The sequence below is a fragment of the Salmo trutta genome, chromosome 23 (genome assembly GCF_901001165.1).
Source record: "Salmo trutta chromosome 23, fSalTru1.1, whole genome shotgun sequence".
In the NCBI taxonomy this organism is placed as follows: Eukaryota; Metazoa; Chordata; class Actinopteri; order Salmoniformes; family Salmonidae; genus Salmo; species Salmo trutta.
Window position 1 is genome coordinate 18054357 of NC_042979.1, and position 245387 is coordinate 18299743.

General features: G+C 42.5%; 7 protein-coding genes and 1 pseudogene across 10 annotated transcripts; 1 reads left to right on the forward strand and 7 right to left on the reverse strand.

Moving 5' to 3' along the window:
* Positions 1-3444: 3444 nt before the first annotated feature.
* Positions 3445-6398, reverse strand: LOC115159518 (kunitz-type U19-barytoxin-Tl1a). The gene is made up of 6 exons (XM_029709313.1): positions 6223-6398; positions 4966-5175; positions 4449-4613; positions 4005-4073; positions 3756-3834; positions 3445-3620 (listed from the first exon to the last, which is right to left on the reverse strand). The coding sequence occupies exons 1-6, from the start codon at positions 6284-6286 to the stop codon at positions 3563-3565; spliced, it is 645 nt and encodes a 214-aa protein (XP_029565173.1). The 5' UTR covers positions 6287-6398; the 3' UTR covers positions 3445-3562.
* Positions 6399-10314: 3916 nt separating this feature from the next.
* LOC115160220 (protein FAM221B-like) lies at positions 10315-24282 on the reverse strand. The gene is made up of 5 exons (XM_029710610.1): positions 24201-24282; positions 23993-24103; positions 23668-23871; positions 12066-12185; positions 10315-10629 (listed from the first exon to the last, which is right to left on the reverse strand). Exons 2-5 carry the CDS (start codon positions 24036-24038, stop codon positions 10457-10459), a joined length of 543 nt encoding a protein of 180 aa, XP_029566470.1. The 5' UTR covers positions 24039-24103; positions 24201-24282; the 3' UTR covers positions 10315-10456.
* A 2812-nt stretch (positions 24283-27094) lies between these two features.
* Positions 27095-154924, reverse strand: LOC115159519 (colorectal mutant cancer protein). 3 transcript variants are annotated; one of them, XM_029709315.1, is made up of 20 exons: positions 154530-154924; positions 152575-152819; positions 151959-152194; positions 88013-88126; positions 82036-82178; positions 79136-79278; positions 75524-75687; positions 71163-71369; positions 57797-57943; positions 57160-57249; positions 55893-56041; positions 49508-49648; positions 46085-46185; positions 41705-41888; positions 36816-37050; positions 35952-36164; positions 33300-33391; positions 30919-31041; positions 30238-30435; positions 27095-30178 (listed from the first exon to the last, which is right to left on the reverse strand). In XM_029709315.1, the coding sequence occupies exons 1-19, from the start codon at positions 154649-154651 to the stop codon at positions 30255-30257; spliced, it is 3030 nt and encodes a 1009-aa protein (XP_029565175.1). In that variant the 5' UTR covers positions 154652-154924; the 3' UTR covers positions 27095-30178; positions 30238-30254. The 3 variants fall into 3 exon arrangements, with proteins under 3 accessions (XP_029565175.1, XP_029565174.1, XP_029565177.1); XM_029709314.1 differs by having other exon boundaries at positions 27095-30435; XM_029709317.1 differs by lacking the exons at positions 151959-152194; positions 152575-152819; positions 154530-154924 and adding an exon at positions 136580-137308 and having other exon boundaries at positions 27095-30435.
* Positions 154925-162238: 7314 nt separating this feature from the next.
* On the forward strand, positions 162239-173990 carry LOC115160272 (3'-5' RNA helicase YTHDC2-like; annotated as a pseudogene).
* A 2084-nt stretch (positions 173991-176074) lies between these two features.
* Positions 176075-177754, reverse strand: LOC115159520 (vasotocin-neurophysin VT 1). Its single transcript, XM_029709318.1, has 3 exons — positions 177498-177754; positions 176796-177000; positions 176075-176516 (listed from the first exon to the last, which is right to left on the reverse strand). The coding sequence occupies exons 1-3, from the start codon at positions 177615-177617 to the stop codon at positions 176374-176376; spliced, it is 468 nt and encodes a 155-aa protein (XP_029565178.1). The 5' UTR covers positions 177618-177754; the 3' UTR covers positions 176075-176373.
* A 22452-nt stretch (positions 177755-200206) lies between these two features.
* Positions 200207-211934, reverse strand: LOC115160273 (leucine zipper putative tumor suppressor 3-like). The gene is made up of 7 exons (XM_029710639.1): positions 211863-211934; positions 206257-207093; positions 205046-205651; positions 202545-202673; positions 202000-202191; positions 201495-201725; positions 200207-201070 (listed from the first exon to the last, which is right to left on the reverse strand). Exons 2-7 carry the CDS (start codon positions 207004-207006, stop codon positions 200207-200209), a joined length of 2772 nt encoding a protein of 923 aa, XP_029566499.1. The 5' UTR covers positions 207007-207093; positions 211863-211934.
* Positions 211935-213180: 1246 nt separating this feature from the next.
* On the reverse strand, positions 213181-218890 carry LOC115159522 (uncharacterized). 2 transcript variants are annotated; one of them, XM_029709321.1, is made up of 4 exons: positions 218683-218890; positions 216252-216431; positions 215804-215965; positions 213181-215282 (listed from the first exon to the last, which is right to left on the reverse strand). In XM_029709321.1, the coding sequence occupies exons 2-4, from the start codon at positions 216427-216429 to the stop codon at positions 214822-214824; spliced, it is 801 nt and encodes a 266-aa protein (XP_029565181.1). In that variant the 5' UTR covers positions 216430-216431; positions 218683-218890; the 3' UTR covers positions 213181-214821. The 2 variants fall into 2 exon arrangements, with proteins under 2 accessions (XP_029565181.1, XP_029565180.1); XM_029709320.1 differs by lacking the exon at positions 218683-218890 and having other exon boundaries at positions 216252-217106.
* Positions 218891-219384: 494 nt separating this feature from the next.
* On the reverse strand, positions 219385-230514 carry ddrgk1 (DDRGK domain containing 1). The gene is made up of 9 exons (XM_029709319.1): positions 230300-230514; positions 229648-229803; positions 229419-229555; positions 228485-228586; positions 228233-228355; positions 226974-227012; positions 220194-220250; positions 219953-220001; positions 219385-219836 (listed from the first exon to the last, which is right to left on the reverse strand). The coding sequence occupies exons 1-9, from the start codon at positions 230385-230387 to the stop codon at positions 219676-219678; spliced, it is 912 nt and encodes a 303-aa protein (XP_029565179.1). The 5' UTR covers positions 230388-230514; the 3' UTR covers positions 219385-219675.
* Between the last annotated feature and the right edge of the window lie 14873 nt (positions 230515-245387).

Below are 245387 nucleotides of genomic sequence, written 5' to 3' on the forward strand. Positions count from 1 at the left end.
ATATAAAATCTCTATTCTCTCATATGACTAAAATGTCTGTCACCTCCATTTTGTAAATACTAATTACCATCTTGTGCACGTTACTGAGGGCAAAGCAGTGAAATTATCGGCTGAGGCAGAATAAACCATGTACAGTTGAAGTCGGAAGTTTACATGCACCTTAGCCAAATACATTTAAACTCAGTTTTTCACAATTCCTGACATTTAATCCTAGTAAAAATTCCCTGTCTTAGGTCAGTTAGGATCACCACTTTTTTTAAGAATGAGAAATGTCAGAATAATAGGAGAGAGAACGATGTATTTCAGCTTTTATTTCTTTCATCACATTCCCAGTGGGTCAGAAATTTACATAAACTCAAGTGTTTGGTAGCATTGCCTTTAAATTCTTTAACTTGGGTCAAACATTTCGGGTACCCTTCCACAAGCTTCCCACAATAAATTGGGTGAATTTTGGCCCATTCCTCCTGACAGAGCTGTTGTAACAGAGTCAGGTTTGTAGGCCTCCTTGCTCACACACACTTTTTCAGGTCTGCCCACAAATGTTCTATAGGATTAAGGTCAGGGCTTTGTGATGGCCACTCCAATACCTTAACTTTGTTGTCCTTAAGCCGTTTTGCCACAACTTTGGAAGTATGCTTGGGGTCATTGTCCATTTGGAAGTGACATTTGCGACCAAGCTTTAACTTCCTGACTGATGTCTTGAGATGTTGCTTCAATATATCCACATAATTTTCCTTCCTGATGTTGCCATCTATTTTGTGAAGTGCACCAGTCCCTCCTGCAGCAAAGCACCCCCACAACATGATGCTGCCACCCCGTGCTTCACGGTTGGGATGGTGTTCTTTGGCTTGCAAGCATCCCCCTTTTTCCTCCTAACATAACGATAGTCATTATAGCCAAACAGTTCTATTTTTGTTTCATCCGACCAGAGGACATTTCTCCAAAAAGTACGATCTTTGTCCCCATGTGCAGTTGCAAACTGCAGTCTGGCTTTTTTATGGCGGTTTTGGAGCAGTGGCTTCTTCCTTGCTGAGCAGTCTTTCAGGTTATGTCGATATAGGACTCGTTTTACTGTGGATATAGATACTTTTGTACCGGTTTCCTCCAGCATCTTCATAAGGTCCTTTGCGGTTGTTCTGTGATTGATTTGCATTTTCGCAGCAAAGTACTTTCATCTCTAGGAGACAGAACGCGTCTCCTTCCTGAGCGGAATGACGGCTGGGTGGTCCCATGGTGTTTATACTTGCGTACTATTGTTTGTACAGATGAACGTGGTACCTTCAGGTGTTTGGAAATTGCTCCCAAGGATGAACCAGACTTGTGGAGGTCTACACTTTTTTCTGAGGTCTTGGCTGATTTCTTTTGATTTTCCCATGATGTCTTAACTGTATTGTTGGTTGAGGGCTTGTAAGTAAGCATTTCACTGTTAACCCCACCTGCTGTATTTGATGCATGTGACACATACAATTTGATTTGATGTGATTTTAATTTACCATGGCTTTTAACCCCCTTCCACTTCAGATATACACAAAAGCTGATATAAAAAAACAGGCATGGTAATTTAGTGGGATTTTAGTCTATCTATTTGGTAAAAGACCAAGTTCATATTATGGCAAGAATAGCTCAAATAAGCAAAGAGAAATGACCGTCCATCATTACTTTAAGACATGAAGGTCAGTCAATCCGGAACATTTCAAGAACTTTGAAGGTTTCTTCAATTATTATTATTTTTTTTTTCTTCTTTTTTTACTTCAGTTTATTTTAGTAAATACTTTCTGAACACTTATTTTTCTTAAAACTGCATTGTTGGTTGAGGGCTTGTAAGTAAGCGTTTCACTGTAAGGTCTACACTTGCTGTATTTGACGCATGTGACAAATACAATTTGATTTGATTTGAGGTGGCTTTTAATTGACCATAGTTTTTAACCCCCTTCCGCTTTAGATATACACAAAAGCTGATATAAAAAAGCAGGCATGGTAAATTAGTGGGATTTTGGTCTGTGTATGAAAGGGTTATCAGTGTTTTTTTTTATTTAACCTTTATTTAACTAGGCAAGTCAGTTAAGACCAAATAAGCAAAGTGAAACGACAGTCCATCATTACTTTAAGACATGAAGGTCAGTCAATCCGGAACATTTCAAGAACTTTGAAGGTTTCTTCAAGTGCAGTCGCAAAAATCATCAAGGAAGACCCAGAGCTACCTTTGCTGCAGAGTTTAAGTTAATTAGAGTTACCAGCCTCAGAAATTGCAGCACAAATAAATGCTTCACAGAGTTCAAGTAACAGACATCTCAACATCAACTGTTCAGAGGAGACTGTGTGAATCAGGCCTTCATGGTCAAATTGCTGCAAAGAAACCACTACTAAAGGACACCAATAAGAAGAAGAGACTTGCTTGGGCCAAGAAACATGAGCAATGGACATTAGACCAGTGGAAATCTGTCCTTTGGTCTGATGAGTCCAAATTTTAGATTTTTGGTTCCAACCGCCATGTCTTTGTGAGACGCAGAGTAGGTGAACGGATGATCTCTGCACGTTCCCACCGTGAAGCATGGAGGAGGAGGTGTGATGGTGTGGGGGTGCTTGGCTGGTGACACTGTCAGTGATTTATTTAGAATTCAGGGGACACTTAACCAGCATGGATACCACAGCATTCTGCAGCGATACGCCATCCCATCTAGTTTGCTCTTACTGGGACTGTCATTTGTTTTTCAACAGGACAATGACCCAACACACCTCCAGGCTGTGTAAGGGCTATTTGACCAAGAAGGAGAGTGGTTGGAGTGCTGCATCAGATGACCTGGCCTCCACAATCACCCAACCTCAACCCAATTGAGATGGTTTGGGATGAGTTGGACCACAGAGCGAAGGAAAAGCAGCCAACAAGTGCTCAACATATGTGGGAACTCCTTCCAGACTGTTGGAAAAGCATTCCAGGTGAAGCTGGTTGAGAGAATGCCAAGAGTGTGCAAAGCTGTCATCAAGGCAAAGGGTGGCTACTTTGAAGAATCTCAAATGTAAAATATAATTTGATTTCTTTAACACTTTTTTGGTTACTACATGAATCCATATGTTATTTCATAGTTTTGATGTCTTCACTATTCTGCAATGTAGAAAATAGTGAAAATAAAGAAAAACCCTTGAATAAGTAGGTGTTCTGAAACCTTTGACCGATAGTATATACATATACAGTATATAAGTCTGAGACCAGTTTGAGAGTTGATCAACGCTTTTGATCAGATCAGAGTTGATCAGATGAGTCCTGTTACAACATTCAACCTGCAGTTTTGTATTATTTACAGGTTGGTTAATGCTCATTACCTACTGTACTAACTATGTCAACAGCAAGGGGGATCATGTCTAGCCATTGTTTAACATTTATCCAATGTCAAAAACATTCCACAGTAAAAAAAAAAATATATATATATATATAGATAAAGCATAGCATACATTTTCCTTTTTTATTCAACCTAAATAGAGTACAAAATGTATTTCCTAACAAATGTAAATGAAATCCAAAACAAAAAAGGAATTTGAAAATTGTGTCGAGGGTAATACATCTCTAGGACATCTCAATAGGTAGTTCCTGCTCTCTCCCATCTTTGCTTGATTTCCCTTTCCTGTGAATTTGAAAAAGAATGTTAAAAATGTCAGAATGTAACACACTTATTGATATTACCATGACATTTAAATATTGTTCTCATCCCTTTCCTTAAAAAAGGTTACTGTATTGACTTTGTAAGAGTACCCACTACCTTTGGACAACAAAGAGAACAATAGCAGAGATCACTGCCACGGTGAACACAATTCCTCCTAAAATACCCACGATCAGTCCTGAGACAAGGGAAAACACAACAAACAGTTAAAATGAAGTCTTTCATAATGACAATATAGGTCCATTACCAAGATAATCATCAAGATACTACCTAATTTGTTAGGTTCAACATGATCTCAAACTCTAGATAATCAACCCTACAAAAACGGCACAAAAGGTATCGATGTACCTGCATTAGCGGAACTCTCATCTGGGTTAGCTCCTGTCTCTACAGCAGCACCAAGCCTGCCTCCTTTGGCTGCAGAAGAAGAACATCTCACATGAACAGGACGAACAAGCATCAGTAATATACTGTAGTTGTAATGAAGTGAAGGAGGAAGGACCTCTAGTGGACTAAAGAAAAACTGTCAAGACAGCTTATGTCAGCTGAGTGCCTGTTTTGCAGTGTTAGGAGGAATTGCACCTCAATGTCTAAAATGCCCTTCAGTGTCTACAGACTATTTTCATACACATTTCATACAGAAACATGCATTTAAACATGACAGTAGAGAGAAAGAGAAATATGTAGGTTCTTTATATTGAAAATGAGGTGTTATTATCATACTATCATTACCTCAGACGTAGAGGGAGAGATAATAAATAGTGGTATCACAAAAATAGATAGTGAACTGACCCATGCATGTCTGTTGACAGTGCTCTCTGGTCTCGAAACGGTTGCCATTGCCTTGACAGCCCCCGTAGTGGAAGATACGGCAGGTTCCCTCTTTTGCGTTGTAGTAGTACATCAACAACATGGCAAAGCAACTGCCATGGTCCAATCGAAGGTCACACACTGCACCTGAGAGAGCAGAGAGAAAATATGAGGGATAATTATGGGTTTGATGAACTTCAATGAATAGCTCAACAATTCTTCCTTAAATGGATGGATCATTTTGAGAGAGTAGTGTAGCATAATAATCTGATTATAGAATTGCTGTGTATGCTATGTCTATTTGCTTATTATATGGTTTGGACAATATCTTGTCCATTATGAGTGCATCAATCACTAACCATTATTATAAAATCCAATACACCAATGCAACACCGTACAGTTTGTATCTGTCATATAGACTTCCTGTTTGTTAGTCCTCTTTGAATCTACACCTAACAAAATGGCCGCCATACAGCAGCCACTCTCTGTAGCAGCCTACCTGCAGCTGGGTAGAGCTCGTCAAACTTGGCAGAGCAGGCCTCCATGCACTCCCTGTCTGTGTTGAAGCGGTTCCCATTCCCTTCCAGTCCTTTGTAGAAGAAAGGAAAGCAGATGTCTGCCCCCTCATTGTAGTAATACTGCAGTTTAGTGTTGTCTTCCTTTCCCTCCACTGGCTTTCCCTCGTCCATCTTCCTACTGCAAAACGGTTCTGAGAGAAGAAGATCAGCGTTGGGGAGTAGTGAACTACATTTAGTTCAACTAGTAATTTAATTACATTTTGCAGTAGCTTGGTGGTAGTTTAACTAAATTCAAGTTGCCATTTTCAGTAGTTAATTACTTTTTTTGCAATGTAGTGGTGTAGCGAATTTCATGAACTGCACAACTTTTTTAGCAAAAATAAAATATGGGTGAAGTATGCCATGCCTAATTCTCACTTTTTGTTTTTAATAGGCTAAATTACACATTCTGTTAACATCTGACTTCAGAGTGATCGGTTCTTGCAATTTGTAGTCTATGACATTTCAGATTTAGATATAATATTTCACAAAGTGGTTTGGATGTAGAACTACTTTTTTTTTTAAACTCACTTTAGTTAAATACGCTATGTTTTTCTTAATGGTAGCTTTAGTATAGCTTGAAGTAATTGTTAACATTATAAACTATATTTTCAGAATAAATTCCCCAACACTGAAGAAGTAACTGACTAGTGACAGCCCATGTTCTCTTGACAATTTTGACTGAGTTCTTTAACAGTAAAAACACTGTGTGAATTTATGATTTGCAAGTGCATTCTCAATCTAGTTTGAACCGTCTCTGTTGTGTGATTTCTTCTTTATTTCCGACACACACCTATGCTTGAAAGGTTAATGGTTTTAATTCCTAGCATCTTAGCATAATCTTCACACTCAATGTTCCCCTCAAAGAATGTCAATATGCATTTCAATAATATTGAGAAAGGACCCCATTCACATTGTAAACTCAGCTTTACATGTAAGATGGGATGGGATACTTGATCTCATCAGTCACTCATTTCCGAGAAGAAAAAAAAAGACATTATTTCCACTACTAGATTTAGTAACCGTGTTGGCCTTACTTGATTTTGCTTTGATATAACTGGCATAAAGGAATTATGATAAAGTAGGAGTGCAGGTACTTCTTACAATAGCACACATGCTGTAGTTAAAGCAAGGTGATAAAGCAAAGAAGGGTTCATTGAGAGAATGCAGAAATGTAAAGAAACATAGAATATACTCACCAATGGACAAAGCTGTAGGAAGCATAACTCCTAGTAAAAAAACATTCAACAGTGGATTTGTCATAATTTTGTCATAGATTCCCCCCAACAGAAAGATGTTTATTTCTTTTCAAATCCTGTTCTATAAGCTTCTGTCCACAGGTATGTAACATTATTTGTACCCCTTATCAATCCTTAGGTTTTTATGACCTAGGAGTGTCTCTCTCTCTCATTCGGTCACAAACCCCATGGTTTCAGTCATAAAATAGGTAAATGACTGGCAGTATCTTGCCAAACTTTTTCAGTGTTCATGTATTTATTGTAGTTGAGTAATCAAGCATTTCACACACGTAAATGAATAAATAATGCAAACATATCCCCAACTACAAGACCTTATGGTAACCTTTCTTTTATCTTCAAAGAAACGTTTGTTACATTGAGCGGAGCTACCCAGAGCTGAGCTACTGCACCTTGGGTCAAAGAGGAGTAGAAGAAGGATAAAAGTATAAAAGTACTAATCCTAACCCTAGAATGGAATACATTTTACTTACATCAGTAACCCTAGCCATAACCCTAAACCTAGCTTCATGTCCACATCGTGGTGCAACCCTAAACCTTAGCCACAACCCTAACCCTAGCCTAAACCAGGGCCGGCCCTAGCCTTTTGAGGGCCCTAGTTGAGATTTGGCAAAACATTTTAGTGGCCCACCTCTTGACGGCAAAAATAAATAAATAAATAATAATTTCCTGTAATTCTACACATTTTGCCATGGGGCGGAGAGAACATTTCTACATTTTTGTTCTAATTTCATGACGTTTTGCCATGCAGTTTTACAGATTATTTCTTGAAATTTGACACATTTTGACATGAGATGGAGAGACATTTTTGCAGTTTTAAAGCTAATTTCCTGAAATTCTACACATTTTGCCATGACCTATGCCATGTTAATATGATATCTGAGTGACTAACAAAATCAATGGGGGCCCCTTCGAGGTCAGGGCCCGGGCAGTAATTTGACCATGATTTCTATAAGTTTAGATAGCTGGGTAGACCACTTTACCAATCTAAAAACATAACAAGAGGAAAACTACTAATATACAACCTAATTTTGAAATAGCACCTTGTGCATTCTATTCTAACACTCAACAGTAAGTTGAGATCCTGACTGAGTTCTTACATTATTATTTATTTTTGGGTGGTTGGGGCCCCCTGGCGGCCGGGGGCCCTAGGCGACCGTCTATGTCGCTTATGTCCAGGACAGCCCCTGGCCTCAACCATAACCCTAACCCTACCTTCATGTCCAAATCCTGATTCAACCCTAACCCTCAACCCTAAACCTAGCTTCATATCCACATCCCGGTACAAACCTTATTCTAGCCTCATCCACAACCCTAACCCTAATATTGGCATAACCCTAGCCTTTTGTTCAACCTTGGATCAACCCTTACCTTAACTCCCCTATATCAGGCTCCTCCAGATTCTCAATTTAACCCATGGTCCTGACTCATTGGATAAGAATACCTTTTGCTATTACATAAGAATGGATTTGAAGTAGATTTATTTATAGCCACGGCCAAATTAATATTATTAATCATACATTTGGGATGTGGCACCAACTCAACAAAAACCCATCTGTGAGTAAACAATATACTTTTCTATTTTTCATTCTCTCGATACAAAAACATAATATATGACATAATATCTGACATATCTACTTCGTATTTCATAGGGTCTTCCAAAATTAATTTCCTCCTATGTTACATCAGCATCATATGAACAGCCAAGTCTGATATGCAGAAGCAAAGAGGAAATTGCACAGACACACCAATCAGAAAGCTAAACCTTGTTTCCTCCATCCAAATGGTTTATTGGGCCTATAAATAGGCTATTATGTTTACTTATTGTATAATTTTAGGAAGTGCATAAGATTTCTGAACAATGCTATACTTAGTCTCAATAGTCTAAAGGAGATTCCTCTGTTTGTCTGCTTCCCCTCGTCTGCACTGATATGAAAGATCCTGAAAGGTAATAAATGTTACATTTCTGAAACCCCCCATACTGCTATCTCTAACCCTTTGTTTTCAGATTACTGCAGATGAAGCACAGAATACTAGGAAAGGAAGCCACTAGACTATTGTGATTAAGCCTCCATACAGGTAGTCAAAGCTGAGTTCAAATACATGTGTTTTTTAGTTGTTTTTTTTCCTGTGTATTTGAGTATTTGAGTTTCAAATAACACAGCCCAAAACAAGGACTTTTATTTAAGCAAAAGGTTATTTGTAAAAAAAAACAAATAGTCTTCTAAATTGTAATTGAAAGTATTTTCAAATACCTATTTGAAATAATATTTTCAAACACCTAGGTTAAATGTATGGGAGTGTATTTGAGTTAGTGCATTTGAGTATTTTCAAATACTTTTCAAGTGTATTTCCACATACATTCCAATATCCAACTACTTGTTTTTTTCAAATAAGGTTATCTGAATACGTACTTCATGTATGTGAAAGTAATTGAAATATTTACAATTTTATTTGAACCCAGGTTTGCAGGTAGTAATAAGCCTTAAGCCTATTGGACTAAATTATTTTGGTTGAAGTCCACTAGGAGTAATAAAGTATTGAGTTTTGAGTCTCACTCTCACCTATAAAACATGACAGGTATCAGTTTACAGTCAGGGCAGGTAATATAACATGCCTGAGAGCTACATCAGAGAGGCTGGCCTAGTTATTATGACAGAGTCAACAGAGCCGTTTCGTTGACCAGCAATGAGAATGACGGTACTGGGATATTACATGCATTTCATTTCCTCTTAAACATACTGTATGTATTCAATATTGTATGGTAAATTGGAATGGACATTAAGTATACAATACAAGTGTGTCTTTTAGAAAAAAAAACATAGTTACACCCTGATCTGTTTCACCTGTCTTTGCTTGTCTCCACCCCCCTCCAGGTGTCGCCCATATTCCCATTATCCCCTGTGTATTTATAGTCCTCCCGGTTCCGGCCTTTTCTACCTGCCCTGACCCTGAGCCCGCCTGCCATACCGTTCTGCCTGCCCTGACCTCGAGCCTGTCTGCCGTCCTGTTCCCATCTGACTGGTTTGGTTTACGAACTTCTGCCTGTCCTCGACCTGCCTCTTGCCTGCCCCTTGTCTATTATTAAATATCAGAGACTCTAACCATCTGCCTCCTGTGTCTGCATTTGGGTCTCATCCTGTGTCGTGATACTATGGAGGAGCAATGGGTACATTTTGAAGATGCACATCATCCCCAGAATCTTTGTACGTGTCTATTTTAAAAGGATAAAGCTAAGGACATTAACAACTTCATAGTTGAGAACACTATAACAATATGGAAGAAAATTAAATGTATTCTACAAGAACCAATATCACTCCCTAAAAACAACTTTATGGAACAATCCTTGAATAGTTTTTCAGAATTCACCAATAAATTGGTCCAGATGGAAAACTAAAGGTATAGAAACTGTAAATGACTTGGTAACAGTAAATACGTTTATTTCCATGACCAAATTAAAAAGTAATTTTGGACTGACCAAAAGTTACATGTCACAAAATCTTTATTTGACATCTTTTAGACATCAGAGCAACCTTGAGGGAACCATATTTGAGTCAGAAAAGGATGTTCATATAATAGGTAAGATATACAAAACCTTGCAGAGAGCCTATCCAACAGACAATCTCTTAGAAAAAAATAGAAACTATTGGTACTTAAAAAGAACTGCTATTGGTACAAGATGGAGGGAAAGTTGGAACATAACTAACAAAATTCAAGTTAATGAAAATTGATGCTTAATCCAGTATAAACTAAAGTATAGAATTTATTATACAAGAGACAAAATTCTGAAAATTAACAATGGGTCAACTAATAATGACTCAATAATCCATGCTTTCTGGGAATACTATAAAGTCCGGAAGTTATGGGTGGAGCTAGAAAGGTGGCTGTCAGAAGAATTACAATGTAAACATACTTTTAATCTGTCTGTTTTAATGATTTATTATTGAAATATTGAAATAGCATGGGCGACCGAGAAAAACGAATTGGCACAATTTAAGGCCAACTGGCAAACAATAATGGAGGCACTAGGGATGGAGGTGTGAGTATGCGGGTCTGGGCAGATGAGATGTAGTCATTGTTTGTGTGTGTCTGTAAGTTGTTGTTCGTTTGTATCTGGCTTGTGTAATTATTTGTAAATAAATAACAAAATGAATAATAAGCAGTAATGTGGATCAGTTTAAAGTTGATTCGAGTCAAGATAATTCAAAGATAATGACCCCCCCCCCCTTGAATGATGATGATTAAACACCTTTTTTGTGCTGTCTGACAAGGCATAGGTGTCCTTCAATCTGCCTGTTAAAACAGCATTTCTCAGGGTGGGGACCTCTGCAAAAGGCATGTATGCGTCTCCTGTTGAAACCAAGCAGAGGGAAATGTCAGTTTGTTGCTTTAAACATTTTGACTGAAAAAAAAGACAACTTGGAAGATCACCAATATCTAATTCTATAGGACCAAGAGGAATCAGTTGCAACCCACCAGTGGGCCACAACCATTAGAATTCCTGCAGGGGAGAGTGAGGTAAGTTGAGCCAATGTCAAGTTGAGCAAATGTAAGTGTTTTCTTCCCTAGCGTAATGCAAGGCATTATCACTAGGATACGAGGTAACAGGGGCTGGCCTATGTTAAAATATTACTAAAAGACAAAAAAAGCTATTGTGATTGTGTTGAATTGTATTTGGGAAATAAAACCTTTAAAAAAGGTAGTGGTAATATTTAATTCAGTACAGACATATGTAGGTGGCTTAACTTACCCTGTCCCATGGCTCAACTTAGAGTAAAGAGACCACTTTTCTTTGGACAAGCTATGTTTTCAAAACTGTTTACATGAATTCTGATTATTTCCAGGGATAGACAACATCCTGAAATATACACTATATATACAATTAGTGGATTCGGCTATTTCAGCCACACCCGTTGCTGAAAAGTGTATAAAATCGAGCACACAGCCATGCAATCTCCATAGACAAAAATTGGCTGTAGAATGGCCTTACTGAAGACCTCAGTGACTTTCAACGTGGCACCGTCATAGGATGCCACCTTTCCAACAAGTCAGTTCATCAAATTTCTGCCCTGCCAGAGCTGCCCCGGTCTGTAAGTGCTGTTATTGTGAAGTGGAAATGTCTATGTGCAACAATGGCTCAGCCGCGAAGTGGTAGACCACACAAGCTCACAGAACGGGACTGCCGAGTGCTGAAGCGTGTAAAGATAGTCTGTCCTCAGTTGCAACACTCACTACGGAGTTCCAAACTGCCTCTGGAAGCAACGTCAGCACAAAAACCGTTCGTTGGGAGCTTCATGAAATGGGTTTCCTTGGTCGAGCAGCCGTCAATCAGGGTTTGGCGAATGCCAGGAGAACGCTACCTACCCGAATGCATAGTGCCAACTGTAAAGTTTGGTGGAGGAGCTGTTTATTTTTATGGTTCAGGCTACAGCATACAATGACATTCTAGACGATTCTGTGCTTCCAAATTTGTGGCAACAAGTCGGGGAAGGCCCTTTCCTGTTTCAGCATGACAATGCCCCCTGTGCACAAAGCGAGGTCCATACAGAAATGGTTTGTCGAGATCGGTGTGGAAGAACTTGACTGGCCTGCACAGAGCCCTGACCTTAACCCCATCAAACTCTTTGTTAGAAAGAATAATATATTTCCCTTGACGGAGGGATGCTGAATGTAATAAATGGCTCCACTTACCCCACTCTCCCCTACAGATATTCCTATTCAAGCAACGTTTTGTCGTGGCTGGGTGGACCATTTGGTATAATGTTCCAGGACTTCTCCTAGCTCACCGTATGGCAGGCCCTGCTTTCTCCTGGACTGCTCAGTGTCGAAGAACGTCTCATGCTTCTCCCAGTGTTTGTCACATGAAGCACACAGGAAACTGGACTGGAAGATAACACAGCAACATCCTGGGGGCCATAAGACACCATTGCACACTGGAGTAAACATGGCGCTGGAGAAGAAGGCAGACCTTTACATGCCCCCAGCCGATTGTGTTTTTTGGTTTGTTTATTTGCAAGTTATTTTTTTACTTATTTTGTACATAATGTTGCCGCTACCGTCTCTTATGACCGAAAATAACTTATTGAAGTCAGGACTGCAATTACTCACCACAGACTAACAGAATCAATTTTTTCATTTCATGACTCTGACGAGCCCGTTGTAAAGCCTTTTTGAAATCGGACAGTGTGGTTAGATTAACGAGAGTCTTGTCTTTAAAATGGTGTAAAATGGGGAACAAAATGGCGCCGTAGAGAGAACACGGTGTTTCAGCGAGCTCACGCGGTATTCGTAAATGTATATTCTTACATTAATCTCCTAGCTTGAAAAAGTGGTAGAATTGGCTAAATAAGTTACCCTACAATGAGTCTTGGCGACTATTTCTCAAAAATCTCCGACAACATGCCCAACAGAGCTACTAAGAAGTCGACCAAAACCGCCATCCCTGTAGAGGTGCAGGAGGAGCTAGCTAACGTTAGCAAATCTAACAACATTGCGGATCCAGGCACAATGGACCTGGTGATTCAAAGGATGACAGATAACATTACTAAAGTGATCGATGTTAAGATAAGAACGGTCCTGGACGCAATAGCAGGCCATTCAGCTGAACTACAGAGGGTTGTCAAACGTGTTGATGAGGCGGAAGGAAGAATTGCTACTGTGGAAACTTCAACTACATCCATGGACACTAAGATAAAAGCACTTGAGAAGCAGGTGCGCGAAATGGCGGAGCACATTGACGACTTGGATAATCGAGGACGCAGATGCAATATCCGTGTTGTGGGACTCCCGGAAAATTCTGAAGGGACACGTTCAGTAAAAATTTTTGAGGAATGGATCCCTGGCTACCTACAAATGGACACTAAGGCTGGTCGTGTGAAGCTAGACAGAGCACATCGCTCTCAAGCACCGATACCCGGTCCCAATCAGCGCCCACGACCAGTGGTTATAAAGTTCCACAACTTTACCGACAAGCAGCGCGTCATGGATGCGGCTAGAAACATCGGTTCTGACGGTAGTCAACGTAAAGGTCCAAAGGTCTCATTCTTCAATGATTATTCCACAGCGGTTGTACGAAGGCGCAAAGCGTTTGATGAGGTGAAGGCTCGACTCAAGAGAATGAAGATCGACTACGCACTGCTGTACCCGGCCACATTGAAGATTATGGTCAACGGATCGCCTAAAAAACTCTACACATCTGAAGAGGCTGCTGCGTTTGTTGACTCTCTCGGGTAAATAACCTTAAGCTGCACCTCCGCAGCATAGGATAACGTCTTATTTCATTTTGAATCTGATCATGAAACAGTGATGTAAGTTCTCATGTGCTCCTGTTCAGTAATATTCGTATCGGTATTATTTTTCTTGCTAAAGTAACTGCCGCCGTAGCTCAGACTGAGATATGTGTGAACCTATATTGGTGCCCAGGCTTGGTTTTAGGTGGAAGAGCCTCAATCTTCTTCTATTGATTTTAATTTCCACATATATAAAGGATGAGGCTATTGAGTGGCAATGCGGACTTAAGAGTCTACATTGGAAAGTTGAAATCCCCTGCATGTTAGCTAGTGGGAAAACCTCCTTTTGGATTTTTACATGTTTATTTTTTGGGTTTTGTATAGTTCAAGTTCAGGGTTCATATCGTTTGTTTACGCTCAGTGAGATAGAGGAGAGTTCAACACATGGAAAAAGGTACCACCCCATTTTTACAGTAGGATTCAGTCTGGATATTGAATGGTCAAAGCGCAATGGCAGGTAACAGACTACGTGTATGTACATGGAACATTAGAGGGAGCCATAACCCCATTAAAAGGAAGAAGATACTATCCTTTTCGAAAAAAGAAAATATTGATATTGCCCTGTTACAAGAAACCCATTTGAATGATAAGGAGCATCTGAAATTACAACAAGGGGGGTTTGGTCAAGTGTTTTTTTCATCATTTACATCCAGAAGTAGAGGTGTAGCAATTCTTGTGAAAAAGAACCTACCACTTAAGGTCTTGAAGTGTGTGAAAGATAAATTGGGTCGCTTTGTTATAATTAATGGTACTTTACAAGGGCAGAGCATTTCCATAATGAATATTTACTTCCCCCCTGCCCACCCCCCTGACTTCCTCACTAAGGTATTTCTAGACTTTTCAGAATTAAACTCAGACACTGCAGTGGTCGGAGGGGATTTTAATTGTTTGTTGAACCCCCTTATTGATAAGCTTCCCAGTGGTATAGCCTCACTCTCTCCTCAAGCTAAGTCACTTACAGCCATTTGTGATGATCTGGGGTATGCTGATGTTTGGAGAGCTTTTCATCCCTCCAACAGAGAGTTCACTTTTTTCTCTGCACCTCATGGATGTCAGACTAGAATAGATTACTTTTTTATGCCCAGGACGTCGCTGCAGTCTGTTTTATCCGCTAGGATAGGAAGCATAGTCACATCTGATCATGCGGAGGTGATCCTGGACATAAAACTCAACGGGGCATTCAATCAGTCAAGACATTGGAGGTTGAATACAACCATTTTTAAAGACCATACATTCACATCATATTTTATTACAGAGTTTAAAGCATTTTTCTCTATTAACTCTCAATCAACAGATAACCCCTCACTCCTTTGGGAAACCTGTAAGGCGTACGCCAGGGGTCTGATTATGTCATACGCAGCCACTAAGAGGCGGAAAAAGCGTGAAAAGCAAAAAACACTAGAGGGTGAATTGGGAACTAAAGAGAAGGACTACATTAAAACTCCCACTCCTGCCCTATTAAAGGAAATAGCAGTCATTAGATCAACGCTGGACTCCCTCCTAACACAGGACGCTGAAAAGAAAATGAGATTTGTCAAGCAAAAGCTATATGAACATGGCGATAAGCCAGGAAAGTACTTGGCGTACCTAGCTAAAAAGAGAGCTGACTCACAGTCAATTGCGGCTATTACTGATTCTGATGGCAATCATTTATATGAAAATAAATTGATAAATGACTAATTTAAGACATTTTATGCAAATCTTTACGCCTCAGAACTGCCAAATGACGCACCCAAGTTAATGGAGAACTTCTTTTCTAAGATTGAGCTCCCTACTATCTCCGAAGAACAGAAGTCTCTCCTTAATGCCCCTATTACTGAGGAAGAGATAATGTCCGCAATTAAGAATCTGCAAAATGGTAAGGCCCCAGGACCGGACGGGTTTTGTAGTGAGTTCTATAAAGAGTTCCATGGCCTGATCCTTGAGCCATTGCGTGATATGTTTAACCACTCATTTTCAAATGACCAGCTCCCCCAAACGCTGCGAGAAGCCAACATATCACTTATTCTCAAAAAGGGAAAATGTCCGGAGTCTTGTTCCTCGTACAGACCAATTTCCCTTCTGAATGTGGATAGAAAATTGCTTTCTAAAATTCTAGCCACAAGATTAGAGGACTCACTGCCACTAATTGTGAAAGGAGACCAAACTGGCTTCATTAAGGGACGTAGGTCATGTAACAATGTCAGACGGCTCCTTAATGTAATTGAAGTCTACCAACAAAGTGCTATGGATGGTCTTGTGCTCTCCCTAGATGCTGAGAAAGCATTTAATCGTGTGGAGTGGTCTTACCTATTCTTTGCTCTAAATAAATTCGGTCTGGGGGACAACTTTATAAAATGGGTGAAAGTTTTATATGATGATCCTCAGGCTGCTGTCCTTACTAATGGACTACGGTCAAATAGCTTCTCTATACACAGAGGTACCAGACAGGGCTGTCCTCTGTCCCCCCTCCTATTTGCACTTGTTATGGAACCACTGGCCGAGGCCATCAGGGTAACGCCTGCTATACAGGGGCTGCTCATTGGTGATGTTCACCATAAAATAAGCTTGTATGCTGATGATGTCCTGATATTTATTTCTAATCCCGAGACTTCAATCACATCTCTGATTAACACTATTGAGTTATTCAGCGAATTCTCAGGCTACAATATTAACCTAACTAAATCAGAGGCTATGCCACTTGGTAACCTTCACTCTGTACCTAACACTTCTCCCCCCTTCCCTTTTAAATGGTCTCCCTCAGGTTTTACGTATCTGGGTATATTTGTAACTCCTAAATTCCAACAAATGTACAAAGCCAATTTTGTTCCCTTGTTTGACACAATAAGACAGGATCTGGAGCGCTGGAACTCTCTTCCGATTTCATGGTTGGGTAGAATATCCCTCTTGAAAATGAACATTTTACCTAGGCTACTTTACCCAATCCAAATGATCCCAGTATTACTCTCCAATAAGGTAATAAAGGATGTAAATGGATGGCTAAGTTCCTTTATATGGAGTAAACGCAAGCCAAGACTTAAGATGGCAATATTACAGCTGCCAAATTCTATGGGTGGCTTGGATCTACCCAATATCAGGCTCTATCAGTGGTGTGCCCACCTATGTTATATCTCAGACTGGATCACAAACGATGACTCCTCTATTTGGTTAGACATTGAGACTTCTCTTTCAAAATACCCTTTACAGGACCTTTTGTTTTTCTCAAGTTTCAAGTCTGTAAAAGATCGCTGTAACAACCCCATTACACTTAACACACTCAAAGTATGGAGGTCAGTTCAACGTTTCCTGGGAATGTCCAAACTAACCTCTGCTCTTACCCCAATTCTTAACAACCCAGATTTTGTCCCAGGATTGCTGGATGCTGGCTTTAACGTTTGGCTTAATAAGGGCATACGCAGACTAAATGACTTATTTGCGGATAAGATTTTATTGTCATTTGAGCAGATGGTCGAGAAATATCAACTCCCAAAGCAGGACTTTTTCCGTTTCCTACAAGTAAGACACTATATTCTGAAGAGCACCACCTTAATTGGTAACCCTGATATGTCCGTCATTGAAAGAATGCTTTTTTCCCCACAAAGGAAAATGTCTGTAAGTCTGTTTTATGATGCTTTAAGGTCCTTTTCTGCTGTCGACACACAGAGGGTGAAACAAGTGTGGGAGAAAGAACTGTCTGTTACCATTGACGAAGAGATGTGGGAGGACATTTGGAAATATGCAAAAACAATATCTATATGTAATCGTACTAGAGCAATTCAATTAAGAATAATACACAGATTGCATATATCCCCAAATCGCAGACATGCATTTAGCCCCGCTTCCTCCTCTCCTCAGTGTCTCAAATGTAAAACTGATACAGGCACCCTAACACATTGTTTATGGTCATGTCCCAAAATACAAAGATATTGGTCTGGTGTTCTGCAAGAGATTGAAAAGATCCTAGGGGTCGATCTAGAATTGGACCCAGTTTCTCTACTGTTAGGTCTCCCTAGTAGGCATGTAACTTCGGTGGGTAAGAGGAGGCTTTACAACATCCTCACCTTCGCAGCGAGGAAAAACATACTTTTACAGTCGATTAGTGATAAGGTTCCCTCTATTAAAGATTGGCATAAGATACTATTTGAATGGGTGCCGCTGGAATATCTGACATGTACATTGCACTCTAAGACAGATCAGTTCTACAAAGTATGGGAACCTTACCTAAATTACCTAGAACCTGAAGTATCAGCTATTATGCTGCAAGGATTCTCTTAGAATGGTGATCTATGTATTCCAGAATTACACTGTACGGTCCGTGTGGGGAACTCAACTTCTTGGTTTAAACTGAGCATTTTATTTTATTTATTTATTATGTCTTTGTTATTTTTTTCTGTTTATGTTTGTTTAAAATGTATGTATTGAGGGATGCAATGAGGGGGATGGGGTGAGAGAAGCGGGGAGAGGGAAACGGTGGGTGTGTGTGTACGTGCGTGCATACATACGGATATGTGTAAGCGAGTGCTGTTTTTTTTTGCCTTGTCTTTGTATCTCTTAATATGGGTGAAAATTGTGAAACTCAAATAAAAATACTGTTACAAAAAAAAATGGTGTAAAATAGTCATATGGTTGAGAAATTGAAGTAATAGCATTTCTAAGGTATTTGAATAACGCGCCACGGGATTCAACTGGCTGTTGAGTAGGTGGGACGCAAGCGTCCCACCTAGCCCAGAGAGGTTAATCTAACCACACTGTCCGATTTCAAAAAGGCTTTACAACGAAAGCAAAACATTAGATTATGTCAGCAGAGTACCCAGCCAGAAATAATCAGACACCCATTTTTCAAGCTAGCATATAATGTCACATAAACCCAAACCACAGCTAAATGCAGCACTAACCTTTGATGATCTTCATCAGATGACACTCCTAGGACATTATGTTATACAATACATGCATGTTTTGTTCAATCAAGTTCATATTTATATCAAAAACCAGCTTTTTACATTAGCATGTGACGTTCAGAACTAGCATACCCACCGCAAACTTCCGGTGAATTTACTAAATTACTCACGATAAACGTTCACAGAAAACATAACAATTATTTTAAGAATTATAGATACAGAACTCCTTTATGGAATCGCTATGTCCGATTTTAAAATAGCTTTTTGGCAAAAGCACATTTTGCAATATTCTGAGTAGATAGCTCGCCATCACGGGCTAGCTATTTTGACACCCACCAAGTTTGGCCCTCACCAAACTCAGATTTACTATAAGAAAAATTGGATTACCTTTGCTGTTCTTCGTCAGAATACACTCCCAGGACTTCTACTTCAATAACAAATGTTGGTTTGGTTCAAAATAATCCATAGTTATGTTCAAATATCCTCTGTTTTGTTCGTGCGTTCAAGACACTATACGAAGGGTGACGCGCCGACGCGTATCGTGACAAATGTCTAAATATTCCATTACCGTACTTCGAAGCATGTCAAACGCTGTTTAAAATCAATTTTTATGCGATTTTTCTCGTAAAAAAGTGATAATATTCCGACCGGGAAACCCTGTCTTCGTTCAAAGACTAAAAATCTAAAATGGACTCTTCACGTCCACGCGCGCCCCCGTCTCATTGTTCTCAGATCGACTACTTACCAAATGCGCTACTGTTTTTCAGCAATGGGCTGCAAAGTCATCATTCAATGTTCTGCCGCCTTCTGAGAGCCTATGGGAGCCGTAGGAAGTGTCACGTCACAGCAGAGATCCTCAGTTTTCAATAAAGAGAGTGTAGAAGGCCAAGAAATGGTCAGAGAGGGCACTTCCTGTTTGGAATCTTCTCAGGTTTTTGCCTGCCATATGAGTTCTGTTATACTCACAGACACCATTCAAACAGTTTTAGAAACTTTAGGGTGTTTATTATATTATATGCATATTCTAGTTTCTGTGCAGTAGTAATAACCCGATTAAATCGGGTACGTTTTTTATCCGGCCGTGCAAATACTGCCCCCTACCCTAGAGAGGTTAAACTACCAACGGGACATTAAAAACTATAACATCAAGTGCTTCATGGAGTCGTGGCTGAACGACGACAATATCAACATACAGCTGGCTGGTTATACAATGTACCGGCAGGATAGAATAGCTGGGGTCTGTAAAACAAAGGGCGGCAGACTATGTATTTTCGAAAACAACAGCTAGTGCACGATATCAAAGGAAGTCTCAAGCTATTGCTCGCCTGAGGTAAAGTATCTCATGATAAGCTGTAGACCACACTACCTACCGAGAGAGTTTTCATCTGTATTCTTTGCAGCTGTTTTACCTACCACCACAGTCAGAGGCTGGCACTAAGACAGCTATGAATGAGCTGTATTCCATCATAAGCAAACAAGAAAATGCTCCACCAGAGGCGGCGCTCCTAGTGGCCGGGGACTTTAATGCAGGGACACTTAAATCCGTTTAATCACATTTCTATAAGCATGTTAAATGTGCAACCATAGGAAAAAGAACTCTGGACCACCTTTACTCCACACACAGAGACGCATACAAATCTTTCCCTCGCCTTCCATTTGGCAAATCTGACCATAATTCTATCCTCCTGATTCCTGCTTACAAGTAAAAATTAAAGCAGGAAGCACCAGAGACTAGATCAATAAAAAAGTGTTCAGATGAAGCAGATACTAAGCTACAGCACTGTTTTGATAGCACAGACTGGAATATGTTCAGAGATTCCTCCGATGGCATTACATCAGTCACTGGCTTCATCAATAAGTCCATCGATGACGTCGTCCCCACAGTGACCGTATGTACATACCCCAACCAGAAGCCATGGATTACAGGCAGCATCCAGACTGAGCTAAAGGCTAGAGCTGCCGCTTTCAAGGAGCGGGACTCTAACCCGGAAGCTTATAAGAAATCCCGCTATGCCCTCTGATGAACCATCAAACAGGCAAAGCATCAATACAGGACTAAGATCAAATCATACTACACCGGCTCTGATGCTCGTGGGATGTGGCAGGGCTTGCAAACTATTACAGACTACAAAGGGAAGCACAGCTGAGAGCTGCCCAGTGACACGAGCCTACCAGATGAGCTAAACTACTTCTATGCTTGCTTCGAGACAAATAACACTGAAACATACATGAGAGCACCAGCTGTTCCCGGAAGACTGTGTGATCACGCTCTCCACACTCCACGCTCCAAACAGGTCAACATTCACAAGGCTGCAGAGCCAGACGGATTACCAGGACGTGTACTGCGAGCATGCGCTGACCAACTGACAAATGTCTTCTCTGACATTTTCAACATCTCTCTGACCCAGTCTGTAAAACCAACATGTTTCAAGCAGACCACCATAGTGCCTGTGCCCAAGAACACAAAGGTAACCTGCCTAAATGACTATCGACCCGTAGCACTCCCATCTGTAGCCATGAAGTGCTTTGAAAGGCCGGTCATGGCTCACATCAATACCATCATCCCAGAAACCCTAGACCCACTCCAATTTGCATACCGCCCCAACAGATCCACAGATGATGCAATCTCTATTGCACGCCACACCGCCCTTTCCCACCTGGACAAAAGGAACACCTACAGTTGAAGTCGGAAGTTTACACACACCTTAGCCAAATACAATTAAACACAGTTTTTCACAATTCCTGACATTTAGTCCCAGTAAAGATTCCCTGTCTTACGGGAGTTAGGATCACCACTTTATTTTAAGAATGTGAAATGTCAGAATAATAGTACAGAGAATGATTTATTTCAGCTTTAATTTCTATCATCACATTCCCAGTGGGTCAGAAGTTTACATACACTCAATTAGTATTTGGTAACATTGCCTTTAAATTGTTTAACTTGGGTCAAAGGTTTCGGGTACCCTTCCACAAGCTTTCCATAATAAGTTGGGTGAATTTTGGCCCATTACTCCTGACAGAACTGGTGTAATTGAGTCAGGTTTGAAGGCCTCCTTGCTCGCACACACTTTTTCAGTTCTGCCCACACGTTTTCTATAGGATTGAGGTCAGGGCTTTGTGATAGCCACTCCAATACCTTGACTTTGTTGTCCTTAAGCCATTTTGCCAAAACTTTGGAAGTATGCTTGGGGTCATTGTCCATTTGGAAGACCCATTTGCGACCAAGCTTTAACTTCCTGACTGATGTCTTGAGATGTTGCTTCAATGTATCCACATAATTTTCCTTCCTGATGATGCCATCTATTTTGTGAAGTGCACCAGTCCCTCCTGCAGCAAAGCACCCCCACAACATGATGCTGCCACCCCCATGCTTCACGGTTGGGATGGTGTTCTTCAGCTTGCAAGCGTCCCCCATTTTCCTCCAAACATAATGATGGTCATTATGGCCAAACAATTCTATATTTGTTTCATCAGACCAGAGGACATTTCTCCAAAAAGTACGATCTTTGTCCCCATGTGCAGTTGCAAACCGTAGTTTGGCTTTTTTATGGCGGTTTTGGAGCAGTGGCTTCTGACTTGCTGAGCGGCCTTTCAGGGTATGTCGATATAGGACTCGTTTTACTGTGGACAATTGTTGGAAAAATTACTTGTGTCATGCAGAAAGTAGATGTCCTAACCGACTTACCAAAACTATAGTTTGTTAACAAGAAATTTTTGGAGTGGGTGAAAAACAAGTTTTAATGACTCCAACCTAAGTGTATGTAATCTTCTGACTTTAACTGTATGTGAGAATGCTATTCATTGACTACAGGTCAGCGTTCAACACCATAGTGCCCTCAAAGCTCATCAATAAGCTAAGGACCCTGGGAGTAAACACCTCCCTCTGCAACTGGATCCTGGACTTCCTGACGGGCTGCCCCCAGGTGGTAATGGTAGGTAGCAACACATCCGCCACACTGATCCTCAACACAGGGGCCCCTCAGGGGTGCGTGCTCAGTCCCCTCCTGTACTCCCTGTTCAATCATGACTGCACGGCCAGGCACGACTCCATCATAACATTTGCTGATGACACAACATTGGTAGGCCTGATCACTGACAACGATGAGACCGCCTATAGGGAGGAGGTCAGAGACCTGGCCGTGTGGTGCCAGGACAACAACCTCTCCCTCAACGTGATCAAGACTAAGGAGATTATTGTGGACTACAGGAAAAAGAGGACCGAGCACGCCCCCATTCTCATCGACGGGGCTGCAGTGGAGCAGGTTGAGAACTTCAAGTTCCTTGGTGTCCACATCGCCAACAAACTAACATGGTCCAAGCACACCAAGACAGTCATGAAGAGGGCACGACAAAACCTATTCCTCCTCTGGAGACTGAAAAGATTTGGCATGGGTCCTCAGATCCTCAAAATGTTCAACAGCTGCACCATCGAGAGCATCCTGACTGGTTGCATCACTGCCTTGGTATGGCAACTGCTCGGCCTCTGATCGCAACTACAGACGATAGTGCCTATGGCCCAGTACATCACTGGGGCCAAGCTCCCAGCCATCCATGACCTCTATACCAAGCAGTGTCAGAGGAAAGCTCTAAAAATTGTCAAAGACTCCAACCACCCTAGTCATAGACTCTTCTCTCTGCTCCCACACGGCATGTGGTACCGGAGCGCCAAGTCTGGGTCCAAGAGGCTTCTAAACAGCTGCTACTCCCAAGCCATAAGACTCCTGAACATCTAGTCAGATGGCTACCCAGACTATTTGCATTGTCCCCCCACCCCCCCCTCTTTACACCACTGCTACTCTCTGTTGTCATCTATGCATAGTCGCTTTAATAACTCTACCTACATGTACAGGTGCCCCCGCACATTGACTCTGTATCTGTTCCCCCCTGTACATAGTCTCGCTATTGTTAATTTATTGCTGCTCTTTAATTACTTGTTACTTTTATCTCTTATTCTTATCCGTATTTTTTTTAAACTGTATTGTTGGTTAGGGGCTCGCAAATAAGCATTTCACTGTTGTATTCGGCGATGTGACTAATAAAATGTGATTTGATTTATCCCATGTGAGGGTGCCATGAAACAAAGTGAAACCCTATCAAACTGTACTACTGGGTCCTGGCCCACCATTTGGGAAATGTATGAACACATACAGTCCTGTCATTTATGTTTGCAATTATTACATCATTAAGCGGCTGACATGTCCATTTATTGTTCACTACCGTACCTCCCACCCTGCAGGAGTGTCCTGCCCTGGGAGAGTGTTGCTGGTGGGGGTGTTTGCAGCGACAGAGGGCCCTCCAGACCTGGGAGTCAAACCCAGGTCTCCCTCTAACCCATGGCTCCCCCACCTCTTCAGGACGGGACGGCATGAAGGCAAAGGCCCCGCAGCTACAGGACGTGACCAAGCAGGGCACACGCACACTGGAGCCTGACGCACACACACAGACACACCATTATGTAATCACAAACTAGTTTAAGTACACTCGTGTAGACCAGGCACATACACCATACAATTTTTTAAAATACATTTTTAGACAGATGGTCTGTACCTGTGTATTTCCCATGCTCATACAGGTGATGTCCACAGAAGCACATGGAGGAGTCACCCACTCTAAAACAATCCCAGGTCAAGTCTGGACATCTCCAGCCCACATACACACCTGAATACAACACCACCACAGAGCAGAGACATCACACATACTGTAGGAGTCTTTCTGTTAGTTGTAAATAGGGAATGTGAGCAGAGGATGGTGGTACCTGTCTGTATAGCTTTCAGTGCTGCCTCTCTCTCAGGGCCAATGAGGTCCTTGACCTTTTGTCCAGGCCGCTGTGTGTGACTGTGTATCCACTTGGGAACTGCCACTGTTCCATTGGTATCTGTAGATACTGAGGTACAGTCGGAAAGGGAGTAAAGGTAAACAAGGCAAAGACACCACAAGAAAGTTTGGTTGTATCAAGTTTCTCTCTGTGTGCGTCAATGTGTGTGTGTCCCAGCTAGCACATTTGGTTCCTTGGAAGTTGTGGGAATGTATGTTTTTGGTTTCCCATTGGTTCTGGGAACGAAGCCATACGTTTCCTGACCGGTAAAATTGAAAGCTTTTTAAACATTCTGAGAACGGAAGTGAAAATGTTGCCTTTCTTGGAACCTTAATTTTTAGGTTGCAGGGAGGTTCTGAGAATGTTTTACTATGGTTCCCTGAAACTTTTCCTGGGAGGCTTTATTAACGTTCTGAGAACGGAAATTATAGGTTATTTTAAGGTAATGTCACAATAAGACTTAATAACACTGGGTTTACTGTTTTGAACTCCAAGCACAGATAGGACACAATACATTTAATTTGCTTAGGCATTAATCATGCAAACATATTTATTTTCTATTGTGGCACGGCATCAGAGAGATTCGAACCTATGATCTTCTGTTCTCTATCCATGGATTTAGAACCAAAATGGCGTTAGCATGACATGTTTTTTAAGTCATACAAAGCTGTTCATTTTAGTCTATTCCAACAGACCCCATTTCAAAGGAAACAAGCACTCATTAAGATCAGGTGTGGCCAACACACCTGAACACACTTAACAAGATAGAGAATAGAGCGTTTTGTTGATGCTGAGAACGGAATGTATATGTTTTTAAATAACATTCTTAGAACGTTCTCTGAACGTTACTAAAGTATTCTTGTGGTTTTTACTGCAAGGTTTTGTAACGTTTTCTGAACAATGAGAACATGACTTTAAATAGAACCATGAGGAAACGTTACGCTGACTACTAAAATTCCCACAGAATAACATTGTGCTGAGAATAAATGTGTTGAGAAAGCCAAGCAACTATCCTGCGCCATAACCAGAAAATTGTGAGAAGGTTGTATGCAAAATAAAAATATGACTACCACACTTTTACCAAGCTCTAAGAAACATATGGTTCTGAGAACATGATGTTCTAGCTGGGGTGTGTGTGTATGCATGTGTGCTGCCTACCTGCAGGGCTGAGGTGGACTGGCCTTGCCACTACACTGTGACGGAGTTTCTCCTTCCTCTTCCCTGAGCTGGTCACCAGAGCTCTGTTCTGCAAACCTTGGTCCTCAGAAGCCATTCATAAGCACTAACACACCGACTAATTGTGACAAACAAGAGGTAATACAACACACACAACAGGTAGCCAAAATTGACACAAACAGGGAATCTAACAAACATAGGCCCACTCACAAGAGCTGACAGACATGAACAGTGAATCAAACATTTACAATCTCCTTCAGACAATTCTTTTGTTTAACTGTCTATTCTCACTTACCTTTCATAGGTGCAGTAGACAGTAGACTTTAGTTATGTTACCTAAGTTGTTGATGACGTTACTATGGAGACAGATACTCAAGACTTGCAAGTAGCAGTGTAGCACTACAAACTAGATGGTCATTTCCCATGAAGAAACATTTTGTGACTTGCTTCAGCTCTTTAAAAGTATTTTTGTGGTAGTTGAAGAAGTTTAAAACTTTTTTCTTAAGTGAAGCAGTGGAATATAATCAAAGTGAAATATATTAAAATATCTGGTCTGATTACTTTAATAGAATACTATATCAACCTTATGAATTTTGAATGTGGGCCTGTCATGCCAAATAATGTCTCCCGGCCAAATAGTGTCCCCCTCTACCTCTCCTTTGAGAGTAATTCTGAGGTAATAATTTATGTGGTGAAATAGATCTACAACTGCCCGCATCCTCCTACGAGGTAAAATAGAGCCAAGCAACCAGCATAACAACAGACGCTTTGGTTAATTATGTAATCCGGTCAGAATGTTGAAAGTTTTAGCAACAGTCCTAGCAACAGAAGCTAGAACTCATCGAATCCTATTGTGACGTAGAAGGACACACTATTTGTGGGAACGGACACTATTTGGCATGAAAGGCCCCCTTACGAAAACAAATTGCAGTCAGAGTGTAACAGTCCAGTATAACTGCAGTATGGTGCAAACACTGCATCTAAAATAAACTATTTTTACTAGTCATTTTGCAGTGTAACTGCAGTTAGAGTGCAGTATAATTAACTGTGCTCCCCATTTTTCAAAGTTCCAGTTATATTCAACAGCGGGAAGTTAGCTTAATGAAACTAGTTGATGTGGTTCTAAAACAGCTTTACCTCTTGATTGGTAGAAGATAATTCGGTTCTGATTTCAATAGCAGAGAAGTAGACAAAGATTTTATACGTTTTTGCCTAAGTTGTTGGGAAAGTAGTCAAAATAGCTGATTTGTGTCAAAAGTTACATTGTTTACTGTGAATAGAATGTTGGAAGTCTGGGAGTTTGTAACAATGGGACCTTTAGAATGCTGAAGAAATCCCATAAGTGGATGGAGGACAAAAAGATGGACAAAAAGCTTAATAGTTAAAAAAGTATAAAAGATATCAAAATGTTCCTGACCGGTCTACACGTTTTTACGTTTAAATGGCATTTCTAGCTTAAACGGTGTAAGAGAAGTAGCGTTCCAAAGAATAATTGTAAGTGAGAAATAAGTTGTACATTACTAAAAATAGAGTAGTCTCGTAATACAGACAGACATGTTTTTTTTTTTAATTTTACTTTAAACCTGGTCTTCTGAATGTACCAATGCTGGTTTGTATGACAGGCGTTATTGTAGCATAAGAAAAACAGAAGAACTCAATTGGCATTTTACTTTAAAATTGGTTTATTACTTTATAATATAAACAAATACTATCTGTATTAAAACCAACAAAACAATGATTGCCAAGATTTGATTACAAAACATATCTGTGCAAATAAGGTCATTAGTTTGCCAACCCTCCTTTGCTACCCCTCTAACCCCTCATCTCATTCACAGAACAGAAGATGAGACCACCCACTCAACTGGACTATCCCCCAGATTCACCTGAGTGTGGTCTGGTCGAGATGCACAACAGAAACAGAATACAGGTATTTGCGTGATAATATTATAATCAGTTTATTAAGAGGAAATGACATCACTACTACACTAGTCTACACGCCAGTGCTTGCTTTCATATGCTGTGGGTCTTACCAAATAGCAGGACTGGGGTCAATACATTGAAACTCAGGGAATGAAAAGGACATTTGGTTATTGAATCGAAGCAAAAATATTGTCAAATACAATTTCCATAAATAAATTAGATGGAATTCATATGCAATTGACCCCCTCACCCCTGCCTAATTAAAATGTCTGTATACCAGGCTATTGAGGGTTATCTAGAAACATGGGTGTCATCTAGGTGCCAGTCTGTCCCTGCTTAAGTATACTTATAGTAGCTAGATACAGTAGTACGTATGTTGAACGATACAGCAGTCAGGTAGAGTGAGAGAACGCAGCATCTCAGATTGCTATAGAATAGTATGTGGTTCCCTCGTCCAGAGAAAGTGGAGCAGCCATTGGTTAACAGGTCTTGCAGGTTTAAGTCTTGCAGAAAAACAAAGAGTCCTCAACAAGGCAATGTGGTGATATTATCCAGAGGGAAGTGAAAAGTGCTGCGGCTGGAGAGAATGTTTGTGTGTGCACAACAACTCTGTGTGTATGAAGGGGATGACAAGCCATAATCTTGTATCTCTGTCTCAAACATTCTCACACACACATAAAACCCGATTGTTATCTCCCCTCCATGCACACACACACACCTACTAGAGTATTTTGCGATTGATTCACTGTTGTACAGTTCAAGGCCCGTGCTGAAACACTGCCATTCATATTGGAAGGACATTTTGCACACTGTGAGGTATTGACTTAGGGCCCTATCCCAATCTGGGAAGCAGGCTTGCCAGTTACGTCAAAGACAACATTTCTACCTGTGTGACAATTCAAATGACAGTGCAAGAAGAATTATGTTTTTGACATATTCAGACGTCAAACCCAGTGAAAGGTTTGAGTGAATAGAGCCCTTGTGTTCAGTGAGTCTTCACTATGGCAGAGTGTACATTGTAGACTGAAAACTGTGAAGTTGTTAAGTAGAGCTGAGAGAATGGAATTCCTTAAAAAGGGAATCGCTCAAAATAGTGCCAACTGGCAACAAAAAGGAATAACTTTAAATGACAACATCGATCTAAAATATTTCCAAAATAATTTGCAGTCAAACCTTGAGATAACAAAAAGGCTACTAAAGACTACCATAAACATATGAAATAAAGTGGGAGACATAATAGCAAATAATTTGCCAGTAAGGATAGTAGTGCTTTCAAAAAAAGTACATTATGATAACGTGTTGTTCTCCAGAGATGATTGATAGCGTAGCGTTCATTTGTAGCGTCAACTCTGATAGGTCCTGGCAGTTCTACCAGTCCATCAGCTGGCCAATGAGCTTGCAGCTATCACTGCAGTGTCCTCCCACACGTATATGTGCCCAATAGGACTGCAGGGTATCTCTGGGTTGGTAGGAAAGGGTTACATTCTCAACACACATCAGTCTTGCCTCTCCCTCGTCACCTCCTCTAACCGTTGCTCATAATAATGCTCACACAGAGGTCCTGTTGGTGTGGAGCTTTGAGTTCTCCTAGTGAGTTCTCGTGAGATCTCATAGTGACGCCTCGTTAGTATGTGGCTGTAAGATCTCATAGTGATGTCTCTCATTGCCATGTATTCTTGTGAGTTCTCATAGTGACGTCTGGTGAGTTCTCATAGTGACGTCTGGTGAGTTCTCAGAGACGTCTGGTGAGTTCTCATAGAGACGTCTGGTGAGTTCTCATAGAGACGTCTGGTGAGTTCTCATAGAGACGTCTGGTGAGTTCTCATAGAGACGTCTGGTGAGTTCTCATAGAGACGTCTGGTGAGTTCTCATAGAGACGTCTGGTGAGTTCTCATAGAGACGTCTGGTGAGTTCTCATAGAGACGTCTGGTGAGTTCTCATAGAGACGTCTGGTGAGTTCTCAGAGACGTCTGGTGAGTTCTCAGAGACGTCTGGTGAGTTCTCAGAGACGTCTGGTGAGTTCTCAGAGACGTCTGGTGAGTTCTCAGAGACGTCTGGTGAGTTCTCAGAGACGTCTGGTGAGTTCTCAGAGACGTCTGGTGAGTTCTCAGAGACGTCTGGTGAGTTCTCATAGAGACGTCTGGTGAGTTCTCATAGAGACGTCTGGTGAGTTCTCATAGAGACGTCTGGTGAGTTCTCATAGAGACGTCTGGTGAGTTCTCATAGAGACGTCTGGTGAGTTCTCATAGAGACGTCTGGTGAGTTCTCATAGAGACGTCTGGTGAGTTCTCATAGAGACGTCTGGTGAGTTCTCATAGAGACGTCTGGTGAGTTCTCATAGAGACGTCTGGTGAGTTCTCATAGAGACGTCTGGTGAGTTCTCATAGAGACGTCTGGTGAGTTCTCATAGAGACGTCTGGTGAGTTCTCATAGAGACGTCTGGTGAGTTCTCATAGAAACGTCTGGTGAGTTCTCATAGAAACGTCTGGTGAGTTCTCAGAGACGTCTGGTGAGTTTTCATAGTGACGTCCGGTGTGTTATCATAGAAACGTCTGGTGAGTTCTCATAGAGACGTCTGGTGAGTTCTCATAGAGACGTCTGGTGAGTTTTCATAGTGACGTCCGGTGAGTTCTCATAGAGACGTCTGGTGAGTTCTCATAGGGACGTCCGGTGAGTTCTCATAGGGACGTCCGGTGAGTTCTCATAGAGACGTCCGGTGAGTTCTCATAGTGATGTCCGGTGAGTTCTCATAGTGATGTCCGGTGAGTTCTCATAGGGACGTCCGATGAGTTCTCATAGGGACGTCTCATCAGTTCTCATAGGGACGTCTCATCAGTTCGTCTCATCAGTTCTCATAGGGACGTCTCATCGGTTCTCATAGGGACGTCTCATCAGTTCTCATAGGGACGTCTCATTGGTGTGTGGCCGTGAGTTCTCCTCCTCCAGCAGGGTGATGCGTTGTTTGAGCATGCGGACGTGGGTCTCGTGGCGCTCCACCATGGCCATCATTTGAGCCTCCAGCTTTTTCAGCTTGCCCTGGTGCTTCTTCTTGGCCTTCTCGTATGCTGCCACCAGGTTACTAGAGAGTTAGAGAGAAAGAGAGAGAGAGAGAGAGTCAAATGGCTAGACAGGACAATGCAGACAGACAGATGGATTGGCTTCAGTTGGTTCTGATTTTGGTGAGTTCAGTCACAGAGACAGGTGCTGAGGGGTTGCAGTGAAAGTGAAATAGTGAGATGTAGTAATTAACTTGAATGTGTTTAGGAGGAAAATTGTGTTTATGCAATCCATAAAGAATAGTGCTGTTCTATATCAATTCACCCCCTTTTCCCACTAGATGGCAACGCTGTATTACAAAACAATTACAGTAAAAAAAAGAAAAAGGGTCTGAATCCAAATAGCTGAACTGTATTCATTTTTTCCAGACCTTTTCATTCTTTATCTATTGGTAGTCATAAACAAGCCCCCCCACACGCACAGAATTAAGTCTGAATACCAATAAACATTTCCACTTTTAGTCACTAAACATATTTCCTCCCCTCCTTTGTGTTGTCATGGTTACCTGTTGGCCCGTTTGAGGTCGTTGACGAACTCGGCACTCTGCTGGTGGCGGACCTCGCTGCTCTTGGTTAGTCTCTCCAGCGCTGTCACCAGCTCCTGGACACGCCCCTTCAGCCTCTTCTCTCTGAGACACACACACACGGGATTCAGGAAGTCAGGAAGACACACACACCAGACCTAGGCAGAAAATAGTTGTATTTTTGTAATTTACTTGAAAATAGCAACTTTTCAAATACTCAAGGTAGTCGAATATACAGCAGTTTATGTAGGGTTTCAACTAAAAGGCAACTATTTTCTTTGATATTCAAATACAGGTCTCAGAAAAACAAATCATATTTGGAATTATTTTGAATACCTGTCAGAAAACAGGTTTGTAAATATATACAATTATTTGAAAAGAAACAAATAATTTATTTGTTGGCTGCAAAATATTTGATGAAGAACCAAAAACTACAACAGTTAGTTGAATTAGTCTAAATATATGATCAAAAGCACATGGTTTGGAGGGCTCTTAGATGTTCATCTTTATATAACCTAGAATTAAATACATGAGGGACATGGAATCACCTCATCATTCGAGTAGACCACTTTTGCAGCTTCAAAATTACTAACAAATATATGTTCATAATAATACAGTAACACTTGACATCCAGTTCCTATACTGGTGTAGTAACTGTATTATTACAATAGTGATTATTACAATAGCAACATTGTTGTCACATATGACTTTGGAAATTGCTTTATAATTGCATAATACTGGAGTTTTTACACGAGTGGAATAAGGAAGTCCCTATTCCTCCTGTGTATAGTAGTTACAAAAACTTGCAGCTTGTTGCTATGCAATTAAAATGCAATTACCAAGGTATAATGCAACAACATGCTAATAAAATGTTGTTCCTAATGTAATTACCGTTTTATTACACAGGCACAAGAACAGTTTCATGTTAAGTGTTACTGAGAATGCTAACAGTAACAAAATATGGCTATTAAGTGTCTAAAGGAAACTAAATATCCCCAAACTGCCTTCTTGAATCAACTACAGCCAAGGTAGGTGGAAAATCATGCTAGCTTGTATTCTGAGTAAACTATCCCACTGTTCCTAGGCCGTCATTGTAAATAAGAATTTGTTCTTAACTGACTTGCCTAGTTTAAATAAAACAGAATAATAATAATTGAAAAAAAAAGAAAAATGGTATAGTGTGTGTTTGAAACAAGAACACTTACCCTCAGATGGACAAAGAGGTTGGAATTTGTTTTTGCTCAGTGTTCAACTTGCTGTTTGCAATGTTTGCAAATGTATTTGAATTACTCAGTATTTTCAGGTATCATATAATGTATTACAGCATTCTACCTTTTCAGTGGCATGTTGAAAGAGTCATACAGTAGTTGAGCAATACAAGTTATTTATACTTATCTGTACAAAACATCATTGCTTTGACTTGATTATGTACACTTGGTGCAATGGACATTCAGGAGAATGGACAGTTACAAAATGTACAGATAGAAATGTATTGTGTAGATCAAATATGACTGTCAGATAGATTGGAATAGTATGCGATTATGTGTGCTCTATTCATTCTATTTCCATATTCAACATGCCGTTCCAGATACAGCCCTGCCATTAGTTGAAGGCAGCCAATTCAATAATTTCAGAAAAGTCGTCACTTCCTTTAAAGCTGCAATATGTAACGTTTTGGTTAACCCGACCAAATGCACATAAAAATGTGTTATAGATATGTCACTCATTGAAAGCAAGTATAAGAAGAGGTAGATCAGTTCTATGTGCGCTATTTCTATGCTTCCTGCTCTTACTTTCGGATTTCAAACTGCAGAAAATACTATAGTTTTGGTTATGGAAAATATATTTCACAGCGGTTTAGATGGTACAATGATTCTCTACACTATATTTGCTTGTTTTGTCAAAAACTGAAATTAGGCAAACTATTAGTTTTAGCAACCAGGAAATGGCAGAGCGATCTGTATTCATTTTTGAAGTATTTGCTTTCTCAGATCTGTATTCAGATAGTTGTAGTCACCTCCAAAGTAACTATTTGTTCCTCTGAAAACAAAAATCTTTACACAAAGTATAGCTAGAATTATAGTTATCCCAGGTCTGACACACACACGTTTGTTTTACTATCCTTGTGGGGACCAAATAATTGATTCCAAATCCTATTTTCCCTAACCCTTAACCTAACCCCTAAAATAGCCTTTTTCCTTGTGGGGACCGGCGAAATGTCCCCGAATCTTCCTTGTTTTACTATTCTTATGAGGACTTCTGGTCCCCACAAGGATAGTAAAAACCACACACACACACACACACACACACACACACACACACACACACACACACACACACACACAGTGTGTTGGGTTTCTTACCGTCTCAATGCGTTGGTGAGCTCTGCTGCCAGGTCGCTGTCATTAAGTGTCCTCAGATCTGACAAGCTGATGGCTGGAGAGTCTCCACAATCCTGGAAAATAACACTTCCATGAGGAGGAGCTGGTCTACAACCACGCAGTGCTACTAATGACCATTCTCATACAAGGCCTGGTGACGTGATGGGCTGAGGTGATTAGGCTGCCTACAGATACAAGACTTACAGTGATCAAGTTAACATTGGCCTCAATCACTCTAATTCAATACCATAACACACAACAGAACAAGTAAAAGAGCTCAAGACACCATTACATAATCAGTCATATAACTAAATCGCATTAATAAACCAAGCCCATGTCACCAATCCCAAAACACTGATTACTCCGCAGGACATTCCGTCTCAGACCTGCCAGAGAAGGATGAGTTGCCTCTAAAGACGGTGATCTAAGGTCAGCTCTGCATGTCTCAACATACTGGTTGATGTTACGATTTGGAGAGGGTAATCTGATCCTAGATCTGTGGTTAGGTGCAACGTTTACCTCAAGCTGTTACTTGAGGTTCATGAGGTTCATACACCCGGTTCATGAGGTGGCAGCACTACCACTTCAACCCATTATCCCGGTGTATTTGCCCTACACCTGGACTACAGAACAATACAGCCTGATTCACAACGGACAAGCATGTCAGAGCATTCATTTAGCATGCTACATGACTTATCGAGTTACAGGTATGCTGTCATACTTTCAGGGCCTGCTATGCTGCTAGCCTGATTTTATTACAGGGCTGTTGATAGATATTGGAACATGGCTTCCATTAAAGGTAGTGGAGAAATGGATATGGGAAGAGACCAGGGAGGAGGGGAAGATACTGGGAGATGCTGGTTAGTGTTTTGTTGGTGTGTGTGTGTTGGGTAATAGCCTTTGTGCTGTGTGAACTATGCTTGATTGGGCTTGCAGTGTTTGTGTGTGCATGATGAATGGCTCTGACAGAGTGGAATGATGGTGTGTGTGTGTGTGTGTGTGTGTGTGTGTGTGTGTGTGTGTGTGTGTGTGTGTGTGTGTGTGTGTGTGTGTGTGTGTGTGTGTGTGTGTGTGTGTGAGTACATGTATACTCTCCCACAGCAGGAGGTGTGTGTGCCTATTAGTCTTCCCAGTGTGCGAGATCCAATCAAGCAGTTCCATTTCTAGACCCCAACAATGAGAACTGGTCTGTAGATATAAAAGGTGGCTGGTTTGAAAAGGACAGAGAAGGGTGAAAGGCAATAATAGCCGCTGCTCTGGCTTTCACTCTGAAAAGCACCTTCATTTACAGATGGTCCTGTGATTGGCATCTTCAATGTCGGTTGCTCCTAGCAACCGAGGATTAAGCTTTATTGAACCAAAGGAGCTACGGTGATAGCAGGGCGTGGGTGTATATGTTATGTGTGTGTGAATACAGATGGAGAGGTGTGTGTCTCTACATGCCTAGAGAGGTGAAGTGCATGTGTTCACGTATGGAAGGACACTGTTATCATATCCAGTGGATTATAAGGTTAATGTAGTGCCACCAGCATTGGAAGCTCAAGGCTGTGATCAGAGAAAAGCACACCTGTGTTCTCCCTTTCTTAATCCTGGCAACACACAGACAGCTGATCTCTATCTATCTGGATTAAAGAAATGGGTAGAGAAGACCAGGGCAGGGATGGTGTGAGGGGCTTAGCACTCTGATATGGAATTGACCTCCCAGACCTTTTGGAGTTCAGGTAAAAGTCTGATAGTTGAGACTCTGTAAGTCCTCCTTTGTCTACTTTCTCACCCACTCCTCCCATTTTCTTATCCTCCTTTTGTCAGCTCCTGTTACGCAGTACAGTAGTACTCAGTCTTTATCTTAGTTTGCCTTCCTTCCTTCGCTTCTCTCTCCTCTCCCCCTTCTACTTTTCCTCCCTTTCAATAGGCCTTTCTTAAACTCTCCTCCCTTTCTCCTCTCTCCCTCTGCAGGTCTTTTCTTTTTATTTCTGTCACTCTGTGTAGACAGTATGACTCTCCCAGGCACACAGTGTCCCCGTCTCTAGGGCCCCAGCTCAGAGTGAATGACGGACAGCTCCCCAGAAGAAAACCCCAACAGAATAAGAAAGAATCCAATTATTTTAGGAGTAGAGTAGAAACCGCTTTCTCACAGAGGAGATTCTCACTAACGGGGGTACTAGTGCGCCAACCGTTCTGAGTGACAGCCCCTCACAGCTTCAGGACTGTTGTCTATGGGGGCTCAAGCACCAGTCATCCCAGGAGCCAAATACATACAGACTGAGAAAGTGTGTGTGTGAGTGTGAGTGAGTGAGAGTGAGACAGAGAGACTACTGCGCAGAGAGCCTCTTCAATATTTCATGTGACTGACTGGGTCAGAGTGAGTGCTGCTGTGTACAGGAAAGACACTGTCTATAAGGTCGGTCAACAAATCTCAATCTCAATCCAAGCCTAAACCCTGCTCTGTGGCTCTGTGGCAGACCTGTTTGGGGCTGGGTTTTTCAATGAGGTGGACGAGGTCTACTTCGAGGTTGAGAATTGAGTGAGTAAATATGGGGGCACCCTCACCCTGGCACTTGTCCCTGTTAGCGCTGGGGGGGGGTTGTTTGAGGTGAATTCTTGTGTGTGTGTGAGTGTGTGTTGTCCCTTCACCTTGGCGGCTTGGCTCTTGTCTTTACTACCACTCCCAGTGGAGCCGAGGGATCTCCTGCGTTGCTCCTGCTGCTCCTCCACCTCAGCCTTGAGGTGCTCGATGTGCACCAGGTAGGCCTGCTCCTGGGCCTCCCGCGTGCTCAGCCGCAGCTCCACCGCCTTCTTCTCCTTCTCCAGCAGGTAGAGCTGGGCCTTCAGCTCCGCCATCTCCTCCTGAGGGGGAGGAGGGAGAGAAAGAAAGGCTTAACACACACAAGGAAAGAAAGGCTTAAACAAGTTAATATACACAAGCCACAAATTATTCTGATCAAGTGATGTTAACCACATGGAAGGAAGGAAAGGGGAAAGAGAGGGAAAAAGGGAGGGAGGAAAGAAGTATATAAAGGATGGAAGGAAGGAAGGAAAGAAGGGAGGGATTAACTACAGTCAGGGTTAAGTGAAGAGAGTTCATGGTGCACAGTACAGCCAATAACAGAATGAAGGCCATGGAATTATCAATGTCACCACAACACTAAATAATGTGCAAGTCAATGTCAAACAGGGACAGTTCTGATGCAAGTCATCTTGTTAGAGAACGTTCAGCCATCCATGGTGAGGTGAGAGTGTTTCAATCTTTAGTATTTCAGAGGGGAAGTGTAATTCTATTCCTGCCCTCTTATGTGGAGCCATCACCACAAGATCCTATCAACCAGACGGATCGCCAAGGTCAGGGGAGGACATAAAGACTAGGTTTTCAATTCATTAAAAGAGCAGGACTGTGGGGACAAAGTGTCAGATTCTAACTAACTCCCTAAACTGAAGCGTACGTTTTGTGTGCGTATATGCTCCCTCCCTCCTCTCTCCCTCTCTCTCTCCCTCCCTCACCTTCATGGCCATGAGCTCCTGCATCAGCACAGCGTTCTCCAGGTCCAGCCTGTGTGTGTCTCCCCGGGGCTTGATCTCCAAGCTTAGGGGGTCGACGTGAACGCTCTCCAGCTCCAGCATGGTCAGTTTGACCGCCGCACGGTCATTCTTCAGCTGCTGCACGTAGTCCTTCAGCCGCTGCTCGTCCTCCCTGGAGAAGTCAGTGTCGCATGAGCTGGCCGTGGAACTGGTGGTGCTACACACACACACACACACACACACACACACACACACACACACACACACACACACAGGTAGAGATGAGAGATAGTATCATAAAATGATGCACTGTTGGGTGAAAGCTGTAGCATCTAGAACTAGCCTTCATTTCCCCCTGAACAGTTAAGATCAGGATTAGAGAGGCTAAACTGTTCCTAGGTCTGTGCCTTATGGGCAGATTCTAGCCAAAGCAAGTCGGACACATGGAGAAATTAAGTCACCAAACACTGTGTAGAAATCCAGCTAAAGACTGATACCAAACTATAGTTACCTGGTTAGACACATGATTGCATAACAACTCTTTATAGTTGTCAATCAGCCTCAAATCTGTTCGTCTACGCAGATACAGTGCATTTGGAAAGTATTCAGACCCCTTGACTTTTTCCACATTTTGTTACGTTTCAGCCTTATTCTAAAATTGATTAAATCGCTTTTTCCCCTCATCAATCTACACCCATAATGACAAAGCAAAAATAGGTTTTTAGACATTTTTGAAAATGTATGAAATATCACATTAACATAAGTATTCAGACCCTTTACTCAGTACTTTGTTGAAGCACCTTTGGCAGCGATTACAGCCTCGAGTCTTCTTGGGTATGACGCTACAAGCTTGGCACATCTGTATTGGGAGAGTTTCTCCCACTCTTCTCTGCAGATCCTCTCAGGCTCTGTCAGGTTGGATGGGGAGTGTTGCTACACAGCTATTTTCAGGTCTCTCCAGGGATGTTCGAGCGGGTTCAAGTCCGGGCTATGGCTGGGCCACTCAAGGACATTCAGAGACTTGTCCCGAAGCCACTCTTGCATTGTCTTGGCTGTGTGCTTAGGGTCATTCTCCTGTTGGAAGGTGAACCTTCGCCCCCAGTCTGAGGTCCTGAGCGCTCGTGAGCAGGTTTTCATCAAGGATCTCTCTGTACTTTGCTCTGTTAATCTTTCCCTCGATCCTGACTAGTCTCCCAGTCCCTGCTGCTGATTGTTCCATCATTGGAATTCAGGCCAAAGAGTCTTGTTTCTCATGGTCTGAGTCCTTTAGGTGCCTTTTGGCAAACTTTAAGCGGGCTGTCATGTGCCTTTTACTGAGGAGTGGCTTCCGCCTGGCCACTCTACCACCTGATTGGTGGACTGCTGCAGAGATGGTTGTCCTTCTGGAAGGTTCTCCCATCTCCACAGAGGAACTCTGAAGTTTTGTCAGAGTGACCATTGGGTTCTTGGTTACCTCCCTGACCAAGGCCCTTCTCCCCTGATTGCTCAGTCTATGTAGAGTCTTGGTGGTTCCAAACTTCTTCCATTTAAGAATGATGGAGGCCACTGTGTTCTTAGGGACCCTCAATGCTGCAGACATTTTTTGGTACTCTTCCCCAGATCTGTGCCTCGACACAATCCTGTCTCTGAGCTCTACGGACAATTCCTTCGACCTTATGGCTTGGTTTTTACTCTGACATGCACTGCCAACTGTCGGACCGTATATAGACAGGTGTGTGCCTTTCCAAGTCAAGTCCAATCAATTGAATTTACCACAGGTGGACTCCAAGTTGTAGAAACATCAAGGATTATCAATGGAGTCTCATAGCAAAGGGGCTGAATACTTATGTACAGTTGAAGTCGGATGTTTACATACACCTTAGCCAAAAGCTTTTAAACTCAGTTTTTCACAATTCCTGACATTTAATCCTAGTAAAAAATCCCTGTCTTAGGTCAGTTAGGATCACCACTTTATTTTAAGAATGTGAAATGTCAGAATAATAGTAAAGAGAATTATTTATTTCAGCTTTTATTTCTTTCATCACATTCCCAGTGGGTTAGAAGATTACATACACTCAATTACACGGAACCCAAACCGGCTGCGCGCATGTGCCATCGTACATACATTTATTTTGTCCCCCTACACCAAACGCAATCACAACACGCAGGTTAAAATATCAAAACAAACTCTGAACCAATGACATTAATTTGGGGACAGGTCGAAAAGCATTAAACATGTATGGCAATTTAGATAGTTAGCTTGCACTTGCTAGCTAATTTGTCCTGGGATATAAACATTGAGTTGTTATTTTACCTGAAATGCACAAGGTCTTCTACTCCGACAATTAATCCACACATAAAACGGCCAACCGAATCGTTTCTAGTCATCTCTCCTCCTTCCAGGCCTTTTCATCTTTGAACTTATATGGTGATTGGCATCTACACTTTTACCACAACAACCGGCAAAACATTTCGTCTTTCAATCACCCACATGGGTATAACCAATGAGGAGATGGCACGTGGGTACCTGCTTCTATAAACCAACGAGGAAATGCAGGACTTTCAGCGCGATCTGTGTCAGAAATAGAAAAGAAAGTGGCACGCGCGAGCAGTGTGGGTGCAATAATTGAATAACATGGATTTCTAAATTTATTTTGCGACGCTCGCGCACACGACGTGTCCAGTCTGGTCAGCATGTTAGTATTTGGTAGCATTGCCTTCAAATTGTTTAACTTGGGTCAAACGTTTCGGGTAGCCTTCCACAAGCTTCCTCCAATAAGTTGGGTGAATTTTGGCCCATTCCTCCTGACAGAGCTGGTGTAACTGAGTCAGGTTGTAGGCCTCCTTGCTCACACACGCTTTTTCAGTTCTGCCCACAAATTTTCTATAGGATGGGGTCAGGGCTTTGTGATAGCCAGTCCAATACCTTGACTTTGTTGTCCTTAAGCCACTTTGCCACAACTTTGGAAGTATGCTTGGGGTCATTGTCCATTTGGAAGACCCATTTGCGACCAAGCTTTAACTTCCTGACTGATGTCTTGAGATGTTGCTTCAATATATCCACATCATTTTTCATCCCCATGATGCCATCTACTTTGTGAAGTGCACCAGTCCCTCCTGCAGCAAAGCACCCCCACAACATGATGCTGCCACCCCCGTGCTTCACGGTTGGGATGGTGTTCTTTGGCTTGCAAGCCTCCCCCTTTTTCCTCCAAACATAAAACAATGGTCATTATGGCCAAGCAGTTCTATTTTTGTTCCATCAGACCAGAGGACATTTCTCCAAAAAGTACGATCTTTGTCCACATGTGCAGTTGCAAACCGTAGTCTGGCTTTTTTGGCGGTTTTGGAGCAGTGGCTTCTTCCTTGCTGAGCGGCCTTTGAGGTTATGTCGATAAAGGACTCGTTTTACTGTGGATATAGATACTTTTGTACCTGTTTCCTCCAGCATCTTCACAAGGTCCTTTGCTGTTGTTCTGGGATTGATCTGCACTTTTCGAACTAAAATACGTTCACCTCTAGGAGGCAGAACGCATCTCCTTCCTGAGTGGAATGATGGCTGCGTGGTCCCATGGTGTTTATACTTGCGTACTATTGTTTGTACAGATGAACGTGGTACCTTCAGGTGTTTGGAAATTGCTCCCAAGGATGAACCAGACTTGTGGAGATCTACAATTCTTTTTCCTGAGGTCTTGTCTGATTTCTTTTGATTTTCCCATGATGTCAAGCGAAGAGGCACTGAGTTTGAAGGTAGGCCTTGAAATACATTCACAGGTACACCTCCAATTGACTCAAATGATGTCTATTAGCCTATCAGAAGCTTCTAAAGCCATGACATTTTCTGGAATTTTCCACGCTGTTTAAAGGCACAGTCAACTTAGTGTATGTAAACTTCTGACCCACTGGAATTGTGATACAGTGAATTCTAAGTTAAATAACATGTCTGTAAACAATTGTTGGAAAAATTACTTGTGTCATGCACAAAGTAGATGTCCTAACCGACTTGCCAAAACTATAGTTTGTTAACAAGAAATTTGTGGAGTGGTTGAAAAACAAGTTTTAATGACTCCAGTCTAAGTGTATGTAAACTTCCGACTTCAACTGTAAATAAGGAATCTGTTTTTTATTTTGAATACATTTGCAAAAAAATTTAAAAAAACTTTTCTTTCTTTGTCTTTATGGGGTATTGTGTGTAGATTGACGAGCACATGTTTTTATTTCATCCATTTTAGAATAAGGCTGTAATGTAACAAAATGTGGAAAAAGTTGCAGGGTCTGAAAACTTGCCGAATGAACTGTACGTCTGTGTGTGCGTACATGTGAGAGGGACGGAGGGAGAGAAAGATTTCATTATGAATTTGTGTCTATGATTAAAAAGCCAGCGTGTGATTCCCTGCTGTGCGTGTGTTCGTTCGTGTGATCAGTGATGTGGATCCAGCATAGGGATTGTCCGTTAGTGTACTGGTCCGGCAGCACAGCACTGTGGACTCTCATCTCCTACATTCATTGTCAATTGCCTGCTGTGCTCCTGACTAACATGTGAGCCACATATGAATGTCATGTCTTCTCTCTCCTGGAGCAGTGGCTGTAGATTAAGGCTTTGTTTAGGGAGCAGCTTCCTTGCCTGAACTGTCATGGGCACGTGAGCAGAGGGTTGGCCTCAATTATGTTTCAATATAGAATATTTAGGGGATGGATTTCCATATAAGTAATGAACTAGAAAGATTGTCATAGAAAATAAACAGGAATGCATTGGTGAGTTAAACACGTGTTACACACGATAATTACCAATGTGCAGACATTCTCAAACAAGTACACACACCACACACACACACACACACGGCTGCTAGAAGACACTCTACAAACACACACATGCACACTCGCACACAAACCTAGTGTGACTATTGGAGGACAGGCTCTCCCATGGTTGAACGCTGCAGCCAGTCACAGCGAATGCAGCTCCACAGCTACCGTCCAGCCTGCCCAGCAGATCCTTGGCTGCGTTCTCTGCTGTCTTCCTGCCGTCGTGGGCCCTCTTCAGGATCTGAGTGATGCTCTCCTCTCCCGACTGCTCACCTACACGCACACAGACACAGTAAGGAGAGAACCGTCAAATAACTTGCATTTGCTGCAGTCATTTTAGGGCTCTCACAAGGCCAATGAGATATGCCATATGAACAGAATGATCGAATAGAGCATTCAAACTGACAATGTAAATATGGCTACAAAAGGCTATAAATACTGCATGTAAAGTTGGTCAGCATTAGATGAATACGTTTACTTAAATTTTATTTAACTAGACAAGTCAGTTAAGAACAAATTCTTATTTACAATGACGGCCTACCCTGGCCAAAACCTCCCCTAATGACACTGGGCCAATTGTGCGCCGCTCTATGGGACTCCAGATCACGGCCAGTTGTGATACAGCCCGGGATCGAACCAGGGTCTGTAATGACACCTCTAGCACTGAGATGCAGTGCCTTATACCCCTGCGCCACATCCATTTGAATTCATTATTTTTTTTACAACATCCCTTTTCATTTAAACACTTTCCATACACTTCTGCCTATCTTAGAAGTGGACAGAAATTACATTTTTTGACCCGAATACCAAAAAATTCAGGAGATGTGTTCAAAGTTGACCCATTTTGCATACCCCATACCATGAAACATCCATGCCTTTATCATTTGAAAAGATAAACGATTGACTTTGATATCATTTAAAAGTTGTCAAACTACATTATTTTATTATTTCATAAAAAAATTATGTTTTAATAAAAATTGCAATTTTTTAACATTTAACGTCAATTATCCGAAAAATATATATATATATTGTCACATACACCGGATAAGTCCAGTGAAATGTGTTGTTTTACAGGGCACAGACAGATTTTCAGTCGGCTCCGGTATTCGAACCAGCAACCTTTCGGTTACTGGCCACCCCTCATAGCCTGGTTCCGCTCTAGGTTTCTTCCTAGGTTTTGGCCTTTCTAGGGAGTTTTCCTAGCCACCGTGCTTCTACACCTGCATTGCTTGCTGTTTGGGGTTTTAGGCTGGGTTTCTGTACAGCACTTTGAGATATCAGCTGATGTAAGAAGGGCTATATAAATACATTTGATTTGATTGACCCAATTGGCCCAGTGCTCTAACCGCTAGGATGGGCCTACTGCAATTTAGCTGGTACATCACTGACATTTTCAATGAATTGAAATTGTAACTTCTAATTACTACAACAAAGATGACCACCTGTTCACCCACCGTCAAATGTCAACTTAAATGGTTGTCTATTTTATTATCTATATTTCCATGATTTCAATAGGTTTCATATGGAGGATTGAAAGTATAATTTAAAATGACAGACATTCCCATTAAAGTCAGCATTCTCTGATGTGTGGACCTGCAGCCATCTTTGTGGTACCATTTGAAAGCTGACATATCAATTTTATTCCCATTTTAGTACATTTATCAGGCAAAACATGACACCCACTCTGTATTCAAGAGCATGTGTCTCAACCAATGGCGGTCACATCACAAAAACATTAGATGACGTAAATTAGGATCTAAGCTACAACATACAGTACCAGTCAAAGGTTTGGACACACCTACTCATTCCAGGGTTTTTTTTTGTTTTTTTTACTATTTTCTACATTGTAGAATAATAGTGAAGACATCAAAACTATGAAATAACACAAATGGAATCACGTAGTAACCAAAAAAGTTTTAAACATTCAAAATATATTTGATTTTTGAGATTCTTCAAAGTAGCCACCCTTTGCCTTGATGACAGCTTTACACACTCTTGACATTCTCTCAACCAGCTTCGTGAGGTAGTCACCTGGAATGCATTTCAATGAACAGATGTGCCTTGTTAAAAGTTCATTTGTGGAATTTCTTTCCTTCTTCAGCCAATCAGTTGTGTTGTGACAAGGTAGGAGTGGTATACAAAAGATAGCCCTCTTTGGTAAAAGACCAAGTCCATATTATGGTATGAACAGCTCAAATAAGTAATTGTGGAACATTTCAAGAACTTTGAAAGTTTCTTCAAGCGCAGTTGCAAAAACCATGAAGCGCTACGATGAAACTGGCTCTAATAAGGACCACCACAGGAAAGGAAGACCCAGAGTTACCTCTGCTGCAGAGGATAAGTGCAGAGTTACCAGCCTCAGAAATTACAGCCCAAATAAATGCTTCACAGAGTTCAAGTAACAGACACATCTCAACATCAACTGTTTAGAGGAGACTACATGAATCAGGCCTTCATGGTTGAATGGCTGCAAAGAAACCACTACTAAAGGACACCGATAAGAAGAAGAGACTTGCTTGGGCCAAGAAACATGAGCAATGGACATTAGACCAGTGGAAATCTGTCCTTTGAGATTTTTGGTTCCAACCGCCATGTCTTTGTGAGACGCAGAGTAGGTGAACGGATAATCTCCGCATGTGTGGTTCCCACTGTGAAGCATGGAGGAGGTGGTGTGATCGTGTAGGGGTGCTTTGCTGGTGACACTGTCAGTGATTTATTTAGTATTCAAGGCACACTTAACCAGCATGGCTACCACAGCATTCTGCAGCGATACGCCATCCCATCTGGTTTGCGCTTAGTGGGACTGTCATTTGTTTTTCCACAGGACAATAACCCAACACACCTCCAGGCTGTGTAAGGGCTATTTGACCAAGAAGGAGAGTGATGGAGTGCTGCATCAGATGACCTGGCCCCCACAATCACCCGACCTCAACCAATTGAGATGGTTTGGGATGAGTCGGACCGCAGAGCGAAGGAAAAGCAGCCAACAAGTGCTCAGCATATGTGGGAACTCCTTCAAGACTGTTGGAAAAGCATTCCAGGTGAAGCTTTTTGAGAGAATGCCAAGAGTGTGCAAAGCTGTCATCAAGACAAAGGGTCTCAAAAATCTCAAATCTCAAATATTTTTGGGTTACTACATGATTCCATATGTGTTAAACCCTGGAATGAGTAGGTGTGTCCAAACTTTTGACTGATACTGTATGTAAATATGAAAATCAACAGTTTAATAATTGGCATTAAAGGTTAATTAACCCCTTACACTAGTGGAAATTGGCCTCTATGGATAGGGCCAAATTGAAATGTTTTTAACAGAAGAACTATAAAAGCATATGAGTTTTTAAATATGGAAATGTGAAGGGCTCATTTGGACTCATGGGTGTGTGGTTTGCTTGTATGACATCAAAGCGGTATTTAATATAATCCTTAATAATCCTATAGTCTCATCTTTCAGAACACATCGACTCCTCTCAATTTACAGTATTTTCCTAACTCAGACAACAAAAATGGTGCAAAAGTAGCCTAATTAGCAGGAGGGATGGGGGCTTCTTGTCGCACACAGTGCTCAAGTTTATAACAGATGTCAGTCAAAACCGATCCCGCGCTGTGAAGAGGAGAACCTGAGCACTGTGTTCCAAATTAGGAGAGGCGCCTATCAATGACAAAATGTGACATTTGCAACCCGCATACGGGATGAAAGGGCGGTGAGTGGAAAGAGCTAAAAAAGGAAACTATTTATTTATTTTTTCTCCATATTTTTTTTGTTTTGTTTGACAGCCCTGTTTGTAAGCTTTTAAATGATATAAAATGCAACCGTTTATCTTTTCCAGTGCTGAAGACATGGATGTCTCATGTTGTGGTGGGGTATGCAAAATGGGTCCACTTTGAGCACCTTAATCTCTTGAATAGTTTGGCATTCAGTTCCAAAAAGTAACTTACTGAGCACTTCTACAATGGGAAAAATATGTATGGAAGGTTTCATTCAAATAAAAAGGGGTGCTGTCAAAAAGTGATTGAATTCAAATGGATTTACCCTAAGGGGATGTTCTTCTGAGAGAGTATTTTTGTGTTGAAGGGGAAAAGGTTAGGTTGGGAGTGGGGGAAGTGTGTGAGACAAGGGAGTCATGATGCATGGCATGCCTCACTGAAGACATGACACCTGTCAACAGCCGAAGGAGAGAGGGAGGAGAGTTGGGGAAGGAGGGAAACAAATGAGTAGGAGATAGGCGTTTATGATGGGAGGATGAGAGAAGGGAAGAGGAGTGATGGAGGAGAGGTTTGTGAAGGAATGACATAGGTGAGTGGAGCAGTTTGTGAAAGAGTAATAGATTAGAAGCGTGTGTTTCTGGGAGGTGGCCTCTTTGCTTTGATTGGTTGGAGGAGTTCAACTGTGGGTCTCTTAATGCAGGGAGGAACAAACCAGCACTGATCAAAGAACAAACAAGCCTGTGTGGGCACGAAGTGTGACTCACCTACAGTCCCCACTCCGGCAGCTCTGAACTGGCCAAATACCAGACTCTGTTCACTCTCCGCCAGGGCTAACAGCAGCTCATAGGCCTCTATACACTGTTCACTGAGGAAAGAACACAGGTATATCAGTTAACACACACACACACACACACACACACACACACACACACACACACACACAATGTAGCTCATAGGCCTCTATACACTGACTGACAGAGAACACAACCTATTTGCACTACTAAATGAGAACGCACATAAGCTCTCTCTCCCTCTTTCTCGCGCTCTCTCACGCACACGAGGAACGTGGAGGCCTCTCGCGTCCACTTATCCTTCCTCTGTGTTGCACTTTCATCGTGTTCAAAAGGAACGCGGTCGAGAGGTGCTGATGTCTATTTAACTACAGTCATCATAGCGCGTGCGTGTTTGCCTGGGGCCCGGGGATGGAAGAAAAACCGCCAGGCACTATCGTTTAATCAGGTCATGATTACACATCAGGAAAAAAGCCACCTTTTCTCCAAACAAATACAGAGAGAGCTAGGGTAATTAAGTATTAAGCCTAAAAACTCGTCGTTCATCCACAGAGGAAGTCTGAAGCCTGCATTCAATTTAAACATTTAACATCTCTAAGTTATTTTCTCCTCATAGCTAGTCTCTATTTGTTGTGTGTGTGTGTGTGTGTGTGTGTGTGTGTGTGTGTGTGTGTGTGTGTGTGTGTGCACACGCGTATGTTTTGATGGATGATGCTAGAGGGGCAGACCTGATTTAAAAACACATGTTTCTCATTTACACACACAAACACACATCCACACACATACAACCTCGACTCCAGTCCCCTGCTAGTTCAGCTGTACCAAAACAAATCCTGTGGATACTTTTACACACTTTAATAGCTCACGCCAACACTACGAGTTAGTCACTCTCAAGAACGCAAATACACACACAGCAAGTTTCTGCCTGCAAAAACACCATAAAGTAGCCAGCATTATCAACATCTTTTTGATGTTTCAATCTTATGATTATAGTTTTAGTCACACGCACACACACAGCCAAACACACACTCACTTGCTGTGCTCCAAGCCCCCTCTTGATTCTTTATAACATTACACTGCTTTCCAGACTGCTGATTAATACCACCGTTTACTAGCTTGGCGCCACACTGCTTTTTAAATACATAGTGTCCAACTCAGACACACAGAGAGAGAGAGAGACAGAGAGAGCGAGAGAGAGAGACAGAAAGAGAGAGAGAGACAGAAACAGAGAGAGAGAGAGCTCCTTGGAGATTCTTCCACCAAATATTAAATGCACACATACACACACCCCTAGGGAAAAGTTCACCAGTAAACTACCAGAATTGCAGTATCTTTCAAGGATTTTATGTAATTTATCACAAGACATCTAGTGGCCCTTTTGGGTACTTCAGATTATCACAATGGATGTGATAATCTCTGGCTCTCTGTGTGGTCTTATCACATGTAAAATATACCGAACAAAAATATAAAAGCAACATGCAACAATTTAAAAGATTTTACTGAGTTACAGTTCACATAAGGAAATCAGTCAATTGAAATACATCAATTAGGCCCTAATCTATGGATTTCACATGACCGGGAATACAATGCAATTGTATTCATTGTCCGTAACTTATGCCTGCCCATACCATAACCCCACGCCACCATGGGGCACACTGTTCACAACGTTGACATCAGCAAACCGCTCGCCCACACGACACCATACACGTGGTCTGCGGTTGTGAGGCCGGTTGGAAGTAATGCCAAATTCTCTAAAATGACATTGAAGGCGGTTTATGATAGAAAAATTAACATTCAATTCTCTGGTAACAACTTTGGTGGACATTCCTGCTGTGTGCATGCCAATTGCACGCTCCCTCAAAACTTGAGACATTCGTGGCATTGTGTTGTGTGACAAAACTGCACATTTTAGAGTGGCCTTTTATTGCCCCCAGCACAAGGTGCACCTGTGTAATGATCATACTGTTTAATCAGCTTCTTGATATGCCACACCTGTCAGGCGGATGGATTACCTTGACAAATGTGTGCACAACATTTTGGAACATATGGAACATTTCTGGGATCTTTTATTTCAGCTCATGAAACATGGGACCAACACTTTACATGTTGCGTTTATATTTTTGTTCAGTATATATGAATACATTTTTGAATACAAAATTCAAGTATAAATTACCTAAATTCCGATAGATTGCCATAGATTTTCTGTTAATTACCAAAATTACTGAAGATTCCGGTAGCTTTACAATCCTACACACCACACTCCCCCATCCAACGAAAGACTATCTCTCCCCAAATGGCCCAATGGGGTGGCCTCGCTGACATCCCACTTGGCGGGCTGAAATTCAATCAAAGCACTGACATCTGGGCTTCTATTGAACAACAAACCAGACACAGATGGTCAAACCTTCTCTCCCTCCAGGTACAAACACACTACAGTCCCCCACATCACATAAAATCAATGGCTTTATGAATAAATCATACAGGGAAAAACACACAGTATGAATCTTAGTGTGTGTTTGTGTTTTTAATGGAACTGGTGTTATATTAATAATGCATTTGAGGGCTATTCAAGTGTTGTGTACTCTGGTGTAATGGGCAAGACTAATAATTCTTTTTTATGGCTATAACGTTTCTATTTATGTATCGGTCATCTATCTTTGTATCTGTTTATTCATCTGCTCATAGCTTTGCTTTGAGGTAATCCGTCTCCCTGAGACATGCTATGCAGAATGCTATGAGAAACACACGTAACGTTACCATGCACCACAATATTACATTCAGCCAAAATCAACAGCTGAAAATACAACTTATTTCCATTTCAGTTTGCTTAACTTTTGCCATACAAGAAAAGGATTAACAGCCTTTCTGCAACTCATAACATCACCACAGGATTATCATGGTTGGATGATTAGCATGATGCTAATTAGAAATACCACTTAGATCAGATCTGTTTTTCCATTTCGTATCTCGTTAGCGTTAGCTTTGCTGAATGGGCACCTTCAGGGCACCTTATCAGAGAGGGGCCAAGGCCCGTACACAAACACACTTGATTGGCCAAGGGGATGCGAATGCTAATAAGATGCAAATGGCCGCTACCGTATGGAACCTACAAAAAAGGCCCTGACCTCGAAGAGTACAGCTTAATTAAAATTACTGGAGGAGGCTTCTAACGAGGAACATTAGTGTGGTTCTGATGTTTACAGCTTGATAAGGTGTCTGTCAGCTATGCAAGGCTCAGACTAGGCTTGGTCTTAAGAGTGGAGCAGGGAATTTGCATTCAGGCTTTCACCCTGTTGGCATGTTTCTTTCTGGCTGATGCGTGAATCCAACCAGGACTGCGCAAATGTGTTATGTATGTTGCATGCTCCATTAGGTTAGGCATTGCTGAGTGTGTACCTGTACTGCAGCGCCAGTCGCAGGGCGGTGGCATTAGATTCGTATTTGCCCACCAGCATGCTCATCCTCTCTGCGTTGCCCTTACACTCCTCCAACGTGATGGTCAGCAGGTCATTCTGAGACTTCAGATGCTCGATGCGGCTGGAACACACACACACACACACACACACACACACACACACACACACACACACAAAATCATCATTGGGGTACATTTATAGTATAAAGTGCCCGTCATATCTCAAAGCACCTCACATTGCGACTCACCCATCCACCAGCGATATAAAGCACCCACCTGGGTGAGTCACGGCATCCATTTTGTGCTGGTCGCTCATCACACATCATCTATTGCAGTTTAAGTGAGTGTTAAGGGAAAAAGGGACAGGGAAACTATAGCCACCCCCCCTCTACATAACTCAAATGGCCTTGGTTTTATGGGTAGATTATGTGAGAGTAGCTAATGACGCGTAACTATCCATCTAATCAAGGACGTCGATAAAGCACTCTGGGCTTAATTAAGAGAAAATAGTGTGTCAGCAGCCTGGTCGTTAGTGGTAAACGTATGGGATATCCCATAAAACACATGTGCCAAATAACAACCTTAAAGGGATAGTACACACCAAAATGTAAAGTTTCAAAGTTTTGTCACAGGTTATCAGGTGCTGATCTTTCCTATTAATTTTGGATTGACTCATTACACCAATTCTGGTTGGATTTTAAGGTGAACTATCCCTTTAAGCTGTGGCGACCCGTCATTTTTGTTCGTTTGTTGTTGTTGCCTGTTTAGCATGTTATTTGGGCATTAATTCGTGTCACATATCAGTTTGCAAACAATGTAAAAACACATTTATTGAGTGAATAAAGCCACATACAAACATGGTCTCTTTCTTGCTTAAGGCAGCTCCAAAAATCAGGTGTTTTAGCCTAGCACAGTGCTTTCTGTGGTGGAGGAGCAGCAATCGGAAAATACAGAGCGTAGGCGTTGGTAATCTTCTCTAGTTGCGCTGTGATTGACTCAGTGTTCTGTCACTCATGGGGACACTACATCACCGCAGAATATACAGGGAGATCTAGGCAGGTCAAGCCCCCTTAGGTGCTGCCATAGATTTACATTAGAAGTGCCCATCCAAGAAGGCTCAATGTCAATGGGCACAGATAAAAAGACGTCAAATCACGTTATATATACACACCGTATATTTGATCATGTCAACATCACACTTTCAAAATCTTAGCTAGCAAGCTAGAAAAGCAGTCATCATCATGAATCACATTGACAATCTACTGGCAAATTATTTTTATATGAAGAGAGATTATAGATAAAACGTATCAGTGCTCATCGGCCATAAACATTACACAACAAGTTGGAAATCGCAAATTCAACAATGAGTAGTTTTGGAAGGAATCAGTGGCTAACTATTTTGCTTCCCCTGCCTGCTATTCAGTGGAGAGAGTGTGTGGTCCAAGTCTGGGTTTAAAACATCTGTCTGAAAAGGTCTCTTTTCCAATCTTAAAATGATAAACATTCCCACGCAACACCATGTGACAGAAAAGGTTGAATACATTGACCATGCAGTCAATCCAGCATGACGTTCTAAAGAACTGGAAACTCGGAACTGGGAAATCTCAGACTTCAGTGAGGTCAAGACAACTCGGAAAAAAACGAGCTCGACTGGGAATTCCAAGTCGAGAACTCGGGCCTCTTTCTAGAGCTCCGACCTGACGTCACGATTCACTGGCGTCATGATTCGACCTTGTTTTTTTCCCGAGCTCCCAGTTGTCTTGAAAGCATGATAAATCCAGAGAATGACAGACTTTGATGACAATATTTTCCCACAAGAAGGCCCGCCGCACCACCTTCCTGTTCAAGTGAGCACAGCACAACAATGTGAGTCCAAAGATTTCTTAAAAGCTGCTGCATAAAAGATGTAATATGCCAGGGAGTTATGTATACTGTAACTAAGAAAGTAATAATAAGTGTAAGTTGTGTAGTAAGCTGTTAGTAGCCCATGTGCCTCACCCTAATAATGTGATCACTTACCCCCTCAGAACTTAGCCTACTGTTATGACTTGGTGGTGCACATGTAGCCTATAGGCTGTTTAAGAGAAATGTCATCATTGAATATTGTAAGAGCTTTATTTGTCTGCTTATATGCCCCCATTATTTATCCTACAGTTCTGACTTGATGTACAGGGAGAATACTGTAAGAACGGCCCCATGTTCTGAATTCTGTTGCTGTGTATTTCAAAAGTGCCGAACAAATATTTATATTGACTATGTCCATCTTAGCTTGTTCATTAATGTCTTCATTGAAATTATGGATTGCCTCTTATCTGCTCATCGTTCCCTTATGACATAGTTTGTACATCTCAATTTTTATAGGCCCATTGTTATAGGTATCTTATTCATCATTTAAGGCAATTTTGGAATAATTTCATTGTTTTGCTTACTTTGTGTATTATAATTAGCTCATGTGCATTTCCTGATGAGGAGGAGCTACTATATAATGTTGTTGGGTCTGTAACCATGTTTGCCATTGACAGTCTCTTCCCATTCAAATATTTGTTTACAACAAAAAGTTCAGTAATAGACCCATGTAATTCCAGTTGATATTGCAAAGTTTGTTTTGTCTGTGGGTCAGTATATTGTATATAAAAGTGGATCCTCATGATTTGTATTTTCCTTCCTTTTTAGACCACATAGGCCTAATAAAATACTTAAAATGGTAGGCCAACCGAGTCCCCCCCTCTCTCATTTACATTTATGTCATTTAGCAGACGCTCTTATCCAGAGCGACTTAAAGAAGAGTAAAGTAAAGGCCTCAACATCTTGCTAAATATATCTGAACTATCTGAATTTCTGTAGGTGTCCATTTTGAAGGTGCTGAACCAACAGGGCTACTTCAAGACTGTTGGAAAAGCATTCCAGGTGAAGCTGATTGAGAGAATGCCAAGAATGTGCAAAGCTGTCATCAAGGCAAAGGGTGGCTACTTTGAAGATTCTCAATTATAAAATATATTTTGATTTGTTTAACGCTTTTTTGGTTACTACATAATTCCATATGTGTTATTTCATAGTTTTGATGTCTTCACTATTATTCTACAATGTATACTTTTTTTTAAATAAAAGAAAAACCCTTGAATGAGTAGGTGTGTCCAAACTGGTACTGTAAATGTAATAATGTTTGTGCATAGTTCAAACGTCAAAATTCATTTTGGCATTCGTTATTATTGAAGGAGAATGCGGTTCTTATCAACTTACACAAATCCACAAGGAGTCAGTAGTAACCACATTTGTTTAAGCAAGTCAACCATATCAGCTATGGTTATTAAAAAGGCAGTAAATGAGGTTGAATGAATTGTGTCTCTACACCACAGCGCAACACCATGGAGGATGTCAATACTACAGTTGACATTATAAACATGTCCCTTTATTTTAATCCTAAACCAATCCAAAGCAAATGTGTGTATTTTATTTTATTATTCTTTCCATCTGTCCAAATGTTTTCTATACAAAATAACTCCAAATCTAATGCTTGCGTTATACTGAAGTATGGCTACTGTCATGGCATTTTTGCATCAATGATGCGATAAAGTATTAATTAAAAGTGGAACTGACAGTGTTTTAACTACTTTGCAGATATGAAACAGACAATCATAATATCAGTCAAAAATATGAAATTCCCAGTTTATGCTACAAAACCAACTTTATAAGAGCTTTTAAAAATAGGTTCAATTTGACCAAAAATTCCATGATGTAGAGTAAGGCATTGTTGGCAGAATAGATAGTTCAATGCATGATTAATATAATTCACCAATAAATGTCTTGGTAGTCCAACAAATATTGCTATCAAGTTGTAAATCTTAGCTTTGTTTGTTTAATTCCTCCAGCTATTTGGGAAGCACTGTTTCAGTTTCAATGACTCAATATTTTGGACAAAAACGGACAAATGTAACCAGGGCTGGGAATGTCAATAGAATCAAAGCATGGGCGATGATCACATTGATGACCCCCCCATATCGTTTATCTGTGGCTACAGCTAGAGATGCAGGTGTCATTTGGTTAGCTAGCAAGTAAAAAAACGCAAAACAAATTGCTGTGAATTCGAAAGAAGAGGCCTCCAAACAATGTAGCTATTCATTAACATGCAAAAGTAGGCTTTGGAGTTGTAAGACTGTTCCCCTTAACCCTCTGAGCAGAGGAGAGCAATGTTTTAGCTACATTTCGCCTCCAAAAAGAAAAAGACACCGAATTGCAAAAACAAGGGGTGCAACTTTTTTGCTATTGTCAGCTGATTCTGAATATGTAATTTATATCATTCTTGCACGTTCCGTTGATGAGATATTAAAACTTCTTATGGCACAAATCCCGTTAACGGGATCGATTTGACAACATCCGGTGAAACTGCAGAGTGCGAAATTCAAAATAAATGATTAATTATTTTTACTTTCATACATTCGCAAGTGCAATACACCAAATTAAAGCCTGACTTCTTGTTAATCTAGCCACCATGTTAGATTTCAAAAAGGCTTTATGGCGAAAGCAAACCATGCTATTATCTGAGGGCAGCACCCCATCAAACAAACACATGACAATCATAATTCAACCCGCCAGGCGCGACACAAAACTCAGAAATAACGATATAATTCATGCCTTACCTTTGAAGATCTTCTTCTGTTGGCACTCCAATATGTCCCATAAACATCATAAATGGTCCTTTTGTTAGATAAATTCTGTCGTTATATCTCCAAAATGTCCATTTATTTGGCGCGTTTTATTCAGAAAAACACCGGTTCCAACTCGCGCATCATGACTACAAAATATCTAATAAGTTACCTGTAATCTTGATCCAAACATTTCAAACAACTTTCCTAATACAACTTCATGTATTTTTTTACGTAAATAATCGATAACATTTAAGACGGGATAAACTGTGTTCAATACAGGACGAAAACAAAGTGGAGTGAGTTTTCATGTCTTGCGCCCCAACCACAACAGTACACTAGACTCAATCCTTGTTCTGAACATAAATACTTCTTCATTACTCAAAAGAAAAACATCAACCAATTTCTAAAGACTGTTGACATCCAGTGGAAACGATAGGAACATCAAGCAAGTGCCTTAGAAATCTAGATCCACACAGAAAACTCATTGAAAACACTGTCACCTCAACAACAACAAAAATTCCTGGATGGTTTGTCCTCGGGGTTTCGCCTGCCAAATAAGCTCTGTTATACTCACAGACATAATTTTAACAGTTTTAAAAACTTTAGAGTGTTTTCTATCCAAATCTACATATTATATGCATATCCTAGCTTCTGGGCCTGAGTAGCAGGCAGTTTACTTTGGGCACACTTTTCATCCGGGCGTGAAAATACCGCCCCCTAGCTCGAAGAGGTTTTAATGAGCAAAGTCTGAATCTTTAATATACAGCTAACTACACCGCACTTTGGCAGGCAAGCTGCAGAAGGGCGAGCAGGCTACTATTCCCCATCGTTTAGCAGTGCAATTTTGACAGCCAATTACAAGCTAAAAAAGTTTGAGAGGGTTCACCTACTGTTCCCTCGGTAGATTTTAGCTCATCTCACTCTGGCTAACATTAGTTATTGATCTTGTTATTGTTGATGTGCATAGGCAACTGAAGGAAACAGCCTACCTTTTCATGGCTGTTTGATCAATAAGACTGTTGTTCCCAAATGTAAGATGACTCCCGCGGTATTTATATATTTGCAGAAATCTGTGACTTTTGGCAAATGCTTTCTAATGATCTAAAATTGTGTTGTTGCTACTGCCTGTAAACACACAGACCAGCTCAAAGTGAATGATGGCAAGCCCGTGTAAGTAGCTGAAATTGACGCTAGAATCTTTTACCAATAAAAGTAGCTGGAGGGGTCTGAAAACTTGCTAAATATTGTAGGCAACACTGCCCATGTGTCAAATGGCTTATTAGCATATAGACCTACTGTAGCTCGAATTGGCTATGGCGCACCGGTCTGTGTAGACTCCGGTCCTGGACAAGACAAATGTTTTTATTAGGTTTTATTTACTGCAGTGTCTTAATTGTCCAAACGCATTGCCGCTTTCCCACTCTATATTGTTATATACATTTCTCAAATGCCTTTCTATTCGTCATTACCAAACATTCTATGAATTTATGAAACCGTGAAAATGACCATATCGAAGTGCTCGCTTGTCAGAAAATGAAGAAAAAAAAAAAGTCATATTCTTCCTGGGGGTGTATATGAACAGATTTGAATAAGATTTCAGTTTGTTAAAATGCTGTCAGTTCCACTTTAACAGTATTAATTAGGCATGGATGGACCGACTAGTGGATAAAAAAATGATAAGGACATAATAAGGACAATGACAGCATGGTTTGAGTATCACCTGTTGAGTCTCTCTGTCTCCACTTCAAACTCCCTGATCTTGTTCTCAGAGATGGCGGATCCGTGGGAGTAGAGGGTCTGGAAGATCTCCTGGATGTTGGAGCAGTCCTGGAGGGAGTGGGCCAGGTGTTCCGCCACGTTACTGGACACCTGGGAGTAGGAGGAACAGGGTTGTATGGTATTTTATCAGGATCCCCATTATCTTCCTGGGATCCACACAAAACAAGAAACATGACATAATACAGAACATTAATAGACAAGAACAGCTCAAGGACAGACAGGGGGTAAGACAGACATTTACATAGATCTAAGGTCGCCTCCCAGTCTCAAATGGTAACTTATACCATATGAAGTGCACTACTTTTGTGTAAAGAGTAAATGGGGGGTACAAACAAGGCGAGAAGGGCAGTAGACAGAGCTTCAACCAATGTGAGTGAAGGAGCAGCCAAAAATCACAATGTAAAAACGACACCATAGGAATTCAGTGGGTCAGACTGACTGAGGGCATTTCTTTGTGATCCTCTACTCTCTTAATCCACAGTGTATACAGATAGTGTTTATACTCTTTACTTATACAGGTTAGTCTCCTTGAGATCAAATCTCCTTTTCAAGAGACTGTATACAGAGAGAGACAGGTTTTCTATTGAACTTTACATAATCCGTCGCAGCCTAGTCCCAGAGGAATGCTAACAGTCTGCCTCTTTCTCTTTCTTCCCTCTTCCTCTCTTTTTAGTCTATTTTGGAGCAGATGGGTTCCGGCTAAAGATTGAGAGGAGAATTTTAGTGGCCGGAGCTTTCAGGGAAAAGACAAGCCCTGGAATCATTAGGATTGATTTCCCATCACTCACACACGAACATGAGCGAGGGAGAAAGAAAAGGAGAGAGAGGGAGGCGCAAGAGAAAAAAAGGGCACCAGAAGAGGAAAGTGATAACTGTTAGAGGGGACGTTGGCAGGTCACCTTTAGTGTCAACAAGGCTGTGTGGGTGCCAGGGGAAGGGAACAGTGGGGAATGAGTGACACCAGGTCTGTCACACTCCACTGGAGATACCCATCTCTGACACATCTGCTGATGCTGCTGTTACCATCGGCCAGCTGCTACAGGGAAATGTGCCCCTACCTAATGTCGCTCTCTCATACTCTTCCTGTCCACCCCTACCTCTCTTCCACTCTCTCTTTCTTACTTCCCTCTCTTCCTTTCTTTAAAGCCATTTGCATCTTCCCCCTCTCAAAGCCTTCAGTATTGAATAGCCGTCCAGTATCTCCTTACCCCGATGCTGCTGATCTCTGATCCCAGAACAGGCCTCTCGGTAGAGGAAGACTCTGACCTGGTTTTAGACAGCTTCACCCGCTCTGCCACCTAGCAACAAGACAACACACTCAATACATTACTGGGAATTACTGATAAAAAGTGCTTGGCCCCTAAAATAAATAAATGTAGGGGTTGTACTGGATCTCTATGGAATCAAACTCTAATGTATTGAATTCCTTCTGAGGGTCAATGTCAAGGACACACACACAGGAAAGTGGAAGAGCAAAATGGTTGATCAGACTGACTCTTTGATTACGATTGTCCCTCTCTGGCTGGACTAGCTCAAGGCTAGTACACAGATTAGTGTGTGTGCGTGCATGTGTGTGTTTGTGTCATTCAAGAAATAGTACACAGTACAATAAGAGAGAAAAGAGAGATGGAGAACATTCCAGAGGAGAGTTCAGAATATCCCCACAGAGTGTGTGTCCCTCATACGAATGTACAACATCCCATTGTTCCAATTTCATTACTCCATCATTCCAGTACTTTGGCAAGCATAATATACATGTGTTTTGTACCTTACTATGCATGACATAGCGTGTGTGTGTGTGTGTGTGTGTGTGTGTGTGTGTGTGTGTGGGGGGGGGCATTCTACCTTGGCCACAGGTATATCGTTACTGCTGCTGCTGGTGCTTAGTTCCCCAGTGCTGGGGTTGATGGGACGGGAGGCAGGGGTGAGACGCCCAGGGCTGGACGGGCCTGCAGGCTGGGAGCTCTGGAGACGTGTCTGCAGCTCTCGCACCTGGGGAAAAAACACCATAGAGAAACCGTATATCACTATTTTATTGTGAATGTGTTCTATTTAATTCTATGGGACACACAGACACACAGGCTGAGGTCCATGGGCGCAGACCTGCTGAGAACACACACACCTGCTTATAAACTCATCATACAGATGACTTACAAAAGGACTCAGTTTGTTGCTACTTAACCCACTTCTTGCTCCAGTTTGAGACAATGTGAGGATCCATCTGATCTCTTCAGTGCAGTGGGCAAAGGCAGGAATTTTGGGACAGTGATGATGCAGAGGAAACAGGGTACTTGAGTCGCTCCACTGCTGACAGGCTTCTTCTCTCGCTCTATATTAAGCATCAGAGAACTCATGGAAAGACTTGCCAGGTCTTGCAATGAATTTGTATGCCAGCTTGGATTTGTCAGCATTATGCTTGCAGCTAGTGTACAAAATACATATGCTGTTTAATTGTTGTTCTCTCTTCACAACACTACAGCCGTTTAGGCCCTAGGTGTGTGTGCGTGCCTACGTACACGCATGTATGTTGGGTGTGTGTATGTGTGTGTGTTGGAGGGAGAGAGCTTCCTCTGCCAGAAAGAGTGTGGAAAGGAACATTAGTTTGAACGCTGGCCCACGAAAATATAAACAATGAAAATACAACGGCCCTTTGTGCTTTACACAGCACCCATTGTACAGACAGAGAGGAAATATATGGAAGTATAAATCATTGATGTCGCAAACATACCACACACAGTCAGCTACTGGCATGTGCTGTTAGCAGAACTGGATATAACTGCATACACAGACATGTCAAGATGCCTAAATCATGTTAGCTACCTGCATGTTTTCAATAATATGGCCAATCCTTTACATTGTATACATACATGTGGCAAAATAGAAAAAAGGTACAGTATATCTACATCATTGTAACTATCTGTACAAACATCAGTACATGTATATAAAAAATATATAACATCAGTACATGTATATAAAAAATATATAACATCCGTACATGTATATAAAATATATATATAACATCAGTACATGTTGTCTGCAGTATACCGTGCATTCGGAAAGTATTCAGACCCCTCGACTTTTTCCACATTTTGTAGCGTTACAGCTTTATTCTAAAATTGATTAAATCATTTTTTTCCCGTCTACACACAATACCCCATAATGACAGTGCAAAAACAAGTTATTATAGATTTTTCCAAAATGTATTAAAAATACAAAACTGAAATATCATATTTACACAAGTATTCAGACCCTTTCAGTACTTTGTTGAAGCACCTTTGGCAGCGATTACAGCCTTGAGACTTCTTGGGTATGACGCTACAAGCTTGGTACACCTGTATTTGGAGAGTTTTCTGTAGATCTACTCAAGCTCTGTCAGGTTCGATGGGGAGCGTTGCTGCACAGCTATTTTCAGGTCTCTCCAGAGATGTTCGAGCAGGTTTAAGCCCGGGCTCTGGCTGGGCCACTCAAGGACATTCAGAGACTTGTCCCGAAGCCACTCCTGCATTGTCTTGGCTGTGTGCTTAGGGTCGTTGTTCTGTTGGAAGGTGAACCTTCGCCCCAGTCTGAGGTCCTGAGCTCTCTGGAGCAGTTTTTCATCAAGGTTCTCTCTGTACTTTGCTTCGTCCATCTTCCCCTCGATCCTGAAGTCTCCCAGTCCCGGCCGCTGAAAAACATCCACACAGCATGATGCTGCCACCACCTTGCTTTACCATAGGTATGGTGCCAGGTTTCCACCAGACGTGACGCTTGGCATTCAGGCCAAAGAGTCTTGTTTCTCATGGTCTGAGAGTCCTTTAGGTGCCTTTTGGCAAACTCCATTTGGGCTGTCATGTGCCTTTTTTTGACGAGTGGCTTCCATCTGGCCACTCTAACAAAGACCTGATTGGTGGAGTGCTGCAGAGATGGTTGTCCTTCTCGAAGGTTCTCCCATCACCACAGAGTAACTCTGGAGCTCTGTCAGAGTGACCATTGGGTTCTTGGTCACCTCCCTGACCAAGGCCCTTCTCCCCCGATTGCTCAGTTTGGCTGGGCGGCCAGCTCTAGGAAGAGTCTTGGTGGTTCCAAACTTCTTGGGGACCTTCAATGCTTCGACACAATCCTGTCTTGGAGCTCTACGGACAATTCCTTCGATCTCATGGCTTGGTTTTTGCTCGGACATGCACTGCCAACTGTGGGACCTAATATAGACAGGTGTGTGCCTTTCCAAATCATGTCCAATCAATTGAATTACCACAAATGGACTTCAATCAAGTTGTAGAAACATAAAGGATGATCAATGGAAACAGGATGCACCTGAGCTCAATTTCAAGTGTCATAGCAAAGGGTCTGAATACGTATGTAAATAAAGTATGTATTTTTTTAAACCTTAAATTTAACTAGGCAAGTCAGTTAAGAACAAATTCTTATTTACAATGACCAACGACGCTGGGCCAATTGTGCGCCGCCCTATGGTACTCCCAATCACAGCCGGATGTGATACAGCCTGTTTAGTATTTTTTATACATTTGTAAACATGTCTAAAACCTGTTTTTGCTTTGTCATTATGGGGTATTGTGTGTCGATTGGAAAATGATTGATTTACATAATTTTAGCTTAAGGCTGTAACGTAACAAAATGTGGGAAAAGTCAAGGGGTCTGAATACTTTCTGAATGCACTGTATGCTACCCGGCCATACGCAGGTGTGGTTTGGTGTGTAAATCAGGCTTCCTCTAGAGCCAGACATAATGGTCTGGAAAACAGATGAGGCGATAAGCCTGCCTCTGACTCCGTCAGTGATTTTCCCCACCTCTATTTCACAGGGACGTCAGGAAAGAGGAGACAGGATGAATTTCAGAGACAGAGAGAGAAGACAGAAAGGGAGGGACAGGCAGAGACAGAATAGAAGAGAGAGTGACCGAAGAAGACTGATAGTGTAGCAGAGAGATACTGGGAGAGAAGGTGGGGTGGGTAGATGGGGAGGGAGAGAGTGACAGAGAGAGAGAGAGTGAAGGAACATAGGGTGGGAGAGAGAGAGCGTGCAGAAGAGAGAGCGAGAGCGTACTTGGCCATGACTTTGAACACTGCGGTTTTTCCTGCTCTCCTCTCCTGCCAAACTCCCTTGGAGCCGTGGGTCTAAAAAAGCCAACATGGCTGCCATGTGCTGCCAAAGGACACAAAGAGGACTGTGACTGTACCATCATGAACCAGTCCCCTGGCCAGCTGCCTCCCTCATGATCCCCAAGAAAAGAAATGGCAAAGAAAATGATAGGTTCTGTTCAGTTCTGGCCAGTAATTATGTAATCGAGGACTTCCGTGTAATTTGCTGGTTTCAAAAGGAACTACGACTGTGACACTCTGCCTGAGGGAGTGAACAGGTTTGACTCACATGCACATCTGTCCAGGACAGGTCTTGAATTCAACAGATCTTTAAAAAGACTGATGTTCCACTGTATTTTACCACCGGCAGTGGTTGATTCCTACATATCTGTGAGTCGTATTATGAGTGGAGAGAATTGTAAAAGCTTAGAATGCTTACAATGACCTGACAATATAGAGGTCTGTATCTGACCTCAAAAATCACGCTATTAATAACACAACAATAGTTTATTTTGTATCGTAAACAAACTGCTGACGCAGAGGAATTATGTGGACGAGACACATACAGTAGCGTTACTAGAAAAGTAAAATATGCTTACTACCAAAGTAAATACCTCTCCTTCAATGGAGGGTAAAACCCTAAGGAAGGGAAGTTAAGATAGTCTCCGGACCTTGACACTCAAATTAGGTTGAATCCATCTTTTAAATGCTGAGCCGGAGGACACGGGCCCCCAAGGATGCGCCGGTGTGTGCATAGGAAATCCTTTCAAGGAGCCTTGCATAGAAACAGCAATGCAATGCATTTGTCCAATTAGTCGGCAAAATGGACAGATTTCATTAGAGGAAAGAGGAGGAGAGAGAGGAATGAGCGCGCTGAGCTGGAGTGATTCTTCTGCTGCGTCTGAGTCTCCTTTCTCAAGGCAAACAGAATCCGTGAGGTTGGTTAGCAGGACTGGTCCGCCTGACTGTTTTCGCTTGATGCATCTCACGGTCTAATTGGGTCTTTCTATAAATAAATGGGGCCATTGGGAGAAAATGATTTGAAACAAAAATAAGGATTTTCATGCAGTTCCATATGTGTACTTAAAAGAAAGTGACCCATAACTTCACCTATACAACATCATAGGCCTAGGATTACACATCATTTAAGCAGGGTTCATACAGACATTGGCAAATCAAATTCAAGGACTTTCAGGGACCTTTTCCAAGCACTTAATTATAATTTTCAAAGACCTCAATGTCATACAATTGTATAATTTATATAATTGTACATATAGTGCCTAATATAGAACCCCCCCATCACCCTAAAAGCATGCAACAATTGTCAAAAAAGTAGCCCATTACCACTAAGAATAGTGCATTTTTTAGGCCTTACCAATGCATTGATATTGAAATTATTATTGCAGTCTAAAATATGTGAAATAATGTGGACATTGCCTGACTAAATAGATTGGATGCATGGAGATTTTTCTGTAGCCTATGTGGCAATCGCAGGCGCACGTAATAAAGCCATGACTTGCTCTAGCATTAATCTCACCATTTCAATCTCACCATCGCTGTTTTTTTAATGAGGAAGTGACCAAAAACCAGGTTCCTTTTTTAATGGAAGGATTTGTATGGAAAGCCAAGTTGAAGCCAACATTAGATGTTGTCGTCCTCATAATAACCTCACCTGGTTTTACTGCAACAGAGTAGCGCAACACCCTTCATATGAAGTAGCAGTAAACAAACAAAAGCGGCCACATCAAAACTGAAAACAACCGATACATTTAAGGGTGTAGGAGAATTTATAAAATTGGCTACAATAATTACAATAACGTTTTAAGCACCAAAATTGAGGAAATGTCAGATTTTCAAGCAAGCCTATTCCAGTACTTGAATTTCTGAGCTCTAAATTCAAGTAGGCTACTTCAAGCCCCTTGTAATTGTTTAAAATTGCAGGTCTAACATGGAAAACTAAAAGTATTTGTTGTTATATTTCATTACCAGATCATATTGTGAATAAGCTAGTGATGGGCATTCCGGCTCAGCTCACCAAAAAGAGACGGCTCTTTTGGCTCCCAAACGGCTCTTTAAAAAAATATGTTTTGTAAACAGTTTGCGATAGTTTGACTACGATTGGTGTTAAAACAATTCTAATTAAATTATTAAATGAAATCATACTCATACTCTCTTTAAAAATGCATTGGTTTGCTATGAAAAAGAATGCTATTAAACATTTGCATTTAAAGTATAACTTTTTGATGTATATAAACAAAGTGCATATAAATGTAACAATTCAAAACTAATACAATCTGAACAGCATTATAGAATACTGCACCATATCAAAGACAAATAAATAAATGTGCAAAACTGCAGCATCCCACTTAAAACATTAAACTGGTCCCTCTTTTCTCTCTCTTCTTCATTGCCACGTTATAACTAGCAGCACATAGCAATGCTGACCATATTTTGCTTTTATGAGAGATTAGCATTCAGAAATGCAAGCTGCCTCACTTGAGGCGCTGATGTGGTTTCTTCACTCAGTAATTGTTTGTCCCGTTTTTGAGAAGTCCCTCTCAGAGGGAACGGATGTGGCCACTATACAGTCTCCCGGTCATGACTTTAGTAAGTCGTGGGTAGACAGAGGCCTTGTTCTTCCACCAGCTCAGAGGATCTGCTCCTCCAAATAGGATCGGACCTCCATTACGGCATCTGCTGAGGGATTCTTTCGTGCTGCATCCCCAGTTGCTCTCTCGTCAGACATTTGTGGCACTACTGCTGGTGTTTCTGCTCCATCTGATCCCTCTTCTTCCTATTGCCCTGGTGCCTGAGCCAGCTGACTGCTGGGGCTGTCCCTCCCTGCTGCTGAGGTTATTCTTTGAAGAGCCTCATCAATCGCTCTGGCATCACTGAAGGCTAACTTCTTAAAGTTAAGTGCAGCGGTTTCTGATAGCACGTGATTATATTCCATTCTGTGGAACTTTCTGTCCATTGATGAACATAGGGTGTCCATCAACTCGGTCACGTCCTGTGGTTACATTTGCTTCTCTCTGGCAGCTGGCTGTGATTCGCTGCAGACCCTTACACAGGAGTATCATTTTTGAGGCTGTCACATAGCTGAAAAGAGAGAACAGTAACTTATTAGTTCAGGTTCATGTTTTGTCTACTGATTCTCATCTACTGCTCATACTTATATATAATACTGGATTACGTAATGATGTAGTAATAACTTCTTACTGTACCTCTTCACTGATCTCCACAGTGACCTGCTCAAAGGGTTCCAGGACTCTGCACACCTCCTCCACCACCTCCCATTCCTCTTGGGTCAGAGCATCAACAGGTGCATTGACAATGGCCAGGGTAGAGATGATGGCATCCTTTGACTCAAGAAACCGCTTCAACATATAAAATGTTGAATTCCACCTTGTAGTGCAGTCTTGTTTAGGCCTCAGCTCAGGCATCCCCATCTGGCGTTGTGTAGACTTTAGTTTTTCAGCATCTACTGTGATCCTGTGGAAGTATTCCACAGCTGCTTTCCCTTTGTCACAGTGGGCTTCATCACCTTCAGAGCATCTCTTACAACCAAGTTGATTGTGTGGGCATGACATGGATGATGGGTCCATTTGAACATGTTCATGGCTTTGGTTATGTTAGCTGCATTGTCGCTAACACAACAGACCACTTTTCCATCTACTTGTCCTTCTCTGGCCACTCAACAGTTCCTCTGCCAAGTTCTCTGAGGTGTGTCTGTCGCTGAACTCAAAGCAGTCCAGAAGACAGCTAGACATCGTAAAATCTTCAATGAAGTGACATGTAACCGACATGTAAGAAGTGGTTACCCTTGATGTCCAGCAGTCAGTGGTAAGGCAAACTGCAGTGCTTTTTGGACTTTTTCCTGCACTGAAGCCTGTGTGCTATCGTACAGTTGTGGAATAAGTGATTTTGAAAGGGTTTTCCTGCTTGGAATTGTGTACATTGGATTTAGACTATTGCTATAATTTCTAAAATGTGGCCTTGTTTTGCTACAGACATAGACTTTGGCATAAACTGGTCCATAGAAGACTGCGTTGCTGTGGGTCGCAGAGTAGGCCTACTTGACTGAGTGGATACATCTCCACGTGTGGAGGTGCTGGCTCCACCACTATCACTAGCAGGCCCGTGCTCTAACATTGTGTACATTATTAAAATGCATCCAAATGTTACTGTGCTTCCGACTCATTTTCCAGCTTTTGTTTTCACAGCTGTCCTTCCTCTCTCTCCTCGGCTGCTAAGTGTGTGACTGTGAGTGAGTTGGCTCGGCCCTCCCTCACGCACCTTTGGTTCATTGGTTGACACTGCGTGTCTGATTGACAGGAACAACAGGTGAGGCTGTTAGTCTGAGCAGACAGTCAGAACGAATGTGTGCGCTTGAGCATTTAGGCCTATATTATTTTATTTATTTTTTCGTCATTTGAATTAGTTAATTCTATTCATTTAAATCTTTTGATTATTCATATCTTAATTATTTTTTTATTTTTTTTATAAATAGATTTGGCTCTTCTGATATGCGGGCTCTTAGAGCCGACTCGTTCGTGAACGACCCATCACTAGAATAAGACCACTAGGCTGTCATTTGTTGTTATTATATTCAGAATAATGAATAGGAATAGGGTGTTGCGCGATAGTCTATCCTACACAAAACCATTTGAAGACATGAACTCATTACCTTGAAGCGTTCTCTGTTAAATCTAACGAGCCTGCTGTAAATCAAGCAGACAACAGATGTTCAACATCATTTTTCGCTAGGGATATTATATTGAACAAAAATATGAACACAACATGCAACAATTTCAAAGATTTTAGTGAATTACAGTTTATATAAGGAATTCAGTCAATTTAAATTAATTAATTAGGTCCTAATCTATGGATTTCACATGACTGGACAGGGGTGGGCCTGGTAAGGCATAAGCCCACCCACTTGCCAGCCAGGCCCACCCACTGGGGAGCCAGGCCCAGCCGACCAGAATGAGTTTTTCTTCACAAAAGGGCTTTATTAAAAGACAGAAATACTCAACACAGCATTGTGTTGTGTGACAAAACTGCACATTTTAAAGTGGCCTTTTATTTCCCCCAGCATAAGGTACACCTGTGTAATGATAATGCTGTTTAATCAGCTTCTTGATATGCCACACCTGTCAGGTGGATGGATTATCTTAGCAAAGGAGAAATCCTCACTAACAGGGATAAACAAATTTGTGCACAACAAATACGCTTTGCGCGTATGGAAATCTGGGATTTTTTATTTCAGCTCATGAAACATGGGACTAACACTTTACATGTTGCATTTATATTTTTCTTCAGTGTAGATCCAGGCACAACTGTATTCACCGGTGTGAGACACCAAAAGATTCTGGACATTCCTCGCAATCAACTTTTTTCCAGCACTTGGGCTGTTGTTGCATCGCATGCGCTATCACAACAGCTGTTCGTCACTTGACTGTCATTCGGAAAATTCCTTCCGGGATCAGAAGATGTGTGAAAATATCACGGCGTAACCAATCAGCTGGACACCAAATGCACATCCAATAAGTATTATGGATAATTATATAAAGAACCACATTAATGACCGTATCGATTTAGGTAAAGTATGTGACTCTTTCGGTTAGAAGCATTCAATTTTGCAATGCATACATTATTTTGTATTTGTGTGCCCATGAAAACATGTAAAACATGCTAAGGAGACACGAAATGTTACGTAGTTACACTACATTTCTGAACTCTCTATACAAAAACACTGTCTGACAGCTAGATATGGGATTCTTACAGGGTTCAAGCAATGTCTTATTTAACAGAGTAATGCTTAATATAGGATACAAATGACAATTTACACTGCCATACATTTTACATTTACATTTCAGTAATTTAGCAGACGCTATTATCCAGAGCGACTTACAGTTGGTGCATTCATTTTAAGATAGCTAGGTGGGACAACCACATATCACAGGAATAGAAAAAAATCTCAATAACGTAGCAATCAGTAGAGTCAGAGCTAGAAAGAGGGGTTGGGGGAAGAGGATTATTTAAGATACTGTTTGAAGAGGTAGTGTTTCAGATGCTTTCGGAAGACAGGCAGGGACTCTGCTGTCCTTCAGAGTGAAGCTGGTTCCACCATTGGGGTGCCAGGACAGAGAAGAGCTTGGACTGGGCTAGGCGGGAGCTGCCCACCCGTAGGGGTGGAAGGGCCGAGAGACTTGAAGTGGCAGAACGGAGTGCTTGGGTTGGGGTGTAGGGTTTGAAAATAGGCTGAAGGTAGGGAGGGGCAGTTGCTCTAGCTGTTCCATAAGCACCATGGTCTTGTAGCGGATGCAAGCTTCGACTGGAAACCAGTGGAGTGTGTGGAGGAGCAGGGTGACATGAGAGAACTTGCAGGGGTTTGATGGCACAAGCAGGGAGCCCAGACAAAAGCGAGTTGCAGTAGTCCAGATGGGAGAGGACAAGTGCCTGGATTAGGACCTGTGCTGCTTCCTGTGTGGGATAGGGTCGTACTCTACGGATGTTGTAGAACACAAACCTGCAGGAGCGGGTCACTGCTTTGATGTTTGCAGAGAACGACAGGGTCACACCAAGGTTCTTTGCACTCTGAGAGGGTGACAATGCGGAGTTGTCAACCGTAATGGAGAGGTCTTTGAGTGGGCAGGCCTTCCCCGGGACGAAGAGCAGCTCCGTCTTGTCGAGGTTGAGCTTGAGTTGGTGGGCCAACATTTAAGTTGAGATATCTGCCAGGCACGCAGAGCGGCGTGTCGCCACCTGGGTGTCAGCAGGGGGGGGAGGAGAAAAGTAGTTGAGTGTCATCCGCATAGCAATGATAGGAGAGATCATGTGAGGATATGACAGAGCCGAGTGACTTGGTGCATAGAGAGAAGAGGGACTAGAACCTAGCCCTGGGGGACACCAGTAGTGTGAGCATGTCGTGCAGACACAGATCCTCTCCACGTCACCTGGTAGGAGCGGCCTGCCAGCTAGGATGCAATCCAAGAATGTGCAGAGCCTGAGACGCCCAGCTCTGAGAAGGTGGAGAGGAGGATCTGATGGTTCAGTGTCGAAGGCAGTGGATAGATCTAAGAGGATGAGAACTGAAGAGAGAGTCAGCTTTGGCAGTGCTGAGAGCCTCTGACACAGAGAAGAGCACTCTCGGTTGTGTGACCCGTCTTGAAGTCTGACTGGTTAGGGCCAAGAAGATCGTTCTGAGAGAGATAATGAGAAAATGTATCAGAGACAGCACTCTCAAGTGTTTGGTAAAGAAAAGAAAGGATGGATGGATACAGGTCTATAGTTTTTGAAATCAGATGAGTTGAGTGTCGGGAGAAACTCGGGCCATTTTGAAGTCAGAGGAGATGCAGCCAGTGGTCAAGGAAGAGTTGATGAGGGAAGTGAGGAATTGGAGAAGGTCTCCAGAGATGGTCTGGAGAAGGGGAAGGGGTCAAGCTGCTAGGTTGTCGGGCAGCCAGACCTCAATAGTTGCCGGATGGTATCTGGAGAGAGAGGGGAGAAAGAGGTCAAAGCGTAGGGTAGTTCTGTGTGAATGAGACCAGTGGACTCAATAGGCTGAGTGAATGAGTAGCTGATGTCGTCAACCTTTTTTTTAAAAGTGTTTGACAAAGTCATCTGCAGAGAGGGAGGAGGGAGGAGGGAGGGGTGGAGCATTAAGGTGGCGGGAGAAGGTGGAAAATAGTTTCCTACACTTAGAGGCAGAAGCTTGACATTTTGGGTGATAGAAAGTGGCTTTAGTAGCAGATACAGAGGAAGAGAAGGTAAAGAGGAGGGAGTGAAAGGATGATAGGTCCTCCGGAAGTTAAGTTTTCCTAAATTTTCGCTCAGCTGCCCACAGCCGTGCTCTGTAAGCTCACAATGAGTCACTCAGCCACGGAGAAGGAGGGGAGGGCTGAGACGGCCGGGAGGAAAGTGCGAGTCATAGGATGTGGAAAGGGAGGAGTAGGGTCGACAAGGCAGAATCAGGAGACAGGATGGAGAAGGATTGGGAGAGAGAGAGCGAAGATTGCGATGGCGCATGACCATCAGGGTAGGGGCTGAGTGGCTAGGGTAGGAGGAAAGGGAGACAGAAAAGAAAACAAAGTAGTGATCAGAGACCTGGAGGAGGGTTGCAGTGAGATTAGTAGGAGAACATTCTCTAGTAAAGATGATGTCAAGCATATTGCCTACCTTGTGAGTTGTTGGGGATTGGGTAAGGGTGAAGTCAAATGAGACAAGGAGGGGAAAGAGAGAGTTGGAAAGAAACGAGTTGAAGGCAGACGTTGGGAGGTTGAAGTTTCCAAGTACGAAGAGCGGTGAGCCATCATCAGGAAATTAGCTTATCAAGATGTCAAGCACACTGAGGAACTCTCCAAGGGCACCTGGTGGGCAATACATGACAATAATGTTAAGCTTGAGTGGACAAGTGACAGCATGAAATTCAAATGAGGAGATGGGGTGATCCATATCTCCGTCAGGGCCAAAAAGGCAAGGGACTGAAGGGCAGCATAGGCTGAGATGAACTCGGCGTTCTTCACCCAAGATCGGCAGTTCCAAACGCTGCCAGAGATCAGAAATTCCACGAGTTGTGCGCGCCGGGTACACTAAACTAGAAGGGTTGCAGCCAAGGGGTGGGGGAGAGTCTGTGAAGCCTACAGGGAGAGGTGCAAACAGGTATAGAAAACACACACACAGTTGATAAAGCTACAAAATGAGACCATCTATAAATAACTAGGTAAGATACTCATTGGAGAGAGTGGTGTGGAGCCTTCCTCTCTTTCCTTCCTCGAACAACTCGGTAGAACAGTCTTTGTTTCGGCAACGGTCTTAGTTTTGCGACAAAACCGCCACTTACAGCCGCAGCTGAGAAACCAGGGGAGACTGAAGAACTAACACTAATTGCTTAGCAGAGATGGAAAGCAAACCTTCCTGTACTAATTGCTGATTGCCTAGAAGAGGTGAAACCACTCCCCCTCCAATAGAGCCACTGATGACCAAAACAAGTCACAAATTGCCCTGCATCTTGACAGTACTAGAACACAAGAGATAAAGACAAAATAATTATACTTATCACTCCGTCAAGACACCAACCATGATAAAGGGCTAAACATAGATTTTAAATCAACTCGTGAATTGTACTGAATATAGCTATGATCCCCCTTATATCTTAAAGTAATGACATGAAAAACATGTGCTGAATATTTTCAATGACTTATCAACAGCTGTAACAAGTTGTCCAGTGTAGGAAATCCTCACTGGTGCCCTAGTTTATAAAAATACCCAATTGCATTACAGCCCTAACCAGCTTCAGCAAGCTTTAGGAGGACACCAGATTTGATTATGTGTCTAAAAGTGCTCTACGTATTAATTTGGAGGCCCGTCCTAACCGGGGAACCATTGTTTGGTTCAGACAGCAGATCTCAGTTTGCAGCTGGAGAATTCAAAGGGTTCATTCTTGTAGAAGTGTGGATAAATACATGTGTCTGACCACTCCTGCCCAGTAATGTCTTCTTCTCCCTCAGACGTCCCTGAATAAACATGTTGTAATTAGAAATGGTATGCGCGTGTCTGTCAGTGCAGTGGTCTAGTGACAAGGCATCAGAGATCATGTCTATATTTCAATCCCCGGCCGCTCTCCGCAGATCACTCAATCCAACAATGGAAATGGTGGACCATAATTACATTTTAGAGCCTCTTTGCAGAGATTTCTTTGATTCAGGTCTTGGTTCTCTGCCTAGAACAGGTTCACACTAGGACACATTTACTGGAGATTTGGCAACAGGCTCAAGTTCACACCACTATGTTGGGAGCCAATAAAAACATGAAACATAGAAAGAAAACTGAGAAACATGCATTGCTAAGTTGATCCCCTTCTTTTTTCCTTCCACCTCACTAGATACTAGGTACTATGCATCACTATGTATTTTCTGTTATGGGCTAGAGGTAATCAAAACGTTATTAAACCTGCCTTAGTAATAAGCAACATTATATCCCAGTTTATCAGCCACCAACACGGTCACATAGAAAGGATGTTAGGTACACAACTCTATTGTGAGTCGCTCCAGACAAAATGACCAAATGAAAATAAAAAATATATAAAAATAAAATAATAATACATATATAAACGGGACCCAGCTGACTGACCCGTCGTCTCAGGCGGTCGCGTTCCTCCCGGATGGCGTTCACGGTGGCCTTGGTGCGGTTCAGGTCCTCCTCCTTGGAGCACAGCATGGCTGTCAAGCTCTCGTTCTCTTCCCTCAGGCCTGCCAGCTCCTTCTCCCAGCGCACCCGCTCCTCCGACAGGCTGGGGTAGAAGTCCCGGCCCAGGGCCCCTTCGATCTCCTCCACCGTCTGGGAAAAAGAGGAAAGGACAGAGGGGGATGTTGTTTCATGGAACGCCTTTTTACAGTGCAGTATGTATAGTGTTGAGATTGCGATTACATGGTCACAATTCTAGTAACTTAATGTGAATGACTCTGGTTTCTCTGGGACTCAATTAAAATGGCATCAAAAAGAAGAACCTTTTGGTATCTTGAAGTAGCCACAAGAAAGAGAAGAAAATTCTATGAGAAAATTGAATGAGAAAAATGTAAACAAAGAACAGAGACAAAACAAAAGTGAGACAGACAAAACAAAAGTGAGACAGACAAAACAAGAATATCAAACACGTCAGGCACATACATTTTCACACAGGATATTGCCTGACAGTTCACCAATTTCATGTTCATCATTTGTGGGTAGTGTAGCCCTACACCATGTGTCTCAATTTACACGAGTAGAACAAGCATCCTAGACTATGATGTATGTACATGTGTCTTTTTTCTATTTTTATCCAGTGGAACAAACCCCTGATCTCCCAAAGTGCCCATATTTCAGAGTGTATAACTGTATGTGTGTGCGCATGTGTGTGCGTGTGAGATATGGCAGAGGGATGGAGTCTATGGCCATGTCTGCCTCTACAGATCCTCATCTCTGGTGAGTGATTCATAGGTGTGTAGTGGGCTTAGAGACAGGCCTAAGTCCTGCCTTCATCTGTCCTCCACCATGGAGCGTCAATCTCTCTTATCCCTCCATCCAGCTAGCCCTCTCATCCCTCCATCTCCCTCTCAGCTGACACACAGCCAGAGAGACAGAGACACAGAGAGACAGAGACACAGAGAGACAGAGACACAGAGAGACAGAGACACACAGACAGAGAGACAGAGAGACACAGACAGACAGAGAGACACAGACACACAGACAGAGAGACAGAGAGACACAGACAGACAGAGAGACACAGACAGACAGAGAGACACAGACAGACAGACAGACAGAGACACAGAGAGACAGAGACACAGAGAGACAGACAGACAGACAGAGACACAGAGAGACACAGAGAGACAGAGACACAGAGAGACAGACAGAGACACAGACAGACAGACAGACAGACAGACAGACAGACAGACAGACAGACAGACAGACAGACAGACAGACAGACAGACAGACAGACAGACAGACAGACAGACAGACAGACAGACAGGAGGGAATATGAGGATGAGGAAGGGAATGAGAATGAAATCCCAAGTCTCATGGACTGTTGTAGATCCCAGACCAGCCCAGCACTCAATCTCCCAAGTCTACCCCAGCATGGTTAAGATAAGCCACAGTGATACTGAGATGGTACTGTATAGAATAGTCTCTATTTCTGTGGCCTAGTATTGGCTTGAACTAATACATTGTTTACAGCAGTACACATTTTCGAGGTTGATATATTTCTAACGAAGAACATCTGAAATCTGTAACATATTCGAAAAAAAGGACTGAAATACCCCCAATTAGCCGAGTGTGGTCCAATATGTCCTGAATTCACTCTGATAAATCATTTTAAACACTCAAACACTTTACATATGTATTTCACACTCTCTTGTTAAACTTCAGACTTCATGGTAGCGGATTCTGGTGGGTTTAAGAAGGCATGGTGTCTATGGGCTCTATATCATATAAAGTACATCGCCTTTCCCTCTGTATGAGGTCTGGTTCGGCTTTATCAACCGCATCAAAACTCTTTTAGAAGCCCAACTACCACTATGGAACATGGAGTAACTTAACCTTGTCTGTGCCAAATGAACACCCAATATCTATTAATAGGCTTAGTACATGGTAATGTATTGGGCCCACATTCACAACGGGATACCATGGCCCAATCCAAAACCCATCCCTAGACCCTTGGCTGACACTCCTCGCAAATCTGAAAGGACTGGATAGGTCGGTGTAGGACAAATGGTATCCGATCCACCTCTCATACTCATTGGACAATAATTGTTTCTATCAAATTACATACATTCCGTTATTTTAGATATGTTTTTGTGAGGGAGACACCATTAGGACAACTCAGTCTAGAGACGACTCCAGGGATCGGTTTGGGATTAAGCCTCAACTGGAAATGCGAAGGCGTCCATTTTTCTTCCCACAAAATGTAATTGGATTAGGATTAAGTGAGGTCAGATTCATAATGGAAAAAGCCAGCTCGATATCTTCTCTTTCAAGCCCAAGGAGAAAGCTCTTGTCCTCATCCTAATCGATTAGCACTGGTTGTGTCCACTGTGACCAGCCAACAAAAGGGAGAGAAATTAAATACAAGAACAGTGTTCAATGACTTCTTTCACATCACGTTTTAGGATTTAGGATTCAGTTTTGGAATCACAAACTGAATTTGATAGCCAAGTTCAATTTGTTTGTTAGAAAATGTAGATACACTACATAGCCAAATGTATGTGGACACCTGCTCATGGAACATCTCATTCCAAAATCATGGGCATTAATATGGAGTTGGTCTCCCCTTTGCTGCTATAACAGCCTCCACTCTTCTTGGAAGGCTTTCCACTAGATGTTGGAACATTGCTGCAGGGACTTGCTTCCATTCAGCCACAAGAACATTAGTGAGGTCGGGCACGGATGTTGCGTAATTAGGCCTGGCTCACAGTCGACGTTCCAATTCATCCCAAAGGTGTTCCACGGGGTTGAGGTCAGGGCTCTGTGCAGGCCAGTCAAGTTCTTCCACACCGGTCTCAAAAAAAAATTCTGTATGGACTTCGCTTTGTGCACGGGGGCATTGTCATGCTGAAACAGGAAAAAGACCTTCCCCAAACTGTTGCCACAAAGTTGGAAGCTCAGAATCGTCTAGAATGTCATTGTATGCTATAGCGAATAGTTATTGTGCTGACGCATTGCAACCGAGGACAGATGATTTTTATGCGATACGCGCTTCAGCACTCAACAGTCCCATTCTGTGAGCTTGTGTGGCCTACCACTTCGCAGCTGAGCCGTTGTTGCTCCTATACATTTCCACTTCACAATAACAGCACAGTTGACTGGGGCAGTTTTAGCAGGGTAGAAATTTGACGAACTGACTTGTTGGAAATGTAGCATCCTACTGTATGACGGTGCCATGTTGAAAGTCGCTGAGCTCTTCTGTATGGGTCATTCTACTGCCAATGTTTGTCTATGGAGATTGCAGGGCTGTGCGCTCAGTTTTATACAGCTGTCAGCAACAGGTGTAGCTGAAATAGCCAAATCTGCTAATTTGAAGGGGTGTCCACATATTTTTGTTTGTTTAGCTATCTATCCTCTATTGTTGCTCTGACACAATGGTTTGTGATGGAGGTCGATTCAGGCTGATAAAAATAAAGCCAAGGAAATCCATTCTCCCACATTACAGTGGGCTGTGACTGTCATTAAAGGAACTCCAGTGATGGTGATTGTCTGTTAAGCCTTTAGTAGTCTTAACGCCAAGGACATATTTCCATCGAGCCGTCAGCTCATATTCAGTGAAATCACTAGGTGTATGAGGGAAGGAGCTCCCTTCAGTCTATCGCTTGCTCTCTCTACATCCTTCACTCTGCCTCTCTCACCCCCCCCATCTCTCCCTCATCTTTCAATGTGTGTGTGTGTGTTGTATAATCATTTTGCGAGGAAACCAATAGCTAGCAGACTGAATTCCTCTCAGGACTGCTGGCACTCACATCGCTGCGAAGACGACAACTAGGCAGACAGGGTTCCATTACCAGAGCTGAGGCATCACCGTGGGGACCACCATCATGCCCCCATCAGTCAGACATTAGGCTGACTCACACAGGCCCCGGGCCCCCAGGCTGAGACAGGCGGTTGGTTACTGCTGGGTCCAACCCAGGGTCACCCCAGGACCCCTACTGACTGATTACTGGAAGTGGCTCAGGTTTTCCAGCAGGACAGTTCAACATCATATGACAGTGTGTGTTATTATAACTCATCTCACTCTCTTTTATTTACAGTGTCTGTGAATGCATTTGATAGGAGAGGTTTGCACACCAGTATTGGGTTCACCTATATTCATCTATCCTGCATGTTGTTTTTTTCTCACTCTGTCCACTCTTTATCATCCTTTACTGTTAATTAACTCCCAATTAATTGTGTTTATCATGAGGAAGGAAATGGATTTTCTAGAACGGGTCTCAGTCTTCGCCGCAAGTAATTTCCTGGTGTCTCACCTTGATGGCGAGGTCACAGTGTTCGCTGGCGGTGGTCAGCTGCTCTATCTGGCGGTCCACCTCGGCCACAGATAGGCTGCATGTGCTCTTCTTTCTCCCACACAGAACGCTCTCCAGCCCCGTCAGAACCCGCTGCAGCTCCGAGTTCAGGTCACTGCAGTTGTCTACATGGAGAAAACACAGGGCCGGGGTCAGATTTAACTGGTCTAGGAACAGATCAATGTTTAAAAGCCTAATGTAATGTCAGGAAAACAGAGTTGAGGTCACTGCAGTAGTCTACAGCGAGGAAGCCCAGGGCCGGGGTCAAATAAACTGATCTGGTATCAGATGAATGAATGCCAGGGTGCCTGATACAGGGAGAAATAATAGGGCTAGAGCCAGATACACAGACCTAGGAGAAAATAGTTCAAATCTCAATGTGCAAAGAACAACACAACTACTGTAGTCTGCATGAGCAAGTTGACCTTGTTAGCATAGCAGCAGAGTGATGTATTGTGTACTAGTCGACAGGTAGCCTAGTGGTTAGAGCATTGGACTACTAACCGAAAGGTTGCAAGATCGAATCCCCGAGCTGACAAGGTAAAAATCTGTCGTTCTGCCCCTAAACAAGGCAGACACACACTGTTCCTAGGCTTTCATTGAAAATAAGAATTTGTTCTTAACTGACTTGCCTAGTTAAATAAAGGTAAAATAAAATAAATAAACAAAACTAGTGACATGTGTTAAATGCTAATGGTTTAACTGAATGCCTGAGGCTGACTGGAGGAATGCTGCAGGCTAGTAACACACTGATTAAACCACAAAACACACACCTTCTGTTCAGAGACAATAACACACATCTTCTGTTCAGAGACAATAACACACATCTTCTGTTTAGAGACAATAACACACATCTTCTGTTCAGAGACAATAACACACATCTTCTGTTTAGAGACAATAACACACATCTTCTGTTCAGAGCCCAACACACACCACATAACTATCTGAGAGAAAGACAGTGATGAAGATACAAGCAGAACCATTCTTTTTTTATGATATATTATGACAATATTGTCATTCCGTACATTTACCCACAGCGACCTACAGTTAACACCTGCGGGAATGAAACCCACAACCCTGGGGTTGCAAGACAAGCAACTAGCTCCAACCAAAGCTTCATCATCACTTTCAGAGCTTCCGTTCCCTATTCACTATTCACTCTGTCAACTTCTTATCTCCAGAGGTAATCAAATGAGCTCATCGGAAACTCATTTCAATTAGCATATTAATACAATCCCTGCAAAGCAGCAAAGACATGCATGTCGATGGTTAGCATCTGCTTCCATATTGCATCCAAAATAATAATGAAGATGATGATTATTATTGTCCAGGACCAAACAGAGCCTGGGTACATTGTGTGGGAAATTAAAATGTGGAGAGTGGCAGATGTATTTCCCCAAGTGCCCCCCTTAAGTGCAGATTCTGCCAACAATGCAAATGCAATTAGCACAGTGCGAAGGAACGTGAAGATGAACAAAACTTGAATTTGTTTCCTTAACAATTTCCTGACTGGTGAAATCCTGTTCGTGTGGGGATAAGATTGCCCCGGCTACAGCCAGGGACAAAGGACTGCGAAGATTGAAAAATGGTTTTCTTCTAGCGCTCTGCTAAACGTTGAGGATGATGAATACGAGAAACCGATTAAGCTCTTTACCATTGACAAGTGATTGCTGGGTGCTCTCAGCACCACTGATAGAGCAGAGTATTAATAGCATCTTGAAGGAACTGCCGTGCAGTGCAGTGTTGTTTGGGCAAAATGGTTCTGTTACAGACCCAACAGTGTGTTTGTGCACTCCCCCACAATGGAAAATTGATTTAGCAGAGTGCTGAATCAATTTTCCATTGTGGGAGAGTGCACAAACACACACTCACTCTGTCAGAGACACACACACACGTACACACACACACGTACACACACACACATAACTGCTCCTGTAGAAGCCTATAAATGTGTATTGTGTGCCATCAACCCTATAGCCACTGGTTTGTAACAGGCCATCCATCAGAGGACATACACAGATAGGGAACAGTCTCTCTATGGGAGAGATGATTCAAATGAGCCACCGATCAAAGCAGTTATTAGTGACAAAGAGTAGAGTGACAGTAGATACACTACATGACCAAGAGTATGTGGACACCTGCTCGTCGAACATCTCATTCCAAAATCATCTGCATTAATATGGAGTTGGTCTCCCCTTTACTGCTATAACAACCTCCACTCTTCTGGGAAGGCTTTCCACTAGATGTTGGAACATTGCTGCGGGGGCTTCCATTCAGCCACAAGAGCATTAGTGAGGTCGGGCACTGATGTTTGGCGATTAGCCCTGCCTCTCAGTCGGCGGTCCAACTCATCCCTAAGGTGTTCGATGGGGTTGAGGTCAGGGCTCTGTGCAGGCCAGTCAAGTTCTTCCACACCGATTTCTGTATGGACCTCTCTTTGTGAATGGGGGCATTGTCATGCTGAAACAGGAAAGGGCCTTCCCCAAACTGTTGCACAAAGTTGGAAGCACAGAATCATCTAGAATGTCATTGTATGCTGTAGCGTTAAGATTTCCCTTCCCTGGAACTAAGGGGCCTAGACCGTACCATGAAAAACAGCCCCAACCTTACAGCCCCAACCTTACAGTTGGCACTATGCATTGGGGCAGGTAGCGTTCTCCTGGCATCCGCCAAACCCTGAATCGTCCGTCGGACTGCCAGATGGTGAAGCGTGATTCATTACTCCAGAGAACTCGTTTCCACTGCTCCAGAGTCCAATGGCGGCGAGCTTTACACCACTCCAGCCGACGCTTGGCATTGCGCATGGTGATTTTAGGCTTGTGTGCGGCTGCTCGGCCATGGAAACCCATTTCATGAAGCTCCTGACGAACAGTTCTTGTGCTGACGTTGCTTCCAGAGACAGTTTGGAACTTGGTAGTGAGTGTTGCAACCGAGGACAGATGATTTTTAGCACTTGGCGGCTTCAGCACTTGGCTGTCCCGTTCTGTGAGTTTGTGTGGCCTACCACTTCGCGGCTGAGCCGTTGTTGCTCCTAGTTGTTTCCACTTCACTATAACAGCACTTACAGGTCACCGGGGTAGCTGTAGCAGGGGAGAAATTTGATGAACTAACTTGTTGGAAAGGTGGCATCCTATGACGGTGCCACATGGAAAGACACTGAGCTCTTCAGTAAGGCCATTATACTGCTAATGTTTGTCTACGGTGATTGCATGGCTGTGTGCTCAATTTTATACACCTGTCAGCAATGGGTGTGGCTGAAATAGCCGAATCCACTAATTTGAAGGGGTGTCCACATACTTTTGTATATATAGTGTGCATTCATTCTACTGGTAGCGTAGAACCAACTCCTGATCAATGAAATTGCTTGGGACTGTTGTGAATGTGTCCACTAAAACAGAGTATGAAGATATTTGGAGCAAGTCAAAAGAATGCAATCGGGTCTGGGTGAACTTCACTGCTCTTAAACAGAGTTTGCACTTAAGTAACGTGCCGTTATCAGGAGTGGATTGTACATGGGTTTAGCTTAACTTGATATACAGTCAAGCAGGACAGGCACATTGGGTTCTTCCTTACCCATGTCGGCAATCACCAGGGTGGAGTGGTTTTCAGGCAGTGAGACGGACGCCCCGTCTTGGTCCAGGCTGTGTCCGTCCTCGTTGACCTCCTGCTGGCTGTGGCTGAGCTCCGAACGCAGCTCCGAAAACTCATCCTCCTCCCTGGGGGACAGAGGGTCACAAAGTTATGTCTGAGTTAGGTCCAACAGATATGACAGTAGCCTTGTTGCCAGATATGTTTGTGCTTGAATAACGCTGTCATGGCAAATGACATCGGCTAAAGCATAAACAGATCTGGCAACAAGACGGGTAGGACTTTCTGTATTTCACTTTCAATAAATTAAAAACATGCTTTCACTTTGTCATTATGGGGTATTGTGTGTAGATGGGTTTAAAAAAAATATATATATATCCATTTTTAATTCAGGCTGAAACACAACAAAATGTGGAATAAGTCAGGGGTGTGAATACTGTGTGTGTGTGTGTGTGTGTGTGTGTGTGTGTGTGTGTGTGTATATGTACAGTACGTGCTTCAGATGAGAACCTGTCTGAACTTCTCGGCATTAGTATTTAAATATATGCACAAGCATATAGGACTATGTGAATATTCCGTATGTATGTGATATTGAAATAATAAACTCTATTGGTGAAAGTAGTACTGCACAGACAACCTCACTGCTGCTACCACCAAACATTGATACGTCAAGTCCTGGCAGTAGATCTGAATTATATGGTCATTTGAATGCATTTCATTGATTTGATACAATCTTTATTGTACGTTATTGTACGTCTGTGAAATAGATAGCCAGGCCGTAAATTCACATCGCAGAGTTCTCACAAGGTCGGCAAATAGAAAGTACTGACTCACAGACTTATGTGCTGTTCTGACAACATGTCGCAGGATACACTGAATTGGCATGGCACAGTTTATGCAAACACATACACACACACATGACAAGAGCATGAAAGAAAACAGACTTTATAATGAACCTAATCAAAAACCAGTACACATTTTGGAGATGGAGGAATTTTGGGGGGTTGCCATGCTTGAGTTGATTGTAATGAATTGTTTGATTAATGTTCCTGCTTAGCACTCAAAACCATGCCTGTTATGTCAGAGGAGTTTGTTCCGGTGTACATCGGTGTGCTGAGCACCTGTGGAGAGGGCTGGAGAGGGCACTTGAGCTGGGAAAAAAACCCATTTAGGAGGACTCTGACGCAAATGCTGCCATTTTGATTTCACTACAGTAAGTAAACAACGGAGGAAGAGAGTTATACAAAAGGGTACTAAAAAGGGATTCCAATCAAAGGGAGGCACAATTAGGGTACCTAAGGGAATTGAGGGTGGAGGTGGTGTGTGTGTGTGTGTGTGTGTGTGTGTGTGTGTGTGTGTGTGTGTGTGTGTGTGTGTGTGTGTGTGTGTGTGTGTGTGTGTGTGTGTGTGTGTGTGTGTGTTGCATTAGGGCTGGGTGATATATGAAATTAATTTGATTAATTTGAATGTATGTTTTTGCGCAATATTCCAAATGCCTGTTATTTTGAGCGTTAATGTCCGCTTGTTCTCATGTTGTATTTTTGGTCTCGTCTCCTTTGCTCCTCTGTGCTGTATGCACCTTCCCATTTACACCAGTGATCCGTGTATAGTGACGAGATGCACGTCTCCTACCGGCAGGCAACAAGCTTAGGTCCAAAATAAACTCATTGGCCTTATTTTGGACAGATTTTAACCAGAGTGAAACCTCTCACTTCACCTCTTCCTCTATGGTTTACATACACACACACACACGCACACGCACACGCACACGCAGCCCGTCCCCCCTCACATTAACAAAGTTGAGAGATCATATTTTCCTTTCTGCAGTTTCAACTCGCTATTTGCGTTTGAGGTTTGGTCCACATGGACACCGAAACACATTGAGACATTATTTTACTGTAATAGAGAAGTTACCTTTCTAACGATACCATTTTTATGTCTCAACTACTCATGTAATTGCAAGCATAGCAGACACTACTAAAACAAGAGTATCAATTAACATTTATTCTGGAAAATGAATGCTCAGTTTGTCGTGCGCTGCATTGGGGTACCGCATATCGCAAGCAGCATTTTAGCTAAAGACTGTTATACTTGCTGTCTAGTCTGTGTTTTATAAATGTGCAATAAGCATAAAACACAATTATATAAGGAATTGGCAACTCGTTCTCATTCTGAGAAATAAGGCAGGCCACTTGATTTTAACATCCAAACAAAGTGGACAGGCTAGCATTCTGGTCAAACAGTTGGAGATGGACAGAAGAGTGTGTTCATAACAATTCAACTGTTCTACCTTGTTAGCTAACACACAGATCCAAGTTGGCTAAACTTGAAATATAAAGATTAGCTGGTTACTCACTAGCACCTGGGCTTGAGAGATTGTTGATGAGACCAGTTTTCATTTTCTATAGCCTAATGCCTCCTACAGGAAGTGAGTCATTACTTGTGAATGTGCATTATGCTTGGTTCTAGTTACATTTCTAACAAAAAGGGCATTTTCATAGACAGACGTGAAAACCAGATCAGTGATTATTGCAACAAAAAAAACAAGTTAAACTATTCTGATAACATTGAATGATTAGTGGGTCTTATGGTTGTGGAAGGCTTATATTTAGCCTAGGTATAATTTCACGAGCCCTGAATTCACAAGATTATTGCTGACTCTTTGAAATGCAGTGTATTTTACCTTTAAATGTACAACGATGCTTATTTAGAGAAAACATATATATATTTTTTAATTGAGATATCGTGAACTGCCCGTAAGTTTGAAAAAAAATAGAGATATGATTTTTAGGCCATATCGCCCAACCCTAGTCTGCATACCTGCCTATGTGCGCATGTATGTGTGTGCTTGTGTGTGTGAGTGTGCATTTGTGTGTACCACCCACCTGATGGTGGAGCCCTGTAGCAGGTCTATCTTCTTGTTGAGCTCAGCGATGATGCTGTGCAGCTCTGTGATCCTCTCCTCGTATCGTAGGGTGGTCCGCTCCTGAACGTCCTCATGCTCCCGCATCAGATAGGACTGCTCACACTGACAAAACACACGCATACACATTAACCCAAGACCGTGTTATCCCACTGAGCTAATGCCTTGATATCTGAGAGGCGCAACCTATTCTGTTATTTGGGAATTTTGAAAGGAACGCAATCTGGAAACATCCAACATTTCTTAACTGACATCACAATTTAGAGATTGAATCATGTTATTGTAAAAAGCCACCATCCAAAACCCATAACAATGACGCCCATTCAATGCTGAAGTGTGGAGAATGGCATTTAAACAAAAGGTATCTTTCTACACAGTCGCATGTGATTTGGAATGGGAATAAATCCAGAGGAAATTCTCTGCTGGGTTGCCAGATTGTTGTCTCTGGCGTACAAATGCACACGCACACTGATCCGTTGTGTACAAGGTCAGGCCTAAGGGCTTTTCTGGGGATTGTCTACATTGAGCTCAGAGGCTGGGAGAGAGGGAAAGGTATCCGCTTTCCACTCAGCTATATTACAAGTGAAGGGGGAGAAGAGGTGTGTGTGTGTGTGTGTGTGTGTGTGTGTGTGTGTGTGTGTGTGTGTGTGTGTGTGTGTGAGTGAGAGAGAGAGAGAGATCTGGCTTGAGTGTGTGTGTCATACTATGCTTCCAGGAATGACCTTAGAATGACCTTTCCTGGCCTGCGTCGGAGGTTGAACGTGAAAATGAAACAAAGACAGACAAAGAGGGGTCTGCCTAGTGCTTTATACAATTGGACATTAATCAAGCACTAAAACCACTACAAGACAAAGGAGACGATTGTGGACTACAGGGCTGCAGTGGAGCAGGTTGAGAGCTTCAAGTTCCTTGGTGTCCACATCACCAACAAACTAACATGGTCCAAGCACACCAATACAGATGAGAAGAGGGCACGACAAAACCTATTCCCCCTCAGGAGACTGAAAAGACTGAAAAGGAAGGCCCTAAAAATTGTCCAAGACTCCAGCCACCCTAGTCATTAGACTGTTTTCCCTGCTACTGCAGGGAAGCGGTACCGGAGCACCAAGTCTAGGTCCAAGAGGCTTCTAAATAACTTCTACCCCCAAGCCATAACACTCCTGAACAGCTAATCAAATGGCTACCCAGACTTTTTGCATTGCCCCCCACCTTCTACGCTGCTGCTACTCTGTTATTATCTATGCATAGTCACTTTAATAACTCTACCTACATGTACATATTACATCAACTATCCGGTGCCCCCGCACACTGACTCTGTACCGGTACCCCTTGTATATAGCCCCACTATTGTTATTTACTGCTGCTCTTTAATTATTTGTTACTTTTATTTGTTACTTTTTTTTTATAGGTACTTTCTTAAAACTTGTTGGTATTGTTGGTATTTGTTGGTATTGTTGGTTAAGGGCTTGTAAGTAAGAGTTTCACAGTAAGGTCTACACCTATTGTATTCAACGCATGTGACAAATACAATTTTACTTGATTTGAAGCGGTCCCATACAACTACTATGGACTTATTCACAAAGGTTTAACGTCATGAAAATAATTCCTATGTTTTTGCATACAGAAATTACACTGCCAAAAGAATGTAAAAAATGTCATAGAATTACATGATGAAAAGACATAAACCTCTGTCATGAGGAACATGAGGCCGTGTGGAATCGTTCCGCGACCTTCTAAACTAGAGCCCCCATTGAATAAGTCTCAGCCCCAGGATTCTGAGTGGGAGTCATAGGTCAATAGATCAAAAGGTTGGGTAGTCAGTTCTTCACCCTAAACAAAACCATCTGTGTATGAAAGGTCAGGGGTTCAGGTGACGAGATATGAGCCTCAGGCTGACACAGCCATCAGAGTCCCCACGCAGAGACAGAGCCCCAATGTGTGTGTGTGTGTGTGTGTGTGTGTGTGTGTGTGTGTGTGTTATCCTATGTGTTGAGTCAGGAGTCTACCAGTCAACTGGCCAGTGGTGACAATTAGAAGAGCTGAGTGGCTTTAGCTCCCCTGCCCCAGTTAGAGCTGCAGTGACAAAGAGCAGCTTCCAGTCAGCCATTGTCAGGTCACACAGTGTGTTTGTTTGTAAATAGCACAATGGGAGAAAGCGGGAGCAGGTGATTCCAGCTGTCTATTGACAAGGGTCGTATAGTGCCAACAGTGTTTTTTGGTGCTTCAACAGAGTGATCTGGGACGTGCAACTATAGTTTCCCTTCACAGAAAACATTTGTGCACATTCGGCAGAAAATAGCTTCATTTTCAGCAGATGACAACAGAAGTGCAACGCTATTTGTCTGGCAGCCAAAAAAAATAAATGAGCTCACAATGAAAAACAATACATGGCCATATTTCTAATGATTATCATAGAAAGACTGTAGCCAGCTACATTTCCTAATGTTTTGCTGGAAGTTAATCTTGAGACGGGGCATCATAGTGTTAGCTTTCTGCAGAGTTTGAGAAATCTATACAGCTGCCACTGCTATCTTGATTTCCTTGCGTGTTTTCTCCTCTTCGTTCTCGGCCGGTCTTCTCCTCCCCCTTCCTCTCTGAGCAGGGCAAGCAGGCCCGTTGCCCCACCGACTCCAGACCGACATAACACGTACACATGCTGCTCCAGAGCCAGTACTGTTCTTGCTTCAAACAAGCATGCGTCAAAACTCTGTTCGTTTGCACAATGTCTCTCATTCACATTCGCTTAAATGTCCAAACTCACCAAAAATGACATTCGGTAGCTCCTACCTATATATGTATAACTTTATGAGCTAGACTGCCGGTCTTTGCAATTAGTTTATTTATGTTTGCGCTCATTAGCATATTTAGCTAGCAGCTTCCATGGAAATTCGCCATTACTTGTTCTAATTTTGTTAGCATTCAGGTAATAGACACCCAGACCCTTTTTGGCGACCCCTTATGTACTAAACCGGGATGCGAGAAGGACAGTAATGACGATAAGAAAATGTTGATACCGCCCAACCCTAATCACAATGGAATCTAACAACAACGGCAAGTGCAAGTATATTCCTTGCCATTTCTTTATCTTAAAACGAATGGTCTATCCCTCTTCATCTAACTCCAGTGGAACTGATGGGAAACTAAAATAAAAAAAAATGTTTCTAGCATTAATATTTGACACAAATAATAGTACCAGATATTGTTTACAGCCGCCGCCCCTAGGTAAATACCCATAGCTGATTCAGCTGCCACCAGAGGTATTCCACAGCTCTTTGAACCAGTGTCTGTTTGAAGGTCCAGGGGGAGAGGGAGAAAGGGGCCAGGGTGTTTATAGAACAGGTACTCACACAATCTGTCTCTCTATTTCTCTCCCTCTATCACACTCGCTCCATTACACAAACGCATAAACACCCAATAATTCTCTCCATAAACAAGCATTCTCCCCCTTTCTCGTTCTCGCACACACCAAGCAAGCCCAAAACGCCATCCTCTGAGAGAGACCGTGCCAAACACTGGGACCGGGAAAACTACAAAGCAGATCGAAGCAGAGCAGTTGGCATGATTACTGACGTTCCTGGTTCCAGTGACATATGGGGTGTGTTGCTTCATGCCAAATTATCCCAAAATCTATTTCCTCTTCATTTAAAAAAGTAAAGCTTACAGTCTCTCAGCACTGTATGAGAGCAGGTATCCAGAGAGCCAGAGCTGGAGTTAAATCCTCCTTCTCCTCTAATACACACCCAAGGTCACAGAGAATACCAGTCACTGGGACGATAACATTACACTGAAGACAATGCAATGTTATGGGAAGGTGATAACCGACAGCTGAAAAGAAAGCAGGTCATTTCGAGCATGCTAGAATGATAGTAACGACAAAAAAATGATCAGCCTTCTGCACCTCTTCTCTATGTACTCTGATTGGAGCATATGGACTGGGTGTTTTGGGGGAAGAGGAGGGGATTTCCAGACGCATTGTAATAGATGAGCCATTCAATTCAAATGCCTGTGTGCAATGTCAGCTATTCCAGGATATTCTTCAAAAAACTAAATAAATCTCACTCATGTGAAGCCAGTTCAATTCCATCACAGGTTTTTACTGTAGTTCTTTAATACCCATCATTGGGGGACCGAGTGGCGCAGCGGTCTAAGGCACTGCATCGCTAGAGGCGTCACGACAGACCCGGGTTTGATCCCAGGCAGTATCACAACCGGCCGTGATCGGGAGTCCCATTAGGTGGCGCGCAATTGGCCCAGCGTCGTCCGAGTTAGGGGAGGGTTTGGCTGGGGTAGGCCTTCATTGTAAATAAGAATTTGTTCTTAACGGACTTGCCTAGTTAAATAAAGGTTAAACAAAAAAAATGATTTAGCAGTTTAGGTTATTATGCAAAGATAACCCTACAAAAGAATGTTTCCATACCAGAGGTCTAATCCTCAGGTGCAGAAAAGAGGAACTATTTACAGTGGTTTTTATGGGTCATGAGAGATCCACTGCAGCTGGCTTGTAGACAGAATTATTATTAAGATTTGTAATTCATAAATGGAGTGGTACTTTGAATGGGTAGCTTAGCTAAGTGAGTGTCCAATACAATGATGAACATGAGTCTATGTGAATATACATTCAGTGGCCAGTTTATTAGGCACACCCATCTAGTACCGGGTCAGACCCTCCTTTGCCTCCAGAACAACATGAATTCTTTGGGGCATGTAAACGTTGCTCAATTGGTATCAAGGGACCTAACGTGTGCCAGGAATACATTCCTCACACCATTACACCACCTCCACCAGCCTGTACCCTTGACACCAGGCAGGATGGGGCCATGGACTCATACTGCTTACGGCCAAATCCTGACTCTACCATCACCATGACGCAACAGGAACCAGGATTCGTCGGCAACTTGATCTTATAATTTCACTTCGAAATTTGACGTAATTGGATGAACGTTGATTTTTGACCCATTAATTCCACATGGTTACAGGGTTAATTCCACATGGTTACAGGGTTAAAACAGAAACAACTCAAGAAGTTAAGTTTAGGTATTAATTCTGAGTGGTTAAGGTTAGGGCTATGGTTTAGGCAAAGCATAAAACGAAATAAAATAAAATCTGTTGTTTCCATTTCGCATCTTCAAGTACTCTCCTTGCTTGATAGACAATTGTGAACTGGCCTAAGCGTTGTGAGTTTGAGCCCAGTGCTGTGCCATAATTGTTGTATTTTTGGGGTGAGCACCGAGGACAGCATATATCCACGTCCTCAGGACCTTGTCAAAATTCTGAAATCGACATGTGTTTTTTAGTGACCAGTCTGTTCGTCAGGACCAGGCTATGTTTTTCCACTCCTCAGTTGTCCAGTGTTGGTGATCGTGCCCACTGGAGCCACTTCTTCTTGTTTTTAGCTGATAGGAGTGGAACCCAGTGTGGTCGTCTGCTGCAATAGCCCATCCATGACAAGGACAGAGGAGTTGTGTGTTCCAAGATGCTGTTCTGCACGCCACTGTTGTACTGCGCTGTTATTTGCCTGTTTGTGTCCCGCCTGTCAGCTTGCCACGATTCTTGCCATTCACTTCGACCTCTCATCAACGAGCGTTTTTCGCCCACAGGACGGCCGCAGACTGGATGTTTTTTGTATGTCGCACCATTCCCTGTAAACCCTAGACATTGTTGTGTGTGAAAAGCCCAAGAGGACGGCCCTTTCTGAGGTACTGGAACCGTCATGCCTGGCACCGATGACCATACCACGCTCAGAGTCGCTTAGGTCACCTGTTTTTCCCATTCTAACGTTCAATCGAACAGTAACCGAATGCCTTGATGACTGTCTACCTGCTTTATATAGCAAGCCAAGGTCACATGACTCACTGTCTGTAGTAGCGATCCATTTTTGTGAACGAGGTGGTGTACCTAATAAACTGAGAATATGTCTATGGCCCAGTAGAGTAGAGTACCTGTGCTTTGGCCAGTCTCTTCTCCAGCATCTCTCGCTCTCTCTCCGTCTGCACCAGCCGCTTGTTCAGCTCCACCACGTCCCCCTTCAATGAGGCCAGGGCTGCCAGGTGGAGCTAAAGAGAGAGGGGAGAGGAGAGTGTTACAACCATAACACACACACCAAGTTAAAACAGATTCAGTGAGTACAGAGCCCACGCACTTCTTTGTCCTCACACAGACACTCTAGGGAAGGGTTTAAGCCCAAAGCAGAACAGAGAGAGTGCTAACACTAGCATGTGGATCACGCAGACTGTTCACTTGGGTGGGCCGAGGTGTCTAATACACACACACACACACACACACACACACACACACACACACACACACACACACACACACCTGTTCAACTGTCTGAGGGATCACACATTTCATATACACACTCCTCTAGTCAGGCAACTTAAGTCATGCTTTAAGCCGTATGCTTTCCTAATAGCAAAGGCAATTTATGACCATGTTTTTTAAATGGTACAGGTTAAGTTACGTACAGAGGACAGGACTACCTTGGCTTAAACTTTTTTTTTTTTTTAAACAGCACAGTCATGCTTTCTCATATCAAGGGAAAAGTCTCTCAAACTAAATATAAGCCCAGGGGCATTCAAAAACTCTGCTCTTACCTCGTACCTCAGCATATAGCAACAGAAGAACAGAAAACTCTAGGAACGAGGGATAAGAAAAAGTTGGCAACCTTCCCCGCGACCAGCTTTCTGTTTCACCATGCAGTGGGGGGACTTAACTCTCAGAGGAACTAAAGCTGTCGTGACTAAGCAGAGACCAAGTCCAGACACATCACATGGGACTGCATGTCACTAAGCTGCAAGGAGAGTCCTTTTGTAACGAGACAGGGGAGCTGACTTAGTTTTCAAGGGAAGAAAGACCAACTTCCAAATATATCCAATCCTGGTCTGTGATTCTTAAATTAGCCTATACTGCTAACCTAACTCAAACCAGCCCCTGAAGATTTATTTTCACTGCTTGAGTTTGCAGTATAGCCTAGTGGTTCCAAAACTTTTTGGAGACCAAACTAAAACAAATTCTCTTGTGGACCTCTAGATAAAGCAATGTTATAAGCCTAACCAGTGACCACAGCACAATCAGCACAAGCCAAAACTCAGTAAGAATTGTCCGCGACCCACCAAGTGTGTGTCTACCTACTATTTAGCAACCAGGCTACACAAAGAACATGCCGTCCATACAGGCTTACAATAATTTAATGGTGAATATTTTGGACTCAGTACTTTTGACAATAACTCCTGAATAGTACATTCTTGGTGAAAAAAGTCAGTTGCACAGTACACCAAAAGGAAAGTGTTATTCATTTACACAACTTCAAGGTGAATCTTTTCCCCCCTTTACCTACATTTTCTCTATACAAAGAACTCCATACACACGGACTCTTAACACCATAACTATGGATAGAACATTGCTGCGTCGGCAGCAATTTTAATGAACTATCCAGCGATAGTGTGTTTCCTCTGCCGTCTCTGATGAGCCCGGAGCGGAAGAAACGCTTTGAATGAATCCTCTCAGGAAGTGAAAAAAACCGGAAACATCACAGAGATGGACCGCAAGGTTCACCTGCTGTTCCAAATGGACCACTTAACACTCAAGCAGAGAGAGAGATGGAGGGAGCATTTCAAATAAGGGACATTTATTAAAGGCCTTATTTCATAGATAGAGGGAAGATCCAGTGGGGAAGATCCAGTGGGGAAGATCCAGTGGGGAAGATCCAGTGGGATCCAGTGGGGAAGATCCAGTGGGGAAGATCCAGTGGGGAAGATCCAGTGGGGAAGATCCAGGTGAAGTGGATAGTAAAACATCCTCTCCTGATACTGAACAGTGAGACTATTTGCACCTGCAAGCACATTGCTATGTGACTGTTCACAAAAAAATGTATAATCTAAATCAATTCGGTATTAGATACACAGCATTGGCCATTATATATATTTATATAAAACACTGTAGTTTGTATGAAAAGGCTTGCATGATAAGTAAATGAGTGAGACAATGACATAAATCAATGTATTGTTTAAACAGTCATCTTCATCATTCACTCAACTGGAGGGGCCAACCACCAGAACTAACCCTTGGTCCACATCCAATCAGAAGAGCATCCAAAACCACTGAACCCTGGGGGGAAAAAATCTATAAGAGTCGGGAGAGATCAGCGGTGAAAAGAGGAAATGACGCAGAAGACAGACAGAAAAGCAGGCAGGCAGGGGTATAAAGTAGAGGTAATTAGTGACCCCATACAAGCACGAGGAGAGAAAAGGACGGGGTAGCCTTGACCTTCTTACTCTATTTCAGTGGTCATCAAATGGTTGAGGCATTCCTAGTCGATCGAAACATTGATATAAAAAACAACAACGATAAAGCCTTGCATTCCTTATTTCTTCTGTCTCGCGCTGTTGGCAATAGGTGCACTTATTTCAGCTGCCCTGTGCCCCGGGTTGGCGAAGTGTTCCCATTTTGAACCATTTCATGTGTCTCAAGGTAAAAACTACACCTACTCTGCATGCCCGGAGAGCAAATCAAGTGCACCTATAGGCCTACCGCTAGCCAATCGGATTGCTCAGATCACCATGTCTGTCTGCAGTTTGCTGGAGTGTGCAGAAAAGTTGATACTTTGATTTCAAAAAGTCTAAAACCATGACTAGAGAGAGAGACTTTCAACGAATACAGCCAAGAGGTTCTGTTATGATTGAGTTCATGTTTTTATTCAGCACTTTTTATTCAACACTTTTATAAAGCATGATATTCTCTCTTCCACTTGCGCTGCAACCAGCACTGCAGCGTCAATGAATGAGTAGCAAATTGTAGCGATAGGATTGTGTTGTTATTATTAGCGGATGTGTTTTTTAATATTGAGGAATATTTCACTTTCTCTGGTCATAGGACTAACAACATGAATGCATGAGGCAGAAATAATGTGGTGTGTTGCCATCAGCTCAAAGACAGTGTCCCCTTTTTGCTCAGTATCTGCAGGGGGTGAGAGCTGAGGGACGGTCTGACGGTGAGAGGCAGAACCTTTGACGCTCTCCTTCCGCAAAGAATGACCATCAGATGCAAGCAGAATCAGTCCAGTAAAATAAAGAAAGCACAATATTTCAATGTATGCTCTCGGCTCAGAAAAGTTTGGGGACCACTACTCTATTTCAATGACAGTTCTTCAATTGGAGATATTGAATACAGTAGTTAGTGCTGAGGGATTAACCGAAAAGTCTGTAATTTTCCGTTTTGAAACAACTATTTGACCAACATCGGTTCAATTATTTGAATTCCATTTAGTTCAGTTATTTTTTTCTCTCACGGTTGCTCAGTTTCTCTAGAGATAAATCAGAACAAGCACGAACTGTGTGATGTAGTAGGGAGTTGTAGTTTCCAACAGGCCAATATTCTACATAGTTTAGGGCATAAATTATGGTAATTAACTACAATAACAATAATCCATTGCGCTCCTACTTGTCCAGGTTGTGTGAAACAGACAAGGAGACAAGGAGACAGAGAGTAGAACGGGTGATCTTTTCTTCCGAAAGTATCTCTACCCCAAAAAATGCATTCAAGCAGTCATAAAAGTATGCCATTTACTTTGAAGATTTACTAAAATAAAAATGTTGTCAGACCACATAGGCATCAGCAATAGAGAGATGAGATGACTTGGAATCAAATAATAATGTAATTAAATGAAACAAATGTAATCTATACACAGCAACTGAAATATGTAATTAAAGTAATGTGAATAAATGATGATTAATAAGTGATAAGCAGTAATGGGCAGTCACTACCATCAAGGGAATTGTATTGTTTTTTTCTGTTTTTCAAATCAAACTTTATTTGTCACTTCTGCCGAATACAACAAGTGTAGACCTTACCGTGAAATGCTTACTTACAAGCCCTTAACCAACAGTGCAGTTCAAGAAGAGTTGTTACAGTATTCAACCCACATAATGCATAGCGCATTTAGTGTCCTACATTTTTTATCGAAACCGAAATCTGTGATGTTTTTAATAATCGAACTAACCTCATAAAGCACTAATTGCTCAGCACTAACAGTAATTATTTGGTGCCAAAAGACAAGTCTTGTTGCCTACATCATTTGCCTGAGTAGGTATGATCAAAGCTGGTTCCGTGGCCACAAATCATGAGTAGTAGTAATCATACAGGCCAATGTTTTGCTCTCTCTGCACTATTAATTCTAAGAGGCCTGGAGTTAATTACATAATTCCTCCTAAATAAATGTTTTGAATTTTCCTCTGACCTGTCCCATTTCCCTGGTCCAGACAAGAGCCAATCGGCGCCAATAGCAATGATGGACTGAGGATATTTAGCTCTCAATGATTGGCTGACCTGGCCTTCAGTGTGTGTGTGTGTCATTTAATATCATTTTTCTGGCAGACAAGTGACCCTTGCAGTCGGAGGCGACAAGCTGGCACTGATGTGTTCACTGAGTTCTGCCTGGGAAGGTTCTTAGCCCTCTCTCCTATCTCTCTCTCTCTCCCTCCCTCCCACACACACACACACACACACACACACACACACACACACACACACAGCTAGGGCCCATTTCAGGCTCCGGGGGGAGTTAGGCCTATCTCATGGGTAAAATGATATTAATTAGAGCTCCATGATGCACTTCCATTATCTATTTGAGAGAGTAGGGGGCAGGGAGCGAGGGGTTGGGGAGGAGAGGGCCGTTCTACAGATTCCACTCCCGGGAATTCAGGGTTCTTCTTTTCCGGCGGAGGGCAGTCCTCTAACACCTCCATCACTGCCATGTCAACCTTACATTTAACAGGTTTTAAGGATTGTGTGTAACTAAATGTAATCGAAAATGTAATCTACGTAATCCCCAAAAGTAATTATTTATCATGAGAGGGCCATAAACAACAACTAGAAAGGCTGCGTACTCCAAAAAAGGCTAAAATCTCACCTTTCTGGTAAAACATTATAAATCACCTTTGAGGACAAATCATAAATATGATAAAAGTATGAAATATTTGATATGATGTATTTCCTATTCAACAGAATTGGATGAATAAGGCTTGAAATGACTTATATGCTTTCTAAATATAGTATAATCAAATTATAAAACAACTAAATATAGGATTTTGCCTTCCTTATAATATATTTGTATGTTTAGTGTTAGACAAAATGTACATGTCTAAACAAAAAAAGATTCCACTTCGGCCAGATGATGACATCACCCATCAAGTTAGCCAGGTGTGTCTGGGGGTGATTACGGTAATCTATTGTATTTTATGAACATGTGTACATGTCTAGACAACAGTGACCCCTCCACTTCGCTAGATGTGGCTGGGGGGGGGGGGGGGGGGGGGGGGGGGTTATAGCATTTCCTTCACATGACCCATCAATTTACACAAGTGTGTCTGGGTAAGCCTCATCTAATAATGCTAAAATATTTCTAAAATATTTGTATCATCTGGACAGAACCATGCAGGTCTCCAAAACAGCGGACTTTACGTCTAAAAGGTTTTAAATAAAGCATGAATCAAAGCCTTGCCCTTTCAGTTTAATATAACTTCCCAGCAAGATCGATGGTAGAATATTATTATTTATTTTTTTATGAGCATGGCCTTATTTCTATTACAGCATATTGGATGACTGTCAATCATATTCCATTCACCCCAACAACAAAAAATCTCTCTCTTATGAGCCTCCTAGGTTTTGTATTTTGTATTGACGTCAATGTACCCAGTGGAGGACTCCGTCTACACCATGGTGTTTTAATCAGTTATTTGGCCATGTGAATGTAGTTAGATTGATCCCCTTCCTCCTCTGAGGAGCCTCCACTGGTAGAGATACATTATCATTACAACATTATCATTACAACGGACATAACTACGGTCAGATCTAGCCTAAACCAGCAAAAAATGAAATAATGTAGGACTATATGTTCCCCATATGGTGAAACGTTCACAAATACAAGAGTGCCACATACCAAAATGATATCTGGTCAGGTGTAATATATGTTAGGGCAATTTAATTGGTTATCTGAAGGCTACGATACTGAGTGACCTTATAAAGGTTGTCCCCAATCTGTGTCTGAGCTATTAACTCAGTCCCCACTGAGTTGCCACTGTCCCCATTGTAAAAAAGCATAAGACCTACAGTACAGTGGGTTTTGTACTAGGGACTATGCTTGACTGAAACCTCTGTGTTTGTACTGTAGAAATGTGTCCTAATCCACCAAATGAAGAGGGCAACATTGCCATTAGCCATCACTAAGGCAGAATTAAGCCAGTACAACTACAACCTTTACAAAGTACAGGAGGCAAACAATTCAACAGCAGTGCAGTAGCTATGCAGCCTATTTATCTCATACAGTGCCTTCAGAAAGTATTCACACCCATTGACTTTCTCCACATTTTGTTGTGTTACAGCTTGAATTTAAAATGGATTCAATTGAGATTGTGTGTCACTGGCCTACACACAATAACCCATAATGTCAAAGCGGAATTATGTTTTTAGAATTATTTTCAAATTGATTAAAAATGAAAAGCTGAAATGTCTTGAGTCAATGAGTATTCAACCTCTTTGTTATGGCAAGCCTAAATAAGTTAAGGAGTAAAAATGTTCTTAACAAGTCACATAAGTTGCATGGACTCAACTCTGTGTGCAATAATAGTGTTTAACTTTTTGAGGAATGGGGGGCAGTATTGAGTAGCTTGGATGAAAAACATGCCCAAAGTAAAATGCCTGCTACTCAGGCACAAAAGCTAGAATATGCATATAATTAGTAGATTTGGATATAAAACACTCTGAAGTTTCTAAAACTGTTTGAATTATGTCTGTGAGTAGAACAGAACTCATATGGCAGGCAGAAACCTGAGGAAAAATCCAACCAGGAAGTGGGAAATCTGAGGTTTGTAGTTTTTCAAGTGATTGCCTATCTAATACACAGTGTCTGTGGGGTCATTTTGCACTTCCTAAGGCTTCCACTAGATGTCAACAGTCTTTAGAACCTTGTTTCAGGCTTCTACTGTGAATGGGAAGAGAATAAGAGCTGATTCAGTCGTGTGTCTGGAAAATTGGCATGAGCTCAAACATGCGCGTGGCCGTGAGAACGAGCTGCCTTTCCTTTCAATTCTAAAGACAATGGAATTGTCCGGTTGGAATATTATTGCAGATTTATGATAAAAACATCCTAAAGATTGATTCTATACATCGTTTGACATGTTTCTACGAACTGTAAATGGAACTATTTTGACTTTGTCTGGACTAAACTCACGCGCTTAGTGAATTTGGAGTGCTGGACTAAACCCGCGAACAAAATGGAGGTATTTGGACATAAATATGAACTTTATCGAACAAAACAAACATTTATAGTGGAACTGGGATTCCTGGGAGTGCATTCTGATGAAGATCAAAGGTAAGTGAATATTTATAATGTTATTTGTGACTTCTGTTGACTCCAAAATGGCGGGTATCTGTATGGCTTGTTTTGATATCTGAGCGCTGTACTCAGATTATTGCAAAGTTTGCTTTCGCCGTAAAGCTTTTTTGAAATCTAACACAGCGTTTGCATTAAGGAGAAGTTTATCTATAATTCTGTGCATAACACTTGTATCTTTTATCAAAGTTTATGATGAGTATTTCTGTAAATTGATGTGCTCATTCACCGGGGGTTTTGGAGGCAAAACATTTCTGAACATTACAGGCCAATGTAAAATGGGGTTTTTGGATATAAATATGAACTTTATCGAGCAAAACATACATGTATTGTGTAACATGAAGTCCTATGAGTGCCATCTGATGAAGATCATCAAAGGTTAGTGATTAATTTTAGCTGTATTTCTGTTTTTTGTGACGCCTCTCCATGCTTGGAAAATGGCTGTGTGGTTTTCTTGTCTAGGTGCTGTCCTAACATAATCTAATGCTATGATTTCGCCGTAAAGCCTTTTTGAAATCGGACAATGTGGTTGGATTAACGAGAAGATTATTTTTTAAATGGTGTATAATACTTGTATGTGTGAGAAATTTGAATTATGAGATTTTTGTTGTTTTGAATTTGGCGCTCTGCTATTTCACTGGCTGTTGGCGAGGTGGGACACTACCGTCCCATATGTCCTAGAGAGGTTTTAACATGATTCTTGATTGACTACCTCATCTCTGTAACCCACACATACAATTAAGGTCCTTCAGTTGAGTAGTGAATTTCAAACACAGATGCAACCACAAAGACCAGGGAGGCTAAGAAGGGCACCTATTGGTAGATGAAGTTATTAATTACACTTTGGATGGTGTATCAATGCATCCAGTCACTACAAAGATACTAACTCAGTTGCAGGAGAGGAAGGAAACCGCTCAGGGATTTCAACATGAGGCTAATGGTAATTTTAAAACTCTTACTGAGTTTAATGGCTGTGATAGGAGACAACTGAGGATGGATCAACAACATTGTATTTACTCCACAATACTAACTGAAATGACAGAGTGAAAAGAATGAAGCCTGTACAGAATTAAAAATATTCAAAAACATGAATCCTGTTTGCAATAAGGCACTAACGTAAAACTGCAAAAAATTGTGGCAAAGTAATTAACTTCATGTCCTGAGTACCCACTGCTAGCTTTCTTCTGAAGCTAAGCAGGGTTGGTCCTTGTCAGTCCCTAGATGGGAGACCAGATGCTGCTGGAAGTGGTGTTGGAGGGCCAGTAGGAGACACTCTTTCCTCTGGTCAAAAACAAAAACAAATATCCCAACACCCCAGGGCAGTGATTGGGGACATTGCCCTGTGTAGGGTGCTGTCTTTCGGGTGGGACGTTAAACAGGTGTCCTGACTCTCTGTGGTCACTAAAGATTCCATGGCACTTATCCTAATAAAAATAAAGAATAACCCTGGAATGAGTAGGTGTGTCCAAACTTTTGACTGGCACTGTACATTGACTCGGGGTTAAATATGAGTGTTTTATTTTTCATTAATATTTTACAAATGTTAGAATTTTACTTCCAATTTGACAGAGTATTTTGTGTAGATCGCCGACAAAAAATGACAATTAAATCATTGTGTAACAAAATGTGGAAAGAGTCAAGGGGTGTGAATACTTTCTGAAGGCACTCACTGTAGCTGCCCTACCTGAAGCCCGAAGAAAGAAAATTACTTAACCAACAGAACAATTAATTGCCCTCTCAGGGTCCGCAAACAGATGCTCCTAAAGAGGCTGTAAGCAATTTCACCTCGCCACCCGGCACCAAAAATAGTTTGGTGCTCCACATGCTGAGGGAAAATGTGATTCATATATCTAACTTGTGTTATTGCCAGAAGACAGAGACAAATGATCACATGGTAACTGTTCAATGTTGAAGCTAATTAAATACATTAAAGGAAACATAGTGTCACCTTGTGTTATAAATTATATTTCGCCAAATGCTGCAGCACTCCTCCAAGTTATTTTCAGGGCAAGTGGAAAAACGTGGCCTTGCCGTCTGCTGGCTAAATGCTAACGCTGAAGCTTTTCTGTATTGAGATTAACTTCTCTTTTGATTGAATTTAGATAATATCTATGTATATAGAGTCAGTTTTCCCCTTGACAATCATAACTTTAACAGTTAGAACAGAGGTCTCAATTAAAGAGGCATTTGTGGCCCCCACTTGTGCTCCCAATTGAAATGGGATAGAACAATTCATGCAACAGTACCAACTGCATTCTACACAATGAGGCAAGAAATTGTTTCATGTAGAATGATTTTGTAGCATATACCTATAAACATGCAGGTACACAAGTTTCAAGTTTTATTAGTCGAGTGCTATGTACGGGATACACAAGTAATGGGATTTTTTTTTTTTTTATACAGTTACATGTCTGGATATTTTTGACAATATATAGTATTGTTTTGACAATATCGCAATATTATTTTTGCGGTAGTTGGCAGTACCTGCACCAAAAATCCAGTATTTTTTCCTTTATAGCTTGTTCTCCATCTTTTTTTCTTTTTTTTTTTTTTTTTTTTTAAATAGGGAGACAATTTGTTTTCAGTACTTTTGTTTTAAAATGTTCTCTCTTGTCTCTCTGCAGCAGACATATGATGAGCAATATATTTGGAACATCAAATCACAATAAAATCACAGTACTGAATTGCAATACATATGAAATTGTGAGAATCACAATATATATGGTATTGGCACCTGAGTATATTGATAATATCGCATCGTGAGGTCCCTGGAAATTCCCAGCCCTAGTATACACTGTCCAACAAAATGTTTACTTGCAGGTTTCTACTCAACAATGCAACAACAATATTAAATAATAAAAGATAAGAATATGAAGAAAATGGCTAAGTAGGATCTAATAAACATTTTAGCATGGGTATAAAACAAGAAGGCACAATTTATAGTCCAATATTTGTGTTGGGGAAGGGGGGATTGGGGGGAAAGTGTTTAAATTGTGCAGTATATATATATATATATATATATATATATATATATATATATATATATATATATATATATATATATATATATATATATATATATATATATATATATATACATATACACAGTGAATTATAAGTGAAATAATCTTTCTGTAAACAATTGTTGGAAAAGTGATGCGTCATGCGCAAAGTAGATGTCCTAACCGACTTGCCAAAACTATAGTTTGTTAACAAGAAATTTGTGGAGTGGTTGAAAAACGAGTTTAAATGGCTCCAATCTAAGTGTATATAAACTTCCGACTTCAACTGTGTGTGTGCATATATATATATATATATGCACACTTTTCCAACAATTGTTTACAGAAAGATTATTTCACTTATAATTCACTGGATCGCAATTCCAGTGAGTCAGAAGTTTACATACAATAAGTTGACTGTGCCTTTAAACAGCTTGGAAAATTCCAGAAAATGATGTCATTGCTTTAGAAGCTTCTGATAGGCTAATTGACATAATTTGAGTCAATAGGAGGTGTAACTGTAGATGTATTTCAAGGCCTACCTTCAAAGTCAGTGGCTCTTTGTTTGACATCATGGGAAAATCAAAAGAAATCAGCCAAGACCTCAGAAAAAGTCTGGTTCATCTTTGGGAGCAATTTCCAAACTCTTGAAGGTACCACGTTCACCTGTACAAACAATAGTACGCAAGTATAAACACCATGGGACCACACAGCCGTCATACCGCTAAGGAAGGAGACTAGAGATGAACGTACTTTGGTGCGAAAGGTGCAAATCAATCCCAGAACAACAGCAAAGGACCGTGCGAAGATGCTGGAGGAAACAGGTACAAAAGTATATATATCCACAGTAAAACGAATCTCATATTACGACATAATCTCAAAGCCCGCTCTGCAAGGAAGAAGCCACTGCTCCAAAACCGCCATAAAAAAGCCAAACTACGGTTTGCAACTGCACATAGGGATCGTACTTTTTGGAGAAATATCCTCTGGTCTGATGAAACAAAAATAGAACTGTTTGGCCATAATGACCATTGTCATGTTTGGAGGAAAAAGGGAGAGGCTTGCAAGCCGAAGAACACCATCCCAACCGTGAAGCACGGCGGTGGCAGCATCATGTTGTGGGGTGCTTCACTGCAGGAAGGACTGGTGCACTTCACAAAATAGATGGCATCATGAGGCAGGAAAATTATGTGGATATATTGAAGCAACATCTCAAGACATCAGTCAGGAAGTTAAAACTTGGTCGCAAATGGGTCTTCCAAATGGACGATGACCCCAAACATACTTCCAAAGTTGTGGCAAAATGGCTTAAGGACAACAAAGTCAAGGTATTGGAGTGGCCATCACAAAGCCCTGACCTCAATCCTATAGAAATTATGTGGGCAGAACTGAAAAAGTGTGTGCGAGCAAGGAGGCCTACAAACCTGACTCAGTTACACCAGCTCTGTCAGGAGGAATGGGCCAAAATTCACCCAACATTGTGGGAAGCTTGTGGAAGGCTACACGAAACGTTTGACCCAAGTTAAACAATTTAAAGGATGTGCTACCAAATACTAATTGAGTGTATGTAAACTTCTGACCCACTGGGAATGTGATAAAGAAATAAAAGCTGAAATAAATCATTCCCTCTACTATTATTCTGACATTTCACATTCTTAAAAAATTGTGGGGATCCTAACTGACCTAAGACAGGGAAGTTTTACTAGGATTAAATGTATTTGGCTAAGGTGTATGTAAACGTCTGACTTCAACTGTATATATATATATATATACATATATATATATATATATATATACATACACAGTGGGGGGGGAAAGTATTTGATCCCCTGCTGATTTTGTACGTTTGCCCACTTACAGAGAAATGATCAGTCTATAATTTTAATGGTAGGTTTATTTGAACAGTGAGAGACAGAATAACAACAAAAAAATCCAGAAAAACACATGTCAAAATTGTTATAAAATGATTTGCATTTTAATGAGGGAAATAAGTATTTGACCCCTCTGCAAAACATGACTTAGTACTTGGTGGCAAAACCCTTGTTGGCAATCACAGAGGTCAGACGTTTCTTGTAGTTGGCCACCAGGTTTGCACACATCTCAGGAGGGATTTTGTCCCACTCCACTTTGCAGATCTTCTCCAAGTCATTAAGGTTTCGAGGCTGATGTTTGGCAACTCGAACCTTCAGCTCCCTCCACAGATTTTCTATGGGATTAAGGTCTGGAGACTGGCTAGGCCACTCCAGGACCTTAATGTGCTTCTTCTTGAGCAACTCCTTTGTTGCCTTGGCTGTGTGTTTTGGGTCATTGTCTCTGAACGGATTCAACGACTCCGGTCGGAATATTATCACTTTTAAAAAAAAATTTAAACAGCGGTTGACATGCTTCGAAGTACGGTAATGAAATATTTAGAAATCTTTTGTCACGAAATGCGCCATGCGCATGACCGTTATTTACCATTAGTGTCTAGAACGCACAAACAAAACGTCGCTGTTGGAACATAACTATGGATTATTTTGGACCAAACCTACATTTTTTATTGAAGTAGAAGTCCTGGGAGTGCATTCTGACGAAGAACATCAAAGGTAATCAAACTTTTCTAATAGTAAATCTGATTTTGGTGAAGGCTAAACTTGCTGGGTGTCTAAATAGCTAGCCCTGTGATGCCGGGCTATCTACTGAGAATATTGTAAAATGTGCTTTCACCGAAAAGCTATTTTAAAATCGGACATATCGAGTGCATAGAGGAGTTCTGTATCTATAATTCTTAAAATAATTGTTATGTTTTTTTGTGAACGTTTATCGTGAGTAATTTAGTAAATTCACCGGAGGTTTGCGGGGGGTATGCTAGTTCTGAACGTCACATGTTAATGTAAAAAAGCTGTTTTTTTATATAAATATGAACTTGATTGAACAAAACATGCATGCATTGTATAACATAATGTCCTAGGGTTGTCATCTGATGAAGATCATCAAAGGTTAGTGCTGCATTTAGCTGTGGTTTTGTTTTTTGTGACATTATATGCTAGCTTGAAAAATGGGTGTCTGATTATTTCTGGCTGGGTACTCTGCTGACATAATCTAATGTTTTGCTTTCGCTGTAAAGCCTTTTTGAAATCGGACAGTGTGGTTAGATTAACGAGAGTCTTGTCTTTAAAATGCTGTAAAATAGTCATATGTTTGAAAAATTGAAGTTTTCGGATTTTAGAGGAATTTGTATTTCGCGCCACGCCCATCATTGGATATTGGAGCAGGTGTTCCGCTAGCGGAACATCTAGATTTAAGTTAAAGCATGCCCGGTGTCTTCATTGACATTTTCAACCTCTCCCTGATCGAGTCAATAATACCTACATGTTTCAAGCAGCCCACCATAGTCCCTGTGCCCAAGGAAGCAAAGGTAACCTGCCAAAATGATTACTGCCCCATAGCACTCACGTCGGTAGCCATGAAGTGCTTTGAAAGGCTGGTCATGGCTCACATCAACAGCATCTTCCTGGATGCCCTAGACCCACTCCAATTCGCATACCGCCCCAACAGATCACGCAATCTCAATAGCACTCCACACTGCCCTTTCCCACCGGGACAAAAGGAACACCTATGTGAGAATGTTGTTCCTTGACTACAGCTCAGCATTCAACACCATAGTGCCCACGTAGCTCATCACTAAGCTAAGGACCCTGGGGCTAAACACCTCCCTCTGCAACTGGACCCTGGACTTCCTGACGGGCTGGCCCCAGGTGGTAAGAGTAGGCAACGACACGTCTGCCATGCTGATCCTCAACACTTGGGCCCCTCAGGGGTGTGTATTTAGTCCCCTTCTGTACTCCCTGTTCACCCACGACTGCGTGGCCAAACACGACTCCAACATCATCATTAAGTTTGCTGACGACACAACAGTGGTAGGTCCGATCACCGACAACAAAGAGACAGCCTATAGGGAGGAGGTCAGAGAACTGGCAGTGTGGTGCCAGGACAATAACCTCTCCTTCAATGTGAGCAAGACAAAGGAGCTGATCGTGGACTACAGGAAAAAGGCGGGCCAAACAGGCCCCCATTAACATCAATGGGACTGTAGTGGAGCGGGTCGAGAGTTTCAAGTTCCTTGGTGTCCACATCACCAACGAACTATCATGGTCCAAACACACCAAGACAGTCGTGAAGAGGGCACAACAAAACCGTTTCCCCCTCAGGAGACTGAAAAGATTTGGCATCGGTTCCCAGATCCTCAAAGGTTCTACAGCTGCACCATCGAGAGCATCCTGACCGGTTGCATCACTGCCTGGTATGGCAACTGCTCGGCATGTGACCGTAAGGCGCTACAGACGGTAGTGCGTACGGCCCAGTACATCACTGGGTCGAAGCTTCCTGCCATCCAGGACCTATATAATAGGCGGTGTCAGAGGAAAGCCCATAAAATTGTCAGAGACTCAAGTCACCCAAGTGATAGACTGTTTTCTCTGCTACCGCACGGCAAGCGGTACCGGGGGGGCAAGTCTAGGATCAAAAGGCTCCGTAACAGCTTCTACCCCCAAGCCATAAGACTGCTGAGCAATTAATCAAATGGCCACCGGACTATTTACATTGACCCCTCCCAATTTGTTTTGTACACTGCTGCTACTTCTTGCTTAATATCTATGCACAGTCACTTCACCCCTACCTACATGTACAAATTACCTCAACTAACCTGTACACTGACTCGGTACCAGTACCCCATGTTACTTTAGTTAATTTGGTCAATATTTTCTTAACTCTTCTTGAACTGCACTGTTGGTTAAGGGCTTGCAAGTGAGCATTTCACAGTAAGGTCTACACTTTTTGTATTCGGTGCATGTGACTAATAAAGTTTGATTTGATACCGTCTGCCCAATGGTAAGGGAGAGAACAGCTCGTTGCTAGAGTGTGTAGGGTCCTTCATGATGCTGCGGGCCTTCCTCAGGCACTGTTTCAAGTAGATGTCCTGGATGGATGGGAGCACGGCCCCAGTAATGTACTGAGCTGTCTTCACCACCCACTGGAGGGCCTTGTGGTCGTAGACAGAGCAATTCCCATATCAGGCCATGATGCAACCAGTCAGGATGCTCTCGATGGCGCAACGGTAGTATTTGGAGAAGACCCGGGGTGGCATGCCGTTTTTCTTCAGCCATCTTAGGAAGTAGGCAAGATTGGTGGGTGTTGTTGGTCCATGTCAAGTCCTCAGTGATGTGGACGCAGAGGAACTTAAAACTGCTGACTACTGCAGTCCTGTTGATGTGGATTGTGGCATGTTCCCTCCTCTGCTTTCTGAAGTCAACAATCAACTCCTTTGTTTTGCCGATGTTGAGGGAGAGGTTGTCCTGGCACCACAATGCCAGTTCACTTACATCCGCCCTTGTGGGTACATCATCAACACATTATCTATTGAAGCCTGTGACTGACAATGTATATTCCTCAAAATGTATGGATGAGTCCTGGGTGGATTTGGACATATTCCAATCACTATTACTCTCAAAACAGTCCTGCAGCATCGAGTCTGCCGTCTCTGTCCAGCGCTTTACTATTCTGTGTTGGTGGCTCCCTCTTGAGTTGCTGCTTGTAGACTGATTGCCTGAAGTGGGGGCCGGGGGTGGCTTTGTACGCATCACGGATGCTAGTATATACACTGAGTGTACAAAACATTAAGAACACCTTCCAAATATTGAGTTGAACCCCGCTCTTTTGAGTTCAGAACAGCCTCAATTCCTTGGGGCATGGACTCTACAAGGTGTGGAAAGCGTTCCACCAGGATGCTGGCCCATGTTGACAACAATGCTTCACACAGTTGTCAGGTTGGCTGGATGTCCTTTGGGTGGTGGACCATTCTTGATACACACATGGGGGAACTGTTGAGCGTGAAAAACCCATCAGCGGTGCAGTTCTTAACACAAACCGGTGCACCTGGTTCAAAGGCACTTAAATATTTTGTCTTGCCCATTCACCCTCTGAATGGCACACATACACAATCCATGTCTCAATTGTCTCAAGGCTTTCAAATTATTCTTAAATCTGTCTCCTCCCATTCATCTACACTGATTGAAGTGAATTTAACAAGTGACATCAATAAGGGATCATAGCTTTCCCTGGATTCACCTGCTCAGTCTGGCATGGAGAGAGCAGGAGTTCATAATGTTCTGTACACTCAGTGTACATGGTCCAGAACGTTTTTATTTTTTTTATTGTGCGGCAGGATACATGTTGGGGATATTTTGAAGAAGAAAAAATGTCAACGTGCTTGGTTAAAATCACCCGTAGCAATAAAGACTGCTTTGGTGATAGGTGGGATGGGTTGAGAGTGGCTGAGGGTTTGGATTAAAGGGCTTATGTTTGGTAATGTATTATTGTAATGTGACTTCTAAATAAAAGTACCATGTATGTATATGTAGCAAAAAAGCTGTAGAAAAGCTGTAAAAAATATATTTGTCCTCCGAAGGGGTGGAGGGGTTACATTTTTTTAAATAATAAATAAATAAATAAAGACTGCTTCTGGGTGAGAGGATTTTTGCTAATTAATGATCTTGTACAGTTCGCTGAGTGTCGCCTTGATGTTTGCTTGTGGCGGTATGTGATAATAACCCATGTGAATTCCCTCAGCATATAGTGGGGTCGGCATATTAAGCATCAGAAACTCCAGTTTGGGTGAACAGGAGCTTGAGATATTTTGTTGTTGAGGAAACATACCCCTTCCTCCTACTATTACCAGAACCGGCGTTCAATCTACATGGAAAATGGAAAAGCAGTCTGCTATTCAACCAGAGTCGAGTGTATCGTTCGTAAGCCATGTCTCTGAATAAACAAAGACACAGCATTCCCTGATGTCCCTCTGCGATTGAAGCCTTGCTCTGAGTTCAAAGTTTATTTTCCAGCAATTGGACATTAGCCATCAGGATACTAGGGAGGAGGCCATGTAGCCTGTCTTTTCAGCCTAGCTTGGAGACCTACTTTCCTTCCTCTTCATCATCGCTGGCATTGCCTTCAGTCATCTTAGTCAGCAGCAACAGGTAAGCCCGCTGTGTGTGTGGAACAAAGGAGGGAATGTAGTATTCCAGATCTGGGAGGCTGAGAGAAGTATGTAGCTTCCTATTCATGATCCAGAAGTTTTTGTCGGTCATAGGAAATTATTGCATGAACATTCTGAGCAAACAAAGTAATAATTAACGCAAAAATAGCCACAAAAAAGCACAGTCGAGCAGGAACCGGCAAGACACACACCCACCTCAGCACTGCCATCTTATTCAGTAGTACTGTGTTGTACCTAGTGATTCATTGTTTTGTTGTTATTGTTTTCCCCCAGCATATGGCGCTCCTGACAACTGCCTTTACAGGCATGAGGCCTTAGTCCAATTTACTTAACTTCTATTGCAGGGTGTGTGTATCAGGTTAACATACAAAACTGACCTTGGATCAGTCCTAAAGGATCAGACGGCTTTGCTGAGGTATTTCTCATTATGAAAGGGCAAACAGGTTAGCACGTTAGCACCAGGAAAGGTTTTAAAGGCTCTCCCAGTGGTATGTGTCTGTGTGACATGCTGACAGCCTACATTCACACACAATGCATTTCCTTTGATGACATGCCTCTGTGCCACGTGAAGTGGCCCTCCCCCTCTCCGCATTCCAGCCATACGTCACTGGTCATTTCTCCGTGATTATAATTACCTTAAAAGCATTGGAATTTCTGTAGAGACCCACACACGCCACACATCCAACCCTCAATACCTCCACCTCTCCGCAACACCCCCAACCCTCCCCATCTAGGCCCATAGGTATCCCTTTGGATAAGAACATACTCCACAATTGAGACCACGGCAGTTTGATTACCTACCCCCCTCCCAAAAAATATCGAAATTGTTGCTTACTACGACAGCTAGGCTAGATTTGTCAGTGACAGCATAAACACCAGTAATGGCCATAGTGTAGTGCTGGGCAGTGTACCGTATTTTACTATATACCGGTATTGATGCACGGACCGGTTTGGGTTTTTACTTTACCTTCTAGAACGGTATTGGAATGTTTGGTTTGTTAAATGTGATACGCTGTTGTAACGTTCATTTTTATAGTTTACTCCACTCTCTCTCCATGCCACTTTCCACACAGACCTAGCACCGCCAGCTTATTTGTAGTTGCTTGACCACGAGACACTTACGATGAGTCTGCAGGGTCAGTGCAACAATGTTGATGACGACGATGTTGTTTCTGCTTTTCTTCTTAATATAAATCCACAAACGTTAAAAAAAATGTTTTACATCTGCAAACAGCTAGCTTTTATTTTCTTAGAAAGTTATGGATAAATCGCCTTAGCCGCTAAAGCTAGCCGCTAATGCTAATCACTAATTAGCTGGCTATCTATACTGAACATAAAAATAAAACGCAACATGTAAAGTGTTGGTCCCATGTTTCATGAACTGAAATAAAAGATCCAAGAAATTCTCGTACAAAAACTAATTTCTTTCAAATTTGGTGCACAGATTTGTTTACATCCCTGTTAGCGAACATTTCTCCTTTGCCAAGATAATCCCTCCACCTGACAGGTGTAGCATATCAAGAAGCTGATTAAACAGCATGACCATTACACAGCTGCATCTTGTGCTGGGGACAGTAAAAGGCCACTCTAAAATGTGCAGTTTTGTCACAACACACAATGCCACAGATGTCTCAAGTTTTTAGGGAGCATGCAATTGGCATGCTGACTGTAGGAATGTCCACCAGAGCTGTTGCCAGAGAATTTAATGTTAATTTCTTTACCATAAACTGCCTCCAACGTTGTTTTAGAGAATTTGGCAGTACCGGCCTCACAACCACAAACCACATGTAACCACGCCAGCCCAAGACCTCCAGATCCGGCTTCTTCACCTGTGGGATCATCTGAGACCAGCCACCTGGACAACTGATGAAACTGAGGAGTATTTCTGTTTGTAATAAAGTCCTTTAGTGGGGAAAAACTCATTCTGATTGGTTGGGCCTGGCTCTCTAATGGGTGGGCATGGCTCTCAAGTGGATGAGCTTATGCCCTCCCATGGCTGCGCCCTTACCTAGTCATGTGAAATGCATGACTAGGCCTAAATCAGCACGTTGTTTGTGCAACAATATCTTCTAAATCAAAGAGGAATAGTCGAAGCATGAACGTTAGCTATATGAAGTAGCAAAGAGAAAACATTTAATGTAGCCAAAGATTATAAGGTCTCCTAGTAAACACTGATCAATACTTTGGTTCCTACCCTGTCAGAATAAGTCCTCCCTGGAATTTTCAGTCATTGTCATGTCAAACAATATTGTATTCAAAGTGCCAACTATTATATTCTAACTATAGGATTAGAATACTAATTATATTTCCATGATTCCAACTAGAGGTCGACCGATTAATCGGAATGGCTGATTAATTAGGGCCGATTTCAAGTTTTCATAACAATCGGTAATCTGTATTTTTTTACACCTTTATTTAATATTAATATACAGTTAAGAACACATTCTTATTTTCAATGACGGCCTAGGAACGGTGGGTTAACTGCCTTGTTCAGGGGCAAAACAACAGATTTTTACCTTGTCAGCTCGGGGATTCGTTTTTGCAACCTTCCAGTTACTAGTCCAACGCTCTAACCACCTGCCTTACATTCCACTCCACGAGGAGCCTGCGTGGCAGGCTGATTACCTGTTACAGGACGGCAGCAAGAAGCCAAGGTAAGTTGCTAGCTAGCATTAAACTTATCTTATAAAAAACAATCAATCTTAACATAATCACAAGTTAACTACACATGGTTGATGATATTACTAGTTTATCTAGCGTGTCCTGCGTTGCATATAATCGATGCGGTGCCTGTTCATTTCTCATCGAATCACAGCTTACTTCTCCAAACGGGTGATTGCACCAATGTGTACCTAACCATAAACATCAATGCCTTTCTTTAAAATCAATACACAAGTATATATTTTTAAACCTGCATATTTAGTTAATATTGCCTGCTAACATGAATTCTTATAATTAGGGAAATTGTGTCACTTCTCTTGCGTTCCGTGCAAGCAGTCAGGGTATATGCAGCAGTTTGGGCCGCCTGGCTCGTTGCGAACTGTGTGAAGTACATTTATTCCTAACAAAGACTGTAATTAATTTGCCAGAATTGTACATAATTATGACATAACATTGAAGGTTTTACAATGTAACAGCAATATTTAGACTTAGGGATGCCATCCGTTAGATAAAATACGGAACGGTTCCGTATTTCACTGAAAGAATAAACGTTTTGTTTTCTAAAGGATAGTTTCCGGATTCAACCATATTAATGACCAAAGGCTCGTATTTCTGTGTGTTATTATGTTATAATTAAGTCTATGATTTGATATAGCAGTCTGACTGAGCGATGGTAGGCAGCAGCAGGCTCGTAAGCATTCATTCAAACAGCACTTTCGTGCGTTTGCCAGCAGCTCTTCACTGTGCTTCAAGCATTGAGCTGTTTATGACTTCAAGCCTATCAACTCCCGAGATTAGGCTGGTGTAACCGATGTGAAATGGCTAGCTAGTTAGCGGGGTGCGCGTTAATAGCGTTTCAATCGGTGACGTCACTTGCTCTGAGACGTGGAGTAGTTGTTCCTCTTGCTCTGCACGGGCCGCGGCTTTTGTGGAGCCATGGGTAACGATGCTTCGAGGGTGGCTGTTGTCGATGTGTTCCTGGTTCGAGCCCAGGTAGGGGCAAGGAGAGGGACGGAAGCTATACTGTTACACTGGCAATACTAAAGTGCCTATAAGAACATCCAATAGTCAAAGGTATATGAAATACAAATGGTATAGAGAGAAATAGTCCTATAATTCCTATAATAACTACAACCTAAAACTTCTTGCCTGGGAATATTGAAGACTCATGTTAAAAGGAACCACCAGCTTTCATATGTTCTCATGTTCTGAGCAAGGAACTTAAACGTTAGCTTTTTTACATGGCACATATTGCACTTTTACTTTCTTCTCCAACACTTTGTTTTTGCATTATTTAAACCAAATTGAACGTTTCATTATTTATTTGAGGCTAAATTGATTTTATTGATGTATTATATTAAGTTAAAATAAGTGTTCATTCAGTATTGTTGTAATTGTCATTATTACAAATAAAAAAAAAAATATATATAAAACAATCTGCCAATTAATCGGTACCGGCTTTTTTGGTCCTCCAATAATCGGTATCGGCGTTGAAAAATCATAATCGTCCGACCTCTAATTCCAACAGTTCACCCAAGTGTATTGATCTAAATTGCAAGTAAAATTGGAATTGTAACATTTGGCAGCAAAGGCCTCAAATCTTTGCCCATGTCGTGCAGCCCTATGTGGCAGTGTGGAAATTTCAAGTGAATTTCAAGATTTCAAGCGAGTGCAGGAAATGCAAAAATGTATGAAAATGTTTAACTGAACAGTATAAAACAATCATAATGGAAAAAGACCCAATGAAATCAATCTGAATTTATGTGCCGGGTCATGCACTACTCCTGAAGCAAATGTAGAACTTTATTATTCAAAAACATAAAATTCCATAAAATACCATCATAAATTTGAAAAATACTGTGATGATATTTTGGCCATATCGCCCAGCCTTACCGTAGTGTGAGTCCCTAAATGAGATTTTAGAGTGTAGACTGGAGCGAGGGAGAGTTAGCTCCATGCTGACACAAGGTCTCGGACAGAGCACCGCCAAGCACTTTTGCTTCCAAAGCCTTACCTCAGCACAGCAGTATACATAACCACCTACAGAACAACTGAGGACAGGGGTCTAGGCTGCTACACACTGACAGACCCACCAGCCCATGAAAATGCTAATGGTTAACACAGCTACTCAAGTGGAACCAAAGTGGTGCCGGAGGAATACACACCAGTTAATAAGATGGGTACACACTCACCATGACCTTGCGGTGGAACCGTAACGAGAAAGCTGAGGGAGCACTAGTAGCCAATATAAGTGGATATTATAATACACAATAATGCCAATATTTTTGGTATTTCTGAAAATGGTTAGCAGGCCGATTGATCTATACTCTCTAGAAGTCAAAAGCCTTGTTGACAGCGGATTCATGAATCATAGCATTATTGTTTTACAGAAATACCTAACGCAGATATAGGCTTTTAGAAGTATTGTCCTTTCATGAAGGATGACCTCTAACAAGGGGACAAGGAGGATAAGGAAGGAATCAGTGACATCCTACAGGATACATCTGGAGCAGCACAAATAACAGGCTAAGTCCTAGGGACAAAGACATAGAGATAATTCAATAATCCACTTCATTACCATTCACACAAAGCCCTTCTCGTTTAGTTTAACAGTGCCGTAAAATAGAACGATCACTGTGACGGTTATAAGACGCCTGAGCGCAATGAAAAAGCTATTGTTAGACAAAGTACAGCAATAATACAACTGATGGTCTGAATAAATGAAATTAAAAAGTCAAGAAAACAAAAGTGTCTCCCTACACTCAACCTAAAGCACCACCACTTGACTGAGACAAGGCAAACTGAACATGCTTCTTGGATCTGACAAAATGTTTAAAAAAAAAATCAATAATAATAATTATATATATATGTATATATACTGAAAGAATAAACCGGGTCATGCACTACTCCTGAAGCAAATGCAGAACTTTATTATTCAAAAACATAAAATACCATAAAATACCATCATAAATTTGAAAAATACTGTGATGATATTTTGGCCATATCGCCCAGCCTTACCGTAGTGTGAGTCCCTAAATGAGATTTTAGAGTGTAGACTGGAGCGAGGGAGCAGATATATATGTACTGAAAGAAGCAGATATATATGTACTGAAAGAATAAATAGCAGATATGTACTGAAAGAATATATATATATATATATCAAACTCCAGCATCTGTGCCACCCTCCCTGCAAACCTCTACAGGCTCCTCAGCCGTGATTACCCCCAACGGTTGGCTGCTAGGCATGAACAAACTCCCCTTTCATCAACACACGCACACAAACACACACGCACACAAACACACACGCACACAAACACACACGCAGCCTGTTGTGGAGAAGCTTCGTGCTTCCTTCCTCTCATTCCCTGTCCATCTTTCCCCCTCTCCTCGACTCTCTTCCCAATTCCTCTCCTCTGTTTCTCTTCCCCAAATAGGGCCTCCGTTACCTTCCTCTCATTGGTATCCCTTCTCGGTCTCTTCTTCTCTGAAGAGATTACCAGTCTTCCCTCCTTTCCACTCTTTACTCCTCTGTCTCCTTACTTCCTCAGTCTCGACTCATCCTCTTGTCACAGTCTCTCTTCCACTCCCCCCCTTTGCTCCTCTAATATCCTTACCTGTGCTCCCCCTCTCCTCCTCTCCCCCTGACCAAGGTGCTCTGTGTGCGTTTCTCCTCCAGGCTGTGGTTTGTTAACATCTCCTGCTCAGAGGTAGCACACGGTCCACCCAGCATTCCATTATGTTTCCTTGTGGTGGTTGGAGTTCTGTCCGCTGTGGAGGCTTGACTGTGTGAGTTCCCTCTTTTTCAATTTGTTGTTAGCATCGCCCTTTCCTTCCTGTCCGAGTGGGGGGGGTGTTGATCGCAGGGTTGGGGCTGCCTGCTATTGGACTGAGCCCTGGTCAGAAAAAGAATGGTCCCTGGACACTCTACAATAATTTTATTTTTTTATTTTATTTATTTCACCTTCGTTTAACCAGGTAGGCTAGTTGAGAACAAGTTGTCCTTTACAACTGCGACCTGGCCAAGATACAGCAAAGCAGTGCAACACAAACAACAACACAGAGTTACACATGGAATAAACAAACATACAGTCAATAATACAATAGAAAAAGTCTATATACAGTGTGTGCAAATGAGGTAGGATAAGGGAGGTAAGGCAATAAATAGGCCATAGTGGCGAAATAATTACAGAAGATGAGTGTGCAAGTAGAGATACTTGGGTGCAAAGGTGCAAAATAAATAACAGTATGGGGATGAGGTAGGTAGATAGATGGGCTGTTTACAGATGGGCTATGTACAGGTAAAGTGATCTGTGAGCTGCTCTGACAGCTGGTGCTTAAAGCTAGTGAGGGAGATATGAGTCTGACCCACCCCCCAACTAGCACAGTGTGGAGACAGGAATACGTAATGAGAGCGTGTGTGTTTGTTTGTGTGTGCATGTGTGCATGTTTGGATAAAGGGGTAGAGCGAAAGATTAGTGAAGTGGAAAGGACAGGCTGCGTCCAGGGTGAAAGGTCAGGAGTGAGTGGCCATGACCTGGACCTCCTGCTGGACATGGCAGACACAGAGTCTGGACATAGACCTCTCCTGAGACCACATATTCCAGGACCTAGCAGTGTAGCTTCCACCTTGAAAACAAGTACTTCACTTCATCAAAGTATGTAAAGTGCTGAATCCCTTATTTCTCTCACAAGAAAACAATAAATACCTCAAGGTTATACTATGTTTTCCTTTTCCCCACTACTTTTACGACCGCAAAGGAATTATTACCTTGTTTGCTCCGATCCCTTCGTCAAGAAAACACATGTTACCTAGCAAAACCTACCTCAGTACAAAGTACTACACCGCTCATTCCTCTCAGAAAACAACAAAATAGCAGAAGGGGACACAACATCCCTTTTCCCTTTCTCTAAATTACAGTTATTAACATTTCCTTGACGTCCACTCCAGAAAACATACAAATGTACTGCTAGACTAGGCTATAAGTAGCCTCCTTGCCTGAACACTGTTAGATATAATTCCTTGGAGGCAACTGGAAATAAATCAAAGGCAAATCAGCTGTCAGATCTCTAGGGGAAAACACATAGGTACTGTAAGTGTTCTGTGCTTATAGTCACACCTAAATATCTATATGTTTTCAACATTGATACAATAAAAAAAAATTATTCACTAATGTACAGACAAGACACTTGTCTGGAAATGCTGAAGACACAATCACGCTAATAAAAAAAACCAAGACATATGTTTCAAACAAATTACTCTGTTTCAAAATGACATCCTTCAAACCATAGACAATTGGTGGACACAGCAACCCGATAAGTAGGCTTAGCCTATGTGGTGACCACAACAAAGCCCAGTTAGGGCTAGCATCTCCGTCTGTCCTTTCCTTCACTTCTCACACCAAAGGCATTCGGACAGGAAGTAAACACTTGGAGGGAGAACACAGCCCAGCCCATTATTTTCCTCAGGACTTCCTGTGGGAAGTGGAGTCCCGCCAGTCTACATGAAGCTGTGGGCAGGCCAAAGGTTAAAAAAAAAATGAGGCGTTTCCACACGCAGGAGGCTCGGCACTGGAGAATGGAACTTGTGATCACCTCACCCCGGATGAAAGAGACATCGAACAGAGCTCAACTAGACGCAGTGATATATACCCAACGTCTAAATAAAAACACTATTTTGCCACGGATGCAAACAAAGACAAAACGATTCCAAGATATTCGGGTGGAAATAACAACGATCTCTTTGGGGTAAATTGACTTGAGTGGAATGACTTATTGTACAATAACAAATCTAGTTTGGCGAGAATTTAACTACTAGCACCACAGGATGTGCCACTAAGCAACATCTCTCAGCTTGAAATGCAACCAAAGAGTTGGTTGCTGTTGGAATTAAAAGACAAAGAGGTTGTTAAAATACATAATTACACAACCTTCAGACCTGATTTTATTATCTGTCTGTTCATACAAAATGTAGTCTTCTCTACGAGGTTAGACTTTATGATTTGTAAATAAGACTAATAAAGATAAAAGCACATTCCAGAACAATAGCAGTGTTTAAACTAGGATTTACACTGCTCAAAAAAATAAAGGGAACACTAAATAACACATCCTAGATCTGAATGAATGAAATAATCTTATTAAATACTTTTTTCTTTACATAGTTGAATTTGCTGACAACAAAATCACACAAAAATAATCAATGGAAATCCAATTTATCAACCCATGGAGGTCTGGATTTGGAGTCACACTCAAAATTAAAGTGGAAAACCACACTACAGGCTAATCCAACTTTGATGTAATGTCCTTAAAACAAGTCAAAATGAAGCTCAGTAGTGTGTGTGGCCTCCACGCGCCTGTATGACCTCCCTACAACGCCTGGACATGCTCCTGATGAGGTGGCGGATGGTTTCCTGAGGGATCTCCTCCCAGACCTGGGCTAAAGCATCCGCCAACTCCTGGACAGTCTGTGGTGCAACGTGGCGTTGGTGGATGGAGCGAGACATGATGTCCCAGATGTGCTCAATTGGATTCAGGTCTGGGGAACGGGCGGGCCAGTCCATAGCATCAATGCCTTCCTCTTGCAGGAACTGCTGACACACTCCTGCCACATGAGGTCTAGCATTGTCTTGCATTAGGAGGAACCCAGGGCCAACCGCACCAACATATGGTCTCACAAGGGGTCTGAGGATCTCATCTCGGTACCTAATGGCAGTCAGGCTACCTCTGGCGAGCACATGGAGGGCTGTGTGGCCCAAATGCCACCCCACATGGAGGGCTGTGTGGCCCAAATGCCACCCCACACCATGACTGACCCACCGCCAAACCGGTCATGCTGGAGGATGTTGCAGGCAGCAGAACGTTCTCCACGGCGTCTCCAGACTCTGTCACGCCTGTCACATGTGCTCAGTGTGAACCTGCTTTCATCTGTGAAGAGCACAGGGCGCCAGTGGCGAATTTGCCAATCTTGGTGTTCTCTGGCAAATGCCAAACGTCCTGCACGGTGTTGGGCTGTAAGCACAACTCCCACCTGTGGACGTCGGGCCCTCATACCACCCTCATGGAGTCCGTTTCTGACCGTTTGAGCAGACACATGCACATTTGTGGCCTGCTGGAGGTCATTTTGCAGGACTCTGGCAGTGCTCCTCCTGCTCCTCCTTGCACAAAGGCGGAGGTAGCGGTCCTGCTACTGGGTTGTTGCCCTCCTACGGCCTCCTCCACGTCTCCTGATGTACTGGCCTGTCTCCTGGTAGCGCCTCCATGCTCTGGACACTACGCTGACAGACACAGTAAACCTTCTTGCCACAGCTCGCATTGATGTGCCATCCTGGATGAGCTGCACTACCTGAGCCACTTGTGTGGGTTGTAGACTCCGTCTCATGATACCACTAGAGTGAAAGCACCGCCAGCATTCAAAAGTGACCAAAACATCAGCCTGGAAGCATAGGAACTGAGAAGTGGTCTGTGGTCTCCACCTGCAGAACCACTCCTTTATTGGGGGTGTCTTGCTAATTGCCTATAATTTCCACCTGTTGTCTATTCCATTTGCACAACAGCATGTGACATTTATTGTCAATCAGTGTTGCTTCCTAAGTGGACAGTTTGATTTCACAGAAGTGTGATTGACTTGGAGTTACATTGTGTTGTTTAAGTGTTCCCTTTATTTTTTTGAGCAGTGTATTTCAGTAGGTGGCAGAGGGGGATTTTTTTGTTGAATGACTGAGAAGGTCACTTCTGAGGACAAAAAAAAAGACTTTCTATTCCAAAATGCATGAAAATGTAATTATTCCTTTGACACTCATCTGAAAATCAAGGACAGTTTCATTTGATCCCAATAACATCACCAGCCAATTCTAAATTAACCCCAAAAATAATTTAGCTAGTGTAACGTTACTGTATTTTATATAAAACAATGATTACAGACATCTATTAATAGGGTTGCGTCATAGATGGGTTAGCTGACAACGTAACGAAAATGATGTGCGCGCTTCTATGGGGCAGAAGTCAGTGTGTTGTTGTGATTCTGGATGGCCAGATTGCTAGCAAGAATGACAAGAAACTGCCATGTGGGGAATCATAAGTGGCTCGTTTCAGCTAATTTCATCTTGTTCTTGATATGTCTTGTTTTGACTGATTTCATGTCAATGCTAATATGGCTAAAATTTGCTAGCTAGCTAACCGACAACTGTAACGATGTATCAGTGAGACAACAAGTGCTCATTGTGCAAATGTATATGTTTTCAATAAACATTGAAGACGAAATACAGCTTACATGTTGTCAACAATCTAAGCCAACCTGGTCTGTTTTGCCCAATAGTTGCGAACGCATCGGTTTTGTTGCTAAACAACCAACCAGTCATTAGAGATAGTGTTAGAGGACGCAACCCTGTATCTGTTCCATTATGATGTCAGTGAGAGCATGAGCAGCGCCATTGAGACCATCTCCATTTTGAAGTAGTCCATTTTTTCTTCTACTACTTTTATGAGTTGGTAAACAAACTGAAAGGGTGCATACTGCCACCTGGAGTGTGTTCTTTGAACAGATATAAAGCCAAGGTTGGTGATTTACTTCCAACCTGCAGTTATGGAATGTTTACTCAAGAGAATAATTTATTGACTGATCCCTCCTGATGACCTGGATAGAATTATTTGATCCTTCCTTAACCCATAGGAAGTCCCACCCAGTTGACTACTTCAAAATGGTGAAAGTCCTCAATTGGCGCTGCCCATACTAAAACTGGCTTTTGGGCACTAGAGTTCTCCATCTCTCTCAATGGGTTGGCTACACTTCCAGGATTACATGCTAGCTAGCTATACCTTGGAAGTTTCTCTGACGATCTGATGACAATCTGAGGAAGATATGTAACTTGTTGTAACTTGTCACTCTGATCTTAAAAGCGCGTCTCAGCAGAAATGCAAAACAAATGTTTTACATTTTTACATTTTACATTTTAGTCATTTAGCAGACGCCCTTATCCAGAGCGACTTACAGTAGTGAATGCATACATTTCATACATTATTTTTCTGTGCTGGCCCCCCGTGGGAATCGAACCCACAACCCTGGTGTTGCAAACACCATGCTCTACCAACTGAGCTACAGGGAGGTCAGTTAATTTGTTATTTTTTGTGCCGGCAACAATCTAGAATTTTATTCAGCAGCGGTGGCAATAGCGCTGTGTCCGACCGCAATTGTAGCGGCCCTCTTGGCTGCAGTGACAATTTTCAGTTTTAAAAGCTAATTTCCGCCAATACACATTTTGTCAAGGCTTATTCCATATTCTTATGCTTTCTGAGACACACAAACATTATAACAAAATCAATTGGGGCACCATGACATTTTATTTTAGATTGTCCCCGACTGTCTAGTTTTTATTAATATATGGGAAACACATTTGCAAATTTCAGTGTCTGCCCAAACATAGGCTTACGACCTTGAAAGGGGTTCTCAGGATCTGCATGAGCAATCAACTCAACTTCTGCATGCTTGCTCATTCACAGCTCATTCGCTCTCCAAAAAACCAAACCGCTAAAGGTATTGTTACAGAACCAGATCTGAAGGCTCACACACACATTTTAAATACTTTATTTGAATCCATCAATCAAATTTACAAAAAAAGTATCCAAACAGTTCAAAGGTCCCTGTATGCATGGCACTCAAGGGCACAGAAAGCACTTCCTTCTCCAAACAGCTAGGCTGTCCATGACAACTGAAACAGAGCAGTACCCTAGCCAATTGCTTTGCCCTAGTTTTTGTCAGGCCCGCAATCTGGAGGACACGCACTGCAAGCCTGTGAACATGGCCGAGACTGCCAAATATCAGTCGTCAAATGAGCAACCCACTTCCAAAATAAGCACCTTCCCCTGGCCTAGCAACAACAATACCTGGTGTATTTGGCACACAGGAAAACACATCATCAACATCAAACCAGCTTCCCATTACACAACAATGTTTATGCATGCGTGCTGTTGGCAAGGCCCCTGGTCTCACCTCGCTGGCTATCAGGTCAACAAGGCGGTCATGTCTAGCAATGTACAAATCCTTGTATGAACAGCAGCCATTTACAACATGGGCAATGGAGTCCATTGCATTTGACTCATCTAGAATACAAAATGGATCATGGTTTGCAGGGTACCAGAGTGCTAGACTATATGTTGTTGGTAGAACTTGCAGCCTCGCCTTAACAGTAAAGGTAAGAATGTCCTCGCCAACGGCAGTATTCTGGTACATGGAATGGGAGACAGAGTGGTCAGCAAAGTCCAGAGCAGCGAGTCTCCCCTGCAGCCAGTCAAGTGTTGCAGTAGCTGCATCCGTCTGATACCAAGGGGTGTTGTCCTGGATGTAGGATGAGATGTTCCATCATGGGTGACAGAAGCCTCCACAATAACACACACACACACACCTGTACCAAGAAAAACCATCATTATAGCGTTCGTTTTTTTACTCTCCTGTTAATGTTCTCACTGAGTAGCTTTAGAGATTTTATCATTTCATTTCTAGAAATAGCCCAGTTTGTTTTGACTGGTGGAAAGAAAGAGAGGAGAGAAAGAGAGAGAAAGAGGGAGGAACGGAGAGAACAGGCTCAAACTTTGGTTTTGCAGTTTAATGGACTGTGAAAGGTGAATTATCTCCCTCTCCTCACTCTCAAGCCTCATTTCCAAATGTTAAATGCTCCAGGTCCATACCGCGGTCACCGTAACAACCATTTGAACAACACAAAAAAGAAATAACTCTACGAATGCCCGGACGTCCCATTTTCAGTCAGCTGTTTGTAATCTATTTATAAATGTTTTGACGGTTATTTTATTTTCATGACGTCTTCATCCATAACTGCCGATTACAGGGTTATAAGTAATTGTGCAGCCCTAATTGGCAGTGGATCTACCCTCTCTCTCAGTGAGAAATGGAGTGAGAAAGTCAGCTTGTGAGTGAGTATAGGAGATTCACACTTTTGTATGTGTGTGTTTCTGATTTACAAAAGTGCATGTATGTGTGATTGTGATTGTATGTGTGATTGTGATTGTCTCTGAATGTGTGCCTATGTGAAAGTGTGTGAATTTGTAAATCTATAAGTGTCGGTGTGCGTGCGCACGTGCATAGCACACGTGTGTGTGCGTGCGTGCACATGAACATGCATGTTTTCATTAGCATGTGTGATTCTCAGTGTTCCTCTCTCTGGGGCCCTGGTACTTCACTCTAATTACCTGCTAAAGACCTAGAGAAGGGAGTTAATGAGGGCTCTCCCAGTAAATGAATGATTTCAATTAGGCACAATGAGGTAAGGGCCCCAGTCAGTCCTGCTGCTCCAGGGTACTGCAACTTCAGACTGACACGGGTCATTAGTCAGGTGAAACCTTGGTTAACTTCCCTACTATCAGCTTTGTACATATACGTTCAAACCTTATTCAAATACATCACAGAAATACAGTAACAGTCCTTCAGAATCATTTAAAGTGGAATTGTTTGAGAGAGATGGAATTTAAATGAATTGGCTGAAATGTGTTAATGTAGCTTGTCAGAGCTAACCTAGTTATTAGTGGCAAGGAGTTGGTTAATGTGCAGATTTCTATGGCACTCTTGAACCCTAAAGTTAAACTGATGACAAAGACAGAACAACAAGGACTAACCGTGAATCAAATCTTTACCAAACATAGTTAAAATAACTCTATGAACATTAATATACTGTATGACAAACATAAACATATACTTAACAACCATAAAAATGCCTATGGCTAGTGTTCAGATGAAGCCTTACTTTGATAAGTAAGCGGTTCGCTCTGGTAAATATTAAGTTGAGAATATAAAATTATTGTCTCTTGACTCTCCTTTAAATGGCATTGTCTCTCTCTGGATTGACCATATTTTAGGAGCCGCTGCACTGGAAAAGCTTACAACAGGTTTTCCAGGACTAGCTAATAAACACGCTGGGCTTCAATAGAACATCTCCATCTTTCATCATATCATATGCTGATATTGGTCTTTAATGGCTGCTGCCGCTAGTTCGCCGGCTGCTGCCGCTAGTTCGCCGGCTGCTGCCGCTACTTCGCCGGCTGCTGCCGCTACTTCGCCGGCTGCTGCCGCTAGCGCGTCGGCTGCTGCCGCTAGCGCGCCGGCTGCTGCCGCTAGCTCGCCGGCTGCTGCCGCTAGTTCGCCGGCTGCTGTCGCTAGTTCGCCGGCTGCTGTCGCTAGTTCGTTGGCTGCTATCGCTAGTTGATTGTCTAAATGGCACACTACATGTTGAGGGCTCTTGCAGTTCAAGACCATGCCTTTCGGGCTTTGCAACGCACCAGCAGCCTTTGAACGTGTTACGTGAATTAAGTTATCAATGTTCTTAAACCGAACTTCAATTAAACTACTCAGTCTGCCCCCCAGAGTGTGTAAGATTCTGGTTGAATGAAGCAGACGGATAGCCAGCCCACAAGGGTCAAAACGTTTATTTATGAGAGCTCTGAAATCCTTACAATGTACAAAGCCTTTTATATTAACACACACACACACACACACACACACACACACACACACACACACACACACACACACACACACACACACACACACACACACACACCAGTAGAGAACTCCACCCAGCTTTAGGCGGCTGTATTTTTCCACAGTACCCAGACCACCTGTCTCCTTATCTTTTGCCAGCCTAGCTGTTCCCAGGCCGTTGTTTCTCTCCCTAACTTAAGGAGACCTCTTCTCCTGTTCCTTTCCCACGGTCGTCTTATCAACTCTGCCCTGCTCATTTTGAAGTGGTTACAGTGTCTTACTCACACACAGTATTGGAATATAGTTTTTAACCCATTATTATAGCCTTTATAATTTTGAATACATTTCAACGGGTTATATGGTTTCTGAGTGAAATCATTTAGTCAAACCTTTAATCATATAATTTCCATTACAGAACACCTATAATGGAGAAGATGCACTGCACACCACCACAGAACTAGACCAGAGTCAGTGCTGGGTCTATGTCTGTACTAAGAAGGATGCCTTTGCCATCTGGGGTGGCTCTAGCCCTCCTTATCATAAGACTATGCCTATGGTGAGAGGGAATGGAGGTTGAGAGCTATGAAGGAAAACCACTTAAGCAAGTAATTAGCAACAAGCACATGGCCATATCTGACTGAGCAGCACGGGAACATTATGCATGCAGCTCGAGCACTATCACCACGACGACACGCCTCTGGTGCGCTGGCACTGGCTTTTTTCAGGTCAGTCACGTGAACCCTAAGGAAACAGTGATCTGTACCCACTGTATATGTTCCGTATAAAGCAGTGGCGGAGTCCATGCGCTCTCTTTCTCTCCCTCTCCATGTACATGAATGGATATGATGTATAGCACAAATAACCCCTGAATATTTCCGTGTGATGTATGACGTATCCCCACATACAGCCCTTTGGTGTTTGTACAGAGCACTCAGCCAGTTAGGGAAATATTAGCATGAAACCACCTCTTATCAAGGCTACCAGGGAGAAACAGAGCTCATGAAACTACTGTTAAGAAAAACAGCCTGTTATAAAGTTACTGATACCTTGGTCAAATATATAGGCCTAAGCAGGAGGGTAGCTCTCCAGGAACAGGGTTGGAGGGAAAACCTACAGAAAGGAACAGGGTTGGAGGGAAAACCTACAGGAAGGAACAGGGTTGGAGGGAAAACCTACAGGAAGGAACAGGGTTGGAGGGAAAACCTACAGGAAAGAACAGGGTTGGAGGGAAAACCTACAGGAAGGAACAGGGTTGGAGGGAAAACCTACAGGAAGGAACAGGGTTGGAGGGAAAACCTACAGGAAGGAACAGGGTTGGAGGGAAAACCTACAGGAAAGAACAGGGTTGGAGGGAAAACCTACAGGAAGGAACAGGGTTGGAGGGAAAACCTACAGGAAGGAACAGGGTTGGAGGGAAAACCTACAGGAAGGAACAGGGTTGGAGGGAAAACCTACAGGAAGGAACAGGGTTGGAGGGAAAACCTACAGGAAGGAACAGGGTTAGAGGGAAAACCTACAGGAAGGAACAGGGTTGGAGGGAAAACCTACAGGAAGGAACAGGGTTGGAGGGAAAACCTACAGGACAGCAGCTCTCCAGAAACAAGGTTGGAGAGCCTGAACACTAAAGTGTTTCACTATGCAGACTATTCCACAAGGGAACATAAAACCACAGCACCTACTATCAATGATTTATTTTATTGTTTTTATTGTACCTTTATTTAACCTTTATTTAACTAGGCAAGTCAGTTAAGAACAAATTCTTATTTACAATGACGGCCTACCCCAGCCAAACGCTCCCCTAATCTGGACAACGCTGGGCCAATTGTGCGCCGCCCTATGCACCACTCGGGATCCTAACATTATGTAGGTCTAGTTCATAAATGTTTTTAAACTCTAACTTTAAATCAGAATGTAGATGAAAATGTGTTGTTTAGCAAGTAGCTTATCACTGCGAGTCACTTGAACAATAAACGTCAGAGAAGGTGACTGTTGAATTATAGCACTCAATGTTGTCTCAATCAATATGCTCCCTCTCTTCCCAGAATGAATTCAGAAATGTAACAACTTCATAAATATGTGACAGGACATTTGAGTATACAGAGGGGACCCATAATTAAATATGAGGTTAAATAAAATAAAAAAGTGCCAGGGTTATTCATTCATACACTGGGTCATTGTTCTGGTTTACTCTACCTACCAGGAGAAGCTCGTAAATTCTCCCTGCAGCCCCCCGCTTCTCTCGTGTTTCCAGTTGACGGAGTTAGAAGACCACTTCAGAGGGGCCGTAAATCAAGGTTGCGTACCAACCGATGGAGGCACAGAAACTACGTTCGTGCAGCCTCCGGGCCCGGTGTGATGTCGTCTCTTCCAAATCCTCCCCGCATCGACCGAGTGCCTCGACCGTAGTTTATGATTCTCTACGCTCCACAGTAGTACACCAGTGGAGCAAACGATGACTCAATACTACATTTACAATACTACGGCTGTTAAGTCACTGATAGATCCAGTCTGCTTTCCTTCGCCACAAATTAAAGGTAAAGTGCTTCTAAAACATCTGCCCAGACAATATATGTTTTTTTCTAGTTGATGTGAGGGTAGTGAAAAAATAAAACGACATGGGAGACGGGCTGTCTTTGATGGTTTAAGTACAGTTCATCTGATAAGGAAGCGTGTGCTTTCCCTGTTTAGGTTCAGAGTATGCGCTCATACATGCAGGAATGTGATTTTCTGAAGATCCTAGTTTGGAAAAGCCAGCGTTGTGTTTGAATTGGCTGGTGGTTCTGCGGAATCGCCTAAGCCCCTGAACATTGCTTTACCAGAGCTGCAGGGTTAGTGACTGAACATTGCTTTACCAGAGCTGCAGGGTTAGTGACTGAACATTGCTTTACCAGAGCTGCAGGGTTAGTGACTGAACATTGCTTTACCAGAGCTGCAGGGTTAGTGACTGAACATTGCTTTACTAGAGCTGCAGGGTTAGTGACTGAACATTGCTTTACCAGAGCTGCAGGATTAGTGACTGAACATTGCTTTACTAGAGCTGCAGGGTTAGTGACTGAACATTGCTTTACTAAAGCTGCAGGGTTAGTGACTGAACATTGCTTTACTAGAGCTGCAGGGTTAGTGACTGAACATTGCTTTACCAGAGCTGCAGGGTTAGTGACTGAACATTGCTTTACCAGAGCTGCAGGGTTAGTGACTGAACATTGCTTTACTAGAGCTGCAGGGTTAGTCAGGGAAAGAAGTAAGTGTCAACACGTTCATGCATAATGTTCTCTCTAGCCCCTGCTCTGTCCCTAAAGAGCTTGAACACACATTGTTGTTAGGAAAATGGAACTCTGTCTACTCACTCTCTCTCCACTCTTTCTCCTCCGCTCACCCTATCTCGCCATTGAAATTGGCTGCAGGCAGGGCATGACAAAGTATCCATAGGATTGAAACATACCTACAGTGCCTATAGAAAGTCTACACCTCCTTTGAATTTCTTCTAATTTTATTGTGTTACAAAGTGGGATTAAAATGGATTTGTCATTTGTTGTCAACGATCTACACAAAATACTATTGTCAAAGTGACATTATTGAAAGATTCATGAAAAATAAACAAACTAATATGCCTTGATTAGATAAGTCAATACATGTTAGAAACACTTTTGGCAGCAATTACAGCTGTGAGTCTTCATGGGTAAGTCACATGATAGGTTTGCACACCTGTATTGTGAAATAATTTAGCCATTATTCTTTTCAAAATTCTTCAAACTCTGTCAAGGTGTTAGGGATCATGGCTAGACAGCAATAGATTTTCAAGCAGATTTAAGTAAAAACTGTAACTTGGCCACTCAAGAACATTCAATGTTGTCTTGGTAAGCAACTCCAGTGTAGATTTGGCTTTGTTTTTGTAGGTTATTTTCCTGCTGAAACGTGAATTCCTCTCCCAGTGTCTGGTGTAAAGCAGACTGAAGCAGGTTTACCTCTAGGATTTTGCTTGTGCTTAGCTGCATCCTATTTATTTTAAATCCTGAAAATCTCCCCAGTCTTTGCCAATGTCAAGCATAACCATACCATGATGCAGCCACCACCATGCTTGAAAATAAGGCAATTACTCAGTGATGTGTTGTGTTTAACCCAAACATAAGGCTTTGAATTTAAGATACATTTTTGCTGTGCTATTTTTTGCAGTATTACTTTAGTGCCTTCAGAAAGTATTCACATCCCTTTACTTTTTCACCATTTTGTTGTTTTACAGACTGAATTTAAAAAGGATTACATTTAGATTTTGTGTCACTGCCTACACAATTAATTAAAAATGTAAAGTTGAAATGTCTTGAGTCATTATTCAACCCCTTTGTTATGGCAAGCCAAAATAAAGTTCAGGAGTAAAAATGTGCTTAACAATGTGCTTAACAAGTCATATAAGATGTTGCATGGACTCACTCTTGTGTGCAATAGTATTTAACATGAATTTTAACTTTAATGACTACCTCATCTCTGTACCCCACACATACAGATAATTGTAAGGTCCCTCAGTCAAGAAGTGAATTTCAAACACAGAATCAAAACACAAAGATCAGGGAGGTATTCCAATGCCTCACAAAGAAGGGCACCTATTGGTAGATGGGTAAAAAAAAGCGGACATTGCATATCCCTTTGAGCGTGGTGAAGTTATTCATTACACTTTGGATGGTGTATCAATCCACCCAGTCACTACAAAGATACAGGCATCCTTCCTAACTCAGCTGCCGGAGAGGAAGGAAACCACACAGGGATTTCATCATGAGGACAATGGTGACTTTAAAACAGAGAGTTAATGGCTGTGATAGGAGAAAACTGAGGATGGATCAACATTGTAGTTACTCCACAATACTAACCTTTATGACAGAGTAAACAGACGGAAGCCTGTACAGAATAAAAATATTCTAACACATCCTGTTTGCAATTAGGCATTAAAGTAAAACTGAAAATGTGGCAAAGTGATTAACTTTATGTCCTGAATACAAAGGGTTATGTTTGGGGCAAATCCAACATAACATCACTGAGTATCGCTCTTCATATTTTGAAGTATGGTGATGGCTACATCAACATTATGGGTATGCTTGTCATCGGAAAGGACTAGGGAGTTTTTTAGGATGAAAAAAAAACAGAAAACACTAAGCACAGGCAAAATCCTAGAGAAGAACCTGGTTCAGTCTGCTTTCCAACAGACACTGGGAGACAAATTCATCTTTCAGCAGGATATCATAAAACAACAACCTAAACCACAAGACCAAATATACACTGGAGTTCCTTACCAAGATGACACTGAATGTTCCTGAGTGGCCTAGTTACAATTCTGACTTAAATCGGCTTGAAAATATATGGTAAGACTTGAACATGACAGTCTACCATTAACCAACAACCAACTTGACAGAGCTTGAAGAATTTTTGCAAATGTTGTAAAATCCAGGTGTGAAAAGCTCTTAGAGACTTACCCAGAAAGACTCACAGCTGTAATCGCTGCCAAAGGCGATCCTAACATGTATTGACTCAGGGGTGTGAATACTTACACTACCGTTTAAAGGTTTGTGGTCACTTAGAAATGTCCTTGTTTTTGAAAGAAAAGCAAATTTTTCAACCATTAAAATAACATCAAATTGATCAGAAATACAGTGTAGACACTGTTAATGTTGTAAATGACTATTGTTGTTTTTTTATGGAATATCTACATAGGCGTACAGAGGTCCATTATCAGCAACCATCACTCCTGTGTTCCAATGGCACGTTGTGTTAGCTAATCAAAGTTTCATTTTAAAAGACTAATTGATCATTAGAAAACCCTTTTGCAATTATGTTAGCACAGCTGAAACTGTTGTTCTGATTAAATAAGCAATAAAACTGGCCTTCTTTAGACTGGTTGAGTATCTGGAGCGTCAGCATTTGTGGGTTCGATTACAGGCTCAAAATGGCCAGAAACAAAGTCCTTTATTCTGAAACTCGTCAGTCTATTCTTGTTCTGAGAAATGAAGGCTATTCCATGTGAGAAATTGCCAAGAAACTGAAGATCTCGTACAACGCTGTGTACTACTCCCTTCACAGAACAGAGCAAACTGTCTCTAACCAGAATAGAAAGAGGAGTGGGAGGCCCCAGTGCACAACTGAGCAAGAGGACAAGTACATTAGAGTGTCTAGTTTGAGAAACAGATACCTCACAAGTCCTGAACTGGCAGCTTCATTAAATAGTACCCGCAAAACACCAGTCTCAACGTCAATAGTGAAGAGGCGACTCCGGGATGCTGGCCTTCTAGGCAGAGTTGCAAAGAAAATGCCACATCTCAGACTGGACAATAAAAAGAAAAGATTAACTCTGTAGTTCTGTTCAGGTCTACACGACAAGTCACCAGATACCGGACAACTACGAAGAAGGACAACAGGAGAAGATTTGTTGGAACCATTTCGGACAATCAGCGCATTACAAGCGTGCCGTGAAAGGGCCCAAACCCCTTTCCGTGGTGGTCCCGTTCACCGAGAGACCCCTGGCGAACCCAGGCATTTCACGTAAATACATTCATGATTTCTTTCTCAAAACGGGCGGCGGTTCATGTGCAAAGTATATGGTTACTGCAGGTGAGAGTAGTTTATGAATGTGGCAATGTTAAGTGTCTTTTTCCCTCTCTCCATCTTCTTTAACAAGCATCCATGTTGTTGTCATTCCCGCTAGGGACCTGTTTTCAGCGTCTCCAGTCAATAACTGGTGCAGTGTGTATGTTAATCCTGTGTTCCCATTTAATTAGCTAATAAATAAAGAATTTAACTTATTTGTGTAGTACTGAATCATAAGTAAGGCTTGGGTTTATGCAGATGCAAGGAGGTTACGACTGTTAAGAATGACAATATGATACAAGGTTATGATTAATAAGTTGACTGTTTATAGATGTGATCGGTAACAGCCTTTTAGAGTTTCAGTCAGGAGATGGTAACTCTTTAAAGAACCGCTCTCGTGGTGCCCCAGATCCTAATGAGTTAATTGTTACATGATTAATTTAAATCAGGTAACAATTAAACAGTTAGTTAATTAGATAAATAACAGGGTTAATGTAAAGGTCAAGTCACGACACAACAAAATATGGAATAAGTCAAGGGGTATGAATACTTTCTGAAGGCACTGTTTGCATGATTTGGAATATTTGTATTCTTCTTTTCACTCTGTCATTTAGGTCATTATTGTGGATATATTACAATGTTGTGCTCCACCCTCGGTTTTCTCCCATCACAGCCATCGAACTCTGTTTTAAAATCACCCTGCAGCTCTGTTCAGAAGGATGACTGCATCTTTGATGTGTCTGGGTGGTTTAATACATCATCCACAGCACAATTAGAACTTGACCGTGCAGAAAGATATATTCAATGTCTGTCATCTATTAATCAATGCCCTTTCTGAGGCTTTCAAAAAGCTCCCTGGTCTTTGTAGTTGAATCTGTGCTTGAAAGTCAATACTTGACTGAGGGACCTTGTTGTATGGGGGACAGAGGAAGGGGTAGTCATTCAGAAATCATGTCAACCCCTATTATTTCACATAGAGTGAGTCCATATAACTTATTATGTGGTTTGTTAAGCGACATTTGATTTCTGAACTAATTTAGGCTTGCCTAAACAAAGGGGATGAATACTTATGCACCGACTATATTTGAGTTATTTAATCTTTATTCATTTGTAAACATCTGTATAATTACTTTTCACATTATGGTGTATTTTGTGTAGATCAAGGAAAAAAATTATATTTCAATCCCACTTTGTAAAGTAACAAAATGTGAAAAAAGTTCAAGGGGGTGTAGACTTTCTATAGGCACTGTATATAGTCCCTATACAGGAGCCTGGATACCTGCCATATGCTCCCTACATCTGTTTCCTCCAGGCAGCCCTCCCTGGACAGCCAAGATGGAATACCTCAACCTCTCTTAAAGGTCACTGTAGTCTATACAGCGCCACTCTACGTTTAATTGGCGGATGCTGCCCACTCCCTAGACGTTTACTTGGCGGATGCTGCCCACTCCCTAGACGTTTACTTGGCGGATGCTGCCCACTCCCTAGACGTTTACTTGGCGGATGCTGCCCACTCCCTAGACGTTTACTTGGCGGATGCTGCCCACTCCCTAGACGTTTACTTGGCGGATGCTGCCCACTCCCTAGACGTTTACTTGGCGGATGCTGCCCACTCCCTAGACGTTTACTTGGCGGATGCTGCCCACTCTCTAGACGTTTATTTGGCGGATGCTGCCCAATCCCTAGACGTTTACTTGGCGGATACTGCCCACTCCCTAGACGTTTACTTGGCGGATGCTGCCCACTCCCTAGACGTTTACTTGGCGGATGCTGCCCACTCCCTAGACGTTTACTTGGCGGATGCTGCCCACTCTCTAGACGTTTACTTGGCGGATGCTGCCCAATCCCTAGACGTTTACTTGGCGGATGCTGCCCACTCCCTAGACGTTTATTTGGCGGATGCTGCCCACTCCCTAGACGTTTACTTGGCGGATGCTGCCCACTCCCTAGACGTTTATTTGGCGGATGCTGCCCACTCCCTAGACGTTTATTTGGCGGATGCTGCCCACTCCCTAGACGTTTACTTGGCGGATGCTGCCCACTCCCTAGACGTTTATTTGGCGGATGCTGCCCACTCCCTAGACGTTTATTTGGCGGATGCTGCCCACTCCCTAGACGTTTATTTGGCGGATGCTGCCCACTCCCTAGATTTTTATTTGGCGGATGCTGCCCACTCCCTAGACGTTTATTTGGCGGATGCTGCCCACTCCCTAGACGTTTATTTGGCGGATGCTGCCCACTCCCTAGACGTTTATTTGGCGGATGCTGCCCACTCCCTAGACGTTTATTTGGGAAGTTGTAGTCTGGCCAGAGAATTAAACGCTCTCAGTCAGACACAATGTAATAACTTTGACCGTGACTGTTGGGCTAGAATAGTCAGGCTAGAATAGACAATAAAACACAGTTGCAAAGCCCTCTGAGCAAAATGTGACCAAAAAAGCTGATTGGTTCTGAAAACCGAAACCATGCAAAATTCATGCAGCTTTTCAAACAATTCTTTATTCATAATCCATTGTACAACTGATTAATAACCAATCATTTCAACGACCAAAATCTGATCAAATCTACACTATCCACTACGAATCTAACTCAAAGTGATACTGGACACCTCTATTAAGATGACAGGACAGAGCCGTGTTGAGGAGACAGCTTGCCACAACCCCCTCAGTTAGACCACAAACCCCTTATCCCAAATGTAACTCATGTGGACAGGGCCGGATCCAGGCATAAGCGGTCGCTTAGGGCCCCCAGACGCTTATTATTATTTCAAAAAATGTAATGTTGGAACTCAGTCGGGGTCTCAACTAACTGTTGAGAGTTAAAATACTATAATACACAAGGTGCAATTTCTAAATGTGGTTGTGCATCAGCAGTTTCTCTCTTGTTATATCAGTCACTGACATCATTCAATTAGCCATGTCAGCTAACATTTTTTAGATTGGTAAGTAAGTCTAGCCAGCTATCTAAACTTGTAGTAATCATGGCCGTCAATCTCACTAGATATCATTAACATGGCATAAGAATTGGCAAAATGTTAAGAATTGCCCAAAATTAGCTTTAAACCGCAAAATAAATCTCTGCACCCCATGGCAAAATGGGTAGAATTGCAGTAAAACTGCAGATTTTATTTATTTCACCTTTATTTAACCAGGTAAGCCAGTTGAGAACAAGTTCTCATTTACAACTGCGACCTGGCCAAGATAAAGCAAAGCAGTGTGACACATGGAATAAACAAACGTACGTTCAATAACACAATAGAAAAGTCTATATACAGTGTGTGCAAATTAAGTAAGATTAGGGAGGTAAGACAATAAATAGGCAGTAGTGGCGAAATAACAATTACAAATTCGCAAATAAACACTGTATTGATAGATGTGCAGAAGATGAATGTGCAAGTAGAGATACTGGGTGCAAAGGAGAGAAAAAATAAATATATAAATAAAATAAATAACAACATGGGGATGAGGTAGTTGGATGGACTATTTACAGATGGGCTATGTACAGGTGCAATGATCTGTAAGCTGCTCTGATAGCTGATGTTTAAAGTTAGTGAGGGAGATATGAGTCTCCAGCTTCAGTGATTTTTGCAATTCGTTCCAGTCATTGGCAGCAGAGAACTGGAAGGATAGGCGGCCAAAGTAGGAATTGGCTTTGGGGGTGACCAGTGAAATATACCTGCCGGACTGCGTGCTACGGGTGGGTGCTGCTATGGTGACCAGTGAGCTGAGATAAGGCGGGGATTTACCTAGCAAGGACTTATAGATGACCTGGAGCCAGTGCGTTTGGCGACGAATATGAAGCGAGGGCCAGCCAACGAGAGCATACAGGTCACAGTGGTGGGTAGTATATGGGGCTTTAGTGACGAAACGGATGGCACTGTCATAGACTGCATACAATTTGCTGAGTAGAGTGTTGTAAGCTATTTTGTAAATGACATCGCCGAAGTCGAGGATCGGTAGGAAAGTCAGTTTTACGAGGGTATGTTTGGCAGCATGAGTGAAGGATGCTTCATTGCTGTAACGTCTGTCTTCGGGTAGAGAGGACCAAGGAGCAGCGGGTTGCGTGCTCATCATTATATTTATTTTAAATAAAGACTGTGAACACGAAAAAACAATAAATAACGAAACGACGACAGGAAACAGTTTAGCAGGCTATACACATAACAGCAGTGCTAAAGACAACTACCCACAAAATACCAAACCAAACACACACCTATATATAGGACTCTCAATCAGAGGCAACTAGAAACACCTGCCTCCAATTGAGAGTCCAACACCCAATCCTAAACATAGAAAAACTAAACTAGACAGAACGTAGAAATACATACAAAACACAAACCCTCTGCCACGTCCTGACCAAAACTAATACAATTACTCCCTCTGCTGGTCAGGACGTGACAGTTGCGAAATAGGAAGCCAATTCTAGATTTAATTTTGGATTGGAGATGCTTAATATGAGTCTGGAAGGAGAGTTTAGTCTAACCAGACACCTAGGTATTTGTAGTTGTCCACATATTCTAAGTTAGAACCGTCCAGAGTAGTGATGCTGGACGGGCGGGCAGGTGCGGGCAGCAATCGGTTGAAGAGCATGCATTTAGTTTTACTAGCATTTAAGAGCAGTTGGAGGCCACGGAAGGAGAGTTGTATGGCATTGACGCTCGTCTGGAGGTTCGTTAACACAGTGTCCAAAGAAGGGCCAGAAGTATACAGAATGGTGGCGTCTGCGTAGAGGTGGATCAGAGAATCACCAGCCGCAAGTGTGACATCATTGATATATACAGAGAAAAGAGTCGGCCAGAGAATTGAACCCTGTGGCACCCCCATAGAGACTGCCAGAGGTCCGGACAACAGGCCCTCCGATTTGACACACTGAACTCTGAGTAGTTGGTGAACCAGGCGAGGCAGTCATTTGAGAAACCAAGGCTGTTGAGTCTGCCGATAAGAATGCAGTGATTAACAGAGTCGAAAGCCTTGGCCAGGTTGATGAATATGGCTGCACAGTATTGTCTTTTGTCGATGGAGATTATGATATCGTTTAGGACCTTGAGCGTGGCTGAGGTGCACCCATGACCAGCTCAGAAACCAGATTGCATAGCGGAGAAGGTACGGTGGGATTCGAAATGGTCGGTGATCTGTTTGTTAACTTGGCTTTCGAAGACCTTAGAAAGGCAGGGTAGAATAGATATAGGTCTGTAACAGTTTGGGTCTAGAGTGTCTCCCCCTTTGAAGAGGGGGATGACCGCGGCAGCTTTCCAATCTTTGGGGATCTCAGACAATACAAAAGAGAGGTTGAACAAGCTAGTAATAGGGGTTGCAACAATTGCGGCAGATAATTTTAGAAAGAGAGGGTCCAGATTGTCTAGCCCAGCTGATTTGTAGGGGTCCAGATTTTGCAGCTCTTTCAGAACATCAACTATCAGGATTTGGGTGAAGGAGAAATGGGGGGGGGGCTTGGGCAAGTTGCTGTGGGGGGTGCAGAGCTGTTGACCGGGGTAGGGGTAGCCAGGTGTAAAGCAAGGCCAGCTGTATAAAAATGCTTACATGCTTAAATGCTTACAAAATGGATTACCTTTTCTCTCTGCCCCATGGCAAAATGAGTAGAATGTCAGGATTTTAAAATAAAATTGCTAACCTTCTCTCTGCCCCATGGCAAAACATGTAGAATTGCAGAAAGCTTGCTTTAAAACTGCAATATTTTCTCTACTCCCCATGGCAAAATGTGAACGGCCGGCTCGATTTGGTGCTATATAGCAAAATTTGAAATGCTGTTTTCTTTTTTACATTGGATTAAAGTAAAGAGCAAGAGCAAAAAAAAAAGGTATATCATGTACTGCAGTTGAGAAACAATGGGAAAGTAGTAGCAAAAATACACTTTAACTAGTCCTTGGCCTATTTCCTAATCTGGCTTTGGTGCAGGTCATGTTGTGTTTCAGATTACCGGTAAACACACAGTATATCAAATAGAATCTGTTTATTTGTCACATGCACAGGATAAAGAAGGTGTAAACAGTACAGCGAAATGGTTACTTGCATATTTTCATAGAAGCAATATCAAAGTGTCCAGAAAATATTGTCTAAATATTTTATAATTAGATTATTCTTACCCAGAAACACTTGTCTAAATTGATGGGCCATTCTACATGTTTTGCCATGGGGCAGAGAGAAGGTTAGCAATTTTATTTAAAAATCCTGACATTCTACTGATTTTGCCATGGGGCAGAGAGAAAAGGTAATCCATTTTGTAAAAGAAAGAAATGCTATAACCCCCCCAGCCACATCTAGCTAAGTGGAGGGGTCACTATTGTCTAGACATGTACACATGTTCATAAAATACAATAGATGGTCATAATCACCCCCAGACACACCTGGCTAACTTGATGGGTCATGTTCTGGCGAAGTGGAGTCTTTTGTTTAGACATGTAGCTTGCTAGCTAGCTAGCTAGCTAGCTAAACAATTAACCTAATGGTGCTTTCAAAACAATTGGGAACTTGGAAAAATACAAGGTCAAATCATGACATCAGTGATCGGAAAGTCAGAGCTCTAGAAAAAGGCACGAGTTCCCGTGTTCAAATTCCAAGTTGGATGACCGTTCAAAAATATTTTTCCCAGTCGGAGCTCGTTTTTATCCAGAGTTCCCAGTTGTCTTAAATGCGCTGAAGTCGGAGGTTTCCGAGTTCCCAGTTGTTTTGAATGCAGCAATAATCCAAACCCATACTACTAGCAACACAATCTGATTGTCATAGCTAGCCACCAGGCATTAATCTGCAGGTAGCTAAAGCTAACCAACTAGGTTCAATGTTAGCTAGCTAGCTGGTTCAATTAACATGTTTTTACCTAAATCTGGGAGTTCCTCATCGTGTAATTCATTTTCAGAGTCAGAGTCAGCATTGCACAATCGTTCTCCAGAAAGTGGAGTAGTAGCAACACTTTTGCAATTCTTCATGATATCTTTCAAAAAAGCAGCGGTTGAAAGGATTATCTACACATACTGAGCAGCTCATGTTATAGAAGCATGCTACATGGCAGACCAATCTGAACTCATTTCTCGGCATGTCCAGCCCCTCATTATCTCAGCCAATCATGGCTAGCGGGAAGGTTCCTGTCTTTTTCCATGGCTAAACCAACTAGGCTCGTAATTAGAGGTCGACCGATTATGATTTTTCAACGCCGGTACTGATTATTGGACGACCAAAAATGAATGCTTACGAGCCTGCTGCTGCCTACCACCGCTCAGTCAGACTGCTCTATCAAATTTCAAATCATAGACTTAATTATAACATAATAACACACAGAAATACGAGCCTTAGGTCATTAATATGGTCAAATCTGGAAACTATAATTTAAAAAACAAAACATTAATTCTATCAGTGAAATACGGAACCGTTCCATATTTTATCTAACGGGTAGCATCCCTAAGTCTAAATATTTGTTACATTGCACAACCTTCAATATTATGTCATAATTACGTACAATTCTGGCAAATTAATTTCGGTCTTTGTTAGGAAGTTTGCAACGAGCCAGGCAGCCCAAACTGCTGCATATACCCTGACTCCTTGCACGGAATGCAAGAGAAGTGACACAATTTCTCCAGTTAAAAGAAATTCATGTTAGCAGGCAATATTAACTAAATACGCAGGTTTAAAAATATATACTTGTGTATTTATTTTACGAAAGGCATTGATGTTTATGGTTAGGTACACATTGGTGCAACGACAGTGCTTTTTTCGTAAATGCGCTTGTTAAATCATCACCCGTTTGGCGAAGTATGCTGTGATTCGATGAGAAATTAATAGGTACCGCATCAATTATATGCAACGCAGGACAAGCTAGATAAACTAGTAATATCATCAACCATGTGTAGTTAACTAGTGATTATGTTAAGATTGATTGTTTTTTATAAGATACGTTTAATGCTAGCTAGCAACTTACCTTGGCTTCTTGCTGCACTTGCGTAACAGGTAGTCAGCCTGTCACTCAGGCTCCTCGTGGACTGCAATGTAATCGGCCACTATCGGTGTCCAAAAATGCCGTTTACCGATTGTTATGAAAACTTGAAATCAGCACTAATTAATCGGCCATTCCGATGAATCGGTCGACCTCTACTCGTAATTTAACAATTTAATTCTTATTTACAGATGGCATACAAGTTTGTTATTAAGGCACATGAAAGGTCACATTTCCGAAGGCATTTCTGCCAGAAAACACATTTTGATAAAAAAAAATTATGTTTGCGTTCAAATGCCTCTCCTGTGAAGTAGTGGGGTGCGACATACGCCTAGTTTCCTGAAACGAGTCACAAATATGTAGAATTGAAGGAAATGTAGTTTAAAACAAAAAATGTAATCTCCGCTGTCAAGAGGGGGCCCACTAAAATGCTTTGCCAGTGAGGTAGGGGTGCCTTCCAATCAAACCTTGCTTAGGGCCCCAAAAGGCTAGGGCCGGCCCTGCATGTAGAGACATGGAGACTTAGGGGCCCTGGGCCACTTGAGCCACTCAACAATGCACCTCAACACAGAGCCTCACTTCCTGTGTCTTCAGAAACAGATGGCCATTGTGACTCTCTGGGAGATTTAACCGTTCTCATCTGTGGATGATGTGAGGGTAGAAGGGAAAGGGGCCATGAAGACCTTGAAACTGAAAGAAACACTTCTGTAGAAGAGCTTACACTAACAGTCAGAGCTTGCTTACTATCCCTCTCAAAAGCCCTTGGAAAACAAACAGCTTGTTTTACAGAGTCAGAAGGACAGAAACAGAGAAAAAGAGGGAGAGAGTGCTGATTTGGTAGCTATCTGGTCTTTTATTTTCACTGTGGGAGCGTAACATACCCGAGGCACTTCGCCTACATTTTCCTACCCCTTCTCCCTCTCCTCCTTCCTTTTGAGAGGTATTTCGCCTGAACCTAACTCTCTCCCACTTCGATTTAATATGCTGCAAGCAGGGGGAACTGCGGGGGAGAGAAAAAGGGGTAGAGGACTAGCCCAGATGAGTCTGAGCCATGAGCTGGAGGGGCACAAGTGTTTACAGAGGGACGAAAGACAGACAGCTCTGACTGAAACCTTCCAGAAATGACAGCCAACTCGCTTGGGTTATAAGAAAGGAGTCCTACTTCTTGGCCAAACCCTGAAATAACCAAGAAATGGGTGACAAGAGGATTTCACAGAAAACCTAACGACACGAGTCACCACTTCCAAACCAAACCTTTAAGACAAAGTAAGAGAAAACACAGATCCAACCCTTTTCAAATTAACAGCTACCTCTTACACAGTTGACTTGAAAGACCTAAGAGGCAAGCCTCCAAGCAAGACATTAGACAGTTTTGATGTGGCCAGTAGACAGTTTTGATGTGGCCACTTGTACAGAAATGTGCAGTCTTACCTCGCCCCCTTCGATCCCCAATTTTCCGACTGTTCCGGAAGAGTTCATGATTTCCCCAAACTCTCAAAAGATATTAAGATTCCAGAGCTCTCTCTCCCGACAGAAATGCGACGAAAGAAAAACGCAGTCCCTTAGTCCCTTGTCTTCAGCTGCATGTAGTCTCCAGTGCCGCTGGCTGTTGTGGCCAACCACCTTCATTCAGAAAGATCCCATACTGTGATCAGAGTGAACACACACACGCTCAAACCAAAGGTGGAGGTAAATACACATACACAAACCCGCTCACGTTCAGAAGTGCACAGTCATACACACCGGCACATGTTCCATGATCCGTTATCAGTTAAGTCATTAGCGCTCCTGCTGCCCCTCAGGAGAACCGTTCCCGAGTGTATCCAAGGAAAACTGATGGAGTCTCTCTTGGCTGGCTCGCCTTTTCCCTGCCGCTCCCCCCTGTCATCTCCACGCGCTGCCGCCACCTGGGGCCAGGCTCAGTGCGTCTGTGTAGCGGGCAGCATTCCCCAGTGTGTTACCGTCTCTGCTGCTCGACTGCCTGTCGGATTCCAGTCTACCAGCAGTTGTTCCTCCTTATCCCCCTCTCCCCTTGTTCTCTCCACCTCCTCTCTTCGATATGGATTCAAGTTTTAGCAGCACCCCCCTCTCATTCCTTCAGTCGGTCTGTGCCACTCCCAGACCTCTCTCTCGCTCTCTCTCTGAAACTCAGACAAGCACTCACACCAAAGAGTGCCGCGGCACTAATGGTATGTTCAACAGAGTGCATGCTCTGTCCCTCCCTCCCTCCCTCCCTCCCTGAGCTCTAGAAATGGCAGCGTTCCAGAACTTTCCCTCATCTCCACTCTTGGAGGCTGTTAAAGCAATTAAAGTGCACTTCTGGCATTGTGGCTCCTCTCGTAGACTTAATTATAGTGTGTAGGGTGCACTAATAGACCAGTTCATTAGCAGCCCGTTCAGGCCTCATTAAATATGAACAGATTGGAGCACTTTATTAATATATTGATGACTGGTGTTTAGCGCAACCAGTAATGAATATTTGACTGCATGGATCAACGCAATATTTGTTAGCCAATAAGACTAGCTAATTCAGATAGGTTAGATTAGGTTGGTAATGGGAAAGGCAGTCACATAAGGATTTGAAAAAAAACGGGTAGTACTACCATCTCTTGCTCGGCACTTTGAATGGAACATAGAATAAACCGCTCCCCCTATTGATATTGGTTAGATTTTTGATATGACAAGTTGAGATGTGACCGGAAGCCACATTAGGGGAACGACCAAGGGGTCAAGGAGACTACATAGTAGAGTAGCACACACACACACACACACACACACACACACACACACACACAAAGATGTGGATGGACACAACAACACAAGCTGCTATTTCAGACATGCTCACACATACACACACACAAAACACGCGCACACACACACACACACACACACACACACACACAAACTCAGCAAAAAAAGAAACGTCCCCTTTTCAGGATGCTGTCGTTCAAAGATAATTCGTAAAAATACAAATAACTTCACAGATCTTCATTGTAAAGGGTTTAAACACTGTTTCCCATGCTTGTTCAATGAACCATAAACAATTAATGAACATGCACCTGTGGAACAGTCGTTAAGACACTAACAGCTTACAGACGGTAGGCAATTAAGGTCACAGTTATGAAAACTTAGGACAATAAAGAGGCCTTTCTACTGACTCTGAAAAACACCAAAAGAAAGATGTGCCTTATGTGCCTTAGAATGTGCCTTAGAATGTGTCTTAGGCATGCTGCAAGGTGGCATGAGGATTGCAGATGTGGCCAGGGCAATAAATTGCAATGTCCGTACTGTGAGACGCCTAAGACAGCGCTACAGGGAGACAGGACGGACAGCTGATCGTCCTCACAGTGGCAGACCACGTGTAACAACACCTGCACAGGATGGGTACATCCGAACATCACACGTGCAGGACAGGTACAGGACGGCAAAAACAACTGCCCGAGTTACACCAGGAACACACAATCCCTCCATTAGTGCTCAGACTGTCCGCAATAGGCTGAGAGAGGCTGGAAGGCAGGTCCTCACCAGACATCACCGGCAACAACGTCGCCAATGGGCACAAACCCACCGTCGCTGGACCAGACAGGACGGGCAAAAAGTGCTCTTCACTACCGAGTCGCGGTTTTGTCTCACCAGGGGTGATGGTTGGATTCGCGTTTATCGTTGAAGGAATGAGCGTTACACTGAGGCCTGTACTCTGGAGCGGGATCGATTTGGAGGTGGAGGGTCCGTCATGGTCTGGGGCGGTGTGTCACATCATCATCGGACTGAGCTTGTTGTCATTGCAGGCAATCTCAATGCTGTGCGTTACAGGGAGGACATCCTCCTCCCTCATGTGGTACCCTTCCTGCAGGCTCATCCTGACATGACCCTCCAGCATGACAATGCCACCAGCCATACTGCTCGTTCTGTGCGTGATTTCCTGCAATACAGGAATGTCAGTGTTTTGCCATGGCCAGCGAAGAGCCCGGATCGAAGAGCTCAATCCCATTGAGCACGTCTGCGATCTGTTGGATCGGAGGGGGAGGGCTAGGGCCATTTCCCCCAGAAATGGCCGAAAACTTGCAGGTGCCTTGGTGGAAGAGTGGGGTAACATCTCACAGAAAGAACTGGCAAATCTGGTGCAGTCCATGAGGAGGAGATGCACTGCAGTACTTAATGCAGCTGGTGGCCACACCAGATACTGACTGTTATTTTGATTTTGACCCCCCCCCTTTCTTCAGGTACACATTATTCAATTTCTGTTAGTCACATGTCTGTGGAACTTGTTCAGTTTATGTCTCAGTTGTTGAATCTTGTTATGTTCATACAAATATTTACACATGTTAAGTTTTCTGAAAATGAACACAATTGACAGTGAGAGGACGTTTGTTTTTTTGCTGAGTTTAGAAGGGGTGTTATAGTGCTTGGGTGATCCTGACCTTTAAGCTCAGCTACAAATCATGCTGCTCTCCAAGCTGGACACTGCTCATCAGAATGCAAACACACAAAGAGCAGAATAAAGAGGGGAAACGCACAGTCGGGCACCTGCTGGCATATGCCCCTAATTAGAAGACGTCTGCCTTACTTGCCATGCAAATTGGAACATGTAAACTCACAATGCCCTGACCACTGAATTCACATTCAATAGTAAGGCTTCAAGGCAAGTGAGTCGTAATACTTCAACCTACCACCCTATAGCCCAAGGCTCACTCTAGCTTCATCCAAAATTAATATTTTATTGTAAATGTAATTAATTCCCACTCTAATGTCTTCTCTCATCCATTTCACTAGGGGGTAAAAAAAGAACTATATTAAAAGAACTGTGCTGAAACAAGTTCAACTACCATTCCCAGTTGATATTCTAAGAGAACAATATTACAATAAATGTAAAAGAATTCTAACAGCAGGACAGTTGAGAAGATGAGAGCCGTAGCAGGAGACAAAAAGTTTAACCTTTTCTGACTCTGCACTCGGAGTAGTATATCAGAGGTGCTGCTGGGCTACGTTAAGACAGAACTGCTCTGGCCTTGCAAAAACACCTGCATGTATCATTTATGTAGCTGGACTTACGGTACATTGGGAGCTGGTTCACTTTCTAATTGAGTGACTCAAAGAAATGGAATGGAGTAGGTAGTCTAGTCTGTCTCCCTCTCTCCCTGACCAGTGAAAATGAAATGAGAACAATGAGATGGAGAATAGACCCCTTCTTTACTCAAGAGTTTTATTTTTTCTAAGAGGTTTTCTAGGCAGATAGAAAAGTAATTAGATAGCAAGATAAAAAATTATTTGTCCACATAATGACACTTGGCTGTTACTAGTAGTGGAAGAAAGCTCAAATAACCATCACTACACAACAGGGAAGTAAAACCTCCCAGATCAATGTAAAGTAATATGGCACGGCATATAGGTACACATATCATACTGCTATAGATTGAAATACAGATGAATATAAAATAACATAGGACTCAATAGAAAGTGATTCTCAAAACAGAGTAAAATGAGAATCATCCCTGAAGATCGATGGCATGTTTCCCATCAAATCCACACAGCAGTCTAAAACGTCCAACATCCTCACCCACATAGATATCCAAGTCCCAACAGTTACCCTTTGCAGTGGTCTCTGGTCTCTAGCTACATCCACTCCAACCTGGCAAATCAGCTCTAGGCTATAGGGCCGGCACGGCCTAAAGCGACTTTCCCCACAGAAATAGCACCCATCTCTTTCATCCTCCTGCCAGGCTTTACTTACCTCATCACCAACAGACAGTCCTCTCAACAGCCCTCCAACTTCAACATGTTAGTCCAAAAGAGCTATAGAAAAAGACAAGCTAGGCTAACACATTACGGCTAACATTTACATTTAAGTCATTTAGCAGACGCTCTTATCCAGAGCGACTTACAAATTGGACACCTAGTTAGCGACCAACACAGAGCTTGGAGGACACAGTGACTGTGCATTGCAGTGGTGCTGGCTGGGAGGATGAATCAGGAGACTCGATTATGCTTTTCTGGGCACTTTTCCAAGGGGAAGAGAAAAGAGGAGTGGCACAGGGAAAGGGACAGTGTCAGTGCAACAGTGAAACCCAACTTGACTGTGTGTGAAATCAAATCTGCTGCGGGGCAGATAGCGATAGAGCTATCCTAGCTAGCACACAGAGGGGCTATGGATTGAGGGCATATATAGCAGCTAGCCTAGCACACAGGGGGGCTATAGGTTGAGGGCAGATAGCGATAGAGTTAGCCTAGCACACAGGGGGGCTATGGGTTTAGCGCTAGCCAGCGTTACAGACGCTAATCCAAACAGTGGCAGCTAGTCCCCAAAGAGGGAGGACTGGCTCACGGCCAGCCCGGTGGTGTCATTGTTTCTCTACCTGCTGAGTGAAAGGCCTTTAATCACACTGTCTGATCTATAGAAAAACAACTCCCACCAAAGCAGGAAATAGGCATAATACTGTTATAAGACTGACATAACACCTGTCACAACTGGTTATGACATCCTCAACTGGTCACAACGATTAATTGTGCGATTTTGACCACCAGTTAGGCACAAATTGGGCGGGGCTAAGTCTGTGTGGAATGCGGCACGGAGAGAGAGAGGACTCAAGTAGCGAAATAAACTATAAAAATGTACGTTACACACGGCTATCACATTTAACAAACCAAACATTCAAATACCGTTATAGAAAGTAAAGTACAAACCCAAAATGGTCCGTGCATAAATACCGGTATATCATAAATACGGTTTACCACCCAGCCCTAAGGTCCATTGTCGTGCCATTCATTCGCAGCCATTCCCGCATGATAATGCGCGGCGCCATGTCGCATGGCCCACATACTCACCAGACATGTCATCAATTGAGCATGCTTGGGATGCTCTGGATCGACTTGTACGACAACGTGTTCCAGTTCCCACCAATATCCAGCAACTTCGCAGAGCCATTGAAGAGGAGTGAGACAACATTCCACAATCAACAGCCTGATCAACTTTATGCGAAGGAGATGTGTCTCGCTGCATGAGGCAAATGGTGGTCACACCAGACACTGACTAGTTTTCCATTTAGCAGCCTGTGTGTGTCTAGATTCATACTGGTTAAGCTATGTAGAAACCTAGGCTATGCTCTTTCGGTTAGGTTCTTTGGGAGCACAGTAATACAATGGGGGAGCATTTAACTAGCTCACAACTCGCAACTTACAAGACACAGGTCATGAACCAAGGCTGGTGTGGTAAAGGGATAGCCTGCTGTGTGGAAGTGTTGTGTGTACCTCCAGAGGCAAGGAGAAGAAACAGAAGGCTCCGGATGCACATTCCTTTTCTGGATCACTCCCTTGGTGACTGCGTGTGCATCGTCCTCCTCTTCCTTCTCTATCTACCACTCTTCCTCCCATTCCTCTCTATGTCTTCCTTCCCCTCTTCCATGAACATGTGGAGCGACCCCTCGGCTGCGTCTACATCCTCTCAGCAGGACTGCTTCCTCCTTTCCTCTCTTCTCTCATCCTCTTCCTCCAAACATCACTCACTTGTCTTCCTCTGGTGAAACACTGTTCCCTCATAAGCTACTGCAATATCGAAGAGAACGACATGGGTTGGCTCGTTTTGTCAAAATACATTTCCTCCTCCCTAAATCCATCAGATACTGCATGCATCTGTTAACCTTTTTACAGTCATGGGAATTGGCCTATTTCAACTGGGCTAAATTGAAATGTTTCTTACAGAGGAGATATGAAAAGCATATGCATAACCATGGTAGCAATTGAAAGGGAACAGTTTGGAGATTATGGGGAAATGATGAGACCAAAGGTGAGGACACAACAGACCTGACACAAGACTGAATCCAAACAATACACTGTTGATGTGATGTTCATTTTACATTTACTGTACTTTCACAGCATTTGTTTATAACGAAACCTGAAAATACTCTGGATACAACTAGTAACATGATAAGAGCATTCCTGGAGAATATGGGGTAGGTGCATCATAAGAGAACAAAATGACAAGGGTTTGAGTGAGAGGACTAACTGGGGACTCCAAGTGGTCACACACCTCTCCAAAGTGTGTACAGTTCCTGAGTCATTTCAATGCACTTTTATGACTCAAAGAAGAGTCTTCAACTCTTGTAGTTGTTTTGTTCGCATTCCAAAAACAGTCCATTATAAATCGCAATCTGGGTCAGATCATAATTTTAGTACACATAGAAAGGAGTTATGAGTGCATACAAGAGCGTGTGCCATGGCAAATGTTCTTCACAATAAACAAACAGTCTCATTGTGTTCAGGACAACCCAGGGTATGACCACATGTCATCTTGTAACTGAACATCAAACATAGTGATCATAAACGTTGACACTGTATATGACAGTAGTTTTATGATATGGAAATGTGAAGTCCACATTTGGACTCACAGGTATTTGGCTTGCTTGTATGACATCAAATCGGTATTTATTATAATCCTCAACGTCTCATCTTTCTAAATACGTAGAGTCCTCTTAACTTACAGCTTTTCTCTCACTCAGACAACAAAACATTTGCAAAATTTGCCCAACTAGCAGGAGAGATGGGGGCAACTTCTAGTCGCGCACGGTGCTCAAGTTCTGAATGTCTCTTTGTCAAAACCTGCGACGCGCTGAGCCAGAGCTCTGACGTCATGTATAGCATGTTACTGTACAACCATTGTGTTTATCAGTGCCCAAATATGCCATTTTCAACCCGTATACAGGTACGAGTGCTAAGGGCTAATTAACAGATATTGATTTGGCTTTTTGTTGTCTTGAAAATAGGCTATCTATTGGGACTACTTTGCTCTATTTTGGGGCTTGGCTGAGAAGCTGGTGTCATTTCATAGGGGGATTTCATACTGAGACACCAGATGGAGAACAGTAGTGAGAAAGATACAGCCAGCTCTGCACTTCTGCTACGGACAAAACCTCACCATCCACACCAGTGGATATATTACACATGCTGAAAGACAAACTGCTATATAGGTCAATATAGGCTACTGTATGTGGCATGGAATCAAGATCATACAAAAGTCTCTACAAAACACTAGTGTAAAGAGACATCTCTGACTATGGATAGCCTAGATCAGCCCGTATGGTTGCAACTTGTGGCATTAGCTTACAATACATCATGTTGTAAAGTAGTAGAGCATAATTACAGCACAGCATTACAGAGCAAACATCTCTTTCCAAAACTATTTCAGTGTTTGTAGAGTTAATATTGAATTGTGTGTTAATGCATTGACCACACTATGAGATTGAAACCCCAAACCAACTCTGGTAACAACCGTTAAAAAGATAAATATTTTATCTCACTTTCCAAGGTCAATAATCAAGTGTCACGTCATCAACCATTTGACTTGAGGAATCTTGATTTCCGAGGCTAATCTCTGGTTGCATAAAGATAAAGTGAACTACTTGAGCATTCAGAAAACTACCATCGACTAAGGTAAATGTGGCTGAATGCAGTGGGTCATTGGATGAGAGCTCTTAGGATAATGAGCCCGATAATGAGATGGCAATAAACTGTGTGTCGGTGTGAGTGTCAAGCATGAATCATGGGTGTGATCAGAGGGTAATCCAGCAGTGCTGATGAGATCACACTGAACCACACACACACACACACACCAATGTGAGCATGTAGGCATGAATCATGCCTGCACTCACAGAGAACATGTACAGCGCCTTCAGAAAGTATTGACACCCCTTGACTTCTTCCACATTTTCTTGTGCTACAGCCTGAATTTTAAATGGATTCAATAATTATTTTGGTCACTGGCCTACACACAATACTCCATAATGTCAAAGTGGAACTATGTTTTCATAAATGTTTACAAATGAATACAAAAATGAAAAGCTGAAATGTCATGAGTCAATAAGTATTCAACCCCCTTGTTATGGCAAGCCTAAATAAGTTCAAGAGTAATAATTTGCTTAACAAGTCACAGAGTTGCATGGACTCACTCTGTTTGCAATAATAGTGTTTACCATGATTTTTTTATGACTACCTCATCTCTGTACCCCACACATACAATTATATGTAAGGTCCCTCAGTCAAGCAGTGAACTTCAAACGCAAAGACCAGGAAGGTTTTCCAATGCCTAGCAAAAGGGTGTCTATTGGTAGATGGGTAAAAATTTAAAAGCAGACATTGAACATCCGTTTGAGCATGGTGAAGTTATTAGTTACACTTTGGATGGTGTATCAACACACCCAGTCACTACAAAGATACAGGCGTCCTTCCTAACTCAGCTGCCAGAGAGGAAAGAAACCGCTCAGGGATTTCACCATGAGGCCAATGTGGACTGTAAAACAGTTAGAGTTTAATGGCTGTGATAGGAAAAACTGAAGATGGATCAACAACATTGTATACTGGGCAAAAATGTAAACGCAACATGTAATAATTTCAACACTTTTACTGAGTTACAGTTCTTATAATATGGCCTTCCCTGTGGCTCAGTTGGTAGAGCATGGTGTTTGCAACGCCAGCATGGTGTGTGCAACGCCAGGGTTGTGGGTTCGATTCCCACGGGGGGGCCAGTACAAAAAAATTAAATTAAAATTTAAAAAAATGTATGAAATGTATGCATTCACTACTGTAAGTCGATCTGGATAAGTGTCTGCTAAATGACTAAAATGTAAATGTAAATATAAGGAAATCAGTCTTGAAATAAATGTATTAGGCCCTAGTCTATGTATTTCACATGACTTGGCAGGGGCGCAGCCATGGGTGGGCTTGGGAGGGCTTAGGCCCACCCACTTGGGAGCCAGGCCCACCCACTGGGGAGCCAGGCACAGCCTATCGGAATGAGTTTTTCCACACAAAAGTACTTTATTACAAACAGAAACACTCCTCAGCACCCAGCATAGTGGCCTTTTATTGTCCCCAGCACAAGGTGTATCTATGTAATGATCATGCTGTTAAATCAGCTTCTTGATATGCTACACCTGTCAGGTGGATGGATTATCTTGGGAAAAGAGAAATGCTCACTAACATGGATGTAAACAAATGTGTGCGCAAATTTTTAGATAAATAAGCTTTTTGTGCATATGGAACATTCTGTGATCTTTTAATTCAACTCATGAAACATGGGACCAACACTTTACATGTTGCGTTTATATTTTTGCTCAGTATAGTTACTCCACAATACTAAGCTAATTGACAGCGTGAAAAAAAGGTAACCTGTACAGAATAAAAAATATTCCAAAACATGCATCCTGGGTGCAACAAGGCACTAAAGTAATACTGCAAAAAATGTGGCAAAGCAATTAACTTTTTGTCCTGAATACAAAGTGTTACTGTATGTTTAGGGCAAATCCAATAATTTAAAAAAACATTACTGAGTACCACTCTCCATATTTTCAAGCATAGTGGTGGCTGAATCATGTTATGAGTATGCTTGTAATCGTTAAGGACTGGGGAGTTTTTCAAGATAAAAAAAAAATGGAATGGAGCTACAGGCAAAATTCTGGAGGAAAACCTGGTTCAGTCCGTTTTCCACCAGACACTGGGAGATTAATTCACCTTTCAGCAGGACAATAACCTAAAACACAAGGGCAAATCTCCACTGGAGTTGCTTACCGAGAAGACAGTGAATGTTCCTGACTGGCTGAGTTACAGTTTTGACTTAAATCTACTTGAAAATCTATGTCAAGACCTTAAAATGGTTGTCTAGCAATGAACAACAACCAATTTGACAGAGCTTGAATATTATTTTTTTAATAAATGGACAAATGTTACACAATCCAGGTGTGCAAAGCTGTTAAGCCTTGTTCACACTGCAGGCTTTAATGCTCACTCAGTTTTGTTTTTCAAATCCGTTTTGGAATACTGACTGTCCAAACAGCAAGTTACAAGTGACCAAATCGGATGTGTGTACAGACAGCACTGCAAAAATTTGCTGACATGGCTACGGTAGTTGTCATAGTAACAATGGGTGTGTGCCAGGCCTGGAATTTCATGTTGGCCTTCAAGAGGTGCCCAATCTGCCAGGGCACCAAGGCCATCTGCTTGGGCACCAAAGCCATTAACCAAAATAGCCAATGAAATTGATTTGAAAACCAAAAAAACAGTAGCTATTCTGTTAAGAAATAAAAGTGTATGTAAATGTACATAAATAATTAGGCTAGTGTAGGTGATAGCCTGTGCGTATTTGTTACAGCCTGTCATGTCTCCAGAACGATGCTGACATGAGGGAGGCGCTTGAAAATGTAGCCAAACTCTAATTAGACTTTTAATTACATTCACATATATGTTGGAAATATGTTGGAAAAGCATTCCAGGTGAAGCTGGTTGAGAGAATGCCAAGAGTGTGCAAAGCTGTCATCAAGTCAAGGGTGGCTACTTTGAAGAATCTCAAATCTAAAATATATTTTGATTTGTTGAACACTTCTTTGGTTACTACATGATTCCATGTGTTGTTTTATAGTTTGTCTTCACTATTAATGTAGAAAATAGTAAAGAGTGACTGGTACTCCATATATACACATACATACATTTAGGCTATCGTCGTCTGGGTTAGGGGAGGGTTTGGCCGGCAGGGATTTTCTTGTCCCATCGCGCACTAGCGACTCTTGTGGCGAGCTTGGCTGGGTTGTGTTTCGGAGGATGCACGGCTCTCGACTTCCGCCTCTCCCGAGTCCATACGGGAGTTGCAGCGATGGGACAACATTTTACATTTTAGTCATTTAGCAGACGCTCTTATCCAGAGCGACTTACAGTATAGTCAATGCATACATTTCATTTCATGCATTTTTTGTTGTTGTACTGGCCCCCCGTGGGAATCGAACCCACAACCCTGGCGTTGCACACACCATGCTGGCGTTGCAAACACCATGCTCTACCAACTGAGCCACATTGACAGGACAAGACTGTAACAACCAATTGGATACCACGAAATTAGGGAGAAAAAGGGGTAAAAAAATAAAAAAGGTAACCAAATCAGAGACGAATGAGAAAAGTGTGAGTTTTAGTCCAATACTGTCGGAAAGTCCCTTTGACAGTGATATACCGTCCTCATTGTTTTATCCGTTGGTGGCCGCTGCATATGTCCCATGTCTCCATTGACAGTGTTAATCTGCCTTCACAGCCCTGGCCAGATACTGGCTGCAGCCAACGGGGTAACATCATTCCCATATAGTGATTCAATTCCCCCTAACTGGCCAATAAAATACCAGATAATGACCAGGGGTGTGAATAAACTCAAAATGCCACAGAAAGCAATCTGCAAACCCAGGGATTAAGTTTCTTCTCAGGGGGATAATGATATGCAGCTTATTTTCCCCCAAACACAATGTTGTTTACTGAGTGTGGAGGGATATGGAGTTGGGTAATGAGTGTTGGGTGAGGAGGCATGGGATTCTATTCAACCAGGGATGGCAATGTATTCTCTGCTATACACAGCGCTGGCTGACGCACAAACACACACGCTCTCCCTCTCTCTCTCTCACGCACACCACGCACACGTACCCAATAATGTTTCTATTAACACAGGAGAAAATGTAGCATTCACTCTCCATTCAGCAGCTGATGTACAATGAACAAAAATATATAAACACAACATGTAAAGTGTTGGTCCCATGTTTGATGAGCTGAAATAAAAGATACCAGAAATGTTCCATATGCACAAAAAGCTTATTTCTCTCCAATGTTGTGCACAATTTTTTTTACATCCTGTTATTGAGCATTTCTCCTTTGCCAAGATAATCCATCCACCTGACAGGTGTGCAATATCAAAAAGCTGATTAAACAGCAGATCATTACACAGGTGCACCTTGTGCTCGGGACAATAAAAGGCCACTCTAAAATGTGCAGTTTTGTCACACAACACAATGCCACAGATGTCTCAAGTTTTGAGGGAGCATGCAATTGGCATGCTGACTTCAGGAATGTCCACCAGAGATGTTGCCAGAGAATTGAACGCTAACTTCTCTACCATTAGCCACCTTCAACGTCGTTTTAGAGAATTTGGCAGTATATCCAACCGGTCTCACAACTGATGTTGGAGTTGTGTGGGCGAGCGATTTGCTGATGTCAACATTGTGAACAGAGTGCCCTATAGTGGAGGTGGGGTTATGGTGTGAGCAGGCATAAGCTATGGACAACGAACACAATGGCATTTTATCGATGACGATTTGAATGCACAGAGATACCGTGACGAGATCCTGAGGCCCATTGTCATGCCATTCATCCACCGCCATCACCTCATGTTTCAGCATGATAATGCACGGCGCCATGTCGCAAGGACATGTACACAATTCCTGGAAGCTGAAAATGTCCCAATTCTTCCTTGGCCTGCATACTCAGACATGTCACCTATTGAGCATGTTTGGGATGCTGTGGATTGATGTGTACGACAGCGTGTTCCAGTTCCCGACAATATCCAGAAACTTCACACAGCCATTGAAGAGGAGTGGGACAACATTCCACAGGCCACAATCAACTATATGCAAAGAAGATGTGTCACACTGCATGAGGCAGATGGTGGTCACACCAGATACTGACTGCTTTTCTGGTCCACGCCCCTACTTTTTTTTGTAGGTATCTGTGACCAACAGATGCATATTTGTATAGATTAGGGCCTAATGAATGTATTTCAATTGAACTGTAACTCAGTCAAATCTTTGATATTGTTGTATGTTGTGTTGATATTTTTGTTCAGTATATAATCTCTTAATATTTGCAAATGCCCTTCAAGGTCCATACAAGGCCTCCACATACTAACATGGTCTACATGAGTGTAATGAAGGAAAATAAAACTTACATGCTGACCAAACCACTCGCGCGCAAAATAAATTTACACATACATGTTACTCAATCATTAAATCCAAACTGCTCACGAGCGTCTACGTGGCCAGGTGCTAAAATAAAACGTGGTTCTTGACACGCTGCAAGTCCCACCTCTCCCATCTCCTCATTGGTTTTTAGGAGCATATACCCACGTGGGTGATTGAAAGATGAACGGAGGTCCACACTCCAGTCCAGTTGGTGGTGGTAATGCACCTTAAAGTTGGTTGCCCCAAATGAATATAGTTGGTTCAGAGTTCGTTTTGATATTTCAAGCTGCGTGTCCTGATCGCATCTGGTGTGGATGGACAAAATCAACATGCGCACGACGGTGCATGCACGCGCCCAGTCTAGTCAGCATGTTAGTCAGTCCCCCTCCAAAAATGTAGGCTCTCTTGCACTGGACTCTACCCACACACATACTACACCGACACTCCAACACACACATACACAAAACATATACACACACACCACACACACACGCTGCTGCTGCTACTCTGCGTGTTATCGATCCTGGTTGCCTATTTACTTTTACCTCTACCTACATGTACATACTACGTCAATCACCTCAACTATCTAGTACCCCTGCAAATTGATTCGGTACCGGTACTCCTTGTATATAGCCTTGTTATTTTATTGTGTTACTATTTCCTTTATGTTATTTAGCAAATGTTGTTACTTTTGAACTGTGCATTGTTGGTTAGAGCCTGTAAGTAAGCATTTCACAGTAAAGTCTACACCTGTTATAGTCCCTCTATTCTGAACACATCCCAAAACATGACAGGGACCATGTCCATTAAGACCCTTTTCTACCTAGAGAACCAACGCATTGATAGTTTCACGGCCTTCCTGAGTCAGGAACCAGATATTCCATTAGGACTGTGGTCGAAGCCTGGTGGCCACATTAAACACAGCGCCAGCAGGTCAAACCCGTAAAGTGGGGCTCCTAATTGAGTGTGGGGGGGGGGGGATAAAAACAGTTGCTACACCAACGCACCATATCCCACATAATGGTTAGGGCTGGAAAGTGACTAGTCACTACACTTTCTCCATCAGACACGAACATCACTTCCTGTCACTCACAACCAACTGCGTTTAACCTCCCATTCTCTCTGGTGCCTGTGCTAACCTACAGAGGGACGGTGTCAAGATGTGAATGTCAGTAATAAACTTCTAAATTATTTCTATGGGTCCATAAAGGCGCTCAGCCCTGAAACCTGATATAGGAAGGAGATATGACAGCCCAATGTGATGAATAATAAATATGGATGCATTAATAAAGGGGTGTGATTACTGCTCAGGGGAGGTGACGGAGATTATACAGATAGCCTGATGATGATACCCCTGGCTAAGTGACAGAGAGAGCCAAGGTCAACACTTAGGGAGAGTTGGAACCCCTACCCGGACTGAGCATAAAAAGCCCTGTGATACCTCTCTGTGGTTCAAGCGCCAGAAGGGGTCAGTAGGTTGGACAGTTATCTTGCTGAAGAGTAAAGACACAGGGACGGTGTCGCAGTTAGGAGGATGTCAAGCCATTCAGGCCCAGTGACTGCTCTAAGCAGGGAAGGTAAATGCAAGAAGATTGAGTCATGAGCAGCACTGCCCTCTGCAGCATAACCATGCTTACTACACCTATCAATCATTCATTTCCCCCTATCTTCATGGTGAAAGTCTTTTCCCAGGAAGATTATATTGATTTTCAATGGTTCAACTTTTACACAGCACCACAACACTTCTTAGGTTTCTGCGTGTTACCAACTAGACATTGTATGAGTGTTGGAGATGCCAGCTGACAACACGGTTGTCTTATCTTCAGACTCCACCATTCATTGCACTCATTCCTTCATCGTTGGCAGTAAACATCCAGTAACTCAGAGGCTAAGTAGTCAGCTGAGAGTCTCGCAGTCACAGACTGGCTTTTGACTAGAAACAACTATTTTGGCCATTAGGTGGCTCACAAGATAATTCAAAAGGCAACAAATCAGGAATCCATCAAATGTTACCACCAGCACTATGCAGTACGCATCAACACCAACAGCAGTCTACTCACTGTGTTGGCCAGCTCCAGGTAGTTTCCGCCCAGGGGAGCACAGCGGGTGCTGGTCTGGGCCAGGAGTTTATGAAGAGCAGCCTGCTGTTCTAGGACAGTCCCAGGCTGTTCCAGGACCTTCTGGAGGATGGCTGGCTGCTGCTGGTTCTGTGTCTGCTGAGGCTGGATGTCTGAACTCTGAAGGTCCCGGGCCCCACAGTAGTACTCCCAGCTCTCTCTGGCTCCTGACAAGGCCCCTAGGGGACACATTATAACTCGATAACTAACAGGTAGTAACTTAGAAATAACAGGTAATAACTCATAAGCAGTGTGAAGGTTTGATACTCCCAAACAGATCTGAGGGTTTAAACCATAGCCTCAGTCATGCAGGTTATGTTTTGGTTGTTTCATGTTAGCAGTTTGGTGTCAGTCGTTTATGGTTAATAATGACTGTGTAATAATGGTTAGTGGTTGTTTGCAGTTAGTTGTTGAATGTTGGGTGTTAGATTTAGTTGTTTGGTGTTGCCTGTTCTTAGCTGGTTTTATGCTTGTAGGCAGCTGTGATTAATTGGCGTCTCTTGTTTAACAATGTAACTCAAAATCCTGGCTAATCTTGATTGCCTATCCCCAAACTCACCCCTGCTAATCTCGCTACTGGTTGGCCAGGAGGCGATGTGTTCCCTGAGCTTCCTAGTGTCAGAGTCCTGGGAGCACTGGGAGATCTCGCCCTCTTCCTTACGGATCTCATTGACCAGCTGCATGCGGCAGCGGGTGAAGTCCTCAAATGAGATCTTGCCTCGCTCGTCTGCTCCCAGCTGGCCCATGATCTCTGCCACAGACCCCTCCATGTTTAGCTGTCTGCACACCATCAGCAGGTCATTCCTAACAGGAGACAGGGAGAGGAGGGAAAGGGAGATGGAAAAAGTGCAGGAGAGAGGGAAGGAGATACAGGCAGGAGGAAAAGTATGGTGATAAGCAAAGAAACAGGGAGAAATAAGGAGGGACGTGGTGAAGGAGATGCAGAGAGAAAATGATAGAGAGAGAGAGAGAGAGAGAGAGAGAGAGAGAGAGAGGAGGGGAGAAGGACAGGGAGAGGAAGATAACAATTGAAGAGTGGTATACAAGTTGCAGCACCAAGTTGAATTGCTGATACATTAGCCAGGGCACCAGCCTGAGAAATTGTCTTCACTTCTCAAAAGAGTGAAAATAAATATTAGGACAGGTTTGGAGGGGGCAAATAGGTTTCCTAGATGAAGTGGAAAGGCATACAATTAGAGCAAAAGATATTCCCCTATACAGGGAAATTGATCATTATGCCCCTCCAGCTGTAGTTATTCAGCACAATGGATATCGTATTCGTCAGTTTCATGTCTAACAGCTGGAATGCATTGAGAATATAGCCAAAGCATACATTTTCACAGAACTGGTTCCATTTATCATCTTTGATGCCTTACAGGGGCAACCAATCCATTTAGCAGTGTGTTCTATGCCACAAACATACATAAAAACATGCATCTCAAGTGACTAAGCAAACCATGGGCTTCTCTGTAAGAAAAGGGTTGACTGAAAAAGATGTGTTTGAGTTGAATCAAAAGTAACCAATGCTCTTAAGCTCTCCTCTCCTGCATGTTTTCATTTTGCTCACCGCTCTCTCTGCTTGTGTATAGCCTGAAGCATGCCTACTTTACTGCCAAGATAGAACATTCAACACTTCAGAGTTCATGAGCATTTTATAATTACAGACCACCCCTATGATTTTAACTCATACCGCTGTGTAAACTGTAACTTAATAACACCAGAACTCACACGATTACGTTAGGACAGGAATAGGCCTAGATTCCCTATTCCGAGGTATGGACAAATGTTTCAGTTCTCTGTGCTCAGGAGTCTTGTCCGTGATCTTGCCTGGCTCATGCCACTTTTCTGCAGCCTGCACATGAAATGTAAAATGTCTTCGGATGCTGCATCAAATCCAGTTGCTGTGATCTAAGTTGGAGGGTTGGTGTTTATTTACACTATGCAGTAGCCCTCGGCAATGAGCACGTGTGAAAGCAGTTCTGACTCAGTGCATAAGCTTTTAGAACATACTCAAAGTCCATACATTTCTTTGCAACAAGCTATAAACTGAATGGTTATGATTATGATATTGGTCACATAATAGGAAGTATGTTATTGACCAACAGTTTGTTCTAGTCTGGAGTTAGTAACGTTATATGAGTATGATTGTCTGGAGTCTAGCTTTTAGTTAGCTAGCTACAGTCTTGGTTTCAACTAAATACACTGTTGCAACATAGCCATTGTCAAATTACATTTTGAGTTGCTTTCAAAAACTCAAGCCAATACTTCCATGGCATGCAGATGTTTTCGGTAGTTTGCCCTTGCCAGTTTTCGAGACTGGGCATGGTCCGAAGTGTACGAATCAAAATCTGAGAACTTGTTCGCTACGGAAGTCACTGGCAATTTGTTCACATTACAAAACTAACTAAACAAGTGATCTTCCAGATCGTATATACATGTCGGGAAAAATCTGTTAATTTGCATTTGGTAGCCTACAATTCTAACCCCACCGTGTCGTTGATCAAATAGACTTACCTGTTGATGTATCCATCACCGTCACCGTCGCAAGTCTGAAACAACCGCCTCATCCTCTCCTCTTCGCCGGTGCTAGATGTGTCACTACTGCCGCTACTCACACTCACCTCCACCGCCGCCATGATCTTCCCTGAATACTCTAACTAGCGTGCTAGGCTACTACCCCTCCAAGTATTCATTCTCAACGATGTAACTGCCTCATCATCACACTTCCCGTGAGTGTCGACTACTACCCGACATCGGACTGAATAGAATCAAATATAAACTTTGGTTTAGGTCACATCTGCAAAAAGGAAGGTGCAGCACGTGCCGTAAAAGTTAACCCCGAAATGTAGTCGCGAACAGGGAGGCGTTAAAAAGCTTTGGGTAAACTGCTGTGGAGTGAGTGTGGACCTAAACTCAGTGGGACATATGTGAAGCTAGCCACAATAAGGATTAGCCACAATAGCGGAATTTGCGGTTTGCTTTCAAAATAAAACTCCCTAATTGAAAGATGAAAATTGATGCAAATAGTGGAATTATGAGATATTTGAATTAGATAATAATAAACGATTTTGGAATGTTGTTATATAAATTAAACAAAAGACAATAACGAGTTAATTTGACAAACAAATCTGTAGAAATCGCACTATGGATGGATTAAACTTCAGAATTGCATTGGGGGCATACTTATATTTCACTCTTGTTGCGGAACACTGAAATCCATGTGAAATGAGCCACATTAAGCCTACAAGTCAACCTACTATGTGTATTGGACATTCATTTTCTCTGTAAATCAAATTTTATTGGTCACATACACATGGTTAGCAGATGTTAATGCGATTGTAGCGAAATGCTTGTGCTTCTAGTTCCAACAATGCAGTAATATCTAACAAGTAATCTAACAAATTCACAACAGCTACCTTATGCACACAAATGTAAGGGATGTACATATAAATATATGGATGAGCGATGGCCGTGCGGCATAGGCAAGATGCAGTAGATGGTATAGAACAGTATATACATATGAGATGAGTAATGTAGGATATATAAACATTATTAAAGTGGCGTTATTTAAAGTGACTAGTGATACCTTTATTAAGTCCATTTATTAAAGTGGCCAGAGATTTGAGTCTGTATGTTGACAGCAGCCTCTCTGTGCTAGTGATGGCTGTTTAACAGTCTGATGGCCTTGAGATAGAAGCTGTTTTTCAGTCTCTCGGTCCCAGCTTTGATGCACCTGTATTGACCTCGCCTTCTGGATGATAGTGGGGTGAACAGGCAGTGGCTTGGGTGGTTGTTGTCCTTGATGATCTTTTTGGCCTTCCTGTGACATCGGGTGCTGTAGGTGTCCTGGAGGGCAGGTAGTTTGCCCCCGGTGATGCGTTGTGCAGACCTCACTACCCTCTGGAGGGCCTTGCGGTTTAGGGCGGTGCAGTTGCCATACCAGGCGGTGATACAGCCCAACAGGATGCTCTCGATTGTGCATCTGTAAAAGTTTGTGAGTGTTTTAGGTGACAACCCAAATCTGTACAGCCTTACCTATGGATTGTGGATCAATAAAATGGAGCATCAATCTACTCAGTGACACCTAAAACACTCACAAACTTTTACAGGTGCACAATCGAGAGCATCCTGTTGGGCTGTATCACAGCCTGGTATGGCAACTGCACCGCCCTAAACCGCAAGGCTCTCCAGAGGGTAGTCCGATCTACACAACGACAACAATAATATTTGTGTAAACTCTTTATAGTTGTGTTCTGTGGGTGTCACTGAGTAGACTGATAGCCAATTTCATTGATCCACAATCCATAGGCAAGGTTGCACAGTGAAATATAAGTATGCCCCAATACACTTCTGAATTTGAATATATTAACAGTGTAATTACAACAGATTTTGACTTTTTTGTCAAATTAAGTCATTATTGTCTTTTGTTGAATTTATATAACAACATTCTAACCTTGTTGAGCATTATATAGTCCAAATATGGCATGATTACAGTATTTGTATCCATTTGCCTCACTTTCAATGGAAACTTTTATTTTGAAGGCAAACCACAAATTCCACTAATGTGGTGAATCCTTATTGTAGCTAGCTTTACATAGATCTCAGTGAGTGAGTGCATAAAAAGGCCGAGTGGGCTGGACTTTTGACAGTCTAGCACTGAGAAAGTCACTTTATATTAAGACATGGGATATTGTCCTGGGCAGCATGAAAACTGTGTGAGTATGCACAAGGACTGCACATTTGTATTTGATATTTAAATATAGAAAATAGATTCTATGGGTTTAAACCAACATTGATAGCTGAGATATTATTTTAAACAGAGGCTCCTCAATAAAGTTCATTTCATGTTGTTGCAAAGTAACAAAGCACTTCATTGATGAAACATGCATTTCTTTGATGAAACATGAATACCTGAAGTACTAAGTAATAATGTATGTTGGCTGTGAGCTATTTATAGCAAGGGTTCTCAAAGTGGGGACCTGTACTGCAGGGGCCACGGCCAGATCTCAAAATATTTTTTTCATAATAAAAAAAGAAATACATACATCATTTTTTTAAATTAATATTTCTAACAACAACAGATTAAACAAATGTTGGCCAAGGGATCCCCAGAATAAGTTTAAAGTGTGTAAAACAATAAAATGTAATATTATTAATCTACAATGTATGTTCTTAACCCTGAGTAACATGTGCCTGGGAGGCTCACAGGAATATCGGTATCCACAGTACTCCACCAATTATACATTTTGCAACTCAATACTTCTTGTATTCCCCAAAAATTGTCTCTCTGCCTCATGGAAAATTGTGTAGAATTGCAGGATATAAGCGTCAAAGCTGCAACAACAAAAATTCTCTATGCCCCATGACAAAATGTGTAGAATTAGATTTAAGTAATTTAGCAGACGCTCTTATCCAGAGTGACTTACAGCAGCAATTAGGATTAAGTGCCATGCTGAAAGGCACATCGACAGATTTTTCACCTAGTTGGCTAAGGGGATTCGTTCCAGTGACTTTTCGTTTACTGGCCCAACGCTCTTAACTGCTAGGCTACCTGCCGTGGTTAAAATGAAGTTGAAAACTGAGAATTGGGCCTTTAAAGTGTTCCTTCCCAGGGCCGAGACGTGGTTTGACCAGCCAAGCACTGCTGAAGTCATTGTATGCTATTTGTTGTCACTCGAGTTGTGTTCTGATTATGAGGGGGTCCCTGATGAATTTGCTATCACAAAAGGGGTCCAGATGTAGTTGGTGGATGGGAGGATGGATTTTTCCCCCTTTTGTGCTCTACTCTGCCTTTCACTGACCACTCAGCTCCTGGTTTTACTGCTGTAAGTCAACTGACAAGGTAGTGAGCCTGGGTGTCTGTGTGACTTTGCATTTAGCCCACTGAGCTGACTCCTAGGCGCCTTCTGGTCGAGGCATCACATCTCAGACAAGGTCCCACCACCGTAGTTCACCAAACAACCTCTGCTTTCATCCTTCCACCTCCTACATTTGTGCTGTGACTCAGATCAGACAGATTATGTCTACATCAACAATTGCTAATATTTAAGCAAGGTTAAAGGGCAATTCCAGCAATTTTCAACCTTATATTCATTATCTCCACCACCAAACCAGTGTCTAAATATGTGAAAATAGCATGTTTCTATGATCTGTGGTTAAAAAGATGTGAAGAAAGGTCCTAAAAAATGCTTCTGTGACATCACAGGGTAGGATTAAAAAAGTTAAAGAAATTGTGATTTTCAAAACCTGCAATGAGTTTCTAGCTCCCCACGTCACTGCGAATCTCATAGTGTTTGAAAATCACTGTTATTCAAATGTTGAAACTTTTGATGATATCATCGAGTTTAACTTTTTAACTTAATATTTTTGTAGAAATGTGCTGTTTTCACATAACACTGGTATTATGCTGGAGATAATAAAAATGAGGTTGAAAAGTGGTGGAAGTGGCCTTTAAAGTGGAATGAATGTGGTGGAGAGCAGCTATTGCTTCACACAATTGATTCTCAACACATTTTTCTAAAACAAAGTAGACGCAACTTCAGGAATGTTTTTCCACATACTTAGGGTTTTGACATCAATTTAGAGTAAAAGCTTCTTTACAGATTTCTTATGGTTTCAATTAATACAAAAACAACACCTGATGACAGTGTACACTCAAGTATTCTGCTGTTAGAAAAGGTATAATCAACAGTATGCCTACAGCATATGTCCAGGAGGGGGAGACCTTATCTAAGTTTTAAAAGGATAGAATAGGGTAAGGCAGAAGAGCAGGGAATGAAGGAAGGGGTGGTTTTATACCTTTTACCCTATTTCACACTAGAGTCCCCTGGGAAACATTGACCAAACTTGGGGTCCTATCGTGTCACAGATGGGTAACATTTGTTACGCCACCTATTCAGTACTATCTAAACCTTTCAGATCAACAACACATAACAGCTTATTGTCATTGTTGCTAGCTATCTGACTGTTCATAATCATAACAAACATGGCTTCTGGCCACATCAATGCGCCCGCATAATTTTTTTGGTAATGTTGTCAGCCAACCCGTCTATAGTCTTTAGGTCAATCGCAGATACTCCCATATACACTAAGTGTACAACACATTACAAAAACCTCCCTAATATTGAGTTGCACCCCCTTTTTCGCTCAGTACAGCCTCAATTCGTTGGGGCATGGACTCTACAAGGTGTCAAAAGTGTTCCACAGGGAAGCTGGCCCATGTTGACTCCAATGCTTCCCACAGTTATGTCAAGTTGATTGGATGTCCTTTGGGTGGTGGACCATTATTGATACACATGGGAAACTGTTGTGTGGAAAACCCAGCATCATTGCAGTTCTTGACACACTCAAACCTGGCACCTACTATCATACCCCGTTCAAAGGCACTACAATATTTTGTCTTGCCCATTCACCCTTTGAATGGCACACATACACAATCCATGTCTCAAATGTCATAAAGGCTTAAAAATCCTTTAACCTGTCTCCTCCCCTTCATCTACACTGATTGAAGTGGATTTAACAAGTGACATCAGTAAGGGATAATAGCTTTCACCTGGATTCACCTTGTCAGTCTATGTTATGGAAAGAGCATGTTTTATACAGTGTACAAGCGGAACTTGAGTAGAAAAGTTTGTGTATCCCTCCCCGACATTGTAGCGTAAGTTCTAACTCCCTAAAAGCCTCTCTCAGGTTTAATAAAGTGTGCTGTGCTTCAAGCCTAACAGCCTATTTCATTCATTTTCAGAAAAGGATCAAGCCGCACCCTCACTATTAGAAAGGATGGCTCAGAGACGGCCCAGTCCATCATGACTTTCAACCTTTCCCACAATTCCAAGCACGTGGTGCGCAGCTTGCTGCAGAGGTTCCCCATCACCAACAAGGAGTGCACAGACCTACTGCCTCACACTGAGAGAGGCCTGTCTGTGGCCTCTGAGGCTGGTGAGTGGCAGTTACATCTCAGGGTTAATAATGCATTGATATCAATGGGAGACCTTGCCAAACTTTAGGTTTTTAATGTCAATGTACTAATGAATTAATAAACTATCAAGGTGTGAACAATATGTATTGACAATACAAATTATAAACATTCCTGTGCCCCTCTTTTTTTTCTCCACCAGAGAGCAGCCGTGACAAGAACAGGACCAGCGGGCGGCTCAACAATGGCATCCCCCAGGTGCCCAAGATGAGGGGCCCGTCTGAGCTAGACTTCTTCCGCCGCTCGCTGCCTGTGTACGAGCGCCAGGAGGAGATCGTCCAGGTCATCAAAGACAACCGTGTGGTCCTAGTGGTGGGGGAGACCGGCTCGGGGAAAACTACACAGGTGAGGAGGAGAAACGTTTTACGTCACTGTCCAAATATGGGATCTTGCTATTCTTATGCTCTACAAAGGTTTTGCATTGGTATGATAAAGGTATTACATTTGTAAGTTCCTGATCAGCTAGAAAGTAATTGGGAAGTGTTTTGCCATTCCAGATCCCACAGTTCCTCCTGGACGACTGCAGCCGAAATGGGATCCCCTGTCGTATCTTCTGCACGTAGCCCCGGCGTCTGGCTGCCATCGCGGTGGCGGAGCGGGCTGCAGCAGAGAGAGGGGAGAGCATCGGTCAGACCATCGGCTACCAGATCCGCCTGGAGAGCAGGTAGGAGGAGAGCGAGGGAGGAAGGGAGGCACTAACTCTGTCTACGTTCACTGGGCCACTGTGCGGAAATTAATTACTCATTGACTACAGCTCAGCGTTCAACACCATAGTGCCCACAAATCTCATCACTAAGCTAAGGACCCTGGGACTAAACACCTCCCTCTGCAACTGGATCCTGGACTTCCTGATAGGCCGCCCCCAGGTGGTAAGGATAGGCAACAACACATCTGCCACACTGATCCTCAACACTGGGGCCCCTCAGGGGTGCGTGCATAGTCCCCTCCTGTACTCCCTGTTCACCCACGACTGCGTGGCCAAGCAGGACTCCAACACCACCATTAAGTTTGCTGACGACACAACGGTGGTAGGCCTGATCACCGACAACAATGGGACCGTCTATAGTGAGGAGGTCAGAGACCTGACAGTGTGATGCCAGGACAAAAACCTCTCCCTCAATGTGAGCACGACCAAGGAGATGATTGTGGACTACAGGAAAAGGAGGGCCGGACAGGCCCCTATTAACATCAACGGGGCTGTAGTGGAACGGGTCGAGAGTTTCAAAACAGTCATGAAGAGGGCACGACAACACCTTTTCCCCCTCAGGAGACTGAAAAGATTTGGTACGGCCCAATACATCACTGGGGCCAAGCTTCCTGCCATCCGTGACCTATATACTAGGTGGTGTCAGAGGAAGGCCAAAAAAATGGTCAAAGACTCCAGTCACCCATGACATAGACTGTTCTCTCTGCTACCGCACGGCAGGTGGTACCCCCCCCCCTTTGTTTTTACACTGCTGTTACTCGCTGTTTATTATCTATGCATAGTCACTTTACCCCTATGCACAAATTACCTCGACTAACCTGTACCCCCGCACATTGACTCGGTACCGGTACCCCCTCTATATAGCCTCGTTATTGTTATGTAATCTTATTGTGTTCATTTTTGTTAGATTTTTTACTTTTGTTTATTTAGCAAATATTTTCTTAACTCCATTTCTTGAGCTGCATTGTTGGTTGAGGGCTTGTAAGTAAGCATTTCATGGTAAGGTTTACACCTGTTGTATTTGGCTCATGTGACAAATACAATTTGATTTGATTTGTTTGCCCCCTCAGAGTTTCTCCTAAGACGCTGTTGACCTTCTGCACCAGCGGAGTCCTGCTGAGAACACTGATGGCTGGAGACTCCACAATGTCCACTGTTACTCATGTCATTGTGGTGAGTAAAAGTTACTGTGACCCTTTTGTTATAGTTCACAGCTTTTACTGTATGAATGCACATCAATATGAGTTAATCCTGTACTTCATGCCTCTTGTCCAATCAGGACGAGGTTCACGAGCGGGACGGCCTCAGTGACTTCCTGCTGATCAAGATCAGGGACATGCTCCAGACGATGCCCAATCTGAAGCTCATCCTGTCCAGCGCTGCCCTGGACGTGGAGCTGTTCCTCCGCTACTTCAGCTCCTGTCCCGTCATCCACAGTAAGTCAACCCCGTCTGTTTGGATAGGCCACATACAGAGAGGAGAGTACAGAAATCACTACAGAATCACCTAATATATTCATCTGAAATTGGGACCGGGATTCATCAGTGAAACCGTTACCTGCAAAAGCCAGGTAATTGCAGGGAAAGACCTCTGTATGGAAGGGGCTAGTGCTTGTCTTGACTGGTCCTGCAAGCACTGATTTGTTAAATTAATAAATGGGAAAGTAAGAATACTTTTTTGACCTAGTCAAAGGAAGACCATTTGAGGTGAAGCAACTCTTCCTTGAAGACATCTTGAGGACAACGGGTTATGCAAACAAAGACATGATGAAATACAAAAAAGGAGATTCAGAGGGGTAACTACCAACCTTCTCTCAATCCTGGTTTGCTTGATTTCTATTTTGATTTCTGAACACTGTTTTGGACTCATGTATAATGTCTCCCAGACTGAACAAGTGGATGTGTGTGTCGTCCCTGGCAGAGGAGAAGCAGCAGACGTCCCTGACAGAGTGGTGTAAGGTCCAGGAGGGCGGCTCCCGCCAGGAGCCCTAGAGGGAGAAGACCTCAGCCTCCTGTGTCCTCCAGGAGAACGACCTGCTGGATGATGGAGGGGACAGTGTCTTCAACCAGCTGGTGAGAACAACAGTTAGTTTGGGTTGGATATGGGGGCCATGCTCATTTCTCAATATCCTAGTTTTCTATGTTATTTTCTCACAGTTGCTTCAGTTATTTTCAGTATGTACTCTGAATGGGCTGAAGAGATGCCACTAATTATTTTCTGATTATTCACTGATTGCTCCTCATGATTGTGTTCACCAACGTCACAGGGGATATTATTTCCTGGTTCTTACTAAGTGGCACTGGGTTTGCTATCAGTTTGATACAGGATGTGTTGTTTCAGAATGAGAAAGATGTGGCGTCATTGGACCCGTGGCTGCTGAGGGAGATGGATGCCTGCATCTCAGACATCTTCCTCAACCAGGACACTGACGCCTTCATCCAGCTCTTCAATCTCATCCTGAGTGAGAACGTCAGCGGTAAGATAGGTTTTGTATGTGTCCTTAACTATGTGCCCCAGTTTACTCTTGTATCTCTATTTTATTTGTGTATGAAATGATGACACCAACATAATCAAAAATGTAATACATTTAAAAAAAATCATCCCAAGAGTTGAGAGTAATATTCCCAGTAGTTCCAAGCCTGATATGTCTTCCTCCTTCTGCTTCTCAGTGGACTACATGCACAGTGAGACCAGCGCCACTCCCCTCATGGTGGCAGCAGGTCGAGGCTTCCTCAGTCAGATTGAGCAGCTGCTTCGTATGGGAGCCAGCGTCAGAATCAAGGCCTCCAATGGCTGGTAAGGGTTCTTTAAATAACTGTATACATGCATCCTCTTTTTATTTACTCTATACACCATGAATGAGTCTGAAATATTGATCAGTATTTGGTTTGTTTCAGGACAGCTCTGGACTGGGCCAAGCCCTTCCAGCAGGCAGAGGTGGTGGACCTACTAGAATCCTACCTGTATGAGCACCATTTATCACTGTATCATTGTTATGAATGGCTATATGAAAACCCGGGATTTGTTTGAGGATGATAACAGAAATACTCCCTTCCTTGGTAGCTCATCCCTGGAGGTGGGGAAGCTGGACGAGTGGTCCCTGGTGCAGGCTGCCACCACAGAGATGAGCCCGGAGGACCAGGAGCTGCTCTGGGAATACCACCACAGCTTTGATGACGAGAGGGTGGACCTGGACCTCATCATGCACCTGCTGCAAAACATCTGCACCAGCTCCGAGGAAGGTGAGAGATTGTCTTGTCTAGTGACTACTTGATAGTCTTCTGTAGGTGACTACAGATAGTCTTGTGTGGTGACTACTTGACGAGTGTTATCGAACGACTACTTGATAGTCTTATCTAGTGACTACTGAATGGTCTTGTATTTTTAAAACTTTAATTGTTTGACGCAAAGTCGAGAGCTTGGTGTTCTATCTGCAAAAAGATAATTCTGAGCTAATTGGCTTTAAAGTTCCAAACCCTCATTGTTTTGAATGGTGTCAGCAATTGTTAACTTCTATTCTATTGAACTTAACAACATGAATTTGGGTATTTAGAGTACTATATAGGTAGAGAACATTGAACAGAACAAGGCAATGACAGAAATGCAGATAGATCCTTTTTTAAATGTTTTTTAAATGCTCTTTATTTAACCAGGCAAGTCCTTATATCCCAAGCTCTTGACATGGCAGTGTACATTTTTTCCTTGATTCTATTGAACATGTAGTTTGATTTGATTTCAAATCTTTTCATGTCAGGTGCGGTCTTGATCTTCCTCCCCGGATACAATGAGATAGTGGGTCTGAGGGACCGTATACTGTACGACGATAAAATATTTGCAGACCACTCCCAAAGGTACCATCAGTATAATGAGTGGCGAGAGCAACGTGTCCCACTCAACATAGTTTAATTGGGCCATCAGTATTTCAACATAGCTCTTGTCTATTTGTGTCTGATTTTGATCAGTCTATACACAATTATTGTTCTAATTTGATGCTCACTTCCATGATGTTACTTCATGTTCCTGCTTATGCAACCCAAATGTAAATTTACACATTTGCAAGTCAGATTAGGAAGCATCATTATATTGACAAAAATGGCCAAATATACCTTTTATAGAAGAAATATAGATTATTTGGAAGAGACAACGGAGAGATTTTCTATTTTTGTCCTGTTTGAACCATATCTAGGACCCCAGATCTGTGTGTTTCATTATAGATACCAGGTCTTCACACTCCACTCCAACATGCAGACCTCCGATCAGAAGAAGTGCTGAAGAACACCCCTGCTGGGGTCCGGAAAATAGTGAGTATATTTTTACATCGGCTGTGCTGACTATCACACAAAGACCAGTTTCACCAAGCCTACTTCTGGGGCCCAAAGTGTTCCTTGAAACAAAATACCATCTTCTTGTTCAGACATCAAGTCTTTTCCTCTCTTCCTCAGATTCTCTCCACCAACATCGCAGAGGCGAGTATCACCGTCAACGATGTGGTGTTTGTTTGTCATCGACGCAGGAGAAGTCAAAGAGGTTAGGATTACTTTGAAAACAAGAGTCTACTGCACCCCTCCCCCGACGGAATAACAAATCTTGATATGTGATTGTTTCCCCATCACAGAAGTCCTTTGATGCCCTGAACCACGTGACCATGCTGAAGATGGTGTGGATCTCCAAGGCCAGTTCTCTGCAGAGGAAGGGCAGGTAAAGCACAGACTCAGATATTCCCCAGAGAAATCAATCATGTACAATTTACATCAGAGCCATACTACAGAGGCACTCCATGCACTATAGACATATCGTGATGGTAAGGGTGTATCATCTCTTATGAAGCCTCATAGCGTCTTAAGTCCTCTTATGAATGTGCCCTATGTCGTGTTGCGTGACAGAGCTGGGCGTTGCCGACCAGGGATAAAAGTCATACCACCCTTTCAGAACCGTGTTTCTTACTACATTAAACAAATTAAGGCTTAGAACTTCATCTACATTTTGTATCCCAGGTTCCCAGAACATTCCCTATCAAAAGAATTTCATGTGTTTATTAAAACTCAGAAAACAAAACACTCCCCAGTATCAAACAGAAATGTGATTCTCTCTCCCATTACTGTTAGTGTCAAATAGGGTTTCTGTTCTTGTTGTACTGCCAAATCAATTGTAGCCAATTCAAAAACTTCATAATCGCTGTTTATAACTAAATTCTGAAAATCGTCCTTCCCCTCACTAGTTAGTGTCTGCTCCCCCGCTCTCCATAGTTAGTCATGCCTCCTCCTCTGAGTCTGGCTGGGGGCGCCTGACCTTCTCTTTGTATTTGTCTCGACCCCCTCTTTGGCCTCTCTTACTTCCCTCAGATCTGCTAGCCCCCACCCTACGAGGTTCTGTTTGGTGGCACGATTTATCTCGGGACGCATTCCACTGAGGAAAGCAATTTTTAATTCCTGATAATACGGGGCATCAAATCCATCCACTACCGGGGATTCTATTAACCCACTATTAGCGTTGGACACGTCCTTTAATCTCTCTAGGTATTGGTTTATAGTCTTATGAAATGTCCAAGGGTTTAAAAAAAAATATCATGTATATCGCCACAATTCTGTCGCAATTATTAATTTCCGCTCCTTATAATTCATTAGATTTAAGTAACTGCCTTTTCCTTGATTCCGTCATTCAAATACAACTCCCATTCTCTATAAATCCTTTAAGCAGGGCATTTAGACCACAAACAACGTACTTTTATCGAATTCGCCTCGCTATTATTTTGAAAGAATCTGTCTTCCTATTTAAACTAAACAAGCTATCAAAACATTCGGTTTCTATCTTAAACAAACACTAACAACCGCATCGTTCCAGTCAAAACATAACAATAAGTACATTTAATTTTAGTCCCATGGTGCATGGGCTGGAATCCGAACACGGGTCTCCCACATGGCAGGCAAGAATTCTACCACTGAATCACAATGCTATTGTTCATGTTTACAATTTCGGTAGTTCTTTCCTGCTCGGTTACAATGTTCACAGGGTGTTACAATCTCTGGCGAAATGTCCTGTTCTATCGCAATTAAAACCCATCTTCTCTCCGTCTTTGTCAGCGCGTCTCCCTGTTTTTCCCCTTCTGTCTACAGTGTCTCTATCCACTTTTCTCAATAAGTTTGCTAAATCCTGTTCTCCTCTCTGTCTGCTCCTGGCTACCCAAATCATTGTTAGCAACGCCCTTATCCCTGGCCCCCTCCGATCTCTTCCTAGCTTCTGCCAGTCAAACCCGAGCAGTGTCAAGGCCCTCTGTGCGCTGCTTCTCTGTCTTATCCCCACTGACCTTATGTATTTGTTTTACCATTCATTCCAATCTTTCAATATTTAAACATCCATCAAAATCGTATTTCTTCCTCCACTTCGGGCCAAAATAAATGTTCCTCTTATCTTTTCCCAGCATAAACCGTTCATCCCCCGTCAATGCCGGGATCTCCTTAGAGGATTTACTACCCATGTTGTTAAAGTACACTTGTATTTATTCAGCTTCTTCTCCCAATCTAGAGTTTTAGAAATATTATTCGTAAGAACCTTAAACTATCTTTTATTCTATGTGCTTTAATTTATACAACCCCGAACCAAATACGATCAGTGTCTACTCGTTGTTAATCTTTATGTGTATGTTATTTTTCTTTGGGGAATAATTATTCGCATGCTATATTCCAAATTACTCCTATCTCATCGCTCAAAAAGAACAAACGGCTTTTGTCTTGCGACTGTTGATTCTAGCAATATGTTTTCGTTATTAACCTTCTTTTCAATTATAGAGTTGTTCTGCTAGAATGATTTATACGTATCTATCCTAACCCGGTCTTTATCTCGCTCATAGGCAAACACTGCCACCCGTTTTATATTTAGGTTTTACTGTCTGTCTTTTTCTCGCGATTTATTGACAGAATTCTCCTCACACGCAATCCCTCATCCCAGCATAGTTACTCTATCTCTCTCAAAACTTTATCTACAGCGGGGACTGTCGATCAGACATTAGGTCGCATACGTATGCAACTATAAACTACTTTCCAGGGGTCGTAAAGCCCTAGTTAACAGCCTATTTATCTGTTGCTTCATGTAACTGTTGACACCAATACCTGTATCTCACTCCACCATATTAGGTCTCACTTCACCCACAGATATCAGACCCAAAGCCGTATTTAGGTACCGACTATCCCCCTATGGAGTCTTGACCCTTTCACGTTATCAGGTCTCACCATAAGACATAGTTTAGTTTTATGCAGTGGCCACAGTTGCCCAGGGTCGATTTCGGACCCTGCATCGTTTTCGAATTCGTCGTTTTGGATTTACAACTAATTTCTGCCTTCCATTCGCGCAGAATACTTGATTCCCTTTAAAACCGATTTTTCTCCACGCGAACTTCTGAAGCCAGATCACCAGCTATAACATTCCCGACTTTCAGCGTCTAACACCCAGAGTACATCAAAATCCTCTACTTGCTCTCGTCTTTCACTCTTATCAATCGCTTTTGTCTTTCACTCACAACAATCGCTTTTGCCTTTCATTCACAACAATCGCTTTTGCCTTACACTCTCAACAATCGCTTTTGTCTTTCACTCACAACAATCGCTTTTGCCTTACACTCTCAACAATCGCTTTTGTCTTTCACTCACAACAATCGCTTTTGTCTTTCACTCACAACAATCGTTTTCTCATCAAATGCCAACACCCAATTGTGTCCCTTATTCCATCATGCAATGCAGCCATACAGGTGTATTTCCCATTTCAACATACAATGCCGACATACAGGTGTATTTCATACAATGCAGACACCCAGGTGTATCACTCATTTCACTATGCAATGCAGACCTATAGGTATATCACTCACCCCTTATTTAATGTAATCATACAGGTGCTATTCCCCAAAAGTATGAATAAAGTCTACTAACCTTATCATTTGCAGCTGAGGTTTTCAATGTTCGTTGAATCTCGTCACCAACTCTGTCGCGTACCAGTTTGCCACCGGCCTGTAAAGAACCCACAGTAAAGGGCCAGGTCTTTGATTTACGGATATTTCATCCGCCCGTGCACGGTTTCGGTGTCTCCTTGGAACGACAGCGGCAGTTTTTGAGATCTGGCTCGAAGGACCAATTGTTAAAGGAATTTTATATCTTTGATGATAATAATCAATAATCAATTCGCCTTGACTAATGCCCAAGGTTTGTAAGACAATGGGTTAAAATAATTAGGCAAGGACTCAGCTTTCTGCAAAAGGTATCTGTAGCTTTATTCATGAGAACGTTCTGAGGTCAGGATAACAAAACAGTCATTATATTGTTCTTGCTTTCTTACGCACATGCATTTATACACAAACTGTTGGTGACCTGCATCCCCCATAGACTTCTCACACTGTTTATCACTATCCAGAGCTCAGCCTGTTCTTTTCCCTCAAGGTTAGGACTCCTTGAAGCTTTTTTACTCCCTTGACCATCTGTCTCTCTATCTCTCCATACTAATTGCATACACACATTTCTTTCCCTCTCCAGTGGTTCCTGGACTTTCCGGAACTAATCAGACTAATCGATCCCTACATTGATCATTACATTGATTATTCATTAACCATGCTGTATGACTAATAATTCATCATGGTTTATTGATTCATTTACCTTTATTAGATAATTCTCTTATCATCCACCCAGACCTCCCTCCCCTCCTCCAGGTCTTCCAGACTGTCCCCTGCCTCCAGACTGTCCCCTGCCTGGGCCTTCCTGCAGCCTAAAGTCTCCCATGGCAGCAGGGACAAGTGCTCCAAGCTCCCCACAGATGACCACTCCTCCACCACCAATTCTCCTGAAACTGCTTCACTCTGCCTCCGCAGCCCCTGTGCCAGCCCCTCCCCAACCTCATCGGGAAAGGTACACTAATGACCTATATCTTTATTTAGGGATGCAAACTAGTCACCTTTCAGCGAAATTTGACGTTTTGAACCTGCAGTGTAGCCCAAAGATATTGCTTTTGTGTTGAACTTGACAGTTACCACTTGTGTGTGAGTGAAGGGGGATACATTTTTTTTTTTTACTCTTTACTCATTGAACGTTATTTTTGCACACGTAGCCTTGTGCACTTGATCGATGTCTACTATAGTGGCCACTATAATAGAGCAAAAATAGAATTCCTGTTTGTTTCATTCTATTTCTACTTTCAGATGTTTTTTTCCCAAGTGCATTATTTATGTGTGGTCACAAACATTCTATTATAAAGGCTATCATTGCTAACTGCAATATTTGTGTATTGTTTTTTCTCAAGACTTGAGTGTGATTTGCAGTAAAGTCTAGGCAACAAATAACATTGGATTGCTTTCTTTAGGTTCCCATTAACCACTTTTTTTTATTTTACACGCAGAGACTGATCATGTAGATCATGTTGTTTAATTAGTTAAAACCTGCATTTCCCCCTAGCAGGGATTTGTTTTCATGTTTCGGTGCAAATAAAAAGTGTCACCTTTTTGGGCCCTCAGCAGTTTGCATCCCTGTTTATTAGTACAGCTTGGCCGTGTGTAAATCTATCATAGTTTAACTCAATCTCTCCCTCAGTGCTCCAAGTCTCCATCCCCGCGGCCAGGAGGTGTGACGGTGCGTTACTTCATCATGAAGAGTAGCAACCTGAGGAACATTGACTCCCAGCAGAGAGGAATCTGGTCTACCACGCCCAGCAACGAGCTCAAACTCAACAGAGCCTTCCTGGAGAGCAGCCTGGTTTTCCTGGTCTTCTCTGTCCAGGGCTCCGGACATTTCCAGGTGTGTGTGTGTGTGGTGTGTGGAATGGAGAATAGCAGACTGTAACATGTCATTTTGGTGCCTCTCAGGGCTATGCGCGGATGATGTCGGTCATCGAACAGGAGCGCTGTCAGGACTGGGGGGGGGGGGGGGTCTTTAGTGTGGAGTGGACCCGGAAGGAGAGCCTGCCCTTCCAATATGCCCAGCAGCTGCTCAACCCCTGGAACGACAACAAGAAAGTGCAGATCAGCAGAGACGGACAGGTGGGTTACCTAACATCAATACAGTCAGAATATCTCCACAGACTAGGACCAATATAGCCAACCGAACAAGGAGAGATGTTATGCTGCAAATATGGTGAAAATGTCTTCACAGACTACAGTTATTATGGTCAAAACTCCCCCACAGTCTACTGTTAAGATGTGAGGTCAAGATGATCCCACTATCTGAGGACAATAGAGCTTGCCAGCTTGTAGTCCTAAAAAATGAAATGATTTAGCATTTTCTTCCTCTGGTTCGTTGGCCATTCCTATGAAGTCCTGTGTGGCTCAGTTGTTAGAGCATGGCGCTTGCAAAGCCAGAGTTGTGGGTTCGATTCCCAGTATGAAAAAATGAAAATGTGTGCACTCACTATTGTAAGTCGCTCAGGATAAGAGCGTCTGCTAAATTTAAAAAAAAATTCAAATATTTATGGGACGCGTGCTGAAAATAAGGTCTGAATTTAACAAAGGCTTAGGGGATCTTATACATTTTGTTCTATGAGATAATATTAGTCCGTTAACATGAACTTTATGAATTATTAAGCCTTTATGTGACACATGCGTCGAAAGGATTGGACCAAGGCACAGCGTGTTGAGTGCTCATCTTCTTTTATTATGAGAGAACACTTAAAAATAAACAAACGACAAACAACAGTTCCGTAAGGACAACGACTATACGAAAAACAACCACCCACAAAACCCAAAGGAAAACAGGCTGCCTAAGTATGGCTTCCAATCAGAGACAACGAAAGACACCTGCCTCTGATTGGAAACCATACTCGACCAAACCTGGAAAACGAAACATAGAAAATGAAAACTAGAACACATTCCCCTGGAAACTAACAAACCCCAAAACACACAAAACAACCCCCCTGCCACGCCCTGACCATTCTACTAAGGCAAATGACCCTTTTCACTGGTCAGGACGTGACAGTGCCCCCCCCCCCCCCCCCCCCCCCCCATCCCGAAGGTGCAGACCCCGACTGCGCCTCAAACAAACAAAAAAAAACACAAAAACAACCACGAACCTAAAGGGAGGGAAGGGAGGGTGGCCACCGTCTACGACGGTTCCTGTGCTACACCCACCCTTCGCCAATCCTCCAGCTACGGAGGTGGCTCCGGGCGTAGTCCCCGTTCTGCGCTGCCGACCCCCGCTGGAGGCTCTGGACTGAGCAGGCACGGGGCACACTGGGCCGTGGAGGCGCACCGGAGGTCTGGAGCTCAGGGCTGGCACACCCCGTTCTGGCTGAATGGTCACTGTAGCCCGGCATGGGCGGAGCGCTGGCACAGGGCGAACTGGGCTGTGCTGGAGAGTGAGGGCTGCTGTGCGTAGAGCAGGCGCAGGGTAAGCTGGGCCGAGGAGACGCACTGGAGACCAGATACATTGTGCCGGCGCACTTCTCCCTGGCTGCCGGCCAACTCTCGCACGGCAACGCTGAGGAGCCCGTACTGACCGCACCGGACTGTGCATACGTATGGGCGATACAGTGCGCATTTTCACATAGCTTGGTGCTTTCCTCGTCACCCGCTCCCCACGGTAAGCACGGGGAGTTGGCTCAGGACTCCACCCTGACTCTGCCCAACTCCCCGTGTGCCCCCTGACTCTTGCCTCTTGGCTTATACAGCGCCTCATAGTAACGCCGCTCTGCCTTCGCTGCCTCCAGTTCCTCCTTCGGTCGGCGATACTCCCCAGCCTGCCTCCAGGGTCCTTTCCCGTCTAATATCTCCTCCCACGTCCACGACTCCAAGTACTTCTCCTGTTGCTCCCTTCCACGCTGCTTGGTCCTTCGGCGGTGGGTGGTTCTGTCACAAGCGTTGAAAGGATAAGACCAAGGCGCAGCGTGTTGAGTGCTCATTCTTTACTTTTAATGAGTAACACTATCACAAGAAAAAAACTAACGACAGCCAACAATGCAAATGACCCTTTTCACTGGTCAGGACGTGACATTATGTTATTGTTTTGATTACTCAAATGCTTCAAAATTCACAGATAGTGATGTTAGCTGATGGAGATTATCTCATAGAACAAAACGTATAGGATCTCCTAAGCCTGTGTTTATCACAGACCTTATTTTCAGCGTTTATCCAAAAACCCTACAAAAAAAACATTAATTTCCCCATAGGCTTTGGCCAATGAGCCATGGCTGAGTTCTCCCCCGTTAGTGCCTACAAAAATGCGTCATTATTATTTTACTCTATATTGTCAAGATGACCCCACCGACAAACAGCATTCAATATACAAAGACTAATTAAACAAACATACCAAAATGGCTTACATTTAAGATTTCAAGTGAGATGACTTGTTTATTTATTGGGGACTATGCAGAACACATACTGTATATTGCTAGTTTGCTACATACACTATATGACCAAAAATATGTGGACACCCATTTCATGAAACTAGTGCCGAATAGTTATTGTGCTGACGTTACCTCCAGAAGCAGTTTGGAACTCGGTAGAAAATGTTGCAACCGAGGACAGACGATTTTTACGTGCTATGCGCTTCAACACTTGGAGGTCCCGTTCTGTGAGCTTGTGTGGCCTACCACTTCACGGCTGAGCCACAATAACAGCACTTACAGTTGACCGGGGCAGCTCTAGCAGGGCAGAAATGTTACGAACTGACATGTTGGAAAGGTGCTACATTGAAAGTCACTGAGCTCTTCAGTAAGGCCATTCTACTGACAATGTTTGTCTATGGAGATTGCATGGCTGTGTGCTCGATTTTATACACCTGTCAACTATTGGTTTGGCTGTAGTAGCCGAATCCACTAATTTGAAGGGGTGTACACATACTTTTGTGTATATATAGTGTAGCTCATTTCCATCTTTGGTCTGTATATTTCTATGACTGGAATGGGACTATTTTTTCCCATCTCACTGCCCCTCCTCACTTTATCTCTCGCTGGTTCATGTAGGAGTTGGAGCCTCAGGCTGGGGGCCAGCTGCTGCTGCTGTGGGAGAGACTCTCAGGGAAACCACAGCAGCTACCACAGCAACACAAAGTACAACAGGACCCATCTTTATCATCAGATAACCGCAGGTTACACACATGACTCCAGAAATATAATTTGCAGTGTTTAAGGGAATCAGACAAAATAACTCCTCACTCTTGGACAGACCATTTCTTAATTTAAAATGCACCAAACTATTGTTTAATTTTACGCAGTCTTGACCTGTTCTTTTGCTATACCCATTTGATAATTTTTTTATTAAATACCATTACCAGTTGGCAATGTGGTCATTAAATGTATTTTCTCCCTCTTTAAAGAAACCATTGAATGAGTAGGTGTTCTAAAACTTTTGACTGGTAGTGTATATACATTTGCTACAATTTCTAAAAACATGATTTCACTTTCTCATTATGGTGTATTGTGTGTAGATTTGATGGGGAAATGTGTTCATTTAATCCATTTTAGAATAAGGCTGTAACGTAACAAAATGTGGAAAAGGGGAAGGGGTCTGAATACTTTCTGAATGTACTGTATGAGTTTCATGTACCATAGCAGCCCGTGGCACACAATGTGTTGAATGTTGTGTTAACGTTTGAAATGCGTGTCACTGCACAATGTTGCCCAGACTGGAGTGGATCTGCAACCGAAACCTTAACAACCATAATACACTGAGTGCACAAAACATTAAGAACACTTTCCTAATATTGAGTTGCACCCCATTTTTCCCTCAGAACAGCCTTAATTAGTCGGGGCATGGACTCTACAAGGTGTCGAAAGCCTTCCACAGGGATGCTGGCCCATGTTGACTCCAATGCTTCCCACAGTTGTGTCAAGTTGGCTGGGTGTCCTTTGGGTGGTGGACCATTCTTGATATAGATCAGAAACTGTTGAGCGTGACAAACCCAGCAGCATTGCGGTTCTTGACACACTTAAACCGGTGTGCCTGGCACCTACTACCATACTGTTGGGTCGCGTCAATTAGAATCTGGTATCAGAACAAAATAGTCAGCACAGAGTAACTTCTGATTTCTTTGTACTTTAATTAATGCAAACACTTGAATGGTAAATATGATGTTCATATATACGGGCTCACTGAAACACCACGCAGGGCAGACAGAGAACTGCTCGACCCATCCTTTGTTCTCCCTTATATACTCTGACAGAGATAGTTCCCGCTCACTGCTGGCCTGTCAGAGGGAGGATGAGCATGGTTTAAACTTACTCATCCTATCGCTGGCGTGCAGGCTGGTCCCAGCCTCGTGACGCACTTCCTGTACACTCTGAGCCCGTTATTGTATTTCAGTATCAAGTGGTTTCTTATGTGACTCTAGTTTGAGAAACAGCCTTCTGCATGCCTCAACAGTTATACCCCCTATTTAGCCACACAAGCATGTAGCTTAACAAAACATTTACATTTACATTTAAGTCATTTAGCAGACGCTCTTATCCAGAGCGACTTACAAATTGGTGCATTCACCAAAACAATAGAACATATTGATACATGTGCTGATGTAAAAAGATAATTATTCCTCACAATACCCCGTTCAAAGGCATCTTTTGTCTTGCCCATTCACCCTCTGAATGTCACAAATACACAATGTCTCAATTGTCTCAAGGCTTAAAAATCATTTTTTAACATCTCTTGCCCTTCATCTACACTGATTTGAAGTGGATTTAACAAGTGACATCATAAAGGGATCATAGCTTTCCCCTGGATTCATCTGGTCAGTTTGTCATGGTATCATGGAAAGATCAGATGTTCCTAATGTTTTTTATACTCTCTGTATAACCTTGAACTGCTGTAGCTAAGTTGTGCCTGGTGAGACCTTACTAGAGTTCTTGTCTTTCTCTTTTAGTCTCTGTCAACGACCCAAATGTTTCTGTCTTCATTTCAACTGATCTGTGATCATTTGTAATTTATTTAGTATAGATATTTGAATAAACTAAATACTTTTATCCAGATTTTGTATATGAAATGTTCAACTGGGTATTTTTTGGGGTGTGTCTGTTCATGTTATCCCTGGTAATGCAGGGGGTTAAATATTACACAATTGACTGACAAGTCTGTGTTCATCTGACACATTTTTATGGTTGTATTATCAAAGTAAGGTATAGATCTAAAGACTTTATCAATAGCCTGTCAGCTTTTTTATACATCCCCATTACAGTATTACCTGAAAAAGAGAGTTCAGATTATATGGTGCCAAATCTTTCCTACCTAATGTGTATTCCAGACTGTTGAATTTAAAAAGTTGTCCATAGGAGTGCCAATCTATTCATGAATTCACTGGAATTTAGACTGAATTATAGGCACCAACCCTGACGAGAACCCTTTTGATTTTGTGGTGAACAATCCCTATAAAGGTGTTGTTTGCTTATTACTGTACCTCTCAGTAAGTCATAGGAAAAACACATTTCAATAGTGCAAGAAAATATTTATTTGCTACATATTTACATTCCTTCCACCCCTATTGGATTGTACAATGCATATTTGAGTTGAAGCCTTAGAAATGAAAACTTACTGAAGGCTACTGTACGCACAGTAAATATTAATGTACTAGAGCTGATTGTTTTTCTTATGTAGCAAGCCCACTCTTCCTCTCCTGTGTCCTGTTGTATGTGTATGATGTGTAAGTTTTTTGCAGTAGTAGTGCATGTGAAACTGATCTAGGCTCTATTCTGGGTGTGTGTTCAGGTGAGGGATGGCCAGTGGTTTGTTACTGAGGTCTCTCCCTTCTGGTGGCATGCAGCATCCACTGCAGCAGATCTCCTGCCAAACCTTCCATCAAGGAACTGTTCTGCTCGCTGGGTGGCTGACGTTTACTGTCCTCTAGGCAGTCTGAGTTCAGTAGACAACTCTCTGTAGAAATAAGATGGAACAATCATATAGTAGACCAAACATCAATATGGATTTTTTTTGCATTTACTATGAACTGAAATGTCACCTCAGTGGAAGATGCAAAAGTTAAATATAGGCAAAAAAATATATTTTGGGTTCAAGTATTTGCACAATAAGTCACCTCTTACTAGTAAAATCATTAATATAACATCGGTTTCAAGCTCACCTCTCCATTTATTGTCTTTATCAAGTCCAGCAGACAGACAGGCTAGGGCTAACAAAGAAAGAGGACTGTCTTACCAGCATCACAGCACACCCCAGGTGCAGCACAGTGTCCCTCCTCAGACCCACACACTCTTCCTCTGGCCTGGCAGGGGGACTGCAGGTAGTTCTCCTCCGCACAACTAGCTGCCTCTGGGGAGCCCACGTAGCAGCCCATCCCTTCCCCACAGCAGATACTGGGGCCAAAGCAGAGGCCACGGTTTCCGGGGCCACATGACATGCACTGAAAATGAAAGGATCCTTTGTAAATAGCCGTGTGTAGAAGCGTTATTACACACGACTAAAGCGCAGGTAAGTTACAACACCGCTGATTGGCCTACTGTGTTTCAGTGGCTTAAATTAATAGTTACTTTTATTTAAGATTCAATACTGCAGGCATTATCAATGAGTCACATAAAGGACGATGTCGCAAAAACAATATCCGTAGGCTACATTTTGTCTCTGGCAGAGCTCATTTGTAGGCTATTCACATTAAGCTGATTTGATGCTTATCTGTATGAACTGTTTAATTTTCATTAACCACGGAACAGAATGAATAGGCTATTTAATTTCAAACCAATGGATTCTTTGCACCAATAGGCCTAAAGTTTATTAAAACACCAAAGCACTCACTTCCGTCCCGTACAACCTAATTAAAACCAATCAACTGTTAAAATTATTGCGAACAAAACTGAGTAACTTTCCTTAGAAAACAATATTTTCAATCGAAAAATAACTTACCGGTCTTTGCAGATCAGGAAAAGAGCGCTTCCCGCCTCGCGGACAGTTCTGGATGTAGCACGCAGAGGAGAGAGCGAGGAGCCCCAGGACGCACAGAAGTGGACTAGTACAATCTGGCATCTTGTTCAGTCTAAAGTGCTTCGTCCAATTTGTACTGTAGGCTACAACTGAACTCCTTCAAACGGCTCGTTTTTTTTAACCACTAAGAACGTTCCGTTATTTATTGGGATCGTCCAAGTTGGTACAACGCTGATAATGCTTAAGCTTTGCGCCTACGTCATCACATCATTTGCCTCTCCCCACAGTGACCATCGCCAATGTCCGATCTGATCGCCGATGATTCAACTGTCAAAATTAGACTAATCCCTCTTCCATTTGATTAAAGAAAGACTAATTAGAATGGACCAATAACACTGGTAATTTAGTGGATTGGATTTCTGCATAAATTGATTAAAAAATTGGATCTGATCTTCATCTAGGTCACAACAATAGACAAACACAATCTGCTTAAACTAATAACACACAAACAATTATATATTTTCATGTCATTATTGAACACACCATGTAAATATTCACAGTGCAGGGTGGGAAAAGTATGTGAACCCTTGGATTTAAGAACTGATTGACCCTCTTTTGGCAGCAATAACCTCAACCAAACGTTTTCTGTATTTGCAGATCAGACCTGCACAACGGTCAGGAGGAATTTTGGATCATTCCTCTTTACAAAACTGTTTCAGTTCAGCAATATTCTTGGGATGTCTGGTGTGAACTGCTCTCTTGAGATCATGCCACAGCATCTCAAATCGGGTTGAGGTCAGGACTCTGACTGGGCCACTCCAGAAGGCGTATTTTCTTCTGTTGAAGCCATTCTGTTGTTGATTTACTACTGTGTTTTGGGTCTTTGTCCTGTTGCATCACCCAACCTCTGTTGAGCTTCAATTGGCGGATAGATAGCCTAACATTCTCCTGCAAAATGTTTTGATAAACTTTGGAATTCATTTTCATTTCATTTCGATGATATCAAGCTGTCCAGGCCCTGAGCCAGCAAAGCAGCCCCAAACCATGATGCTCCTTCCACCATACTTTACAGTTGGGAAGAAGGTTTTGATGTTGGTGTGCTGTGCTGTGCCTTTTTTCTCCACGGAGTTTTGTGTGTTCCTTCCAAACAACTCAACTGTAGTTTCATCTGTCCACAGAATATTTTGCCAGTAGCACTATGGAACATAGCTGACACTCTAGGATTACTCTTAACCTCACTGAGCATTCTGTGCTGTGCTTTTGCAGTCATCTTTGCAGTACGGCCACTCCTAGGGAGAGCAGCAACAGTGCTGAACTTTCTCCATTTATAGACAATTTGTCTTACTGTGGACTGATGAACATCAAGGCTTTTAGAGATACTTTTGTAACCCTTTCCAGCTTTATGCAAGCCAACAATTCTTAATCTTAGGTCTACTGAGATGTCTTTTGTTCGAGGCATGGTTCACATCAGGCAATGCTTCTTGTGAATAGCAAACTCAAATTTTGTGAGTGTTTTTTATAGGGCAAGGCAGCTCTAACCAACATCTCCAATCTCACCTCATTGATTGGACTCCAGATTAGCTGACTCCTGACTCCAATTAGCTTTTGGAGAAGTCATTAGCCTAGGGGTACACATACTTTTTCCAACCTATACTGTGAATGTTTAAATTATCTATTCAATATAGACAAGAAAAATACAATACAGTTTAAGCACACTATGTTTGTCTATTGTTGTGACTTAGATGAAGATCAGATCAAATTTGATGACCAATTTATGCAGAAATCCAGGTAATTCCAAAGGGTTCGCATACTTTTTCTTGCCACTGTACTTCAAGGAGTTGTCTGGCAAACGCTCTTGACAAGCCTATCCACTGTCAGGTTTTTGCCTAGGCCTATATGAAATGATGTGACACCATAGACATTCCAACAATATGCATTCCAAAGAAATATAACCATTTCATTACATATAATGCCAATGACTTCAATAATGGTCTCTAAAAACACATCCTAAACCTGTATTTCCATAACATAGGCCGAAAGATTATTTGTTAGTGTTCTCAACTCATTTTAGGTCATGCAAGTGGTCTCCCCTTAATTAACCGTTTGCATCCCAATCAGACAAGAGACTGAGAAGAGGGATGGCAATGTTAAAAGAGAAAGAAGGAACAGAAATAGTGAGTAATAGAGAAATGTTTCACTAAATGTGAAACAAAATGTGTGACATTGATCCAGAGTGATGTGCTTGTGACAGGTTATTAGACAGACAGGCAGACACAGAGAGAGAGAAAGAGACAGCAAAGAGAGAGCAAGCATTGTAAGACCAAGAGTGATGAGCTGCATCAGAAATCTTCCATTTTGTTTATGGCACATCAAGCAGGACCTCTGAACATGAGCTAAAGAAGCTGTCAGTCCTTTACAGCGATGCCACGGCTAATTGCTCTGAATATTTATGACTGTTACACTAAACCAGCTGTTCGTATGCAAGGCAGAAAACAAAGTGGAGCAACAGTGAGAAGTCATGGGGAGCCTTCAAATGAATGGAGCAAAAAGAACAATATCTACCCTCCACCCCCATGGCTGTATGGAAATGATGTGATGTCACAACCACAGCCAGTGCAACTAGTTGGGAGAGGAAACAGGATTCCCAATGATATTGTTACATTAGTCTACAATGGTGCAACTTGGCACACACATTTCTTAGACTGACCAATTATTCCATACATAGTCTACTGTAGAGCTATGGCAGTGGTGGGGGAACTGGGAAAGAGACCAAAATTCTGAATGGAACAATCGTTCACAGAGCTATGGCAGTGGTGGGGGAACTGGGAAAGAGACAAAAATTCTGAATGGAACAATCATTCAGGGTTCCATCCAATTGGCAACAGATTTCCATGCAAATCTTCTAAAGTCTGCATAAAGAAAAAATGCACATTTTCTCACCAGTGGTGTTTCCACCAAACAGACTTGCTGCGTGATAACATTGTGGACACAAAATGTTATTTTTTGCCTAAAATGTTTCATGTACCGAATACAAATCTAAAGTTCAATGTGTTTCGCATAGTTCATTTTACCTCTCACAAAAAGATCCCACCATGTCGAACAAACAAATTATCTGTAGGCGTTTATAAAATTGTACCGAAACTTCCTGTTTCCATCACAGCTGTAGTGACTTTTTTTTATACTGTATGACTTTACTCACATAAAAACTGTGCATAGAAACATGGTTTATGATAATAAATACCTTGAAATAAACCTTGAAACCAATATCAGTTGGACATGACATGGACAGATGGAGCAGGGAGAAAATAAGCTACAGCTTGTGTGTGGTTTTGAACACGACCATATTTATGCAGTGACATTTGACACGTTTTTATTTAGGAATAAATCAAGCCATTGGAAATTCAAATGGGCCTTTCTAAATGAGTGTTAATTCTCAGTGTCCTAACAGGTGGCTTGTTGGGTATCATACTGGCGTTGGAATAGTAAATTCTCAATAAGGGTCTCGTCAGAATTAGTCAGAGGAAAAGTGACAAACAAATCCAATGCAGAGATGTGCCAGGGGACATCGTGTGCATGTGTATAGCTCCGTTTATACCTGTGGTTAACATGCGTCCTGATATGGTCTGTTTACACTTATAAGATCACAATGCGTCTTTTAAACATCTACACCTGTCTAAAAATGTGGGCACAATCATAATGTGGATGAGATAAAATCAAAATCTAATCTAATTTTATGGTATCGTACTCATATGTTGTAGATGCAGCAAAATGCTTATATTTCTTGCTACAATAGTGCAGTAATACCGAACAATGCACACAAATCCCCCAAAATAAAAATCAAGACATTTCAGAACGAGCCCTGAATACTGATTGGCTGACAGCTATGGTATATCAGACCATATACCACCGGTACGACAAAATATGTCTTTTTACTGATTAAATTACATTGGTAACCAGTTTAGCTCTAGGGGTTAGGGGTTAAGATTAGGGTTAAGGTTAGGATTTAGGTTAAAGGGTTAAGGTTAGAGTTAGCTAAAAAGGTTAGGGTAAGGGTTAGCTAAAAGGGTTAAGGTTAGGGGAATGGTTAGCTAACATGCTAAGTAGGTGCAAAGTAGCAAAAAAGTAGTAAGTAGTTGCTAATTACCTAAAATGCTAAAGTTGTCCGTGATGAGATTCAAACACGCAGCCTTTGGGTTACTAGACTTTTGAGTTATAATACCCTCCTTTCGTTTTTACCTTAGGAAACTAACCTAAACTCAGCAAAAAAAGGAAAGTCCCTTTTTCAGGACCCTGTCTTTCAAAGATAATTCGTAAAAATACAAATAACTTCACAGATCTTCATTGTAAAGGGTTTAAACACTGTTTCCCATGCTTGTTCAATGAACCATAAACAATGAATGAACATGGACCTGTGGAACGGTCGTTAAGACACTAACAGCTTACAGATGGTAGGCAATTAACGTCACACTAAAGAGGCCTTTCTACTGACTCTGAAAAACACCAAAAGAAAGATGCCCAGGGTCCCTGCTCATCTGCGTGAACGTGCCTTAGGCATGCTGCAAGGAGGCATGAGGACTGCAGATGTGGCCAGGGAAATAAATTGCAATGTCCGTACTGTGAGACACCTAAGACAGCGCTACAGGGAGACAAGATGGACAGCTGATCATCCTTGCAGTGGCAGACCACATGTAACAACACCTGTACAGGATCGGTACATCAGAACATCACACCTGCGGGACAGGTACAGGATGGCAACAACTGCCCGAGTTACACCAGGAACGCACAATCCCTCCATCAGTGCTCAGACTGCCCGCAATAGGCTGAGAGAAGCTGGACTGAGGGCTTGTAGGTCTGTTGTAAGGCAGGTCCTCACCAGACATCACCGGCAACAACGTCGCCTATGGGCACAAACCCACTGTCGCTAGACCAGACAGGACTGGCAAAAAGTGCTCTTCACTGATGAGTCGCGGTTTTGTCTCACCAGGGGTGATGGTCGGATTCGCGTTTATCGTCGAAGGAATGAGCGTTATACCGAGGCCTGTACTCTGGAGAGGGATCGATGTGGAGGGTCCGTCATGGTTTGGGGCGGTGTGTCACAGCATCATCGGACTGAGCTTGTTGTCATTGCAGGCAATCTCAACACTGTGCGTTACAGGGAAGACATCCTCCTCCCTCATGTGGTACCCTTCCTGCAGGCTCATCCTGACATGACCCTCCAGCATGACAATTCCACCAGCCATACTGCTCATTCTGTGCGTGATTTCCTGCAAGACATGAATGTCAGTGTTCTGTCATGGCCAGCGAAGAGCCATTCCATTGAGCACGTCTGGGATCTGTTGGATCGGAGAGTGAGGGCTAGGGCCATTACCCCCAGAAATGTCTGGGAACATGCAAGTGCCTTGGTGGAAGAGTGGAGTAACATCTCACAGCAAGAACTATTATCTAACCATATCAAACGTAACATACTTGTATCATACTAATTTGAGTGTCCTGGATTTACATTTACTATGTTACGTCTAGTCTATGCAACCAGTCTGGATCAGGACAATGGACGCATGTTAGAACCAGGCATAAACAGGGCTACTGAGCGTGCTTTTGTTAATGTGCCTGTGTGTATGTATGAGAGAGAAAGAGAGTGGGAGATACTTATTGTACAGCACTTATGCGCGTCTGACAGAAACCTTGGTGACATCACAAGCTTTGATGCTAATTCATGCTACAGCCTATCATGCTGACACTGTTACATTTCCCCCTTGTTTAAACTGAAATAGAATTTTTGAAATGCCCTCATTCTTTCAAAAGTTCTTCAAGAAAGTATGTATGTATGAGTAAAATGTATTGATATACCTTATAAAATAACAATAACATAAAGTTGTATTTTCTTCAAAACATTAAATCAAGCTATTTTTCCTGCCCTTTATTATGGTTTTCACAATCTGTTGTCTATCATGAGGCCCTGTGATTGAAAGGATTCACTCCATATGAAAAAGAGATTTAGTTACACAATATTTGTTTATGAACTTTGCAAACAGACACTTCTATAACTCCCTCCACATCCTTTAGTGACTGACTGTTTGTCATAATGGCACACTTCATTTTTATTTGACAGTCCACTTAGCAGGACCAGTGACATCTGGCGCACATCCTCTACTTTGAGAAGTATTTAGTATTTTATTAGGATCCCCATTAGCTGTTGCCAAGGCAGCACCTACTCTTCCTGTGGCCCAAACAGAAATAAAACATGACATCATACAAAACATTTCCCCATTATTACATTACAATTTTACAATACATTACTAAGAATAATGCGGGGGTGGGTGTAGAGTGTGTGTGTTAGAGTGAGTGTATGTGTGTGTTTCTTCACAGTCCGCATTGTGCCGTGAGGTGACGTTTTATCTGTTTATTAAATCAGATTTCATTGCTAGCTTGAGTTACCTGAGGTGGGAGAGAGTTCCATGAATGGCTCTATATAGTACTGTGCATTTCTTAGCCTATGTTCTGGACAGAGACATCTGCAGCATGTCTTGTGGGGTATGCACACTGGCGTAGCACACCCCGCAAGGCTACGCCACTGGGTATGTATGGGTGTCTGAGCTGTGTGTTAACTGATTGAAAATTAGCCTTGTGGTAACATTGCTACATTTTACATTGGCTACAGAACCATGCTAGCTCCGTTCTTCATAGTTTGTCACAACGCGGACTGTGAAGAACGGGACCGCCAAATGCTGAAGCGCATAGTGCATAAAAATTGTCTGTCTTCGGTTGCAACACTCACTACCGAGTTCCAAAGTGCCTATGGAAGCAACGTCAGCACAATAACTGTTTGTCGGGAGCTTCATGGGTTCACCATGCGCAATGCCAAGCGTCAGCTGGAGTGGTGTAAAGCTCGCCGCCAATGGACTCTGGAGCAGTGGAAACGCGTTCTCTGGAGTGATGATACCACACTTCACCATCTGCCTGTCCGACGGACAAATCTGGGTTTGGCGGATGCCAGGAGAACGCTTCCTGCCCCAATGCATAGTGCCAACTGTAAAGTTTGGTGGAGGAGGAATAATGGTTTGAGCTGTTTTTCCATGGTTTGGGCTAGGCCCCTTAGTTCCAGTGAAGGGAAATCTTAATGCTACAGCATACAATAACATTCTAGACGATTCTTTGCTTCCAACTTTGTGGCAACAGTTTGGGGAAGGCCCTTTCCTGTTTCAGTATGACAATGCCCCCGTGCACAAAGCGAGGTCCATACAGAAATGGTTTATCGAGATAGGTGTGGAAGATCTTGACTGGCCTGCACAGAGCCCTGACTTCAACCCCATTGAACACCTTTGGGATGAATTGGAACGCAGACTGCGAGCCAGACCTTATTGCCAAACATCAGTATCCGACCTCCCTAATGCTCTTGTGGCTGAATGGAAGCAAGTCCCCGCAGCAATGTTCCAACATCTAGTGGAAAACCTTCCCAGAAGAGTGGAGGCTGTTATAGCAGCAAAGAGGGGACCAACTCCATATTAATACCCATGATTTTGGAATGAGATGTTCGACAAGCAGGTGTCCACATACTTTTGGTCATGTAGTGTATGTGTTGTGATAATTGCGATGTTTGCTCTATAACCTGTTAGCTCATATGGCCTGTGACTGTGATATATAGGCCTAAGTCCTATAAAATAAGAAGGCACAGTGGCAGAATAAATTCAACAACAAAACCCTGTCCAGTGAAGTCAACAAAGTTAATGTTTCCGACATTTTCCAACTACTAAACAAATATTGATTTAGAACCACGGAGAGTCGCAACATTTCTTCATCATCATAGGAGTATGCTTAGTCTAATACAGTGACAACTAAAAGATACCAAAAACAATTTAGTTCAATCAAAGTAAGCTAAATATGATGTGGCTGTCCATGGTTCTGATTTGTGTGTGTGTGTTCGTGCAAGTAGAAAAACATATTGACTCACCCTACTCATCCTCCTCTTTCATGTTGACGAAACGGTCTATAACGCTGTCATATAGTAGACGCTTACATTTTTCGTTGTCCTAGGCTACTTCCTTTCAGCCTAACTTCCTTTCATGGGCAACGTTAGCTAGTTAACATAAGCCTTCTACATCTAGCTACATATTGAACTTCCATCCTCTCAGTCCAGGGGCACAAAGTATTTTATGGTTGGATCAGAATTGCCGTTACAATTATTGGCCAGTACGGAGAATTAAGTTGGAGAATTAAGTCCAAATCTCTATCTCCATCAATGGCTAATTTAAGAAAGGGTCAATTTTAGCCAACCAAATCAAATCAAATGTATTTTTATAGCCCTTCGTACATCAGCTGATATCTCAAAGTGCTGTACAGAAACCCAGCCTAAAACCCCAAACAGCAAGCAATGCATGTGAAAGAAGCACGGTGGCTAGGAAAAACTCCCTAGGAAAAACTCCCTAGAAAGGCCAAAAACCTAGGAAGAAACCTAGAGAGGAACCAGGCTATGAGGGGTGGCCAGTCCTCTTCTGGCTGTGCCGGGTGGATATTATAACAGAACATGGTCAAGATGTTAAAATGTTCATAAATGACCAGCATGGTCAAATAATAATAATCGTAGTAGTTGTCGAGGGTGCAACAAGCACGTCCGGTGAACAGGTCAGGGTTCCATAGCCGCAGGCAGAACAGTTGAAACTGGAGCAGCAGCACGGCCAGGTGGACTGGGGACAGCAAGGAGTCATCATGCCAGGTAGTCCTGAGGCATGGTCCTAGGGCTCAGGTCTTCCGAGAGAAAGAAAGAAAGAAAGAAAGAAAGAGAGAAAGAGAGAATTAGAGAGAGCATATTTAAATTCACACAGGACACCGGATAAGACAAGAGAAATACTCCAGATGTAACAGACTGACCCTAGCCCCCCGACACATAAACTACTGCAGCATAAATACTGGAGGCTGAGACAGGAGGGATCAGAAGACACTGTGGCCCCATCCAATGATACCCCCGGACAGGGCCAAACAGGCAGGATATAACCCCACCCACTTTGCCAAAGCACAGCCCCCACACCACTAGAGGGATGTCTCCAACCACCAACTTACAGTCCTAAGACAAGGCCGAGTATAGCCCACAAAGAGGACAACAACACAACGAGATGCAACAACTCAAGTTGTTTCTGTCGATTATGTATTTCTCCTGTGTTAGGAGTGAAGCCAAATGCAAACTGACTTCCCTTGACACTTTTTTTTGGTGCACCAGGACCATTCACAGTTGAGCTCACTCAGTTTAGCTCAATGCTGATTGGCTATAATTTAATACTTTTTATCAAGAGAGGCCTAATGCTCGTCGGCTTCCCTTGCATTCAATGCTACGGGCGTCAACTCTGCCGTACTCTTTATGACCAGACCGCATCTGATAGATGGCTTACACATACAGAGACAGAGGTGTGATGTTTCGCTCGTTTGGATGCTTTCTCCGGTGAGATACATTCAGCCTCTTGCGAATTGAAGGAAAATTATGACAACACAGAGAGACGAAAGATAAATAATTGTATGTTTTTTTCTTGGTCCATTTTTTGGGGAAGCCTTGCTTCCCTTGGCATCCATGAATACATGACACTGTATATACAGTATGTAATTAAAAGTCTCATTAAAGTTTGGCTACATTTTCAGGCCCTCCCTCATGTCAGCATCGGTCTGGACATGACAGGCTGTAGCCAATACGGCAAATTATTTATGTAGATTTACATACACTTCTGTTTTTGTTGAATAGCTAGTGTGAATGACTTGGTGCCCTAGCACAGTGGTTCCCAAATTGTGGGGCGTTCCCCAACAGGCATCACAAAAACCAGAAATACAGCTAAAATTAATCACTAACCTTTGATGATCTTCATCAGATGGCACTCATAGGACTTCATGTTACACAATACATGTATGTATTGCTCGATAAAGTTCATATTTATATCCAAAAACCCCATTTTACATTGGCGTGTAATGTTCAGAAATGTTTTGCCTCCCAAAACTTCCGGTGAATGAGCACATCAATTTACAGAAATACTCATCATAAACGTTGATAAAATATTAAACTGTTATTCAAAGAATTATAGATACACTTACATTTACATTTTAGTCATTTAGCAGACGCTCTTATCCAGAGCGACTTACAGTAGTGAGTGCATACATTTCATACAATTCCATACATTTCATACATTTTTTTTCTGTGCTGGCCCCCCGTGGGCCCCCCACCTCTCCTTAATGCAACCGCTGTGTCAGATTTTAAAAAAACTTTACAGCGAAAGCACACTTTGCAATACTCTGAGTACAGCGCTCAGAGACTAAACCAAACCCGCCATTTTGTGGAGTCAACAAAACTCAGAAATAATATTATAAATATTCACTTACCTTTGATGATCTTCATCAGAATGCACTCCCAGGAATCCCAGGTCCACAATAAATGTTTGTTTTGTTCGATAAAGTCCATAATTTATGTCGAAATACCTCCTTTTTTTTCACGCGTTCAGTCCACTACTCCAAATGCAGGAAGCGCGCGCAAAATGTCACGACAAAAAGTTAAAAAAAGTTATATTTACGTTCGTAAATGTCAAACGATGTATAGCATCAATCTTTAGGATGTTTTTAACATAAATCTTCAGTAATATTCCAACCGGACGATTCCTTTGTCTTCAACAAAGAAAAGGAACACAGCTAACCCTCACGTGAGCAAGCGCCACTGAACTCATGTCATTCTCTCAGTCATCTGACTCCATAGGCTCTTATTCTCTCCCCAGTCACAGTAGAAGCATGAAACAACGTTCTAAAGACTGTTGACATCTAGTGGAAGCCTTAGGAAGTGCAAAATTAACCCTAAGTCACTGTATAGGCAATCACTTGAAAAACTACAAACCTCAGATTTTTCTCAAGTTTTTGCCTGCCATATGAGTTCTGTTATACTCACAGACATCATTCAAACAGTTTTAGAAACTTCAGTGTTTTCTACCCAAATCTACTAATTATATGCATATCCTACCTTCTGAGCCTGAGTAGCAGGCAGTTTACTACGGGCACGCCTTTCATCCAGACGTCAAAATACTGTCCCCTACCCTAGAGAAGTTAACCAACCATACTATTTTGTTTGTTTTTTCGCGTTGTTCATAATGTTGCTGCTACTGTCTCTTATGACCGAAAAGAGCTTCTGGACATCAAAACTGCGATTACTCACCTCACAATAGACAAAGAGTTTTTCTTCAATGAGTCGGGCGGGAGGGATATACAACAGACACCTGACCAGGCCCAGATCCCTGTCATTCGCTGGAGAAGGAAACAGAGATTTTGTGGAAAAAGATCAGGGTACCTTGTGAGGTTTAGGCCGACTGTAACGGCCGTCGTTAAAGGTGGACCAAGACACAGCGGGAATATGAATGCTCATCCTTTTTAATTACAGTAAAAGTGAACACTTACAAACGAGACACGAAAAGAAACGACAGCCAAACAGTCCTGTCAGGAATAACACTAAACAGAAAACAATCACCCACAAACCCCAAAGGAAAAACAGGCTGCCTATGTATGACTCCCAATCAGCAACAACGAACTACAGCTGTTCCTGATTGAGAGCCACACACGGCCAACCAAAGAAACAAACCAACATAGAAAAATAAACATAGAACGCCCACCCCATGTAACACCCTGGCCTAACCAAAATAGAGAACTAAAAACCCCTCTCTATGGCCAGGGCGTTTCACCGACGAGTTTGCTAATCTGCCTTTGCCTTCCATCCTGCTAGCTAACGTTCAATTGCTGGAAAATAAATGGGACAAACTGAAAGCACATATATCCTACCAACAGGACATTACAAAACTGTAATATCTTATGTTTCACCGAGTCGTGGCTGAACGACGACATTAAGAACATACAGCTGGCGGGTTATACACTCTATTGGCAGATAGAACAGCAGCCTCTGGTAAGACACGGGGCAAGGGTCTATGCATATATATAAATAACAGCTGGTGCACGATATCTAAGGAAGTCTCAAGGTTTTCCTCGCCTGAGGTAGAGTATCTCATGATAAGCTGTAGACCACAATATCTACCTAGAGAGTTTTCATCTATATTTTTTGTAGGTGTCTACATACCACCACAGACCAATGCTGGCACTAAAATCGCACTCAATGAGCTGTATACCACCATAAGCAAACAGGAAAATACTCATCGAGAGGCGGCGCTCCTAGTGGCCGGGGACTTTAATGCCGGGGAACTTAAATCAATTTTACCTCATTTCTATCAGCATGTTAAATGTGCAACCAGAGGGAAAACATTTCTAGACCACCTTTACTCCACACACAGAGTACAAAGCTCTCCCTCGTCCTCCATTTGGCAAATCTGACCATAATTCTAACCTCCTGATTCCTGCTTACAATCAAAAATGAAAGCAGGAAGCACCAGTGACTCGGTCTATAAAAAAGTGGTCAGATGAAGCAGATGCTAAACTACTGCACTGTTTTGCTAGCACAGAGTGGAATATGTTCTGGGATTCTTCCGATGGCATTTAGGAGTACACCACATCAGTCACTGGCTTTATCAATAAGTGCATCGAGGACGTCCCCCCCAAAGTGACTGTACGTACATACCCCAACCAGAAGCCATGGATTACAGGCAACATTCGACTCAGCTAAAGGGTAGATCTGCCGCTTTCAAGGGGTGGGACTCTAACCCGGAAGCTTATAAGAAATCCCGCTATGCCCTCCGACAAACTATCAAACAGGCAAAGCATCAATACAGGACTAAGATCGAATCGTACTACGCAGGCTCCGACGCTCGTCGGATGTGGCAGGGCTTGCAAACTATTACAGACTACAAAGGGAAGCACAGCCGAGAGCTGCTCAGTGACACGAGCCTAACAGACGAGCTAAATAACTTCTATACTCGCTTCAAGGCAAGTAACACTGAGACATGCATGTACTCCGAGCATGCGCTGACCTTTTGGCAAGTGTCTTCACTGACATTTTCAACCTCTCCCTGTCTGAGTCTGTAATACCAACATGTTTCAAGCAGACCACCATAATTCCTGTGCCCAAGAACACTAAGGTAACCTGCCTAAATGACTGCCCGACCTGTAGCACTCACATCTGTAGCCATGAAATGCTATGAAAGGCTGGTCATGGCTCACATCAACACCATTATCCCAGAAACTCTAGACCCACTCCAATTTGCATACAACAGATCCACAGATGATGCAATCGCTATTGCACTCCACACTGCCCTTTCACACCTGGACAAAAGGAACACCTATGTGAGAATGCTATTCATTGACTACAGCTCAGCGTTCAACACCATAGTGCCCTCAAGGCTCATCACTAAGCTAAGGACCCTGGGACCAAAATCCTCCCACTGCAACTGGATCCTGGACTTCCTGACAGGCTGCCCCCAGGTGGTAAGGGTAGGTAACAACACATCCGCCACACTGATCCTCAACACGGGGCCCCTCAGGGGTGCGTGCTTAGTCCCCTCCTGTACTTCCTACCACTGTTGTGTCATCAGCAAACGTAATGATGATAATGGGCCTCTGTACGCCTATGTAGATATTCCATAAAAAATCTTCCGTTTCCAGCTACAATAGTCATTTACAACATTAACAATGTCAACACTGTATTCCTGCTCAATTTGATGTTATTTTAATGCACAAAAAATGTGCTTTTCTTTCAAAAACAAGGACATTTCTAAGTGACTTAAACTTTTGAACGGTAGTGTAAGAGCTACTGAATTTCATTTTTGGTGAGTTTGGACATTTTCAAGCGAATGTGAACAAGAAACATTGTGCAAATTAACCAACTTTTGATGCATGCTTGTTTGAAGGAAGAACAGTACTGGCTCTGGAGCAGCATTTGTAGGCTACACCTGTGTCTGGAGTCGCTAGGGCAACGGGCCTGCCTGCTATTCTCTGAGGGGAGAGGAGAAGATGGGCCGAGAACAGAAGAAAAAAATGCAAGGAAATCAAGATGGTGGCAGCTGTTCAAATAACTCATCCAACGGGCTTTGACTTCTTAAACATGGCAGAAAGCTAACACAATATGATGCACCGTCACCTTACTAATTCAGCCACTTACGCAGATTAACTAGCAAATTCAATTTAGGGGTTGCATTAATGCAGAATTCTGCACTTTTCACACAGGAAAGAAAGATCAAACACATAAGGAATATCTTGCAGCGGTTTGTAAATGCAGACTAATTTCGTGCTTCAGTTGCACTTCACTCAGATGATAATTCATGAACTGGCATTCTTATCAGCAGACAGCTCTGACTGATGTGTAGCTACTTCACTCCAGTTCTTTTCTCAGTGAAGTCAGCCTACTTTTCTCCAGTAAAATGCAAGATTAACTTTAAGCAAAACATTAATGATAAACATTAGAAATATGATGGCCATGCATCGTTTTTGAAAAAATCTATATTGCTTTTTTACTGTAAGCTAATTTACTTGTGTTGCTGCCAGCCAAATAGCGTTGCACTCCTGTTATCAACTGATATAAATAAAGCTATTTTCTGCTGAATGTGTTGCACTAATGTATTTTCTGTGAAGGCCAACTATAGCACGTCATTGATCACTCTGTTGAAGCAAAAAAACACTGTTGACTTTCAATATAAAAGGCAACCCCTGTCAATACACAGCTGGACTTAACACCTCCAGCTTCTCCCATTATACTATTTACAAACAAAAACGTGATTGGCTCAACTGTTCTGGGGAACTGTGGTAAGTGTTATGAAGAACGCGATCTGCTTTATCTCCTAAAGTATTGCACAAGTTGACTGCAGGTATTTACTTAAAAGGTAGCTACAAATATTAAAATGTATTTTAAAACTTCAAATAAATAGTTTCAAAGGTATTGACAGTATTGAAAAGCCATCTCCTGGCTATTTCCAAATACCACGGTATACGGTATATACGGTATACTGCCCAAGCCTAGTAGTTTGTGAGCTAGAATATGAACATCCTGACAGTCTGAGGCAGGATACTCTGCAATCCTCCTACTCCAACTATTGGCAGGGATAATGTGGCCTTTTTTATTTGTCAGTATGAATGCAATATGTGGGTCCTGTCTTGATGACTGTATTAGATTTACACTCATTGTCCTATTTTTGTAGTCAAATTATTACTTGGAATAAACTAAAAGCTAAAACGCTCCTTGTCCCGGTGTTGTGCCGAAAAGCTCCCCCCTGCCAGAATCCCCCCCCCCCTTCACGTGAACGTGCACACACTCAATTCTTCATTGCTGCGACTTGCTTGAACGTACACGCACTCAATTGTAATAGTCTATAAATAAATCTCTTTGCCAAAATTCGTCATCTCTCCCATGTCTTATTCGAATAGTAGTTGTTCTGAAATGCTTATTGCTTGCCTACAATTTACTCCCTCCTCTATATTTAATATAACACACATACAGTTGAAGTCGGAAGTTTACATACACCTTAGCCAAATACATTTAAACTCAGTTTTTCACAATTCCTGACATTTAATCTGAGTAAAAATTCCCTGTCTTAGGTCAGTTAGGATCACCACTTTATTTTAAGAATGTGAAATGTCAGAATAATAGTAGAGGGAATGATTTATTTCAGCTTTTATTTCTTTCATCACATTCCCAGTGGGTCAGAAGTTTACATACACTCAATTAGTATTTGGTAGCATTGCCTTTAAATTCTTTAACTTGGGTCAAACATTTCGGGTAGCCTTCCACAAGCTTCCCACAATAAGTTGGGTGAATTTTGGCCCATTCCTCCTGACAGAGCTGGTGTAACTGAGTCAGGTTTGTAGGCCTCTTTGCTCGCACACGCTTTTTCAGTTCAGCCAACAAATGTTCTATAGGATTGAGGTCAGGGCTTTGTGATGGCCACTCCAATACCTTGACTTTGTTGTCCTTAAGCCATTTTGCCACAACTTTGGAAGTATGCTTGGGGTCATTGTCCATTTGGAAGAGCCATTTGCGACAAAGCTTTAACTTCCTGACTGATATCTTGAGATGTTAATTCAATATATCCACATTATTTTCCTCCCTCATGATGCCATCTATTTTGTGAAGTGCACCAGTCTCTCCTGTAGCAAAGCACCCCCACAACATGATGCTGCCACCCCCGTGCTTCGCGGTTGGGATGGTGTTCTTCGGCTTGCGAGCGTCCCCCTTTTTCCTCCAAACATAATTATGGTCATTATGGCAAAACAGTTCTAGTTTTGTTTCATCAGACCAGAGGACATTTCTCCAAAAAGTACAATCTTTGTCCCCATGTGCAGTTGCAAACTGTAGTCTGGCTTTTTTATGGCGGTTTTGGAGCAGTGGCTTCTTCCTTGCTGAGCAGCCTTTCTGGTTATGTCGATATAGGACTAGTTTTACTGTGGATATAGATACTTTTGTACCTGTTTCCTCCAGCATCTTCGCAAGGTCCTTTGCTGTTGTTCTGGGATTGATTTTCACTTTTCACACCAAAGTATGTTCGTCTCTAGGAGACAGAATGTGTCTCCTTCCTGAGCGGTATGACGGCTGCGTGGTCCCATGGTGTTTATATTTGTGTACTATTGTTTGTATAGATGAACGTGGTACCTTCATGCGTTTGGAAATTGCTCCCAAGGATGAACCAGACTTGTGGAGGTATACAATTTTTTTTCTGAGGTCTTGGCTGATATCTTTTGATTTTCCCATGATGTCAAGCAAAGAGGCACTGAGTTTGAAGGTATGCCTTGAAATACATCCACAGGTACACCTCCAATTGACTCAAATGATGTAAATTAGCCTATCAGAAGCTTCTAAAGCCATGTCATCATTTTCTGGAATTTTCCAAGCTGCTTAAAGGCACAGTCAACTTAGTGTACGTAAACTTCTGACCCACTGGAATTGTGATACAGGGAATTATAAGTGAAATAATCTGTCTGTAAACAATTGTTGGAAATATTACTTGTGTCATGCACAAAGTAGATGTCCTAACCGACTTGCCAAAACTATAGTTTGTTAACAAGAAATTTGTGGAGTGGTTGAAAAACGAGTTTCAATGACTCCAACCTAAGTGTATGTAAACTTCCGACTTCAACTGTACATTAATTTTTAATTTTGGTTGCATATCCTGACGTGAAGTTTGTTTAATAGAAAGTATTTAACTCTGATGTGTGCCACGGAAAGTATTTGACTCTAGCCACAAAATTAGCAGGCGGGGGGAGGATTTCGGCAAGGCCATTTTCTTGCCTGCCGAAATTCTCCCCCCCTTCTATCTTGGGACTGCAAGGCCTGGCACACTTCAGAATCGTTTTTGGTGACCTATCATGCCCTCTGATGTGTGCCACATGAAGTATTAGACTCTAGTCACAAAAATAAGTAGTTATTTCAGCAATAATAGTTTTCAGAGCCCTCTACTGTTCTCACTACCCATCCCTCAATGCTTTTCCCTCTTATGGCTTGTCCTACATTTTTTTACACTTTATTTCTGTTTTAGTTTTTAAGAATGTAGGTACAGTAGTAATAATAATAACAATAATAAATCAAAAATCTGTACTCTGGGTGAACAAGAAAGTTCAAATATATAAGTCAACATGAGTGCATATCCATAATCACAGTAAACTTATAATAATAGAAAAAAATAAGAAAAAAATAAATACATGTATAATAATATAATAAACAAAACTATGACTGAATGTGCCTCGAGGAAGAATCCCTTCCTCAATAGGTCCCTTTGCCCTCAATAGGACACACCCAGCACATCCACATCAACCTCCCCCCACCCATCAACCACAAAACACAATAATGATAATAATAATAGAAATGAAAATAAAAAATATATATACCAAGATATATATACACATACATGAACAGTACATATACATAAACATATTCACAGGACACTCAACTTATTTTACATTTTTACATTTTAGTCATTTAGCAGACACTCTTATCCAGAGCGACTTACACTAGTGAATGCATTTCATGCATTTTTTTTTTTTTTTTTTTTTTTTTTTTTTGTACTGGCACCCCGTGGGAATCGAACCCACAACCCTGGCGTTGCACACACCATGTTCTACCAACTGAGCAAGACTTATCTCTTATCTATGTCACCTACATCAGATATGCAGGTGACATTTCCACCTGGATGACAGCACATAATCAGCAACACGGAGATGCTCTTCATCTCAAGGGAATGCCTGCCCATTCTCAGATGTTAGATATTTCGAGATGATCACGTCATTTACATTCCAGTCCTTGTCGGCTCCAGATTTGACTACTTCAATTTACACCCTGCTGGAATCCCTGCATTCTCAGATTCCCCTGTTATTAATCTCTATATTGTAATCAATAAAATGTTTCAAAATGCTGTACTTTAATTAAGATATATGTTCAGATCATTCCTGAGAGAGAAGGGGTGTAATATCTCCAGATTGGCGTGTGGTACCCTTCCTCACCCATGCCAACAAGATGTTACTTCTTGTGGGGTCTACTGAAAGTATACTGACTAAAAGGCAAAACAGAACCACACCAAACGCGATCACGACACGCAGGTTAAAATATCAAAACAAACTCTGAACCAATTATATTAATTTGGGGACAGGTCAAAAAGCATGAAACATTTATGGAAATTTGGCTAGTTAGCTTGCACTTGCTAGCTAATTTGTCCTGGGATATAAACATTGAATTGTTATTTTACCTGAAATGCACAAGGTCCTCTACTCCGCCAATTAATCCACACATGAAAGGGTAAACCAAATAGTTTCTAGTCATCTCTCTTCCTCCCAGGCTTTTTCTTCTCTTGACTTTATATTGCAATTGGCAACTTTCATAAATTAGGTGCATTACCGCCACTGACCTAGTTCGTCTTTCAGTCACCCAAGTGGGTATAACCAATGAGGAGATGTCATGTGGGTACCTGCTTCTATAAACCAATGAGGAGATGGGAGAGGCAGGACTTGCACCGGTAATCTGCGTCAGAAATATAACTGACTTCTATTTTAGCCTTTGGCAACGCAGACGCTCGTTGGCGCGTGCGAGCTGTGTGGGTGCAATAATTGAATAACAGATTTCTACATTTATTTTGAAACGCTCGCGCACGCGACGCGAGCGGTGTAGTCAGCCTGTAACGTGATCAGAAATCTTAACAAGCAAGCAAGTCGTAACAATGAAGATTTGAGTGCGTGCGTGTTCACGCGAAGAAGAGGGGAGAATTCTAGCAGGGGGGAGCTTTTCAGTACAACACCGTGTTGACATGCTAACTAGTGATAAAGCTATCTGTTCTTGTTAGGTAGCAACAGATCTACTTGTTGTAACTAGCTAGCAAGCTAGCTACTTTACTAAAGTTGCGGAGTTCTACGTTGGGAGTCATTTTACAGCTTGCATTGATGGTATCACTTTTCGAGAACTAAATAGTTACATAACAAATAAATACAAAATACTTTACTTGATAGCAGTTTGTCGGACGGAGATCGCTCTCGCGATGTCACCAGCTGTCTAATACCTTAGATACGGATAACGTGATTGGCAGACGTGACCAGCAGAGACAGTACCATGGATAGTATACAAGTTTTGTTTGGTTTACAGTTTAGTACACTGCGGCGTGTGCCTGTCCAGCTAATGAACACAAAAGTTAGTATTTCAATAACATGTGCAAGAATTGACGTTGCCAAGAAACGGAAATGTGTTCAGAATAAATAAATATACACGTGTAAAAAAATAGCTCCTCCCTCGACAGAGATCGATCTGGAAAACTAAAGTCATAGAGGGCTCTAAATGAAATGCTGCAGATGTGCACGGCTGGATTTTCCTAGCTTTGCAGTTGGTCAAATTAATTTGAAATCATGCATTCAATCAACTGATAATCAATATATGACAATACAATTCTAATATTTACATGATCATATCATAATACTGAAATTGGCCATAATTGGCCAATTGTATTTCTAATAATTATTATTATAATTATTATTATTTGACAATGCTGGTCATTTATGAACATTTGAACATCTAGGCCATGTGCTGTTATAATCTCCACCTGCCACAGCCAGAAGAGGACTGGCCACCCCTCATAGCCTGGTTCCTCTCTAGGTTTCTTTTCCTAGCCACCGTGCTTCTACACCTGCATTGCTTGCTGTTTGGGGTTTTAGGCTGGGTTTCTGTACAGCACTTTGTGATATCAGCTGATGTAAGAAGGGCTATATAAATACATTTGATTTGAAAATTTGTTTAATAAGAAATTAGTTACTGCAACATGTTTAAAATTGAAAGTCATGTTATTCGTAGTGGATGTGTGTACACTCTGTAGGCCAAAAAAGAGTTATTCCAGATTATTTAATCACGTCTTTATTAATTAAATTCATATTTGCTAAGATTTGCTTTCTTCAAGCCATTTTTCAGTAACACAAAATAAGAAATAATACAAAATAATACAAAAAGAAACTTGGCAGCATTTTGTCTTTTAAGACATTGCAAGAGATGAAACAACAATAAAAAGAAAGAGACAATGGTTTTTGAACGTTCGCTTTAGTTGTACTGTAACATGTAGTAGATCAAAATTAAAAAGATTTAATATATGTATATATTTATATATTTATATTGATATAGTAAAAAAAATTAAAGCAGAAATGTCTGTCTCATTAATTCACAATAATCCTCTTAAAGTATTCACACGCAATAGCTTGATATATTTGAATATATATGTACACATAATAAATAAATGATATTTACATCCAAGTACACTGACTTTCTGTCTCTACCAAGAACACAGCAGGACACAACAGAAGTACATAGCAGCAAATGTTGCCCCAAGACAGAGGGTATGTGGGCCTCCATCCCTCTATACTTACACCATCCTCATATAAACCAGTCCTCTAACATTCATTCTTTAAGTCCACTCCTTTCACCCCTCACTTCACAAAGGCATTCTCTAAATTGCCCAGACCCATTAAAAAATATATGTCAACATATACTGTACACACTATAATGTTTAGAATAGTTTCGTATATTGTAAAATGTCCCATACTGCCAAATCTATAAAGGTAGTATATATTGACATATACATCGTTTTTTCAAATAATGGTGGGTCCTGTTCAAACAAGTACACCACACAAAACTCCATTGTCTCAAAGAATCATTCCTAAAATGCATTACTCTTCCTATAAAGTCTGAATCTCACCATGAGTATCTAACACCAAGTCTGCTGGCTCAGCTACCACCTGCTGCTAGTGATCTTAAATAGACACTTTGCTCAGATAAGCAGCTTCATTGACCAACCTTGCCATGCAAAACAAACTCGCCCATTACCCAATCACTAACATGTCCTTTTCTGTCACTTTAAGAAATATCAATAGAGACCAAAAGCATCTAGAACGTCAACAAATTACAAACTGCTTTTGGCTGTCGCCTACATAGTTTTGAAATGAAGAAAAATGCACAAAAAAAAGGAGGTCATCCTGGGATTGATCAAGCCATTTTGTGTCAGTTGTCGCCACATGGTGGCCATCCTCAGTCACTGCAGCTACTGACAGCACAGAGAAACCTACATGTACAGCATCACTGGAGAGGTAGGAAACAAAGGCTTTTAAACCCAGCAATGTGCCGTTAATCATTCACAGCTGCAGTTCCATCAAATATTTGGAGATCTCCGATTGGTTTATACAACTGATCCTGTCATGCAATCCTGCCCCTTAGGGTTCTGAAGCCTCATTTACATATCTCAACCAAGCACGCCTCTCACCAGTCCCCCCTTTACCATGATACAATGCAATACACTCCTGAAAAACACATCTCACATCCCTTAAAAACGGCTTCTGTATCCTAACCTTTTGGTTGTGTTTCCTTAGTGATTTGGTGTGGTGGAGTGTTCTTATACCACACATAAAGCCACAGTGGGAGGCTGTATGGATGGATCTCCCCGTTTACCTGAATCATAGCTGTCTTTACCTCGTTTCTAATCTGTGTACATGACCAATAAACTTTGATTGGATTTTGATTTAACCATGTGAATTAAGCAGAAGAACTGGCCCTGTACCAGTTGCACATGGCATACCATAACCACACATGCCCAACAGTCATGCCTCAAATCTGACACTTACAACATTAGTGTTCAATGTTGTCCTTCAAGCCCCTTTTTGTATATAGGTTGGTAAAACTGTGTTTTATTCAAACTCTCTATCATACATCAGTTATTATGATGTCCTAGACAAAATCTGCAGGATAATTCCCTTGTCTATACTTTTACATTATTTGTTAACTGTAGTAGTAGTATTGGGCTTGATTTAAATAGATTCTACAGGTTTTGTATTTCAAAACATTTCACCCACACACTGTCTTGCTCTTTATGATATGTGAATATCATGCTAACGACAATGTAACAATAGCTTTTCCAGTAGTGTCTTACTCTTGACTCCAATCTTCACCCCAACCTAAATGTTCATTTGATTGCCTCATATTGTAGACAGCAGATCAATAGATCTAGAAACCTGCATACAAGGGGGCTTGAAGAGCGGCTTTGAATACCACAGTCTAAACTGTTGTTTTTCTCCCCCTTTCCCATTGGTCCTCCATGCCTCTGTCCACCATTCATAGTGCAGTGCGTCCTAGGACCGCCCCGGGGTAGCAGTGAGTAGTATAACCATTTAGGACTGTACCAAATGAATGCTGTTGATACAGGTGCTATGTGGTATGGTTTAATTATTGTAAACGTTTGTATAAGCTGAATTGAACTGATCGGCAGTGTTCTGGAGGGCCATATATCTACAGCAAATAGAATCTAGATCTCTGTGGACTCTATCCTCTCCAGACGGGTAGGCACCGGCCAGGGGGGGGCCAGCTGGTGGAGGGCGGGGGGGAGATTCTTGTCCTCGGCGAGGGGAGGTGGGGAGAGAGAGAGGGAGGGTAGGGGAGTGACGGGGGCAGGCAGGGGGATGGGGGCCAGGGACAGTCGGGGTGGTGAGGTGGGCGAGGGGGTGGTGTTGGTTGAGGTGAGCTTGGAGCCCAGCTGGCCTACGCGGAGCTCCAGGGCCTGGTTCTTCTGCAGGGTCTCCACATAGCTGAGCTGCAGCTGGGCCTGGTACTTGAGTACACGCTCCTTCTCGTCCATCCACACATGGCGCTCCTTCTTGAAAGTGAGGGCCTGCCGCTCACGCTGCTGCCGCTCGAGACGCAGCTCGCCTTGGAGGCGCTCCAGCTGCCGGCGTAGATCCCCCGCTTCCTCCCACTGCTGGTGGGCCTCCTGGCGCTGCTGGTGGATTTCCTGCCGCAATTGAGCCTCTTGAAGCTGGTGGGCCTCCTGGCGCTGGTGGGCCTCCTGGCGCTGGTGGGCCTCCTGGCGCTGGTGGGCCTCCTGGCGCTGGTGGGCCTCCTGGCGCTGAACTTTAGCTTCATCGCTCTGCAAACTCAGTATGGCATCTGGGGGAGGTACAGGGGGTGGAGGCAGGGCTGGGTAGGAGAAGGCAGAGCCCTCAGGCGGGCTGTGTGGGGAGGAAAGCCCCCCTCTGATCCTGGATGCTTCCCTGCTTCCTCCGCCACCCCTAGCCTCGATAGCCCTATCCCTCGCACTGAGCTCACCTAGGGCCCGTTTCAGCCCCACCACCTCAGCCTCAAACATGCCCAGCTTGTCCCTCAGCAGAGAGACCTGGAGAGACACAGGGAGGGGAGCAGGAGGGTCAATCAGTAGTTAAAGAAAGAGGAAGTGAGGGTTAATTCACTTGAAGTCCTCACAAGGATAGTATAACAAGGAAAATTCTGAGAAGTGGGGACATTTTGCCGGTTCCCACAATGGAAAAGGCTATTTTAGGCTTATGGGTTAGGTTTATGGTTACAATTAGGTTTAGGAGTTCGACTTTGAGGTTAAGGTTTAGGGAAAATGGGAATCAATTACTTGGTCCCCCACACACACAAAAGTGTGTGTGTTTGTGTGTGGAGTATTATTTGTGTCTTTCAAAGTGTATGTGAATGCCTGAATCTGTATGCATGTGACTAACCCAAGAGCGCAAAACGTGTGGTGCACAGAGCAGAACAACTCTACAAATTACAGCTAGTGTTTCAGGTCTGTCTACCTCGGTCAGCGTCCTCTGCAGCTCCCCTTCGCAGCGTTCCAGCTCCAGGCTCTTGGTGCTGTAAGAGTCCTTCAGGCCTAGCATGGCCTCCTCCCGGTCCCTCAGCTGGGCATTGACCTCCTTCAGCTGGCCCCGCAGGGCCACCATCTCCCCCGCCCGCTGGGTCACCTCCGCCTGGCTCTCCCTCAGCTGCTGCTTCAGCAGGGAGATCTCCCCCGCCTTCTGACACACCTTGAGGGGAGGACGGGGAGGGGGGATGAAAGGTATGAAGATGGTGGAAATAGAGATCAACAAGCATGTCTCTGTCTAATGGATGTGCATGTACAGTATAGGGCAGCTATTGCATATTTGATCATTGGTTTTAGACAGTACTGCCTTTTTTCCTTTTTTGGCATGGACATCTAGTAGATGTTATGCTGGGCCCTCACTCATCTCCCTAGTATCCCACACCCAGCCACACACACCACCCCCTTAACCCCCAGGTAGTCCCACCCCCCTATCTCACCTCCCACTTGGTCTCCTCCAGGCGGGGCAGGATGTCGGCCTGCTCTTTCCTGTAGTCCAGGCACTTCCTCTCCAGCTCCTCCTTCTGGGCCAGCAGTGCAGCCATCTCCTCCTGTAGGCGCCGCTTATCCTGCGACAGACGGCTGATCTGGGCCTGCAAGGCACTCTGGGAGCGCTGGGCGCGACGCGTTACCTGGGTAGAAATACTTTTAGTAGAATGGACATTCCCCATTCAAATCAACATTTGGCAGTGGGTATACCGGTGGAAACCATATTGAGTGTACCATTTGGAATGAAATTAGAGAGCAGTGATTAAATAATCTCTTTGCACAGAACTTTACTCTGCATCTCTAAACTGCTCCTTTAAGCTCATTATTTGCCTTTTCTCAGTGTTTTTCCATGCAGCCATGGCTAATGCTATTGTGCTATATGATATTGCGTATAGCCTACCAACACACAATCTGTGAACTGAGGAGCCATTCTATACTTTTAATATACAGTATATTCTGCAATTGTAATATCTATCTATTGTAGTTGTGTGGTCACCTGCTGCAGGCGTGAGGCATAGTTCTGCCGCAGCTCGTCCATCTGGCGCTCCCACACGCGCTGCTTCTCCTCAAACACCTGGACGATGGCCGCCTCGCTCTGGTCCAGGTTACGGCGCATGTGGAGAACCTTGCGGAGGGGAGAAGGAAGGGAACTCTGGTGTAATTAACGTGTATTGTGAGCTGCTCATATTTCCATCCACTGCAGGAGGTGTTGATGGTTATTTCACAAAATGGCTGACATCCATTATCAAGGTAAGTGAATGAGGACCAGTTACTGCCCCACTAGTCTTTCATATTTTTTTGTACTTCTCATATGCAATGTCAATGAGTGTTGAATATCAATTGATAGCATTTTAGGTGTTCCACTATGTCTCCTTGTATTGCATTGCATTGTATCTTCACCCACAAACTGCCACCAATGTGTACCACTCCAATATCACATATCGCTACTTCCAAAACCCTCAGTACTTGAATACCTTGCACTACTATTTCAGACCCAAGGCCTAACGTATCTTACCTACTTGACCATCAGCTAATAAGAATACAGTTGTCCACTCAGCGAGTTTCAGGCACACCCAATGGTTTTAACGGTTTATTCTTAAGCCATAGACCGTATTATGTACACAGTAAAATCACTGGTACAGTTACCCATACCCTCTACAGGTCATGCAAACTCCTCAAATAACAGATTTTTGTGATTACACTCCTCTCCATATGTACTTGGACAGTGACGCTAAAATTGTACATTTGGCTCTATACTACTCCAGCATTTTAGATTTGAGATCAAATGTTTTATATGAGGCGACAGTACAGAATGTCACCTTTTATTCAAGGGCATTTACATACACATACATTTTACAGTTTAGAAATGAAAGCACTTGTATCTAGTCCCCCCCATTTGAGGAAGTAATTTGGAAAAGTATTTGGACAAATTAACTTGAAGTGTATTAAGGTAGTCAAAAGTTTAGTATTTGGTCCCATATTCGTAGCACGCAATGACTACATCAAGCTCGTGACTCGTTGGATACATTTGCAGTTTGTTTTAGTTGTGTTATATTTTGCCCAATAGGAACAGAATGGTGACTTGAGTAATTTTCTTTCTAGGTGAAAGATGTTTTCTGAACACTTCTAATTAATCCTGATAATGCCATCATGAATAAGGATGAGTAATAAGGTTACAGAGGCTACAACAAAACATGCTACCTCTCAACATTGGGCGATGCCAGCATAGCCCCAAAATATTTTTGGTGTCTCAGATTGTTCTGGCAATTCTCACATACTTAGAGACTTACCCAGAAAAACGTACAGCTGTAATTTACGCCAAATATGTTTCTAACGTGTATTGACTCAGGGGGTTGAATACTTATCTAATCAAGATATATTATAGTGTTTTATATATTATATCATTTTTTGCAAATGTTAGAATTGTTCTTCCACTTAAACAGAGTATTTTGTGTAGATTGTTGACAAAAAATTGACAATTAAATCCATTTTAATCCAACTTTGTAACCTAACAAAATGTGGAAAAAGTCCATCAATGGGTGTGAATACTTTCTGAAGGCACTGTTTAGGTATAAAAAGAGCCAAAAATGTGCACTTTCATAAAGATTTTCTCAAAAATGGTTTGTGATACAAATGTAAAAAGCATGTTAAATATCCTTCCTCCCAATAAAGTTTTTATGTGAGAATTGCCAGAACAATCTGAGATACCAAAAATGTTTTCGGGCCATGCTGGCGTGGAATAGCCCCATTACCAATAACAGGGGAGGTTAGCATTTTTTTGTGGATATGATCTTTGAGCCTCTAGCCTCATTTTTCACAATTCATTCATGATTATCCATAATCATGTTAGCATCCACATTATTAATGTAGAAGTGTTCAGAAATATCTATTCTTACTCACAATCAAAGTGACTCCAAAATGACACAATACATTATTCACCATCCATTTCCTATTGGGCGAAATACAATCCCAAAAACACAACCGAAACAAACTGCAAATACATGTAACGAGTTTGTGGGTCACAAGCTTGATGTAGCCATTGAGTGCAAGGAATATAGGACCAAATACTAAACTTTTGAATACTTTAATACACTTGAAGTGAATTTATCCAAATACTTATGATTTACTTAAATGGGAAGGTTAGATAAATAAAGTGCATTCATTTCTAAACAGTAAAACAGATATGTAAGAAATTACCCTCAAAAAGCTGAAATTCTGTACTGTCACCTCATATGAAACATTTGCTCTCAAATACAAAATGGTGGCGTATAGAGCCAAATGTTAAAGTTTTGCTTCACTCTGAAATATACATATGGATGGGAGTGTATATAAAATAACTGTATTCACTGTGCTATAGTTGTGATAATTTGTTCCCATTTGTTTGTTACTTCCAATATAATCTCTTAAGACTCCTTCCTTCTTAAACCCCCAGTAGTATCCATCCTCTCCCTTTTCATCCCTCCCTCTTTCTTTCCTAATCTCCCTCGCTCTCCTCACCTCTTGCTCTCTCTCCCATAGCCGGTCCTCCAGGTCCTGGATGACGTCATCGGAGGAGGGAGAGGGGCGGAGCGGTGCGGGGGCGTCACTCAGGTGGCTGAGCCTCTGATAGGACAAGGAGCTCTTCCCGGAGGAAGAGCGACCACTATCCGAGGCGCTCAGTCCGTTCTGGTATCCACTATTACCGCCGCTACCGCTAATGCCACCAGGCTTGTCCAACTTCTCCAGGGCCCCCGTGGCCCCCAGGTGGTTGATGTGGCTGGTAGAGGCACTCAGGGGCCCCAGGACAGGCGGAGGCCCGTAGCCCGAGCCAGCATAGGTGGGCAGGCTGGTTAGAGAATTCCTCCCTGAGTCGGACAGGCTCCCCTGGCCTCCGCCCCTGCTGCCGCCCCCTCCTCCGCCTCTGGTACCTCCACCCCGGCTGCCAGGGCTGTCTGTGTCTCTGAGGGGTCCTGTTACACTGGGACCCCCACCACCTCCAGACCCTCCTCCGGCGCTGCGGCCCACTCCTCCGGTTTGGGGGGGGCACACCAGATTCTGCATGGAGTGGAAGCTCTTGGGTACCACAGGCTTAAAGGCCGACGGGCGGACCAATCCATCGTTGTTCTGGATGGGGGAGGAAGGCAGATGGTATTGGTGGTCAAATATAACACGAGGATTGTACAACATACATTATCTGACAATTAGGTTTACTGGGAATATTCTGAAATATTATGAATATTCTGCTATATGTATAATTACTTAAACAACCAGCATACTGAAGCTAAATGTGAATTTGTGATCTTAAATTCCCTGATTACAAGGGGGATTAATCTTATTTACTATAGTTTATTCATATACCGGTAAACAAACTATATGTAGATATACATGTAACAGACCTTTTCAGAAATCTAATATAGCGTACAGTAATAGCTAAGGCTAATGTTATTACAGTGCATGGAGGAGTTGACAGGAGAGGAGATCATATTTCATGTAAACAACTCCCTGTCATAAATGGACAACACTGATGTACAGCCGGTAGGTAACAAAGTACAGTACATGAATTTACGACAGTATTTTATTGCCTGCACCATAACATACACATGCCTGTATGTACAAAATACACAACACACACTTTCAACATGAACCCTCATACTCAACCAACAGCCTGTATTTGGACGGACACACACACACACACACACACACACACACACACACACACAGTGACCCACCTGAACCTGCTCCATCTTCCCAGAGATGGGGAGGATGTTGGGGGGGTTGTTATGGTTATCCAGCTTGGCTGCGCTGGCGCCCGCCTCCTTGTACTGAGCCAGCTGTTGGCTACTGTTCTTATCATTGTTCAGCACGTTGTTGCCACAAATATCCAAACTCACCGCCCCTTTTGGCACCTCTCTACCCCCATCACGCCCATCCCTCTGGTCCCGCCCATCCCTCTGGTCCCGCCCATCCCTCTGGTCCCGCCCATCACGCCGCCCGCCTCCATTCAGAAACACTGCATTGGCCACCTGCCTCTCACTGTTACCCGCCGCTGCCGCTCGGCTCCCATTGGAAATGCCCCTATTGCCATTGGAGACATGTCTGTTGCCGTTGTTATGGACGGGGGCCCTCTCTCTCTCTTTCCCCTCGCAGAGCGGCGGAGGACGCTCGCTGCCGTAGTAAGTAGAAGGGTTCTCGACGGTGGCAAAGCTGCGTTCGTCCGCCGTAGTCCCCTTAGCATGGGTCAGGGGAGGAGGTTGCTGAGAGGACCTCTCGATGCTGTAACTCCTATCTTCCAAGCTCCTGCCCCTGTGGGTGGAGTTGGAGGTGGAGGAGGAAGAGGGGGGTGGTGGGGGGGCGCGAGGCAGGCTGTTCTGCTGGGTGGTGCGGGTGCCCACGCTCCGCATGGCGATCTCCTGCTGCTGTTGCTGCTGACCAGAGGTGGTGGTGGTCGAGGAGGATTCCCCGCTGGCCACACTGCCCATGCCCTGGGGGCGCCCCCCCTCACTCAGCACCCCGTGCTCCACACGCGCTATGATGGAGGGCAGGGAGGCAGCACCTGCCAACACACACTGCAGGACACACAGAGACAGGGACAGGGGAGAGAGGGGGAGAAAGGGTTCATTAGGAGTAAGGTACACACTGTAAGTAACAGAATTACTTAATGACTATAGACGACATACAGACACAAGGAAGAGAGTAAAGGGGTTGACATAATGTAAAGTAGACACACACACATTTATTTAGTGACCATACACACATGATCTATAGAGTGAGACATACTGTATTGTAGGATATGACTGTTGATTCATATCTTTGCACTAAGCTAAAAGTGCCATAGGCCTATACGTCAGCCCTGCCATTTTCTCATGGGACACTGATACAGTGGGTGAGGTCATCCTTTCGCCCCCTCCTTACTTCTCTCCACCCGTGATCTCCCCCCTCACCATAGCAATGAGTTCCCAATTCCCTGTTCCCTCCTCTCCTTCTCTTTCTGTTTCTCTGAGATAGGAGTCATACTATACACCCTGCAAAAGCTATTTAGGTGATTCAAACTCTTTTAAGAACAAGGTTACTTTGACATAAATTGAGATTTCTTGAGCATTCAAATATGACGTATAATTTTTTTTACAAAAATAAGTACTTTGAATGTATGATTGAAGTATGAATTAGAGTACTTATTTCAGTATACTTCCCCTTATACGGTTACTCCTCATACCACATCATATCAACATTCACATATGCAACAATAATGAAAGCACATCTCATATAAAATGTAAAAACTGTTGATATTAAAGGGATAACAAATAGCCTAGCCAATGCAAATGTTTATCAAGTTCAATCAAATCATAAAAAATATGAACTACATTCTACATTAACAGATTGTACCTCAATTACAGATCCTGAATATACAACAATAGAAGGGAAGGTTACTCTGCTCTCTGCTCACACAACTTCCTGGTCTTGTTCCTTTCTCTCACCATCTCACACTCTACTTTGTGATTGGTTAGCAGAGCAGGTCTTTTGCACACCTGATATATTTGCATGTTAACCCCTTGCCTTCTGACACACACACACACACACACACAGTTGTTCCCCCTGTGCCAATGATAATGACAAAAACCCATCTTCTTTATCAAACCTCTAATGGAAGGAAAAACATGGGAGACAATCGTCAATACTTCATTGCAAATAAGGCCATGCACAGTTTTGTGCATATAAAGACAGTCCATCATGTCCGTGTATGTATCAGTGAGTGCAATAAGGAACACATATTTGTATTATATCCCTGTCACTGAACCACACCCACAGGGAGCACTATCTGATTACTCACTAGAATATCTATCTCTGATTGAACATTGACCTAAAGGTAATATGTGAATTTATAGTCCATTATACCAAGTGTAGCCTCCAACTCCTATCTGAGCAAAGATGCAGTCAAACCTTTGTGTGAATTCTCTCTCTCTCTCTCTCTCTCTCCATCCTCTCTCCCCATTGTCTCTTCATGCCTGAAGCCAAGCCTGTGCACATGAAGCTACTATGCTTCTATGTTACTTTGCTATAATAAGGTGAGTATTGACATTCCATCTCAGGTAGGACATGGGAACAGATTGGGATGTGAACAGGGGAGTACTGAATCCTTAGGATGAGGTGCTGTGTCCAAAACGGCATACGGTACGATACTGCCTCGGGCCAGCAGAGGGCCCTGTTCCAGTGTTGGCTGAGCTGTGGCACGTGCCTACACTCGCCTCACTGCCACAGTTACACACTCCTAGGCATTACATCATCGGCTCCATGCTTCAAATAGAGAGCGCGCACACACAGGCAGGCACTCTCTCTGGTGCGCGCTCCCCCATCCTTCTCACACTTCCAACATACCTCATTAAGGGAGTCTTCTCAATCTAATCTCCTGTGTTGACATGCAGTATGAGATAATTACTAGATTAATAGTTGTAGCCTACACACCAGTAATACATTTTCTTCCCATATTTTCCCTACATTGTCCATACATAGACACCTATATACACCTCAAATGCAAACAAACTGCCCCCCGGAACGGTGACCGCTGCTATCCCACTACACACACTTCATTCAAGGCCTGAAATAGGCCAGGCGTAGAAGTCCCGCACAGCAGTCACATTGAGTACAGAGGTAACCACTGCACTGTGGACTATATTAAATAATAGGCCTATTTTATCAGAGCTCCCTTGCCATTACCAGCATATTACAACTGACATGCTAGCTCACACTTCTAGTCCATACATATCCTCATAATAAGCTTTATATCATGTCAATAATACAGTATTTGCTACATATATGTTTGGTAGTGAGGTAGGCCTACAAATCAGCCTATTGCACGTCCATGCAATGTATTCCAAGTCTATTCCTTTTAAGTACCAAGGTTGGTCTAAATTCTACTGTAGGCCATTTGCTCTTGGTCTGTCCATTTAAACATTATTTTTGCAGCCGCTACAACCTCCCCATCACCACAGTGATGTGCATAGGCTGTCAGCTGACGCGGCAATGCTAGAGCACAATGGTGAAATGTTACTCGCTTCTCCATACCAGTGAAAAATACCTAACCTAGCCACTAAAGGCAAGAAGAACGAGATAATTAGCATGATCTATTCTATCCGTTTTTCTTTTCATTCACGCAATACATAATGCGTGTGTGGGTCACGCAAAGCGCTCTACTCCACTCGCAGCTCTCTCTCGGTGGGGGGAATCGGAAAGGAGCGAGCTCGAGAAAACATCAGCATCCGCTACAACCTCTCGCTTGCGCCTCACGGATTCGCATCTTTACTTTCAATCCAACGAGCAATATTAAAATACACGGTCTCTCTCTCCATCTCGCTCTCCACTTATCTCTCTGCCACAACAACCTTTGAATCACCCCAAATCCAACATGGAAAGCAGCAGGATAATGGATTGGCAATGCGGTGAATGACGATAAATATAGAAAAACGCAGGTGTAGATTGTGCGCGTATTTCTCTATGGAAATGAAAGAGCGCTCGGCTCCATCACTTCATAGCCGAGAACAGCTCCGCACTTACTATTAGCGGCAGAAGCAGCACAGACAACGCCGAATTACGTCGCCCCACTGCTCCTCGGCGAGCTGTCCGATTCGGGGTTCGCAGATAGGGACGTTGGAGTGGCAGTAGGCCTATAGCCTACTCGTGTGGCTCTGGTCGGGGAGACTGCAACCGCTATTGCCCGTAGCGGATATCGGGTGATGGAGACAGCGAGAGGATGTGTGTATCAGCTGTGTCACACACCCACCTCCGCCCCGCCCCTTCTGATAGAGCACAGCACCGCCCCCTTCCCAGACCCGCGCCTGCGCCCACACAAAGGTGTGAATTCTTCCTCCACCTTAGAATAGCACACAATGTATTGATTCTGTTCCACACAGAATACGTATGCAACTGCCGGAAAATGGGGACCCCTGCCAATCCCACAACATGTCTCTCTGTTTCTATCACTATGTATGCATCTGCACATTATATTCTGTATTTATTCCTTTGAGTACTGCACAACTGAATTACACATGACCGGGCAGGTTGAGTGTAGCTTAGACTTCAGTTCTTAGTACCAAGGGCAAGCGAGGCCTTGGGCAAACATGATGCCCAGTTCCCAGGGGCAGAGAAAGCAGAGCTGGCTGTGTAGGTGAGGAACTGGAGCCTGAAATCAGCCTCACTCAGGACTAATCGAGAGAGAGACAGAGACAGATTGCAGAAAGAGACGAGAGAGAGCATAGAGCAGGGAAAGAGGGCAGAGCGAAAGAGAAACAGACAATGTTGAAGCTGTAGCAGGAGCTGAATCGAACTGTTAACTTGTCTGGAATGGAATATTTGGTGCTGGTCATAAAGCCAAAAGAAACCATCTCCCATAAGAGCTAAAGTTGACAAGAAGTAATCTGCCTAAAATGACCACTCCAACGACAAAAATAAGGATAGGAGAGAGATGAGTAGATGGATAAGTATGACATAGGAAGGACTCTGTCCTATTTTCTAAAACTGACTGGGTTTACAAAAATCAAATACATGCATGGCGTTCAAAATCACGGAGCTCAAACACATAGGCCTTTATATGGATACAAAAACATTACAACATACTTTCCCTGCAAAACACATCTATCCTTTCATTGCATATGAGAGTTGCAGGTTTTATTTGGAGTAAATCAGGAATTCCAATGTCAAGAAATGTGTGACTCGATTCCCACTCATAATGCCTTCTTCATACACACTCCACTGTGTGCACAATCATACACACTACAACCACTCTTCTACACGTAACCCCGTCAACACGATTAGAAAACAGCCACGGTCCTTCACACCAACACCAACACTGAACTGCACACAAGCCACTCCAACACAATTCACACGCACGCAACTCGCTTTGCCATTCGTAGAAGGATACACACGACCGTCAAGAGACTAAAAACACACATACACACTCTCTGAGCCAGGTTGGCAGAGAAAACAATTAATACTTACATGGTACATACACACGCACTAAAGCAAATATGACCGTTGTCGCCACGTACATGGTGATCAACACCCACCCTGGACATTAAAACACAAATGTATTCACATTTCATGCTGTACTGACCTACTACACATAAACATAACACAGGACCAGATAGGCTACACAGGGACCGCATTCAAGTACGCAAGTGAAAAGGATCTGACATCCATCTTTAATAACGCCACTGTTCTTTCTCTCCTCTCCTCCTCTTTTTTAATTTCTGAGCCGCCATTGCTGAATGTCACTTAGGGGGAGAATAGGAGAGTCAGAGGAAAACTGAGGGAGTGGAAGAAGGTATACAAAGAGCAATCTCACAGCTCCACTAGTAGGCTCGTCCCTGTCGGTTCTCTCCTCATCCCTCGCTCCACTCCTCCATGTGGAGATGAACTGTAGTAATTCTCACCGCGTCCCAGCCCCTCTGAGCTACCAATAGCATCCTCTCACTCCCTCCATCCGCCTCCATAAAGTACACGCGTGCGCAAACACACACGCGCTTTGTTGAAAATATGTCCGATTTAACACGCAAAAATGTGAATATCAGGGTTATAAAATAAATACATGTTTTGGAAATGCACCATATTGCAAACTATCTATATGAAGATCTGTAACTTCCCGTATATTTTTGTACAGTAAACCAGTGCTAGCACGTCCACACATGTACCTACATGCGTGTGTCGTGTACACACAGGATCCCACTCTCACCCATGACCGCAACACCACCACTAAAATATGCTCAAATACCCTGCATTTTTCCTCTCCATTCACAAATTCACTGGCGACATCAACAATTTGTCAAGGTTACTATGGCAATGGTTTCTGTCCAATGGGAGAAGGGGCTGGACTCATGTGACAGAGTAGAGGGAGAGATGGAGGGAGGGGAAAGAAACAGATTATTTCTACTTACCAATGAGTGGTTTGTCTGCTGAAGTCATTGCTTGACAGAGGGGACATCATGTTCACAGAGAGTCCTTCTGCTTGGCTAACCCTAAAACCTGCCTATGCATTCAGAAAGACATGTGGGACCGTGTTGAGGTATATTTAGAGCCATCTGACTGTTCATGAAGAGGAGAGAAGGTCATCAGTCCCTATATAGTCACATATACTTACTCTATACAACAGACAGGGTTCAGATTTCAATTTGGTTTAAGACAAAATCCCTAGACCCCTACTCGATGTCTCATTTGATGACAAGATGTTCCCACAGGGTGAATTTGGGTAGCAATTGATTTTATGGTACTGTTTCCACCGCTGTAGGAAATGAGTATGGCGTTAGGTACTTTGATATAATTCACACAATTTCAGAACCTATTACCAAATGGTGCCTATTGTGGGGGCTTGTTTAAATGAATCCCAAAGAAAAAAAACCAAGTAATTCATTCTGTAGATTATTACTGGGTAATTATCATTTCACCATGTCATTTCTAAGATAATACCTGGTCATTTGCGTACCAGCAAGCAAAATAATGTGTTAGATGATGTCATTGTTTTGTATTAAGATCATGTCCTGATGATGTTGGTTGGAAATAAACCTGTAGTGTCAGAGATGAGATATCAACACAAACAGATGAGTGGGGATAAGAGGAACTGGACTGGACACTTCTGTTCTGGAATAGGAAGAAAATGCATTCACACATTTTACTTAAACGAAAAAACAGTTTAATGAATAAATAACATCACAAACAATCACAATGAACAGTCTGATTCATAGAGATGGGACTGTGACCCTGGAATAAGAGAAGGAATGTCTTCCTATGTACCTGAGGAAGAGATTGAGGGATAGTTTCCCACACACAGATTAAGCCTAGTTCTGAAATAAAAAGAGAATCTCGATTGAACATATTTCCCAATCCAGGATTAGGCTTAATCTGTGTCCAGGAAACAAGTGGGTAAGGAAACCCTGATTCTAGGCAGGCTCTTAGCTATCTTAATTTATTAAGCCAATATCCATGGTCCTACCATCATCTGCAACCAAACACCATCAAGGAGCTTGTTTTATTGGTTGCCTTCAAGCAGAATAACCCTGCTTTAAAGAGTGGTTTGTGCTGTAATGTAACCATCTAAAGATGCCAAACTAGAATATATTTTCAAAGTGATATGTATTATCTAGTGACCAATAGCAGTGTCGACATTTTATGAAACCAGAAACATTTGAATACATAAAATATTCAATACATCATATTTTAATATCATTAGCATATGAAGTCATATAAAGGCAAGAGCCATGTATTTACACACCTGTTGTGGAAAGGCAAGCCGTCATATCCACACTCAATTCTTCCTATAGTAGTAAACATCCATGCATTAATAAATAGTGCATCAATTAAAAGTGATAAAAGCTACAGTGGCAATAATAGCCAAATGGGCTTTTTAAATTTTATTTCTCAAAGGAAACTCTAGTTTCAGTACACTTCAGGTAAATCTATGAATAATCTATTGGATTTCTGTCCTCCATTTGGGAAACTTCAAGTGTCACTATGAAAGACTGTGCAAAGGGTTTAAGAAGTTAAGATAATGCATAGGTTAGAAAACAACCTGCAAATATAATTTAAAAAAATCTTCCTGTAGGGATTTTTCTGATAACTAGAAGAGGAGAATAGGTGATTGTACAAACATGGGCTATATTTCAACTTATGCTCAATTGAACATATTTTCTGGTTTTGAACTGTTTGAAACCATTCGCTGATCCTGAACATACCCCAGTGGTTATTTTGCAGTAATGGGAACAGGGTCAAAGCTTGTTCCCATTGATGAGTTTACTATCCCTTCATGCAAGTGACGCCACGTGTTCAACTATATTGAAAAGAGCATGAAGGGCATATAATTTGTATAACACACTTGCCCTGGTCACACAGACAGAAATAGCTTAAACATGTGGCACACCTTTTCAACCATCACAGCAAGCAAAATAACTATTGACCTTGGTCAAGTGACGTTGGAGACTCTGGGTCTAAACTCCCACAAGGGAAAGACAATGTTATTCTTTTTTTAATTTATGTTGTGCAACTGTACACACACTGACCCGAGAGGGAAGTTTTTAGGCAGACAAACATTGAGAACATTAGGAAAAGTATCTGATCTCTTTTTTGGCTCCTGACAGGATTCTACTAGCTTGGTCCAGTGAAGCATTAAAAGGAACCAAAACATGACCAGGGAAGGGGCCAGCACTGCTGTCTAATAAAGTCTGTTACAGCCCATGTGTGATCCTGGTTCGCATTCTAGTAGTGAACCAAACCACAGTTCACCTTTTGGGCTACACATATAAACAGAACCCCCTTTAGCAGTCTCCACCTCCACCCACCTCCACCTGATTCAGTTCAGGGACCACCTCTCCTGCCCACTCCTCCCCCCTGTTGTCTCCGTCAGACTGCCCCACTCCCTGCTCCCTGGGGGTGAGGGGCTCTGTGTCACTGTCGTCCCCTTCCACCACGGCTGTGTAGTCACTCTGGGTGGAGGTGGGGTCCCCCGGGCAACTCAGGCTGATCACGGAAGCCAGGCAGGAAAAAAGTAGGCCCAGCATGGCAATGTAGAAGCTCTCCCCTGGGTAAGCCTGCATCCCCGCTGCACCTCCTTGGCTTCTGGTGCCAGGCCTAGAAGACCAAGACCAAGACCCAGACCCGGGCCAGGTCCAGCCCCCTACCCAGTCCCACAGTAGCCCAAATTTGCCCTCCTGAAGGTTGCCGCTGATGACGTACAGGCAAGCCCCACACACTCCCAGCACGGACATTAGGAAAACGACTGGGGAGAGTGGAAGGGAGAAAAAGAGACATGGAGGGAAAGGGAGAAAGAGAGCGAGAGGATGATAAAATAATTAATCCCAGAGAGAACTGCAGAGTGATGTAAACCAACATGGCTCAGCAAACATGACTCATGTCATTTTATGACACTTCATATTTTATGAGACCTGTGAGAGCGCATTCTTCTTCAAATTATGACTAGCAGTTAAGAGCGTTGGGCCAGTAACCGAAAGGTTGCTGGTTCAAATCCCTGAGCCGACTAGATAAAAAATCTGCAGAGCAAAGCACTTAACCCTATTTGCTCCTGTAAGTCGCTGTGGAGTAGAGCGTCTGCTAAATGACTAAACATGTTTGTTTTTTTTAAAATTATGACAGTATAGTGATAAAGCCCTCAGAAAGGGAGACAAACAGACAGAGAAAAACAGAGTGGCAGCAATTGAGACTAAAAGAGGAAGAACGAGAAAGAAAATGAGAGAATAAGAAAAGTGAGAGAGATAGACAAAGGGAGAAAGGTTAGGTTACCAGTGGAGATGTGGAGTGACACCACCAGTCGAGGGTGCGACATCCCAGTCCCCAAGAAGTCCAATAAGAAGGAGGAGCTGGAGAGCAGGACAGCAGTGTAGCACAGAGCCGCCAGGCCATAGAGCAGCCACATCCCCCACCCGTTAACACCACCCAGAGGACCTACAGGGAGGGAACACACACATACTCGCAGTCAACTCCACACATAAACACACACCACACTCCCAGGCTTCTACACAAGAAGAACGTAAATACGTTTAAGATCACAAACATGGAAATACGGACTAGTACAGTACATAGGCCTTTACCAGACATATGTGGGTGCAGTTAAACTGTAGAAAATGTGAACTCTACAGTGTCAAAACAGATGACCACTATGTGGTAGCAGAACAAGAAGACAAATGTCAACCAATCTCTTCTTTGACGGTCCAGCCTTGCCCTTCCCTACCTGTGTCAGTGAGGTTCTGGGCAGCGTGCAGTGTGAAGGCCACTCCATAGATGATTTGTTTGCCTCCGGGGTCAGTACTGTTCCTGACCTGAATCCAGTTGGGGTCAGCGATGGACGTGCACAGGGATACCAAAGTAAAGCACTGGCAAACCGCAGCCGGAGACATGCTCAGAGTCATGGCTGGAAGGGAGACACGATGTAACCCCATCCATAACAATTTGTACAGTCAACTGTTGCTCAGAGAATTTTCAAAAGTTGCCAAATACATAGATGTAATGTCACCATTTAGGCAAGGTGTTTTACTAGACTCTGGATTTTCTTACTGTTTCAGACAAGTCATGTGTATGGTTAGCTGTAATAATATGACTCCAATGGATGTACAACTAAGAAGTAAGAAGAGTTTATGCAAAAAATAACTATGCAGCACAGAATGCTGTTGCAGGTTGTAGGAACATTGACACTGTAAACCTGAAGTTGGGAAACTTGAAATGAGAAAGTGAGAGATCTGTGGAATGGTTCGGTATTACTAAGGCATCTGTATACTTAACCCTTCACTTACCAGCAGCTAGACTAGCACTAACCCACTATAAGACGAAAATGTAGACTAGCTAGCTACTTGCTGCTACGGGATAACCTAGCCAAGTAAAACTCAACTCTACAATGTACTTCACATCATCGTGGAGTTGAGTTTTACTTGGCTAGGGATAACCAAGTGCCACAAATAAAATAAAAAAAGTCATGTGACAGCTGAATTGTCTATTGTTCAGCATATTGTCTGAAAAGCAAGCTAAAGTGCCATCAGAAAGTATTCAGACCCCTTGACTTTTTCCAAATTTGATTGTGTTACAGCCTGAATTTAAATTGGATTAAATGTAGATTTGTGTCACTGGTCTACACACAATACCCCATAATGTCAAAGTCAAATAATGTTAGACATTTTTACAAATGTATTAAAAATGAAAAACTGAAATGTCTTGAGTCAATAAGTATTCAACCACTTTATTATGGCAAGCCTAAATAAGTTCAGGAGTAAAAGCATAGGATGACTACCTCATCTCTGTACCACACACATACAGATAATTGTAAGGTCCCCCAGTTGACCTGTGAATTTCAAATACAGATCCAACCACAAAGACAAGGGAGGTTTACCAATGCCTCGCAAAGAAGGAAACCTATTGGTAGATGGGTAGGGAAAAAAGCAGACATTCAATATCCCATTCAATACACTTTACACTACTTAGATACAGGCATCCTTCCTAACTCAGTTTCCAGAGAGGAGAGAAAACACTCAGGGATTTCACCATGAGGCCAAACAGTTACAGAGTTTAATAGCTGTGATAGTAGAAACCTGAGGATGGCTCAACAACATTGTAGTTACTAAACAATACTAACCTAATTAACAGAGGGAAAAGAAGGAACCTTGTACAGAATAAAAAATATTCCACAACATGCATCCTGTTTGCAACAAGGCACTAAAGTAATACTGCAAAAAATGTGGCAAAGCAATTCACTTTTTGTCCTGAATACAAAGTGTTACGTTTTGGGGCAAATGCAATACAACAAATTACTGAGTGACACTCTCCAAAGTATTGTTTTCAAGCATCTTGATGTCTGCGTTATGATATGGGCATGATTGTAATCGTTAAGGACTGATGAGTATTTCAGGTTAAAAAAGAAACAGAATGGAGTGAAGCACAGGCAACAAACATCCTAGAGGAAAACCTGGTCAAGTCAGCTTTCCACCAGACAATGGGAGATTAATTCACCTTTCAGCAGGACAATAATCTAAAACACATGGCCAAATCTACACTGGAGTTGTTTACCAAGAAGACAGTGACCGTTTCTGAGTTGCCAAGTTACAGTTTTGACTTAAATCTACTTGAAAATCTGTCAAGACCTGAAAATGGTTGTCTAGCAATGATCAACAACCAATTTGACAGATCTTGAAGAATTTTGAAAACAATTATGGACAAATTATGCACAATCCAGGTGTGGAAAATGTAAGATTTACCCATGATAACTCGCTGCCAAAGGTGATTCTACAAAGTATTGACTCAGGGGTGTGAATACTTATGTAAATGAGATCTTTCTGTATTTCATGTTCAATAAAAAAAAATAATAATCTAAAAACATGTTTTCACTATTGGGTATTGTGTCCAGATGGATGAGGGAATATTTATTGAATAAAATGTTTTATTCAGGCTGTAACACAACAAAATACGGAATAAATCAAGGGGTATGAATACTTTCTGAAGGGTGTGTAGTCAGGCATTGCGAAATTTTACATTTACAACCTAACTCAAGAGAATCAGTTGTCAATCAAGTAACTATAGCAGGCTAGCTAGCATGCGCTTGCTATTTCAGATGCACGCGCACAATAATAACTGCACAAGCTTGTTCTATCGGAAATAGCTAGGCTAGCGTTACTTACCAGAGCTACGAAAACAAGGAAATCCAAGAACATACAATCTATTTCTTTAAATGTATATAAATGCCTCACGGGTGTGGCTAAATATATGTTTTTTCTGATCCGACATAATCTAAAGCCAATTCAAAGCACGGAATTATCTAACTTTCATTTGGCTAACGCTGGCTCGTAGACAGTCTTCCGGGATGACCGGAAATTACAATCACGAGTGCAATGTTGTCACTAGTTACCACAGCCACAAAGGCTATATCGTAAAACTTCCTGAAACAATCATATGCCTTTTGGTCTTCATTTAAGATTACGGTTAGGCACTGCTAAGGTTAGGTGTAAAATCATATTTTTAAAGGTTAAATTGGTTTACGACTTTGTGGCTGTGGTAACTACTGACGACCCGAGTGCAACGGTGTGCAAACAATTAGTCAGGGACATTATGTAATTAACTAGCAAATCCAACAAAGCGTAAATTAGTATTTTTGCATACTGTACAATTATTTACCCGTCTCTGACAGGTTCATATTCATCCCACCAAGGAATCAACAATATGCTATGAAATCTGGAACATAAATCTGCTCTAAGAATGCAATAATGTGCAACAATATGTGTTATGTACTCAAGGTATAACTGTGGGTAGTGATTGTATGGCCGAGTTTAAGATACAAATAAATATGGGCTGGAAATAGACAGAAAAAGACGAAACATCCAAAAACCAATTCACATGTCAACTTTATTCATATACAGTCCGTATACTTAGTATGAGAACACTCAAGATAATCCAATAATTCAGTGTATGAAATTATAATTCTGAGTCTGTACCAGCATGAGTGTTGTCTAATGTGTTTGTTTATGCTTCATTACTTATCTGAGTTTGGCATCACAAATCTGGCAGCATTGAATATTTCAGATTTTACTGTAGATTGATGAGGGAGTTTCTAGCTTTGGCAAAATCTGTCCACAATGTGTATTGTTGTGTGTGTGTGTGTGTCTGTATATTCCCCATTAGGCTGTGTTTCGTATCTCGGGCGTGAGGTTGATGAGTGAGTTACTAGCCTGTGCCAGCTCGCTGATAGAGACCCTCCCTCTTTGTTTGATGAACTGAGCCACAGCGTTTAACTCTTCTGGCGTGATGGAGATAAACTTCCCTCTGTCGTCGATCACTCCTGGAGAAAAGAATGAGAATAAAGACCGTCAGACAGCAGAGAAGCAAGAGTGCCTGACTGTACTCATTTACTCTGAGAAATAATGTTAATTTTGGAACACACTTTTATTCACTTACCTGTGAGTTCACCATCAGCTAAGAGGTCCTGCAGTCTCGCAATTGCATCCTGTGAGCAAAGATTAGTTATGATGACCAATCATCTCCCTTTTCTCAACCACCACAAAAAACACTAATATAACCTTGAGGAGATACAACACAATCTGAAACACATATTTCAAAATGAGAACAGACCATTGAGTGCAGGAATCATGGTCCATGGCACCCTTTGATCATTTTCCAGCCATCACCTGCCCCTCACCTGTGTGCGCATTCCAAAGTGTGACGCCAGGTCTTCCAGCAGTACTACCTTGGAGTCCTGTGAGATAACCAGAGGAATAGAGGGTAAAAAACCTACACGTTAACAACAAAATGTCACAATAAGGTGCAGAGCGATCGACTTGCCTGTAGGGGGGCAAGGAGACCCCCTGCTCTGCTAAACCAATTGACAACTGTGTGCCTTTTTCAAGGGAATGTTGAATAAATGTTAAGTATTTGGTTGTAATATTATCACATCACCTCTTGAAAAGCAGTCAGAACTACACATTTCTGATTATTCCATACAAAACAATTGCTGACATTTAATGTAGCTCTATCATCATAATTATACAGCAAATAGCCTACCTGCATGCTTTTCATCACCAGTAAACATCAATTGATCATGTGATTTCAGATACATTTGAAGTCGGAAGTTTACATACACTTAGGTTGGAGTCATTAAAACACATTTTTCAACCACTCCACAAATTTGTTGTTAACAAACTATAGTTTTGGCAAGTCGGTTAGGACATCTACTTTGTGCATGACAAGTAATTTTCCAACACTTGTTTACAGACAGATTATTTCACTGTATCACAATTCCAGTGGGTCAGAAGTTTACATACACTAAGTTGAATGTGCCTTTAAACAGCTTGGAAAATTCCAGAAAACGATGTCATGGCTTTAGAAGCTTCTGATAGGCTAATTGACATCATTTGAGTCAATTGCAGGTGCACCTGTGGATGTATTTCAAGGCCTACCTTCAAACTCAGTGCCTCTTTGCTTGACATCATGGGAAAATCTAAAGAAATCAGCCAAGACCTCAGAAAAAAAAGTTGTAGACCACAAGTCTGGTTCATCCAATTTCCAAACGCCTGAAGGTACCACGTTCATCTGTACAAACAATAGTACGCAAATATAAACACCATGGGACCACGCAGCCATCATATCACTCAGGAAGGAGACGCGTTCTGTCTCCTAGAGATGAACGTACTTTGAGGCGAAAAGTGCAAATCAATCCCAGAACAACAGCAAAGGACCTTGTGAAGATGCTGGAGGAAACAGGTACAAAAGTATCTATATCCACAGTAAAATGAGTCCCGTATCGACATAACCTGAAAGGCCGCTCAGCAATGAAGAAGCCACTGCTCCAAAACCGCCATAAAAAAGCCAGACTACAGTTTGCAACTGCACATGGGGACAAAGATCGTACTTTTTGGAGAAATGTCCTCTGGTCTGATGAAACAAAAATAGAACTGTTTGGCTATAATGACCATCGTTATGTTAGGAGGGAAAAAGGGGAGGCTTGCAAGCCGAAGAACACCATCCCAACCGCGAAGCACGGGGGTGGCAGCATCATGTTGTGGGGGTGCTTTGCTGCAGGAGGGACTGGTGCACTTCATAAAATAGATAGTATCATGAGGGAGGAAAATTATGTGGATATATTGAAACAACATCAAGACATCAGTCAGGAAGTTAAAGCTTGGTCGCAAATGGGTCTTCCAAATGGACAATGACCCCAAGCATACTTCCAAAGTTGTGGCAAAATGGCTTAAGGACAACAAAGTCAAGGTATTGGAGTGGCCATCACAAAGCCCTGACCTCAATCCTATAGAAAATTTGTGTGCAGAACTGAAAAAGCGTGTGCGAGCAAAGAGGCCTACAAACCTAACTCAGTTACACCAGCTTTGTCAGGAGGAATGGGCCAAAATTCACCCAACTTACCGTGGGAAGCTTGTAGAAGGCTACAATTTAAAGGCAATGCTACCAAATACTAATTGAGTGTATGTAAACTTCTGACCCACTGGGAATGTGATGAAAGAAATAAAAGCTGAAATAAAAATCACTACTATTATTCTGACATTTCACATTCTTAAAATAAAGTGGTGATCTAACTGACCTAAGACAGGGAATTTTTACTAGGATTAAATGTCAGGAATTGGGAAAAACTGAGTTTAGTTGTATTTGGCTAAGGTGTATGTAAACTTCTGACTTCAACTGTACATGACGATAGCCTCAAGATCTCTCTTAATATTGGCTACAATTAAGTTGACATTTGGGTGATCTAAAATACAAGTGAAGTTAACTATACCTGATAGTGAGTGGTTTAGGTTAATTTCCCATCCTTTGTGGGCTCTGCATGTCAAGAAGGGCACGACTGCCGATGTACTGTTAGCTGATCATGTTTACTCATATTGTGTTGCAGCCATGCTGTGTTGTCGTCTTAGGTCTCTCTTTATGTAGGTTTGTGGTGTCTTGTGATATGTGTTTGGTCCTACATTTTTAATCCCAGCCCAGGTCCCCGCAGGAGGCATTTTGACTCTTGGTAGGCCATCATTGTAAATAAGAATTTGTTCTTAATTGACTTGACTAGTTAAATTTAAAAAATGCAATAAAATTAAAATACAAATATTAGATTGCAAGCTACCGGTAGAAATGTTGCACAGTTGGCTAAACAGAAAGTATTCATACCTCTTGACTTCTTCCACATTTTGTTGTGTTAGAGCCAGCCTGAATTCAAAATTGATTAAATAGATTCTTTCCTCACCCATCTACACACAATATCCCATAATGATAAAGTAAAAAAACATGTTTTTAGAAATCTATAGAAATAAAATAAAGAAATATCTAATTTACATAAGTATTCACACAACGGAGTCAATACTTTTTGTAGAAGCACCTTTGGCGCCGATTACAGCTTTGATTCATTTTTAGTACGCATGTATCAGCTTTGCATATCTGGATTTGGGGATTTTCTCTCATTCTTCCTCGCAGATTTTTTCAAGCTCTGTCAAGTTAGATGGGGAGTGGCGGTGAATAGCAATCTTCAAGACTTTCCACAGATTTTAAATGAGATTCAAGACTGGGCTTTGGCTGGGCCACTCAAGGACATTTCACATTCTTGTTCTGAAGCCATTCCAGCATTGCTTTGGCTGTATGCTTGGGGTCATTGTCCTGTTGGAATGGAAATCTTCGCCCCAGTATAAAGGTCGTTTGCACACTGAAGGAGGTTCCCATTACGGATTTGCCTGTATTTGGCTCCATTCATTGTTCCCTCTATCCTTACCAGTCTCCCAGTCCCTTCCGCTGAAAACCATCCCATAGCATGATGCTGCCACCACCACGCTTCATGGTAGGGATGGTGTTAACCAGGCACAGCTCACACCCGTCTTTCTCCACACACACAGCGCTTTGCATTCAGGCCAAAGAGTTCAATTTGCATTATCGGTCCACATAATCCTTTGCCTTATGCTCTGAGGCTTTCCCATGCCTTTTTGCAAACTCCAGGCGTGATGTCATGTGCTTTTTATCTCAGGAGTGGCTTCCGCTGGGCCACTCACCCATAATGCACAGATTGGTGAAGTACTGTAAAGACTTGTCCTTCTGGCAGGTTCTACCATCTCAGCCAAGGAACTCCGTAGTTCTGTCAGAGTGATCATTGGGTTATTGGTCACCTCCCTGACCAAGGTCATCTTACCCGGTTGCTCAGTTTGGTTGGACGGCCAGCTCTAGGCAGAGTCTGGGTAGTTCCATATTTTGTCAATTTTCCAACGACTTAGAGCAATGTGCTCTTGAAAACTTTCAACACTCTAGAAATAGTTGTATACCCTTCCCCAGATACATGCCGCATTACAATTCTCTGAGATCTATGGACAGTTACTTGGACTTCATGGTATAGTTTCTGCTCTGGCATGCATGAACTGTGGAACCTTACAGTACCAATCAAAAGTTTGGACACACCTACTCATTCCAGGAGTTTTCTTTATTTTCACAATTTTCTACATCATAGAATAATTCTGAAGACACCAATACTATGAAATAACACATATGGAATCATTTAGTAACCAAAAAAATATATATATATTTTATATTTGAGATTCTTTAAAGTAGTCACCCTTTGCTTTGATAACGGCTTTGCACACTCTTGGCATTCTCTTGACCAGCTTCATGAGGTAGTCACCTGGAATGCATTTCAATTAACAGGTGTGCCTTGTTAAAAGTTCATTTGTGGAATTTCTTTCCTTCTTTATGCATTTGAGCCAATCAGTTGTGTTGTGACAAGGTAGGGGTGGTATACAGAAGACAGCCCTATTTGGTAAAATACCAAGTCCATATTACGGCAAGAACAGCTCATAAGCAGAGAAACGACAGTCCATCATCCAGTCAATCCAGAATATTTCAAGAACTTTGAACGTTTCTTCAAGTGCAGTCGCAAAAACCAAGAGCTATGATGAAACTGGCTCTCATGAGGACCGCCACAGGAAATGAAGAGCTAGAGTTACCTCTGCTGCAGAGGATAAATTCATTAGAGTTACCAGCCTCAGAAATCGGTAATTAACTGCACCTCAGACTGCAGCCCAAATAAATGCGTCACAGAGTTCAAGTAACAGACATCTCAACATCAACTATTCAGAGGAGACTGCGTGAATCATGCCTTCACAATTGCTACAAAGAAACTACTAAATGACACTAATAAGAAGAGACTTGCTTGGGCCAAGAAACACGAGCAATTGACATTAGACTGGTGGAAATCTGTCCTTTGGTCTGAGTCGTCCAAATTCGAGATTTTTGGTTCCAACCGCGGTGTCTTTGAGAAGTAGATTTGTTGAACAGATGATCTCTGCATGTGTGGTTCCCACAGTGAAGCATGGAGGAGGTGTGATGGTGTGGGGTGCTTTTCTGGTGACACTATGTGATGTATTTATAATTCAAGGCACAGTTAACCAGGATGGCTAGTACAGCATTCTGCATTCTGGTTTTTCTTAGTGGGACTATCATTTGTTTTTCAACAGGACAATGACCCAACACACCTCCAGGCTGTGTAAGGGCTATTTGACCAAAGAGGAGAGTGATGAGTGCTGCATCAGATAACCTGGCCTCCACAATCATCCGACCTCAACCCAATTGAGACGGTTTGGGTTGAGTTGGACCGCAGCGTGAAGGAAAAGCAGCCAACAAGTGCTCAGCATATCTGGGAACTCTTTCAAGACTGTTGGAAAAGCATTCCAGGTGACTACCTCATGAAGATGATTGAGAGAATGCCAAGAGTGTGCAAAGCTGTCATCAAGGCAAAGGGTGCCTACTTCAAAGAATATAAAATATATTGTAATTTGTTTAACCCTTTTTTGGTTACTACATGATTCCACATGTTATTTCATAGTTTTGATGCCTTCACGATTATTCTACAATGTAGAAAATATTCAAAATAATTAAAAACCCTTGAATGAGTAGGTGTCCACACTTTTGACTGGTACTGTATACAGACAGGTGTTTCTTTCTAAATCATGTCCAAACAATTTAATTGGCCACAGGTGTACTCCAATCAAGTTGTAGTGACATCTCAAGGATGATCAAAGAAAATTGGATGCACCTGAACTCCATTTGTAGTGTCATAGCAAAGGGGTGTAAATACTTATGTAAATTAGATATCAAATTCATTTTCAATAAATCTGCAAACATTTCTAAAAACTTTTTTCACTTTTTCATTATGGGATTTTGTGTGTAGATGGGTGAGGAAAAAATATATTTAATCAATTTTGAATTCAGGCTGTAAGAACCAAATGTGGACTAAGTCAAGGGGTATGAATACTTAGTGAATTTTTATTTTATTTAACTAGGCAAGTCAGTTAAGAACAAATTCTTATTTACAATGATGGCCTAGGAGCAGTGGGTTGCCTTGTTCAGGGGCAGAACGACAGCTTTTTACCTTGTCAGCTCGGGGATTCGATCTAGCAACCTTCGATCTAGCAACTGGCCCAATGCTCTAACTGCCACCCCATGAATGCACTGTAGTGGTAATGTACCTTTTTCTCCAACCAACGTAGGTCTACATAATGAAGTTAACACTATTCCCTTTTCAACATTGTTTTTAAGGGTGTTAAATCACGATTGCTGGGACAGACATGATAGGCTACATTGATTAATGGACGATGTCAAATTGGCTACCTAACTAATAACAGATCATGTCAATATGGTTAGTTAACAAGTTAACATTCAGGGGATAAACTAGATGGCTTTATCCAAATAGTGTTTGACTTGCTTGTCATCTAGTCGTGATGACATAAGTCCAACTGACAACTTTACCAGAACGAGGACTTGCTGATGTCAAGCTCTTTCCAAAAGCCTCATCTCTAAAGATACAAGCCAAATGACACGTTGTTTGTTAACTAGCTATATGCCAAATGGTGCTCCCGAGTTTCACAGCAGTCTAAGGCACTGCATCTCAGTGCATGAGGCATCACTATAGTACCTGGTTCGAATCCAGGCTGCATCACATCAGGCCGTGATTGGGAGTCCCATAGGGCGGCGCACAATTGGCCCAGCGTCGTCTGGGTTTGGCCGGGGTAGGCCGTCATTGTAAATAAGAATTTGTTCTTACCTGACTTACCTAGTTAAATAAAATAAAATAAAAAATGGTTAGGCTATCCTCACGCATCTAAAATGACATGATCAATTGAGGTTTACTGATCATGAAAAGCATGCAGTTAATTGCTGTAGCCTATAACTCTGATAGAGCTAAATGTGGAATAATCAGAACTGTGTAGTTCTGACTATTCTCTTCAAGAGGTTATGATGTTAAAAACAAATAGTTATAACATTTATTTAACATTCCCTTGAAAACGGCACATAGTTGTCAAAGGTTTTAGTGGAGCTGGGGGTCTCCATGCCCCGACGAATTGAGGCTGTTCTGCGAGAAAAAAAGGGAGTGCAACCCAATATTAGGAAGGTGTTCCTAAAGTTTTGTACACAGTGTATATGGTTCTGGTTAGGTTCCTGCTCATACCTTGATGTACTGGATGAACTCTTGTAGAAGGTTGCGTGACTATAAAAAAAGAACAAACATTTACATAAAATAGAGATTTAATGCCAGGAATCCGGTTACCGAGATTTACCGCCCAAAACTACTCCCTTTTCCCGGGATAAATAACTGTGAGAAACCGGTCAATTATTTACATGAACAGCATAGTGTGAAATGGAACTGTTAAATTACATGCGATGTCTAAATGTGGCTTCTCTACGGCCTCTGCATGATGACTCAACCCTCAGGGTGGAGACAGACAACCCATCTCAGTATGGAGCGCAGTTCAATGCATGGAGACCTATCATCTCATCATGGTAAAAAAAAATTCATTGTGACAGGTAGGTCTACATTTGCTGCAGCATAACCTATGCTACAGTAATATAAAAAGACAGAATGCGTGTCTAATTTACCCATCTCCAGCTGGCTTTCGGGGGTGACCTTGTTTTTTAATTATAACATTTTTTTTTTATTATTGCAGCTGCTGAGTTTTAAAATAGCCTATCAGTCGAATATCATTACTTTAAAATCAGTGCACGCGCAGGCACTCTCTAGCAGTCTCTCCCCAACGCCATTGAAATTTTATCCAAAATAGATAACCCTGTTCTAAATTGATATATATATACACATATATAAATAATTGATGTCCTAGCCTACCTCTCTTTCAGGTAATACTGGCTTTTCCTTAAAAGAAATGCTCCTTAGCGCTTGGGAGTCCCATGCAGGAAAAGCTAGACTAGAATAACTTGCTAAGGCGGCTTATGGTTGAGAAATTAACAGTAAATTCTCTGCCAACAGCTCTGGTGGACATTCCTGCAGTCAGCATGCCAACTGCACGCTCCCTCAAAACTTTATAGTGGTCCTTTGTCATCAGCACAAGGTGCACCTGTGTAATGATCATGCTGTTTAATCAGCTTCTTGATATGCCACACCTGTCAGGTAAATAGATTATCTTGGCAAAAGAGAAATGCTCCCTAACAGGGATGTAAACAAATTTGTGCACAACACTTTAGAGAAATAATCTTTTTGTGCATATGGAAAAGTTATGGGATCTTTTCTTTCAGCTCATGAAACCAACACTTTACATGTTGCGTTTATATTTTTGTTCTCTTTCCTTCTCCCTCCGCGGGCCTACAAAAGGGGGGCAGTGGGCCGCCAGTTGCCCAGCCCTGATCTACTTGATAAAAACAGGTTCACGTCAACAGCCACCTAAACTGAACTATGTGAATACACTAGTAAACTACCTCTTCCTCTGTGACATCATCAGCTTCACCCTGCTCCTCGACGACAAAGGACTGTTTGAGCCTTAGGTACTCCTCTTCCTCCTCCTTCTCCTGCTCCTCTTTGGCCCGCCGCTCCTCTTCCTCCTAAACAGAAAATTATAGGAGAAAGAAGGAATGAGTGCAAAAGTGGGAATAAGAAGTGATGTGTCTACCTGCATCTGTGTTCAAAAGAGTGAGATAGTGTGTGTGTGTGTGTGTGTGTGTGTTTATTACCTCTTTCTGCTCCTGTTGTCTCTCTTTCTCATCCTCCTTGCTTCTCTCCTGCTCTCGGAGCTCCTGCATTTTCTTCCTTTCCTCTCTCTCTGCCAGCTCAGCCTGAGGAACACAGCATCAAACCCAGTCGCCAAGAAGAACACTTGCAAACATAAAATACAATGATTTGAAAAGGCAGGGTGGGTCAAAGCAATATGGTGGATGCCCTTCACCTGCCTGGTTCTATCACAGCAGTGCAGCTGAGAGAAGAAGCAGTGCAGCTGAAGGGAGAACGCCATTTGAGGGGAGAAAGCCATTGTAGACTATTGACTAGGGCTGTGAGGCAATATTTTTGTTCATGGCAAACAGGAAAACAAGAAGCAGATCAAACTCTTTGGTCCTTTAAAAACCTGCTGTATGTAAAATCAAATGAAATTCAAATCAAATGTATTTAGAAAGCCCTTCTTACATCAGCTGATGTCACAAAGTGCTGTACAGAAACCCAGCCTAAAACCCCAAACAATGCAGGTGTAGAAGCACGATGGCTAGGAAAAACTCCCTAGAAAGGCCAGAACCTAGGAAGAAACCTAGAGAGGAACCAGGCTATGAGGGGTGGCCAGTCCTCTTCTGGCTGTGCTGGGTGGAGATAACAGAACATGGCCAAGATGTTCAAATGTTCATAGATGACCAGCAGGGTAAAATATTGTGTGCTATACCTTGGAAAATAAATGTGACTCTGGATGACAACATAATGATGTTTGTTTCCTAACATTAGGGCTGTTTTCCTAAAGAAGTTAAATCCGCTTCATGTTTTGTTTCCTTGCCACAATACTAACGAGTATTGTGATACTGGTGTCGTCCCAGCCCTACTATTGATTGACATGCTACTGATGACATATAATGGACAATCTCCAATGGAGAACTGTCCTCCTGCTGTTCCAGAGAGTGGTAATACCTCTCTCTGAGCCCGTTTGGCTTGTTTCTCCTCCAGTTTCCTCTGCTTCTTGGCTCCAAGCTTCCCTGTGGCCTGGAACTGCTGTTCCTCCTCTTCTTCCTGTTCCTCCACAGCCACTTCCTCTACAGGGCTGTCCTCTGAAGGAGCATTCACACATTTGTGAAACTTCATTTTCACAATTGAAACACATGTGATACTCGTGTGTGTGTATGTATGTCAGGTGTGTTACCGTTGTCGGATGCATCCCTCTGGGCTCGCCTCTGGGCCATCACCCTGCTGTTGAGATTTCTACGGCGCCGGGGCATGCCAGCCCCCCGCTCCTCGGCCACCTGCGGGCGAGGAGCTGCCACCCGAGCCAACACATCCTGCCCCTGTTCACGATCAACTGCAGAGAGAGGGGGGTGGACCATTTTCAATTACAGATTATTGGGTCAATTTAGCCCAAAAACGAGTGCACATATGCAGAGAGAGGTAAAGAGCAGGAGACATGGGGAAGAGTTAATGAAGGGAGTCAGGGAAGGCAGATAATGGGAGCACAGATAGACTCGATTAAGTTTGCTAGTAGAAAGTAGAGGAAGAGAATAGGGGAGGGAGACTTAAATATAGCAAGAGAAATAACGTAAATAAGCTTGTTGTCAACACGTTCCTTAGCTAGCTACTGTTGTAGCTGACTAACGTTAGCTAGCTACATTGAGAACTGACAGGTCATGACAAGCAAGTGACAAGGAAAAGAATAAACACCCAAACAACCTCTACTTTTAACTTAGTTAGCACGCTATAAATAGCCAGTGTTAAACACGAATAGCAACTATTGCTAACGTTAGCTGTTTAAGTATTGGTGTCGTTATCCAAACGCCTGGTAGCTACAGTTAACTCCTTACCTTCCTCTGTTTTTCCTCGTACCTTCACAGCAAAAACGATCAACACAACAAGGATTGCTGCAGCAATCAAATACACCACGATGTCCATTGCAAATTTAAAATGTCTATTTCAGATTCTATGAATTTCACATCTCAAACTCTCTTCTCCACCATGACAGACACGTATGTTGTGTTGTGCTTCAGAGACCCATGTCACGTGATATTCCTATTCTTTAAGTTTTTATTGGCGAATCGCAACCAACTGATAAGTGCCTACACCGCCACCTACAGTACTGGAGAGTGAGGCCGGTCACGACCTACCGAAAACACCATATTCTCTTAACTAACCCTGAATTTCGAAGAAAAGAAAATATTTCCCTAACAAACCTCTCTACTCCCATCACCCCCACCCAAAATATCACCCACTCCACATTCAAGTCCAACCTCTCTGACCCTGTCAAACAACCTTTCTCTTTCTACATCATACATTTCACAAAATAATAATACATTTTCAACCGTTTCCTCTACCATACAGCCATTACACATTCCAGTATCATGTTCCCCTATCAATTTCTAAGACAAATGAAATCCTGTATGCCCTAATCTCATCCAAGACAACATAACGTCCTCCCTTCTATTCCCATTATATGACACTACCTCCAATACAGATTTCCTTGTACTATAAACATTTCTGCCCTCACTACTTTCACCCCATTGTCTCTGCCAGCAATCTAACCCATTTTTCAGAATACATGTTTTAATTTCCCCTCTTCCCAACTGCACCTGTATATCCACAATATTTTTTTTCAATGCTTTTTTTCTATTATGAGCAGGAATCCAACAGAACTGAATTTCAATACCATTCTTTTGTAATCCAACAACAGCATAAATATTTCTAACCATAAATCCTCACGTTCTGACTTTCCAGATTTTAAACTACACAAAACTGATACAGAGTCCGAACATATTACTACTCTTCTTGGTTGCACCTCCTATATCCAGTGCAATCCAACAATTATGGCAACCATTTCATTGAATATACTGATACATCATTTGTTAGTCTCTTGCATAGATTAACATCGAACTCAAGAATAAGTACACCTTCTCCTGTTTTCCCATTCATAGGATCCTTTGAACCATCTGTATACACTGCAAGGCAAGAACAAAACTGAGTACTAATATATTGATCCACTATTGTTTCTACATTAGCTTCTTCACACCACTGTTTATTTTCTTCCATCAGGCTATGATCAACATGTGGTCTTATATAAAACCACGGTGGAACATTTCCTATTGCCACAGATGGCACTATAACAAGTCCATATTTATCAACCCTTTTCCCAATCAAAACCCCTGTTTTGATGCCGTTCATATTCCCAGCAGTTTTCTAATACCGTCAGTGTTGGATGATCTACCGTACTACCCTTCAGTCTTGCCAAGTATGCCAGGGCTAGATTAACTCGTCTAAGAGATAGTGGCATTTGCGTAGTATCTACCTGTAAAGCCTCAACAGGTGTAGTTTTAAACGCACCATCACACATCTTGAGTGCCCTCGCTTGCATTCTATCAAGGCGCAACATCGATGTAATAGCCGCAAAACCATATACAACGTACCCATGTCACGTGATCAACTAGCGTTGTCTCATTATTTAAATGTCAAATCATAGAGCGTGAAATACCAGAACCGTGTGGCTAGACAAATTCATTGCATAAAGACGGCAAGGCGCTACAGAGGGTGGTGACTACAGACCAGTACATCACGGGGCAGAGCTCCCTGCCATTCTGGCAGTGGCGTGTATTCATGGATACCAAGGGAAGCCAGACTTTCCCCAAAAATGTATCAAGAAAGAAATATAAAAACATATAAAATAATGTATATTTTGTCTCTCTGTGTTTCATAATTGTCCTTCAATTTGAAAGAGGCTGAATGTATCTCACCTGAGAAAGCATCTGTGCAAGCGAAACATCACCCCTCTGTCTCTGTATGTGTAGGCCATCTATCTGATGCTGTCTGGTCCAAAGGAGTACGAAATTGTTGCCGCCCGTAGCATTGAATGCAAGAAAAGCCAGGGAGCATTTTGGCCTCTTGATAAAAAAAGTATAACATAATAGCCAATCAGCATTGAGCTAAACTGAGTGAGCTCAACTGTGAATGGTCCTGGCGCACCAACAAAAAATGTAATGGGAAGCCAGTTTGGATAAAATCGCATTGAGGGCATATGTAATTGACAGAAACAACTTGTATTGTTGCATCTGGTTGTGTTGTTGTCCTCCAGTGGCTAGCCAGCTAGCTAAATTTGTCCCTTTACTAAATTATCCATGGATGGAGATAGGGATTTGGATTTGTGGTTTTACTTAATTCTCTGTACTGGCCAATGATTATAACGGCGATTCTGATCCAACCATTAATTCATACATTGTGCCTCTGGCCTGAGAAGATGGAAGTTAAATATGTTGCTACAGTAGATGTAGAAGGCTAATGTTAACTAGCTAACGTTGCCCATGAAAGGAAGTTAGGCTAGCAAGCAAGCATTTTAGCCAGGTAGCATAGGACAACAACAAATAAAAGCATTTACTGTATGACAGAGTGATAGACCGTATTGTCAACATGAAAGAGAGGAGGGTGGCATTGGCGTTTCTCTACAAGTAGAGTAAGTCAGCATGTTTTTTTCTACTTGCACGAACACACACACACACATCAGAACCATGGGCATCCACATCATATTTAGTTTATGTTGATTGGACTAAATCGTTTTTGGAATCTTTTAGTTGTCACTGTATTAGACTAAGCAGAGGTGACTTGATGATGTTGAAGTAGTAGATGGAACTCTTGTTTTATAATATATTCCATTTCGTAGACGTTTTGATCCTAAGCGACTTACAGTTATGCGTGCATACATTTTACGTATGTCTGGCCCCAGGAATTGAACCCACAACTCTGGCGGTGCAAGTGCCATGCTCTACCAACTGAAAATGTCTGAAATATTAACTTGCTTGACCATGCTGTAGGTCAACTGTTTTTTTGCATGCAATATGCTTTGTGGACTTCACTGGATAAAGGTTGCTCTGCGGTTTTGTGATGAAACAAAGGTGGGGTTGAATTTATTCTGCCACTGTGTCTTGTTATTGTCTCGGCCTTTAGGCATATATCACAGTCGCAAGGCATATGAACTAAGAGGTTATAGAGCAAACAGCTCAAATATCGCAACACATAGGCTGTAATATGGTTTATTTTTCTGGCTTATCCTGTGATTTTACCCACGCATCGCTACTACAAAAGGCCCACATTTTTTTCAAAGACTCCAGCCACCCAAGCCATAGGCTTTTCTCTCTGCTACCATATGGCAAGCGGTACCAGTGCATAAAGTCTGGAACCAACAGGACCCTGAACAGCTTCTACCCCCAAGCCATAAGTCTGCTAAACAAGACAGCTAAATAGCTAATCAAATGGCTACCCACACTGACTCTCGCCTGCTCCCCGCACTCGTCCTGAAGTGTCACCAGTTTGGCGCCACCTGTGCCAGTTCCACGCACTAGGCCTCCAGTGCGCCTGCCCAGTCAGCTACGTCCTGTGCCTGCTCCTCGCACTCTCCCTGAAGTGAGCTTGCCCAGTCAGGTACGCCCTGTGCCTGCTCCTCGCACTCTCCTTGAAGTGAGCTTGCCCAGTCAGGTACGTCCTGTGCCTGCTCCTCACACTCGCCCTGAAGTGCATCTCACCAGTCTGGCGCTACCTGTTCCAGCTCCACGCACCAGGCCACCAGTGTGCCTTCACAGTCCGGAGCTTCCAGCGACGGTCCCCAGTCTGGAGCTTCCGGCGTTGGTCCCCAGTCCGGAGCCTCTGGCGACGGTCCCCAATCCGGAGCCTCCACCGATGCTGGCGGGTTCGCAGGATGAGAGGGTTCTTCGTCCTGCACCAGATCCGCCTCCTATACTGGCAGATCAGCAGGATGAGAGGGTTCTTCGTCCTGCACCAGAACCGCCACCAACACTAGACACTCCCCCTAACCCTCCCTTTTGGTTTCAGGTTTTGCGGCCGGAGTCCGCACCTTTGGGGGGGGATACTGTCACGTCCTGACCATAGAGAGCTCTTATTTTCTATGGTAGAGTAGGTCAGGGTGTGACTGGGGGGGTTTATCTAGTTCTATGTTTGGTTCTAGTTTCTGTTTTTCTATGTTGGGGTTTTCGTATGATTCCCAATTAGAGGCAGCTGGTCATCGTTGTCTCTAATTGGGGATCATATTTAAGTTGTTGTTTTTCCCACTAGTGTTTGTGGGAGATTATTTTGAGTTTATGCATGTAGCACCTCTTCGTCACGGTTTGTTGTTTTTGTTTATAGTTTATTGTCTGTCTTGCATAGTTTCACATAGAAATAAAGATGTGAAACGATACGCACGCTGCGCCTTGGTCTCTTTCATACGACACCCGTGACATGCACATAAAATGCAAATCTTGCACTGTTTTTAATCCGTGCAGACACACCAGAATGCTTTCCGTTCATGACGGATGCACCGTCATAGCCTTGCCCTACAATATTATTTATGTAGTCCAGACCATGTTTTTCAAGGCAATCAATTATAATTTTTGTGAGACCTGCTGCATCTAAGCTTTCAGCTGACTGAAAGTGTTAAAAGCTTTCGTGGATGGCCCCGTTGTAATAGTACCTCACAACTAAAGACATTTGTTCTTTTTTCTTTAAATCTTTGGTTTCATCTGCAATTATACTAAAAACTTCACTTTCTTTTACTTCTCTTATGATTTCACTTTGTACCATCTCAGCTAAGCCCTCAAGAACTTTGTTCTGGATTTGGTGGCTTGTGTTCTTAGCATTGCCACATGCATTCATCCTTTTCACTAGGAGAGTGTCATGCTTTGTAATTTCTTCTAAGATTGTCAAAAAATTACCCTTGTTGTGAGAGTCATCAGACTCTCGATGACCTCGCTGCGCTATATTTTGAGTGGCAGTTAATTGGAGCCCATCTGCAATTGTTTAAATGTAAGTACAGTTTTCCTCCACTTTCTTTTTCCGGTCCTCATTTATGACATCTAACATTGATGAGTTGCTGTCAATAGCCCTTTTATGCTGATTCCAAGCTGTCAGAAGGTGGGTGTAGCTGGTGCATGAAGTCAGGCGCAGGAGAGCAGAATGAGTGAGCAACGTACTTTACTCAAAATAAAGGCACAAGGTAACAATACACTTGACCAACAATAAACGGTAATCAATTACGCACGGGTGAAAACAGCACCCATCGAAAACCAGCCATAATGTACCGAATGAACATAGAAACAATCACGCACAAAAACATGGGGGAAACAGAGGGTAAAATACATGAACATGTAATTGGGGAATGAAACTAGGTGTGTTGAAAACAAAGACAAAACAAATGGAAAATGAAAGGTGGATCGGCGATGGCTAGAAGACCGGTGACGTCGACCACCGAACGCCCCCGAACAAGGAGAGGGACCGACTTCGGCGGAAGTCGTGACACAAGCATACATAGCATTGATATGATGCTCTGCCTTCAAATGGAGCTTAAACCCGGAATCTTTAAACGGCACCTTTTTCCAGTTACAAAAACCTGACTGTGATGTGAAGGCAGATTCAGGTGTATTGGGCAGAGAAAAATGCCTACAGGCGAAACAATAAGTCGAATCTTGACTTACAGAATATTCGAGCCATGAATTGTCCTTATACCAGGAGCTGTTGAAAGCCCTTTTCCTAGTACCATGCTGAGTTCTGGGAAATGTTTTCAAACACGGCTGTACAGGACCCTCTTCTCTGGATCTTGAAATGTCTGAAATACACGTTAAATAATGTGTCATATCTCTATGGAAATGTATAATTAAGGGATCCACAAGATTAGATACTAACAGCTGCTAACTAAAATGTGTAGTTTAAAGTTGTCACGTCCTGACCAGTAAAGGGGTTATTTGTTATTGTAGTTTGGTCAGGATGTGGCAGGGGGTGTTTGTTTTATGTGGTTCGGAGTTTGTTGGGCTATGTGCTTATGTAAGAGGGGTGTTTGTTTTATGTGTTCCGGGGTTTTTTGGTCTATGTTCTATGTAAGTGTATTTCTATGTTAGTTCTAGTCTTTCTATTTCTATGTTTAGTTAATGGGGCTGACCTTCAATTGGAAGCAGCTGCTCCTCGTTGCTTCTGATTGAAGGTCCTATGTATAGGGGTGTTTTTGTAATGGGATTTGTGGGTAGTTGTCTCCTGTTTTGTGTTTGTGCACATGACAGGACTGTTAGTTGTTTTGTATACGTTATTTGTTTGTTTTTCCTTCTTTTAATTAAATAAAGAAGATGAGTATACACGTTCCAGCTGCACCTTGGTCCAATCCTTATGGCGCCCGTTACAAAAGTATAGGCCTGGCATACCATTGGGTCCTTTTGGAACAGCATATCTGGTGCTTGATGCAGTTTTGATGGGCTCAATAACATCTCCTGGCAGCTCTGGCTCACTGTCTTGCTCAGAGCCAGAGGTCTCTGTGTCATCCCTTGATACATCTATTACATTAAAATAACACGAACCGTTAGTGTATAATCAAAATAAAAATGCAGCCATCAAAACAAGAACACACATGAATCAACAACCAACATTTTAAAGTGAGGCTTCATCTGACAAAATCATCTATTACAAGCTGACGCTAAACTTAAATTCTGAACTGGGCATGTGACTGACTGCATGGTAGATGCTCTGACCTGGTGGTGGTAGACAGGGTCCTTGTGCAGTCTGACCCCACTGACTCTGACTAGCCTCAGGTAGGTAGCTGCTCTGGGGTCCGGTGGTGATGCAAGGGCTGGGGTCTGTTTGCACCTGATCTGCCTGTTTGTGCTTCTTTAAGAAAAACATCTGATATCTCTCCCTTTCTTATCATGTTTAATTGACCCTACGCAAAAGTAAGACAGTCTATGGTTACATCTAAGCATCCAATTACCCACATTTTAGTCCAATCTCAATCTTAATTACAAATCCCCATTATCATAACTGTACCTTAAAATCAACTACCAGTCTATCAACTACAAGTTACGTTCCGTCTGCTGTCCGTGACCGGTTGATCTATTGGGCCCACACGTCCCCCTCCTCTGGTCATCCTGGGATCGGTCGGACGGTGCACTGTTTGGCTGGGAAGTACTGGTGGCCTACTTTGGCCAAGGACGTGAGGGTTTATGTTTCCTCCTGCTTGGTGTGCACACAGTGTAAGGCTCCTAGGCACCTGCCCAGAGGGAAGCTACACCCCTTACCCGTTCCACAGCGGTCTTGGTCGCACCTGTCGGTGGATTTTGTTACCGATCTCCCCCCTTTCAGGGAAGCACCACGATCCTGGTTGTTGTGGATCGGTTTTCTAAGTCCTGCCGTCTCCTCCCTCTGCCCAGTCTCCCTACGGCCCTACAGACTGCGGAGGCCTTGTTTACGCACGTCTACCGGCACTACGGGGTGCCTGAGGATATAGTGTCTGATCGAGGTCCCCAGTTTACTTCAAGGGTTTGGAAGGCGTTTATGGAACGTCTGGGGGTCTCGATCAGCCTTACCTCGGGGTTTCATCCCGAGAGTAATGGGCAGGTGGAGAGAGTGAACCAGGATGTGGGCAGGTTTCTGCGGTCGTATTGCCAGGATCGGCCGGGGGAGTGGGCAGCGTTCGTGCCCTGGGCTGAGGGACGGCTCATCGGGAAGCCCAGGATCCAGTTACAAAGGGAGGTGTTCAGTCCCAGGTTTGTTAGCTCAGTGATGAGCTTGGAGGCTGAGCTGTAGTCAATGAACAGGTTTATCACATAGATGTTAATTTTGTCCAGGTGGGAAAGGGCAGCGTGGAGTGCAATAGAGATTGTGTCATCTGTGGATCTGTTGAGGCTTTCAAAGCATTTAATGGCTACAGATGTGAGTGCTACGGGGCGATAGTAATTTATACAGGTTACCTTGGCGTTCTTGGGCACAGGTACTACTGGTGGTCCGCTTGGAACATTTGGGTATTACAGACTGGGTCAGGGAGAGGTTGAAAATGTCAGTGAAGACACTTGCCAGCTGGTCAGGACATGCTCGGAGTACACTTCCTGCTAATCCATCTGGCCCTGTGAATGTTAACCTGTTTAAAGGTCTTACTCACATCGGCTATGGAGAGCGTGATCACACAGTCACCCGGAAAAGCTGGTGCTCTCATGCATGGTTCAGTGTTGCTTGCCTCGAAGCGAGCATAAAAGGCAGTTGGCTTGTCTGGTAGGCTTGCTTCACTTGGCAGCTCGCGTGATAGTTTGCCAGCCCTGCCACATCCGACGAGCATCAGAGCCGTTGTAGTATGATTCGATCTTAGCCCTGTATTGGATCTTTGCCTGTTTGATGGTTTGTCGGAGGGCGTAGCAGGATTTCTTATAAGTGTCCGGATTAGTGTCCCACTCTTTTGAAGCGGCAGCTCTAGCCTTTAGCTCAATGCAGATTGGATGAATCCCTGAACATATTCCAATCTGTGCTACCGAAACAGTCCTGTAGTTTACCATCATCGGACCACTTCCGTATTGAGCGCGTCACTGGTACTCCCTGTTTGAGTTATTGCTTGTAACAGGACTCAGGAGTTATAGTCAGATTTGCCAAATGAAGGGGGAGGGAGAGCTCTGTATGCATCTCTGTGTGTGGAGTAAAGATGATCTAGAGTTTTTTGCATCTAGTTGGACAGGTTACATGCTGGTAGAAATGAGGTTAAACGGATTTAAGTTTTCCTGCATTTAAAATCACCATAACTAGGAGCACCACATCTGGTATCCTAGTGGTTAGCGTGTTGGGCCATTATCCGTAAAGGTTGCTGAATCAAATCCCCGGGCTGACAAGGTAAAAATCTGTCATTCTGCCCCTGAGCAAGGCAGTTAACCCACTGTTGCCCGGGCGCTGAAGACATGGATGTCGATTAAAGCAGCCCCCCACACCTCTCTGATTCAGAGGGGTTGGGTTAAATGTGGAAGACACATTTCAATTGAAGGCATTCAGTTGTACAACTGACTAGGTTTTCCCCATTTAAATGTTTGCTTATGGCCCTATACAGCTCCCTGAGTGCGGTCTTAGTGCCAGCGTCGGTTCGTGGTGGTAAATAGACATTATTGGGTCTCTCTCACGTCTCTCACAAAGATTATCAGAAGGGCTACCCCCCTCTTACATTGAAGTCATTACTGGTTAAAAAGAAAATGTTTTATAAAATAAACTACTTCTATGAAAAGGTTGTTGATCAGTACAATAAAATAATTCCCAAATGGAAGGTAAACATATTTTTTTGTCATCTGTAGAACCATGAAATAAGCCAAAACAAGCCCGATAACTCAATACATGCACTCACTCCTGTTAAATATGCATTTACCTGTATTGTGGATAGGCCTAGGCTACATCTTGATTTACCATGTTTATTAATAGAGATTTACCATTCAAATAAATGATTACCAATATGTAGTTGGATTGGTAAAAACAAAGTAAAATTGATTGTATGATGGTATAATTGATCCATTAATGCATACATGGGTGTCTCTGTAAAATGTTGATGTAAAAAAAATTGAACGTAATGATATTGAACTCAAAAGATGCCCACTGATTGGACAGAGCAGTTGCTCAGTTTATCTGGCTGCATCAAGTGCCATTCTGTGTCTGGCTAATATGCCTTCTTTTTGCAGTGGTATTGTTTTGGTATAGAGCAGTGGTCACCAACCTTTTCTGAGTCAAGATCACTTTCTGAGTCAAAATGCAAGCCGAGATCTATTGCTCAGATTTTTTTTTAAACATTTTTTAAACATTTAAACACAAGCCTATGCAACATTAACCAATTAAAAACAGTTCTGTAGCAATGAGGTTTGTGCAGTAGGCTATAGTTAAATAAAGGTAAAAATAAATAGGTCCAATACATTATCTGCGCATATTAGCTACGCTTCAATTGCCCAGTCAATGTTGTTCTTCTCAGAAATGATATTTCAACATTTTATGTATATAATCACACTGGTAATAGATCATTAGTTGTATTACTTGTGAGGCACAGCTGCGTGAGCATAATAATTAGCAATGTTTTTACTTGACTGATGGCCTGCATCTGATTGATGAAAATAATCATGGCCTCTAAACCTTCAAGCTGCATACTGGACCCTATTCCAACTAAACTACTGAAAGAGCTGCTTCCTGTGCTTGGCCCTCCTATGTTGAACATAATAAACTGCTCCCTATCCACCGGATGTGTACCAAACTCACTAAAAGTGGCAGTAATAAAGCCTCTCTTGAAAAAGCCAAACCTTGACCCAGAAAATATAAAAAACTATTGGCCTATATCGAATCTCCCATTCCTCTCAAAATAAATTGAAAAAGCTGTTGCGCAGCAACTCACTGCCTTCCTGAAGACAAACAATGTATTCAAACCGCTTCAGTCTGGTTAAAAACCCCATCATGACACTGAGACTGCACTTGTGAAGGTGGTAAATTACCTTTTAATGGCGTCAGACCAAGGCTCTGCATCTGTCCTCGTGCTCCTAGACCTTAGTGCTGCTTTTGATACCATCGATCACCACATTTTTTTGGAGAGATTGGAAACCCAAATTGGTCTATACGGACAAGTTCTGGCCTGGTTTAGCTCTTATCTGTCGGAAAGATATCAGTTTGTCTCTGTGGATGGTTTGCCCTCTGACAAATCAACTGTACATTTCGGTGTTCATCTAGGCTCCGTTTTAGGACCACTATTGTTTTCACTATATATTTTACCTCTTGGTGATGTCATTCGAAATCATAATGTTAACTTTCACTGCTATGCGGATGACACAGCTGTACATTTCGATGAAGCATGGTGAAGCCCCAAAATTGCCCTCCCTGGAAGCCTGTGTTTCAGACATAAGGAAGTGGATGGCTGCAAATGTTCTGCTTTTAAACTCGGACAAAACAGAGATGCTTGTTCTAGGTCCCAAGAAAGAAAGAGATCTTCTGTTGAATCTGAAAATGAATCTTGATGGTTGTACAGTCGTCTCGAATAAAACTCTGAAGGACCTCGGCGTTACTCTGGACCCTGATCTCTCTTTTGACGAACATATCAAGACTGTTTCAAGGACAGCTTTTTTCCATTTACGTAACATTGCAAAAATCACAAACTTTGTGTCCAAAAATGATGCATAAAAATGTATCCATGCTTTTCTCACTTCTAGGTTAGATTACTGCAATGCTCTACTTTCCGGCTACCCGGATAAAGCACTAAATAAACTTCAGTTAGTGCTCAACACGGCTGCTAGAATCTTGACTAGAACCCCAAAATTTGATCATATTACTACACTGGCTTCCCGTTAAGAGAAGGGCTGATTTCAAGGTTTTACTGCTAACCTACAAAGCATTACATGGGCTTGCTCCTACCTATCCTTCCGATTTGGTCCTGCCGTACCTACACGTATGCTACGGTCACAAGACGCAGACCTCCTTACTGTCCCTAGAATTTCTAAGCAAACAGCTGGAGGCAGGGCTTTCTCCTATAGAGCTCAATTCTTATGGAATGGTCTGCCTACCCATGTGAGAGATGCAGACTCGGTCTCAACCTATAAGTCTTTATTGAAGACTCATCTCTTCAGTAGGTCCTATGATTGAGTGTAGTCTGGCCCAGGAGTGTGAAGGTGAACGGAAAGGCACTGGAGCAACGAACCGTCCTTGCTGTCTCTGCCTGGCCGGTTCCCCTCTCTCCACTGGGATTCTCTGCCTCTAACCCTATTACAGGGGCTGAGTCACTGCCTTACTGGTGCTCTTCTATGCCGTCCCTAGGTGGGGTGCGTCACTTGAGTGGGTTGAGTCACTGACGTGATCTTCCTGTCCGGGTTGGCGCCCCCCCTTGGGTTGTGCCGTGGCTGAGATCTTTGTGGGATATACTCGGCCTTGTCTCAGGATGGTAAGTTGGTGGTTGAAGTTATCCATCCCTCTAGTGGTGTGGGGGCTGTGCTTTGGCAAAGTGGGTGGGGTTATATCCTGCCTGTTTGGCCCTGTCCGGGGGTATCATCGGACGGGGCCACAGTGTCTCCCGACCACTCCTGTCTCAGCCTCCAGTATTTATGCTGCAGTAGTTTGTGTCGGGTGGCTAGGGTCAGTCTGTTATATCTGGAGTATTTCTCCTGTCTTATCCGGTGTCCTGTGTGAATTTAAGTATGCTCTCTCTAATTCTCTCTCTCTTTCTCTCTTTAATTTTCTCTCTCGGAGGACCTGAGCCCTAGGACCATGCCTCAGAACTACCTGGCCTGATGATTCCTTGCTGTCCCCAGTCCACCTGGCCGTGCTACTGCTCCAGTTTCAACTGTTCTGCCTGCGGCTATGGAACCCTGACTTGTTCACCGGATGTGCTAACTGTCCCAGTCCTGCTGTTTTCAACTTTCTAGAGACAGCAGGAGCGGTAGAGATACTCTGAATGATCGGCTATGAAAAGTCAACTGACATTTACTCCTGAGGTGCTGACCTGTCGCACCCTCAACAACCACTGTGATTATTATTATTTGATCCTGCTGGTCATCTATGAACATTTGAACATCTTGGCCATGTTCTGTTATAATCTCCACCTGGCACAGCCAGAAGAGGACTGGCCACTCCTCATAGCCTGGTTCCTTTCTAGGGAGTTTTTCCTAGCCACAATTGCTTGCTGTTTGGGGTTTTAGGCTGGGTTTCTGTACAGGACATTGTGACATCAGCTGATGTAAGAAGGGCTTTATAAATTAATTTGATTGGTTATAAAGCCCCAATCAAATTATGTAAGTTTGCCCACTGACCAAGAAATTATCAGTCTATAATTTTAATGGTAGGTTTATTTGAACAGTGAGAGACAGAATAACAACCAAAAGATCCTGAAAAACGCATGTCAAAAATGTTAAAAATTGATTTGCATTTTAATGAGGGAAATAAGTATTTGACCCCCTCTCAATCAGAAAGATTTCTGGCTCCCAGGTGTCTTTTATACAGGTAACGAGCTGAGATTAGGAGCATTAGGGAGTGCTCCTAATCTCAGCTTGTTACCTGTATAAAAGACAACTGTCCACAGAAGCAATCAATCAATCAGATTCCAAACTCTCCACCACAGCCTAGACCAAAGAGCTCTCCAAGGATGTCAGGGACAAGATAGTAGACCTACACAAGGCTGGAATGGGCTACAAGACCATCACCAAGCAGCTTGGTGAGAAGGTGACAACAGTTGGTGCGATTATTCGCAAATGGAAGAAACACAAAAGAACTGTCATCTCCCTCGGCCTGGGGCTCCATGCAAGATCTCACCTCGTGGAGTTGCAATGATCATGAGAACAGTGAGGAATCAGCCCAGAACTACACGAGAGGATCTTGTCAATGATCTCAAGGCAGCTGGGACCATAGTCACCAAGAAAACAATTGGTAACACACTACGCCGTGAAGGACTGAAATCCTGCAGCGCCTGCAAGGTCCCCCTGATCAAGAAGTTTGCCAATGAACATCTGAATGATTCAGAGGACAACTGGGTGAAAGTGTTGTGGTCAGATGAGACCAAAATGGAGCTCTTTGGCATCAACTCAACTCACTGTGTTTGGAGGAGGAGGGATGCTGCCTATGACCCCAAGAATACCATCCCCACCGTCAAACATGGAGGTGGAAACATTATGCTTTGAGGGTGTTTTTCTGCTAAGGGGACAGGACAACTTCACCGTATCAAAGGGACGATGGACGGGGCCATGTACTGTCAAATCTTGGGTGAGAACCTCCTTCCCTCAGCCAGGGCATTGAAAATGGGTCGTGGATGGGTATTCCAGCATGACAATGACCCAAAACACACGGCCAAGGCAACAAAGGAGTGGCTCAAGAAGAAGCACATTAAGGTCCTGGAGTGGCCTAGCCAGTCTCCAGACCTTAATCCCATAGAAAATCTGTGGAGGGAGCTGAAGGTTCAAGTTGCCGAACGTCAGCCTCGAAATCTTAATGACTTGGAGAAGATCTGCAAAGAGGAGTGGGACAAAATCCCTCCTGAGATGTGTGCAAATCTGGTGGCCAACTACAAGAAACGTTTGACCTCTGTGATTGCCAACAAGGGTTTTGCCACCAAGTACTAAGTCCTGTTTTGCAGAGGGGTCAAATACTTATTTCCCTCATTAAAATGCAAATCAATTTATAACATTTTTGACATGCGTTTTTCTGGATTTTTTGTTGTTGTTATTCTGTCTCTCACTGTTCAAATAAACCTACCATTAAAATTATAGACTGATAATTTCTTTGTCAGTGGGCAAACGTACAAAATCAGCAGGTGATCAAATACTTTTTTCCCTCACTGTATGCTTGTGTTTGTACAGAAGGTCACTAAGCCTGACATAAAACCAATGTAATCAAATAAAGACTGCAATTTATTGATGATTTAACATTGATTAGTTATTTTTCCTTATATGATGACGATAAGTGTATGGTGCTTCTATGCATTTCTTCTGTTTATAGTGTGTAGATATGTTCTTGTACCAAATGTTCCATTCAAAATCATTCCTGTTTATGAAGACCAAATTTACTGAAAGCAATTACTTTCTCCTATACTGTTTGTCTTCCTGTCAACACTTTGCTAGATGTCTTGTAGCTCCACTTGTAGCACTCAAAGCCTATTTGGGCTAGGTGGGACGCTAGCGCCACATATCGACAACACCCAGTGAAATTGCAGAGCGCGAAATTCAAAATACAAAAATCTTAATAAGTAAACATTCATGAAAATACAAGTGTCATACATCATTTAAAAGCTTAACTTCTTGTTAATCCAGCCACTTTGTCAGATTTCAAAAAGGCTTTACGGGGAAAGCATACCATGCGATTATCTGAGGACAGTGCCCCGCATACAAAAGCATTAAAAACATTTTCCAAACCAGCAGAGGCGTCACAAAAGTCAGAAATACCGATAAAATAAATCCCTTACCTTTGAAGATCTTCCTCTGTTTGCAATCCCAAGGGTCCCAGCTACACAACAAATGGTTGTTTTGTTCGATAAAGTTCTTCTTTATATCCCAAAAAAGTCAGTTTAGTTGGCGCGTTTGATTCAGTAGTCCACCGGTTCCACTCATTCAACATGCATACAAAGGAATCCCAAAAGTTACCAAAAAACTTAGTCCAAACAAGTCAAACAACATTTCTAATCAATCCTCA

What these genes read in the sequence shown, in the direction of transcription:
- LOC115159518 (XM_029709313.1), bottom strand. Translation starts at nt 6,286, where the DNA reads ATGACAAATCCACTGTTGAATGTTTTTTTACTAGGAGTTATGCTTCCT. An exon ending in TGAGAGTTCCGCTAATGCAG is followed by an intron (nt 3,835 to 4,004) that starts GTACATCGATAC and finishes CCCTTGTCTCAG; the next exon opens with GACTGATCGTGGGTATTTTA. An exon ending in GTTCTCTTTGTTGTCCAAAG is followed by an intron (nt 3,621 to 3,755) that starts GTAGTGGGTACT and finishes TCAAATTCACAG; the next exon opens with GAAAGGGAAATCAAGCAAAG.
- LOC115160220 (XM_029710610.1), bottom strand. Translation starts at nt 24,038, where the DNA reads ATGTGCTTCTGTGGACATCACCTGTATGAGCATGGGAAATACACAG. An exon ending in TGAGCATGGGAAATACACAG is followed by an intron (nt 23,872 to 23,992) that starts GTACAGACCATC and finishes TGTGTGCGTCAG; the next exon opens with GCTCCAGTGTGCGTGTGCCC. An exon ending in AAAGCAGGGCCTGCCATACG is followed by an intron (nt 10,630 to 12,065) that starts GTGAGCTAGGAG and finishes TGGTTTCAACAG; the next exon opens with GAGACGCATACATGCCTTTT.
- LOC115159519 (XM_029709315.1), bottom strand. Translation starts at nt 154,651, where the DNA reads ATGGCGGCGGTGGAGGTGAGTGTGAGTAGCGGCAGTAGTGACACATCT. An exon ending in AGGAGCTCATGGCCATGAAG is followed by an intron (nt 36,165 to 36,815) that starts GTGAGGGAGGGA and finishes CCTCCCCCTCAG; the next exon opens with GAGGAGATGGCGGAGCTGAA. An exon ending in GACCTCAAACGGGCCAACAG is followed by an intron (nt 30,436 to 30,918) that starts GTAACCATGACA and finishes CTAACTCTCTAG; the next exon opens with TAACCTGGTGGCAGCATACG.
- LOC115159520 (XM_029709318.1), bottom strand. Translation starts at nt 177,617, where the DNA reads ATGCCAGATTGTACTAGTCCACTTCTGTGCGTCCTGGGGCTCCTCGCT. An exon ending in TTCCTGATCTGCAAAGACCG is followed by an intron (nt 177,001 to 177,497) that starts GTAAGTTATTTT and finishes TTTCATTTTCAG; the next exon opens with TGCATGTCATGTGGCCCCGG. An exon ending in TGGGGTGTGCTGTGATGCTG is followed by an intron (nt 176,517 to 176,795) that starts GTAAGACAGTCC and finishes TTATTTCTACAG; the next exon opens with AGAGTTGTCTACTGAACTCA.
- LOC115160273 (XM_029710639.1), bottom strand. Translation starts at nt 207,006, where the DNA reads ATGGGCAGTGTGGCCAGCGGGGAATCCTCCTCGACCACCACCACCTCT. An exon ending in ATGCCTCACGCCTGCAGCAG is followed by an intron (nt 202,192 to 202,544) that starts GTGACCACACAA and finishes ATTTCTACCCAG; the next exon opens with GTAACGCGTCGCGCCCAGCG. An exon ending in TGCAGAGGACGCTGACCGAG is followed by an intron (nt 201,071 to 201,494) that starts GTAGACAGACCT and finishes GTGTCTCTCCAG; the next exon opens with GTCTCTCTGCTGAGGGACAA.
- LOC115159522 (XM_029709320.1), bottom strand. Translation starts at nt 216,459, where the DNA reads ATGGGGTTACATCGTGTCTCCCTTCCAGCCATGACTCTGAGCATGTCT. An exon ending in CCAGAACCTCACTGACACAG is followed by an intron (nt 215,966 to 216,251) that starts GTAGGGAAGGGC and finishes CCCTCCCTGTAG; the next exon opens with GTCCTCTGGGTGGTGTTAAC. An exon ending in GTCACTCCACATCTCCACTG is followed by an intron (nt 215,283 to 215,803) that starts GTAACCTAACCT and finishes CACTCTCCCCAG; the next exon opens with TCGTTTTCCTAATGTCCGTG.
- ddrgk1 (XM_029709319.1), bottom strand. Translation starts at nt 230,387, where the DNA reads ATGGACATCGTGGTGTATTTGATTGCTGCAGCAATCCTTGTTGTGTTG. An exon ending in GAGGGATGCATCCGACAACG is followed by an intron (nt 229,556 to 229,647) that starts GTAACACACCTG and finishes ATGCTCCTTCAG; the next exon opens with AGGACAGCCCTGTAGAGGAA. An exon ending in GACAACAGGAGCAGAAAGAG is followed by an intron (nt 228,356 to 228,484) that starts GTAATAAACACA and finishes TTTTCTGTTTAG; the next exon opens with GAGGAAGAGGAGCGGCGGGC.